This window comes from Alligator mississippiensis, chromosome 3, assembly GCF_030867095.1.
Source record: "Alligator mississippiensis isolate rAllMis1 chromosome 3, rAllMis1, whole genome shotgun sequence".
Classification (NCBI taxonomy): domain Eukaryota; kingdom Metazoa; phylum Chordata; order Crocodylia; family Alligatoridae; genus Alligator; species Alligator mississippiensis.
Window position 1 is genome coordinate 58,529,673 of NC_081826.1, and position 288,358 is coordinate 58,818,030.

A 288,358-nucleotide genomic window follows, 5' to 3' on the forward strand; every position below is an offset into this window, starting at 1 on the left:
TGGAGACTAACAGAAATAAAAGAATACCGAGTTAGAAACAGAATTCATATTTACAGGCTCCCTACTGGAACCTTTAGGTGAGATTAAGTTTCAAGTAAAACTAGGATAACACATCAAAACTAGGTAAATCTTATCAGTTTGCTATGTGCTTCCTGCCTGATCTGCTGCTCTGTTTCTACTTCCTGCCCTATCTGCCACTGTTCCCTCCCTGATCTGCTCCATGCCACACACAGAGGCTGCCTGTGCCTCTAGTGGCACTCATACCACAGCTTGGCCACTCTTGAGCTACAGAGTCCATCAGATTGATTATCGTCACACTATACACACTCTGCTGTCAAATATGATCATCACCTGCTGTTATGGCAACTGTTTTATGAACTGCATGTGCTACACTGATCTGCTTATAAGCCCACCTCACAAAAGTTACTTAGACATGACCCAAGTTATGCATTAATATACAATCATTTAGTGTGAACTGGATTTTCAGAGGTGTTGAGTCTCCCATGCATGTCAAAATCAATGGGAACCACAAGTATTCAGCAGCTCTGAAAATCAGTGTATTCAAGTATATTCTTTTAAGTGTTAAATTGAATGACAGACTGAAAAAATACTTTTTTTAAGGGTTAAACTATCAGGTTGCTAAATGGAGCTTGTTCAGTTAAAGTACTGTGAACTGGCATTCTCATTTGCAGATTATTACAAAAGACTCTTGTTGAGTTATATTTATAAGGGATGAAATTTGAGCTCAGAGTGGTGGAGAAGGGTAAAATGACAAATATGCATATATTTTCCTCATGGAAAAAAAGCAAGGAAATACCAAAAACATCTGTCATATCAATTAAAGCTAATGCCAGGCAGCTATTATTACCAAATGCCTCAATTTAAAGCATATAAGGCATGATAAATTCCTCACTTTGTTATGCACAGCAGGCAATACTTTTAAATTAAACCATACTTGCACTGTCATATACAGTATATGCAATCCCAGGCACCCTAACATAAAGCAAATGCAAATTGTGACAATAAATATACAAACAGTATTTAAAATTGCAATTTGGGATTGAAATAGAAAAAGGAAAGAAAATAAAATCTCTCTCAGGTTTCTTACTCTTTTAGAAACTGCAAGCTTCTAGGAAATCCCTGACCCCACAGCCAAGTTACAGGACCTGGTAAGTCCTTACAATCCTGAATCATTTTGTCTCAGTTTTTTCTAGTGGTGTTAATAATACTTCCGAGGATTATTGTAGTGTTTAGAGAATATAACTGTTAAGATACAAGATAAGACAGGTGAGTATCGCAAAACTGTTAAGTTTTGTGTTACTCAGCTATATGGTGCTATAGAAGCACAAGATTTTGGTGTCTGTTAACATTTGAAAATATCAGGCCTAACAAGCAGTCATAGGTTTGAAAGTACGCAGATCACAACAGAGACTGTCAACCCAACTAAGAGCAGAATCATATAGCATAGTAAAAATACAGCATTTGTTAATAGTCAATACCTGACCAATAATTATTTTTGAAGGTCATAATTCATTAATGGAGAAGCATTAACGAGAAAATTATTACTAGGATTATTTAAAATATCGCCTGGAGTAGTCTACTAAGAGTGCATTATTAAATGGAGCATAACAGAAACATCATTAAATGAGTTTACAACATGACTGGCCTAATAAAACTGCTATTATTGTGGCACTACTTCTACTGCTCATAATAACAGTAAATGGATGCTTTCCCCATGCTTAAGGAACTACACCTATCTTGACTTATGCTCATTATCCCAACAATTACTAACAGAGAAGATGGGTGAGTCCACAGAAAATCTTTCCGATCCCTCCCACCGGAGCATGCTTTACTTTAGCTTCCCCTATGCAAATTCCATCTTCTCGGGGGGTAGAGACAGAAGATTCAACCTGCTGGTTTCCCTGGGCAAGCTGTGAGATCCCTTGAAGCCTAGAAAGGCAGTAAAGTCCTTCCAGTTTCTCTTCAAAACAATTCATCTGGTACTGAAAATCAGCCCAAGTGTCCTTTTACAAAAAAAAGGAGTCACTGGGTGCAAATGAGTGTGGCACTTTCCCTGGACACAGTCAAATTGAATGGGCTCTCATATCTGTAGTACCTCTGCTCTGATTAAGCTGCCCTATGTAGTAATGGCATTCAAAGAATTAAAAAATCATGAAACTGACTTAAAAATAGTGATATTTTAACACAGTACTAAGTTCTTTGGGTGGGGGGTGGGGACCGGAAGGGATGGGGAGATCACATTACCTGGTTTTCTCTGCACAATGATAAGGGCTAATATGTATGTAGTAAAAAAATAGATGAGATTATGCCCTAATCCAGTGCCTCTACAGCTGGTGATTTAAGGAAAACACCAACTTTTACCAGACACATGGCAAAATCCTACATCACTTAAATCCTGCACTAAATTCACTTTGTACCTACATAGTACACTCCCTGGGCATCCTCAGTCCAGAAATATCAGCCAAGCTAATATTTCCACCATACTCACAGACCATAAAGTGGCAATATGTCTTCACAGTCCCCAATTTCACAGGAAAAAACATACAATTAGACTTCTGTGACTCTCCTCACAGGGATGAGTACCTTTTCTGGGTCCTTTGCACTGACTGTCCCTCACATTCAGGATGCTTCTGAATCCATGGGTCTCTCTTCAAGAGCTCAGCCTCCAGATAGTCCATGCCCAAAGTACAGCCTCAGCCAGTGGGTGCTACCACACCCAAACAAGCATACTTGCCATATACTTTACTAGTAATCTTACACCCTTTTGTTCAGCCAGCTAGATGCCGAGCCATTGACTGCCAGGTAATGGGTCTATTCCTGGAGAAAAGGCATCTCTATCAAAGCTGCTCAGGGCTCACCCATCCTATCCTGTAAAACCTGCAGCCACAGGAGTTCCCACAACCAAGGGACCCCTGCGTCTGGCTGCTTGCCACCTGCACCCCCCACTGCCAACACTGCCAGCTTCATGTTTGGCCACTTGCCACCCCCCACTCACCCCCTACCAACCCCCCTGCCACTGATGCCACTAATGCCACTTACACTGGCTTCACACCTGGTAGCTTGCCACTCCTCCCACCGCCACTGCCACCGGCTTCTTCAGCAGCTGAACACACCCTTCCCCCCCCCCCCACTACCACCACCAGCTTCTTTGCATCAGGGGGCCCCAGAACTATTTCTTGCAGGGGGCCCCAAAACATTGTGGGCTGGCCCTGAAGCTGCTGGTAGCAGGTTTCCTTTAAAATGCCAACCAATTACTACTGGGATCTATAGCAGGATCTAGGACTTGCTTTCTAATTTGTAACTCTTCCAATCAGAACAGAACCAGGAAGTCCCAGAATTCCTGCTGCTGAGCTGTTGGAACAGCTACTTTTTTTCAAATTTGACCAGGAGATCCACTGGGACAACTTCTGATTCCAAACCTGGATAGAGAAAAGCTGGGACTACTTGGCCTTTATAACTAATTTATGGATCTTCTCAAACCATTGCTGCTAGAACTACAGCTGTGAGGCTTGCTGGTCTTTAAATTGGGATGGGAGGTGGGTTTGCTATTTCTCCTGTTTCAGCAAAGCCTGATGTGTTGCAGTGTGTTTTTTTGCTGTGGCTCTTTATTGATGGAGATCAGTGATTATCAACCACAGGACCCTGGGTTGTCTTGAGAGCCACACAACATTGGCACTGTTAGGTGTTCAAACATGATTCACAAGATAAATCCAGAGATTTCAAATAGGAAACCATAGTGTTAAAAATTTTCTGACCTGTTGTAGTCTTTCCGAGGCCTTTGCAGCAAAAGAATTGCTCTATTTTTTTCTGTAGTCAAAAAATGAGTGAAAACTAGGAGCTGACATTTTCCAGCAGGGTGCCTTATGTCTATCAAGGGGTGCCTCAAATCTAAAAAAGCTTGAGAAAGGATTGCAGTCAGAACTGCTTATTGCTGCAGCTGTTGTTCTAGTAGATATTTTGAGAATGTTTCCATTTTCCCTACTTTTAAGAGGGTTCTGGGAATTTGGGGCCTGAAATGCAAATGAGAAGAATCCTTTATGTAGTGTATGGTGCTATTATTCCTACAAACATCACTGCGAAAATAATTAAAGAAACATAGTTGTCAGATTAAACGCTTATGCGGTATCTAGTATGTTTTCTTATTGGGAAAGCTTCTCTATATTACAATAATAGATGGGAAGAAAAAACTAAAATAAACTGTATTCTTTCAGTACTGTCTTAAATACACAGAATATAAAATGTATGATGTTGTTCTGGAAACAATCCTAAATATACACTCTCAGACTTTTTTAAAAGAATTCCTCATTCCAAAAATAACTCCATAGTCAAAAAATTGAGTTCAGTACACAGTGCCCATATTAAAAGCTTGAACAAATTAAATGCATTTCTATGCTATGCTCTACACACATTCTCTGTTTAAAAAGTGCATTATGTGGCTTTTGTTGTCTTTAAAACAAATAGGATGGTTAAAGGGAAACTTTTTAATGTAAAGTCCTGAAATATGATTCACGGTATAATGATTTCCAAATCCAATTCAGGCCTGGTGTAAGTAAATGCAACTATCTACTGAAACTGTTGTAGCAATGGCTGATTGTGGACCTAAACCTTGTCCACTACAGTAAACTGAAATGTTGATACCTCCAGTATTACAGCGTGCACCAATTTTCTTGTCTCTGTTATTTTATCTGCTTTTGTCTCCATATTCTGGAGTTGTCTTTAAAGAAAGGAAGGATGCCTGGTAAGGAAGGATGGTTTCTGGTTAAGATACTAACTCGGGGGATCTAGGTTTTTTGTTGTTGTTGTTGTTACAAGCTCTCCCACAGACACAGTGTGAGATCCTCCTAGCAAAGTCTCTTAGGACTAGAGTAAATAAAAGACTTGTGCCTCCAAGTTGGGCAGTAACACCTAATTCTTAGGTATTTGGTCTTTGGGGTAGAATGCAGAACCATATAATTTTAGGTACTTCCTGCATTAGGCAGCAGCTGGCTAGGGGCTTTTTATAGCAAATTAGATTTAGGCACCTAAATTCCACTGACATTTTGCTTTAGGTGCCTAAATGGTTTACCAAATCTAGCTGTTGAACAATTTGTGCCTTAATTTTCAATCTGTAAAATAGTGCTGACAAACATTTCTCCCATTCTATGTCAACTATATGGACCCTGCTTCAACAAAGTATTTAAGCACACGTTCAACTTTAAGCACCTGAGAGTTGGCTACGCTTAAAATTAGGCATGTACTTAAGGAATCAGTTCAGGAAGGTACTTAATTCAGAAAGTTTCAAAAGAAGGACCTTCTTTTACTATTTTGTATAAATTTTAATGTAATGATGCTCCAGTTTCAAATGGAGCATCTTGGCAGTTTGAGAAGACAAATAAATAATAATAGTGAAGCACCAAATATACTAATATATTTTTTCCAAATCCTCCTCTTTCAGAAATTTGTCCTATCTTATGCTTGGTATATATACAGCTAGCAAAGATAGCCAACGGGTAATGTTCCTTATAAAGAAATATGATGGAGTATATAGACACCCTGTGACAGCTATAGTGGGCAAACTGAGTTACGTTAAGGCTCTTAGTCATGGTTTAGGCCTTCCTGGAACTAAGCAATACAATTATACAGAGTGCCTTATAAGGCAGTGGGAAAAATCGAGTGTTTTGACTGGTACAGTGGGTGAACCAGGTACACCAGTTTCCCTAAAAGGAAACAAAACCAAAACCTGAATAGGATTGGAGTACCTTACCTAAAAAGATGAGGTAAGGAACTTGACAATTGGATAATTTGGGATGAGGAAGTTACAAAAGTAATGGACAAACAAAGGAACAGTGTGTGTTTGTGCCTTTACTCTGGGGAGTCGGAGGGCAGCCATAGAATTTCTGCTTGAACTGCAGGAAAACCAGAAACTTCAACCAGCAGAGGACATGAGTCTGGTACCACCAAAGGTCGCTGCCGTAACATCTAAAGGAGCCACTTGCCAGGTTGTATTACAGAGAGAAAACTTGTAATAGTGATTAGGGATTACTATTAAAGTTCACTTGATACCAAATCAGACAAGGGACCATGTCAATCCTTGGTGGTCTCTGGCAAAAAGAATCCTAGGGGCAACAACAGCAATACAGAAAGTATTAATGAAGAAAATACTTACCCCCTGCTCCATTTAGACTAGGCTGTGAGTTTTTCATGGCAGCTGTTTCTAACTGGCTGCTTGGTCACAGCTGGAAGATAATTAGTTCTTCATTAATAATGATGTTCTGCGGGGGTCTATAGACCCTATCACAGAGGGATTTGCACAGTGTGGACATTGCTGCAGAGAAGCTTAAGCATGATGAAACACTGAACCATATATCAGGAAGATCATTTCTCATTTGGCTGACTCTAATAAACTAGAGCTGCATAACTACTGTTTTAAAAGTATGTCATAAATACTGAATTGTGTTATTATCTATGTAACTGTGAATTATTCATAAATGTACAAAATAAACATAGAAATGTGGACATTGAGCTTAAAGCAAATTAATATCCTGGTCCTGTAATACAGTGTGCATATATGTGTGTGTGTATTAGATACACATTGAATTATTCAGTAATTGACTAAACGAACATAGAATTTTGGATGTTCAGCTTAATTGCAGAGTAGGAGTTTTGAAGGAATGGGAGCCCAAGAAGGGTGGCTGTGCCTTAAGGAAGCGATCCTTCGGGCACAAAGCAAGACGATCCCCAAGCGAGGCAAAAGAGGGAAAGGGGCCAGGAGGCTTCCCTGGCTGACCACAGAAATCCAGGGCAGCCTAAGGGCCAAAAGGGGAGTGCATAAAAAGTGGAAACAGGGAGAGATCACCAAAGATGAATATACCTCCTCTGCTCGTGCTTGTAGGGAGGCAGTTAGACGGGCCAAAGCTACCATGGAGCTGAGGATGGCAACCCAAGTAAAAGACAACAAGAAATTGTTTTTTAGATATATAGGGAGTAAAAGGAAGGCCCAGGGAGGAATAGGACACCTGCTAAATGGGCAGAAACAATTGGTGACAGACAGGGGGGACAAGGCTGAACTCCTCAACGAGTTCTTTGCCTCAGTGTTCCTAAGTGAGGGGCAGGACAAGTCTGTCACTGGGGTTGTAGCAAGGCACCAGACTTCCATGTGTAGGCCCTGAGATGGTGCAGAGTCACTTGGAAGAACTGGATGCCTTTAAGTCGGCAGATCCGGATGAGCTCCATCCGAGGGTGCTGAAGGCACTGGCCGACATCATTGCAGAGCCACTGGCGGGAATATTCTAACGCTCATGGCGCACGGGCCAAGTCCCAGAGGACTGGAAAAGGGCCAACGTGGTCCCCATTTTCAAAAAAGGGAGGAAGGAGGACCCGGGCAACTATAGGCCAGTCAGTCTCACCTCCATCCTTGGCAAAGTCTTTGAAAAAATTATCAAGGCTTACATTTGTGAGAGCCCAGAAGGACAAATTATGCTGAGGGGAAACCAGCACGGGTTCGTGGCAGGCAGATCGTGCCTGACCAATCTAGTCTCTTTTTATGACCAGGTTATGAAACGCCTGGACACAGGAGGAGGGGTGGATGTCGTATACTTAGACTTCAGGAAGGCCTTCGATACGGTATCCCACCCCATACTGGTGAACAAGTTAAGAGGCTGTGACTTGGATGACTACACAGTCCGGTGGGTGGTGAATTGGCTGGAGGGTCGCACCCAGAAAGTCGTGGTAGATGGGTCGGTTTCGACCTGGAAGGGTGTGGGCAGTGGGGTCCCGCAGGGCTCGGTCCTTGGACCGATACTCTTTAATGTCTTCATCAGTGACTTGGACGAGGGAGTGAAGTGTACTCTGTCCAAGTTTGCAGATGACACAAAGCTATGGGGAGATGTGGACACGCCAGAGGGCAGGGAACAGCTGCAGGCAGACCTGGACAAGTTGGACAAGTGGGCAGAAACCAACAGAATGCAGTTCAACAAGGAGAAATGCAAAGTGCTGCACCTAGGGAGGAAAAATGTCCATCACACCTACAGCCTAGGAAATGACCTGCTGGGTGGCAGAGGTGGAAAGGGATCTTGGAGTCCTAGTGGATTCCAAGATGAACATGAGTCGGCAGTGTGACGAAGCCATCAAAAAAGCCAATGGCACTTTATCATGCATCAGCAGATACATGACAAATAGGTCCAAGGAGGTGATACTTCCCCTCTATCGGGCGCTGGTCAGACCGCAGTTGGAGTACTGCGTGCAATTCTGGGCACCGCACTTCAAGGGGGATGCGGATAACCTGGAGAGAGTCCAGAGAAGGGCCACTCGTATGGTTAAGGGCCTGCAGACCAAGACCTACGAGGAGAGACTAGAGAAACTGGACCTTTTCAGCCTCCACAAGAGAAGGTTGAGAGGCGACCTTGTGGCTGCCTATAAGTTCATCATGGGGGCACAGAAGGGAATTGGTGAGTATTTATTCACCAAGGCGCCCCCGGGGGTTACGAGAAACAATGGCCACAAGCTAGCAGAGAGCAGATTTAGACTGGACATTAGGAAGAACTTCTTCACAGTTCGAGTGGCCAAGGTCTGGAACGGGCTCCCAAGGGAGGTGGTGCTCTCCCCTACCCTGGGGGTCTTCAAGAGGAGGTTAGATGAGTATCTAGCTGGGGTCATCTAGACCCAGCACTCTTTCCTGCTTATGCAGGGGGTCGGACTCGATGATCTATTGAGGTCCCTTCCGACCCTAACATCTATGAATCTATGAATCTATAATACAAATCCATGCCCTGTAATAGAGTGTGTATATAGTATATATGTGTATACACATACAAACACTGTGTAGAGTTATATTAAAGTATGGTATTATCTATGCAAGTAGAAATTATTTACAAAATACATGTAGATTGGAACTTACAGGTGTATTTGAAACATTAGCAGAATTATTGTCTAGATATAAAAAACAACACTATAGCAGAAGCAGGAGAACTTCAGCCCTCATTGATTAAGGCCTATTTAACAGAGGCAGTTCTTAATAGAGGTCTCCTTAATACAACTAATTGAGCTTTCTCAGCCTTTCTTGAAGAGTATAGCCTGTACCAGCTAGCTGGAAGAGTCCCCTGTGATTCAGTGGTAGAATCCTTATCTACCACAAAGGAGACCAAGGTTCAATTCCCAGATGCTTATACAAATATAGCCATGGAGGCACCAAATGTCTGGACCTAGTAGAAAGATTTTTTACCTCCCTGCCTGCCATCTGATGCCTCCAGGGAAGGAATTCTACCTGATCTACACATCAAAGAGCTGCTCATCACAGCTCACAAAGTCACTCTCAGGGGCCCAGAGGGACAGCTTTCCATCTTCAGCTCCCTCTGTGCAAAAATGAACTTTATTTCCTACCTATGAGGACTTTTTACCATCTTGTACCATCTATACTTTTCCCAGAGCTTGACGAAGGGATTTGATCCCAAAAGCTTGCAGAAAAGGACAGTTTTCTTGCAATTTCCCAGTTGGTCAAATAAACAGTATCATTTTGAAACCAAGAATTCTAGTTTTTTGTATTTCTTCTTGTCTCAGACCAACACGGTTACCAAGTACACCCCTAGATCTAGTCTGGCCTTTGGACTCTGTCTCAGTGGCCTAAAAGGGGGATGGAAGGTCTGAGCAACCTCCACGCCTCCAAAAACTCCTGCCTAGGCCTATGCATCAAAGGTCTGGATGACTTCTCATGCATACACCATGATCCAGAAGGATCAATGGTTGCTAAAAAAACCCAAGCTGGACAAGCTGAGTAGCTAGCTCACTGTCAAACTGGGAGGATATCCTCACACAGAGTTCTTCAGGATTCTGTTCTCATTTGAGTACCTTTTAATATCTTCTTTAGTGACTGGAATGATGGAATAGACAGCACACTTGTAAAATGTACAGAAAACACCAAGCAGGGAGAGGTTCCTAGCACTTTGAAAGATAGGACTAGAATTCAACATGAACTTAACCAGTTGGAACAATCAATAATGGTGTGACATCAATAAGCTGAAATTCAATAAAGAAAAGTGCAAAATACTATATCTAGGAAGGAAAAATCAAATGTACAATTATAAAAATTATGGGTGAAAGTGGGTAGGCAGCCAAAGAAAAGAATATAAGGATTATATCAGACCACAAATGAATGTGGATCAATAATGTAATGTTGTTGAAAAAGGGGTGTGTCATTCTGGAATGTATTGACCAAACAGTTGCGGTGTAAGACAAGAGAGGTAATTATTTCGCTTCACTCAATACTCATGAGGCCCTAGGGGAATACTGTGTTTAGTTTTGGGTTTTATACTTCAGAAAGATGTAGACATTTTGGAGAGTACTGAGAAAAGTGAAAAGAATAATAAGTGATTTAGAAACCCTGAACTGTGAGGAATGGTTGAGAGAACTAGGTTTAAGCAATCTAGACAAGAGGAAGACTGAAGTGGGATATGATTATAATCTTCAAATCTGTAAAAAGTTGTTATAAAGAGTAGAAAAAGAAGAAGTTGGCTTAATTTGTAGCAAGGGAGCTAGAGGTTAGATATTAGGAAAAATTATATAACTATATAGGACTGAGCAGGATACTAACAGAGGCTGTGAAATCCTCACTGTGGGAGTTTAAAAATATGTTGAATACAAATTTATTGGGTGATCTAAGTCTACTCAGTCAAAGCAGGACCCCTGGAGATCCCTTCTAGCCCTATTTCTGTATGATTCTATAACATATTAGAAAGATGGAGCTTGCAAACTGAATCTACTCCAGAAGTAGAGTCGATTCACTTGTGCAGTATTTTTATCTGTTAGATTTGTATGCTTCCCTCCTCAGAAAGGGCTGAAAGCAGCTGACAATAAAAAGCAAAATCAATGATAAAAACAGATAAAATACTAAAATAGAGTATGTGTTAAAACAACACATTCCCCAAACACTGCTTCAAAACTTAACTCTTCCTGCAAAAAGTTTACCGAAATAAAAAAGTCTCAGAATGTTTCCTGAAGATGCCCAGGCTTAGGTTCAGGGTCATGATAGGGAAGGAGTTCCAGTTCTGAAGTGTAACTACCAAAAACAATGTCACATGCATTTTCACTAAACCAGCTTGGCGCACAGCTGGTACTTGCAGGACATTGATCTTGGCCTTGATCTAGGGATCATGGTGAAACATAACTCTAGCTGCTTTGCCACTCCATCCAGGAAGAGCAGAGACAATCTGCAGATGCTTCCTTAGCCTGATGAAGGGCATTTGTACCTGAAAGCTTGCTAAAAAGAATTTTTCCAACTATTTTAGTTGGTCTAATAAAAGATATCAGATTTACCCAAAGAACTTTGTCTCTCTCTATCTCTCTCTCTCTCTCTCTATATATATGTATGTATATACATATATATATGTGTGTATATACATATATATGTGTGTGTGTGTATATTGTGTGTGTATTATTGTGTGTACACACACACACGCACACACGCACACACACACACACACACACACACCTTCCCAACACTGGGAACAAAAAGCCAAAACAATACTAAACCCGAGTGTTTTTGTGCATTCAGAACGCCTGCCCCCCGAGCCCCGCCATCACTGCCCCCCCCTAGCCCCAGCCTGCCCCAGTCCCCCGAGCTCCCCACTATGGCTGCCCCACCCCCACCCCCACATCACCACAAATTTTTAAAAAAGCAAAAAAGCCCAAGCCTGGCACTCACTGCCACTATCAGCTCCCCTTCGGGGTCCTGGGGCTCTCCCCGCCACACAGTGCGGGGCCAGGTGACAACCGCAGTGGCCCCAGTCTGGGCCCTGCTGCCCCCCACTGCCCCATGCTGTGTGGAGGGGCTCTGCCAGGAGGCCCCAGAGCCCCCACAGCCCCTTCTACTTCTGGTGAGTAGAGGTTTGTTTGGGTTTTTTTAAGTGCCAGAGGCTGGGGGCGGCAGCCATCAGGGGGCTCAGGGTGCAAGCGGGGGGTGGGGCTGGGCAGTGCAGCCATTGAGAGGTCTAGGGGAGCGGGGGGGGGGGGACTGGGTGGGGCAGCCATGGGGGTGCTGCAGGAGCCAGCAGGGGATGGGACCAGGTGGGCTAGCAATCCGGGGTCTGGGGAAACAAGCAGAGGTGGGGCATGTGGGCCCTGTGGGAGGGGGTGATAGCCCCTGCAGGGGCCATTTGGGCCCTGTTGGGGGGGCTGTAACCCCTATGGGGAGAGGCTGTGGCCCCTGTGGGGGGGGGGGCTGTAGCCCCTGTGGGGGGCAACAAAACATATAGGTGTTTAGAATTCACTTTATGATGATGATAGAAATACTGGTAGGCTTCCAAATTGCTTTAACACTGTAGATATATCAATAAAACATTGCCCAACTGATCAATGCATCTCTGTCTCCCACTCTCTCTCTCTCTCTCTCTCTCTCTCTCTCTCTCTCTCTCTATATATATAGTGGTCTTTTGTTTTAATTGTGGAGGAACATAGATTTCAGGGTTTTTTACAGAGTGGCTTTGGGATTTTTTTATCAGGGATTTTTCATTTTTCAAGTAGGGAACACCAGAATTCCTGCTAGGGAGGCCAGTGGCAGGACCCTGCTTGCTCAGAGCTGGCACTTTGGACCCAACTGGAGGTGACTGACCTCCTAGCCAATTGCAGCCAGGAGGACACTTTGATAGTTCAAAGCAGGCCACCACACTGGGAACATCTTCCAGGCAATAGCTGCCCAGATGCCCAGGCACGGGGCATACATGGCAGTAGTGCCACACAAAGGCCAACTTTACAGCCACAGCCCACTGGCAGCTGGCCCAGAGGAGCAGAAGCATCATCCAGGTCTGGCAGATGCGCATCCGGTCACAGCCAGGCAGCAGCCCCTACTGCCAGACTACTGCAGTGGGTAGAGGGTGCAGGGAACTCTCAGGGCTGCTTCAGCAATCCAGCTGGCACAAGGGGTAGTGTCCCCAGGTACCAATTGGCTGGGCCCCAGAAGCTCCTGAGAGCAAGTAGCCCTGAGCTACTTGACAGGGCAGCTTTTTGTACTGATGGGGCCAGGACAGGGCAGCTTTTTCTACTGCTGGGGACAGCACAGTTGCTGACCCCAGTCTCTAGCTCCCAGGGGCTGCAGATCCAGGAGGAGCCAGGCAGGGTTATTTTGCCCCAAGTGGCACAATTTGCCCTATACCAAAGTGCATGTCCGGGTACATGAGCAGAGGCAAAAAGCCCTGGCTCAAATTTGCACTGCTTCTATTTGACCTGCTGCAAGGGCACATGCCTGAATGTGTGGACATGCCCATTGTCTTCAAATTACACATTCAGTGACATCTCGAGATGAAATGCTAACTTCTCTCTTATTGCACAGGTGTAAATGACTGGAATTTAGCAAACAGTTATGATGTGCCGAGAATGACAATAATTCACCTTAATCTATTTTTTTTATAATCCAACAGTTTTTTTTGCACTTCCACTTTTCAGCAAAAAGTGGGGTGATATATCTGCCACCTAGCATATGAACAACTCCTAGCATCTGATTTAAATTACATGTAAATGGCAAAACTTGCAGTGACTCAAACAGCATCAGCCTACTTAATTCCTCCTCTTAGCCAAATCTTGTGCTTGTCAAATGTACCACATTTTGTTAAAGGAAAAGAGATGCATTAGTCTAGAGAACTGTGTCAGGATCCATATTTATTTTGCTGATCCCACATACAAACATAAGATACAAAAATAAAATATTAGCATACCACTGTGCACCAGCTGCATGACATAAAGAAATGATAAAGAGGACAGCATCCAGCTGGCAAGATGTTCACAGGTGTGCAGACTAAGCAATGCCAGCAGGAAACTGTTAAAAGGCAAACAGCTTTAAAAATGAGAAACAAAATTCACCCAGTGCAAAGGGCCGATACATAGCCTATGCACCACCAACTAATTCTGTCCCATTTTGGTACTTTAAGTGAAGTATAGGCTTTCCTGGTCCTCTACACAAGGACAAATTTAACCACAAAGGGCACTTTAAAGCAATTAAAATAAGGTTCCTATCAAATACTCAATTGCTGTGCTAACAAAAGCTAATTAGTTTACAGTTTAGGTAATAGATGTGTGCTCTGAGTAAAATTAACAAGCTGAGCTTTTCTGAAAGTAGTGCTGCCCAAAAAGTTAATTCAGATCAGTGTGCCATTTCATTGGTATTCAGTGGGACTCATGTTATTGTGAAATATTACTTTGCCCTCAGCTAGACAGTCACAACTTATATACTCTCCTAATTGTTTACTGTTAAAATTATGCAATATTCCAGTTTTGTGAAATGCCACAACAAAGTTGCAGGTTGTTGGTTGTAGCCGTGTTGGTCTAAGGACATAGGCAGGCAAGGTTCTTTGGGTAGATGTGGTATCTTTTTTTAGACCAGCTCAAATAGTTGGGGAAAAGTTCTTTGCAAGCTTTGGGGCACAAACAACCCTACATCAGGCATAGGGAGACTGTAGCTATTATGAGTTCCCCAAGGCAGAAAATAAGCTAAAGGGTAACAAAAAGTCTGTGAAAATGTAAATGAGTTGAAGTATGGAAGACAATGGGTAGAGATGTGGGAGAGGGGGAGGGAGATGTGTAAAGGAATGTGGAGTTCAAACTTCACTTCATAAATCTACTGATACATGGACTTAATAAATCATGGACATTGGATTTATGACACATGATAACCTGCCTTACATCTAATTCACCAGGTAACCTGCCTGAAGCTGACCCCTTACATTTCTTCACACATCTCCCTCCCTTCTCCCATTTCTACGCATTGTCTTCCAAACTTCCACTCATTTACATTTTCACAGACTTCTTGGTAACCTTAGCTTCTTTTCTACCTTGGAGCATCTCCCTGTGCCTGACATAGGGTATTTGTGCCCCAAAGCTTACAAATAACTTTTTTTCAAGTATTTTAGTTGGTCTAATAAAAGATACCACATCTACCCAGACAACAAAGTTGTTGTTTTGATGCAGCTTATCAACATTCTCAACAGCCAGCTAGTTTGATTAGAACCCTTCCTTTTGTCCCACACTCCAATCTTCGAGTTTTCATTTGTGAAAACTGTCAAAAGTTTTCCAACACAACTCAGATGATTTGCGGAAAGAGCAGCCCTGGAAGAGCACTGACATCTGGTGGTCATTTTAGTTTTTCTCAGTCTCAACACCACATATTGATTTGGTCAGCTAATGACGATAGTTGGAGTGCACAAAAGATTAAGGCTCATAAGGACTGAAACCATGCAGCCTGATCAATAATTAGTGCTCACGCAAGCCCACTTACAAATTGGTAGGGTGGGCTGCTGTGGACACTTCCACACTAACAGAAAATATTTCTATAGGAAGAGAACATTCCAAATTTAAAAAGAAGGGGGAGAAGATTAAATGCATCCTACATGGTCCATATTTATAAATAGCATATTTTTAATTTTACAATAATATGAACAGATGATACTTTAGTGTATTCCAAACCCCCCAGAAATATGAAATGTCATCAAAGCATCAAGTTACTGGGTTTATACAATCTTTATAAGTTATGTGGAATATGTCAGTTACAAATAAATGCAGATGCTATGCAATACACAAACAACAAACCAAAAGTCACTTCAAGGTGCCAGCACATTAATAGTATTGTTGGATTAAAATTACTCTAGAGATGTTAGGTTTTTGTAAATACAGCACATTCAATTTATCAAGTTCTCCAAAACAAATGGATCATGAAATGGAAATATATAAAACTGTCTTCTTCCCATCAAGAAAAAAGGACTGTTTCCTACATAAGAATGTTTCTTACTAATGGAAAAGGACTGTGACATTTAGGCCTTGTATAGTTTAAAAAAAACTTAATATTCCATTAAATTAAACCAGCAATATTTAACAAACAAATTATCCACTTTACCATCTGCTAGACTGCCAGATTAAAATACATATTTGTTCCATTCACTGGCCATAAGAGAGTATTTACATGATATATATTGAATTCAACCAGATTTTAATAGAACTGAGCTACAGACACAAAGATTAGATTTAAAATGTACTAAGTTGGTGGGCCCTAGTAAGTGATGGACAACCTTCAAAAAGTTCACTTGTGCTTTGGTGCAGTGACCTAATCTAAAACTTGTGACATTTGACCAAAAATGTGTAGCATGCTTCCTGGTCTTCACAAATGAACTGTAAGTGTTGCTAGAACAGCCTTTGATGAGAATTTTGACAGGTCCTGATTCCATTCAGGCTGCAGAAATCCAGGACAGGTGCAAATCACAGTTAGGTGCACAAGTTTCACCGAAATGAAAAGGAGATAAACTCAACAATACATTTGACAGCAGCCATTGACTAGTGATTAGTATCAAAGGACCTTTTCCTTTTTTACAGTATTTTTACAAATCCAAATTTTCATTGTCCAGTACTGTTACTCATTTTCACCAATTTGTAACCTTGTCATAAAGAAGCAGATCCTGCTGAAGGGGAGTAGAGACCTTTGAAAGGTCTCCTTCTGTACACAAATAGCTGACTTTCATACACACTTTGGGTTAAATCCATTTTACTTTATTCAGCTAAATAGCACATACACAACTGCATAAATGCAGTTTTAAATACTTACATACAGTTTGCAACTCAGCACTGGGCAGGCAAGTGAGGATGCTCAGTAAGGGTGCACTCTGTGCAGACAGGTATCTGGTGATCTACATGTAAAAGGCTGGGTAAGGTCTGAAATTGTAGCCAGGCAAAATCCCACAACTAGCAGGTGCTAAATGCTGGAGAAGTGTGTCCTTCCACCCCTCTCCCATGTTTTAACTCTTGCAATTGGGGCACATGCCTGTGGTGTAAAAGCTCTCCTTTTTCCCAGAGGAGATTTGAGTCTGCATTTTCTGCTTCCCAGCACAGTGCTCTAAACAGGAGGCAGCAGATTATATATTATCCAGTGACTTTTCCAGCCATCCGCTTGAAACCAATTGCATGGACAGGCAAGAGAATAAGATATGTGGGGCCAGGAAGAACAAACTTGAATGTGTGAGCTCAGTAGGATGAATGCTACTTTGTCTTGGAGGGGGGCCTGGATTTTAGGCTGAAGCCCTGTTCCCAGAAGGGCAGAAACTTCCCCACTGATCTTTATCCAGAGAATATTAAATGAACAAGTGCAATGGCTCAGCTTGAAGGGGATGACTGGAAAGAGGTCTGGCTACTGCCTAACCTGTGGCCTGCTGGTTAGAGCACTTTGCTAGGAAACAGAAGATGCAGGTTTAAACCTTCTATGAGAGAAGGGAGCCTACAATCTGGATCCTACCCCCTAGGCAATGCCCTAACCTCTAGGCTACTGTCTAACCCATGGGAAGGTCCTCCTCTTCTCTGCTTCCAGCAGGTACATCTATTTTGCAACAGGGTGAAACAGAATTCAAAACTGTATGTTAAGTGCCAAAAGAGTAAAAATACATGAAGTGAAATAGGATTTAGCCCCTTAAATCCTTCCCAAATAAATTAAGCTGTACCACAGTGTGAACCTACAGTGAAGTGGGCGGACGAGAATGGTGTTCAACACCGATAAATGCAAGGTTCTCCACCTTGGGAAGAAAAACCCACAGCATCCTTATAGGCTCGGCAGTGCTATGTTGGCTAGCACTATGCAAGAAAGAGATTTGGGGGTCATCATTGACCACAAGATGAACATGAGCCTGCAGTGCGATGCTGCGGCTAGTAAAACGACCAAAACACTGGCTTGCATCCATAGATGCTTCTCAAGCAAATCCTGGGACGTCATTCTCCCCTTGTACTCGGCCTTAGTGAGGCTGCAGCTGGAGTACTGCGTCCAGTTTTGGCCTCCACAATTCAAAAAGGATGTGGAGAAGCTTGAGAGAGTCCAGAGAAGAGCCACGCGCATGATCAGAGGTCAGGGAAGCAGACCCTACGATGACAGGCTGAGAGCCCTGGGGCTCTTTAGCCTGGAAAAGCGCAGGCTCAGGGGTGATCTGATGGCCACCTATAAGTTTATGAGGGATGACCACCAGTATCTGGGGGAATGTTTGTTCACCAGAGCGCCCCAAGGGATGACGACTAGGTCAAATGGTCATAAACTACTACAAGACCGTTTCAGGCTGGACATAAGGAAGAATTTCTTTACTGTCCGAGCCCCCAAGGTCTGGAACAGCCTGCCGCCGGAGGTGGTTCAAGCGCCTACATTGAACACCTTCAAGAGCAAACTGGATGCTTATCTTGCTGGGATCCTATGACCCCAGCTGACTTCCTGCCCTTTGGGCAGGGGGCTGGACTCGATGATCTTCCGAGGTCCCTTCCAGCCCTAATGTCTATGAAATCTATGAAATCTATGAAAAACTGATGCTATTTTATCTAAACTAGTCATAGTGGTCCCACAGAAATTCAATGGTCCTTGATCAGTATGCCACACAGTGGGAGTGTAAGAGTGATGTTTTAACCATGATCATCCAGAAATTATGTGATACGGAAGGATTTCTTAGGGAGGGTCCTGAAGAAGAATTTCTTACATTTGAAAGCTTGTCTAAGACTACCCCAGTTGGGCCAATAAAAGACATCACCCTAAAAAATCCTTGTCTATACAGTAGGCAGTGAAATTCACTGCTTTGCAGAAGCAAGCATAAGGTACAGGTGCAATTTAGATCCCATTTGAGCCCTGGTCCTGTGCACACTAATGAATTTCCCCACTCTGTGAAAACCTACCATGTTGCTGCATGAATATCTGTTAAATTAAAAGTACTAAAATTATATCAGTCATTTGGTAAGAGTAAGAAACAACAGTCATTCTAACAAAGCATTGGCACAGGATCTTCAGCTCCTCCTTTGAAAAGAAAGTATTGCTTTTTCTCTCTTATCCCCTCAAAATTTATTTTCCACAAACAGCTCAGCATTGCCAATACATTTCTTCAACAGCAGGAGACTATTATTCTGTGACAATGTTCTGGTCCATGGACATAATCTTTCTTATATGTTTGTTTTAGATATTTCCCTGGGGACAAAAGATATCCCAAGACTCTCACAAGTCTAAAAATAATTTTGTCGTGTTCTAATTGATAACATCATATTGGCAAATCTCTTCCGAAGACACATGAAAGCCAAATAACCCATCCCTGCTAGGAAGCCAACCAACAAGGTAGAGCCAAGAACTTTTGGTGCCCTTTTCTTGGCCACCCGGAATGCAGTTGGCAGAACTGCTGAGATTAATATGTTGTTGACATGTCCTAAAACCTTATTAAATGTTTTTCTCTTCAAGACACGCTCATAATAGGCTTCCAAGTTGGGACGTTTTCCATTTCCCCAGTTTCGTCTTGCTAATCCCAGGAACTTCAGACGATGTAATGTAACAGCAAGCGACACATCTGCCAAACTGAAAAATTCACCACAGAGCCAAGGTTGGTGTCCCTCTTCTAATCAAAAAGAAAGACATGAAGAATTAGGAGTTAATGAATAATAAAAGCATGTGGAAGTCTGTATGATCTAACATGACTGTTTCTATGGCAAGTATATAACAGGTATACATAAACTATAGCAACATTTTAGATAAAAACTTTAATAACTAACATTTTTCCAACCTTATCCATACAAGGTTTCAAAGCCCTTCTTCCAAGAAATCAGGTTTTCTTTATTACACACTTCAGTTTTGTCTTTAATACTCATTGGGAACTCTTATTTGGAAGTAATAGGGTTGGAATGCATGTAAATGCAACTCCCTGCCTCTTCTTGATAACTTTCAATGTGGGGGAGGTTCTACAGCATGTCAGCTGCTAGTGATCACCCTTCCTTCTACAGGTATTTAAAAAATGACTGTTTTATAATTAGTTCTAATAACTTCCCAGGTATTGAAGTTGGGTTGACTGGCCTATAATTCCATGGGTTCTCCTTTTTTCCCTGTGTAAAGATGGGTACTATGTTAGCCCTATCCTCATCTTCTGGAACCTTATGACATCTTATGTGTGTTGCTCTATTGAGAGAAATTCAAGCAAGAACTGCTAATAGGGTGAATATTTTCTAAACAAAAGGGACTTAACCTGACAACTGAGCCAACAGAACAGCACTGAATCAACCCATAGCCCAACCAAAACTTTTAAGGTGGCATGTTAATTCTTCACTGAATGGCAGGCTGGCTTCATATCTTCTCATTGTGTCTCCTAAACAGCAGAATTACTTATATTGTGCTTAGATCTTAAGCAGAATGTGGGAGGATTCAGCTTTCTAGTATTTTTAAAAGCAAAATAGGTTTGTAGTAGGAGCCTGGGACAAGATGGGAAACTCCCTTCTTGAGAGCATGGAGGCAGAAAGGGATTTTGGAGTCATCGACTTGAAGATGAACGTGGGCCGACAATGCGAGGTCACGGTCGGCAGGGCTACCCCGGACCCTATCATGCATCCACAGGTGCATCTCAAGTAGGTCCAAAGAGATGATCCACCCCCTCTATGCGACACTGGTCAGGCCACAGCTGGAGTACTGTGTCCAGTTCTGGGCACCCCACTTTCAAGAGGGATGTGGACAACATAGAGAGGGTCCAGAGGAGGGCCACCCACATGATCCGGGAACAGCAGGGCAGACCCTACAATGAGAGGTTACGGGACCTGAACCTGTTCAGCCTTCACAAGAGAAGGCTGAGGGGGGACCTGGTGACTGTCTATAAACTCACTAGGGGGGACCAGAAGGGTTTGGGGGAGACCTTGTTTCCCCTAGCGCCCCCCGGGATAACAAGGAATAACGGCCACAAGTTGTTGGAGAGTAGGTTTAGATTAGACAGCCGTAGGAACTACTTCACAGTCAGGGCAGCTAGGATCTTCCAAGGGAAGTGGTGCTGGCTCCTACCCTGAGGGTCTTTAAGAAGCGGCTTGATGCCTACCTGGCTGGGGTCATTTGAGCCCAGTTTTCCTCCTGCCCAGGCAGGGGGTCGGGCTTGAAGATCTACAAGGTCCCTTCCGACCTTACTTCTATGATTCTATGATAAGAGACTTGTAAATGGATTCAGTCCTTTACAGCTGAAGAGAAATACAAGTTAATACATGGTAATTCTGTACATGAGAAGGTCATAAAAATAACACCCTACATGTGTGAAAGGAAGACCATTGTGAGGAAGGAGGCTAGTGAGTGGGAGGTGAACAGTAAAAATGAAGAGAGAGAAGCTCAGAGAGAGATTGGGAGGTGGTTGCAAACTCAGGAACTTTAGAAGCCTCCCTTCCACAGGCAGACACTTGACCTAGAGCCAAATTTCATCTGCCTGCGATCTTGGCAGATATCATAAGCTAATCAGTGTCATGTCACATCACTGCTTGGAAAGGAGATCTGCAGGAGAAAACCAAATACTGCAAGAAATAGAACTGGTACTCCTCATTTGTTCACTGATATTCTGTTGTCTGATGTGGAGTGAATTGATGGGGTAATGCCACTGGAGTTATGCCAGTAGAGGTTTTGGACCAAAAAATATTTCCTACTGTTTACTTCACTGGTTTGAACCAACTTACATTGATAGTGACTGGCAGTTGGTACCATCTACAGCTATCTAGTAATCCAGGTGAACAGAATCAGTTGTCCAAATTTCATCTCAGTGAGCAAGGCTTCTCTTACAAAACACAGTTGGACACTAACAGGCATCTGTACTGATAGTGTCAATAGAAAACTGAAGGACAGAGGGTCCAATCCAGCTCCCAGTGAAGTTAGAGAAAAGGCTCCCAATAACTTCAAAGGGAACTGGATCAAACTCTAATGGCATAATCGTATTTCACTGTATGCATCCAAATGGCAGGTACCCAGTCATGTAATTGCCATTTTTGGCACTTAGGCACAGTTTGCAAACTTACTCCATATGCTGGCACATGCACAGTAGGGTGTGCTCTGGCCAGGCAGGTATACTGCTCTATACACATGTACTTCAGTGTAAATCCCAAAAATTCTGGCCCAACACAAAAAAATAGCTGAGTAGCTATAGCGCTTACCCAGAAAACTGGTAACCCAGGTGCTGGAACCCCTTCACTCACATGGGGTTTAAACCTGCATCTCCCTAATTTCCCACAACAGTGATCAAACCCCTACACCCCTAGCTTTAGTTTCCTTCTGAAGGTGAGTCACTGGACCTTGCACTTCATATTTATTGGTTAAACTGAATGGAGAGTACAGGGGAAGCTTCTGTCCCACAGGAAACGAGGATCTAGTCTAGAATCCATAGCTTGTTTCCTTCCTGCACACAATCCATACTATAGAGACTTCTACCCTATAGCTTGTTCTCTTCTTCCTGAGCCCCTAAAACTCCCTTCTTGACAGGCCAGAGGACCAGCTTCAAAAGGAAGGCTAGAGAAGGGACTACCTAATTACAAACCTGTATCCTGATAGTTAAGAGCCTAGCCCTGCAAAATAAAAGAAAGAAAGGTCCAAACCTCCTTCCAGGGGAGCAGGGAGAAGCCTACAACACGGATCTTCTGCTGCCTGGGTGACTACCCTAACCATTCATCTATTGTGCCCTCTCCTCTTCAGCATCTAACACTTGCTAGTCATGGGTTTTTATCAGGTAGAATTTCATGATTTATGCTCACACAGCATGCACACATATGCACACAGCATACATCCACCGCACATAACCATCATAAGCTACTGAGCATGTGTCTATACTTTACATGAGGTAGGATCACAAACTCTGTGCAAGTGCCAAAAATGCACTTCCTCGGCTGGGAAAGTGCCATTTCAGTAAAGTAAAATGTAACAGGACTCTTCCTTCAGTGAGCATGGAGAGCTAATGAGAGATGATCCCGATGTGAGAAAAAAGAGGGAAAGGGGCCAGGAGGCTTCCTTGGCTGACCAGAGAAATCCAGGGCAGCCTACAGGCCAAAAGGGGGGCACATAAAAAATGGAAACAGGGAAAGATCACCAAAGAGGAGTATACCTCCTCTGCTCGTGCTTGTAGGGAGGCAGTTAGATGGGCCAAAGCTACCATGGAGCTGAGGATGGCATCCCAAGTAAAGGATAACAAGAAATTGTTTTTTAGATATATAGGGAGTAAAAGGAAGGCCCAGGGAGGAATAGGACCCCTGCTAAATGGGCAGAAGCAATTGGTGACAGACAGGGGGGACAAGGCTGAACTCCTCAACGAGTTCTTTGCCTCAGTGTTCCTAAGCGAGGGGCAAGACAAGTCTCTCACTGGGGTTGTAGAGAGGCAGCAGCAAGGCACCACACTACCATGTGTAGACCCTGAGATGGTGCAGAGTCACTTGGAAGAACTGGATGCCTTTAAGTTGGCAGGCCCGGATGAGCTCCATCCGAGGGTGCTGAAGGCGCTGGCCGATGTCATTGCACAGCCACTGGCGGGAATATTTGAACGCTCGTGGCGCACGGGCCAAGTCCCGGAGGACTGGAAAAGGGCCAATGTGGTCCCCATTTTCAAGCAGGAGAGGAAGGAGGACCCGGGCAACTATAGGCCAGTCAGTCTCACCTCCATCCTGGGCAAAGTCTTTGAAAAAATTATCAAGGCTCACATTTGCGAGAGCCCGGCAAGACAAATTATGCTGAGGGGAAACCAGCACGGGTTCATAGCAGGCAGATCATGCCTGACTAATCTAGTCTTTTTTTATGACCAGGTTACGAAACATCTGGACACAGGAGTAGGAGTGGATGTCGTATACTTAGACTTCAGGAAGGCCTTCGATACGGTATCCCACCCCATACTAGTGAACAAGTTAAGAGGCTGTGACTTGGATGACTACGCAGTCCGGTGGGTGGCGAATTGGCTAGAGGGTCGCACCCAGAGAGTCATGGTGGATGGGTCAGTATCAACCTGGAAGGATGTCGGCAGTGGGGTCCCGCAGGGCTCGGTCCTAGGACTGATACTCTTCAATGTCTTCATCAGCGACTTGGACGAGGGAGTGAAGTGTACTCTGTCCAAGTTTGCGGATGACACAAAGCTGTGGGGAGAAGTGGACACGCCGGAGGGCAGGGAACAGCTGCAAGCAGACCTAGATAGGTTGGGCATATGGGCAGAAAACAACAGAATGCAATTCAACAAGGAGAAATGCAAAGTGCTGCACCTAGGGAGGAAAGATGTCCAGCATACCTACTGCCTAGGAAATGACCTGCTGGGTGGCACGGAAGTGGAAAGGGATCTTGGAGTCCTAGTGGACTCCAAGATGAACGTGAGTCGGCAGTGTGACGAAGCCATCAGAAAAGCTAATGGCACTTTATCATGCATGCATGACGAATAGATCCAAAGAGGTGATACTTCCCCTGTATCGGGCGCTGGTCAGACCACAGTTGGAGTACTGTGTGCAATTCTGGGCACCGCACTTCAAGGGGGATGCGGATAACCTGGAGAGGGTCCAGAGAAGGGCCACTCGTATGGTTAAGGGCTTGCAGACCAAGCCCTACGAGGAGAGACTAGAGAACCTGGACCTTTTCAGCCTCTGCAAGAGAAGGTTGAGAGGTGACCTTGTGGCTGCCTATAAGTTCATCACGGGGGCACAGAAGGGAATTGGTGAGGTTTTATTCACCAAGGCGCCCCCGGGGGTTACAAGAAATAATGGCCACAAGTTAGCAGAGAGCAGATTTAGATTGGACATTAGGAAGAACTTCTTCACAGTTCAAGTGGCCAAGGTCTGGAACGGGCTCCCAAGGGAGGTGGTGCTCTCCCCTACCCTGGGGGTCTTCAAGCTATGCATCTAGCTGGGGGTCATCTAGACCCAGCACTCTTTCCTGCCTATGCAGGGGGTTGGACTCGATGATCTATTGAGGTCCCTTCCGACCCTAACATCTATGATTCTATGAATCTAACTTTAAAGACAACTAGCGAAGATTAGGACACTGACAAGACAGCAAAAGGAAACGTGCAGTACCACTGCCTGCAGTCTTTCTTTGGTTAATAAAATACCTCAGCCTCCAAGACTGTCAATCCAGCACTGGAATCCAAATTTAGCATGTTATTTACCCATGTGTGTAAGGACATGATGACCAGCAATGTGTTTAAAATTAGGTTCATACCTGCTATGCTGAACTGAAGCCTAAAAAAAAAAATACTGTGGAATTGTGCAGTTAATTCTGTCGACATGCTGAAAATATCTGTCAGGCTCCATGAAACATTCAACAGATTGCATTCGACTAAATTAGACTGAGTTATGCTGTTATAAAATACCAAATCAAACAATAAAAAGTCTGCATAGAACAAGTGATGATATCTGGCTAAATCAACTCTGCTGCACATCTGTCACAAGATTTAAACAGGAATAGTCCTTTTTACCTGGTGTTTCTTCATTTCTCCGTTGTAACTCAGTCTCAACCTGATCCAAAACTTTCTCCAATTCATCAAGTATTTTTTTTAGGTATTTTATATTATCATGGTCCAGCAGTTTAGACTAAAAATATAAATAGGTTGCAATTTAAACCATTATACATGTAGTCTATAGTTACAGCATTTTCAGAAGATTTACTTAGGATTACAGTCCATATTTAATAAAATGTTATTATCAGGTTTAAAAGCCAGGGGGATGTCTATGGTGATATGAATTTTAGTGACAACTCGCATAAGAGAAAAAATATCTAAAGAATCACATATTTTGTAAATTCTCAATAATGAATATTCCTGGGCACACCGACCCTAATCAAACACAGCAATTAAATTTATGCTCAGCTTTGAGGTAATCACAAGTGTTTAAAGATAAGTAGTGGAAGAGTGATGTTGGTCATCATGACAGTCCAGAAATTATGTGAAAGGCAAGGATTTCTTAAGGTGGTATCTTTTATTGGACCAACTATGTAGTTGGGATAGAGTTTGACAAGCTTTTGAATGCAAGACATTCTTTGGCAGGTCACTGATGATAATAGGGCTGTGCAAAACACCATCGTTTCATTTCAACATCCGTTTTGCTGTTTTGAAGGGACAGCATTTCGTTTCATCGTTTCATTTCATTTTGAAGCAGTCCCATTTCGTTTCGTCAAAACTGTTTCACTGTTTCAATGCATTTTGATGTTTTGCCCATAGGCTATAATGGGGAATCATGAAAATGCCTAAAACTTTGTCATTTCTTGCCTGATTTGGATGAAAATTGCAGGGATGGTAGCCCCTTCTGAGGGCATAAAGCCTGCCATGTTTCAAGGAGATAGGTACAGAGGTTTCTCAGAAACTGCACTTCAAACTGTTCAAAACACAACTCCTGACACTTGCCAGCTGCTGCAGTCTCCTCTCATCCAGCACACAGATCTGGGGGCCTGCACCCCCAAGAGAGCTGCAGGGCAGTGCTGGACTCCTCCTGGGGGTGCAGGCCCCCAGATCTACATGCCAGATGAGAGGAGGCTGCCGCTGCCGCCCAGATGACACAGGCAGCGCTCCCAAGGTGTGCCCCCCCAGATCTGCGCCCCGGATGAGAGGAAGCTGCCTCTGCCACCTGGGACCAGTGCTGGGAGTGGGCTGTGCCCAGATGGCAGCGGCAGCCTCCTCTTATCCAGCACGCACATCCGGGGGCTCACACCCCCGGGAGGAGTCTGGCACAGCCCCGCAGCCCTCCTGGGGTGCAGGCCCCCAGATCTGCACGTCGTATGAAAGGAGGCTGCCACTGCCACCTGGGACCAGCGCTGAAGCCAAGTAAGCCCGGCTTCAAAGCTCAAAACATTTCGAAACTTTCTAAACATTTTGAGTGCCTTGTTTTGTTTCAAAGCTGTTTTGAAGCCTTTTGTTTAGTTTAGATTTTGCTGTTTTGAGCTCAAAATATGTCAAAACAGCTTCAAAATGAAACACCCTGCAATGTTTTGCACAGCCCTAATAGATATATACATAAGAGCTTTGTTATACTTTGGCAGAGTTCTCAACATCTTGTAAAAGTAAGCCCCTGATGAAGTATACAACTGGTAAAAAACAATTACCAACATTTCAGGAAAATTCCAGTATAACCAACAGTGTGACATGAGTTTTCTTACTTTAAGGCGTTTCTGCTTTGCTATATAAGCATCTTGGAGGTCTGGATTTTCTTCTGCAAGCTTCTTCAGTTCAGATTCTGTGTTACTTATTTGGCCTGATAAACAGAAAATGAAATTACATAAAATCACCAAATATATTCATGTTTTAATCCATAAAAATTTGCAAATAAATTGTGTTAAAATAGTTAAAGTATTGTAAGTGGTCTGAAGAAATGGAAAATGGTTCCTGCGTGAAACATCCATATCAGTCAGTGAAATGTTGCATAAGCCAGGGATCCCAAAACATTTTCTATTTGCCATGAATCAAACGCTGAAGGGAGGAAGAATATAGGATAGGGAATTCATACATTTGATCTTAAGCTCAAACAAAATGTTTTGTTATCTATAATAAAAGAAGGAAGGACAATTAAAGTAACAGAACATATTAAGCAGCTCTACTTCTATCACAAACATTCATACTTCACTCCTGAAAACATTTTCAACCAAGTTGTGAAAAGTGTACTGTAATTTTGTGTGCTTCATTTTTGGATCCTCAATTTTGGATGCTTTGGCCATGATCTCCAGAGAAGCTGTGGATACAGAGCTCCCACTGAGTTTGAGCAACTCTGAAAATCAGTGTACAAAAGGCAAGATTTTTAGAGGTGGTCTTTGTCAGGTCTCCAATACAACTTTGCTACATGGTCTGTTCCCAATATTCTGCACAGGCCACTGTATCTGTTGGTGTTGCCAGATCTTATGGGGTGCATTGTGGTGCTATAGGACATCTCAGGAGATGATCCATCGTTTGCTGCTCATGACAAATGCATCGGTCAGTTGCATAGAGACCCCACAATTTCATGAGAAAGTTGCATCTTCCAAGACCCACTCTCAATCTGTTCAGGCTCCGCCATGTATGCCATTTGTAGTTGGAGCTGGATGCTAAATCCTTACTAGGGGTAATTCCTCACCAGCTCCATTCAACATGTTTGTTGCCTAGTTTCTCCCATTCTTTTTGCCAAAGGGTAGTTCTGAATGATTCTGGGGATGTGGTCAATGGTGTGATAGAAGACAAAAAGCTGTTTCTCAATGAGAGATAACAGTGCACTGGTTGATGTCCATATAGTGGGTGGTGGTCATCTGACTCTTGTACCACTGGTCAATGTCACCTGCTACTTTTCTCCTGCTGTAAGGAGACGCTATGCTGCATAGTGCATATATGCAGTGAACAGGGATGGGATTTAGGCAGCCTGTTATAGTTCTGCATGTATCATTTAGGGCGGTGCCAATATGTTTACATATTTTTAGAGGTATTTACATGCCTAAAAATGCAGCAAGGGGTCCAGTTGTTGGGTTTTTTTAAATCTAACCAGGTTAGGCACCTAACTCCATGGCAGACATCTTTTGGGTTGAAACACCTTTTAAAACCTGAACCAAGATGCCCCAAGATACAAAGTTTGGAAGAAGAGGTGGAGTGAAAAACTTGGAAAGAGATTACTATTTATTTTTTGTTATACAGGAAATAACATCTTCACTCTTTAAGATTGTAGTTCATATGAAACTGGCCAGAGACTTCCCAATTTACAAATCCAGAATGTCAAACATTAGGTCATGACTAAGAAAGTCTTGAATAAAAACTAATATCTTCAATAATTAACTGAACACAGGGCCTGAGTCCTCTTTCCCTTGAACTGGGGAAATTGGGACTAACTTAAATGAAGTCTGCAGAGTTAACCTGAAGTAATAGTGTTATTAAACAATGCTAACTAGTTATTTTATATGCTTTTTGTTTCAATGTCACATGGCCATGAATATGGAACGTGACAATATTCCGCATGAATATTTTGAAGGAATTGAATATAGAGCAGAAAGATAATAGGCATAAAGGATCCTGACTTTATTACATTTGCTGTGTAACCAGATAAAATGCTAATCAGTAGGCACATCTACGTGTGCCCCTGACTGCGCATTTGGTACTGCACAGTCATTTAGAACTTGGTTTAGCAAGTACTAAATGACTACACAGTACCCAGCGGTACTGATCAGTCCCAGCAGCGCACAATTATTTTTAAACACTATGTCGTCACTGGTTACCATGGTGATGTAGCATTGACATCACAGTTTGTGCCCGCTGATGCTATGTCACTGTACCAATGAGCTACATCACCATAGCTTACTACAAGGTAGTGTCTCATGTAGACATGCCCAGTAATACATAAGTGTGATACTTTAAAAGAGACAATATAAAATTACTCAAAACAATTATGAGCCAAATTATCTGGAAGAAAAAACTGAAACAAAATATGTGATGATAATTAGGAGTTTCTTAGGAACTTTTTATTAGATTCCCAATCACACAATTGAGAAAGAAGTTTATACTGATTAAAAATTCGGCCTGGCAGGAAATGAAGACAACAACTCCCTAATGTTATGTAATATTATTCAAATATATATACATGCATACATAAATACACACACATGTGGGTGGGGGTGGGGAGGTGTACATATTTTACAGGTGCAAGGATTTTCTGTGATATCTGTGACAAAGGCACCTTCCAGGCCCACTACTAGTATGTCTCTGGGCAAACCACTCAACTTGCTCTCCTGCCACGTCTTGTTGATAAATGACTGTCATGTTAAATAGGCAGAAGGCTGCCCTTCGTGCACCCAAATGACTGTGGGCTATCAGTACACGCTCCTACCATCCCTATTTGTGTCCCATGCCTCACTGATGTCTCACAGTGTGTTCCACCTCTGGTTCAAAGCTGGGTCAAACTGTACACACCCTGTTTTCTATATCCCACCTGCCATGACCTTAATACAAAGGCTATCGGGAGTTGGTACCTGACCGTATGGGGTTTGCCATGATGTCGCAGTGTCTGGGCATTTTCTGTTATGCTCCGCCTCCCTCACACCCTACCCCTGTCCACGCAGGTGTTCTGGTGATTGAGATAGATCCCTGGCCCTTCCAGGTGTCTGTCTGTCTTCAAAAGATCCCATGTAAGAAGAAAAAAACAAAGCAATCTGGGACCAACATGAGCTGGCCAAGCCCTGTGACTCTGGTAAGGCTCTCCCACCAACAACATCCATCCACACATAGAAATTAATAAAGCAATATAACGTAAATAATCATCTCTGCCTACTAGGACTATGTGAAGCTTCGTTTGCTAATTCAGTTTGGTGGAGATTTGGCCCAATTCGGCAGCCAAATCTCTGAATCCAAATCGAATCAGGAGACCCTTTAATCTCTCTGAATCAAATTGGAGCCCTCCAGATTGGTTCGGAGAGATTCAGAGAGATTTGATAATTCAGACATAGACACAGCTTTAAATGTTTTTTTCTACATACCTCAAGGTACCAGGTGGCTCGTGAATGCTGAGATGCTGGGGCACATGGAGCATCCCACAGGAGCACAGTGGGATGGGGAGGGTCCCCAGTGTGCTCAGCAGCAGACCCAGAAGTGGACCTGAAACACTTCCACTTCACTTCTACTTCATGGTCCATCAGGGAGTACATGGCGGACCCCCCCCCACCACCACCACTCAGCTTGGTGACTAGTGCTTCCTGGGCCTAGCGGGGGCACCCAGGGTACCGCCAACAGGCAATTGCCAAGCCAGGGGGACACGGGGGGGCCCCCATGCGCTTGGTGGCAGACCTGGGAGTGCATTGGAAGTACTTCCAGCCCACTTCCAGGTTCACCACCGAGCATGCAGGCCCCACCCCCCCTCCCCACACTCCTGTGGGATGCTCCGTCCACCCCACCATCACAGCATCACAAGCCGTGCCTGGTACCTCGAGGTATGTAGAAAAAACATTTAAAGCCGAATTGCTGATTCTCCAAATCAGCATCGAATCTTCAGATTTGGATTCAGCTGCATCAAATCAGGACAGTGATCCAAATCAACGAATTGAATCACTGTCCCTGATTCGAACCAAATCTGAATCCTAATCAAATACAGCCCGTTTCACACACCCCTACTGCCTACTTACGGGCCTAGCTTTAGCCCTGTAATGTGTGTCTGCCTTCTCCTCAGACAACAGAGATTCTTCAGAGTTCGCCCCCAGTCATGAGCCTAAATCACAGAGTGGGCCTGTAGCAGGCTAACCTCTGTGGGTAATTTGGGGTCACAGGTATTAGGAACTCCTGTGAGGTTCCTGCAGGTACCTGGCCTCCAGTGTCTGCAAGGGTGTTTGGGTTCCTGCCATGGGAGTCAGGGTTGAGCTGGTCTCCAACAAGATGTCCTCGGCTCCATTGGAGGAAAGCAACATGGCCTAGTGCCTACACCAGCGCCTCCCCTTCTCTGGGACTAGGGCTGGCGCTGCCCTGTAAGGGAAGTTCCAGGTTGACCTGAGCTAACCCAGACCCCTTCGTGCCTCCACGTGCCTTGCGGCTGCTGGCAAATTCTGAGAGCCCCTGCAGAGACCAATACCGGCTGCAGCTTCAGCATCCCAGCTCTAAGTGGTGATGGGTACACCAATTGCTTAGTCTCGGTCCCCTCTGGGCTCCAGATCCCAGTGGAGCCCAGCTCCCTGCATTCAGTCCTGCCCAGGGGATGGGCACACAGGAAGTGCACCTCCTGCCACTTCCCTGCCCTATCCTAGGGGCAAGCATACAGGGGGGCATGAAGCCTGTCCATGGGCTCATTACCCACTGCTAGGACAGCCCAGGATCCTGGGAACCATAGAATGCCATGGCAGTCTTTGCCCTGGTGAATGCAGGGGAGGACCAGGTCCCTGCTGCAGGTACTTTGTGTCCAAAAGCCTCTAAAACTTCTCTCTCATCTATATAGTTAACCAACACAAGTTATTGCAAAACAAATCCCTAACTCTCGTACACTCCTGGACCATTATAGCTACAACATGCCAACACTATCTGTCTCTCTCTCCGTGTGTGTGTGTATGTGTATACACACACACACACACACAGATATATAGATATAGCTAAATATAGATATATATAATTATAATAATAGTATATAAATAAATTAAAAATAAGAAAGGTAGAAATTGATAACAATAAATCCTAATATTATAAAAGCCGTAGTCTGTCTGTCTGTCTGTAACGCTTTATTCGCACTCTGATTGACTGTCAGGGCAGTCAATCAGAATGCTCCAACAGCATTCCAGACAGCAGGTGGTAGAGTGCCGCCATGATGGTGTGGACAAAGGGGGTGGGGGGGTGAGGGGAAGGTCCAGGCCAGCACAGCTGGCCTGGTCCCCCCACTGCTCCATGGAGGAAGTGGCAGCAGTGTGAGGGGGTGAGGGAATGGGGTCAGGACCGCCATGGCAGCTGGGGAGTGGCCCTGAACCTGGACCCGGACCCAAACCACCAGGGGGGAAGGGGATCACACCCAAATTGGTCGGAGGTTAGAGCTGGACAATGGGAACAGGGGTACAGGGCCAGATGCTGAGCTCCATCCCTGCCAGCCCCCCAGGGTGGGTAGGCGGAGCAGTCCCGGCATCGGCTGGTTTTTAGTGTGTCTTGGGATACTGGAGAAATTCCAGAGAACTGGAAGAAAGCTAATGTTGTACCAATGTTTTAAGATAAATGGGGTGATCCAAGTTATAGGCATATCAGCCTGGTTTCAGTCCTGGGCCAAATAATGGAAAAGCTCCTAAGTCAATTAATAAAAAAGTCAAATAAGATTAAAAGAGCATTTAAATAATTAAAAGAATTGCTAATCAAGATAAGTTGATGGAAAATAGAAGTGATCAAACTTTCTATTATTTGTTGATAACATTACAAGCTTGGTTTGTCAATGTTATAGTGCAGATAGAATATACTTTGACTTTGCACCATGTGATAGGTTAAGAAATTATAAAAATAAAGAATCAACACAACATTCAGCAAATAAATTAAAAATGGGCTAAGAGACCTCAAAATGTAACTGTAAACAGAGAATCATCACTGAGCAAATGTGTTTCCATTGGAGTCCTTCCAGGAGTGATTCTTGGCCCTATACTATTTTAATATTTTTATGAAGGAACTGGAACAAAACATACAACCATTACTAATAAAGCTTTAATGTGACAGTAAATAAAAGAGTAAAAAATAATGAAAGCGATTAGTCAGTAATATAGAGCAATCTGGATCATTTGATAAATTGGGGTTATGCAAACAATATGAATTCAATAAAGACAAATGTAAAGTCATATATCTAGAAACAAAGAATATAGACCATTCTTCCAAAATCAGAAACTGTACCTGGGAAGCAAGTTAACATTGAGAAAGACTTGGGAATCATCACTGATAAGCATTAACTCTGATACCGTGGCCAAAAGGCCTAATACAGTCTTAGATATATAAGCAGGAGATATATAAACAATTGTCTCTGTATTTGGCACTGTATTATAAACCACTACAGCTGTACTATATTTATTTTTGTGTCCGTGGTTCAAGAAGGAAGCGGAAAAATTATAGAGGGTTCAGAGGTGAGCTATGAGAATGATTACAGGGTTGGAAAACAAACCTTATATGGAGACACTTCTGGAAGTGAGTCTATTTCATTTAAGAAAAAATAATAAGGGTGATTTGTCTACAGGTGGTAAGTATGTAAACAGGGAACAGAAATTTGGTAATAGAAGGCCTCTTTATTCTAGCATGCAAAAGTAGAGCAAGGTCCAATGGAAATCAAAGTCCAATGGAACTTGAAACTCCGAAGGGTTCTCAGTGGCGTAACAAGCATGCGGTTCCAAGAACGAGCGGGCAGGGGGCACAGGGTTCGGAGAGACACAGGGTGCATGGGTTCTGGGGGAGGGGCTGTGGGGCATGTGGGTTCTGAGAGTGGAGCTGGGGAGAGGCAGCAGTGTTACCCATGCCACGAACTCCTAAACCCATACCTGCTCATGGCTGAACTGCTGCTGCTGCCCCCGCGTACTCTGCCCCGTCCCAGCTGTTAATCTCAAAGCAGCAGTAGCTGGGAAATATTGAAGTTCCCAGCATGGGTATGCAGCTGGGGCATGAACTCATTCAAAAGTTTCAGCCATCAAAAGAAACAACGGACATGGCTACATGAGCAAGTCTCTGTGAAGTATGCTACAGTGTTAGTTTACAGCATGTAATCCACTCCATGCTAACTGCCTCTGTGCATGCTCTTACCCTGCAGTAAATGCAAGATCATTTCTTCCACTTTCACTGCTGCAGAGGGAAGGAACAGATGCCCTGCACCTCAGGGGTTGCCCAGCCCAGCGGCAACCCACCCACCGGCTGTGAGGCAGGCAGGGAGGCTCCACTGAAAGCAGAATTGGGCCCCATGCCAATTCTGCCTTTGTGGGGGTAGGCAGGCAGTGGGGGAGCCCTGCATGACACCCCTACCCTCCCCCTCCCTTCAAGCCAGCCCCTTCCCAGGTAGCACCAGGCATCCTGCCAGCTGCAGGTGCCTGCTGAAGACAGAAGCTGCGAGCTGCCCGATCCTGTTTTCAGCAGAGCCTCCCTGCCTGTCCTGCACCCAGGGGGAGAGCTGTCACTGGGCTGGGCAGCCCCTGACCAATGGGAAGTCCCAGTCCTTCCCTCTGCAGAAGGACTGAGACTTCCCAGTCCTTCTGGATGGGCCAGATGGGCTGCTGTGGCAGGGCACTGTTGGTGCTGGCCACTTTAAGAACCGAGCCAAGCAGCTGGCAGATGCTTAATTGCAGCAGCCATTTTAGATCCATGGCTGCCTGTATAAACAGGGCAGTTCGCTACTGGCAGGCCAGGCAGAATACAACATCCTGGGCTTAAGGGCAGGAGATGTAGAGGATGGTTTGGAGGCTCCTGGTCCTGGGCATGACCTAAAACTGCACCCTGCCAGGAGTGAGTGGCCTGGTGGGGCTCTCAGTGGCACGGGAGCCCCCAGGAAATGCCACGCCAGTTACCACCCCAGTGAAAAGCGAGTAGGGGCACCTTAACCCCAGGCCTCACCTTCAGGTGGGCCATATTCCACCAGAGCAGGGTAGGCCAGGTAAGCTTCTGGAGGTGCCTGAGCCTGCTGCGGGAGTGACCCCCTCAGGGCCAGGCATGCTTCCAGGAGCACCAGAGCCAGGAATGGGGAACCCTGATCCCTTGCAAGCAGGAGGTGAAAACCCACCCCGAGGCACTCGACTGGTCAATTGCGAGGAATGCCCATGATGAGTGAAGAAGCTCAGGGTCCTGACTGGCCTGAGATGGGGCCAGGGCTTATAGAAACTTAAGGTCTCATGAGTGAGGCCACAGATAATGGGCGAAGGGGACGGCTGAGCCAACTGCCTGAAATGCCATCTGCAAGGTTTGGGCCACGGTATAGGGATGGAATGGAGCTGCAGATAACCCCCCCACAATATCGGGGTGTACAATCAGCAGCCTCCTGCCTTAATTAACAACTATTAATTAATTAACAGCAAGGCATGGCAGGTGAGACAGGTGGGCGACGTGCCCAGAGGCAGGTGGGAAGCTAGCTCTGTGGCTAGCCAGGGACCCCCCCCCTCTTTGCCACAGCTGCCAGCAGGCCCTGTGCTACCCAAATAGCCAGGTAAGCTCGGGCCCTGGCTACTCCCAGGGGCCCAATCCAACTTCCCAGGAGCCTGCCAGCATGCCACCTCTCCCACAAGCCCACCCAGGCTTCCAGGCACTGAGGTAGGTTTGATTTATACAATGGACATACAAAAATCCTAACTTTTTTTACAGAAATATGGAGTTGGCTTATACTGTTGTTTGGGTTTTTTTACCTATACACCATACAATACAGTAACTAAGTGTTCACATATTCAAAAATCCTGATCACCCAGCTGCTTCTAGCTATACAAATGCACAGCTGTAGACATCCATCTGTTAAAAATCTTTTCCAACAACAACGTATTGTGTATCTGAGTAGGTATGGGATCATTTTTTTTAATATTATATTGTTATTCAGCTATCAAGGACCTTTAAAAGAACAGGATATGCTTAGAATCATGTAAGCAAAATCTGTTAAATGGCAGTAATTTCATATTACATTGAATACATACTACGAATTCTGGTTGTTGCGTAAGCTGGAATCAGGGAATCCACAGTTAATTCTGGGTGCAAAATACAGCCGTGTGTGTAGGCATCCATAGGCAAGGAGTCCAAAAGCTCCCTATAGTGCTGCACTCTTGGATAATACATGCTTCCATCTTCTGGCATTAGTCTTGGTGTTTTCTCTGAAATATATTTAAGAAATTAAAAACAAAATGAAATGCAATATGGTAAAGTAGTATTATGACTATTTCCTCAAAGTAGTATTATGATTATTTCCAACTAGCACAGATGGCATGATCATTGTGAAAAAAGCCTTATTATTGTATGTTGTTAGCTCTAGAGCCCCAGTTCAGTAAAACATTTAAGCATATACTTGATCTCAAGCACTTGAGTGTTCCTATCCCTATCCAACTAAACACACACATGAATTCAAGAGGTCTAAGCATACCAAAGAATCTGGTCTGTCATGTATTATTTTCAAATATTTTCATAGACATCCATTTTTTACATCCATTTTTGACACCCATTTTTGTTACAGTCTGTGAATGTATAATAGACATCCCTATACCCCATTGGAAAGGGACATCTCAATCATTCAGAAAGGTTATTATAAAATGTTAGAGGAGCATGCCTCCTTGCATGCTTCCCTCCCAGGGCCTGGAAGCAGCAGGAGATGCACTTCCCACATGCCCATCCCCCAGGCAGTGCTGAAAGCAGGAAGCTGGGCTCTACTGGGACCTGAAGCCCAAAGGGGACCAAGACTAAGCAACTGGTGTACCCAGCACCACTTACAGCTGGAACACTGAAGGCATTTGATATAAAAATACTTTCATGTTTTAAAATATATTTGAAAAAGTTCGTTTATTTCAGTATGCCACTGCGCACTTTCAGTTTACCAACACCCCTCAGTCCTCTGGGAAGTTGTTTTCTGAACAAAAGGCTAGCAAGGAGATCACCATCAATCTTCTGTGTGTGAGAAACTCTGACAGGGAGTTCAACATGAATTTTCAGTTTGCTTTTGGAACTGTAAACATCCTGTGGATATAAACAGAGCTCTACAAGAGATACATAATTATTGTATATTATTAGCAAGGGAAAAATCTCATAAACTCAAATATTTTAGCATTACCATTCACAAAAGTGCTTTCAAGATAATCAATAATTTGTGTTGCCTCGCAAATAATATTTTCTCCATGGATAAGAACAGGGACTTCACCCGATGAATTAAGACGCATAAACCACGGTTCATTGTGCTCACTCAGGGGTAGATTAACATCATGTTCCTTGCATTTTAGTGCCTTTTCAGCAATTACCAAGCGCACCTGAAAAATATTGCAAGAATTACTTGATGCAGGCATTTACCATGAATAAACTAATAGAGACTATTTAATTACAGAGTCAGTGTGGTTCAGGAGGAATCAAGAGGTCTAACCAATGATTGCTTGTCTCCAGACAAAATCACTTCACCTCTGTCTTTCTTTTCTCCTACTCTTAGATTGCATATGCTCTAGCTGGGGACTGTACTGTTACCTTTCTAGAGCACTTAGCAGAATCTCCACTGGGGCCTTGAGACACTACACTAACACAGTTCCTGACAGTGGTAACCGTGAACAGTTATTGCCTAACACTCTCCTTTCAACACCTTACTCTTCAGCATGAATGCTTAGTGACTGGTCCACGGATCACTGTTGTGGGAAACAGTGCATCTACTTTTAAATGACTGAGTAATGCAAAATGATGTTGCCTTAGAGTCAAGCCTAATATATACATATACACATATATATATGTGTGTGTGTGTGTGTGTGTGTATACACACACACATATATATACATATGCACACATATATATATATACACACATACACATCTATGCACATATATACAGAGACATATACACACACATACACGCACATATATATACATACATGTAGATACACATGTATGTATACACACACATACACACATACATACATAATATATACAGTACACACACACCATTTTTTGAAGAAGAAGAAAGAGCAATCAGCTGGCCCTAAAGGCGGGGTGATTTCTCTCCTCCTTGCCCCCAGTCCATGCGATCACCTGGCTGATCACGGAGCCGCTGCACCCACTGTATTTTAGCAGCCCCCGAGTGTGACATTTCCGATTTTAAACCACCCCGATGTAACCTTGCCCGCCCCCCTGCACCCCGGGGTTGCTCCGCTCAGCGGCCCCGGGGCCGGCGGCAGCACGGCAAGGCGCACGCAGCCAGCCAGCGGCGGCCTGGCCCGCTCCGCTCCGCTCCGCTCCGCTGCTCGGCCCCGGGGGAGCGCACCCGGCCCGGCCCTGCCCCGCCCCGGCGGGCCCCTCCGCGGAGCCTGGCGCCTCTGTCCAGATGCTGAAGCAGCCGCCGGCGCCGCTCACCTTCTGCGAGGAGAAGGACTGGGTCCAGTGGTACAGCACCAGCGTGGGCTCGGGCTCGGGCTGCGGCCCCTCTCCATCCCCGGCCAGCGCCATGTCTCCCGTGCCCGAGCCCCCACCCACCCGGCTCCCAGCGGGCACTGAGCCTGCTCCAGCGCCACGAGCATGCTCCGTAGAGCCGCTGCCCGGGCTCTGCCCAGCGGCCTCGCCCGCCTGCCCCGGGCCCGCGGACCCAGGCGGAGGGAGGGGCCGCGCGGCGCTGCCACCGCCCCCGGGCTGCCCTGCTCCAGCCGGGCTCAAGCCTAAGCCCCCGGATGGGCTCTATCAGGGCAGAACTAGGGAGCTCCTTCAGGCGCTTGCTCCCATCACTTCCACCCATGTGGAGATATATTTTAAATTAGGCTAGCGCTGGCCAGGCACAAAACTGCAGGCTGCCACCCCCTTCCCCCAAGCCACCATCCTCCTTCCACTCCTGTGAGCCAGTGGATGCCCCACCTATGGCTATGATTGTGGTCCTCAGGGCTAGCCAATTTCTCTAAAAAATGTAGAGTGCAAACGTTGAAGAGCGCGAGGCTGACTGCTTGGAAGAATGTGCCCTAAGTGCTTTAACTGGTCATAGGATCACAGAGTCGTAGGGCTGCAATGGACCTCCAGATGTCGTCTAGCCCAGGGGTGGGCAAAATGCAGCCAAGGGGCCGGATGTGGCCTGCCAGGCCATTCTATCTGGCCCACGGGGCTCCTAAAAATTTAGAAAATTAATATTTATCTGCCCCCGGCTGCCTATCATGCAGCCCTCGATGGCTTGCCAAAACTCAGTAAGCGACCCTCCACCCAAAATAATTGCCTGCCCCTGGTCTAGTCCAACCCCCCTTTGCAGCTGGACTTTACCCACTGATGGAGCCTCAGGTGTACAGGATCCATACATTCGTAGTATTTGTATCCTATAAAAGGAACTAAGTCACACACACATACACACACACGGGACCTTGGTGATCTTGAACTTTCCTCACTGAAGCATCAGGACAGATTTACAGAAGGAACAGTTTACATTTTAGGAAGGCTCATTTATTTTACATGAAAAAATGTTCAACAACCGCAGGTCTTTGTGGTGACTTTCAAAGAAATTATGTGTAGCGGATGAAGGGGAAAAAACTTTACAAATTTCCAAAAAGAATAGATCCTGATGGTACATCAGTAATATAAATACACTATCTTTCCCAACTGCCTTTTATTTTTTTACTATAGTTACCAAAAATAGAGAGATGAGATTATCAATCTGGTCCTTCAGATTTGCTCTTCCTCTATAAATGTATCAACCTTGAATTTTTAAAGGTGATTTGTGGAGGAGTTGTGTTGTACTTTTTCTTTATTTATCAGTGAAAAATAAAGGAGGTCTGTAAAGTAGTTGGTTAAAGGATAGTCCTTCATCCATCAGAAATTGCTTCTCCTATATTAGGAGATACATTAAAAAAAATGATGTCTGTCATCATCAGACATCATCAGTATATTTTTATGTAAAAGCAACAAAAAAAAAGTGCACCATAAATACCAGATTTTGCAGGGAACAGGACAAGCTTTTTTGATGTTTTTGGACATTCTCTGGCTTTATACCAAATATTCCTCACAGATAAGGACAAAGCAAGCCACACCTGAAATCTAATATGTTAAGAGTTATAGTACCCGTGGCACCATTTGTATATGGATTTATTTATAACATATACTTGATAAAACCCTACTTCTAGTGAAGTCAAAGGCAGTTTTGTCATTAAATTCACCAGAGCTGAGATTTCATCTACTATTATTAGCCACTAATTTCTTCAATAGTGACCTAAGTATGGCCTCAGTTAAGATAATAAAAACAAAATTTACCATCAAATGTACTATGTTGTCTGGTAATTGAAGAGAGCATCCACAAAATTGCTTGCTGGTGATTCCACCCAAAAATCTTCCCCCACGGATTCTTCAGATGTTCTAGACCAGTAGTTCACAACCTTTTTAGACTAAAGGCACCCACTCCTTGATAGATTAAAGACACCCCTAAGAAAATGTCAGCTCTTAGTTTTCACTTTATTTTCAACTACAGAAAACTAGTAGAGCAATTCTTCCATTGCAAAAAATTCAGAAAGACCACAACAGGACAGATGCTTTCAGCATTATGGATTCCTGTTTCAGACTTTTATCTTGTGAATCATGTTTGCATATCTAACAGTGTTCACAGAGCATAGCACTGTGCAACATCCCTGAAAGAATCCCAGGGCACCCTGGTTAAGAATTGCTGCTGTACACTTTATCTTCTTTATTGAGAAGAGACCACCATACATTTATACTGGGCAGTGGTTTGATGCTAACAAATACTGGGGATTACAATGAAGGCACTACATGAGACTGTATTATTAGACTGCAAAGAGGAATTAAACATAATTCATTAAAAGAGCAAAATTAGTGAATGAATCCATATACCAAGGACAGGGAAATGGAACAAAGAGCTGGCCCTTTCTCCCTCCCTACAACAGGCACACAAGCAGGACACTTTTGCAGAATTTTGCCCTCAACACAAGGACTATGACAAAGTTAGCATCATAACCACTACTAACCTCTTCAAAGAGGTCAGACAGGCTTTTCAGAGGGGTGACTCCATTTATCCATTTTGGTACTGGGCAGTATAGTAGAGAAAGTCTATATCATGTATTCTGTAACCCAGTGTTCCTCTTCATTTGCCAGGAAATTCCTGGCACAGTGCCTCTGAGTGCTCAGAGAGGGTAACTTGGGCATGACAGAGGTATACAAAATGAAGAATCCTATACAGACATTACAATCAGCACTTCTTTACAAACTACAGTAACAGAAGGAGAACAGATGACAACACAAACTGCTAAAAGGAAGTACTTCCTAATACAAGACATAATTAACCTGTGGAACTCGCTGTCACAAGATATAATAGAGACAAAGACTTTATTGGGTATTTAGAAGAGAATTAGACATCTATAACACAAATGGGAAAATCTGGAACTATGTTAGAAAGGATATGAATTAGAAATACCTTTGAGCTTTTCCTCAGAACTAATTGTTGGATTTCTGAAACGTTTCGCAAGAAAATGCCCCACATGGATAGCTTATTTCATAATTGCTCACCAACAGATTGCAAAATTTCTTTCTTGATGGTAGATACTTGGTACACAGCTCTTTTGAAAAACAGGTTGCTTATTTATTTATTTATTTATTTATACCAACAATTCTCACCCTGGGGTTCCTTGGGATTCTTTCAATGTTAGTATTGTTAGGTCTGCAAACATGATTCACAAGATAAACCCAGAGATTTCAAATAGGAATCCATAATGTTAAAACTATTCTGACCTCTGTTGGCCTTTCTAAATTCTTTGCAATAGACTAATAACCCTATTAATTTTCTACAGTAAAAAAAAGAACGGAAACTGGAAGCTGTATTTTTTGAGTACCTCCAGTTCATTGAAGAGGGCCTCAGTCTAAAAAAAATTTAGACGACTGATTCATATGTTTAATTATGGATTCATAAAACTACTTTTGGGGTTGTCTTTAAAAAACTTGGTCCAAATATTTTAGTTGCTTGATACCAGATCACTGTTAGATTTGGTAATGTGATGGGATCACCAAATTCCCTAGTGTGTTTGTGCGTGCATACATGCACAGCACACATGTGTATATATATATATACACACAGATACATCTGCTTGCATACACGTACAAACACATATGTATATATGTGTATATATATTCTCAGCTCCTTCAGACTTCAGAATAAGAACATTAAAAAATTCTCATCAAGAAAACATCTATGCCAATATGCTCTCTTTTTTTTGCATAGCAGAGCTGAGTTCTGAGATGCTGCCCTACAAACAGGATCTATTTATTTTCTGTAGCTGGCTTTCCAATCATGTGTGTGCATGTCTGTGTGTCTTTGCACACACACACACACACACACACACACATACACAGCAATTTGGTGATTGTATCATGTTTGTGTCCCATAATCAATATAAAATTAGAGATATTTGTATCCTATAAGAGGAACTAAGTCTCTCTCTCTCTCTCTCACACACACACACACACACACACCCCGGAGAATTTGATGATCACATCCCATTTCTGTTCCAAAGATATAACAGAGGCTCAATCCAGGTCCCTCTAAAGTCAGGAGATGTTCTTCTGTGGCTTTACTAACAGCTGGATAAGACCCCAGAATAACCACCCAGACAAATCAGAAATATACAATGATGTATTAAAAAGCTGATCATTTCTCATGATTGTATATGTTAAAATGTGTGGAAGCCCAATGTTAAAGTTTCCATTGCACGCTATCTGAGAGAGCTGAAAATAATTATTTGTATATATATTGATAACAAGTCTTTCTATCCAAATGGTGTTTTCATAGTTTCATTGTTTCACAGTTAGTAGGGTCGGAAGGGACCTGAGCAGATCAAGTCCGACCCCCTGCCATGGGCAGGAAAGGATGCTTGGGTCGAACAACCCTGGCTAGGTGATTATCCAGCCTCCTTCTGAAGACCCCCAGGGTAGAAGCGAGCACCACTTCCCTTGGAAGTTGGTTCCAGATCCTAGCCGCCCTGACAGTGAAGTAGCGCCTCCTGATATCTAGCCTGAATCTACTCTCAGTCAACTTATGGCCGTTATTCCTTGTTAGTCCCGGTAGTGCTCAGGGGAACAGGGACTCTCCCATTGCCTGCTGGTCCCCCTTGGCCAGTTTATAGATGGCTACCAGATTCCCTCTCAGCCTTCTCTTGTGGAGGCTGAACAGGTTCAGGTCCCTTAGCCTCCCCTCGTAGGGCCTGCCTTGCTGCCCAGAATCATGCAAGTGGCCCTCCTCTGGACCCTCTCGATGCTGGCCACTTCCCTCCTGAAGTGCAGTGCCCAGAACTGGATGCAGTACTCCAACTGCGGCCTGACCAGTGTCACATAGAGGGGGAGGATCACCTCATTGGACCTGCTCATGATGCATCTGTGGATGCATGACAAGGTGCGCTTAGGTTTCTTGACTGTGTCCTCACATTGGCTGCCCATGTTCATCTTGGAATCAATAATGACTCCAAGATCCTTTTCTGCCTCTGTGCTGACGAGAAGGGAGTTCCCCAGCCTGTAGGTATGCTGCTGGTTCTTCCTCCCTATGTGCAATACCTTGCACTTGTCAGTGTTGAAGCCCATCCTGTTCTCATCTGCCCACCCCTGTAACCTGTCCAGATTTAGTTGCAGCCTGTCCCTCTCCTCTAGCTTGCCCACTTCGCCCCACATCTTAGTGTCATCCACGAATTTGAACAAGGTGCTTTTCACCCCATATCCAAGTCACTGATGAAGATGTTGAATAGTGCAGGCCTGAGGACTGATACCTGGGGAAGCCCACTGCCCACATCCCTCCAGGTCGAAAATGACCCATCCACCACCTGCTTGCACAAAACATCTACGACTTAGTAGGGCTAACGGAAACCTGGTGGGATTCGTCCCACGACTGGGCGGTACATATTGAGGGTTATAGATTGTACAGAAAGGACAGAAAAAATTGTACAGAAAAAAAAAATTGTACAGAAAAAAGGGGGAGGGATTGCACTCTATGTCAATGAGCAATATACGTCAACCCTCATCAAGACAGAATCCAAGGATGAGGAAGTAGAAGGATTGTGGTTTAGGCTACATGGAGGGCAAGGAGAAAGGGATTCGGTGGTAGGGGTCTGCTACAGACCCCCACATCAAGGAGAAGAAATAGATGCGGAGCTCCTGAGGCAACTCTCGGAGACCATAAAAGCTAAAGAGGTGGTAGTCGTGGGGGACCTAAACTACCCAGACATCTGCTGGGATACACAGACGGCAAAGTCCCACTGCTCACGCAGGTTTCTAACCTGTGTACAGGACCTCCACCTGACACAGGAGGTACATGGTCCCACTAGGGGGAATGCCATACTGGATCTGGTATTGGCAACGGGGGATGACATGGTAGGGGACCTACAGATCAGTAGCCATCTGGAGGACAGTGATCACCTAATAATAGAATTCACCATAGGGCATCGAGTGGGTAAGGAAACTAGTAGGGTGAAAGTGCTAGACTTTAGGAAAGCTGATTTAAATGAACTCAGGCGATTAGTCAAGGACGCACTGCAGATTAGGAGTTTTGAAGTGATGGGAGCCCAAGAAGGGTGGCTGTGCCTTAAGGAAACGATCCTTTGGGCACAAAGCGAGACGATCCCCGTGCGGGGTAAAAGAGGGAAAGGGGCCAGGAGGCTTCCTTGGCTGACCAGAGAAATCCAGGGCAGCCTAAGGGCCAAAAGGGGAGCACATAAAAAGTGGAAACAGGGAGAGATCACCAAAAACGAATATACCTCCTCTGCTCGTGCTTGTAGAGAGCCAGTTAGATGGGCCAAAGCTACCATGGAGCTGAGGATGGCATCCCAAGTAAAGGACAACAAGAAATTGTTTTTTAGATATATAGGGAGTAAAAGGAAGGCCCAGGGAGGAATAGGACCCCTACTAAAGGGGCAGAAACAATTGGTGACGGACAGGGGGGACAAGGCTGAACTCCTCAACGAGTTCTTTGTCTCAGTGTTCCTAAACGAGGGGCACGACAAGTCTCTCACTGGGGTTGTAGAGAGGCAGCAGCAAGGCACCAGACTTCCATGCGTAGACCCTGAGATGGTGCAGAGTCACTTGGAAGAACTGGATGCCTTTAAGTCAGCAGGCCCGGATGAGCTCCATCCGAGGGTGCTGAAGGCACTGGCCGACATCATTGCAGAGCCACTGGCGGGAATATTTGAACGCTCGTGGTGCACAGGCCAAGTCCTGGAGGACTGGAAAACGGCCAATGTGGTCCCCATTTTCAAGAAGGGGAGGAAGGAGGACCCGGGCAACTATACGCCAGTCAGTCTCACCTCCATCCTTGGCAAAGTCTTTGAAAAAATTATCAAGGCTCACATATGCAAGAGCCCGGCAGGACAAATTATGCTGAGGGGAAACCAGCACGGGTTCGTGGCAGGCAGATTGTGCCTGACCAATCTAGTCTCTTTTTATGACCAGGTTACGAAACGCCTGGACACAGGAGGAGGGGTGGATGTCGTATACTTAGACTTCAGGAAGGCCTTCGTTACGGTATCCCACCACACACTGATGAACAAGTTAAGAGGCTGTGACTTGGATGACTACACAGTCCGGTGGGTGGCAAATTGGCTGGAGGGTCACACCCAGAGAGTTGTGGTGGATGGGTCGGCTTCGACCTGGAAGGGTGTGGGCAGTGGGGTCCCGCAGGGCTCGGTCCTTGGACCGATACTCTTTAATGTCTTCATCAGCGACTTGGACGAGGGAGTGAAATGTACTCTGTCCGCGTTTGCAGATGACACAAAGCTATGGGGAGAAATGGACATGCCAGAGGGCAGGGAACAGCTGCAAGCAGACCTGGACAGGTTAGATAAGTGGGCAGAAAAAAACAGAATGCAATTCAAGAAGGAGAAATGCAAGGTGCTGCACCTGGGGAGGAAAAATGTCCAGCACACCTACAGCCTGGGGAATGACCTGCTGGGTGGCACGGAAGTTGAAAGGGATCTTGGAGTCCTAGTGGACTCCAGGATGAGCATGAGTCGGCAGTGTGATGAAGCCATCAGAAAAGCCAATGGCACTTTGTCATGCATCACCAGATGCATGACGAATAGGTCCAAGGAGGTGATACTTCCCCTCTATCGGGCACTGGTCAGACCACAGTTGGAGTACTGCGTGCAATTCTGGGCGCCGCAATTCAAGAGGGATGTGGATAACCTGGAGAGGGTCCAGAGAAGGGCCACTCGTATGGTTAAGGGCCTGCAGACCAAGCCCTACAAGGAGAGACTAGGGAAACTGGACCTTTTCAGCCACCGCAAGAGAAGGTTGATAGGCGACCTTGTGGCTGCCTATAAGTTCATCACGGGGGCACAGAAGGGAATTGGTGAGTATTTATTCACCAAGGCGCCCCCGGGGGTTACAAGAAATAATGGCCACAAGCTAGCAGAGAGCAGATTTAGATTGGACATTAGGAAGAACTTCTTCACAGTTCGAGTGGCCAAGGTCTGGAACAGGCTCCCAAGGGAGGTGGTGCTCTCCCCTACCCTGGGGGTCTTCAAGAGGAGGTTAGATAACCATCTAGCTGGAGTCATCTAGACCCAGCACTCTTTCCTGCCTATGCAGGGGGTTGGACTCGATGATCTATTGAGGTCCCTTCCGACCCTAACATCTATGAATCTATGAACCACCACTCTCTGGGTGTGCCTCTCCAGCCAATTTGCGACCCATCTCACTGTTTTGACTTCATATTTACTGTAAAGTGCTTCAGTAGTCTTGAGGGGTTTGGGTTGTAGCCGTGTTGGTCTAAGGACATAGGCAGACAAGGTTCCTTGGGTGAATTTGATATCAGTAGTCTTGATTTCTTCAGATGCCTTGAATGTTATGAGCATTCTTTTTAACCTAAAAAAATAGTAAATTATCAGTTGGCCAGGAAATTCACTATCTGCAATACTAGACTTTTGCCTGTACTCCGGTTCATTTTGTAGAAAAACGAGATACCATTTGATGAAGCAAATACAAACTAGCATAGAGTTTTGATCTATTGACTATAATCCAATACAGAATGTATTATTTGCCCCAAGTTCTTATTAAATTATTTTTAAATAATCATTTAATCATCAGCTTGACCTCAAACCCTGGTAAGATTCTGGAGAAAATTATCAAGGAGACCCTTCTGGATAAGCTGGGCTGAGGACAACATCCTGAGGGATAGCTGGCTCAGTTCGCCGATGACACTAAACTTTGAGGCATAGTGTCATAGATTTGATAGACATTAGGGCTGGAAGGGACCTCGGAAGATCACCGAGTCCAGCCCCCTGCCCAAAGGGCAAGAAGTCAGCTGGGGTCATAGGATCCCAGCAAGATAAGCATCCAGTTTGCTCTTGAAGGTGTTCAATGTAGGCGCTTGAACCACCTGCGGCGGCAGGCTGTTCCAGACCTTGGGGGCTCGGACAGTAAAGAAATTCTTCCTTATGTCCAGCCTGAAACAGTCTTGTCGTAGTTTATGACCATTCGACCTAGTCATCATCCCTTGGGGCGCTCTGGTGAACAAACATTCCCCCAGATACTGGTGGTCACCCCGATAAACTTATAGGTAGCCATCAGATCACCCCTGAGCCTGCGCTTTTCCAGGCTAAAGAGCCCCAGGGCGCTCAACCTGTCATCGTAGGGTCTGCTTCCCTGACCTCTGATCATGCGCGTGGCTCTTCTCTGGACTCTCTCAAGCTTCTCCACATCCTTTTTGAATTGTGGAGGCCAAAACTGGACGCAGTACTCCAGCTGCAGCCTCACTAAGGCCGAGTACAAGGGGAGAATGACGTCCCAGGATTTGCTTGAGAAGCATCTATGGATGTAAGCCAGCATTTTGGTTGCTTTTCTAGCCGCAGCATCTCACTGCAAGCTCATGTTCATCTTGTGGTCAATGATGACCCCCAAGTCTCTTTCTTGCATAGTGCTAGCCAACATAGCACTGCCGAGCCTATAAGGATGCTGTGGGTTTTTCTTCCCAAGGTGGAGAATCTTGCATTTATCAGCGTTGAACACCATCAGATTCTCGTCCGCCCACTTGCTGAGCCTGTCCAGGTCAGCCTGGATCACCCGCCTGTCTTCTAGTGTGGATGCTTTGCCCCAAAGTTTGGTGTCATCAGCGAACTTGGCCAGTCTGCTTCTGACTCCAGTGTCCACATCATTAATGAAGATGTTGAACAGTATGGGTCCAAGGACAGAGCCTTGGGGGACCCCACTGGTCACAGGACACCATGATGAGTGACTTCCATCAATTACTACCCTCTGGGTCCGACCACGGAGCCAATTTTCCAGCCAGTGGATCGTGGAGGACCCAAGGTGACAATTGGCCAGTTTCTCCAAGAGGTGATCATGAGAAACCAGATCGAAGGCTTTTTTGAAGTCAAGATATATGACATCAATCTCTTCTCCCTTGTCCAGGTGATAGGTCACCTGGTTGTAGAAGGAAATGAGATTGGTCAAGCAAGACCTACCCACAACAAACCCGTGCTGGCTATCCCTTAAGATGTTGGCGTCGGCCAGTCCATTAAAGATGGCCTCTTTAATAAACTTTTCTAAGATCTTCCCCGGGATAGAAGTCAGGCTGATGGGCCTATAGTTAGCCGGATCCACTTTCCTCCCTTTCTTGAAGATAGGCACCACATTGGCCTTCTTCCAGTCTTCGGGCTCTTCACCAGAGCACCAAGAGTTTTCAAAGATCCGCGCTAGAGGCTGGGCTATGATGCTCGCCAGCTCCTTGAGTACCCTGGGGTGAAGATTGTCAGGGCCGGATGACTTGAAGGTATCCAGCTTCTCAAGATGTTCCTTCACGAAGTCAGCATTAATGGAGAGCAGGGGATCACCCTCACCCGGACTTCCCTGTCCCGTAGTGGGCATGGGTGTCCCATGGGACTGAAGAAAGACCGACGCAAAGTACCTATTTAAAAGTTTGGCTTTTTCCTGGGCGTCAGTTGTCAGTTGCCCCATCTGGTTCAGCAGGGGTCCAACGTTGCCCCTGCTTTTCCTCCGGCTCCCCACATATCTGAAAAAGGACTTTTTATTGTCCTTGATGCTCAAAGCTAGTTGGAGTTCAGTTGCAGCCTTGGCTTTCCTGGTCTGCTCCCTACAGGACCAGACCAGTGCAGAATAATCCTCCTTGGAGGTGACTCCCATCCTCCATCCTTTGTAGGCCTTTCTTTTTAGCCTCCGGAGGTCTGCTAGGTCCCTGGAGAGCCAGGGGGGCTGCTGTGCCCTCTTGCTGCCTTTCCTCCGAGATGGAATAGACTTAGTTTGTGCATTGAGGATCGCTCCCTTGAGAAGCAACCACTCTTCTTGAACTCCCCTCTCCCCGTGGTCATGGTCCCTTAGGGCCTCACTGACAAGCCTCCTGAGCTTGTCGAAGTCGGCTTTCCTGAAGTCAAGGACTTCCGTGTTGCTGACTGACTTGCCAGCTTTTCGACGGATGTCCACACCTGAGGACAGACTAGTGATCCAGGCTTACTTGGATAAACTTGGTAACTGGGCAAGTACAAACCTGATGGTGTTCAATACCAATAAATGTAAGGTATTCCACCTTGGGGAAAAAAAACCCACAGCATACTTCTAGGCTTGGCAGTGCTATGCTTCCTAGCACCATGGCTGAAAGAGACTTGGGAGATTGACCACAAGATGAAAATGAGCCACCAATGCGATCTCGCAGCTGGTAAAGCAAACAAAACTGGCTTGCATCCACAGATGCTTCTCAAGTAAATCTCAGGATGTCATCCTCCCACTGTACTTAGCCTTGGTGCGGCCGCAGCTGGAGTACTTCATCCAATTCTGGGCTCCACAATTCAAGAAGGATGCAGAGAAGCTTGAGAGAGTCCAGAGGAGAGCCACGCGCATGATCAGGGGGCAAAGGAATAGGCCTTATGAAGAGAGGCTGAGAGCCATGGGACTCTTCAGCCTGGAAAAGCGCAGGCTCAGGGGGAACCTGGTGACTGCTTATTAGTACAGAAGGGGTGTGCATCAGGATCTGAGAGAGTGCCCCATGGAAATACAAGGACCAACTCCTCCAAGACCATTTTAGGCTGGACATAAGAAAAAATTTCTTTACTGTCTGAGCCCCCAAGATCTGGAATAGACTCCCTCCAGAAGTGGTACAGGCACCTACTTTGGACTCAATCAAGAAACTTTTGGATGCTTATCTTGCTGGGATACTTTGACCCTAGCTGACTTCCTGCCCCTGGGGCAGGGGGCTGGACTTGATGATCTTCGAGGTCCCTTCCAGCCCTAATGTCTATGAAATCTATGAAATTTACCCCCATGAAAATGTGGGTACATAAAAAAACTGGATATCAGATCCTGTCTGAACACTGTTGCTTATATCTATAATAAAATATTTGCTACTGTGTTAAGCTGTACAAGTGTCTAAGATTCTTAGGCCTATATTAATTTTAATCAAGGAAGCATGGTATAATTACATATAGATTATTTTTATTTTATTTTACTAAACTAAAATATGAAGGCAAGTTATCATTGTGGGAGGGGAAGTGATGAACAGGAGGAATAATAAAATAATCATAGAATCATAGAAAATTAGGGTTGGAAGGTACTTTAGGACGTCATCTAGACCAACCCCCCACCCAAAACAGGACCATCCCCAACTAGATCATTCCAGCCAAGGCTTTGTCAAGCCAGGTCTTAAAAATCTCCAAGGAAGGAGATTCTATCACCTCTCTAGGTAACCTGTGTGGAAGAGACAGGCTTCACTCTATTGTTTGGTCACGAATTTGCCAGAGACCTTTATTTACAAGTAGCTACTGGGGAGAGCACCAGACAGACAGAACTTCCTCTTATCAGTCCTGCAAGCCCCCCCCCCCACCAAAGACAATTGAAGCAAGCCTTTTATATGTTTCAATTCAGATCATATGACACAAGATATAACAAGTCAAAGAAAAACTGGTTTGAACCAGAAAGTTGCAAGAGGGCATAGACTGTGGTTTGACCTATTGACCTCATAGGTCTACTCAGCTCAACAAGGGAAAAAGGGCAGGAGAAAGAGCAGATTGCAAAATAGGCGGGGAAAAAGCAATCATTAGCAAATAGTGCACTAACTCAAGAAGTCAGTAGAAATTAAGGCCTGGGGTTTTCTTCTTCCACATTCCCCCCTTTTGTACTTATAGTAGAACCGAATAAATTTTTTGTAACCGTGTGTTGGGCAACAGACTGCAAGTGAGCTAGTGGGAGAACAGTCTGACTTATGCATCCTTCGAGGCACAGTGAAACTTGTTCTTAGGTAGAGTATCTCCCAGCGCTCCCTTCGGAACAACTGTGAGACTAATCTCAACTGACCCAGCACCACGTTAGACATATCTGTTGCATCTTTTGCGGGATGCACTAAAGTTACAATTGCGTAGCAACAAAAGCAGTATTTGTAGAAAGAGAATAAACCTGAGGACCATGATCGCAATATAAAATAATTTTGTCCCAGGTCTGCCAAACCAGTCCCCAAGACTCCATTGATCGGTTTGGTATAATTTAGCAGCTTCTTTCTCAATAATTTCGGCCTGGTTCTCAATAGCACTAGAAGCAGCTGGTATATAAATGCAGCATTCTGATTTTATTAAAGCACACACACCTCCTTTGCAACTAATATATAATCTAAGGTGAGTCTGTTTTGAGAGTCATTTGTCTCATTTCTTTAATTTCTTTACTTATTTCATGAAAACCAATGGCAGTAACATTAGCTATTTTCTCTAGGGATGCTGCAACTTTCTTTGTTTCGGACATAGCTAAGCCTGCGCCATAGTTTGGGAACATTATACCCAAAAACCTTTGATTTTCTGTGATTTCACAAACATTGTGAATTCTTCCTTTAGGTAAGTGAGATCTAATAGTAAAGGCAGGATATGCTGCAGAGACATAGCATGTTCCTCCCCAAACGGAAGGAAGATTTTTATAGGTCTTATCTCCACATACAAAATAGTAACCAGCTAGTGCGGTAACCACAAGGTTACAAACTGCTTTTAACATCCATACTGAATAATAACCCAAATATCCAGCTGAAATGCGAGAATAACCGGGTATCCAGGAACCGATAGAGAGCCAAGCACCATCTACCTTAAATTCTACTTCACACTTACTGACTCCTACTGCAACACGTGATCCATTACAGGTCCAACAAAACTTTCCAGGGGTGGTATACGCTAGTCGTACGCAGTCAGCTCAGTTACAATTTATATCTTGCCAAGTTTCATTCCCATGAAAAGGTGAATAATAAGGAGCTGACATTTGGGTCGCATTCAAGGGTACTGGTATCATGGGTATCCCTCCAGTAGAATGGATAGGGACATGACTACATATCCAACAACGAGAGACATTTAAGTCTATCCTAATTTGGTTAATTAAAGACAAAAACACATTCCCATAGGCCAGGTTTAAAAGTCCAATACAAATAGTCAATAGGAGGGACTCCATGTTCAGTTATTAATGGGCTCTTTTCTTGGAGTCTTAATCTTTAATCCTTGGTTTCGTCAGGAGGAACAGCCTTTTTGCAGTGCGATGCGAGGATCCAAGTAGATAGTCCCTGACACTTTACTGCAGTGTTAGTGGTGAGAAGAACTTGGAACAGACCTTTCCAGCGAGGTTCTAAAGCTGATTTTCTTTGGTGGATTTTTACATGAACCCAATTTCCTGGCTGTAAGGAATGGCAGGCTTCTTCAGGCTCTCTGGGTAAAGCTTCTTGAACCTGTAAACGAAAGGCCTTAACACATTTCATTAATGCTTGACAATATTGTAATACAAGATCATCAGCTAAATGGATGTTAATCTGAGAAGGTGGTAAGGGTGGGGAGGATGGAAGTCGCATAGGTCTCCCCATCAGAACTTCATGTGGGCTGAATCCAGTCTTCCGATAAGGGGTGGATCTCATGCTCATTAATGCTAATGGTAGAGCGTCTGGCCATTTTAAACCAGCCTCAGCACAGATTTTTGCTGGTTTATTTTTCAGTATCCCGTTTTGTCTCTCTACAGCACCTGCTGACTGTGGGTGATAAGGGCAGTGAAAGTTCTGTCGAATCTGCAGGGCTTTACATATTTCTTGTATAATTTGCCCAGGAAAGTGAGATCCCCTGTCACTATTGATGGTAAGTGGGATTCCAAATCGCGGGATAAGGTCCTTTAAAAGGATTTTAGTGACAGCTTTAGCATCGGCTCTTGTCACAGGATAGTCTTCAATCCAACTTGAAAACATACAAACTATAACAAGTACATATTGATATTTACAACATTTCAGCATTTGTATAAAGTCAATCTGAATATTTACAAATGGTCCCCAAGGTGTGGGATGTGCGGCTTTCTTAGTTTTAACAGGTTTGCCTACATTATGGGCTTGACACACAGGACAAGCCTGGCAGTAGTGCTGAGCTATGGAAGGAAAATTTGGAGCATACCAATCAGGTTGAATAGCTGCGATCATCCCCGCTTTGCTCACATGGGCCACTCCGTGGTACATGCGAGCAAGGTAGGGAAGTAAGACCTTGGGCACAACCAGGCGGCCGTCCGGGGAGCACCAAAGGTGATCAGGGTGTAATATGCACCCATGCAGTCTCCAGGTGTCTTTTTCAGAATCTGCAGCCTGATCTTGGAGAAGTGCAACATCATGAAGAGTTGCAATAGGAGACTGCTCATAGGTATGGGAAAAGAACAATTGCTCAGCCTGAGGGGGTAAAAGGGCCACAGCTCTGGCTGCAGAGTCAGCCAGAGTATTTCCACGCATAACTTCATCCTGGGAAGATTGATGAGCAACACATTTAATAATAGCAACAGCAACAGGTAATTGAAGGGCATCAAATAAGGTGGCTACATAAGAACCATTATGAATGGGTGTGCCATTTGAGGTAAGAAACCCACATTGTTTCCATAATTGCCCATAATCATGGACAACACCAAAGACATAACGCGAATCTGTATATATATTAACAGTTTTACCTTTAGCAAGGGTACAGGCACAAGTGAGGGCAACAAGTTCAGCAATTTGGGTAGAATAGACAGAAGGTAAAAAATTACTTTCGAGTACCTCGTGCTGGGAACATACAGCATAACCTGCAACAAGAAGAGTCTTTGGAATTTCTTAGGCAGGACCCATCAACATACAAGACTAGGTCAGCATTTGGAATGGGAATGTCCTTAAGACCAACTCAAGGTAAAGTTAAATGAGTGGTAACAGCGAGGCAGTCATGAGGCTCACCATCAGAAGGTGCAGGTAACAAGGAAGCAGGATTAAGTACAGGGCACCAAACTAAAGTAATGTGGGCCTCAGAAAGTAGCAACATTTCATATTTAGTTAAACAGGCATTTGAAAGGTGTTGGGTTTTGGTTTTTAAAAAAAGTGTGGCCACTGAGTGGGGTACAGCAACAGTTTAGGGCGAAGCTAAGACAATATTTGCAGATGATTCTACAAGAATGGCAGCAGCAGCAACTGCCCGAAGGCATGGTGGAAACCCAGTTGCTACAGGATCTAAGACTGTACTATAGTAGGCAATAGGACGATATTTATCTCCATGGGATTGAGCAAATACCCCCAGAGCAAAGCCATCTTTTTCATGACAAAAGAGTGTAAAAGGCTTTGAATAATCAAGAAGTCCCAGTGCAGGAGCCTGTGAAAGGGCAGTTTTAATGACAGAAAAGGCATTCTCAGCTTCTGGAGACCACTGCAAAGGTTCAGGGGTGTCCTTTAAGGTAAAATTTTGTAAGTGTTTTACAATTGAGGCATAGCCCAAAATCCATTGGCAGCAATATCTGGCCATGCCTAAGAAGGTGTGTACTTGAGAGACAGTTGTGGGCCGAGGGATTTTGAGAATTGTTTCAACTCGCGCAGTTGACGTTCTCCAGCGGAAATATCATGGCCTAAATAATGAACCTTTACTAAGCAAAGCTGAAGTTTTTCTTTAGAAGCTGTATGGCCTTTTAGAGCAAGATAGGTCAAAAGGTGCAGAGAATCAATTTTACAGGCTTCAAAGGAAGGTGAGGCAAGCAAAAGATCATCAACATACTGGATAAGAACAGAACAGTTTTTGAACAGAATGTCATCTAAATCTTTCTTCAAAATTTGTGAAAAGATAGAAGGGGACTCTGTATACCCTTGTGGGAGTCTAGTCCAAGTATATTATAAGCCTTTATAAGTAAATGCAAACAAAAACTATCTGGATGAATAGGAATTGAAAAAAAAGCAGAACACAAATCTGCAACAGTAAAGAAACAAGCTTCCGGTGGGATGCAAGAAAGAATGGTAGCTGGGTTAGGTACTACAGGAAAAATAGATAAAACAACAGAATTAACGGCTTGCAGGTCTTGCACAAAGCGATAAGTAGTTTTTCCTGGTTTCTTAACTGGCAGAATTGGAGCATTACAAGGACTAGAAGTGGGGATCAAGATACCTTGTTGAAGGAGGGAAGATATGACTGGCATGATTCCTTGCTCAGCCTCCTTGCTGAGAGGATACTGGGAAATGCGCGGGAGCTGCTTTCGCGGATCCAGATGAATTTTAACAGGTTCAGTGGGGTGTATCTGCCCAACTTCATTAGCATGCTGTGACCATAGGGCACGGGGTACCTGTTTAAGAATTTCTTCTTTGAAATCAGGGTTTGTTGTAGAAATAGGTGGGGTTGCTGGTTCAATCATAGCAGCAAGAACTGCACATTCGTTTTCTGCTGGTATTTCAAGGAAAACTCCATCCGCTGTACAATAAATAGTACAACCAAGTTTACAAAGTAGGTCACGACCTAAAAGATTAACAGAGGTAAAAGGGCTTAAAAGGAAGGCATGGTGGTCAGAGATAGGACCAAGAGTAATGGACAAGGGTTGAGTTACAGGATGAGAAATTACTTGGTTAGAAATGCTGACAGCATTAACTACAGCATTGGAAAGAGGTGGATCGGGAAGATCAAAAAGACGCAAAGCAGAACGGCTTGCCCCTGTGTCAACAAAGCAAGTTACCCTTTTCCCTGCTATGGTACATTCTACAAAGGGTCCGAACTGATCAATGGGTAAGAGTGGTGAAAGGATGAAGTTACTATCCCTCAGGCGGTCCTAATATTGAAATAAAGAATTTTGGGGAAGAGGCAAGGAGAATTGCTGATGTTGTTGATCTGCAGAGTTTCCTGTTGAAGGGGTAGAGGTATGTGGTCTGTTGGGACATTCTCCTTTCCAATGACCAGTTTGACCACAGTAAAAACAGGAAGAACGGTCAATGGAGGAAACATTCGTCTGCCAGCACCGGCGTCCCCTTCCTCGGCCTTGTGAATTCCCTTTTCCCTGTCCTCATCCTCTGGAGTGATAAGTTTGAAGTTGCAAAGCCATTAACTGGGCTTCATTATTTTCTTTCTTTCTTTCCTGACACGCTATGTTGGCTATCATAACTAGTTCGTTTAATGGTTTTGTTTGCCAGCCCACACAGATGTTACGCAACTGGTCTTCTAATTTAGGCTGTAGGCCTTGGACAAATGCAGCTGCAATTGCTTCCTGAGCGTTTTGGGTAGCTTCATTTATTCCTCAGTGTCTTTCAAAAACTTCTTTGAGTCAGTCTAAATAGTCTGCTGGAGACTCTCCTTTATTCTGTTTACAATTATTAATTTTAGCCCAGTCAGTTTTCTTAGGACATACGACAGATATGGCTTCTAGTAAACGGCATCGGGCAGTTGCGAGATCTGTCCCATGACCAGGGTCTCGCTGTGGCCAGTCTGCCTCATCTGTTAGGCATTGTCGGGCTTCAGAATGAAGTACAGCATGCAAAAGTTGGTTCATATCAGACCATGTAGGGCTGTAACAGTTAATAACGGTTTGGAGCTCATCTTTAAACTTCTGGGGCTTTTCTCTGTGGTTAGGAAATTCTTTAACTAGATTTCTTAAATCTCCAAGTGTCCAAGGGGCATGTACCATTACCAAGCCTTGTGCGCCTGGTAACTGGTGCAACAGTACTTGAATAATAGGGCCCTTTTTAGGGTGACTGTTATTTAAACCCACAGGGGAATATGAGCCTGCAGAAGTGCCCTCTGGACTACAAGCTGGAGTTTCCAATTCAGGTGGCAGGTGTTCGGGGTAAGGTGGTGGTTGGGCCAAACAAGAAGTACTTTCTAGAATATCTTCTACAGACTCGTTCTCAGTCTCATGAGTTAGTTGGGAATATAAAGGGGTAGGAAGTGCGGAGGGAAGATTAGCCTGGCCAGAGCTATATCCATTTTTCAATTGCTTAATTTCTGCTTTTAGTTTTTCTTGGGAGTCCTTAAGACTCCTTACCTGGGATTCTTGTTGTCTCTTACTACCTTCTTCATACCAGTCAAAATAGACATCCCATTGAGTTTGAGGGGTCTTGCTACCTCGTGACTCTAGAACTTTTCGGAGGTGGATCAGTTTATCAAGATCAAAAGTTCCTTCTGAAGGAAATTATTTTGGAGGGTTATGCCTGGTATACCAGTTCCATTTATTTAAAAACTTACATGACTTTTGACCATAATGCGCATACCTATAACCTGCTGGGGTTCCTTTTGGCGGGGTTGGGACATCCTTTGACCCAGAGCCCCCCATCCCTCAATTCACACAGGGCATTCACACAGGGAAGAGGGTAGGGGACTTGATGTGCCAATTTTGAACCGAGGGCAGCGCACGAAGCAGTTGACCTAACAGTTATTTGGTCACATCAACTGCTGGTTACCCAGACAGCTTCCGTGGATGGGGAAAGGATAAACCTGTCCACTGGGTCATGAGGTTCCAGTTGGGCCCCCTTGCTTTCAAGTCTGCTTTTCTAGACAGCCTTGGGTCAGCTAGACCCAACCTTAGTCTCGGACCTGGTCAGTGGTTCATATTCTTTCCTTTCACACAAGGGAACATCTGCGCTGAGGCACAGGGTTCAAGAATATTTCTTTAGTTCCAGCCTTGGTCAGCGACACCGTGGAAAGCACTCACACTATTCCCCAGGTTTCTATATTCCTTAGTCTAGACTTTTCCTTTTACCCTTTTAATTGTAAACTGGTTTCATACAAACCCTTTAGAGTGTCTGACAAGTTCGTATTTCAAAAGTTTGGATGGCGTAAGCTCGAACTGGTTTCCCCAACCCGCACGGGCAGTCCTCCACCGATAACCCCCTTAGAGATTTCAAAAGGTCTCTTACCTTGATTTGGCGCCTGGAGTTTCAGAGGGGAACGGTCCGCAAGCCCGTTGGTACTCTCAGCCGAGCGTTGCCATCCGAGTCACGGCACCAAGAATTGTGGAAGAGACAGGCTTCACTCTATTGTTTGGTCATGAAGTTGTCAGAGACCTTTATTTACAAATAGCTACTGGGGAGAGCACCAGACAGACAGAACTTCCTCTTATCAGTCCCGCATGCCGCCCCCCCCCCCCCCCAACAGACAACTGAAGCAAGCCATTTATATGTTTCGATTCAGGTCACATGACACAAGATATAACTAGTCAAAGAAAAACTGGTTTGAACCAGAAAGTTGCAAGAGGGCATAGACTGTGGTTTGACCTATTGACCTCATAGGTCTACTCAGCTCAACAAGGGAAAAAGGGCAGGAGAAAGAGCAGATTGCAAAATAGGCGGGGGAAAAGCAATCATTAGCAAATAGTGCACTGTAGCAGGGCACTAAGGTGCCTGCTACTTGGAGAGTCGGGATAACCCCTCAGGTGCCAGTTGCTGAGGCAACTAGTGGGAAATAATGACCCACACCTGCCTAGCCAGCTGATGAGAAGGGGCAGGGCCTGGCTTCTATATAAGTCACAGGCAGGAGGCCAGAGGCAGTTCCCCACCAGCAGCCAAGGAGGAGGGAGCTCTCAGCCATGTTACAGAGGAGAAGCCTGATGCAGGAACAATGTTTTACTCTGCTGCAAGATGAAGAAACCCCGGTAGGCTTGAGTGTGATTATAGCTGGGCGGCTTCTGTTTGTATTATAGCCCAGGGGCTTATGTTTGTGTTGCTATTTGTTACACCAGTGGTTTGGGTGAGGCTATTAGGGGTTGGAGGAGGCCTCATAGGGGACTCACACTAGTGTGGGGACCCCAGCACCAGTGAGGGTGCAGCATTTGGGGTACATAGACCTCAGCCCCAGAAAGGGGCAGTTGAGAAGCCCCAGAGAAGGGGGCGCTGCTGAGATGCCCCAGTGCAGGCATCGTGAGCCCCGGAGAAGGGGGCAGTATTGTGGTGAGCCCCAGAAAAGGGGGCAACACTTGAGAAGGCCCCAGAGAAGGGCGGCATTACTGAGAAAGCCCTGAGAGAGAGAGGGCGGCATTACTGAGAAGGCCCTGGAGACAGAGCTGTGGAGAGCCCGAGTGCCAGAGAGGGCACGGAGACAGAGAGAGGGACAGAACAATGTCCATTACACCTGCGAGGCTTGGGGCATGGTACAGGGGTGGTACAAGCCACGCATAGCCCATAAGGCTAGAGGGAACTCTCACTCCCGTAGAGGAACTGGAGATAATTGGATAACCATGGAACAGAAGACAGAAGGCAGCCTCCTTATGATAATATCTATATAAGATCAAAGTCATGGCAGGTGAGAATTGGAGGGTGCCAGTCGGCAACGTGACACGGTAAAGGAGGCAGCAGGGAAGAGCATGGCAACCCTGACCGCCCTCCGGTTACATGCACCAACTCAAGAAGTCAGTAAAAATTAAGGCCTGGGGTTTTCTTCTTCCACACCTGTTCCAGTGCTTCACCACCCTCCTAGTGAGAGAGTTTTTCCTAATATCCAACTTAAGCCTCTCTTGCTGCAACTTGAGACCATTGCTCCTTGTTCTGTTATGTCACCACTGAGAACAGTCTAGCTCCATCCTCTTTCAAACCTCCCTTCAGGTAGTTAAAGGCTGCTATCAAATCCCGCCTCAGTCTTCTCTTCTGCAGACTAAATAAACACAATTCTCTCAGCCTCTCCTCATAAGTCATGTCCCAAGCCCCTGAACCATTTTTGTTGCTCTCCACTGCACTCTCTCCAACTTGTCCACATCCTTTCTATAGTGGGAGGCCCAAAACTGGACACAGTACTCCAGATGTGGCCTCACCAGTGAAGACTAGAGTGGAATAATTACTTCCCTTGAATAATTACAGCCTTGATCTGCTGGCAGCACTCCTACAGATGCAGCCCAGTATGCTGTACACCTTCTCAGCAACAAGGGCACACTGCTGACTTATATTCATCTTACTGTCCACTTTAACCCCCAGGTCCTTTTCTGCAGAGCAGCTGCTTAGCCAGTCACTCCCATGGCTGTAAAGATGCATGGGATTGTTCCATGCTAAGTGCAGGACTTTGCACTTGCCCTTGTTGAACCTCATGAGATTTCTTTTGGCCCAAACCTCCAATTTGTCTAGGTCACTCTGAATCCTAGTCTTACCTTAAAGTGTATCTACTGCTCCCCACAGCTTGGTGTTATCCATGAACTTGCTGAGGGTTCAATCCATCCCATCTTCCAGATTTTTAATGAAGATGCTGAACAAAACCATACCCAGGACTGACCCCTGGAGTACTCCACTTGACACCAGCTGCCAACTAGACATCAAGCCTTTGATTAGTACCCGTTGAGCCTGACAATAAAGCCAGCTTTCTATCCACCTTACAGTCCTTTCATCCAACTCATACTTCCTCAACTTGCTTGCTGTGGGAAGTGGTATCAAAAACCTTACTAAAGTCAAGGTATATTACATCTACTGCTTTCCCCACATCCACAGAGCCAGTCCTCTCATCATAGAAGGTAATCAGGTTTGTCAGGCATGACTTGCCCTTGGTGGATCCATGCTGACTGCTCCTAATCACCTTCTCCTCCAAGTGCTTAGAAATGGATTTTTTGAGGACCTGTGCCATGGTTTTTCCAGGGACTGAGGATAGGCTGACTGATCTGTAGTTCCCTGGATCCTCCTTCTCTTTCTTAAATATGGGCATTTAATTTGCCCCTGGGAAGACCAAGGTAAAAAACCATTGAGTACTTCAGCCTTTTCCTCATCATATGTCACTACATTGCCTCCCCCATTCAGTAGGGGACTCACACTCTTTCCCTGACCTTCTTCTTGTTGCTAACATAGTTGTAGAAACATTTCTTGTTGCCCTTCACATCCCTTGCTAGCTGCAACTCCAATTGAGCTTTGGTCTTCCTGACTTCCTCCCTGGATGCCAGAGCATTATTCTATTCAGGAATATCAGTTCTCATCCATGCAACAGGGTTTTCTGCTGTGAATAAATTTAAAATTAGAAATGAAAAAGTAATATTAAAGTTTAATCCCATTAAACTAGAGAAGTTTCAGGAAAGCTGAAAAAATTACCTATGTTTCCCTATAGAGAGCATTTCAAAAAGATAAATGTATATGAAATTATGAGATACACATAGTAAGACAGAAAAGAATGTAGAAAAGCAAAGATCTTTTATTTGCATATTTTAATGTGTCCAACCTTGTAGTAGTAGATATATATCATGTATGATAAGGTTATAGCAAACACATAGGACCGAGTATCTGATAATCTAGTTCTTGTTATAGACATGAGACACTTAGTGCACAGTAGCCTAATAACACTGCACTGTAGTGTGTCACAGCACGGACAGTGCTACTATGCTACTGCACAGTATTATTAGGCTACTGCGCAGTAGTGTCACTAAAAAGATATTTGCCAGTGCTACTGCTCAGAAACTCTAGTTAGAACTTCATTAAGCAAGTACTAAATTAAATGTGCAGTAACTACTGCAAATTAATGAACATGTAGATGTTCCCCAAGTAACAAATTTCATTTGTTCCTCAGTTTCCCTATCTGTATATGGTGATAATGCTTCCCTGATTAAATTATTGTGTGTGAAGTGATCTGACAACTTCTCACCAACAGTGACATACAGATATTGTCTGAAAAAATGAAAATGTAGTCCTTATGCTGTTTTTATACATTTGGCCAGCAAAAGTTCATTCCAAGAAATTCCTCGTTCATCCTGCAGCTGCACACACAGGGTGCATCTACATATGCATTTGATCCAGGATCAGTTTACTTTTGAGTAAACTATTCATGAGTAAACACTTTTGGATAGGAATCTACAAATACAGGGACATGCTGGATCATGGGCACAGATTTGTTCCTAGCAGCAAACTGCTTCCACTTCCTGTGGCCCTGCATGGAGCCGAGGTGAACAGCAGGCTTGTGCCCAGGTGGGGTGGCGGGAGACCCAGCGTAGGGACTGGAGCAGGGACTCCTGGCCCATGGAAGCAGCACTGGACCTCTGTGCAGGCCCATGAGGGCTGCCCAACCCACTATGCCCTGCTGATGTTGATCTCCATGGAGCCCTGGGTGAACCTGTTCACCTGGCATAAGACCCTGAGTTTCAACAATGCAGGAGGCAAGCCTGGGCTGCCCTGCAACCTGTACTACCACCTGGAGGACTTCCTGTGGCTGTGCTGCACATCCCTGCCACCCGCAGCTAAGGAGAACATTGCTGCCAGCATCAACATGTTCCTTGGTGTGTGACGCCTGTGCCCACCTAGCTGCAGGAGCATGGGCTACTCACAGTTTTGCACTGTCTTCCACCTCCCTGCATGCTGGGGGGGTGGAACCTGGGAGCCAGGAGAGCATGGCTGGCCTGGGCAGGGAGGGGGAGACAGGGCCAGGAGCAAGGGCAGGGGTCGGGGCCAGGGTGGGGAAAGCCCTCCTCCCAGGGTGGGGCTTGCCATGTGGGTAGGGCTGGCATGTCCAGTAGCTCCAGTGGGTCCCAGCTGGCAGCAACAACATGTGGGTCCTAGTGGACTCAGGCAGCAAGGTATGGCGCGCAGGCACCCAAGTAAGTGCCCCTCCACCCCCACCCCGAGGAGGACCTGGCACTGCCTGTGGCTGGCAGTGACACGGCTGGCTGCACCTCATGGCTGGGGCTGAGGCTGTGGAGCTGTCAGGGCAGGCGCTGGCCTGGGCTCCATGAGCTGCTGGTGGAGGCTGCGGGTGAGGAGCTTGGTGGGATGGGCTGCTGGCACCCTGAGGGGACCTCCTCCGGTGACACATCACTGCTGGTGCCAGACTGGAGCAGGAGCTTGGGCAGGCCTCCCGTGCTGTAGTATACAGTATGACTGCAGCCTGGGTGCTGGGGCGCAGGGACTTCAGTCAGTTACCACAAAAAGGGCATGGGCTTGCGGACATTCCCCAACTGACAATTGTGATCACTGATGGTGACCCACTGTGCCCACAAGGCCTTGACCTTCATGCAGCACTACCATGCTGACCAGTCATGCCCATGCTCCCACATCTGGCCTGACAGCCCCTCACTGACATGGGTGTTGGAGCACCCACCCTGCACAAACTGCTGCTGTATCTCTGCCTCATCCTACAGTGCCATGAGGTCACCACTCTCCTCCTGTGACCAGTTGGGGCCCCAGGTAGTGGGATGTGGTGTGGGCAATGATGAGGCCATCAGGGCTCCCACACCAGCTCTCCGGGCCACTGCATGGGTGTCCCTGTACTGCCAGGCCTAGGCTGCTGCCTGCAGCAGCCAGCTCAGGGGCACAGCCTGGGACTGGGACTGGGAGCTGCACAGCAAAGCAATGCACCACAGTACCTGCAGGCTCCAGGCAGGCTGTGGGGGTTACCTACAGGCAGCTGGAGCTGGCCCCAGTGGCTAGAAGCTGCCTGCAGCTGAAAGACCCGGCAGGAGCCTGCATCCACCTGTAGGTCTGGACAGCAGGGACCTGGAAGCTGTGTGGCACTGCGGTGCCAGGCAGTGGCACTGGGGTGCAGGCAGGCTGGCACAGGTGGCCTGCAGCCTGTGCAAGGGGACACAGTGGCCTGGTGTGGTCTCTGGGCTGCCTGAATGTGCCCCAGGGCTCACTGTGCCTGCAGGCTTTTAAGGGCCTAGGGCTAGCATACAGCCCTGGGCTCCCAGTCCCAAAGCCCTAGGGCCAACCTGAAGCTGGTCCCCTATTGGTGGGGCTGACCGGAAGCAGATTTGCTCCCTGTTGGCGCGTAAACATGACTTACTGTGCAGTAACTATTCACAAGTAAATTTCCTACTTGCATTTGCAGATAGTGATTTTTACTGGCAGTAAGTGTGTTCACGTGTAGATTTCCTTGCTTACAGAGCAATAAACTATGCTACTGCACAGTAAAGCGTCTTGTGTAGACTCACCCACAGTTCACTAAATGATGAAGAAAAGATGGTAAAGGAAGGAAAGAATTCCTCATCTGGGCTTGCTTAAATATCCCAAGAACATCCATATTATCCAGTTTCTTGTCAGATTCCCTAAACTGGCAATACTGCAAATAGCACCAAAATATGCATATTTGGACACCTGGCTTGGGTAAAAAATGCTCAAGCTATTCATAGTGGATTGCAAGATACAGACATTCTAGGGGTGGCGCTTGATGTACTGCTTGCATATCGATACCCAGAACTTAGAGCTGGAATGCTGGGATCTGAACAATGGGAACACACTCAAAAGGTTTGTGTGCCTTGCATTTTTCCATTAGCCATTTTAAAAAATGACCACAAGAGGTCCCCCTTATGACAACAAAGATTATTTTTCTCCCCAGAAAAAGCTCAGAAAGGATAGCTATTGTCAATATTATTTTTTATCCATACAGTAGCTTCCAATATGTAACTTCTTCCCCTTTCCTTTTCTTCTCTTCAAATACACAAAAGGATTCCACCGAGATTATCAAAAGAACAGAGAGATTCAAAACACCTTGGAAAATCCTTTCATCAACAAGTGGCATCCTGCCATGCCATGGAAATTTATTTGCCAATGGGGTCTCCAGAAAGTCCAGAGCCGAAAATTATTTTCCGTAGTTTAGTGCAGATAATTTTGTATTGTTTAGATTTGTACCAAAGCACATAAAAGACCTGCAGGGCCCATGATAAATGTAACTGATAAATAGAGTTGCCACCCATTAGCTTTTAATTTCAGGTAGGTTGCCAATGTACCATTCAATCTTGCCTCCTGAATAATAATTATTTTTTAAATCACACCAGCATTTTCTTTTCTCTACATAGTCTCATTATATACTTTTCCTAGTTAAAAGATTAACAGAAAACTATGTTGTACAAGAATAGGTGTTTTTCTCATATTGGAGACAAAATATATTGGCTTTACAGCATCAACTCTTATAGCACTAAGGTGCCTGAGTGACTCTACAGTCACATTAGATTATCTACAAATACTATAAAAATTAGCACCTCAAGATACCAGCAACATTACTTTTTCTATAAGTGTGTTAGAGAAAATAATATTTACTGACATATACATAAACAATACAAACAACAGCAAAACCAAGCTCACCAGTTAGACAAAGGCTTGTAAGTAAATATTTCTGGCTTTTTCCTGACTCTGCCAGGCACTTATTTAGTGATTTGTTCTGGCCACATACAGGCCAAAATTGTCAACAACAAAAAATTGTTGCATGTGCAAATGATGTTTATTCCTTAATGGAGGAGTTTGTTTGAAGTATGAAAAGTCAGATCCAATTACTTCACAGACCAAAAAAAAAAAGTTTTTGCTACAGGAAAATTAGCTCTATTCTGTTCTGGCTCATGCATCATTAGCAAAATTGTTGATTCCATTCCAGTTGCAGAATCAGCTTTACGGATGATGATACGGTATCTAATAGAGCTATAGGAAAAGGTTATGATTTTAAGGGTAAGATTTCAGTATTGACAGTTAGAATAAATATGTTTTTACTGTGAACTGAAAGAATTAGTTATAGGAATAATTTAGAGACAATAATGTCACACATTTTTGCACAATTGTGTATCAGAGTAAATCCCAGTATAGCCTGTTCATGCCTTAATTTACCCGGGAGTAATATGGCATAAAACAGATGAACTAAATAATCCTTGGTAACCCTTGTTGTAAGAAGTATGCCATTAAAGTGTCAATTGGTGATCTGTCATTTGCACTAAGGCCAATACACACATGTGTAGGTTGTAAAAGCAATTTCCAAATTACAGAGTTATGTAGTATACCATATTACATTCTCTCTGGAAATTTACTATGCAAAATTATGTCCTATATTTTTCAAGGACATAATCTGTCCTCTCCAGCAAACCTAGGCTAAATTAAAGCTAAGTGGTAGGAACCCAAGCCCCAGTCCAACACAGGGGGTTATATTTATTTTTGCTTGCTTTTTTGTTTTTTTGTTTTTTTTAATTTAGTCAATGCACATATGTTAAAAAAGAAAGAAAGAAAAAAAAAACAACTAGAAGGGTTAATACTACCCACTGTAAAGTTTCTTGAGATTTTCAACCCAGTACAACCCACATTTTTAGTACATGCTGAACTCTGTTCATATTAATTTAAATGGTACAACTCTCAGAAGTAAAAATAAATGTACACCTAAGTGTTTTCAGGCCTGGGACCTGTATATCCAACCATCGTTTATCATTCTATAATCATCACAGTTGTCATATTGCCCCATGCATCTCTGTTGCATCCCCGATTATCCTTTATTTTATTCTTATATTACAAGTTCTGTGGAACAGGGAGTGTCTATTATTTGTGTTATATTTACAATGTCACCTAGCACAATTGGACCCTGGCCTCTGTTTGGAGCCTCTAAGCATTAGCATAATACAAATAATAAATATGTGAATGATCATGTTTCCTTCAAGTTGCAGGCCTACAGCCAGAACAAAAGCTTGACACTCAGTAACTTATTTAAGGTTTGAATCAAAGCCCATTGAAGTCAGTAGAAAGAACTGCATTGACTTTAATAGTTTTTAAAGCAGATCAGTCCTTAAGGCCTATTATAAATCTATTTGAAATCAATAGGAAAAAAAACCTATTGATTTTAGTACAAGGTGAATTGGGCAGTTGGGATATCAGGGTTAAAGGCTCTTGAGGTATATTCCATTGAATAACCCGATGTCTGAATGAATATAACCACAGATCCATTAAACCGCTACATTAATAGAAAATAGTTTTCAAAATGTTGTAGGTCAACATCAAATAAAATTAGCTGTGATGCATGTTTTTTTTAAACAGAAATAAAATCTGTTCTTTCTCCATTGTTCAGCATTTTCTTTTGTTACAACAGGACACATTTACCTTAATTTCTTCTCTACTATAAGTCTCATGTCCTTCCTAGTTATCTTATTTCACCTCTTTATGCTACTTTAATGTAAAAAGTCACAACCAATATTGAGGCCCCACTGTCAGGCATTATATAAACACATAATGATAGCACTTATCCCCAAACCATCGCAATCTAAAAGGAGAAGATAGTCAAAAGACCATAAGCAGTTACTAAATAAGAAACAGAAATAATGCTTGGAGGAGAGGCAGAAATGTAGGACTCACCCCTAGCAGGCTAATGACCACATCATTGACCTACAGCCAACACATATGTATGTATGTATGCATGTATTTATATGTAAGAGATGAGCAATGGATCCTTCTTTTTAGATGAAGAAATCTAAGGCCAGATTCTATTCTACCTATTAGGCCCATAAGTGGACTTAGGTGCCTAAGTGTGGTTGTATTCCAGCCTGCTTGAGTCTCTGAAACACAGTTAATACAAAAGGTAGGTGAGTCCTCTTCCTCCACCTCCGCCTCCACCTCCTCCTCCTCCTCACTGCTTTTTTGGGACTTAATCTTAAGGATGATATGACAGGCATATTACAAAAGAAAGTGCATTAATTGATTTTCAATTACTTGAACAGATTGGAATAGACTCATATTTAGGGGCCTAAACCCACTTAGATGCCTAATAAGTGGAAAAGAATCTAGCCCCCAGTATGCAGTCTGGCATCATAAGCTGTAGAGAAGGGTAGCAGTCAAGCCATACCCCTGCATTTAGAGTTTCCTATTGGCTACCACTACAGATCATGGCGCAGAGGTAGCTTGATATACATCCTCTCCCTCATCACCAGTCCATATTTCGCCAAATTATCCTTTTGATGCACACCTCAGTTATTGCTTTTTTCCATCAATACATACACAAAAATGCCTCCATTTTAGAGTGTTCCAGGCTTCTCTCTCAAGCCAAAGATATGCCATAGTCTACAAACTGTATACTGTTCTAGATGTATTCACTTGAGAAGGAAGCCAGGCAGGTCTTTGCGGCAGCTCAGTGATAAACTCCAGTAACACTTCTTCTGGGTCCATTTTTATTCACATTGGGCACAGACAGAGGCTAAGGCCCTGTTCTAACTCACTTTACGTAAACCTGTAGGGTCACAGCACCGGGGTTGGGAGGCTAGAAAAAGCCTGAACTGGCCCAAGCCAGCAGGTGGGGGCACTTCTGCTGTTCCCAGCTGCTAAATGGCCAGAGTTGATGGGGGTGGGAATGGAGCCTGTTCACCTAATGGGCCTGATCCAATACCTTAGCCAGGGAATCTCAGGGTAAGGCACAAGTCAGGGGGGCCTTTTCCCCCCGTCTTCCACCACAGCTCTGGCCATTCAGCAGCTGGCACCTCTGTGCTGGTTGCTTCCAGCTGCTGAATAGCCAGAGCTGGGGGTGGGAGGTAATGGAACACCCTCACCTCGGGGGCCCGATCCAGCTCCCAATACCCCAGCTGCAGTAGCTAGGAGGGGCCACAAGGCAAGAGGGATCCATTCCCCCCTCCCCTCCAGCTCTGGCCATTCAGCAGCCAGCAGCTCCCTCTCCTTCCCTCTGACAGCCCAGGGCCCCTGCATGAAAAATTAACCCTGGAGGAAACATAAGTTTCCCAAGGCACTCTGCCACTGAGCACCTTAATGAAATACCTGATCTAACCAGGGTTAATTTTTCCACAATCAGCCATTTTTAAAGTGCTCTGCAGCCATGCACATACGTTGTCGCAGTTGTAGAGCACTACAGGGGCCAGATCACTCAAAATCTGTCACTTCTGTCTGTACCTGCTGTATTATATGCCTGTCAAAGATGGCAAGGGTCGAACATGTCACTGAGTGGAAAGGTCAGAGAGGAACTTGATGGAGAGGAACAGCTTCTAATGGAGTCTATTTTCTAACTGGAAGAAACATCAAAAAGCGAAGTGGAGATGATGAATAATTAAGTTGTTCCTATTGTAAGTTGAATACAAATCTGTTTCTTGTGTTTTCAGTTAAATCTTTGATAGCATTTTCAATAATGCATTTAATAAAGCTATTAGAATCAATTCTCATTTATGAAAAAATGTATAAATTAAACATTCCATGACCACTTTTGCAATTAAATGTCAATATAATACAATACAATATAATATAATATTTAAGTTTTCATTCAGAATTCTACTTGATAAAAGGCAATTTTTTTAATCAAAAATACTTCCAGAAAAGTCTCTCCTAGGGACTGCTTCATTGTCCATTACTCAGGAGAACAGTAATTGGAAAGTCATATAAAATCTGGATCTCCAATCTATATAGGAAATACCTAATCCTCTCATTTTACCTCTGACTATTCAACTAGATGCTTATAAGTAGAACTGACCAAAAAGCAAGTTTTCTGGTTCCTGGAAATATTCAGTTTTTTAATGTATTTTTAATCCAAAACAAAGCAAGTCTGCCCTAATATCAGAGAATCTACAGCTCTCAGCATCATACCTTCCCCTTACCACCTTCCGGAGGACCCTCCATGGAAGTCCTCCAGAAATCCAGGCATGTTTCCCTCTGAACTCTGCCTCAGATTAGGCAAAACTTTGCTGAACTCATCATGCTTCTAAAAGAGCAGACATTTTTTGACAAACTTTCTTTGTCGGAACATTTCTGAGCAGCTCTACATCCATACTCTTCACCACAGACACAGTGGTCTCCAGTGTCCAGTCCTGCTGTTCAAATTGTTAAAAGAATATTAAAAAATGGAGAGGGTATAGAGGAGAATCAAATACATGATTCAAAAGCCAGAAAAGTACCTCAAGTGTTTAGCATATCAAATAGAGATTGAGAGGTAATAATTGCAGGATAAAACTAGAATATCCTTGTAGGGAGAACTGAGTGCTCTTTTATCTAGAGTAGGAACATAACAAGAACCAGTGGCTAGAAATTAAATCCAGAGAAATTAGAGTTAGTGGTAAAACAGTTATTTTTAACAGTAAATGGGATTAAATTGTAGGAACAATTTTTTTTGGTAGTGATTTTGTAAATAGATAAAACATACAGGATCAACTTATTGGTGTACATTAGTAAGACTCTATTAAAATCATCCCTTAGCATAGTCTCTAATGGAATTAAATTTCATTTTATAGTAAATCTTTTTTAGCCTAAAGATTGAGCATAGATTGTTCTCTGAAAGAGTTTTGGCCTTCAGCATTTGAGCTAGAGCTGCATGGTTTAATCCTTAATAGTCAGGTGTTTTTGAGGCCTCCCTTCACTGAGGGCACAACCACTTTCAGTCAGTTGACATATGAATAAAAAAAATGGTTTCTGTGAATACTAGCATACACAGTGCTGACATTTGCTTTTAACAAAGTATTGGTACTACTAAAACTTAATTTTAAAAATTTAATTGAAAGAGAGCAGAACCTATGAACCTAACTGTACGAAATATGAACCTAACTATGGTTGGAATAAATTCATTAAAAATAGTGAGCAAGTACAATATTCACCTAGCTCCTCTTCTAAACAAGACCTCCATTTGTGAAAATATAAATAGGACAAGATAAGGTTTTGGGCAGCAGTAGATACTGGGCACTGAATAGCTGTCTATGTTCTTTTGGCACTGACTGCAACATGCTGGCATGATTTTTTCTTAACTACATAACATCACTGGGGACTTGGGAACAAACACCAGAGATTCTGCACTAAAAACACACTTCCTTTATCATTTGTTGCAATAAGATTTTCAGAAAAAGAAAAATACTTTCATTTCACTACAACAAATTAATGGAATTTATACTCAAAAAGCAACTAGATAAAGTATTTATTGACTTATCATCTGACAGAAAAATTTTAGGCTATATAGAGAAAGGGATGAATTTAAATCCTGTGCGTGTAACTGATACAAATGAAAGTATGAAGTTGACTCTGTGCCCTGTGCTAGAGTGTAGGGGAGAAATGAGTTCAGCAGGCGATGGTATGTGTCTGAAATAACAAACCCTTCCCAGTGACACTTTCCTGTGAGACCCGAAGTAATGTAGAGTGTAGTGAGGAGAAACCACTGAAAGACGGAAACTAGCTATTCAGGCTGGACAGATAGAGCTACAGAGACAAATAATCCCCAGATTTACCCCCTATATAATCTCATATAATTCAGTGGAGTTTAATAGCATGTAAAAGAGGGCAAATTTTGACTTGCATTTTATATTATCAATAGTAACATATAGAAATCAAAATATATAGAAATTAAGCTGTAAATTAACAAAAGAGTCAATCTGATTATCACAGTAAGGGGCTGAGAGAAATTTGGGGTAGAGAAGTAAATCTCCTATGTTTCTAAATCTGAAAACTGAGTTTTCCTACCAAAGACCTCCATCTAATTAACTGGATATGCCATTTCATTCTGCAAGATTAGATTATTTTTCCTAACTTGGGATATTTTTCAATAAACAAGGGAAATGACTGGGAGAGAGAGTGATCCTCCCAGTCACTCCACTCCTCCATTTTGTGATGTGCTTTGATACTTCTGTGATAGTCACAGAGAAATGATTTTTAAAATTGATTTGCAGCCCACCTTTCCCATTACGCAAACGTTACATTCGTCAGCAATCATAAGAAAGGTGCAAGTTCCCATGCAGATGAAAGTGCAACAAGAACACCACTCATATCTTGAGTTTTGAGCCAGATGTTGATTTGTGTTCCCTATAATCTGTAGGATGCCTGCATCATGCAATCACGTTTTCTCCCTTTTGCTTGATGTCAGCTTGTTTGGCGCTGGAACAAGGTCTCTCTCCACTGAAGCTACATTTGTAAATGTTTCATCAAGGGTCCTGAATGTCTGGTAGCCAATGGACCTGCGGGTGCTATGAATGTGATCTGGGTCTATCTTACTAGAGAAGAAGCATGACCATATTTATTGCTGTTGCTATTCTGAGGGCTGGATGACGTTCTTCTCCCTTCTGGCTGAGCAATGCCAGCCTGTTCATCTTTCAACACTCACTCCAAGTATGATAGGATGAAATGAAACAAAATTTACTAGTAGCAAAGTTACTTACATGCCTAAGACTTATTTTTTTAAATATGTTTTCTATAAATAATGTATTTTCTCTCCATACCAGACGTTGAAATAATCTGTTGGGGCAATATTTTAAATATTCTTTTGACACATATAGGTTACATTTATAAACCTATCAGCCTGGATTTGGCAAGGACAACTAAACTAAATGGTTCAGAGGATTGGTAACAAGCTGCCTTGCAAGTATGACAAACTCAAATTTAACTTATGCTGATAGCAACTACAAGTTATCATCATCTGACTGCTGGAGTGAGCACCTGTCCAGCTGCAATGCAGGAGTTGTAATGCAAGAATCACCTTTGCTGCATTTTCCTTTTACATGTTTTAAAATAAGAGAAGGTGGTCACATTCTTCTGTTCATTCTCATTGTTAAAGCACTCATAAATGATTAATGGATGTTATAAGTATGTAAGAGACAAGCGTAGCATGTATTAAACACCGTGACAGGTACATCAGCACAGAATGTTACAGGTGGTTAAAGCTGTCTAGTGACCTGCTGTAATTTATAACAATTGATCAATTGTTTACTAAAATATCTATCAATCTTTAATTAATCCAGTATATGTTAACTGCTATACAGAGTGGCATTAAGAGAAAGAAGCATTCCAGGACTTGATCCAAATTGACAGGGTTAGGGGCCTACCATCCTTATAAAGACCTAAGTAAACTTTAAACTTGCACTTTTTAGTTTCTCAGTGGACCAGCTCCAGTAGGGATGGAGCTAGATTCCATCTAGCCTAACCTATTGCCTAGTGGTTAGGGCACTCTCTTGAGCAGAAGTTGGAGGTATGCATTTGGACTACTCATAGTAAGCACAGTCTAGAACCTATTTCATCTACTTCCTAACCACTTGCTCTTAAGCAAAAACCACTGCCTCTTTTGTTTTGTAATAAACTGCCTTCATGCTGTCAGCATCAGATAGGCACTCTAGACAGCATAAGGCTTGGGCTTGCCTGAAGGCACCTCCTATCACTGATTTATATCACAACAGAACTTGAGAGAAATAGAAGCACCTAGGTGACCAATATGGATCACTTCTGAACACGCACAGTCATGTAAGACAAGACACTTACGTACCTTTTCTGGACAAAATCAATCCAGGAGCCAAAGCAATTTTGTAGATCTGAATATGGTTCTAGGTCTAGTTATAAAATGATTGATTAGATTAGTACACATTTCTAGTGAACTCAAATACAATGGCAGTATATACAGGATAAGCAACAGAAAAACATTAAAAGTCCACAACCACAATCAGTTATCTTATAAAAAAAACAGATTCCCTAAGAGAAGGATATATAAATAGAATCCTCAAGTATAATTTGGTAGGGAGCAAAAGCTAAATAGTCAAAAGAGAAATTGCAACTTCATACTCCCCAAAGGGTTTAGATAAAATGACACAAGCTTACTTTTCATACATTAATGTTACCCCTTTGCTAATTTTAAGATATTTTAGCAAAATGTCTAAACATACCTCTGTAGCCATGTGGCACATGAGGCACAGGAATATTTTTTTCTCTTTTAGACCTATCAAAATATCTTCAGCAATAATTTAAAAAATCATTCTACTGTTATGCTGCAGGTTCTGAAACTCTGGAATAGGTCATTTTATAAGCAGTGAGAGTATCTGAAAGTTTTCAAAAGTATCTAGTATTTCACGGCAGACAAGGTTCCTTGGGTGAATTTGATATCTTTTATTAGACCAACCCAAATGGTTGGAGAATAGTTATTAAGCAAGCTTTTGGGTTCAAAAACCCTTCGTCAGGCTAAGGAAGCTTCAGCAGTTGGTGTATGCTCTTCCTGGATGGAATGAAAAGTAAACAAGCCAGGGGCTGGGCTGGGCTGGACTGGGGTAGTATTTCACAGACATTTTATCAAGGACTAGTTGTCAAAGTGTGCAAAACAAAAAAAATTTTGAAAACCAAAAAAATCATCAACGTTTTTTAAAACCTCCAACAACTGCTGCCTCCAAACTCATTAAACTCTTAAAAATCTTGCCCTTCATATTTAACTGTTGCTACCTTTCTAAATCTCTTCATAGAACACCAATCCCAAAGTTTTTTTGTCTTTGAAGAAGGAAGGTTGCCAAAACAAAAATATTTCTTGGTCAGATGTGGGCAGACTTAACAAAATATTTTTTAAGGCTGTTATATGAAAGAAATGAATCTGGAACTGAATTACTAAGTAGGTGTTATTGCTGACTTAAACTGAAATAACTGACAGTCAAGCCTCTTCATCTGAAGCTTCATGTATCTTTCATCCAAATAAGTGATCCAAACCTCAAATCTAATATAGAGTTATATCATAAGGCTTAATGACACCGGAGAAATTGAAATTCATAAGCCAAAAAATGAATTATACTTATCTTTCTGTATGTGTAACAGATTCCTGTTGTTCAATGGAACACCTAAGGAGATTTAAATCAGACATGTATTCATTATTAATACAAGCTACTCATAGGAAGTAAATACATATTATTCATATTGTTAGACTTTCAGAATAAAACAGAATGGGCCTCTATGCATAACATGGAGGATAGTACATAAATGTCTTTGCTTGTAAAGCACACAGACATTTACTGACATTTTGCTGCAGTGGCTACTTTTTCAAAAGGACAGAACAGCATGTCAAAGAGCAAGCACAAAATTAGTTGGGAGTCCTAGTTTGTGTTTGCAAAATGGGCTGGTGGCTTCATTCCAGTTTCACATGAGAAATTGTCCTTGTCATGTAGACTATCGCCACCACAGGTACTAATTGCCAACATCAACAGAAAGGTCAAGGACTAAGGATATAATGCATAAAACTACCCACTTAACTGTAATGAGTTTTTAGGAAAAAAATAGAACAATGTGGCTGAGGCAGTTCAAGAGGTCATTTGCCCTTCATTTGCCCGCTCCCTATGTAACAGGGCCCCTACCTTGTTACTAGAGAGGTAAAGGGTCTAGGGGTGACAGCTCCTCTTTTTCCCTATCAGTTCCTCCCTTGTCTTTGTTGCTTTGCTTTTTTTGTTTGTGTGTGTGTTTGTTTGTTTTTGTCTCTTTCCCCCCACTTCTTTTTTTCTTCCTTTTTATTCACACTTCATTTGTTGCCAGAGCCTAAGTAACAGACTTCAGAGAAGCCTGAGACAAGACAGATACCAAGCCCAGGTGCAGACAGTGCCTGATGGCCCAAGGGCAGAAATGCAAGGGTCAGGTGACCTGGAAGAGACTTTATAAACCCAAGCTTCAGCCTAGAGAAGCAATCTGGCTGCAGAAGTTACAAGGAGTAGAGTTCTGGATGGGAGAGCCCAGGGCTGAAATGGGTCTATAATGGACGGTCTCAGAAGGACAGCCTGGGTGAAAGGAACCTAAAAACATTTATTGGAAGTGAACTAGGTACTCTGAGTCTCCTTCTGTTTTGCTTTACAAGCACTGCTGCAGGGTGAAGCTAATCCAGGTGGGGTGGTTGTTTGAGCCAGGGCAGATGCCTGTGTTTTGTGGTTTTCATTTCTTTTGATGGACTGGGTTGTGCCTGTAAGAAAGGCAGAGGCCATGGAAAGGGGTTCCTGGGATTGCCCTGAATCTCAGACTCTGTGTTAAGAGGACAGAAGATGGAGAGTAGGGGACTGAGGCACTGGGATACTGAGATGAGGCACTTGCCACACTGCTAATTTGCAATGTGGGGTAGGAGTTTGACACCAGGAGATCCCAGTGTCAAAAAATCACCACTGAAAAAAAGCAGTGTGACACCAGCAGCAGCAGTTTGTACCACAGCAAACCAGACCCTGGCTGGCCAAAGCCATGCTCTGCCTGCCAGCCAGGCTCCCAGCGGCTGGCTCAGTGCTGCTGCCACCCCAGGAGGCCCTCAGGACCCCAGGTAAGGCTGCTTGGGCCAGCACAGGTGCTGGCCCCTATCTCCCCTACCCCACCTGGGTCTATTTGCCACGTACTGGAGTGCATGTTCAGGGGTATGCCCAGGGACAAATGGCAGTGGCACATATGTGCCACTGCTATTTCTTCTGTGGGAAATGCACATGTGCATTTGTTGGGATGTGCCTATGAGGGGCAAAGTCTGCCAGAGTGAGAGGCAGGATTGGAACATATGAAAGCTGTATCCAGGGCCTGTGTAAGGCACTCACTGGGTCTAGATCTTGAAGTCATGACTCAAGCTGAGCTGGAATCTTGTTGGCCCTGGGCAGTGGGCTCCAAGTTAAAGGCCACAGCCAGTGCAGAAGTGAGATGAGGCTGAGGGAGCCACAATCCAGACAAGGGCCCCCTACCCAAAGTTCTCTTTGCCCTTAGGGCAGCCTCCCCATTAATCTGTCACATTCAGGTGTGTCTGGTGAGAATACCAAGTGGAGGAAAGACCCTGGGGAGATGAGGGGTGCTAATTGGTAAAGGCCCCTAAAAGCAGTTGCACCATGCTGACACCAGTAGCTATGCTTCAGCCACTACCCAGTTCAAAGGAAAAAGCCTTATCTAAACCATCTCAGTCAAATGTTTGTCTAACTTGCACTAAGAAGATAACTTAAGCACTGAAATAGGTTAAAGTTCTTCATACCCAACTTCCTCATACATTGTTGTAATTTAACACCAATCCTTTATGTATTTGAGGATCCTTATCAAATGCACCTGTGGTCTTTTCTTCTCCAGGCTAAATATTCCCAGTCTTTCCAAACTTTCCTTGAAAACTGTGCTCTGGACCTCTATTCATTTTTGTTGTGCTCTTCTGGACTCTACAATTTGTTCATGTTTTTCTTGAAGTACAGTGCCCAACATGGGACACATACTCCACGTGAGGTCTCAACAGTGCTGACTAGAGTTGAAGAAGCAGTCCTTTGACTTGCATGTGAGACTCTTGTTAACATATCCCAGTACACCATTAGTTTGTTTTGCAACAAAACTACATTATAGACCCAGATTGCAGTCCACTAATTACTAGATCCTTTTCTGTATTACTGATCCCCGATTTATATTTGCACATCTGATTGTTCTGCCCCAAGTGAAGTACTCGACTCTTGCCCTTGCTGAATTTCATCTGACTTGCATCTTGAGATTGTTGCATCTTGTTGCCTTGCATCTTGAGATTCTTAATTAGTTTTCCCCTGTAAGTAAGCAGCAAATCAATGTGCTTCCCCCCCTACATGGGTTTTCTACAATCAGTACCATGAAGTTATCCCCAGCATTATCCAAAAGCACGTCCTAGTCTCTTTTAGGGTGTTACCTTCCTAGCAGATTATTAAAAAGAATTAATAATCCTCATACAGTGATATGGCTTATTGTTGAGGCAATATGGGGAAGCATGTAATACAGCTGTTTGTTTAATTTTACAAAGAGAAGTTATAACCGTTTCAGTATCTAGAACTATTGATCTAGGACAGTGGTCAGCAAACATTTTAGGCTGTGAGAGCCCGACTGGCCCAGTTTAGGTTAGAGGTGGCAGATTGGTGGATACTAGGACCTACAGAAGCATGCCACTGCCATGGAACAGCAAAAGTAACCACTGTCAAAGTCCTCTGTTACTGAATGCCACCAAAGCCCCATGTCCACAGGCCAGGTCAAGTGGCTCCATGGACCAGAACTGGCCTGGGGGCTGTAGGTTATTGACCCCTCATCTAGTACAGTTTGCACACAATTAATTTAAAAATAAAAAAAAGAAGGTAACTGTTTGTGGAAGATCATAGAGAGTAAGCAAATGACCAGTCTTGTTTATGTTTGCATGTGTAAATACAAACAATTGTTGGACTTGCGACACAATTGGTTCCTGAAAACCATGTTTTAAGTCAAAATGTTATAACTTGGAACCAATTACTCATAAGAAACAATGTTATAAACAGGGGATTGGTTCCTGAACCAAGGCCCAATACCCTATTTTCACTAAAAATACCCCAGAATTTTGTACTCACTCAATTATAAATGAGTAATATAGCAACATTAATGTATTTATAGTGTAAATAGCAATCATATTGATTTGGAAGGACTTCTTTGAAGTGACTTTGCTGGACTTTTTGAAAGGCTCTTAGTTGGACTTTTTGAATGGTTCTTGGCTGAAGTTTTCTCAGGAGTCTTGGCTGCTTTCTTAAAGAAAGTGTCTAAGGAAGTTTGGACAGATGTTCTCCAGGGAGATGGGTGATACAGCGAACTTGTTCACTGGCGTGGCATCGCATCAGATCAAGCGTTGTAAAGTCGAAACTGACTTCATAAAGTTGAAACGGGGTGTCAATTTATAAATGCTGTAAGTGCGAAACGTTGTAACTTGAAGTGTTGTAAGTCAAGGACTTCCTGTATACCAAAGTGGAACAACAAAATTCAGCTAGAGATCCATAATAGAACTTCCTCAATCTATTTCTTTGTAAAGCTGCTAATGAGAGATGAGACTTCTAATAAGAACACTTTTAATATGGTTTGAAATCCAAGATAAGAAAGAGTGAAGTGAAGATGTTTGTTTGTTTGTTTGTTTGTTTGTTTATCTACTGATAATTTCTTTGCTAATAGGACCAAACTCCAGGAGATGCATGATACAGAATGTCAAAACGTTTTGCACGTGCAAGTTCCTGTTAATGCCCACAATGAAAGGTCAGTCTATCACAGTTATTTTTTAATGATATGTGGGATAACTGTCATTCTTCTATCCTTCACACACTCATTCACTCTCTCATGAATAATTGTGTTCTTTTTTCCTATGATTTGTTCCAAAAGTTATGCCTGAATAAATGGGTCCCACTTATACACATTTTCCACAAATAGATAATCTGCAAGGAAAGGACCTATGTTCTGTATGTAGGTGAATATATAAAAACTGCAAGTCGAGTTTAAGCTAATGGTTGCTTTGATTTGTCACCTGGGAGTAGAACAACCAAAACATGCTAAGTAGAACAATATCAATTAAAATTTTTTAAATGATTTAAAGATTGACACTTAAGTTTTTCTAAACCATAACAAATAACATAATATCTACCTATGCTTCTTCTTTATTGTTTATATATGAAAATTGTAATGGGGAGGTGGGGGGAAGGGAATTCTCAAGACAAAATTTTCTCAAAATAGAGTTATGGTTGAATTAACATATTAGTAATTTAGTTTAGTAATACGTTCCAGAAACTACCCCCATCACCATGAGCCAAAATAATTCAAATTGAACCTAAACTCACAAGAAATACAAATATGTTATAATGAATGGCAATGCACTGTTAGTGCATCTGAACAACCTTAATTCTGTCCTGCATAAAGAAGGAGAAAAACTATATTGAATGTGTCTGTTAAAATCATCTTAATCTAGTCTAGGACCACAAACAGTTGCATGTTTTAGCATGCAATAATGTTTCGATTATGACTATCACTGCAGAGTAACCAGATGTCTTTAAATACAGCAATGGCACAAGTTTTCAATATTTTTTTTAATCAATATGGAATATTAAAAGGGTCTATGCAATTCCATTATTTGGATCACTTGGGACAAAGAAAAGATAGACAAAGATGCTACCTGCCTTAAAATAGCCATTTCTAATTTGATTTCCTTTCAGAAGCTACTGAACAATTTTACTTGCAAATACTAAACACTTGAAAAATTAATTTTGTACTCGCAGGTTTAGGAAGGACACACTAGATTTTGTACACAGAACAAAGAGACTAGGTCCCTACTTTAAGTGTAAAGAGAAACAAACTAATTACAGAGCCATGAACCACAATTCCATATATTTTGAAGGGGATTAGAAGCTTTGCCTCTTTTCTCCCTCTCTTTTTTTTTTTTTTTCTTTTTTAATTTAAGAAACTTCTTTGATACTGACATTCCAGCATAATTTTTGTGACTAATCCATGTTATATTCAGTTTGCACAAAATAATATGTTCCTGTCTACAGTAAGATGACATCATTTAATTGTGTTAATTATAGTCGGCACTAAATTTATAAATTGGTTAACTTTGACTCCTAGCATAACAATTTATGACTGCTGCCATGGAGTCAGGATTTTTCCATTTGCTTTTGGATTTTGCATATCCCACCTTCATTTTGTTCTGTTTCACCCTTGCCTCTATTGCCTGTGCTCCTCAGCTGTAGCCAAGGATTTGGCTCCCTGTGAGGATATAGTTTTAAGAATCGCAAAAGACTTTATATTACAGCTCACATAGATCTCAATTCAGCATTCCATCCTTATTCTGCAGAACACTTAAGAACAGATTTAAACTTTTTGAGGTGCTTGATCCATCATGTCAGACCCACTGAGTTCAGCTGATTCCTTCCTAAATCTATCTGTAAGTGCTCTATTTTCACTCATACAAAAATTCCTTGTAAAAACAGTCCTCCTGAATTGATTCAGGCTACTGACATAAATAAGGGTTTGCAAGATGGATCAGATTCCCAGGTTGTTCAGCCCTCTTGTTGCCATCACTTTGTTTTTATTCATTGCATTATCCCCAGTATAGTATTACTTCTCAAAGCTGGGACCTTTCATGTAACTCTATAGGAGTATATATGCATGTGGAACTATAGTCTTTTTTTATCAGGATTAGGTCCTTTAATTATTGCTATTTATCTATTAACATCATGTCAAAGCAGGTGTGTAAGGGTATAGACAGATGAACAAATGATACTGGGGTAAAGGCAGGGGTTAACATCCCCATATCTGCTCTTCTATGCCAACTGTTTAGCATGCCCCTTTCTATCTGGTGATATGCAAAAAGTAAACTGGCACAGCTTTATCCCAAATTAAATGGGGATATACAGCCATTTAAGTATATATTTATTAATATATCCATACCATCAGTCTTTGCAGGATCAGAGCCAAAAGTCTTATACTACAGCTTCCATTATGAACTTCAGTTTTACTTCTCTAAAGCTTTTTCACTTGGACTGAAACTTTCTATACTGTATTAGAAGATGAATAAGAAATGCATGTGTGTATAAAAGCCACAAACGAACTTCATGTCTTCATGTCTCACATAGTTAATTTTCAATAATGAATAGACCACTTTAAATCATGAGTATTTAATAAATTAAAAGCAATTGTATCCCTTCATGAGACATTTATCTTAAAGTAAATATTTTCATACGTTCATAATTGTTCACGATTCTTACTATGGAGCTGCAGAAGTACCATGTACTTCAGTTAATAATACAGTTGAAATCATGAAAACTGGTCAAGGAAATGAAAGCAGATATCTGGAATCTGATTTCTTATGTCTAGCATACGGCATACTACACAGCCTGGTCTGGCCACAGGCCAGAACAAAACAGCATAGATGGTGTAGAGAGAGAGAAGCTAAAACTGATGTTTAACATAAAATCTGCACCAGTAACTCATAATGCAAGAAAGACCGCAACAGGTCAGAGCGTTTTTGATGCTATGGATTCCTGTTTGAAATCTTTGGGTTTATCTTGTGAACCAGGTATGGGGGTCTGTAAAACTTGTCAGTGGTGGAGGCAGACTTTCTCGAGTTCTGATCCAAAGCTGAACAAATTCAGAAAAAAGGACCATCACAAACTGAAAAAAAGGACCATCACAACATCTTTTCTTTGAAAAAAAAATAACACCCATAGCAAAACAAAATGCTTCACTAGGCATGCTTATACCCTCTGAGGAAGAGATGAGAGAATAACATGACACGGATGCTAGTTAGGTTGCTTAACATAGTGCTAGAAGGCAATCAAATACTAATAAGTGTGGTATGAGAATCTGTGCAGAACAAAATGAGTGTCAAGGGCAAATCTAGGAATGTGAAAAGCAGGAAATAGATGGTGCAGTGCATCACTGCATATAATGCAACTCACCTCTTCTCCAGGCAAAAAAAAAAAAGCTACAAGCTTTACTAATATGCTAAGGTTACTAATAAGTCTATATTATTCAGTTTAAGAGGGAAGCAAAAATAAATGCATCTTTATTGGAATGTGCATTAATTTGCTATATCACGTATTATGTATTAAAAACAATAAACTAGGCAAAAATAATAAACATTGGTTGTTTCTTTAGTCCTGTGGTCATTAGAATTAAATGTACATCTCTCTCAGATTCATAAAACAAACTCAAGCTTTCTTGAGCATCTTGATAGTACATCCAGTGCTTCACTGAAAGTGATTTCCACACCTCAGCTAATGTCGTTAGTGAGAGTTAAAAGCAGTCAGTAGGGCTGTAAAATAGGAGCTACGTTAGCAAAACCAGTGAACTGACAGCAGAATTGCAGAAGAAAAGAATAGCTTGATTAGTGGAACATTTAAGACCTTAAAATGTTTTAAAAATATATTAAGATCTTAAATGTTTCTTAAATATTTAGAAGAGTTGAGAGAGAACTGGGTAGATTTATAATGAATGATGAAGTTATTTTCACTGCTGTCTGAATAGATATACTTCTGCAACTGCTAGGCAGTTTATTTTACCAGGAATCAAAGGAGTGCAACTCCATCCCCACTGGATCCTCTCCAGATTACTGTATTAGTGAATTTATATCTGATATTTTAAAATGCCTACGTTACACAGCTGCATTATTTTCTATTAGTTTTGTTTTAAGGCATTAGCACTAGACTCGGTTCTTCCTGGGTAGAATTTGTTTTAATATATACTTTGTCTTGTGTGTTCAATTGTTTGTGTTAGCAGTTAAGTTTTGCTGGTAATAATTTGCAGTTTCTATCAATAATATTTTCTTTAGAAATTGTATAACCAATTTACTATCTGTCATAACCCAGTGGTTTTGGTGCCTCGGCATGGTGGAATTTTCCCGCCACATGAGAGCCTCTTGCAAAAGTAAAGGCTTTCTGTTGTTGCAGAAAACCCCCGGTGCAAGAGAGTTCCCGCCATTCGGATGTAAATTTGTGTCCCGCTATTGGCCAGTTCTAAATTATGCACACGTGGAGGCTAGTAATTGGCTTGCTGGCCGTTTAAAAATTAGCGCGACTTCCGCCCAAGTCGGAGAACTTGGAGCACGCTGCAGAGTGCTTCTGAAGAGATCTGACTTGTGGCTGAGCTAATCGATAGCCTGATCACCTATCGATTCGTCTCCCCGTCGCCGAGCGCAATCCCAGATGTATCCCTTTCCCTGCCGGCCCAATTTGTAGACGGACGTGCTGGCCTGAGTCCTGCCAGCTGGAACAACTAACGTAGTTGTTCAGACGACCGGACTGTTTTCCGTCGCCACAGCAAGCGACGTAAGTAAAATTTTACAACCATAAAGCTTTCTCGGCCTCTCTATTCACCAGCCCGCCCCGACGAACAAGTAATTATTGAATCGCCTCGAGTCGGCTTTGGCCGTCCGAGACACTATCCTCTTTTGATTCTTCTCTATCATTGCAGGAGTGGCAGTAGGTATTTCTGTCCCCCAAACATACATTTCATGCATTCCTCAGAACCTGCTGTAAAGTAAAAATTGCTTTCAGCTTTTCCTTTTAGTCCTGGTCTATAACTTTTAAAAAAAGACTATGAAAATATGGCTTCTGAAAATAGCCATCCCTGATCCTCTGATATACAATCAACACTTTCCAGTTTCTTCTCCACTAAATCTTGTTCATCACTTCCGTGCCTCCTTCTCTCTCACTTGCATTTTATATTTTTATCCCATCATCAAATGACTGGTGAAGGAAGAGTACATGGCAGTACTTGAAGCTGTCCAGTCATCCAAAGGCTATGGGGTGGAAGGCATAATGTGAGATTCCTTACCGTGTTCCCAGAAGCACTGTCCTTGAAAGGCCACTGATATAACTATATACCTTTCCATGTCTCTTATTCCTAGACCACAATTCCTGCACCTATTGCCAGTTTGTCAGTGTCCCTTAGTATTGCACTGAAGATGAGACCTCCGCTACTAAAAACTAAGCTAACAGTACACAGCTCAGCTTTGCTGTGACAACATTAGCTGCTGGAAATGGCATTACATTTCTGAGAAGCACAAAAGGAGATTTGGAAACTATTCCACTTTGAAAATGTCTCCATAGCTATTTTTATAGGCATTATTTTAGTTAATTTTTTAAAAGACTAACAATCAATTTACAGAGTTGGGATACAAACTTAAAGAAAAAGAAAAACCCTCTAGCAGCAGAATGATGAAGTTAGATCATCCAGTAAGCTAAGCACTACCACCAGTTCCAAGACACAGTCCCTATCCCACTACTCCCAGCCTTCCTGGTATTATAGTTATAATTGGCGCATTTCATAGAATCATAGCAGCTAGGGTTGGAAGGGACCTAAACAGATCATCAAGTCTGACCCCCTGCCTTGGGCAGGAATGGATGCTGGGGTCATATGACCCCAGTCAGGTGTCTATCCTGCCTCCTCTTAAAGACCCCCAAGGTAGGAGCGAGCACCACTTCCCTTGGAAGTTGGTTCCAGGTCCTAGCCGCCTTAACCATAAAGTAATGCCTCCTGATGTCTAGCCTGAACCTGCTGTCTATCAACTTGTGGCCATTATTCCTAGTTACCTGGGTGGTGCCCAGGGGAGCAGGGCATCTCCTACTCCCTACTGATCCCCTCTAGTGAATTTGTAGATGGCCACCAGATCCCCACCTCAGCCTTCACTTGTGGGGGCTGAACAGGTTCAGGCCCTCTACTCTCTCCTTGTTTGGCCTGCTCTGCTGCTCCATGACCCTGCCAGTGGCCCTCCTCTGGTCCCTCAATGCTAGTCGCATCTCTCTTGAAGTGTGGTGCCCAGAACTGGACGCAGCACTCCAACTGTGGCCTGACCAATGCTGCATAGAGGAGGAGGATCACCTCCCTGGACCTGCTTGTGATGCATCTGTGCATGCATGACAAGGTGTGGTTAGCCTTATTGACAGCTTCCTCACATTGGCGGCTCACGTTCGACCTGGAGTCAATAATGACTCCAAGATCCATTTCCGCCTCTGTGCTCATGAGAAGAGTGTTCCCCAGCCTATAGGTATGCTTCTGGTTCCTTCTCCCTAGATGCAGCACCCTGCACTTGTCCACGTTGAATTCCATCCTATTCTCATCCGCCCACCCCTGTAACCTGTCTAGATCTAGCTGGATTCTGTCCCACCCTTCTAGCATGCCCACCTCGCCCCACATCTTGGTGTCATCAGCGAACTTGGACAACATGCTTTCCACCCCTTGTCCAAGTCATTGCTAAAGATGTTGAACAGTACGGGCCCGAGGACCCAGCCCTGGGGAACCCCACTGCCCACATCCCTCCAGGTCAAAAACAACCCACTCACCACTACTCTCTGTGTGCGACCGTCCAGCCAACATTTAAACGTTAAGTCACATGTGCATATCCTATGGACCTTTAGTATTCTCTCTCAGGCAGCTACAGACAGAACAACAATGTATGGAAACGCAAGCTCTTAGGACACAAGAGCATATACACTGTTGTGAACATGTATTTTCACATCCTGTGTATTCAAATCTGTTCACATCTCTAGGCAGAATTTTACTGGACAGTGTCTACTGGCTCCTTGGACTCATTTGATGGTCAGTGGACACTGTCTAGTGTTCTCTGCTCAGTGTCCCCTCTCATTGTGTACTCACTATGAACCCATGACCCTCACTCCTATCCCCATTTGGTTTTTCTGTTGTCACAAGTAATTGGTGATAGATATGCCCTTAGTGGGGGGGCCCCATCACCAAGCGGGACTTATAGCTCTACTTTGTGGGGTTTGGCCTACCATCCCGAATGGCATATTAAAAAGCCTGTGTTGGTGCTTACCTAAAAACAGATGATCAATTTAATCCAGAGTTAACTTATCCCAGATTTGACTCTATCAAAACAGGTGGGAGACAGTCATTTACACACCAGGCTTAAAATGGCAATTGACTTGAATTAGTTGAGATTGATCCCTGGCAAAGTGTTAATTCAGAAATCAAACTGGCTGGCTGTTTAGTCATCGGTACTTAATGGGGGACAAGGAGCCAGTCCACTTGTATGGGCTGCGGTTTGCTACTGGAATCCCAGTCAAACCCGAGGTCCATATTTCATTATATAAAAGTGCTCGTGGTCATGTAGATTCAAAGCACGTGCCTGGGGAAGCTACAGACTGAAATATGGTTGAAGGGGAGGAGGTGTTTGCTGTGCCTAGCCAACACAGACGCGTGTGAGCCAACATGCGTCTCTGTAGATGCATGATGCTCTCAGATGCGCGCGTGTGTGCACACAGACACACACACGTAAACTGACACACCTAGGCATGCCTGGGTCTCTTTGGACATGCATTGCTCTTAAACACACTTACACTTGTGAGCCCATACACATGGACCATGCTTATGTGTGAGCCAATGTGTATCTCTCTTTGGACACGTTGCTTTAAAGCATACACATGCGAGCTGGCATACCTGTGCACAAGCATCTTTGGACACATATCTCTCTCACTTGTGCATGCACACATATGTGCATACTCCCATGTGTGAGCTGATGCATCTCTTTGAACACATGATGATCTCAGACACACAGGCTCATGTGTGAGATGACACACCTGAGCACGTCTCTTTGGACACAATAGTCTCTGTCACTCACATGCACACACACATAAGCACATGCTCCCACGTATGAGCTGACATGTCTCTTTGGACACACATTACTCTCAGGTGCACACATGCTTGCATGTGTGCATTGGCAACCAGAGCTCACACATCTTTCTGGACACAAGCCTCTCTCCCTCTCTCCTTCCCACCCCATGCACACACATGTGCACTCCCGTGTGTAAGCTGACACATCTTTTTGGGCACACACTGCTCTCAGATACACTCATACTCACATGTGTGAGCTGACAACCTGAATACACGTCTTTTTGGACACAAGTCTCTCTCTCTCTCTCTCTCTCTAACGCAGTCACACTCGCACATGTGCACACATGCACACGCACACACACACATGTGCTCCTACATATGAGCTGACATGTCTCTTTGGACACAGTGCTCTCAGGCACACACATGCTCACACGTGTGAGTTGACAACCAGAGCACACATCTTTTTGGACACAGTAGTCTCTCTTTTACACACTCGCACGTGCACACACACATGCACTCCCATGTGTGAGTTGACACATCTCTTTGGACACTCGTTGCTCTCAGGTGCACACATGCTTGCATGTGTGTGTTGGCAACCAGAGCGCACATGTCTTTTTGGACACAAAGTCTCTCTCTCCCCCTCTCCCTTCCGCACCATTCACACACACGTGCACTCCCATGTGTAAGCTGACATGTCTCTTTGGACACACAGCGCTCTCAGACATACACATACTCATGTGTGAGCTGACAACCTGAACACGTCTTTTTTGGACACAAAAGTCTCTCCCTCTCTGTCTCTCTCTCTCTTACGTAGTCACACACACACATGCATGCATACACACACACGTGCTCCTACGTATTAGCTGACATGTCTCTTTGGACATACATTGCTCTCAGGAGCACACATGCTCACACATGTGAGTTGACAACCAGAGCACGTCTTTTTGGACACAGTCTCTCTCTTGCACACTCACGCATGTGCAGACACACACACCCATGCGCTCCTACATGTGAGCTGACCCATCTCTTTGGACATGCATTGCTCATAGGCGCACACATGCTCACACGTGTGAACTGACAACCAGAGCACATGATGATCACATCAAGTCTCTCTCTTACACACTCACACGTGCGCGCACGTGAGTTGGCACATCTCTTTGGACAGGTATTGCTCTCAGATGCACACATTCTCACGTGTGAGTTGATAACCCGAGCGCACGCTCTTTTTGGACACAATAGTCTCTCTAACACACACACACGTGCGCTCCCACGTGTGAGCTAGCTGACACGTCTGTTTGGACACGCACTGCTCCCAGGCGTGCACATGCTCACAGAAACACACGTCTTTTTGGACGCGCGCGCCCGCCTGCGCAACCCCGCCGAGAGCCGGGCGGTGCGGGGCCCCCACCTGCAGGGTGCGCGGGACGGGCGCGGCGCCGCCGCCGGCGCGGGGCGGGGCGGGCCGGGGCGGAGCAGGGGGCGGGCCGGGCAGAGCTGCTGGGCTGGGCTGGGCTGGGCTGGGCTGGGCTCGGCGCGGCGGGAGCCTGAGCCGGAGCGGGCTCGGGAGCAGGCGCGGGCGGCGGGAGCGCGGAGCCGGGCTGGCGGCGCTGCCCTGGATGACGGGCGGCAGGTTCGACTTCGACGATGGCGGCACGTACTGCGGCGGCTGGGAGGACGGCAAAGCCCACGGCCACGGCATCTGCACGGGGCCCAAGGGGCAGGGCGAGTACGCGGGCGCCTGGGCGCACGGCTTCGAGGCGGTGGGCGGCTACACCTGGCCCAGCGGCAACACCTACCTGGGCCACTGGGCGCAGGGCAAGCGGCACGGGCTGGGCGTGGAGACCAAGGGCAGGTGGACGTACCGCGGCGAGTGGGCGCACGGCTTCAAGGGGCGCTACGGCGTGCGGCAGAGCCTCAGCACGCCCGCCCGCTACGAGGGCACCTGGAGCAACGGGCTGCAGGACGGCTACGGCGTGGAGACCTACGGCGACGGAGGTGAGCGCGGGCCGGGCCGGGCCCCATCGCCGCCTGCCCTGCTTGCACGCCCGCCCCCGCCGCCCGGCCGGCCGGCCGGCCGCGGAGTGAGCCGTGCTTGCTTGGAAGCAGCCTGCCGGTCGCGTCCGTCCTCCCCTCCCTGAGAGCACCGGGCCGTGCCGAGGCGCCCCTGTGTTTGCAGCTCCTAAGGCACGCGCACAGAGCCGCGGGGTCTAGGGAGCCTCGGCACTACCTAGAATAGCCCCCACCTGGATTTGGGGCAGACCCCATGAGCTGGCAGGCAGAAAAGGCCCCAGTTGCTGACTCCATCCAGACACAGGATAAGATTTGGCCCCACCTAAAACATATGACCTGGTTTAAGAGAGTAGAGCGGCCAGGAGCCCCCCGACATACATCCCACTTCCAGAATGAGCAGGCCGGACCCAGTGCTTCTTCCCTCCTGTTAGTCACAAATCAACCTCCCTGAAGCCTGGAAATAGTTGGGGATAATTATATCCTAGTGACTTACACTTAATAGACAGACAGCGAGGAAGGCAGGGTGACAACTTGTAGTCTGACTTGTTCAGAGAGGCATGAGGTTTCGTAGGCTACAAGCGGCTTCATCGGAAGCTATGCAATGATTTTCATAGCATCCTGTTTCCATGTAGTTCATCTGTAAGGTGCTGCCCTGCCTCCTGCCTAACTTCAGGCCAACACAGATAACCACCCCATTTCATTAATCCAGGAGTCTGAAGGGGTAGCCAAGCCCCCGTACTTAAGTGGATGGTTTCTTCTCATCATGCCATATGTATCTTTTTTAATCATCACAGACAAATGGACGTGTTTCAGTTCTAGTGTCGCTGTAATTCTACTGCCTCCAGTGTGAGATTGTTCAAAGTGAAAGCAGTGACTTTTACTTTTGATATACCCCTGGGTAGAGGGATTTTAAGTTTTGGGGTTTTCTTATACAGACATATTGCTTAGTTTAATATTTACTATACCTACTGTGCAGGCTGAGATTTGGTGAAAATATGTGAATGCTGTGCAAGAAGTGTAATTTAGAAAAGTGTAGCTGAAGGAGAGAGCCTTAATTCTGGCCTTGTAATAGATGCAGTAGTCAGTTCCCACATAGATATTGAGGAAAGAGTATGTCACCCCCAAAAGAGACAGAAGAGGAGAAATGCCCTCAAGCTAATGTGGTGTAGCACCATTTTCAGCTGAGGCTTTTTATGTTTTCATCGCAACATTTAGCAAGATGTATTTCATAATAAAACTAAAATACCATTGTTTTATCTTCCTTGTGTTTATAATTATTTTCTGTTGGACTCTTTGAAAACCCCATGTTACCTATGTGTAAATTTTCTTCTCAACCTGTAAAGGTTGCTAGACTTAGTCTCAGCCAGAGTCATATTTTGAGAGTTTTAAATTTTATTTCATTCTAAAACGTGATCACAATTTTAGTTTCACTTTCACTGCATTATAGGATTTTTTTAATGTTAGATTAGAGGTTGAGTAGAGCTCACTAGCCACATTGTTTTTAAAGTAAATGTGACTATGCTAGTGGTTATTAGAAATACGTTTTTAAGTAACTAATACACATTGTCCAGAGCCAGCTTCTCTCAGAAACAGCAATAATACGTGTAATCGAGAGAGAAATTGTTTTTCTGTGTATGACACAATTGGAAATGAGAGAGCTCATCAAAGCAGCTCTATTGAAAATCTACATTTTACTATTTTAAGATTTTCACTTTTATTAGTGTTAATCTGTTTATTGATTTTGACACAGGTTCATGTGTGGTAAAGCTGAGCCTGTGAAGTCTCAGCGGTTTTAATTGGGTGACTTGTGAATTAGATGCCTGTAACAGGTATCTGCAAAATAAGGGCCTTAGTTTTGATACTTAGGCAACAACAAAACCAATTTTGAGCCTAGTGACTTTTAAACAGAATCAAAATTGAAATTGTTTCCAAAATACTTTTGCTCTAAACATGTTCGTGCATGTGGCTATGGAGAAGGGATTAGAAATAGAAAGCACTAGTAATAGCCTGCTCTCAATTTCTGTACAAACTTTCATTGCCTTTTCTGGATAAAGTAAGGGGAATATGTGTCCTGTTGTTCATAAGGGCTTTTTAAGCTAACAGTTCACTAAGTGTCTGTGGAAAAGGTTATAATTTTAAGTCCTGATCAGTCAGTCAGTCAGTCATTTTATGAATTCATTCATTTCATTTTGGGCCACATGTGTCCCAGTCCTTTAAGGACAGCTAACTACAGCTGGAGATCACACCCACATGCAGTCCTACTTACTTAATGGATCACATTAATACCAAGGCTTTAATTTGGAATTTTCACTGTGCATAAATTAGTCAGTGAGCTATGACTGTGGAAAAATAATCAGAAATAAGAACTTACTACGAGTAAGTACAAAGAGGAAAAGAATTGGGGGCATAGTTATCCTGCAAAAGTCAATAGGGAATGATTAGACCCTACAGTCCTTCAGAGTGTGAATACTCCACAATTTCCAAATAGCCTCATTTCTAAGCATCTGCTTATGTAACCACTAGTCTGATTCTAGGAGCATGCAACAATCTGTTGAGCTCTCAGAAAATAGGAAAGGTTTGTCTTTTCTAGCCTGAATGACACTTTTTTTCTGAATTATAGCTACAGATTCACAAATATCAGAGATATTTTAGAATTATAAAAAATAGAAAAGCCAATAGACCATAATCCAAAAGAAAATAATCAATATGCATGCTTCAGAGTAATATATTTAACTAAAAAAAAATCAGCAAAAGGTAAGTTACACCGAAGAACTTCCAGTTTTAAAATAAGGACACCTATGCAAGAGAGCCAAACATATGCCAAAAGATTGATCTGGAAATATTTTAGCCATATATTTTATCCATTACTTATGTCTCCCATTTTTTATGTTAATTATATTGCCCAATCTTAGCTGCTTTTATTGACCAGATGCAGTTTTCAAATAGTGTGGTAATTATAGCAGTACTGTTAGTGCCACTATCAATTGAATTAATTAAAATTATCAACTGTAATTCAAATGAATGGGGGAAAGATGTGTTTATGGTGCTGTGAGCATATGTAGCCCAGGAAACCAAAACCTTTATGTAAGACTTTTTTTTTTTTTTTGGTAGACAATACTTAATAGAAAACATTATAGTCTCTCATTATATTCTAATATTATGGATAATTGTGTTCCTTTAAAATTATATTACATTTTCACTATTGGAGAAATAGATTAAACTGTGGAATATTAGTTACTAAGGCCTCAATTCTATAAGACTATATTTTCTGTACAAAAAACTGTTTTCAACATATAATTTAAAAGGAAATACTTAAAATACGAGTGGGAAACAATGCAAAAATGGGTATTTTTGTACATGACAGCAGCAGTAACAATAAATAGATATGTACCCTTTATAAATTCATAATTGAAAGCAAGGTACCTGAGGTCTTGAGAATTATTTCATTGCAAAACTACATACAAATCCAGCTAACATATCCATGGATATCAGTTCAACTTAACCACTCTTTTTCAACATAATAGGTTAGCCTTGCTTTCATTATCCCAGTAGGAAAAAATGATACATACGCAAGAATACATTAATTATTCTGATTTTAAAGGAAATAGTTACAGCCTGAGAACATTTTCTCCTGCACATCATACTTTTTGATCTTCTGCTTTCACTTTTAAAGCAAAAATAATTCACGGGCAAAAAATTGCAGTCCATGCTGGTGTTTGATAATCGTATTATAAAACTTTTTATTGGAAACACTTGGGCCTGATGCTGATTTACAGTGCCTTAGTGTAAAGGGGCTATAAGTGTGAGTTGCCAAAACAATGTAATAGTGTTTTAGTCTAAATGAGAATCAGATCTATTCTTCTGAAACAAATACAACAGTTATTGTTGGCATAACAAACCAGTCAGTTAATACACAGAGCAGCCAGATCTTCATTTCAGGCATATTCCTATAATATGAGTGTGATGGCAGAGATGAAACCGGGGACAGAACTTAACTTTTTGCACTGTTATAGATCTGAATGTATTTGTTCCAGGAAAAATATTTTTAATAAAGGAAAATATTGACAAGATGTCTGTACTTTTAAAACTATATAAAGGGTTCTGCATGTCAGTGTAGTGTGCTCATGTTTCTATTTGCTCTACTCCATATGTTGAGTATATTTAAATAACCACGTTTCTAGATTCAGCAGCCTTAAAAACTAGTGCATCAGCAGGTATCTAGGATACTGAGTGAGACTAGAGAGAGAGAACCTAAGTAAGTTGCTTATTGTTGATGTCAGCAGCCATCTGGAAAGGAAAACCATCCACTTGGTGAAATATTTTAACACTGAATAGAATTACATGGGTTAAGTCTATTTAACTTTATATGAAATGCATTATATAGTCTTATCTTAAATCTTACATAAGATTTAACTGTATACAGTTTAATTCCAAAGCATGTAGCAAATTAAGTTTCAAGTGATGTCGAATTTCTCAAGTTTTAACAAACATTTACAGAAAACCACTGGGTTTCCAAATATAACTTTCTGAAGAACATATGCCATGCAGCTAAAACTGAGTTAAACCAAAGATATTTTAAAAGTTGCTTATTTAGTCCTTTTTAGGACTATTCAGAGTTATCATGGTTAATGCTTAAAAAAACAGTATTGGAAGGGAGATAAACCTCATGTTTTGGGGTTTAAGGCAATCTTAATAAGGAGTTAGGATAATAACTTCTTAGAGTGCAGATTATTTTACATCTGCCTACTGTAGGGTTTCATCCAGCTTCCTGTAAAGCATCTGGCACTGGTTGCTCAGACAGGACAATGAACTAGATGGACCATTGGTCTGACCCAATATGGAAGTTCTTTTTTTCTTAAAGATAAAATCATGTGTACTTCGTAATATCCTAGTTATTCTTTCTGTTAACCTCAAACAATAAGCCCTACTGTAGCGATATGTGACCTATTTATGTCAAATATTTTGCAGTGATCTCTTATGTTACCTTTAAAAATCACAGAGAATATTAAGACTGTGACATAGGCAAGGACACTCCATTACAACTAAAATGGCATCCCTTAATTCCACTAATTTGTCATTGTCAATCTCCTACCTACATACTATATAGCTGAGAAGTAACTTCAGGTTCTTTTCATGTGAGTCAAAAGAGTGAGAGGAGCATGAAGGTTCAGCTTTAATTTTGATCTTTCTGCCACAAAATTAGTAATGCAGTATTTGTATGTGTGTACACACGCGCACGCACACACACACACACACACACACACACACACACACAGATATTCTCCTTGTATCACCATTGCTCCAAATTACATATACTGAAAACATTCTGTATTGGACCTGAGCTCAGCTTTTTCACAAGTAGATTTATTAATTTCATGGAGAGCTTTACATCTAGTCAGTCCAGAGTATAAGATGATTGTTTAGTGTAGTGAGAGTCTTCCATGTCTCATACTCCCTTTAGGCCTTTAGAATTCTTTACTTTCTTTTTGGATCCATTTAGAATTTTTTGTGAAAAAAATTAATTGTGCACTAAGCCTTTGAAAGCAACTTCTTTGGGCAGACTTATTTAAAATGTAACTTAAAGACAGATTTAAACTGGCTAAGATTTAGTCCAGTTTGAAATGCCAAGGGCTTTTTAAGAGAAGAAATAACTTTAAAAACTGCAATAGTAAAATACTTAGTGTACTAGAAAGTGTATATTTATCAGTGTGACACACTGGTGTATATTTACTATGTAATACATACTGGCTTTACTACTGAAGTTTTGCCCCAAGTGTGGTAATACAATACTTAACACACAATGTTCTCTTAATGATATGATAAGGTTCTCTGAATCAAATTGCTTCTTAAACTTTGTTTCCTTTGGTTATTCTTTTAAAAGGTACTTATCAGGGGCAATGGACAGGAGGGATGCGGCATGGATATGGTGTACGGCAAAGTGTACCCTATGGCATGGCAACTGTGATCCGTTCACCCCTCCGAACATCTCTAGCCTCACTTCGCAGTGAGCAGAGCAATGGCACTGTTCTACATGATATTGCTTCAGACAGTCCAGCTGGAACAAGAGGCGGGTTTGTTTTGAATTTTCACAGTGATCCAGAAGCCATGGGTATTAAGAAAAAAGGAGGCTTGTTCAGAAGAGGATCTCTCCTTGGTAGTATAAAACTTAGAAAATCTGAATCTAAATCATCAATATCTAGCAAACGGAGCTCAGTCAGGAGTGATGCTGCTATGAGCAGAATTAGTTCTAGTGATGCCAATTCTACAATTAGTTTTGGAGATGGTGACTGTGATTATTGTCCAATGGAAGACCATGTTGATGCTACTACAACTGAAACGTACATGGGAGAGTGGAAGAATGACAAGCGCTGTGGCTTTGGTATTAGTGAGCGCTCAAATGGCATGAAATACGAAGGTGAATGGCTAAATAATAGGAGGCATGGATATGGATGTACCATTTTTCCAGATGGCACAAAAGAAGAGGGAAAATATAAAAACAATGTTTTGGTCCGTGGAATAAGGAAGCAGCTTATACCAATAAGAAACACAAAAACTAAAGAAAAGGTGGATAGAGCAATAGAGGGAGCGCAGCGAGCAGCTGGTATGGCAAGAACCAAAGTGGAAATTGCAACCTCCAGGTATGTAATTGCACAAGGTAGACATTTTGCACTTTCATTTATAGAAATCAAAAAGGACTTGTGTGAAGTAAATTGTATTGAGTTACTACCCTTAGCAAGTAATATTCAGGTCTCTGTTTATGTACATTGCTACAGACTTTTATGGAGTTGCATTTGTTAACTTGAGAACTGAATTTGCTTGTATAATGTAAAAGTAGCACGTGCATACTTTGGAAGTTAGTGTTAGGCTTACTCATTTATTCTTTATTTAAAGAACTTTTAATGTGTGTAATACATGTGGCTGCATCTTTAAGCCTATCTGGAAATTTACACTGGTTAAGAATGCAATGGCCTGCTTGTTATGGGAAATATTTTCCCATAAAACTTTACACTTGTGCTTGGTGTATGCACTTGTTCACTGTCAGTTTCCAGGTAGAATTTAAGGTATGCAGAACTGCAGAGCTCAAGCCCTTCAGCTCATATAAAGGGTTGGGGAGAGAGCAACATCTGTTGGCAAGGTGTTCTTTGTAATGTCTCATTAGTTTTGGAATATGCTTTTCCAACTTAGTCTGAACTAAATAAAATTTGATGACTCATGAAGCATATCACAATATTCATGTTTTTTTGTTTGAAAGTTGAGAAGAATGAGGACAGTGGTTAATGGTGGAGAGAAGGCAGATGTTTCAAGTTTTAATTTGCCTGATGGTTGGTTGGGGTTTATCTGAAATGGAATGTTTGCATATTAAATCATAACATAGGCAGCTGTCGATGGCTTGTATCTTAAGTTTTCAACAATGATGGTTCTTCTTGCCTGTAAATAAATTAAATGAAGCTTCCTAGTAATTTTCCCTGTTAGGGTAGTGTCAGAATGGTGTTGTCGTGGTCCAGGAACTATACAAGAGGCAAGGATTTTTTGATGGTATCTTTTATTGGAACAACTATATAATTAGGACGTTAGACGGACTTTTGAATGCAAAGCTTTTATGATGCTGCTATGTGCAGAATGAATTCTAGTGATGGAAATTCACACTTTGGAGATGGTGACTGTGATTGGTGCCCTATGGAAGATCACTCTGATGCCACCACAACAGAAACATACATGGGAGAGTGAAAGAATGATCAGCACAGTGGTGGCATCCTTTGCATTTGAAAACTTGTCTACCTTTATCCCAACTATACAGTTGGTCCAGTGAAAGCTATCACCCCCCAAAATCCTTGCCATTAATAATTTTCTTGCATTTCAGATTGCTTCTCTCATTCCGACTGTACTACTTTTCTCATTCAGACTGTACTTGGAATTTACAAATGTGGCCAGGAAAAAAACACATACTGTAGAACAGGGGTGCTCAACTCCCAACCTATGGGCCAGATCCAGCCGACGTCAGATTTTCCCACAGGTCTGGCATTTGGCGGCAGCGGAAAAGTGGAATTTAACATGGGCACCATTCCCCTGCACCAAATTTCCAGGCCCTGTGCAGAGGTATTGTGCCCACAGAGAGACCAGACCACCCATCTGGTCAACAGGGCCAAAAGATTGGGCACTACTGATATAGAAAGGAAATTATCTTTCCAATTTTTAGCTTGAATTATATAGTCACTAACTGAAAGGCCACTATATGTTCATTTAATATATGTTTAAAAGTTGCTGAGCAACATTTTAAAAGAATAAAAACGAAATACATAGTTGTTGAATAAATGGATGATTTATGTTGAAAAGCAGCTGAGCAGCAAACAAAGAAGGTGACATTACTGAGCTATAAAAAACAATCTTGAGGGGTACTATCTATCCTCTTAACCAAAGGGGAAATATGCAAGTTGTTCAATTTTGTGGTTACTCCCCCCCCCCCCCTCCCCCCCCCCCCCCAACCTCTGTCAAGAGGTCAGGAACCTATTGATCATAGCCATTTAACACAGTAAGAACTCAGTTTTAAAAGTTAAATATTTTAAGCATTTTGTTAAACACGAAATAACAATTCTGGAATAAGAATTGTTAATATATTCAAAAGAATTAAGTTAATTTGATGGTAGTGTGAACCTTAGTACATTATGAATTTTAAAAAACCCACTGAACTAAATAAAAATTCATAATTGAATATTATGAATATGTATTTAGTTCATTTAGTATTCCTTCCTAATCAGAGAGAAAAACTATGTAATAATTTACAGAATCATCAAAAATGTGTAGAAGATATCTATGAGGTCTTCAAAAGATGTAAATCAGAAGAAAAAGAATATTCAGAAACCCCATTCCAAGTAGTTGCAAGGTAATGGTTGCTCATGATACAGTTTTGCTGATACTTTGTTAGAATAGGATATTCATTTTTGAACAAGATGATGCAAGTAAAATGAGTAGAATCCAGTAAAGAGGTGGAAGAACTAACTTGTAATATAACATTTAAGAACTAAATATATATATTGCCTGTTTCAGCAATAACTAAAGGTGCATTATACATCATAGTCTATAAATATCTGAAAGATGGAAAGCCCAAGTATTGAGGTGCCAAGTGCAACTAAAGTGGTAGGATGAAATTTTATAAGGCGGTAATTGGGGCAGATTTTTATACCTGGAGAGGTTTGTATATACTTGATAGCTCTTAATCCCCTGCTTCTTGTGATCACCTTCTTTAATCTGGCATTAACTTTCTAGGATTCATGTATTATAAAGTGAACAGGGGCAGCAAACAGGGCATGCAGTTTGCAAGCAGCTTGCTGGGCGAAAGGGGGAAGGGGGAGAGAAACCAGGCATGAGATCCTGCCCTGAGAAGATAAGTGATCCAGAGCTGCCTGTGCCTCTGACTTAGTGGGTATTTGTTTGGTGGGCTGTGTGTGTTTGGGGTGTATGCTCTGAGAAGCTGAGAGGGTTGCTAGCTGAGTGATTGCTAATTGCTGAGTGATTGCTGCCTATGCAGGACAGAAGCCCTGACAAGGGGCAGAGCTAGTCCAGGCCCAGCAAGGTATGAAAAGAGACTCCCCAAGTGACCAGGGAGCCAGCAAATAGGGGAGCAAACCAGGCAAGCAGTTTACTGGTCAGTCCCCTGTCCCCGCTCTTGCCCCCAGTCCCCTTGAGGGGAGAGCCTTTCACCTTGATGTGAGGAAGCAGGGAAGAGGGACCCTTTGGGGCCTAGGAAGAGTAAACAGGCCAGCTTTCAGGCAAGTTTGCTAGGGACAGTGTGCTAGGAAGAAGGGCAGTAAGAGAGAAGAGGCAGACTGAGAGCTGGGAAAATGGCTGAAGAACATTGCAATGCCAGAGCCATTGCCACTCTGTCTGCATCTGTGAGGTTTCTGTCCAGACAGGACTGCTCACCATTGAGACTTCCACCCAGGTCCAGTTTGGTGCTGTGGGAACTGGGGCTTGCAGGTTCCTTCTGGTGACAGCCAGGTGCCTGCAGTGTGAGCAGTACCTTCTGGTGGTACCTTATGGTGGTGTCAGGAAACAGGCAAGAGGTACAGGTGGAGGTGATGAGGCTCCAAAGCATCATCCACCATGAGGACTTCATCAATTTGATGCTGGAGGAGACCTCCAGGACTGTGGAGGAAGAACTGCCAGAGGCAGTGCTAGAGAAGGGAAAGGATGTGAGCTAACAGGAAGGTGGAAGTTGGAAGCTTGTGACCTCTGACAAGAAGCAAAAATCTTCATTTCCACCTGTAGCAGTTCATCTGGAGAACAGATATGGAGCCCTAGTAACAGAGGGCTAGGGAGTATGTTCCATTGGTGGTGGACAGGCCAGACCTCCCCAAGGTGGGAAAGATTGAGATGACCACCATCAAGAAGAAGTGAGGAATGGTGGTGGTTGGAGACTCCCTTCTGCTGGGGACAGAGGGAACCATCTGCCAACCTGACCTGTTGTTTCGGGAAGTCTGCTGCTTGCCCAAAGCCTGCATTCAAGATGTCACAGAGGGATTACTGAGACTCATCTGGCCCTCTAACTACTACCCCATGCTGCTCATCCATGTGGGTACCGATGATATTGCCAGGGGAGGCCCTAAACGGATCAAAATTGATTACAATTTTGTGTACATCTAAGTGCAAGGGTGAGGGGGACGGGGATTCAAATGGTGGTCTCTTCGACCCTTCTGGTCAAGGGAAACAGCCCAGGCAGGAGCAGATGTATCTTGCAAGTCAATTCCTGACTGCGTAGGTGGTGTCTCCAGCCAGGCTTTGGCTTCTTTGACTGTGGGGTGATGTTGTAAGAAGGGCTGCTAGGAAGAGATGGGATCCACCAGACTAAGAGAGCATCTTTGCAGACAGGATCTCTAACCTAGTGAGGAGGGCTTTAAACTAGGTTTGCTGGGGGATGGAGACCAAAGCCCTGAGGTAAGTGGGGAAGTGAGTGACCTGGAGGAATAGCAAGCGGGGCGGGGCAAGAGGGGAGGTATTCTCATTCTTCCTGAGAAAGGGCAATCTGCTGGTTACCTTGGGTGTCTGTACATGAATGCGTGGAGCCCGGGAAACAAGCAGGAAGAATTGCAAGTCCTTGCACAATCACAGAACTATGACATGATTGGAATAACAGAGACTTGGTGGGATAACTTGCATGACTGGAGCACAGTCATGGATGGGTACAAACTGTTCAGCAAGGACAGCCAGGGGAGAAGAGGAGGAGGAGTTGCACTTTTATGTAAAAGAGCTGTCTGATTGCTCAGAGCTCCAGAATGAAACTGGAGATAGGCATGTTGAAAGTTTCTGGTTAAGGGTGATATCGTGGTGGGGGTCTGCTATAGACTATGAGACCAGAAGGAAGTGGTGGATGGGGCTTTCTTCAAGCAGCTAGTGAAAGTTTCCTGATCACAGGCCCTGTTTCTCATGGGGGACTTGAATCAACCTGATGTCTGTTGGGAGGGTAATACAGCGGTGTGCAGGCAATCCAGGAAATATTTGGAGAGTGTTGGGGACAACTTTCCAGTGCAAGTGCTGGAGTGGCCAAACTAGGAGCAATGCTCTTCTTGACCTGCTGCTCACAGACAGGGAGGAATTGGTGGGGAATGTAGTAATGAATGGCAACTTGGGCAGCAGTGACCACAGGTTGATAGAGTTGAGGAACCTGAGGAAACGAAGGATGGAAAGCAGTCGAGTAAGAAACCTGGACTTCAGAAAAGCAGGCTTCGACTCACTCGGGGAACTCATGAGTAGGATCTCCTGGGAAGCCAGTCTGAGGGGGAGAGGAGTTTAGGAGAGCTGGCTGTACTTTAAAGAAGCCTTACTGAGAATGGATGAACAAACCATCCCAATGTGCAGGAAAACTAGCAAGTATGGCAGAAGACCAGCTTGGCTTAGCAGGGAACTCTTCAGTAAACTAAATCACAAAAAGGAAGCTTATAAGAAGTGAAAACTTGGACAAACAGCTAGGGAAGAGTATAAGAATATTGCTCGGGCATACAGGGATGTAGTCAGGAAGGCCAAAGTGCAATTGGAGTTACAGCTAGCAAGGGATGTGAAGGGTAACAAGAAGAGTTTCTACAAATATGTAACAAGAGGAAGATCAGGGAGAGTGTAGGTCCCTTACTGAGGGGAAGGCAGCCTAGTGACAGAGGATGCAGAAAAGGCTGAAGTACTCGATGCCTTTTTCACCTCAGTCTTCACAGGCAAGGTCAGCTCCCAGAGCACTGCCCCTGACAGTACACTTTAGGGAGGACATGAGCAGCCAACAGAACTGCCATCTGAACTAGAAAAAAACCAAATCATATATTAAAACTCAAATGTCTACTATAACTTATTTTAATTTTATCTCAAAAATATTTTTGTCATGATTTTTGTTTGTGTAGTGTATATATAGGGGTGACTGCATAATAGGTAAAAAATAAAGTCTTACTCTGGTATTTTGTGTGTGGTGGAGTGTGTGGTTGTGGGTACATGTGTGTTGGGGGAGTTGTGAGGGGGTCATCCATGTGCGGGAGGGTATAGGTTATGTTGCGGGGGGTGTATATGTAGGGGTGTTGTGTGAGATTTTGGGGCTGAGTGAGGGTGTGGTGCTGTGAGGGGCCCCCCCTGCCCCCCCATGGCACACAGCCCCTGCCACTGGCGGCGGCAGCAGCAGCAGCAGGTGGGGCCCTTGGAGCGCTTATGGTATGTGCAGGTGCTGCCAACCGGAGGTGTGAGGCTCTGGCCAGAGCTGTGCATAGAAGGAAGGAACGCAGCAAAGCGGGCCCACCTCTATCATGCAGAGCTCCCCATGGCACATGTGCAGCTCCCAGCACTTGTGTGCCACCAGGGGAACCCCCATGTGATGCAGGAGGCAGGGCTCCCCACCACTTCCAGCAGAGTCCCAGCAGCTGCACAGGGTGGGGAAGACAGCTGGCTCCATTATTTGGAGCTTCCCCCGGTGGCGCATAAGTGCTGGGAGCTGCACTAGTGCTGCGGGGAGCCCCACGTAATAGAAGCAGGCCAACCTGGCTGTGCTCCTTGCTGCCACGTGCAGTTCTGGCCAGAGTTGTATGCCACCAAGCAGCAGCACCACAAGCACTCCAAGGGCCTCTGCTTGCTGCTGCTGCCGCCAGCAGCAGGGGCTGTGCACCATGGGAGGGAGTATATGGGGTGGTCCCCACAGCCCCCCACCCAACCTCCACACTCCTGCCATCCCTAGCCCAGCTGCATGCTTTCCCCTCTGCCCCCCGGGCCTCTGCCGCTTCCCTATCTGCTGCCCAGAGTGAGCGTTGCAGCAGGGAGACAAGGAAGAGCTGCTAGATGCTGGGAAAGCCAAGCAGGTCCCTGGCGGCTGCAGCAGTGGCAGCAGCAGCCCTGCCTGGAAGCTGCATGCTGGCTGGGCCCCACTGTGCAGCAGGGTGGGAGTGAGGTATGTGGATTGGGTGGGGTACAGTTAGTTGGCGTGTGCCCACGGGCTGGATGGAATTGCCTGGCAGGCTGTAATCTGGCTCATAGGCCATATTTTGCCCACCCCTCAGCTACACTGTTCTCGGTGATGGCAGATGACAGAACAAGGAGCAATGGTCTCAAGTTGCAGCAAGGGAGGTTTAGGTAATATAGTAGGAAGAATTTTCTCACTACGAGGGTAGTAAAACACTGGAATGGGTTACCCAGAATGGTTGTGGACTTTCCATCCTTGGAGGCTTTTAAGACCTGGCTAGCCAAAGCCTTGTCTTGGATAATCTAGTTGCGGATGGTCCTGCTTTGAGCAATGGGTTGGACTAGATGTCCTCCTGAGATCCCTTCTAACTCTAATTTTCTATGATACTATGAGATGAAAGAGGAGTGACATGTTGTCTATAAGGTGCAAATCTACCCAGGTTTCAACCTAACTTCAGACTAACATGGCTAATTATCTCTCTCTGTCCTACAAGTTATTCATGAATTCATACAGGGCGAACACAGAAAATTGACCCTTTTCGGTCCTAATTGTTTAGAGCAGGGATGGGATAGATAGTAGGTTATAATGGACTCATGACCACTGTACTGCAGTGGTGGCATGTCCCAGCAGTTATCTCCAAACATGCCTTGCCTATCCATACTTGTGTGCATATTCGAAGCTCTGAATTGCACCAGAAGTCCTACATTGGAGTTGTACCCAGCAGCTTTGCTAGTGACCTCAGTTTCTGGTGTGCATGAGAGTATCCATAAAAACATCCTGGAGGACCTGATTGGGATGTGTTCAGGAACAACCTGGCCAGAATGCACTGCTGCCACAGTATAGGCAAGTCTTATTTAGATGGAGATGTACAATAAATTTGAGAAGTAGGGTATTGACGCAGGTGCGCCTTTTGTGTGCAGCTCAGAACATTTTTAATACAGGCTCTGTGTTGCCTCATGCTTCTGGGTGAAAGCCTATAAAGAGCAGAACAGCCACAACCCTGTTTTTGTTCTCTTTCTGTAGCCAGTGGGAGCAGGATGAAACCTGGACAATGTCTAGCAAGTAGGTGTCTTGAACTCTGACTTCTGACTGTTCTTTATCCCTTTATCCCTTTTGGAGAAGCAATTCTTGCGTGTTCTTATCACTACAAAAAAAATTAAGGCTGACAACAGCAGGAGGATGGGAGTGCTCCTGTGTAAACCTTCTTAAGTGAAATACTTTCTACAAACCACTGACATGGTAGACTCAGCTCATAGGATTTAGCCCTTGCCTGGCTCACAGTACAATATTAACAAACACACAGCTGTCACTTCTGCATTTGGGGAAGACCGATCCCTGACAAGTTCTCTATCTGATATTTTTGCAAGGTTTTTGGTTGTAGTTGTGGGGGCCGAGGGGGATCCGGGAAAGGGTCGGCTGGGTTGTGGCCACAAACCCGGCACGTACAGATGGGTACTTTTGACCGCTGGAGTAGAATTAGGCACAAACGCGTACTGGTTCAAACAAAGATGCCTTTACTTACAATGTTTAGATGTACAGCGTAGGAAGAAAGTTAACTTCAAACTTCAGTTACAGTTTAACTGAGGAGCTCTAATTCGACAAGATATCTTTGATACGAGCATGCAGGACACGGGGGTACGTCGGGGTCGGTCGGCGACAGGGAGTCGTCAGTGTTTGATCAGTCCACCACGTTCACTCTGAGATGGGCGCGGAGTTCTCCGACTTGGGCGGAAACTGCTCTAACCTTTTATACGGCTAGCAAGCCAATTGCTAGTCGCCACGTAGGAATAATTTAGAAGCGGCCAATAGTGTTCTCCACCGTGCCGAGAGATTCCCTCGTACAAAATCTCACTGTGCCTTGTGCTAGAAAGTTCCACTGTGCCGAGGCACTCAACCACTAAGCTCTGCTCTGACATGCCCCCTTGCCAATGGCACAGCTGGAAATTTAAGCACATGCACGTCGTGTAAATCATCGTTCCTCTCGGGGGGTTTCATGAGGTAGCTGGCTATATACAAAAACATACAACGAAAAAAGTTCGTCCTCAATGTATCGAATCAAATAATAACAAATACAAAAACAAACACACATGAATGCATTGGTTACAAAAAGTTCAATCACGAGGAGTTCGATAGGTGTCATGGCAAAGTCAAGCTTCTGTGTCTTCTCCACCTCTCTCTCTTGGTCTGCCTCTGACACGTATCTCGAGCCTCGGACAAAACACTGCAAAGAAAGAATTCTTTGAACAGTTAATTAACTTATACTACAATATCTATATGAAGCCGTGCGCGCAACGGAACAGCCAATCAGATTTTTTCTCGCGGCTTCCCACTTTCTCCAAAGCACACGATGCAGGTGCTCGGGCATGACTCGGCTCTGGATGACTCTCACTCACTCGCAGATGCACCAATACGGATGACGATCCATGCACAGACGCTGCGTGGTCTTGTCCGTGCTCAGCGAGATGAGGACTAGATTCATAGATGTTAGGGTCGGAAGGGACCTCAATATATCATTGAGTCCGACCCCCTGCATAAGCAGGAAAGAGTGCTGGGTCTAGATGACCCCAGCTAGATACTCATCTAACCTCCTCTTCAAGACCCCCAGGGTAGGGGAGAGCACCACCTCCCTTGGGAGCCCATTCCAGACCTTGGCCACTCGAACTGTGAAGAAGTTCTTCCTAATGTCCAATCTAAATCTGCTCTCTGCTAGCTTGTGGCCATTGTTTCTTGTAACCCCCGGGGGCGCCTTGGTGAATAAATACTCACCAATTCCCTTCTGTGCCCCCGTGATGAACTTATAGGCAGCCACGAGGTCGCCTCTCAACCTTCTCTTGCGGAGGCTGAAAAGGTCCAGGTTCTCTAGTCTCTCCTCGTAGGGCTTGGTCTGCAGGCCCTTGACCATACGAGTGGCCCTTCTCTGGACCCTCTCCAGGTTATCCGCATCATTCTTGAAGTGTGGCGCCCAGAATTGCACGCAGTACTCCAACTGCGGTCTGACCAGAGCCCAATAGAGGGGAAGTATCACCTCCTTGGACCTATTCGTCATGCATCTGCTGATGCACGATAAAGTGCCATTGGCTTTTTTGATGGCTTCGTCACACTGCCGGCTCATGTTCATCTTGAAGTCCACTAGGACTCCAAGATCCCTTTCCACCTCTGTGCCACCCAGCAGGTCATTCCCTAGGCTGTAGGTGTGCCGGACATTTTTCCTCCCTAGGTGCAGCACTTTGCATTTCTCCTTGTTGAACTGCATTCTGTTGTTTTCTGCCCACTTGTCCAACCTATCCAGGTCTGCCTGCAGCTGTTCCCTGCCCTCCGGCGTGTCCACATCTCCCCATAGCTTTGTGTCATCTGCAAAGTTGGACAGAGTACATTTCACTCCCTCGTCCAAGTCACTGATGAAGACATTAAAGAGTATCGGTCCAAGGACCGAGGGACCCCACTGCCCACACCCTTCCAGGTCGAGACCGACCCATCCACCACGACTCTCTGGGTGCGGCCCTCTAGCCAATTCGCCACCCACCAGAGTGTGTAGTCATCCACGTCACAGCCTCTTAACTTGTTCACCAGTATGGGGTGGGATACCGTATTGAAGGCCTTCCTGAAGTCTAAGTATACGACATCCACCCCTCCTCCTGTGTCCAGGCGTTTCATAACCTGGTCATAGAAAGAGACTAGATTGGTCAGGCACGATCTGCCTGCTACGAACCCATGCTGGTTTCCCCTCAGCATAATTTGTCCTGCTGGGCTCTCACAAATGTGAGCCTTGATAATTTTTTCAAAGACTTTGCCAAGGATGGAGGTGAGACTGACTGGCCTATAGTTGCCCGGGTCCTCCTTCCTCCCCTTCTTGAAAATGGGGACCACGTTAGCCCTTTTCCAGTCCTCCGGGACTTGGCCCGTGCGCCACGAGCGTTCGAATATTCCTGCCAGTGGCTCTGCAATGATGTCGGCCAGTGCCTTCAGCACCCTCGGATGGAGCTCATCCGGGCCTGCTGACTTAAAGGCATCCAGTTCTTCCAAGTGACTCTGCACCATCTCAGGATCTACGCATGGAAGTCTGGCGCCTTGCTGCTGCCTCTCTACAACCCCAGTGAGAGACTTGTCGTGCCCCTCGCTTAGGAACACTGAGGCAAAGAACTCGTTGAGGAGTTCAGCCTTGTCCCCCCTGTCTGTCACCAGACAGGACGTCCCGGAGTCGTCATCTGACTCCCTTGGGTACTGGAAACCTAGTTCATAGGCCAGTTGCCATTGGCCCGCGTCTCCCAGGATTCGCAGCTGCCGCTTTGTGAGCCTAGAATGATGCAGGAGAAATCCAAACATGATCCTCTCCTCTGGCGTTCTTTGCGGCGGTTGCCATGTTCGCTCCAAGTTGATAGAGGTTCCCGTGTCCGACTTCATGAGGGCCTGTAACCTCGGGAGCTGTCGCAAAAGATTACTCGCAGGTTGGCCAGCTAGTGGGTTGAGGAGGATTCGAAGGATGGTGGCATTTCTTCCTGCATAAACTTCAACACAGGCTTCTACGTTATTGAAAGTCACCGGAACAGTTCCCGGGTTTCGCAGGTGGCGGTGAGGCCATGGTCCTCGCTGTTGGGGCGGTGTCAGTCCCAATGCGTGCGCTTGGGAGTTCCAGAAACAATATGAACTTCCTATTATCGCCAGTAGAATCTGTTCTGCACTGACCCTCGATGGACGGCCGTCGTGCCACACGTGGGATTTATGATTGACCTGGCCCGCGACAAGTGCTGGAAGTGGAATGGGCCAATGAACATTGCACATCACTAGGTCTATATCGGTGGCGTGCCCTCCACTCCACGAGGCTTTTCAGGTTAGGAAACTAGCCTCTTCTAAGTCTAACAAGTCGGACCCGAATCCCATGACCAGACGTCCTAACCACACGGCTAGAGTCTCTTCAGGCTTTATCCTTGGCTCTTTACACAGCTCCTGCAACTCGGTCCAAGTGCGGGTGCGATAGGTGGTGCGGACTGTACCCTGCACATTAGTTACTCGGCTGACTGTCGCTACAGAACAAGCTGCTGTCAGAGCTGTTGCTGCATCTGGTAGGAGGGGCGGATGTAACCCTCCACTCGATGCCCCCTCCCCGTGGTAAGGAGGCAGGGCTGCCGGGAGCGACGTCACTTCGGTGGGCGGGGTTGCTGGGTGGATTCCCGTCGATTCTCCCGAAGCTCCACCCTTCTCTTCCAGGTTCTCCGGGCAGCTCGCTCCTTCCTCGGCGCCATCTTGGAGTGGCGTCGACTCGGGGCTTCTCTCTACTGCTGCTTCTTCAGCCGCCTGACCGGCTGAAGAAGCAGCTGGGCTTCCAAATCTGCATTCTTCCGCAGCAAGGTTGTTACGGCACGGAACAGCATGCTCAACATTCTCCCCTTGTCCGTGGCGCGTTCCTCCGCCTCTAGACCTTTGCGAAGCTCGGAAAGAACCTCGCGGCCCTTCAACCCAAACGCTAGGGTTGGGGGACTGAACCAGTCGGTCGGCGTCGGTTCTCCACCCTCCCGCACAAGTTGCGTACAGCGGGCAAACTCCTGGCTGACGGTCAGGCTCACTTCGCTCGGTTCGAATCTGGCGAAGGATGCGGTGCCCCCTTCCTCCCGGGGCTTAAACAAGACCCGCTCACTGCTCATCACACACCCATTCTTCTGAATCTTCTTCTTCCCCCTTCAGCGAAAGGTAGCCGCTGACGCATCTTTCACTTATTCCTCCCGCCTGATGATAGGCGATGTGGGCGCCTAGTTCTGCGGCGTTCGACACGTGGCGTCTCCCACTACGCCAGGGGCAGCCTTTAACTAATTCTGACTCCATCGGGTCTTCCCCAAATCCCAATCCTGATCCTGTTCGTGACGCCATGTGGGGGCCGAGGGGGATCCGGGAAAGGGTCGGCTGGGTTGTGGCCACAAACCCGGCACGTACAGATGGGTACTTTTGACCGCTGGAGTAGAATTAGGCACAAACGTGTACTGGTTCAAACAAAGATGCCTTTACTTACACTGTCGAGATGTACAGCATAGGAAGAAAGTTAACTTCAAACTTCAGTTACAGTTTAACCGAGGAGCTCTAATTTGACAAGATATCTTTGATACAAGCATGCAGGACACGGGGGTACGTCGGGGTCGGTTGGCGACAGGGAGTCGTCAGCGGTTGATCAGTCCGCCACGTTCACTCCGAGATGGGCACGGAGTTCTCCAACTTGGGCGGAAACTGCTCCAACATTTTATACGGCTAGCGAGCCAATTGCTAGTCGCCATGTAGGAATAATTTAGAACCGGCCAATAGTGTTCTCCACCATGCCGAGAGATTCCCTCGTACAAAATCTCACCGTGCCTTGTGCTAGAAAGTTCCACTGTGCCAAGGCACTCAACCACTAAGCTCTGCTCTGACAGTAGCCATGTTGGTCTAAGGACAAGGTTCTTTGGGTAGATGTGATATCTTTTATTAGACCAACTGAGTAGTTGGAACAAAGTTCTTTGCAAACTTTTGGGCACAAGTACTCTTCTTCAGGCATAGGGAGACTGCTGTTGTTCTGAGATCTCTGAGGAATGAAAGAAGCTAAAAGTGACAGGAGGTCAGTGAGAGATTCTCACGACAGCAGAGTCTCCCTATGCCTGAAGAAGGGTACTTGCAAGCTTTCGGGCACAAAGAACTTTGTTCCAACTGCTCAGTTGGTCTAATAAAAGATATTGCATCTACCCAAAGAACCTTGCCTGGCTATCTGCTATTTGTTATGCAACTTCCCGGAGTGATAGATATAAGTCTCAGATTAGCTCTTTTGGAGAAATCTATGAAATTCTTGTCTGCTCCTGGAGTATAGGCATTCCCAAGCCACAGCTGAAGTGGCTATATATGGTTAGTTCCCCTTTAACCAGGTACTGTACGTCTTGATTCCTAAGGGGAGACATAAGAGAGTACCATGACTTTTTAATATACGTGCCAACATAGCCACCAAAGACTAGCAGTCTTGGTCTTTCTGTTGAGTGTGTTGGTACTTACATCAGTACAAAAATATCAGGCACTGAAGCAGTCCTCAGCTGCATACCTGAGTGGTTCAGGGATGTCCTCAAGGTCAACTTAAAAAAAATGCCACATTAATATCAACTCGTGGGAGACTCACCCAGGACTGCCCCAAATGGAGGAAGAGTCTGCTGCAAGGATCTCAGCCTCATCATCCATCTTCAAACACACAGATGAGACAGTCATGGAAGACGATCATTCTCAACTGTGAGGGATTGCCAAAGAAGCAGTATACCTGTACTCAGTACAGGCACAGATTGCATTGTGTAATGTAGTGATTGGCAATATTTTCTGACAGTGGGCCAGAATGACCCAGCTAAGGTCTGAGGTAGGATGGTGCTAGGACCTGGCTGCTGCCACTGCTTCTTGCTATCACCCAGCCTCAGTATGGGCAAAGCTCTCCTGCTGAAGTCCCACAGCCCTGCAGGCTGGATCCAGCCCACATGCCTTAGGTTGCTGACCCTTGATGTAATGGTGTCATATGAGAAGGACTTGAATTCCCCCTTCAACTCTTTCAAACTTTCCCTAACACCAAAGGATGAGAATGAGACATCATCCATAGAAAAATGGCTCATAAGACTAGTGCCAAACCTGCCTGGTACATACACATACCAGTGTTAATTAGCAAGTCTTTCCCAGGACCAACATTTGCCTTTCAAGGATTTTTTTTCACTTTTAGCCTCTGTAGCGGAACAGTCTCCAGCACTAATGGCACCCACAACAGATCCATAACCTACAGCACAGTCATTCCAAGGAATGTAATTCTCTTCATAGTTTCTGCTTTACTCCTTCTCCCCTCTTGGGGTACCCTACCCTGTTAAGCTGGATGTGTACCCTAAAGTGTGCTCCAGTGCACAAACGGCAATGGACAAGCCAGCTAGAGGTTAGCCAAGACCTTAATCATTTCCCAGCCAGCCTTACTTATCATAGTGAGGCCCAGCTTTCTAGGGATCCAGAAGTGGAACATCACTGAATATGTCAAAAAGATGACAGGGAATGGCATAAAAATGTGTTAGAGTTCAGGTGACTGGAGTTATCAGACTGGTGTATATGGCATTCTTTTTGTAGTAGTGCAGAGAATGAAAGACAGAATGACTATCAGCAGTATACTACGTGAAAACGGGGACAATCAAACTAGAAATTTTGCTGCCTACATGGCATAAACTGTGTAGTTCTGCACCTATGATGACTTGGTAGTTTACCAAAATTATGAATAGTCCCTTCAGGCACCCATCACTGAATTGATATTCCATCAGTAGGGTCTATTGATGAAATACATTGCCTGGGACCTTCTTTTTCCAGTAGTTTAGGGCTTCAGTTTGACTTTTCCTGATTTGAAATTAGTGTTTCAAAGTGTTTTAGTGTTCTAAAGAGTGTTTCCTAAAGCCAGATGAGTGTAGGTCACCCTCATCTGTATAGCTTGATACTAGACAAAGCATTTCTGTGACAAATATCCATACAACTACCTAGATTTGTTGCTGCAGGACCAGGTACTCCATTCAGACTTGAAGTTGCTGCATCTCATAGCTTGAACATTGACTGGCTGAGGACCAACCAATTGGCCCTCACAAGTTCAAGATATGCTGGCACACAGCAGAAAATTATCTACGGTAGACCTTATTTTTTCAACTGCAAAAGGTCTGGGTGACTCAGCACAGCCATGTCCAGATCCTTGATCCTGAAGAATTTTTACTGCTTGCAAGTTAAAATATTCTGAACTTTTGTTTAGCTCAATCAGAGTCCTCTTAGATCCACCAGTACAATTGAACTTGATGTTGTCTTATTCAATGACATCCATGTTTTGTGGTCAAAGAACCTCATCCAGCTTGGAAACAATGTCATCCTCCAAAGCCTGAGAGAGTTCTTCTTTGAGGGTTCCATCAATTACATTCCTCTCAAAACAGTCTTAATGAGCCTTGGTACCAAAATCTGCAAGGCTGCTCCTTTGAGCTACTCGCTCAAGTTTGTGAAGCCTTGTACTTTGGCTGCTAGGTGCTACACTTGGAAAACAGCTCCCCATTCTCTGTTCAGCCAGTAAAGATGATACTCCTCATTCCCACCATTCTGAGAAAGTAGTTCTTGCCAGTGACAAACACTATTTCCACATTGACTCATACTTGAAAAAGTAGTCCCATAGTACCTGTTACCATCTGAGATGTTGGAGTTGATGTGGATCCTGTGACCTTTCTTTCACCCCTGTTTTTGGAGACCTTAGCCAGCTATGGGCTTTGAATTGTAAGGAAAGTGCAGGAGGGTTGCAGATGCAATCTTTTGTGACCTCGGAAAGAAGTGTGAGGAGGCACAGATCAGATGCATGGTCCTAAAAGGTGCCTCCTGCACGACAACTTGGAATATGTGTAGCAGTAGTGGGGTCTCTGCTGACTACAATATCTGGACAAACCAGTTAAGATGGTAAGCAACCATACTTCTAAGGACACACATCATATGCCAGAAAAATGCGGTGCTTTAAGAAAAAGGAAAGTCTTAGTTGGCTTGACACATCTACCCATTCTGAGTTGATGCCAATTCACATTATTTTTGTTGTTAATAATAATCATAATATTCAGCATTATCCTGCCTCAGTTTTGTTCTTCAGAAGAAGAATTAAGTATTCCAAACTCTTCATTACAACTTTGCTTTAAATTACTTTTATTCATTCCAGTAACTGATTCCACGAGTCAATACCCTTTTGCATTAAATGCTAGTAACACATCAGTAACTACCTTTTTTTTCCAAGCTCTTCAACTTCCAGTATATTGTTGTGTTTTGATCCCATTTAATGTTTTGAATCATTCTCTTGTTTTTTCAAATGAGTTATCATGAGTTACTGAACCTTTCATCACCACTTTTTTTTGATGATTGATATCAGCTTTGATTTAAAAAAATAACTCAGCATCCAGTTGTAGGCTTAGTGAAGGATATACTGAGTGAAATTTTACAGTCTGTGTTATGCAAAAGGATTATCATAAAGGTCCCTTCTGGCATTCAATTCTGTGCAGTAGACTTTCCAAAGCATTAGTACTCTTTGTATGGGACAACAGACATGCTACTCTATTTGGAGAAGGGGGAGGGGTGCAGTCTAATGTGTGTTTATCCAGTAAAATGGAGATTCTACCTGTTGCTGTAGGTTGCTCTTGTATTAATACTAGTGTTATTATCTTATTTAACAGTAGCTATATTCTGGCTTAAGAGTTTTTCAAGGAGTTTTCTATAGCAACCCTAAAATTAATATCTTGATTGGTGGGTGGAATGGCCATTCTACTTCGTATAGACTGCCCCAGTTCATTCTTCTCTTCACCAATTTCATTCTCAGCATTTTCAATGTAACGTGTTCAATTAGTCATATTTATGGCATTCCCCTTTTTATTTTGGTTGTATTGCAGTTTGTTTTTCAGATTCTAATTACAGTAATATCTACAGCCTTAGAAATCTTATTATTTTCAACCCTTTGTCAAATTAATTACACTTTTACCAAAATTGTAAAACCGATACTAGCATATCATATTCATAATCCCTTTTAACCTTATGAAAGCTATATTTGTAGCTTTCCTGCTTCCTCTTACACTGTTTATCTTGTGCTGTCTATTCTCAGACCCTTTATAGGCATTAATTTCTAATATGTGCTCTTTTTCTTTTATTGTGGCAGGAGGACCTGGCAATGAAATCTTAAGTTTAGTTGAGCATGACCTCTTTCCTGGATTCATGCTGGCCTTCCTGACCCAAGCTGTGCTTTTCCAATTTATTTGTTTTAGAGTCTATTAAAATAATTATAAGCATAGCAATTAAAAGATAAACAGGCAGAGTTACAAAATCATCTCCATATTTGGAAAGCTACTCATCAATTAAATATTGTAGACCAATCCTTGCTATAATGATTTTCAGAGAAAGAAACCATAGATGTACTATAGAGCCAAAGAGAAAATATGCTTTAGTGATGAGCAATAATTTAATATTAATCTCTTTTAACAACTTATAGTATAATTTGGGAATCTTGCCATTTAAAAAAACTAAAAATATCATAGAATATATTAGAAAACAACAGAGCATGTATTTAAGTCCTAAAAGTAGAGAAATCGCAGCACCTTAAAACTTAAAAATAGAAGTAGATTTTTCTTGGTAGGGAATATTAAAGGTACATGGAAAATTGATCATTTACCCATAGGCCTTCAGAAAGTTAAACATGGAATGAATCTAGCCTATACTCTATATTTCCCTGGAATTGTTGGTCTCTGGAAGGAAAAACTGCCACCTACCAGTCTTTAAGACTCTTGACTGCAGGAATTTCTTCTGCCCATCTGTTCGATGTTCACACAAGCTATAAATCCAATCCTATAAGATGCTGATTGTCTCCTGTGAGATGCTGAGGACTCTCAGCATTCATTGAAGTAGGAATAGTCAGTAGATATCAGAGTCTTTTAATTGTAGGCATTTAAAAATTTTATTGTTATTTTGATATTTTTACAAAGGGTTTATACAACTCTCATCTAACACCAGTAGAATATTTCTAAATGTAAGGGCTTCAATTTAGTTAACAAACTCTGTCTTGCTGGATTTAGGGGGAAAAAATGATGGAGGAGATGGGCAAGATTTATTGGGGCTTTTTATTTTGTTCATTGTGGAGATGCATATTAAATCTATTTTTAAGTAGTAACTCTTAGTTTACTATGGTTTATGAAACAAATTTATAAAAAGCTACCATTTAGTTTTAAGCATAATAAAAAGTATTTATTAATACTTAAAATTGACTTTTTGAAAGTTTCTTAGTAAGAAACTACTCTAGCTAGTTATAGGAAGAACTAGTAACCATAGACTGTTAGAAACAAAAGTAAAAATATTTATCCCATACAGAGCAGCTTTCATGTTCAGAAATCTTTACAATCCTTCCTACTCGCACCTGTGATACTGACTCTGTAGCTCAGTGAGGAGGGCTCTTCCATGGGAAGGGATACATTGATTTCTGGTCCCTGCTTTCAGAACTGTTTATTAGGGCTGTGCGCAGCTTCGGTCGCTGATTCGATTCGGAGGAGATTCAGCGCAATTCAGTGGCCAAATTGCCAAATCTGAATCAAATCATGGGACCCATTAATCTCTCCGAGTCAAATTGGAAGCCCCCGAATCGATTTGGAGAGATTCGATGATTCGGCCATAGACACAGCTTTATGTGTTTTTTCTAAATACCTCAAGGTACCAGGCAGAGCTCGTGAATGCTGAGATGGTGGGGCAAATGGAACATCCCACAGGAATGCAGGGGGTCCCTTGCATGCTTGGCAATGGACCCAGAAATGGACCAGAAGTACTTCCGGTCCACTTCTGGGTCACCACTGAGTGTGCAGGGGACCCCCTGGCTCGGCGACTGGTGCCTCCTGGGTCTGGGGGGGCACCCAGCGTCTTCCCGTGGCCAGTCATTGAGCTGGGTTTATGGGGGGTCCCCTGCGCACTCGGTGGCAGACCTGGAAGCGGACCGAATCGAATCAGGATTTGGCTGAATCGAATCGGGACAGTGATCTGAATTAGCACATCGAACCACTGTCCCCCAATTGGGCCAAATCTGAGTCTCAAATACTGCCCGCTTCGTGTTCACCTTCTGTTTATGCATTTTACATACATTAAGAAACAGCAGCAGGGTCCAGACATCTTGCCACCCCAAAAGAGTCACATAACCTGGACAGGTTAGACAAGCGGGCAGAAAACAACAGAATGCAGTTCAACAAGGAGAAATGCAAAGTGCTGCACCTAGGGATGAAAAATGTCCAGCACACCTACAGCCTAGGGAATGACCTGCTGGGTGGCATGGAAGTGGAAAGGGATCTTGGAGTCCTAGTGGACTCCAAGATGAACATGAGTCGGCAGTGTGACGAACCCATCAGAAAAGCCAATGGCACTTTATCTTGCATCAGCAGATGCATGACGAATAGGTCCAAGGAGGTGATACTTCCCCTCTATCGGGCGCTGGTCAGACCGCAGTTGGAGTACTGCGTGCAATTCTGGGCGCCACACTTCAAGAAGGATGCGGATAACCTGGAGAGGGTCCAGAGAAGGGCCACTCATATGGTTAAGGGCCTGCAGACCAAGCCCTATGAGGAGAGACTAGAGAAACTGGATCTTTTCAGCCTCCGCAAGAGAAGGTTGAGAGGCGACCTTGTGGCTGCCTATAAGTTCATCACGGGGGCACAGAAGGGAATTGGTGAGTATTTATTCACCAAGGCACCCCCGGAGGTTACAAGAAATAATGGCCACAAGCTAGCAGAGAGCAGATTTAGATTGGACATTAGGAGGAACTTCTTCACAGTTCGAGAGGCCAAGGTCTGGAACAGGCTCCCAAGGGAGGTGGTGCTCTCCCCTACCCTGGAGGGAGTCTTCAAGAGGATGTTAGATAACCATCTAGCTGGGGTCATCTAGACCCAGCACTCTTTCCTGCCTATGCAGGGGGTTGGACCCGATAATCTATTGAGGTCCCTTCCCACCCTAACATCTATGAATCTATGAAAACATTGGCTATAGTCATACCTCCTCTTCCTTGCTGTCCTTCTGCCCACTAGTCCAGTTTTAACAGGAGGAGGGGGGAAACACTGTCCTCCCTAGACTAGTCAGCCCATATCCTGGCTGTTTGTACAGTCTCCTGGGAAGTGAGAGTTAGGGAAAACCCCCTCAGAGCGTGAAAGGCCTAAAACCAGGTCTCCCACTTTGTAGGTAAGTACATTTGGGGCAAAAAGTTGAACACCACTAACCACCTCACTTGTGTTTTTTCCTGAACTGCATGTGTGCTTACAGCATCAAACAGTCCCTAGGTCTGCTTTTTGGCTGCTTAAGAAATTGGGGACTTGGGTGAAATTTAGGTACCTTCCAGAATTAATTTGGATCACAACAGAATTTGGGCAGTAGTTAAATTAATGGATGCTTGGTCTGGGTTGCTTCTGAGATGTACATAGGAGCCCAAGTCTAGGTGTCCCAGGATCTTTCTCAAAAGAAAATGGAAGTGCCTAAGGAATCTAAGGTTATGCAGCTGCTCTAAGTTACCTGAGCTTGATTTTAATCACCTTGGGTGCCTGTACATGTGCAGGTAAGATGCTCCGACATGCTGTAATTACTCTGATGCACGACTGAGTGTGCTAATTAGCACGCTCCTGCCAGCCTTCGTGTCTCAGTTTTCATGTTCAAGCATTAGTTACAGCGCCCCAGCTGCCATTTTGAAGTGTGGGGACACTGGTACACGAGACATTCCAGGCACTTTAATTGAAGCGGTTTGCACAGCTGCTCTGATTAAAGTACCCCCACCCCAGAGCATGTGTAAAAATGCCCCTTTGTGACTTGGGTGTCTAAATTTAGGTTGCAGTTGGATCTAGTTCTAAGTGATATTCTGAGACCACAAAGAAACAGTATCATAAAGTTGGATGTGGCCTCTTAGAGCTGAGCCTTTTTTTTTTTTCAACCCAAAATGATGATTCTCTTTCCACCATTGCTGATTAATCACAAGAAATGCTACTCTCAGACTGCGCTGATCCTGCAGGGGAAAAGTAATCTGTGCAAGAGCATGGGGGGAATGCAGTGTGTGTAGGAAAAAGGAGTAGTAGAGAGTGGCATCAGTGAGGAGGAAAAGGGTGCCAGGTGGGTGGGGAGTAGGAAAGGAGAAGGAAAGTCTAAGAAAATCGAAGGCTTCCATGCTGACCTTTTCAGCCTTCATATCCAGCTTGCCATTGAGGTAAATAAAGTGGAATATTAAAAATGAAAATGTACAGTATCTTTTTTTTTTCTGAAAGTGCTAAAATCCCTAGGATTTCCCTTTAACCATTAACTATTGTATAAGGTGTACTAGGTGTCAGATCAGCCATGTACACTGCTGACCAGCTGATAAGGTGCACTGAAATAATGAACAAAATGTATAATACTTGTGTCTGGAAGCACCCCCCACCCCCATGGATAAAGCCTCCCAATTATGCTGCACACTTTACATAGAAGCATGTAAGTGAGAGGGCAGTCCCAGAGAGCTTACAGTCTATGATAATGACAAGATTCAACAGGTGGAAGACAAAGAAAAAGGCAATGAACTGGATGTGAGGACATAGTAATAATAAAATTAACCAGCTGCATCTAATAATAAAGAGCAGTCCCAACACTCTACCTAACTCCTCTTTCGTAGATGGCATTGTTTTACAGGTATTTGGGGAAAAATTAATTTTAAGATGAGTTTTAAAGGAAGACAGACACATCAGTCAATTTCCAGTAATGTGTGTGTGGGGGGAGGGGGGGGTTGCTTTTAATTTGAGCAACATATAACCTATTTTGGTTGCATATAAGTTTGCAGATACTCTGATGTTTTAACTTAAATCTAAATGTTTGCATTGTTGTGCATTAAGTTATGCATTTCTCAAGCTCATGGTGCCAGTGCTTGGCTCTGTTCATATGACTGTTCATTGCTGGTTGGCATAGACTGCCCTAAAGCTGGTATAAATGGGATCAGGAGAACCATGCTAGAGCAGGTAATTTAAAGCTATTGTAATTTAAAGCAACCCTTAAGTGTTTTGACTTGCTCTTACATTGGCTGGTTCTATGCCAGGCCAATTTTATGGGAGGGCTAAGTGGTGGCTAAAACCGCTCTGCTCTTTTGGAGTTGTTTTGTGTAATCTTTTTATCGGAGGATCTACGTATTTTCACCAAACACTTGAATAATAAACTGAAACTTTTTAAAGAAGTCCAGAGCATTTTTTGCCTCAGTGCAATTTTGGGTTAATTCTTGTGAGTTAATATTTAAGTGTATTGAATTAAGAGGAATTAATACCAAAGCCCCCCATAGCTAGTTAGGGCAATTAACACTATATTCTGACTAACTCCTACCCCTCAACTTTGACTTGGACAAACTGATTTAATTATAAAAATGGAATTAAGTGTACATAGTAACATAGTTTGTGTTCATGCTGAACAGCTGCCAATCATGCCAAGAATTATGAGCAATGGACACTACTTTTTTCTGCGCATTAAACTGACCCTACCAATCTCACTTTACTCAAGAAACTAAACTAGATACTTTTCTTATCATATTTGAAATATGAACATTGTATTTAGGAATAGGATCCAATTAATACCAAATGTACCTGTATGAGTCTGCTTTGCTTTAGCAGAAAGCTGCCTTGGGTTCAGAACTTAATGAGTTTTAATCATTGTAGTGTTTGTTCTGATTGGTAATCTCAATTGAACTTTAGCCATAATAAAACATAAAATAAATATAAGCTAAAGCCAAGATGCTGTAGGATATATTGTATGGGTAGTGGTTTACATTTTAAGACTAAGCCAGCATTTCATAAGTGAAGTCCTGGCTTCATTAAAGTCAAAGGGAGTTTTACCATTCACTTCAGCAGTCAGGCTTTCACCCTTGTGTACTCAAAATTGGATATTTATTCACTGAAGAAAGAATGCAGGTTAAGTGCGGGTTAAGTCCTCATAGTGCTTGCTGACATTTGAAGAATATCGGTGTTTGAGTAATGGAACTATTTGAAATGTATAAACTATAAAATTGTGGCTCGCTACTTCCCAGATTTGACTTGATTTAATATGTAGTTCAAGGGGATTCCTAGATGAAAAAGAGCAAAAGTATTATTATATTTCATTTTCTGTTTATATATAAATCTAAGAAAGCCCCAAATTTTAATTTTATTGTTCAATCAAATCAGATATAGATTTATTGGGCCTTGATTAAAGGGATCTGAAAATGACAAACCAATATCAATATGATCTAACTATCAACTGGAAGTATTTATTTCTGGTAGTATTTACAAAAGCTTGCTCACTTTCACAAGTAAGTAAATACTGTACTATCACAGCAAAATGTAAATGCAGCTGAGCCTTTGAGTATACCCTGTAACCTCCACTGTGCATGGTTTAGAATGGGGATGCTCAACACCTGACCTGTGGGCCAGATCTGGTCCCAGGTATTGTGTTATCTGGCTTGCAGGGCTCCCCCTGAGTCCAGAAATGTGGTGTCAGGGGAATAGTAGCATCAATCCCCTGCTACCAGATTTCTGATCCAGGGGCCAGATAGGGTGGCATGGGACCCATCTCCAGCATGTGGGTCTGGGCAGGGGTGGCATGGGCCCTGTCCAGTCTGTGGACTGGCCCCACACTGCTCATCTAGCCCACAGAGCCAAAAGATTGAGCACTGCTTGTCCAGTTGTTGGTACAAAAATGTTGTTCTATTGTTGGGGGAAATTTCAGAACATGGGCATCTAAAATACTTCTGGCTTTAAATAAAAGGCAAATTCTTTGATTGTATATAAATATATTACTTTTAACAAAAACTCTGCACACCATCCATTTAGAAAGACCCATATAAGGAAAATCTTTTGAATAACCAGGCTTTTGGAATGTTTCTCTGTACAGGGTAGAATATTGTATATGTTATTGCTTGATTTGCAGAGCTCTTAAATTGTCCTCAAGCTCTTTAATTTAGGCAACCTCATAGCCAATATAAGAGGCTGTGTGTAATATATAACACACACATAATATTTTAAACAACGTTTTTGTGAGTATTAAACAATACAAGCAAAAAACCAACTTTTTTCTTTTTAAAATCAGACTGAGAAGGCATTATGCAGTCTTCCTTTTAACTATTCCAGAATATCTCGGTCCATATCCACAATGGACCTTTGGGCAGAGTGTGTTATTGGCATGCCTGCACCATGGTAGGAACGTGCCTTAGTTAAACATTTCCAGCACCTCACCTTGCATTCATGTGATTCAAAAGCAGTAATGCACTAGTGAAGATACTTCTGGGCATCTCTCTGCGGCTGCTCTTGAAACCTTGGTATCTGGTGTGCTTGAGGAGGCTGTGCTCAAATCCATTTCAGCTGAGCCTTTCTGCTGCCACAGTGTAGACATGCCCTAATTCCACTGACTTCAATCTGATTTTTATTTTTTTTTTTTGTGATGGAAATCTTTTTTGGCTGGTTGGCTGCCACTGTGACCCAGTCATTGCTGTAAGCTGCTGGTTCCTTCTGCAGTGTCCTAGCCCTCCCTGCTCCCTGCCCCATGCTTTCTTGCTGCAGCCTCTGCTTCCCCTTACTACAAAGTGCTGCCAATTCCCATGGCCAACAGTCATGGAAATGGCAAATTTAGCAGCAAGGGTGAGTATAGCTCAGGAGTAGGAAAAATGCGGCCCACCAGGCCATTCTATCCAGCCCACAGGGCCTGTAAAAAATTTAGAAAATTAATATTTATCTGTCCCTGGCTGCCTGTCACATGGCCCTTGATGGCTTGCCAAAACTCGGTAAACAGCCCTCCACCCAAAATAATTGCCCGCCCCTAGTATAGCCTGCGCTAGTGGAGCATAAATTCCTATTAAGAATCTGGTGCTCTGATGTACTTTTGGTATTAAAAAGTTTACAGTACAATGGAAGTTTGCTCATTTTTGCTACTTCTAACTTGGTTGAGTTTATTCTGGATGAAATCAAAGTTTGAGAAAATAGTTTCTATACAGGTGCTGCTATGCATACTTGCATTTGAATAACAAATGTAACAAACTTTGGATCAAAGTTTTTATTTTAATGAAGACCACCATATTGCAGGTTTTACATTCATCCATATGACCTTCAATAAGAATGATTTAGGGTAGGGATTTTCACATCTCTGGAACTGAATTATATCAGGGGGGTAAAAAGTTAGCATCAGCTTTTGGCAGAAGCCACTGTCAAGCAACTCATTCTTCTTGTACACTTGAATTCATCCCTAAATATTGTCGATAAAGTATGTAGCTTAGCAAGTGAGCTGGAGTCCCACAGTTGTTAAATCTAACTCGATTAGCTTTGCATGTGATTTCCAATCTTTACATATGACAAGGAGCCACTTATGTTGGAATTGCAATTGTAGTGTGCTTGCTGTGGTGTCAGTCAAGAGCAACTCTTACTAGTTTTAGTTAGTAGGGCTGTATGAAATGGCACCGTTCCATTTTGCCTTGAGTTTCGATGGTTCGATGGAACAGCATCCCATTTCGAATCAAAATGAAATTCGGAACAGCTGTTCTGTTCTGTCAAAACAGAAAGGCTGTTTTGATGCTGTTTCAACGTTTCGCTGGGGTGCCTCCCCACCTGGGCTGCCTCCCCATCCCCCGCGCTAGATCACACCTGGGGCAGGGAGGCAGCGTGCGTGCGATCTAGCGCAGGGATGGGGAGGCAACCCAGCAGGGCTGCCTTTCCGCCCTGTGCCGGATCTTGTACTGGGGATGGGAAGTCAGTCCAGCTGGACTGACTTCCCATCCCCAGTGCTATGGTTGAAACATTTCGACTAGCCTCATCTTTGTTTTCAGGCTATTTCAACAGTCTTTGTTTCATTCGATTTTGCTGTTTTGACCTCAAAATTAGTCAAAACAGTGTTGAAACGAAATGGCCATCGAAATTTCACGCGGCCCTGTTAGTTTGACAGCTACTTTGTCTCTGTACAGCTGTACGTTGTTGTTTGTTTTGACTGTGCTCTAGATGAACAAGACTGACACTCAGGAAAACTCTCTGTTTTTCAGAAAAAGTTTCAAGAAATGCCATTTGGCCACCTTGTTTCTCCCAATAGTTGGGGCATAATAAATCCCTCAGCTGTTAAGGTGTCTTTTTGCAGTATGGTGGTCTTTTTCTGAACTTCTGTCACTTGGCTATAAAGTAGCTTCACAGAAAAGCCAAAAGGCTGAATAGGCTCTCAAAAAGTTCATGAAATGAGGTACAATCATAACTTGTAAAGTCATGGTTTTCTACGGCTTCTTGTTTCTTACAGAGTTCTAAATGGATATTTTTTTCATTTGGTTTAATTCTTCCAGGCAACTTGTCACATTACTACAATTTTGCTGTGTTTGTGGCTTCTATAGCAAGTTAGACAGTAGTCCAATGTCTTATGATTACTGTTCTGGAAGTTTCTGAAATATTTTAGAATCATTTACATGATGAAAGCTAGTTTCAGCCAGTTTAAACCAGCTTTGACCATCATCCTTGTCAAAACTTTAAAAAAATGTTGTATAGTCAACCTTGCTTATTTTCTTCCCCTTTTCCCCCATGATATTCTACCTCCTCCTACACATTTTTGGTTTCTCCTTCTCAAACTTTGCCTATCCCACTGTTAGAGTACTGCTCGTACTGTGTTTCTTATTATTTTTAGCTAATAATTTCTCTCTTTTCCATTGACCATATACTGAGTGGTAGGTAATAATAATGAGGCACTGTGTTTCTAATACCATATAATTCCCATTTTAAGTTAACCCTAAGTTTTTAGGTACACTTAGACATTTTTTTTCTTTTTTTTTTTCATCCCCCCCCCCCCTTGAATATAAGGCAGGAACCATAGATAAAGACCTTGAACTGCTATTTTCCCTATAAAATCCTGAAGCCAAGTGCATTTGTAGCCAAGAGAAGAATGAATTTTTAGTGCGTTTCTCTTGGCTATTAATTTACAAAAATTTATAGCCAAGAGAAGAATGAAAAGGGTTAAATGCACTAAAAAAGAAAGTTAAAAATAGCATTTAAAAAATCTGACTCTTTTTTTCTTGCATGTATAAATGCACTACAGGTACAAAAATCAGAATTGTAGGGAGTCTAAGTGGAGAATATTTTTTATGGTTCTTCTGGAGGAAAAATAGTAGACTTAAAATCAGAATGGTACTGTAATTAGAGAGATTCTACAAATACAGCTAGCATTTCAGTACAGAAGCTTGTGGCTCATCCAGGACCTTCCTTCCTGCAGCAAGTATTCCTACCTCCTGGTTCCATGTAGGTTGCCACAAGCCTGCCCGCATCCATACCCCACACAGGCCTTGAAATTTTTGGACCTTCAGTAGCCAAAGACAGATTGGAGGCAGGAGTGTCCAATGCTCAGGAGAAGTAACCCAGTCAAAGCTACCACTTGCTCTAGTTCCTGAAAAGTGAGGATTGCTGAGTTTTCCCCATCAGAGTCCCTAGACCATATTAATGAACATTAAAAAAAAAATCTATTTATTTAGCATCTAGCTAACATGCATCTGAATTTGAAAGGAGGGGTGGGTATTGTGTTTTTCTCTTCTCACGTCTCTTCCCAGATCTTTCAGTCTGCTACTTTAACCTTCCTCACTTCCCTTGCTGCTGTACTGTCTGCTCCACTCTACCTCAATTTACAGCTGTTACAAGAAGAGACAGGTAGTTAACCCTGTTAGTTTGATGATCGCATCTGATGAAGTAGGCTTTCACCTATCAAAGCTCATGCTTTTCTGAACTGGTTATCCTGCCTTGTCTGTTGCAAGAAGATGAGGAAAGGGGTAGTTCTCCCTCTCCTAATCCAGCCTTCATTTTTGGATTCCATCTTCCACATGAATAGCTTCAAGACCTACCCCTATAAATGACCTGTAAATCCTTCATTGGTACTTGTAATGATGTTAAAAATTAATGGTGTAAAGAACAACAAAAATTAGTTTTCACTCTTGAAACAGTTTATTGGAGAGCTTGGGTAGATATATCACCTCACTAATTCATGGCTAATCACATTTGAAAAGCTATGTTCACAATTCTGATGGCAAGAAACTTAAAGATTGTTTTGTGCCAGTTTAATTTCTACAGATTTGTAGGTATTTACTCAGGAAATATTCTTACTTTATCCAGCACAAACTTTTTTTCAAGCCCATTTAATAATGGAGGTCCATTGTGTCAGCTGTTTTTGGAAGAGATCAAAAACTTTAACTATATTATTGAATATTCTTTAATGGTAAGCTGTAAAAAATATCTAGGAATAATAAGGGGAATAAAATATAAGACAATGGGTGAAGAGTCCAGGTTAATTTATGCCAGTCATGTTAGTCATTTAAACTTTTCTTGAACATAATGCTGGAGCTTTGCTCTTAGCATTTTGACCCATTTTTTTTAAGATCTCTTATCTGGAATAATAACCTTAGCTTTACATGACAACTTCACTTGAGGGGTTAATTCCAAATACACTATCTAAACTACAGTGGTTTGTTTGTTTTTTACCTACATATCTAATGCTTTTCAAATGATTATTTTTGTGAATCAAGAAAATGGTTTATTTCTGGAAGTATTATGTTAGAATATAATGCAACTGTGACATTCATCAAATCTAGAACTATAGATTACAGAATAACAAAAATGGAAGACATGGAGGCTTTTTTGTACTCCTGCTATATTCAGTAATTTTCAACTTGTACAAATCTATTAAAATAGTAGGAGGCAGTTGTTATTGGGATAAAGAAGCCATTTTCCATTTTTCTCTTTATTTGTGGCAGGGTGAGAGAGAGCTAGATTCCTGTTGTGATAAAATATTCGAATCAACTTTGGGGAAGAACTAAGAGTAAACTAATATTATTTTAATACACTTGCATTCTGTGGTTAGGTGGATTTAAAAAGCTCTAAAAGCATTCTTCAACGTGTTATCTATATATTATCACTCTGTCACAGCTATGACAATACAGCCCTCTGGCCTAATTATGGGATGCTTTTAAAAAAAAATATTTGCCATGGGCCCTTGCTGTGAGCAAACAGTATCTTGGTCCTGTATAATAGGAGATGATTCTTGCATCAGGCAGTTCAAAATGCAATATAAATAGGATTTTCTAAAGTTTCATCATTAATCTGACTTGGCTAATGTAACATTTCCAATGATTTGTACAGAGAAGAGTAATTCTTTACAGTTTGGGACAGTGATTCTTGACCAGGGTACTGCAAGATCCTTTGAGGGGTGCAGCAGCCCCTAGCCTCTGTGAGAAGAGGCAAGCTTTGGCTTCTCCAGACAGTGAATACCCCGTGTTTGCCTCAGCATCCTGGCAGCTCTCCGTGCAGCCCCTCCCGCCAGCTTTGCAAGCATGGGAGGAGCAGGGGAACAAGCTGTGCTGAAAAGTGCAGCCCCTGCACTGACCACCCCTGTGTTCCAAGCAGATGCAGGGATGCGCTTTTTAAGTCCTGCTCCTTCCCTCACTCCTCCTTCCATGCTCCTGGTGCTGGAGACATGGGGAAAATGGTCTGGCATTTGAGTCCCCGGAGGAGCAGCTGCAGCAACAGGGGCCATGTTCACCCACTTAGGGCAGACTTGGGGCAGGAGTGGGGAAGCTATGGAAAGAATGAGGCATGGAAGGGTCCTGCCCCTGCCACCTTCATCTGGCACCAACCTCTGCACCAGTGACTGTTTGCCCCCTTCTGCAGAGACAGCTGCCTCTTTCAGGGTTCTAATGGCCCACTTCCAAATGCCCCAGTCTGCCCTGCCTAGCTGCCACTGCCACTTCAAGCATTGTGTGCCACTTGCTGCCATGCTCTCACAGGTACCCTACCTGCTGCTGCCTGCCCTGCCACCTGTGAGATCCTTTTAAGGGTACCATGGGGTAGAAAAAGCTAAGCACTATAAGAAATAAATTAGTCTTTACATGGGCTGCTGCTAAATTCCAAGAATTTTATCAAGGGATCTTTAAAGGTTGAGAACCACTCCTTTAGAAAAATCCCACCTTGCAGTTTGGAGGCACACAGCACATGATATGGGTGTGTGTAGGATTGTAATCTGGATATATCTGAAATATAATTGCTGTATTAGAGGCAATTCTTTTCATTACTGCAGTCTCTGGAAACACTAGAGATTCTGTGATGCTCTCTTGTACTTGCATGTTTTCCCTGTCTCCAACAAAGGAAAAGGGCCAGGTTAGGATCATTTGGCTACAAAACACAGTAGTCAATACTGCGACTGTCAAAAGCCCACAGAAATGTTCAACTGTGTACCAGTGTTTAAGTTGGAATTGGCTGAATGCCTGCTTGACCATAAACGCACACAAAATGCCTCACAGAAGAAATCTCTTTGTTGATTTAGTACTCCACAAAATATTTCAGTCTCAGTTTTTGCCAGTGCAAACAATTCTGGTCAGCATTTCCAATAGCATACTAGCTCAATCTTCGTAAGCTAGTTTAAGAAACATTAAATTATTGCGAGATGATTGAGATCTTTCTCATTTGGCTAATGGCATAGCATATTTGAAGAATGGTACTACCATACAGAATCATGGTTTACATTCGTTGCACTGCCATACTCTGGCCTTGTAAAATATCCTTCCCGACAGTAACGATCTACACAAAATGCCTATTTGGTGTGGGTACACAGCCTGGCTTTCAAATGTAACTATGTTACATAGAGATTGACAGTAATTCTGTCAAGGTCAGTTTCCTCTTTAATTATCTTTTATTTGTCAGTAGAATTTTAAAACTGTATCGTATCATATCAATCACGTATCTGGCTCCAAAATTTTTTACTTGTTGTTCCTCAGTCACAATTGCATGTTCAGGATGTTTTCTATTATCTTTTGAACTTCCTCTTCTCTCTCCTTCATATCTAGCCAATGTGGGGTATCCAGTTGTAGAACCAGATTCTGTTCCACCTATTAGGCATCTAAGAGTATTAACAAACTTTAGTTGCTTAAAAAGGGGATGAGGAGTTGCTACCCAGGAGTGTGCAGCAGCTGTCAGCCTGTTATATGTGCATGATCCTATAGCAACATAAATGAGCTAAATTGCCCCCAGTCTGGAACAGTTTTGATACATTGTTATTGCTGCCAGATCAGGCAGATATAACCATTGAATTGCAACTTATGGTATTGGTATCCTTTGATAGCAACTGCAGTTATTGCATCTGTCTATACCCTGAACAGACTTAGGGGACCTACATATGATTCTCTTTCACCCTTTGGAAATCCCTGAAAATCTGTATTGTATCTGTTTTGAACACCCCCATCATCTGACCTTTTAAGATTGGGTCTCAAAAATGGAGAGAGGAGGGGGAAGACCCACACACCTTTTTGTATGGCTAATTATTCAGGGATTTGAGCAGGATGGAACAGAAATGCAGTTAGGTAATTATGTCCATTTTTGTACTTACAGCTCAGGCTATACCTGCTTCTCTTCCAGATCAGGTTTCCTTTCCAGACCATGTCTGTAGAGAAATAAAAGTTTTATTAGTTTCTGAGATTTTTGTTCAGGATATAATGACAGGGTCCACAGAGGCCACAAGTCTTCTATCAAACACAGTATAAATGTTGTTTATGGTCATAAAAGCTTTCCTAAGAGAGGACTGTTATAGGCAAATATGATGAGACAAATAAAGTCTCGTACTAAGGTCATCAAAGTGACACTTCAGACTACAATCACTTCTTTTCCTGTTCTTCATTTTTTTTCTGTTGTGCAGCTGAAATAAAAAATGGAACAAAGGAAATAGTGTCATCAGAACAGTCTCTCTATAGGAAGGAAGAGAATCTTTGCATACAGGATGCTAATGAAGGGCACTCTAAAGTCTTGCAAGTTAACCAGGCAGCTATGGTTGCAATTCAGTGGAACAGTCAATCAAAAATAACAGTAATAGTCCAAGACAAGGATATTAGTCCTTTTTCCTATTTATACTTCCTACCAAAAAGAAAAAAAAACTTGCACTGAGTTAAGCAGAGGTGCCAAATGTACAGCTTTGCCATCTGACCTGTGGGGCTAAGAATTCAGGGAGGAGCCTACAACCAAAACCCAGGACAGAGAGTCTGTTGGTGACATGTGAGAGCAGCGGTGAGTAAACAATGGCTGCATTAACACCTGCTGCCATTTTTCTTGCCAACCCAGTGTGTCCCACTGCTGTGTCCACATCCATTTCATAAAGAGCCCCACAGTCCTGATCTAGAAGGCTGGATGAGTTTGACATCCCTGAATTAAAGTACAGGCAGCCCTTGCTTAATGCTATTTCACTTAGCGCTCTTTCGCTATAATGCTCAATTGAAATTGATATCTGATTTCACTTAGTGCTCAGAGAGTTTCGTTATAACGCTCATGGTCGCCGTCTTAGGTCATTAAAAACAATTGCAGTCACCATGTTGGGTTGTCAAATACTTCTGGTTTTGCTTAATGCTTATTTCACTTAATACTCAGTTTTTCAGGAACCAATTAAGAGCCCTAAGCAGAGGTTGCCTGTATCATTTTCTTATCATCACTGTTTATATAGTGCTTTGGGACCACTGCGAGACAGTCTAGGGGCTCAGATTTTCCTTAACAAGCTCTGGGCTTTCTCTCATGCCACCCTTTACAGGTGAGAAAGGGTTCTATGTCCTCATTCAAGGTATTCCTCCCAACTCTTCTCTAGTAATGCTCAAAGTATAGTACAGCTTGACAGTAGGCAAACAGATGTAGAACTGTGATTGCTGTTATCATCCAGCTAAAAAATTTACACTTCCTATTACCCAACTACTTTCACCCTGCTTATCTGTCTTCTCCACCCTTGTCTTTTAAAGATTGTAAGTTTTTTGGGACCAGAAGAGTCTCTCTCTTTCTCTCTCTCTCTCTCTCTCTCTTTTCTATTTGTGGAGTACCTAGTGTAAAGGGGGTGGGGATGTGCAGTCAAGTTGTGGCCTTGCAGATGCTGCAACAATATAAATATTTGTTATGCTAGTAATAAAGTAATGAAGACAGACCCCTTCTGTCCTCTCAGACTGCTGGGAACTTTGTGTGTTTTAAGACAAAAAAAGACTAGATAAAAGGTGCTCTTAACAGCACCAGACCTGAACATAATATTTTCCCTGTATATCTGCGTTATTCTTCATAATTTATCAGAGAAAAAATAACATGCTGTCATTAATGGTCTCTAGCCTTTTCTCATAAAAAATGTTGCCCCCGTCTTGTGAAGAATGGATATCACACCTATCAATGGTATTGAGACCAATTCCTGTGCAGTTAAGAAAACATAAGGTTAATAAGTAATTGTACAATATCTCTATTACCTCCTACAAGGATATAAATGTAGCCAAACTGTTGCATCTTACAAGCCTTTCATTCCAGCAATTGAGCTCAACTCTGCACGCCTCTGCAGTAATACAGATAGTAGTTCAGCCTAGCAGCTGATATGAACTGCAACAGCTCCCTCCCATTTTTAAGCTTTGAAAAGTTACCTGTCTATACTCGGAGATTGTATTTGAAAAAATATGTTTGCAGATTCCCTTGTCAATTAATAAGATCTCACAAATAGCAAGAGATTTCATGATCAAAAAGGCACAAGAAGTATTTATAGAACATTGAGAAGGAAAGAATCCTAACTGCAGAAACAATGTGAAGTTGATTGGTTGAGTGAGATTATTCATCTTTCTGCTGTATTTTAGAAGTAATTTTGTCCATACTACTTATGCAACTCCTGATAACCACAGAAGAAAACGTGATTGCAGCTAGGCATGGTGGCCAGCCACTGTATTTCTGCATTGTAATGTAGTGACATCTTTATACATCATCGGGTTTTTTTGTTTAATTCAATAAAAATATTGGGTGCAAGGGATTTATTGGACCAAGCACCTATAACGAGTTGAAGATTAGCCTTTAAAATGGGAATGATATGCTTCTCTTCTCAGGAGACCAGGAAGATTATAGTACCTATTAGGAATGGCTATAGCTGAAAATAAAACACGGATCAAGGTGATTCAGTTGACATAGTATATATGGACTTCCAAAAAGCCTTTGATCAGAGGCTTTTAAGGAAGTTAGGTAGTCATGGTCCTACCACAGGGAAGGTCCACTTATGGATTGCAAATTGGCTTAAAGATAAAAAAGAGCAAATATAAGTGGTCATTTTTGGGGGATGAACAGAGGGAAATAGTGGGGCCTCCCAGGGATCTTCTTGGGACCAGTGCTGTTCAAAATATTTATCAATATTTATTTCTTGTCAGTGAGGCCCTAAGGGACTGTGACCGCAGGGAGAGGGGAGTTCAAGAAGAGTGGTTGCTCCTCAAGGGAGCGATCCTCAATGCACAAACTAAGTCTATTCCATCTCGGAGGAAAGGCAGCAAGAGGGCACAGCAGCCCCCCTGGCTCTCCAGGGACCTAGCAGACCTCCTGAGGCTAAAAAGAAAGGCCTACAAAGGATGGAGGATGGGAGTCACCTCCAAGGAGGATTATTCTGCACTGGCCCGGTCCTGTAGGGAGCAGACCAGGAAAGCCAAGGCTGCAACTGAACTCCAGCTAGCTTTGAGCATCAAGGACAATAAAAAGTCCTTTTTCAGATATGTGGGGAGCCGGAGGAAAAGCAGGGGCAACGTTGGACCCCTGCTGAACCAGATGGGGCAACTGACAACTGACGCCCAGGAAAAAGCCAATCTATTAAATAAGTACTTTGTGTCGGTCTTTCATCAGCCCCATGGGACGCCTGTGCCTGCTACAGGGCCGGGAAGTTCGGGTGAGGGTGATCCCCTGCCCTCCATTAATGCTGACTTTGTGAAGGAACATCTTGAGAAGCTGGATACCTTCAAGTCAGCCGGCCCTGACAATCTTCACCCCAGGGTACTCAAGGAGCTGGTGAGCATCATAGCCCAGCCTCTAGCGCGGATCTTTGAAAACTCTTGGCTCTCTGGTGTAGTGCCCGAAGACTGGAAGAAGGCCAACGTGGTGCCTATCTTCAAGAAAGGGAGGAAAGTGGATCCGGCTAACTATAGGCCCATCAGCCTGACTTCTATCCCGGGGAAGATCTTAGAAAAGTTTATTAAGGAGGCCGTCCTTAATGGACTGGCTGATGCCAACATCTTAAGGGATAGCCAGCACGGGTTTGTTGCGGGTAGGTCTTGCTTGACCAATCTCATTTCCTTCTACGACCAGGTGACCTATCACCTGGACAAGGGAGATGAGATTGATGTCATATATCTTGACTTCAAAAAAGCCTTCGATCTGGTGTCCCATGATCGTCTCTTGGAGAAACTGGCCAATTGTCGCCTTGGGTCCTCCACGATCCACTGGCTGGAAAATTGGCTCCGGGGTCGGACCCAGAGGGTAGTAATTGATGGAAGTCACTCATCGTGGTGTCCTGTGACCAGTGGGGTCCCCCAGGGCTCTGTCCTTGGACCCATACTGTTCAACATCTTCATTAACGATGTGGACACTGGAGTCAGAAGCGGACTGGCCAAGTTCGCCGATGACACCAAACTTTGGGGCAAAGCATCCACGCCAGAAGACAGGCGGGTGATCCAGGCTGACCTGGACAGGCTCAGCAAGTGGGCGGATGAGAATCTGATGGTGTTCAACGCCGATAAATGCAAGGTTCTCCACCTTGGGAAGAAAAACCCGCAGCATCCTTATAGGCTCGGCAGTGCTATGTTGGTTAGCACTATGGAAGAAAGAGACTTGGGGGTCATCATTGACCACAAGATGAACATGAGCCTGCAATGCGATGCTGCGGCTAGTAAAGCGACCAAAACGCTGGCTTGCATCCATAGATGCTTCTCAAGCAAATCCCGGGACGTCATTCTCCCCCTGTACTCGGCCTTAGTGAGGCCGCAGCTGGAGTACTGCGTCCAGTTTTGGGCTCCACAATTCAAAAAGGATGTGGAGAAGCTTGAGAGAGTCCAGAGAAGAGCCACGCGCATGATCAGGGGTCAGGGAAGCAGACCCTACGATGACAGGCTGAGAGCCCTGGGGCTCTTTAGCCTGGAAAAGCGCAGGCTCAGGGGTGATCTGATGGCCACCTACAAGTTTATCAGGGGTGATCACCAGTATCTAGGGGAATGTTTGTTCACCAGAGCGCCCCAAGGGATGACGAGGACGAATGGTCACAAACTACTACAAGATCGTTTCAGGCTGGACATAAGGAAGAATTTCTTTACTGTCCGAGCCCCCAAGGTCTGGAACAGCCTGCCGCCGGAGGTTGTTCAAGCGCCTTCATTGAACACCTTCAAGATGAAACTGGATGCTTATCTTGCTGGGATCCTATGACCCCAGCTGACGTCCTGCCCTTTGGGCGGGGGGCTGGACTTGATGATCTTCCGAGGTCCCTTCCAGCCCTAATGTCTATGAAGTCTATGAAATCTATGAAATCAATGATCTGGCAAATGGGGTGAATAGCAAGGTGGCCTAGTTATTCAAAGTGGTAGGCTGCTTGTACACACGACAGAGGTTTAGTTCTCTCTAAATTGAAATGGTCGTTTTTTAAAAACCCACTGTTTCCACCATTTCAATTAGGGAGAACTAAACTGAACTAAACCCCCGTTGTGTGTACAGAAGGGTTAGGGGGCCCAGTCCTTAGTGCTTACCAGCCTACCTGGTTGGGGGGGGGGGTGGATGGAGGGAAGATGATCTGCCAGCAGGCCAACCAGTCCCTGAGCACAGAGGGAAGTACTGGGGTCCCCCGCAGCTCAGGGACCGCTCAGTCTGCTGGCAGCTTGGAGAGGCAGGTAAGCTCCAGTACCTTCGCACTGTCCCCACTGCCTTCCCGCTGCCTGGAACTGCCTGGGAACAGCTGGCTTGCCCCTGGGGCAGAGCAGCAAGGTGATAGGAGGGCAGCTGGCTGTGTTGTGGTGGGGACAGTGCAATGGGTACTGGAAGCCCACCAAGCCTGAGCTTCCCCTAGCACGTCGGCTTACAGCACCCCATGCACCATTGCACTTTGTTAGGTAGCAAACTAAAACACGTTGAAGGGGTTTTATCTTGCTACGTTACAAAGTCATTTAAAGTGAAATACGCTGCCAAGCATGCAAACAACGGTGCCATTAAAGCAGAATACACCGCCAAGTGTTCAAATGGCAACACCATTAAAGCAGTGCAAAAAGGCATTTAAGCTGCTTTAAAGGCCAATTTTGTTACATGTGCAAAGGCCCGTAAAGACCAAGGTGAACTATGAGGAACTCACTAGTTTAAGCCCCATAGGATGAAATCCTGGCCTCACTGAAGTTGGGAGCAAAATTGCTGTTTACTTCAATCTTGCTAAGATTTTACCAATGGAAAAGCATTCATATGAGTTGCATATTTTGTGACACATGCATGGTGTTAAAAAGGACTAAGACAAAACATTAGTAGGGCTGACCTAAACTGTAACAATTAATCAAAGTACAGTCCATCTGTCCTTCGGAAGAAGCTACCTTTAGAGCTACATTCCATTGTCATAAGTATCAACTTTCGGGGCCTGGCTTGCAAATGAGACTAGGCAATAAAGACAACTAGGAAAACAAAATATACTTATTCATTTTAACTAAAATCCAGAAAATTATTTTAGTCTATATTTATCTCAAAGTCTTGGGCCACATTTTGTTTGTCATTTAGAAGGAAGGATTTCCCACTTCAAACTTCTCTCCCTGTTCTAAGAGTCTGAAGTAGTTTTAGAAAAGTCTTGTTCCAAAAGTGTAGTGTCAAAGGCTTTGTCTATTTGATGTTCTCGAATGTAAGATTTAGGATAGTTCATGTTACTATACCTTAATTGAACTCAATTATCTTTTTTTCCTTAGTTTTTAGTTCTGTAGTTTCTGATACTTTTATCTCTGAAAATGACTTTTCTTATGGCCTTTATTTACCACTGTCAGAGGGGAATGGGAGGTAATTGCATTGTTTTATTTTTCAGAAGGCTACAGTAGCTTTTAAGAGAGTCTTCCACACAAAGAAACTTTTGTTATGAACCAATATGTTTCACTTTTATTCTGCTGCCCATACTTTAAAGCAAGTGTTACATTTGTAAGTATTCCAGTGGAATTATAACAGTGAGATTAGTGCTCAGTGTAAATGAGAAAGACAGAATGTATCCTAAAAAGAGAATTCAATATAGTTGCCAAGAAAGTAATATTTCTGGAAATCTGCTTCTCTTTACTTTAACAAATCCAATTAAAAACACTGTTTTTCTAAATTTATTGCCAAGCAGATGAGTCCAGATTCCAGTGTGTGATTTAAAATTAGGTATAAACAAAACTGAACAAGTAATAGGTAATATATCTGTCATCAGAAATAGCTGATTAGATGGACTACCACAACTTGCTTATTTTTAACACTAACAAACTGAATCTCAAAGATCTGGAAGGTTTAAAAAAAATAAATAAACCTGAAGAAAATATTCCTAAAGCGGATGAAGTTAATTTTGCAAGTTAACTTCAAAATAAAAATTTGGCAAAGTCTAGGTTTATGGTTATGAAGGATTACCTAATGGATGGGCATTTAGTAAGATTCAAAACCTGTGTTCAATTGTTATTGTCATTGTTATCATTATGCTGCTACAGACATCCAGCCTGATTTGGGGCAAATGCCTTAATCTATCCTGTGCTCTCAATCTCTAAAATAGGGATAGGACTTCCTGTCCTGGCCTTCTGGTCAGACTCTGTTTAACCTTTGTGGGATACTTGGATACTAGGGCTGCACGTAATTTTGCCAGCTGTTTCGATTCATTTCGAGCTTGAAACAGCAAAATCAAAATGAAACGGGGCTTTGAAAAAAGCCTCAAAACGAAACGAGGCCAGTCAAAACATTTTGAAACTTTCAAAACGCTTTGAGTTTCAAAGCAGCAGCTCAGCCAGGTGGTGGGAGGCAGGGGAGAGCCAGGGCTACACTCCCAGCAGCTCCCCGCATCCCCATGTGGCTCAGCCTGGCAGGGAACACAGCCCTGACTCGCCCCATCTCCCGCTGTCGGGCTGCACTCCCTGGGGCTGATGGAGCTGATCAGAGTGCAGCACCGGCTCTGCCTGCCTCCTGACTCCGGGCTGAGTTCCATGGGGCTTCAAGCAGTGGGAACCCAACCCACTGCAGACAGGCATGGCACAGCCCCCGAGCTGTGCCCCACTCACCTGCATGTGCCCCGCCTGCCTGCACCAGGCTGGGTTCCCAGCTGCTTGAAGCCCAGTGCAGCTGCTTGAAGCCTGACCACTTCAAGTTCCCAGCTGCTTGAAGCCCGATCACAGCGCTGATCCCCAGCCCTATCAAAATGTCAGAACAGCATTGAAACCACAAAACCGTTTCAATGAAATGGAATGGAACAGTGTTTTCAAAACTAAACAAAACTCGAAATGAAACCCTGTTCCATCTAAATGGATGTCAAAGCAGAACGCTGCTGTTTTGCACAGCTCTATTGGATACTATAGGATGGTCATATAGTCCCTTGATAGATCAGTTATGAACCAAATGTTCCCTGTAACCTGATTAATTTAATGCATAATGAGTTTTAACAGAACTTAATATTATCCAAAATTACGTATGTACTTTTCAGTGGAAGTCTTTTACTCGGTAATTTAACTTTTGGCAGTAGTTGTGAAATAATGTATAGCAGAATTTTGCTAATGTATACAAATTACTTGGAGGCGCATTGCAGAATACTTGATTAAACTGATTAGCAAACAAGTGAAACACGATAATAAAAATTTAAGAATATGATAGTCATAGATTCATAGATGCTAGGGTCGGAAAGGACCTCAATAGATCATCGAGTCTGACCCCCTGCATAGGCAGGAAAGAGTGCTAGGTTCAGATGACCCCAGCTAGATGCTTATCTAACCTCCTCTTGAAGACCCACAGGGTAGGGGAGAGCACCACCTCCCTTGGGAGCCCATTCCAGACCTTGACCACGCTAACTGTGAAGAAGTTCTTCCTAATGTCTAGTCTAAATTATGATACGTACTTTTAAAACTTGTCTTGCTAATGCTATCGTGGAGTTTCAGACAAAGGTGCCCTACTATAAATTGCTGTTAATTTAGTTAAGTGTGTCAGGTGAATGAGGTTAGTGATGGAGAACAAGCAAAGGGGATCCTTTAGATAAGACGTTTTAAAAAGAAATCTATTTCATTTCTCTTCCTTTATCATAATCTCAGATATTGCAATGGAAAGTGCTGATGTTCCTTGAAGAAAGTTGCTATTCTAACTGGTTTAGAAATAGTCAAAAGATATGGAAATTGTTGAAAACAGGTTAAACGTTCTTTAGAGAATTAACTAACTTGAATCCATTGTTTAAAAAAAGGAATACAGAAGAGTAATTGACAGGCCATGGGCTTGTTTGAATGTTTTCTCACTTATTCGTACAAGGTCTTTAATCAGCAAGAGTAAAAATGCCCTAGGTCTAACTTTTTATGATGAGTTCTGCTTCAACATGAGGGCACAACATTTAACTAACTTTTTATTTGTCGGGAAGTTACATGACTAGTAGTATATTTTAAACCATAAGCCAGTATGTCGTTCAGTAAACCTAAAATACTTTTTTGAGAAACTTAATATTTGTTACAGTATTACTGAAAAGAAGAGCAGGAACCTCTCTAGACTGGAAACATCATACACACTCATTACTGTGCTTTGGCGTGTCAGCAGAGAAGTCTGACTAAATAAGGCAATGCACAAGTTGAGCTTATCAGCATTTGACAAGAACATAGTCCTCTAACAGCTGATACTGTAGCCCATCTTTTCTGTGCTATCATCAGCTTTCTCTGTTGCATACAGATGTATGTTTATCATCTGCTATGTGGCTGACTCCACTAAAAATTTACTCATTTGCAATTTTTTGTTTTACTTAGTCCTGGAAGTTGTAAGAGTGAGCTGTTACCCCTAGAAAGCCACAGGATTTGAATGACCAATGCAAAGCAGATTGAAAAATACGTCTACTATTCCAAACACTAATCTAATTTTGAAGTATTTTTTACCAGTAAATGTCTAAGAATTGTATAAATGATAGATGTATATTTCAGAGTTCACTAAAGAAAGGTCTTTTTATTTTTTTTACAGAGGATCTAGAATGGGTGACTATTAAGCATAATTTAACATAGATAAACACTGCAGGGGGAATCTCAATGCAGATGGACATCATACTGCACAATTATTTTTCATACACATCCATGAAACAACAAAAGCAACTCCTGACTAGTTAGTTATTTTTATCTCACCCTCAGGGTCAGGTCCAGTACCCATTAAAATAAGGGCCAAAGTACCTGTTTACTTTCTTATAGGAAGAATGTCATGCTCCTAAGGTTTTGTCCCTTTTTCTTCAATTGTATATACGTTTCACTAGCTGGTTTCTTATTTACTATCACATTTTGGAGCCCAGTCCTGCTCTCTGGTAAACGCACGGCTGCTAGATTGTGGACAATTCTTTCGCAGCCTGAAATATCTGGAATAGTAAATCTGATCATCCTGCACTATGTTGCAAGACCTTTTAGGTTGTCCCTAGGTCTTTAACCCCATACTGGGATGCTAGAACTCATATTAGTGTGTTGAATCATTAGTAAAATGCTCCCTTAGACTTATTAATTAAGTCACTTTTTAGGAAGAAATCAGAGTTTAAAACAATGACTAAAAATTGTATTCTCCTCTCAGGCTAAGTACAGATGTTGGGGGACCTTAGTGGGAGGTTAGACCACATTAAAAATGACTACCCAATCTAACTTAGTTTGCACAGGGGTAGACCTTACCCTTAGATTGACCTAACTAGGGATCTAAATGTGAACTGTACCAAAGTTTAGGAAGGTTAGATCAGTTTAAAAATGGCCAACCATGTAAGTTAACTGTACCTCAGAAGTAGTCTAACTTAGATCAGGTCCAGTAAGACCAATCTAACTGAACTTCTGTACAGTTCCTAGCGGCTGGCCCCCCCACAATGCTGTGCTTTCCCTACCCACCCTTCTGGCACCTGGCTGTTTTTAGCCCCCTGAACCTTCCCCCCCTCCCCCCACCCAATGGACACCTTTTCCCCCACCCCCCAGGCCCACCAAACTCATTCCATAAGCCACGTTCGGTGCCAGTTTTACTGGCATTCACTGGTGCCAGTAAGTTTGGATGGGTGGAAGGGCAAGAAGGGATCAAGGGGATAGGTTCGTTGGGGTGATGAGGGAAATTTTCCTGGGAGTGGGGGGGTCTAAAATTCCTGGTTGCCAGGGGAGAGCCATCACAAGCCTCCCCTCAGGCCCCACTAGCCCCCCGGTCTCACCAAACCCTTCTGGACCCTAGCAACACCCTGTGGACCCCATTTGCAACCCTGATCCCTCCATGACCCCTGCAGACCTCACTTGCCCTCCCTAATTCTGCCAATGCACCCCCTTACAGGTCCCAGACATCCCCTGATTTATCTGACGCCTCCTGCAGCCCCTGCCTGCCCCTTCGAGCCCTTCTGCCCCCACCTACCCCTTGATCCTCCCCACACACCCTGCTAGTCCCCCTGATTTCCTGATAGCTAGTCTAAGCCTACTTTGCTGCCATTTCAAGCTACTGCTGTGCATCCTACTCTCTGCAGCAAGGAAGAAAAATTGCTCTCCTTCTCTGTGGCAGTCCTTTAGATATTTGAAGGCTGTTCTCATGTCCCCTGCTCATTACCTTTTCTTCATGTTTATGATGTGTATATCTCTAAACCTCTCCTCATACGGCTTGCCTTCCATACGCTTTATCATTTTTCTCTCTTGCCTTTGGACCATCTCTAACTTCTCTATGTGCGTTCTAAAATGTGGAGCCCAGAACTGCACACACTGCTCTAGATGAGACCTAAACCAGTCAAGAAGCACTATCACTTCCTGTGCATTATACCTCATACTCCTGTGGATGCAGCCTCCAACCACATTCACCTTTTTGCAGCTGCATCACATTGCAGACTCATTATGAGTCTATGATCCACCAAAACCTCAAGATCTTTCTCTCCAGTGCTGCCATCCGGGTAGTTTTCACCCATCTTGTATTTGTGTTTTTGTTTATTCTTCTTGAGGTGCAACACCCTGCATTTGTCAACATTGGATTTAATGTTGGCTCTAGCCCACCTTTCCAATTTTTCAAGATCCTAGGATGGCCCTGTTACTTTCCCCATTTCATCTAAGTGTAAAGGTGACTGTCCTGGGAATTTAGGAATCCAATAAAAATTATACATGCAGAATATACATTATATATTAAAGGGATACATATCTAACCTTTGATCTGTCTGTAATCATGGTTCCAAGAACATATATTGGGCTTATAATAAGGTTGCATAAAGTATTACAAATACTTAGTAACTCATGCCTATCGAAAAGAATTCAAAGTTTTTGTTCAGTTTTATATCTAGTTCTTTCCATGATCAAGAGCTATAGTAAAAGTCACTTGGTAGTGATGTAACTGACTGACTGGACAAATGTTGCAGAATCATTACCTGTTCTGCAAAAATTCAAACAGCCTTGATTATTAGCAGTATTGGGCAGGATACCAGGTTTACTACTTCCTTGATATGTCATGTAATTTTTCACTTACACATGCCAAGTAAAAGCTGCCTTGATTTTTATAGTCTAATAGATTTTAAAGGCAAAAGGAATCATCTAGTCCAGAGATTCACAACCATGGTGCTGCAGCACCCTGGGGTGCTGTGAGCTGCTTTTAAGGAATCCATAGTGTCAAAAACATTTGGACCTGTTGTGATCTTTGATCTCTTTGCAACTTTGATCTCTTTGAACTCTTTGCAACTGAAGAATATGTTTCCATAGTCAAAAATGAATGAAAGCTGTCATTTCTGAATGTTGCCTTGAGTTTAACGAGGAATCCTTTGAGTCTAAAAAGGTTGGTAATCTCTGATCTAGTCTGATTTTAGGCATGACTACAGCCATAGAACTTGCAGTTTTTCCTGCACAAAGTCCATAATTCCAGGTTGAGGAACATTTCCTTTGGACAGGTATCCCATCCTGTTTTAGACTTCCCTGATGGAGATTCTACCACATACCAGAGAGAGAGAGGAGCAGATAAAAATAAAAAGGTAAAACTAATAGAAAGAATTATAATGGAGAAGAAGCACAAAATTGTGATGATAAAATGGTATGGCCTTGAAATTTAGGGGGAGGGGGAAATGAAGGGAAGAATAGAAAGAATCTTGTTTCATTTTGGGTCCTACAATTATAGAATCATAGGGCTGGAAGGGACCCTGAAAGATCATCAGGTCCAACCCCCTGCATGAGCAGGAAAGACATCTGTGGTCAGATGATCCCAGCCAGGTGACCGTCCAGTCTTCTCTTGAAGACCTCTAGGGTAGATGATTGCACCATCTCTTGGGGGAGCTTGTTCCATAGTCTGGGCACCCTAGTTATAAATAAGTTTTTCCTAATGTTCAGTCTGAAACTATCTTCCAGGAGTTTGTGGCCACTGTTTCTAGTTTTCCCCCCAAGGCGCTCTGGTGAAAAGTTGTTCACCAAGCCCCTGATGTATGTCTGTGATATAGTGGTAAGCCGCAATCAGGTCCCCTCTCAGCCTTCTTTTCTTTAGGCTGAAGAGTCCGAGATCCCTCAGCCTCTCCCCTTATGGCTTGCCATACAAGTCCCTGATCATACAGGTGGCCCTTCTCTGGACCCTCTTGAGCAGGTCCTTGTTGAAATGCAGTGCCCAGAACTGGATGCAATACTCCAGCTGCAGCCACACCGATGTTGAGTAAAGCAGGAAGTGACCCTTTTACAAGTGAACCTTTGTTCCTGCAGAACCAAATGAGCTGTATATGAAAACAGGGCTCTGCCCTTAGTTGCAAGATCTGGGCCTTAGTGCATAGACTTGATTTTAGAGGTCTTCCAGCTACAGTTTGAGTAATACCTTGTAAAACCCACATAGAAACCCACGCATAGGATCTGAGAGAGATTCTATAGAAGATAGACTGAGCCCTTCTAAAACCAAGTTTTAAAATGTGAAGTAAAGATGTGATGAAATTTGTTTTGTATAGTAATTTTAAATCATTATTTCCTTTTATGCAAGAATATTTCTGCCAAAAATAAACCTCAAATACAATAGTATAACTAGGGCTGTGTAAAGGGGCAGCGACCCCAGGCACAGATTTAGAGGTGGGGGGTGCCAGACTGGTGGCACCCAGTGAGCCAGCATTACTGCGGTCCTGCAGCTGCTGCATGGAGAGCCTGTGATGCAGGTGCAGCAACCCAAGCCCACCACGGCAGCAGCCACCCTGAGCCCTGCTGGGTCCATTGCTACGGCCAGCATGCAGTGATTCTGCACCTAGTGGCTAGCAGTAGCCAGGGTTTCCAAATGAGGAGGCTTATTTAGACCCCCTCTCCCCCACAACATTCACTCAAGCTACTGAAACAGTTATGTGCACCTGTGCTCAAATGCCAGTGTTTTGTTAAAAGAATGTAGTCTACATTCAGTGTTATGAAGTTGTGTCAAACTAAACTAACTTTTGCTTTTTACAGTTAAGTGGCAAAATCCCAAATGTTAAAATATATGGAATTTTGCATATTTCAGGATATTTTAACCTGGTTTTTTAAATGCAAAAAGAAATGTAAACGTACAGTTTGTTTTTAATTACTTGTGTTGTATATAGAGCTTAACAGCACAAGAAATGAATCATCTTGGAGTTTGCTCTGGTCTTATACAGGTCTATCTCTTCGTAATGTACAATCCATTACCTTTTATCCATAAATCTGGCTACAGGTTAATAGATAGATTTATATTTTCCTTGTCATTTTTAAAAGATATTTTTTCTGTAATTGTTCAATTTTATTAACTAGCACCTTATTAACTGTTCTAACTTTGCCCTTTACAATTATATATATACAAAGTACTATTATAGAAATCAATAAGTTAACAGCATAGTACTTGAACTTCAGAAGTAATTGTGTTCATCAGATTTTACTATGGATAAATAGTGCATAAAATAATAATTATTTAATTCAGTTTGACAACAAATAACTTTTAAGAAAGTGCAATGTATTGTGACTACAGTGAAGTTTATGTTGCATTAGGGTATTGGAGTTTTCTGCATCTGCACTCTTAGTGAATTAATCCTGCATAATACTACTTTTCATCCACACATTGAACTAATTACTTGGTTATCGTTTCCCAACTTTCTCAAATCTTGTGTTTCCCTAAATTGCTTAAATAGCAAAATGTTCATTATGTGTGTCAATTATTTGCTTGAAATCTTTTTTTAGTTGGTGTCCTAAGTCTAAAATGGATCCCATCTGTATATGCAAAATAGTTAAAGATGAAATCTCTGCGATTTTACATTGAAATGTAATTAAAGAAAAAATACTTGGGAGCAACAGATTGTTTCATGACCTGAAGTGTCTGACCTGATATTTGGGGCGGGGTTTGTTTGTTTGTTTTTTGATGGGTTTTTTTGCTATTGCAATTCCTTTTTAATAATCACTTCAGAATAATCAAACAGAGGATTTGGAGGTAAAGATTTTCTTGGAGTATTAAAAGTACATTTTTACTCCCTACTTGTAAATGTTTAAAAATGTTTATTTTCTCATGCTAGGGAGAGGATTAGAGTATAGCAATTACAAGCAGAATTGTGATCCTAGGGAGAGAAAAAAGGGCATCTGTTAATCTCAGCAAGACATTTTTTTCTGCCAAGTCTGAAGCACCTTATGTTGCTACAGTTGAGGCTGTATTTTCACTGTCTCATTAGCAATCTATACTATATGTAGTTTAATGTTCCTTGCCGTTTCTAACTTCCAGTCCCACTTGATGAATGAATGGTAACTTCAAAATCATCAATAATTTATTGTTTGTATTATATGCTGGGTTAAACTACGCCAGGCATATTGCAGTTTATCTATCCAATTCATGGCATATTTTAAAGGCATTTTGTTTTGAAATTATTCATACTTCATGTTAAGCATTAGTGTGGTGAAGATCTGTAGATGACGTACTTGTATACTTTCATATTGTTAAAGTAATCTGATTTGCAATCTTTTTTTCTGTAATCTATTAAAATAGATTCAGATTATGTTAGGTTTTTCTGCTTTCAGTTTTCCAAAACTGCAGTATTCTGTTATCTCTTTCCACAGTACTTGGATGTGACTGAATGGAGTCTTACAGAGAAACATCACTTTGTGTAATTTTTGTTTATCCAACTCATCAGGTATAGTAGTGCCTCTGTGCAAGACTGTTGTACAAGGTGTACATGCAATTTTGAACTTTTCTTGCACTTTTCATGGGCATAGTTTTCAAACTTTAATGTCTAATATCTAGTGCACAAACCCTGTATATGGGCACCAAAACATCTGTTTTAAGCACCCAAGCGTCAATTTGTGCATTGTAGTATGGGAGATCAGGCATGAAACCTGAATTCTGTTAAACTGAAATGTCCCCTAGTTTTCAGATTCTCTCTCAAAATAAATTAGGACATCATCTGAGAATTTAGGATCAGCTTTAAAATTATTTTATAGGCCAAATTCTGTTCTCTTTTCACAGGTAAAAATCTGTAACCTGCTAAAGAGAATAGAATTATTCCATATTTATACAAGGCAAGTGAAAGCAGAATGTAGTCCATTAGGCTGGCTGGCTTGCTTGCTTGCCTTTCTTTCTTTCTTTGGCACACACCGCCAAGAAGACCGGCGACCTGCAATGGCGACTAGTGCACGGCATCCTGGCCACTGGCACCTTTGTGCACCACCTGGACCCAGTGGCCTCAGCAGCCTGCCCCTTCTGCCTGGGGGTGCTGGACGAGAACATTTTCCACGCTTTCCTCGACTGCCCCCGGCTGCAGCCACTCTTTGTCACCCTGGGAACGCTGCTTCGGGCACTGGGCCGGGACTTCTTGGAGGACGTCTACATCCACTCCTTCCCATACCGGGCGGCCGAGCGGGCCACAGTCAGCCTGGCCAACTTCCTGCTGAGCCAGGCCAAGATGGCCACCCTGAAGAGCCGGCGAAACCGGCTCACCGGGACCGGGATGGTCGACGCCCTGCAGCTCTTCTGCCTGCTGGTGCGGGCCCGCCTCTCGCTTGAGTTCGAGCACGCGGTCCTCTGGTAGACAGTGCCCACATTTGAGGAACGCTGGACCCACGATGGGGCACTGTGCCAAGTTGAGGCGGGATGCCTGCTCCTTGCCCTGTGACACCACCAGCTGCTCAAGGTGCAGAGACGCGTCCAGTGGGCTGAGACCTCGGACTTTGTTCATGCGGGCCGACCCCTGCTGCCCTGAGGCCCTCATGGGTGTCCATGTTGGCAGAGCTGTATATATGTAAATACTCCTTTTGTTCATTGTGGTTTTTTGTGTTTTTTAGTCTAGAGTGTATGGGCAGGCCTTGCAGGCCATGTGGCCAGGCCTTGTCCGTGAGGCCCAGATCTTCAGGCCAACCTGTACATACTCTCTACTGGCCCCGATTTGTCACCCTCCCTGGAATAAATGCCTCTTAAAAGTCAAAAGTCTGTCTTTCTTTCTATCTTTCTTTCATGTACAACCACAAGTTAATGGGCTTACTTCAATGTGTCATACAAACTTTAAACTTATTCACCCTCATCTGGTATTATGTATTCAACTTCCTTGGCTTAAATGTAAATAAGGAACTTGTTTAGAAATATCTCCTTTCTGTGAACTTTTCCCCTCTTTTCTGGTGTTTAGAGTGGGGTGGCAGAAAAAAAATACTGTTGCAGTTTTTGTTAATGAACACTATCCTGTTTGTGTGAATAACTGGCCAGTGTTTCCTTAAAGTAGGTTATGCCCAGAGGCCAACCTACATGTTTTCCAGTAAGGTAATGTAGTTGGAAAATGTGGCCAGCACCTGAAATGCTTGTGGAGAGAACTGCTCTTTATGAAGGATTCAGTGCAAAAAAAGGGCAGCTCTCCCTCATGGGAAAACTAGCAATGTCCTCCTTTCTTTAGCATGAAGTGTACGTATTCTTGGCTTACACTGCTTACAGTCTGCTTACTTGGCTTCTTCCAAGTAAAATAGTTTAATCGACCCTGAACACAAGGTAAGATAAACTGAACAGGCATTTATTCAGGCTCTTGAAACACACTGCTCAGCTCAGAGCATAAGTGAGCAAGAACTAGCGTTAGCTACTTCTTCTACCTCTCTTAAAGGGACAGTACATGAACAATACAAACTCCTTCAAACAAACTTTGTTTGAAGACGCCATTATCAATGTTCTGCTTAATAAAGCATTAGAACACCTTACATCCTTCCAATTCTTGGCTTTGAATCTCCTCCAGTGACCAGAGCATTGCTGATTTGTACTTTTAGGAACAGCTGTAGTGTCCAGTAGTGGCAATTGTTGTCAACAGTTGTCAGACTCTGTGAGGTGTATCAGAGATTCAATGTGGCTCTGGTCTCTGGTACCATACCAACATGTAAGAGTTAATGTCCGACTCTTTTAACTGTGCATTCATATTGGGTCAATAAAGTCTCTCTCTTGCCTGTGTTAGATTGTACCATACTGAGGTGATCCTCACGAATCTTTCATAATTCCCAAACATATATTATTTGGATTCACCATACCAGTCAATTCTCTACTGTTAACTCTGTGTTTTAATTCAAAAGAGTAATTGCCTCATTACAGTCTTTCAATATTTCCACTAGCTTGTTTATAAACATTGATAAAGTGTTAAAGTATAACATGTGCCTGTTCTTTCAAATCTTATTTCTCTTTTCCATCTTGATGTCCTACAGAAAATACAGGCTTGTATTTCATTTTCAAGTCATATTGTTGTAGCATTAAGATTACGTACTTAAGTCTTGGCAGTACATAAACTATGGGCTCATCAAGAAAATCATCTAGGGGCGTGTGTAGACAAAACAGGGGCCCTAGATTATGAAGCGGTGGGTTTTAAAAAGCACCTCTTCAATTTAGGGCTGATTAAACCCCTGTGTTGTGCACACATCCCACTGACTTACTTGCCTCTCCAGTGGGGAGGAGAGGGCAAGCTGCCGGTGAACGGGGGGAGGGCTGGTGCTTCCCTTTGCGGCAGCGGCAGCCCCCCCAGGCAGCACCCACTCACAGGTACCCAGCTCAGGCAGTCCCGGGGGCACTGCAGTCGTGGAGGGAAGCACCGGGCCCCCACACAGGTTAGGCAGGCAGGCTGGCTGGCTCCAGGGAGGGGAAAAAAAAAAGATCAGGCTCGCTGCTTTTCTTGGGCAGAGCTGCTTTCCCAGGCTGCTGCCAAGCTGCCTGCAAGGCTTCCTGCAGAGCCCCTAAGTTTCACGAAGCCCAGAGCTTCACTCCACAACTGTAGGGGCAGCAAACTAAAACTCCTCAAAGGAGTTCTAGTGTGCTGTGCCTCAAGTCGTTTAAGGCAAATTACACCACCAAATTTCCTACAGTGGCTGGAATTAATGCGCAATATGCTGCCGAGGCGTGCAAGCACCGACACCATTAAAGCGGTGCAAAAGTATTAGGCCGCTTTAAAGTGTCATGCACAAATGCCTCTCTTTTCGTCTACACACAGCCTAGGATGTTGACATCCTTTTCCACTGTTCCTCCTTAGCAAACACATACTTGCGAAGTTTCTGGAATCCAGTAAACACTCCTAATAATTCTATTTCTATTTCATAATCTGCCTGCATTGGCATTAGTACTTCTGATCCTCATGCCAGTGGAACGCCTTCCTTTAATGCCTCCTTTTCCAATGCGCACTTCTGTATGTGAAGTGTGTAACAGTCATGGTGTTTCCTAGTACAGTGACTGAGTTTTCTATAGAGATCTCTAAAAGATATTATGTAGGGTTGATTGTGTTACTGCCTCTTCTCTTACTGCTTTACTTGGTTTATACATATCTGCTCTCACCAAGGTTTTGGCTTTTGGACTACCATCATTAAGGGAACCCATTCCAATAATGGTTCTGCTTTTCAGTTGTACTCAATTCTGCCATGAGCTGGGATTTTTTTCCCCCCATTTGGGGTCTTATTTTTTGTGGTACTTGGTGCAATGAAAATAATATACACATTTATTTTACAACTTCTCAATAGATGCACTCTATTTTTAAAAACATCTGAAAAGATTTTCTTCATTTCCTTCTTCCTTGGCCTTTCATTAAATGTAATTTCCCCACTATGTAAAGAGGATGCCTTGTTGACTAAAGCAATATTAATGTTGTGCTATGAATTAAAGTTTTCCTATCTTCCATGGCAGGATTGCTGTTTACGTTCCCATCTATCAATTTTGATTTTTATTGGAATTTCTTCAGGACCCATCAGGATAGTTGCATATATTTCATGACTATCCTTTCTCCTTATTCTGTATCATAACCAAAAAAGAACGCAGCATCACTGCTGCTGAAATTCTGTCCTTGGAAGCATTTACTCAACTCTGTGCCCTTGTATGCTTTGTTCTTTGTTGTGTGCCTGTCAAGCATGCTTGTACAAAATGGTTTTGTGGCATTTTATGTATAACTTCCTGCTAGGCTTTCCTTTTGCTTTGGTTGACACAGTACACACCTCGTACAGAACTGTTATGCCTTGCCTTGCCTAACATGTTTCTCTTTTAATGCTGTATGTGGGTGGTGCCCTTTTGTTGAATCCTTCTTGCTCTTATGTGTAGGGAATATTTCAGCTATTTTTTTAGTATGCCTCGTTTGCTCATCCTATTCTAATGGCATTTTCTAATCTTAAATTGGCCTCCAATAGCATTTTATTATATTTCTTTTGAGTCTGATCTTTTGAAAATCCTGTCATATAGCATGTTGTTCCTTTCTTTGAAAGCATAATCTTTTATTATTAACAGTAGTTGGGTTACACATTTATCAGTTGTCTCAGTAGGTTCATTGTCTCTCTTTCTCTCAGAGAAAATGTCTTTTCTTTCAGAGAAAATTTTTCATTCTGTGGGTGTCCTTTCTTTGGTAGACAATAGGTCAATTAGTTAGTCTGTGTGGATTTTTCTCCTGCTTGCTTCAATGAGCCTGCCATTAGAAACCCATGCCCTGCAGATATCCCTACTTTTTTATCCAATATATATATTTATTTTTAAAAAGCAGCTTCCTATGCTAAAAAATATTTATCTGCCTTAAGTCCTGCAAAAATTAGTTTTACTAAGTTCTTTTACTCAGTCCAATTCTCTGCAGTGGTTCTGGTTTCTGATTCCATTGTTAGTACTTTTCTTGTTTTATTCTGCTTAAAAACCATAGTTTTTTGGGGGGTAGTTCCTTCCCTTCAAACACTGTCCTGCTTTAGACTGCTCATAGCAATGGAAATCCACATACTCTAGGGAAACCCAAATGGGCTTTTTTTATGTCAATTTTATTTGGCTTAAATAACAGTGTCAAACACAAAATTCATGGTGCAGCACAGAGGCCCCAATTCTATCCATTTATCTTGGGTAGTACGTACATGGCCCCTACTTCTGTAATATCTGAATGTTTCACAGTCTTTAATAAATTTAGAGTAATTTCCTGTGTCTCTTTAAAAGGGACAGTGCATCAATTACCTAACAGTTTATGACCGCAATACAAAGGGTGGAAAGGGAAGAACAGGATTATCTGTCTCTTGCTGTTAGTAATAAGAAAATAAATAGAGGTCAGGGATGGGGATCATTCTGTTGTGAAGTTTGCCTCATGGTTTCTGGAGTTTGATTCTAGGTGTTTGTTGCTTGTAAAAGGAATGTGTGATGGGGACAGCAAAGAGAAGTTCCTGCCTTTTGGATGGATTTTGTTGCAAAGAAGAGTCTGCAACAATTCTATTGGTAATGACACCAGTCCGTGGAGCGGTCGGGAGGAAAAAGTTAAGGGACCAGAAAGAGAGCAAGCAAGAGGGAGCAGGCACTCTCCTGGCAGGAGGGCTTCTTAACTTCTGACTCCTGCTCCTAAGGCTATTTATGTATTTTACCTAAATACTGACCCTGACGTAAATCTGGAGTGATGGCACAGCAATTAGTGGCATTATTATGTATTATACTTTAGTACCAGTGAGTTGGATCTGACCTACTAGAGTTGCATCAATACAAGTGGCAGTGGACTCTGGCCTACAGTGCACACAGTATTCTGAATACCAATTTAACACCAACAGTTAATATGCTCACTCAACCCTTGTGCGTGAAGTGTCATGAGAAAAGGATGATTTCAGGAAAGAAAAACAATATATTGAACGCATCATCATTTTGATACATCTGAACTGTATGTTGATGTCCAACTGATTTAAATGTGAGGTTTCCAAGATGTTACTTGGGACAGGGGAGCTGCAGTGGGGGAAAAAAAGTAACAAATTATACTTAAAGTTTTATAAAAACAATAAAGTGATTTTTTTAATCAGATGAGATCACTATGCAGGATAATTATAAGAAATTAGACAGTCATTTCCCTAGTCAGGGTAGTGTCAGACAATATTATTATGAGGCTGGTCACTAGAAAACTAAGGAATCTTTATTACCATATGTATTGAATTAAAGATGGGGATTTTTCTCAATTAACTGGTTGGGGGAGAGCTTCATCTTAGATTCAAGTACTGGCCCAGGGCAGGTGGCAGGTCAGCTCTGATTTCAGCTCTGCACTTGGGGCTGAACCCAGAACTGAGAACACAGAACTTTCCATTGGGCTGGGATGGCTTCTTTGGTGGAGGAGGGGTCGCGCAGCTGGGGGAGCTCAGGGGAGATGGTGTCAAGGAAAAAACAGGGGATAACCATGTTGCAGTTTTGGTATACCACACAACCGCCCTCTTCCCCCTCTTACCTTCTGCTGCAGCTCCAGTCCCTCCAGCCCTAACCTGGCCTGGCCTGAAGCTGCTGCCTCTTCTCCCTGGCTGGGTACTGTTTCTGTTTGCCCTGGAGCTGGAGCAGAAAGTAAGAGGCAGAGGTGGGGGAGAAGACACAGGCAAGGGGCATGGAAGGGGTGGGTAGCCAGGGGGTGGAGGGACGGACAGAGGCAGGGGGCAGACACGGGTACAGAGAGAAAGGGGCAGGCTGGGAGAGCAAGGGCTGGTGATCCAGCACTTTGCCTCCTGGCAGAACAGTTGTGGGGAGGGGGAATTTAAGATGACCTTCCATTAGTTAGATACTTTACATGGAAAATTACAGCACATTTATAATTTTCCATGTATAGAATCTAATTATTGGGGGTTGTCTTATATTTGAAGTCATCATGGATTTGGGTAAATACGATATCAATCACCTGAAATATCTTTTAAAACGTACTGATTTTAATAGCTATAAACATATTAGATTCTTTATAAAAGATATGAAAACAAATACATTGGTGTTTGATAATTAAATGAACAGATTTTTACCATCTAGCTGGGACATTTTTTTTATCCCTCAGTAAAATGCACTTTCCTGTGATAGCTTTAGCTGTTCAAAAATACAAGTGATTGTGTGTTGTGTGCTTTGCTTAATCAAAAAAAATCATTATTTTTTCCTAAGCACTGGATTTGTTGCCATTATGAGTTAAAATCAACATATGATGACATGAGTTCTGTTAGTATTAGAACTGCCATGTGTGTTTTTTATATTTCTAGGTGACAGAGGAATAAATATAAGGTGAAAGAGGAATAAATATATATAGTTAAACTTGAGGTTTCTGAACTGAATTGTTTACTTGTACAAATGGCAAAGGATGATCTGCCCTTCCCCCTTCATTGTTGAGTGGTAAATTGTTGCTATGGTGATCGCTCTTTCCATCTCATCAGCTATAACCTGGTTTTCCACATCAATTGAATAGCTGCTAGCAAAGCATGATCTTTATTAATTTTTTTTTAATGGATTATTATTGTTTTACTACATAGTTAGTGTCTTGGGACTAAACATCAAAATGAGATGAATAGTATATACAAGATGTTTCTGTAGAATCAAAATTTGCATTTTGTACTATTCAAATACATTTTCATATTAAATCCTTTAAAATGTAAGAATTTAAAGAGGAATTTTAAAGAGTTTATTCTTTTATGGATTAAGGAGGTTGTCTTTTTTTCAAAGATAAAATGTGGTAATATAATCTGTAGTAATAAGTACATAAACATTTTAGCAGTCCCTTGATCATTATCTCAATTCAGTGATTTTTTGCTTGTTGGTTCATGTAGTGAATACAGGATTGTTAAAAATTCCAACCTAAACAGCTTTGTTACCCCTATATGAAACTAGTTTTTTAGGAAAGCACAAAAAGATAAGGTAACGCTATTACCAGTATTTAAAAAAAAAAATCCTAAATCTTAATAATACTTCTTTGGGGAGAAGGTTTGTAAGGAACTGAATTTCCTAACTTGAAGGCACCCAGTCTCCCTGCTATTTTGGGACACGCCAATTTAAAATGTTACAGAAATACTGCCAATAAATGGAATTTATTGCGGAGCTTCTGTCCTTACTCGGGCATTCTGCATGGGATGCATTTCAAATATGTTATTTCCACATAAGATAACTATCAGCTGCATGAGAACTTGCATGTTTTTTAAAATGTGTGTGTGTAGTTTTGGATATATTAAAACACACTTGTGCATGCCTTAATTTGCATGCAATCTGACATGATACTGTGCAACCACAAATGTTACCGTAGTTTTTAGACTGTGGTGTATAGGGTCCAGAATGAGAGGTACCTAATGTTACAGTGCTTTCTGTCTGATGCAGGTTCCTTTGCATGAAAAGTCTGTCTAAATATATCAAAACTGTATGCTTTAAAGGAGCATATCTCAAGTACTGTACACTTGATTTACCTTTATTGAGAAAGAATTAATGATACTTTTGAATGTTTAAGTATATTTTAACGTTCAGAGTAATAGTATCAAAGAACCAGTTAAACATTCCTCCCTAAAATATAATGTGTTTAACTACTGTACTATGTAGTCTATTGCTGGTTGCATTACATTAAGTTAGTAAGAAAAAAATGCAACAGAGGTTATCAGTATTTAACTGTTCAAAAATTGTGATTTTTTTTTTTGTAGGATTTTTCAAGTGTCAAATCCTAGCCCTGTCAAAAGATTACATTCTGAATAGTATTGCTTTTTTTTTTTTTTTTTTTCCCTTTGATGCAAAATATGGGTGGTAATGTGTTCTGTATGTTTCATTGCATCTAAATCTGTGTAAAACTTTTTTTCCCTGGGAAGATTTTTTCCCTCCATTTTGCCTGAAGGAAATTAGTAATATTTTTATTTACACAGCATGAACAACATAGGAGCTAGATGAAATTTGCCACACATTAATTCTTGTCTGTGTTCCCTTATTTCCTTTATGGATGAAAAGTCCAGTGTAGAGTGTACCAAACTGGTAGTGCTTCTGAGTATCCTAATTATATTGTACGAAAACACTAATGGGGATCTTGATGGTTTTTACTAACCTATGAGATCTTTGCAGCCCAATACCTTTGTGATGTCTCTAACGTTACACTGCCACAGGCAGTCTTCCCATTTCATGCTCCTGACCCATATTTGTGGTGAGAGATTTTTGCTCAATGCTGTTCAAGATAATCTCTCAATGGAACATCAGTTCAAATAACTTGTTGAGATTCAGACACAAGCCTGTTTCAGACAAAGAAACTAGAAATATTATTGGTGTGTTCCTTTTTCCCCAAGAAAGACAGGAACCTTTTTCTAGTGTAAAAGTCCAGTAAGATGCTCTGAATTGCCAACCCCCCTAAGTATTTAAGTGTTAGCTATTAGCTGAATACAAAGGGTTTATCCTCTTGTTCTATATAATACTAAGTAAATGGGCATTACAGAGAGGAGCTCCATGAAAGCTGAGGAGGGATGGACTAATTTTTTTTTGGCTCCTGAGACTGAGAAGGAAATTCTTGACTAAACATGCTGTATAGTTCTAAAGCCACAACAGCAGCCATTGTCCATAATGTCCATAAACTCTGCTAGATTTTACCAAGTGCTGAACTATAGCTTAGCTGGCAAATCTTCTTAGTCTTCTTATAGGGCATCTGTACATGTGCCCTGGAGTGGATGGGGATGTTTTAATTAGGGCGGTTCTCTCTAATTAATGTGCCCAAAGCATCACTTGTGTTCAGCATTCTGCACTTCAAAAGATGGGGGTGCTTTAACTAAATCTCGTTTGACAAGCTTTAGTTAAAGCGCCCCCACTGCCATTTTGAAATGTGGGGACCCTGAATACACATGTTGCAGAAGCTGCTGGAGAGCGCTAATTAGCAAGCTCCAGCAGACTCGCAACAGACTCTATTAATAGAGTCTGTGCTGATGCATGCTAATTTACATGTGTTGGAGCAGAGCTCCATCATGTGTATAGACACCCATATTCACTGGCACCATCTTTGGTCAGTTGGACCCATCAACAAACCTCCATGTTGGTACAGAGGAGTACAAAGAATATAAGGTTGTACGGCCTTACATGTAATCTTTCTGTGACTTATTCAGTGGTTCAGCAGATACCTTTTGTGCCTTATCTCTGTAACAGGCAGAGTAGAATCTGACCTTCATGCATTTCTAAAGTATGGAACTTGCAGATCCAAGTTTTGCTGCCCAATAGCATTGCAAAATTGATGGCTATGGTCATCTGGACAACAGCAGAAGGCTTGTTCCATTTTCTCTTGTTTTCTTGCTCACAACGAGTTCCAGCATCTGTTCTACCTCCTTTGAAGGCAGATGGGTTCAGCAAGGAAATATATGTCAAAGATATGCAGTTTTTTAATGCCAATAATGCCAAAAAATAGTGCAGTAGTTAGTCCTTCTACAGAGCCTACACTGAGTCTCTGCCTTGTTATTATCTCTCTTCTGAAAAAAGAAAGTTAACCCCTGGGGTTTTTTTCCATGAACAGAAAGAAGTGGCAAAATGATTCAGTAACAAGATGAAATAGTAAAAGAGGGCATGCTGCAAGCACTTAGTGTCCTTGAGGAGACAGCATATTAAAGTTACTGCTACTGTATTGCAGAAATACCCAGTTTTAGTAATGCACATATTTATATTCTTTCTCCGGGCCTTGTGAACTTGCCTTCCATTCAAGTCTGAGATTTTCCTCCTCCTTGGTCTTCTGGAAATGGCCTAATGGACACTTTTGGAGTATGAATATAGATAGACTTTGATGACCTAGAAAAAAAATCACACAGGCAAAATGCCAGTTAGAGAAGAAAATCTGCAGGGCTGCGCACACAGCGGTCTAACATTTCTACCTGTGGACGTCTTACAACTTTGTAATTGCTTTCTGTATTTTTTAGACATGCCTAGTGCACTTGTCATGTACAAATTTGTACAAAATAAAATTATTTTAACAAATCATAACAGTAAAAACACATTCATATAAAATAAACAGTATAGCTAGACCTCTTGACCTTGGAAAATTCTACTCACTCACTGACTGTAGGCAAGTACTTTTCTGCATCCAATAAAATATTAAATTTTGTAATTATTATAAATATTTTAAATAGATTTTGGAGTTGGACTGATAAATATTTTTGATGGTTTTTAAAGCCGGCTCTATTCCTCAGAAGACAAAAATGCAGTCAAAGCAATTTAATAACTTTCAAATATGGGTTGATAATTTGTCGTTTACAGAAAAATAAATATTTTTAAAATGCACTTGTGATACAACATGATAGTATGCTTATGGGAAGCTCTACTATTAGATTGTTTGACAGTTTTATACAGAAAAATGAATGTAGATACTTGGGCTAGGGATAGACATTACGCATAAACCAGTTTAAGTGATCAGAACTGATTTAAACCAGTAACACAACAGAGATGTTCAGTGCACATAAACCAGTTTGAAAAAAACCTTTTTGAATGTAGTATCAGACTTAATTGATTTGGCTCAAAACGGTTTATGCAATGTCTGTCCCAGCTCCATTGTTGGTTTAAGATAAACCAGACACCCCCAGCATCCCGGCATGCTCTTGGGCTGGGCGGGGCTTTCTGCTCTACAGCAGGGCTGGCCCCTCCCCTCTGCTACCTAGCCAGAGCTCCAGCACAGACTGAAGGCATCTGTCTGCTCTCCCCTCACCCCCCCGCCTTCCGTTTCTTCTGCCTTACAGACACCTCTCAGCATTAGCTAGCAGAACACATGCTGGCTATGGTCTATGCTGTGGCAGGACAAAGGGAGAATCAACAGGTAGCTGCTAATGTCCCTTTGTTTTCTTAAGGGGGTGATAAACACTCTTATCAATTCCCTGCTGGGGGGAGGGGAGAAGGTGGGACTACACCTCTCTAATCAAAGCGTCCTGCCAGGGCCTGGCCATGCCCCCCTGAGCTCAGCGCTGGAAGGGAAAGGAGGGCTGCTCTAGCTCCCCCTGGCTTCTAGCCTGAGCCACAGCAGGCATGTGCCTGGATTTCCTCAGTCCAGAGAGAATGTCTGTACCATTGGAAACCGGTTCAACCTAGACAGGTTAGACTAGCCTGCAAAGATTGAATCAATTCAGGCTTAGGCTTTTTGAATGTCTGTCCCTTGGTGGCTGCCAATAGTATGGCTGCTGCCTCAGATGAAAATGGGCAGTTTCAATACAATTTTAATCTAGTAATGGTAATTTTTGCCATGTACCTATTGTTTAACAAGAGGAAGCAAGTTCCTTTAATCTTCTGGTTTTCACCTGGAACAGTGTGAAGTTAAAATATCGCCTGCTTTATTAATTTCCCAGGACCAGACTCTGTACAAGGCCTTCTCTTTCCAGTGCACCATTATACCCCTCCATAAGAACAGATAATCATAGACCACGCACTTACAAAGAATGCAAATGGCACTACACTGCCAGAACCATCCACCTTGAATGGAGGGAGGCCAGCAGCTTCAGGCAAGGTTAACTTCTACTTATGCTTCAGTATTGGGGCCTTCGTTGTCAATACAGAATCCCCTCATTCTGCACTGCCATTGTCTCAAAGGCTGTTGTCAATGTTTTGACAGGGTATCTGTGTCAGGAGCGAGTCTAAATAGTTTTACACCTAGACAGCTTTCATAGAAGCATAGAAAATGAGGGTTGGAAGGGACCTTAAAAGATCATCTACTCCCAACCCTCTGTTCAAAGAAGGACCATCCCCAACTATGTCAACCCACCCAAGGCTTTGTCTACTCGGGTCTTAAAAATCTCTATGGATGGAGATTCCATAACCTGTTTAGCTAGCCTGTTCCAGTGCTTTACTACCCAGTGCCAGTTCCAGTGCTTTACTAGTGTGAACTTTTCCTAATATCTAACCTAAACTTTCCTTTCTGAAATGTGAGAACATTGCTCCTTGTTCTGTTATCTGCCACCACTGAGAACAGTCTAGTTCCATTGTCTGTGTAACCACCCTTCAGGTAGTTGAAAGCTGTTATTAAATCCCCCCTCAGATTTCTCTTGTGCAGACAAAATAAGCCCAGTTTCTTCAGTCTCTTCTCAGAAGTCACCATTCCCAGTCCTCTAACCATTTTCATTACCCTCTGCTAGACTCTCTAATTTGTCCACATCCTTTCTGTAGAGAGGACCCAAAATTGGACACAGTACTCCAGACATGGCCTCATTGGTGTCAAATAGAAGGGAAGAATCACTTCCCTCAGTTTGCTGGCAACATTCCTACTGATGCAGCCCACTGTGCTGTTAATCTTCTTCACAGCAAGGGCACACTGTTGGTTCATATTCAACTTGTCCACTGTAACCCCCAGGTCCTTTTCTGCAAATCTGGTGTTTATCTAGTCAGTCTCCAGTCTGTACCAGTGCATGGGATTGTCCCATCCTAAGTGCAGCTAGGCTGACTCTCTGCCCTGCACCCGATCACAGCACGGGGGTTGGGGGAAGTGAGCCCAGCTGGGCTGACTCTCCACCCCTGCATCCGATCGCAGCACGGGGAGGGGAAGTGAGCCCAGCTGGGCTGACTCTCTATGCCCCCCCCCCTTCCACTGGATTGCAGTGCCTCCTGCCGGATCACAGCGCTGAGGTAGGGAACTGAACCCAGGCTCAGTTCCCTTCCCCTGCGCTGTTATCAGCTTCCAGCAGCCAGAGACAGGGAGAACCAGGGCTGTGCCCCCAGCTGGTGCAGCCTTGGTTCTCCCCTGACTCTCGCTGCTGGCTTCGAAACATGAAACATTTTGAAACTTTTGAAACGTTTCAACTAGCTTCATTTTGTTTCAAGGCTGTTTCGAAGCCTTTCATTATGATTGCGAAATTTTGCACAGCCCTAATGAGCAACCCTGCAGAGTCCTGCTTATGTGAGTCTGGGCTTGAAATCCCAGCAATCTTGGGAGCAGCAGGAAAAGAAAGTGAACACACAGTGCATACTGGCTGTGCCAGAGAGCCATGCTGTAGCGCCTGCCAGCTTCTGACTTGAGCCACTGCAGGCATGTGCCTGCATTTCCTGAATCAAGTGAATGTCTGTCTTTTGCTTATTGATTCTATATTTGCAGCTTAAACTAACCTGCAAAGACTGAATCAATTCAGCCTTGGGATTTTCGACTGTCTGTATTTAGCCTTGGGGAAAATGCTAAAATAATGCTATTTTCTATCTGGTAAAGGAAGAACCTTCTGGACAGTACATTTGGCCTGAATTGAGGATGTCTTTTTACATGTTGGCCTTCCAAAAAAGCACAACAACTTGGACAAAGTCCCTATGGCTGTAAAAGTAGTCAAAGTTCAACTGTATACTTACATGTTTTCTATGATTTTTCATCTTGTACATTAGCTGCATTTACAGCTTAATTGAAACCTTTTTTGGCTCCTGGCCTCTTGATTTCTGTTCCCTAACATAAGCCTGCCACTGTTAAGAGATAATACCATTGTTCTGCAAACTTGCTTAAAACAATACGTCTTTTGTTCCTCTCACATGCATACTATAACATGTCATCTGAAAAATAAGAGAACAAGTGGCAGACTTTTCACAGATGTTTTTAACTGTGATAACAATGGTTCTTGTTTGTCCTGTAACCTTTCCTCCTGAAATGGACAGAAATGATGGTTACAAGTAGGAAACATAATTCCTATTTTCCAAGAGGTATTAAAATAACAGAGAAAGAGAAGAGGAGGATTGACTGAAATCACATCTTTTGGTATGTTGTAAATCAGTACTGTCCAACTGGCAGCCTATGGGCTGCATACAACCCTCACAAGGGGTTCAGCTCTGTGCCCTGGGTTCCTGGTCCAGGTAATGTCACACCACCCTCCCCCCTCCTGCACTGCTCCACCTACTTTTTGCTCCTGGAGTCCCCAGTTTTCCCCCTCCTTCCTCCAACTTTCACTGCCTACCACCACCCCTGGGGCCAGGGACTACATGGCATGGCTCACAGGACTGAGGGAGCCTACAGCCAGGGGAAGTTTCACTTTGGGAGCACTGGCATGATGTAGCAGGGGGACTGTAAGAATTGTGGATGTTCAGCACATCTGAAAAAAGTAAGGCTGCTACTTTAAGTACCTGAATGTGGAGAGGCACAGATTCAATTCATGCATGCAGAAGTTGTATTTGCTTGCAAGAGATCATCTTTATAGAATGTTACATTACAGTAAAATATGCTTATTTTGCACCTCCTCTGAATAGTAAACAGGTGCCAATTCTTCCTCAAGTGTGTATCAGTCTGCATCCTATTATAGGTTCATGCATGACTTGTGCATGCTAGTTTGGACATTTTTTCAATAGCAGTGTCTGTTAGTTTTGCACATGCTCCCTGAGCCTCCTTGCACTTGTAAACCAGGACATACACTGTAGGACACAGGTTCCCAATGTTTATGTGCCCAAGGGTACATTTGAATTTAAAAGAAAAAGCAGTGGGCGTCAATATGAATATTAAAGTTTAGAATTTAGAATCTTGGATATGTGCAGGCATATAGTTTCATTTGGGGAGGGAGTATGTAAGTGCCACTCTGTCGCTGCGTCAGTCAGACTGACTCTCTCTCATTTTGGCGGTCGTTGCATACAGCCTTTGAAACAAATTTTGAAGTGTTGCTGTTCTGACTTCAGTTGGCAGTGACAGCATTTTTTGTTGGAATAATGATTTTTACTGATCATGAAAATGTGCACAGGCACCTGGATAAACCTCAGGGGGCACCATGTTGGGAACTGCTCCTATAGGGCAACTGTGACCCTCCCTCTTAGCAGCTCTGGCAGTGAAATATAGCTTCTCAAGTGTTGGACTTGCTAGTTCTTAGCTCTGACTAAACTCTTTCAAAACCTTCTGGAGTCCTTAAAATTATTTCTGGTCTCTTATGTTTGACTGTCATAAATCAACCTATCCAATCTGGGCCAAAATCTACTGACCCTATATGTTTCCCTCTACAGGGATTCTTAATATGGAGGACTCAAAACCTTCAGGCTTCAAGCCTAGTCTATCCTCCAAAGGACTGACTGTCCTGAAAGATGATCAGGGTAGATGACTGTTCTGCCTGCGGAAATTATATACTCTAAGCAGATTCTTGGTGTGCTTCTTTACTAGATTGTATGAGTCACGAGATTTGAAATTCCTTCTTCTGGAGCAGCCCGACCTTGAGGAACCAAACTGAGGAGTGTAACTAATGGGTGAATGACAACTATTAAGAGCCTCACTGAGCAAAAAGCTAATGCCTGTGCCTAGAACAGAGAAAATGGCAATAAGAAAGGATTTAGCACCAACATCAGACATCTAAATCAACTACAATACCTCCAGTTTCAAAAACAAGCGTGGGAGGACCTACTCAAGGCACCTTGGCAGAAGCACAAAACAATTAGTATATATGAAGACAGACAGCACAAGACCTGAAGTTCTAAAAGCCTCAGAATGCCAGGGCCTGGAGAAAAGGAGCAGCTTTCAATGTAGCCAGATACTGACACTAGTACCAACTCAAAAATACATCCCTAGCACCATACGGAAGGAATGACTGCTCTGCAGATTCAGATACACCTTTGGTGCTGAGGCAGCTATTGACACTGGATGAATCCAGGATATCAGTATTGCCCCTCACTATCACTGAGGCATTTTTCATGTTGTCAAAAGAAAATCTTCTCTCCTGAGATTTTGATCTATGCTGTGAAAAGACTTATGGGCTTCAATTACAAGCCTCAGCCACTTATTGCCCAATGAAACTGTCAATGGAATGTCGAGCATCAAGTGAGTCAACTGTATTCCTTTGGTATACATAGGGACCCCCAACATGGGCATCAAAAGGGAGATCTCTGTTGAAAATAAAGACATCTGTTTCATCGGTGACACTCAAGTCTGGCCCACTGATGCTTAAGAAACAGAAAAGCCAGGTCCAGATAGATGGCTTTAAGTCAGCAGGAATGAATAAAAATTTATCCTAGCATACTCAGGGAATTCTGCTAGGTAAATAGCAGGACCATTGATAATTATTTTTAAGAATTCACAGAAGTCAGATGAAGTCCTAGACAGCTGGAAGAGGGTGAACATAGTGCCCATCTTTTGAACAAGGAGGATCCAGGGATTTACAGGCCAGTCATCTTAGCTCTTATCCCTGGAGCATATGATGAAGTTATTTCTAAGATTCTGGAGGAAAACAAAGTGATCAGGAGCAGCCAAAATGGATTTTCAGGAGAGCCACTTTTAACCAATCTGATTTCCTTCTATGACAAGACGATGAATTTTTTCAATGATGGGAAAAGATTGGGTGTGATACACTTCAACTTGATCAAGGGTTTTAACGTAGTCACCTATGACATTCTCATTAGGGATGTAAGAAAATACAGTCTAGATCAGGGATGCTCAACACCCAGCCCAGGAGCTGTGTAATGCTATCTGTGCATCTCCCCACAGTCCCAGAAATTTGGCAGTGGGAGAGCAGTGGCAATTAATGCTGCTGCTGCTCCCACTGCCAAATTTCCAAGGCCCACACAGATTGCTTGGCCCCAGCCACGCCAGCTCCACACAGAGGGATCGGGACTTGGCTGGGCCAGCATCATGTTCTGGATCCAGCTCAGTGACTGGAGTCAGCCCAGCAAAGCAGCAAAAATGATGTGAGGTCTAGAAAACTTGACATGCAAGGAAAGAAAAAGTGAGATAATTTAGCCTGAAGAAGAGAAGATTAAAGAGTGATTTGATAAATGTCTTCAAATACCTAAAGGATTATTTATATAGAGCAGGGGTGGGCAAAATGCGGCCCGCAGGCCGGATGCAGCCCACCAGGCCATTCTATCTGACCCATGGGGCCCCCCAAAAATTTAGAAAATTAATATATATCTGCCCTGGCTGCCTGTCTTGCGGCTCTTGATGGCTTGCCAAAACTCAGTAAGTGGCCCTCCGCCCGAAATAATTGCCCACCCGTGATATAGAGGATGATGATGATAGACAATTCTATGTCTGAAGGGGACAAGACAAGAAGCAAATTTCAACAAAGAAAGTGTAGATTGAAGTTTAGATTAGGCGGGTGTTCCAGGCTGACCTGGACAGGCTCAGCAAGTGGGTGGACGAGAATCTGATGGTGTTCAACGCCGATAAATGCAAGGTTCTCCACCTTGGAAAGAAAAACCGGCAGCATCCTTGTAGGCTCGGCAGTGCTATGTTGGCTAGCACTATGCAAGAAAGAGACTTGGGGGTCATCATTGACCACAAGATGAACATGAGCCTGCAGTGCGATGCTGCGGCTAGTAAAACGACCAAAACGCTGGCTTGCATCCATAGATGCTTCTCAAGCAAATCCCGGGACGTCGTTCTCCCCTTGTACTCGGCCTTAGTGAGGCCGCAGATGGAGTACTGCGTCCAGTTTTGGGCTCCACAATTCAAAAAGGATGTGGAGAAGCTTGAGAGAGTCCAGAGAAGAGCCACGCGCATGATCAGAGGTCAGGGAAGCAGACCCTACGATGACCGGCTGAGAGCCCTGGGGCTCTTGCCCTGGAAAAGCGCAGGCTCAGGGGTGATCTGATGGCCACCTATAAGTTTATCAGGGGTGACCACCAGTATCTGGGGGAACGTTTGTTCACCAGAGCGCCCCAAAGGATGACAACTAGGTCGAATGGTCATAAACTACTACAAGACTGTTTCAGGCTGGACATAAGGAAGAATTTCTTTACTGTCCAAGCCCCCAAGGTCTGGAACAGCCTGCCGCCGGAGGTGGTTCAAGCGCCTACATTGAACACCTTCAAGAGCAAACTGGATGTTTATTTTGCTGGGATCCTATGACCCCAGCTGACTTCCTGCCCTTTGGGCAAGGGGCTGGACTCGATGATCTTCCGAGGTCCCCTTCCAGCCCTAATGTCTATGAAATCTATGTCTATGGATATGAAGAATAACTTTCTAACCTAAGCACGGGAACAGGCTATCTAGAAAGTTTGTGGAATCTCCATCACTTGACGTTTTTAAGAGGTTATACATACATTTGACTTGGATGGTTTGGATGTAGATATTTCTGCTTAGAGCTGAGCTCCTTTTTAGCCCTATGATTCAATGATCTGGGGGTAGAAAAATACCAATGCTCCATCTTGACAAAGGATTTTTCCTCTTCATTAGTTGACAAAACCATGTCCTTATAACTGATACCAGCATTGGATTTTTTCAAAGATCTCAAAAACCTCCTTCTGAGGATTGATGAGACTGTAGACTGATATGTAGGACATATCAGTGAAATCCTGCAAACTATTAGAGATCCTGCCAGTGTAATGCTGCCACCCTCCACATTAATGAGGGTGATCTCCCACAGTTTGGCTAAAGTCTTGTAGCAGACGCAAACCCTACTAACAGCTATGACCAAATGAGTCAAGAAGTTGTGCCAGGGAGGTATGAGAATTTCTACATTTCTACGTTCACCCCAACCTGGGTATTAGCTGTACAAGCAAAATTAACATCAGTTGATTCAATGACTTGATTCAAACCTCAAGTGACTGGATTGTTTTGAGAGGAAATTGGGTGCCTCTGCTTCCATTGAAATTATGTATGGCTAACTGCCAGGCCTTGCTGGCTACTTATGACTTTTCACAGACAGGCTGATGTTAGCCATGTTATTGCAAAGTCAAGCAGAACGCAAGGTAGAAATGCACCTTATAGACTAACTGAGGTAGATGTTATTTATAATATATAATTTTAGATATCTATCCCACAAGCTTTTGTGAGCTGTAACTCATTTCATCAGATGCTGTGAAAGGACATGCAGAAAGCAAAGTATGAAGGAGAGAGAAATTAGAATACAAAAGACAAGTGTAGGGTGGGGGGAAAGAGATGAGGGAGCGGGGCAGTGCTAGGAGAGAAGCAAGCAAACATTAAACCCACAGGAACAAAGGGGTCACCAAAGCTAGCCCCTGTAATGGGATAAGAATCCATAGTCTTACTTTAAACCATGCTTAACACCATCCAATCTGTGGATGATTTTTTTCCCCCGCAATTGCCATTCAGATCTGTTTTTAAAAGTTTATTGTCTGAGAACAGTCACCCTAAAGTGTTTTGCCACAGGCTTATGTCTTTCTATAGCTGAAGTCAGAGCACTGTTCAGTCCTTTCGTAATGTAGGAATTGCCTAGTCTGCTCAGTGCAGACAACAGAGGGGCAGAGTAAACAGGTGATGGTGTATATGGAGTTGCAAGCGAATGAACCTCAAGTGTTATAATCCATGTTATTCGGTCCAGTGATTATGTGGTCTGTATTGATGTTGGGGCATAGAAGGTTTTTTTGTCCATTGCAGTGCCTTCTGCCTTGGTGAGATTGGGAATTAGGTAGCTTGTTGCTGTTTGAGGCTGCTGCTTGAGGTTGGGAATCTGTCTGTAAGCCAGGAGTGGTGTGTCCCCTATGACTAGTTCGAGACGGTTGTTATTTTGCATGAGGGGCTGGAGAGCATTGATACGTCTAAGGTGTTCAGGCTGGGAGTTGTAAGTGACAACCCAAAGGACTCGGGTGTCCTTGTAGCAGATCAGACTGAAGTCTGAGTCTGGGTTTTTTATTTCAGTGGCCATAGTTTTGGGATTTTTTTGTAACTGTAGGAATTCCTGCTCCAGATGCTTAAGATGTTCATCCTGATCTGTGAGATCAGAATGGATATGGTTGTAACATACAGCTTGGCTGCAGACAGTGGATTTAGTGGTGTGCTTAGGATGAAAGCTGCTGGCATGAAGGTAGTTTAGATAGTTGGTTTTAGAAGCAATGTGGTGGAAATGGGGCCATTGCAAACCTTCACCATAGTGTCTAAGAAATGAATTTTTGGGGTTGAGTATTCAGAGTTAGTTTGATGGAGGCATGGAAATGGTTAAAGACCTGGTGAAATTTCTCTAGAGCTTCCTTTCCATGTATCCATACAGTGAAGATGTCATCAAAGTACCTTAAGTGATGAGAGGGCAGCTGCAGAGGAAACAGACTTCAGGCTGTGTCATAAATTTGCTGGCATACTGGAGGGCCATACATGTGCCTGTGGCAGTGTCATTCGTTTGTAGGTATAGGGAGTCCCCAAACCTTAAACAGTTGTTTGACAGGACACAGCAGAATGTAAAGGAAACTGAAGCAATTTTGTTATTGGGGATCGTGTTCTAAGATTGCAAAGAAACAACAATATTTATGTTACAGTCTCAGTCCTGCAGAGCAGAAAGCTATGCTTATCCTTAAAAAAACCAACCCTGATATTGTTATACAACAGGCTGATAAGGAGTGGTGCTGCTGTTGTCTTGGACAAAACAGCATACATATAGGAAGATGAAAGACAACTTTCCAGCACAGCGTTTTACAAACTCCTGATAGAGGATCCCACAGCACAATGCTAGAAGGATCTGGATAGACTCTTACAGGATCTACCTCAGGAAAAATGGGAGAGGATCACTGCTTCTACCTCTCAGGAGCCCAGGCCAGGCACTATTTACTTATAGGCTCATCAGAAACCCTGGTCTAAGGTGTGCAGCAGAGATTTTTTTTCTCTACCTTATCCCTCTTTTGCATTACTTGCTAAGCAGAATTGGGTAGAACTCATAAAATGAGTTGCATGTGCTTTGTATAGGTCATGTAATTTCAAATGGTCACTGTTTCAAATAGAACAGTGAAAGTTGGTGGTGTGTGTGCTCTTCATAGCTTCAAAACTAAGAAAATTCTTACCATGACAGAGAAGCAGCTAACTGAATTCGTCACAGTTCCAGCTTTTCTATTTGTTTTGTGTTAGTAATGTTGAAATTTGTTGTAGGCCACTTCACTTAATCTGTTTGAAATATTCTGACATTATATCTATAAATACCAATTTGCTGTGTTCTTCAATTAGACTAAATTAGACGTTTGAAAATCAACGGACTATCAAAGCCTCTTTCTTTTGCCTCTTTCACATATTCATTCTTTTGATTTTTAGCATATCCTAATATGAGCAGTTTGATTTATCTATGCTACCCTGGAGGTATAAGCAATTTGCATACCAGCACTCCTGTACCTGAGCTCTTACTCCAAGGGGAGAGCTTTGGCCTTTTTGCTATCTTATTGAATCAAACTCTAGCTATTCAAATATTTCTTTCATTTTATCTAACATATCAAAGAGCTTGTATGTTTTGAGTATTCTTCACATTCTAAAGCAGTTGCCATTACATGTTTCTGTAAGAGATGTTGGCACAAAGAAAAACCTATATGAGGAATGACAAGAAAGGAGAAAACTAATTATGGAAGACTTTTATTAACCATTTTTCTTAAGCAGTTCCTTTGTGATTGGGATGTGAATAAGCCTTAAAAGGGAAATGTTAAATTTAGAAATTTCATAATTAATTCATTCAGTGGGCTATCAGACAAATACATCATGGCCATTAACTGAAAAACATCCCTTATAAAATATTTTATAGAAAATCTATTGCAATCACATTTCAACATAAGATTTTTAACCCGGTGGTACTGAAGAACTATTGAAAAGACATCAACAGTAATAAAATTTCCATAGGCTTTAGAGTTGTCTTTGTATTACCTGAAATCAAAATATCAGTGTTTGTCCATAATTTAAATAATTCACATCTGCTGTTCCCTTTCCAGAATTTTAATTAGCAGTATCAACCTCATACATTATACTATCATGTCTTTCCATGGATTATTTTGTCTACTCCATCATATTCTGTAAACTTTGACATCTACCCCAAAATCTAACTCAGCCTAAAATTGTTTTGGACACCTGTGTGTCTTATGTGTTCTCATTGGTCTTGGAATTTAATTCCATTCTCTTTCTATTCTGACCAAATAATGCAGCTACATTACATTCAAGTTCTGTAACTGTGTGAAGAGAGAGTTAACAAATGAGTATGAAGACTCTGGTAGGGCACCTTTGGTGCCTGCCACTTTAAGGGCAGAAAACAGGCAGCAGCCCAGGTGCCTTATGAGGGAAGCCAGTTTGGGCCCAGGGATATAAACTGGGCTGCAGTTTGCTGCAGGAAGAAGGAGGTAACATCAGGCTGAGAGGTTGCTCCACCTACAGTCAGGAGGGTAAGAGCAGGGGCTATGGGGTGGAGGTGACCCTTTGTCCTGGGTAAGACATAAAACTGCACCTTGGTGGGACTCCTAGTGGTGTGGGAGCCCCCAGAAAATGCCAGGCCAGTTACCTCCCCAGTGAAAGGCAAGTTGTGGCGCCTTATAGCCTCAGCCCCACATCCCTGGTGGTGCTCTAATGAGCAGGGGGAGCCCACAGCTCGTTAAGGAGCCCTGAGGCAGAGTTTAGGCTAGAGGAGGGACCTGGGGCCATGCCCAGGCAGAGTTAAGCCTGGGGGCACGAGTGAGAGGGGCAATGATTAGAGTGGCCCTGTGAGTGTGGGTGAGTGAGAAGGCCCAGTGGGGACATAGTGGCCTGGCAAGGGGCTAGGAGTGAAATAGGCCTACAGTTGTACAATCACTCAGTCAATGCTCAGGTGAGAGTAGTGGGAGATAGCCCTGGTGCAGTCTGTTGGGTGACTGAGGAGAGGAGAGCTAAGCCTAAAGCCGGGTGAGGCCAGGCGGGATGAGTGTGGCCCCTGAGAGAGGGCAATATAAAAGAAGCTCCGTGAGAGCCAGCGGAGTGAGTGGGACCCCAGTGACAGAGGGGTAGCATATGCGTGGCCCTCCAGGGCTGTAGATAAGAGCTACAACTGTGCCCGGTTGGCTCCAGCCATAGGCAGGAGAAGTAACACCAGAGTAACTGTCACGGCGGGGCCCTCCAGGAGGGCCGTGAACTCCTTGAGGCCCCTTCCTCCGTGCCAAGTCGGCCCAAGGGCACCCTCTATTCTTGCCCGCCACATCTTTGATGTTAGGTTAAGTTGGGAGGCTGCCTCACGTCTCCTTGGGCACGGTTAGCTGGGACCTCTGTCCCCGTGTTTTCCCGGACCCACCGGGGGTATCCCTTTATGATGGGTGCTTTCCAGGCACCCTAGCCCTATGGGCTACGCGTGGCTCCAACCACCCCTGATACCACGCCCCAAGCCTCGCAGATGTACTGGACGTTGGTTTGTCAAAATACACGCCCGCTCCCCCAGGCCTCCTCTGTAGTCTAGCCCACTCCCAGGCCTTCTCTGTGATGTCACCCACTTTCCTGGGGACTTCTGCGCCCCCTCTGGGACTTCTCGTCAAGCCACCTGTCTCTCAGGCCCAACCGCACTGCTACCCCCGCTCTCCAGGGCTCACCGCACCACTACCCCCTCTCTCTCAGGGTTCACCACAGTACACCGCCCTTCTTCGGGGTTTACTGCAGCACTAGGCCTTCCTCAGGGCTCGCTGTGCCCGCCCTGGGGCTTCCTAATAATACTGCCCCCTCCCTGGGGCTTGCTGTGCCCACGCTGGGCTTCCTAATAATACTGCCCCTCCCTGGGGCTGTTGTGCCCACACTGGGCTTCCTAATAATACTGCCCCTCCCTGGGGCTGTTGTGCCCACGCTGGGCTTCCTAATAATACTCTTCCTCTCTGGGGCTGTTGTGCCCACGCTGGGCTTCCTAATAATACTGCCCCCTCTCTGGGGCTCGCTATGCCCACGCTGGGCGCCAGGGTCCTCACACTCCATTGTGAGGCCCCTTTAAGGATACTGCGCCCTTACTGGCGCTGAGGTCCCCATACCACTGGGGGTTCCCCCTGAGTATGCTGCGCCTGCTCTGGCGCTGGGGTCTTCACCCTTCATTGTGAGTCCCCAATGAGTACGCTGCACCCTCCTCAGGCACTGGGGCCCCCACCCCTCTGGGGGTCCCTATGAGGCCTCCTCCAACCCCTTATAGCCTCACCCTAGCCACCGGTATAATACAAACACTAACCAAACAAAACACAAGCTTCCTGGCTGTAACTTAACTTAAGGCCGTCTGGCTGCAACAACATGGCTTCCGCGTTCCAGAGCCACCACCCTTCAGTCTGCTTGAGCGGTACTCGCATCCTAGCTTCATGAGCTCCTGCCCCTCTGACTGCTGGCAGGGAACTGCCAGCCTGGCTTCAGCCCTGGGCTTTATAAGGGCCAGGCCCTGCCCTACATTACCAGCTGACTGCCGTCAGGTGTAAGTTAATCTAGCTGGGGTTGCCCTGGCAACCCACAGCTGCACTCAGTATCTTTGCTAGGGCTTTTCCCCCAGCAGTTTTCCCCTCTCTAGGAGCGGGGCAGCGAGGTGCCCCGCGACAGTAACATCTGTGAGGCACAGGACCCATGGAGGAGAGGTCAGAGTGGGTATTAGGCCCTTGTCAGCAGGGCAAGTAATGGGTAGCCTCCCACCTTAGTAACAACTCTCACATTTTTCCATCAAGGCATGGCAGGTAAGCAAAGTGGGTGGTTACCCCAGGAGCAAGGCGGCCAGCAAAGACCTGATGAGGAGACCACCCTGTTACAAAGACTGAAATTTCGACTTTCTCTTCAAAGTGAACACTAAATAGTTATTTTTCAGTGCTTCACATATCTTGGCACTCTTTTCAGTTGTTATATCAGAAATGCAATCAGATGAGTAATACTGGGAAGCAGAGTACCCAGGTCTTCTATGAAAAATATAACACATTTTTTACAAAAAAAACCCTCAACAACCTGTATACTACATGTACATACATATTAGTAACAAGTACAATAAAGTAGTTTTATTATCTATTTGTACTTTACACAAAATAATGCAGAAATAATGTTCCTGCAATTAGCCTACGTCCATGGAATCCACAAATGTGTTTTAACTGGTCATGCTGTTTAACATTAAATTTTATTTGTCATAATAATTGGCCTAAGTTATTTCGGGCAGCTCTGAAACATAACATATTAAACTTTGTATTTTACTGTGAGAATGAATGGTGTAGCTGCTCACTTCTTAGGCATCTGTAATTCTGCAGACTTTTCTATCCAACTTCTAAGTGGCCAAGGGCACACCAGTGAGTGCTGAACAAACAACGCATCTCCCTCCCCTTCTCTCGCACGGCATACCTGTGACGCTCCTCCCCTCTATCCCATGACTCCACTGCTAAACCACATGCCTGCTACACTGAGAACCCATGCAGGCTTTCCACTGCTGTACTGTATGCGTGCAACCTCCCTACCCCGCTGCTGCACCAAACACCCCAGGCTGCCCTTGCTACCCTCTGGGACAGGAAGCAGCAACCAGAGGATGGAATGTGGAGCCCAGGAACTCCTGCTGCTATTGGAACCAAAGTGATGTGGAGAGCAGTGGCCAGGCAGGAGCCTAGGACCACAATTTAACCCTTTGGCCAGTGGGCAGCCAGTTGGAAAGTCCACTATGAAAGTTAAAACCTAGTGGATTAGGCCCTAGCAGGAGGGTAAGATAACAGTGAACCATTCTGAAATGTTTTTTGTGTGTTGAAGATTTAGAATTTGAGTTCATAGATTCATAGATGTTAGGGTCGGAAGGGACCTCAATAGATCATCGAGTCCGACCCCCTGCATAGGCAGGAAAGAGTGCTGGGTCTAGATGACCCCAGCTAGATGCCTATCTAACCTCCTCTTGAAGACCCCCAAGGTAGGGGAGAGTACCACCTCCCTTGGGAGCCCATTCCAGACTTTGGCCACTCTAACTGTGAAGAAGTTCTTCCTAATGTCCAGTCTAAATCTGCTCTCTGCTAGCTTATGGCCATTATTTCTTGTAACCCCCAGGGGCGCCTTGGTGAGTAAAGCCTCACCAATTCCCTTCTTTGCCCCCATGATGAACTTATAGGCTTCAACCTTCTCTTGTGGAGGCTGAAGAGGTCCAGGTGCCCTAGTCTCTCCTCATAGGACTTGGCCTGCAAGCCCTTAACCATATGAGTGGCCCTTCTCTGGACCCCCTCCAGGTTATCCACATCCCTTCTTGAAGTGCGGTGCCCAAAATTGCACGCAGTATTCCAACTGCGGTCTGACCAGCGCCCGATAGAGGGGAAATATCACCTCCTTGGATCTGTTCATCATGCATCTGTTGATGCACGATAAAGTGCCATTAGCTTTTCTGATGACTTTGTCACACTGACGACTCATGTTCATCTTGGAGTCCAATAGGAGTTGTTTTCTTAGAAATCTTAAACATTTTATAGTGGCTTTTGAAACAGAAATAATTGATGATAAAATCATTTTGATAACATTTTCAAACTATGTTCATGAAAAGTTCCATAAAACTTTACAAAACATTGAGATGCCATTTTGAAATGGAAAATGCTTCCTATTCTCTCTCGCACATACACAAACCTATTTACATATTTCGATCAATTGGGTCTATCCACAGAATTGTTAACAAACTCTTCCTGGCAACATCCAGAGGAGCAATTAAACATTCATATGCACAATAGATTTGTTTGAAAGTGCATGCCAACACCTGGTCACTTCACCCAGTAGTTTGACCACGTTGGATTCCTCACTGACATGAAGCTCTCACTTAGCCGCATCTGAGAGTAATGCGTTCTTCCACCTCTGAGACACCATCTCATTCTTGTGGAAAGTGACATGGCTCCAGTTATATATAATTTTTATAGGGTGGATTTGATTTAACTTCTTGAAACTTTGCACCTTTAGAGAAAGGTAAAAGCTTGACTGTGTACACACAAACTTGCACAGAGACAACAGGGCTGATAGATGGGTAATCAGATCTGTTATCTGTCATCTCTGTATACTGCTGTTAACAAGGATGTTATCTGTGGAGACAACAAGCTCTCCCTATATCTGAAGAAGGGCGTTTGTGTCCGAAAGCTTGCAAAACATTTTTTTCCAACTACTTAGTTGATCTAATAAAAGATATCACATCTACCCAAAGAATCTTGTCCACCTATGATCTCTGGAGAGACAAATCCACAGTTTGAGAACTAAAACTAATCATCACAGAGATGCTTAATGGAATCTTCTAGGCTGAGCACTGAGTCCCATTGGATAGAGTGGTTTTCTTTAATCTGTACCAAACTATAGAGGATCCTCGGGGAACCCTAGAAGATTGGGCCCTAATATAGTACATGGCCTGTTGTAACCTATTTATAAAACTTCATAAAAGGTTACATAAATATATTGTCTCGAATAGTATGTAATTAGGAGTTATAATCCCTATTTCATAATATCTTTGATATATATATTTAAACATCCTAACTCTGCTCTGCACACTGGAGAGTTTTACTTTAGGGGAGAGTATGAGAGGGAGGTCCAGCCACTTCTGTCGAAGACTAGTCATGTCACTTTATGCACTACTGGATTATGCTAATATACAATAATGATGAGGTGGTATAACAGCCTATCTAGAATCCAGTAAATGTGATGCCATATCTGAAATCTGTATAAAAATAAAATGTGTGCCATGAAAATCTTGAGAAATAGCTCCCCAAACAACCTTCTGCTTCTTCCCCATACCAGTTCTATTGATTTCTGTAAGACTTCAATATAAAACTTCAAAACATTCTCATAGGCAAGCCAAGGAAGTATGAGCTAAATGAATGGACTGTAAACTGGATAGAAAATTGGCTCAAGCATCTGGCTTAGAAAGTAGTAATCAATGGTTTGATGTATAGTTGGCAGGTGGTATCAAGTGGAGTGCCCTAGGGGTCAGTCCTGGGGCCAGTTTTGTTCAACGTCTTCATCAACGACCTGAAAGATGGCATAGAGTGCACTCTTAGCAAGTTTGCAGATGACACCAAGCTGTGGGGGGCGTAATAGATATGCTGGAGGGTAGAGCTAAAATTCAGGGTGACCTAGACAAATTGGAGGATTGGGCCAAAAGGAATTTCATGAGGTTCAGCAAGGGTGAGTGTAAAGTCCTGCACTGAGGATGGAACAATCCCATGTACCAGTACAGCCTAGGGGCTGACTGGCTGGGCAGCAGCTCTGCAGAAATGGACCTGGCAGTTATTGTGGACAATAAGCTGAATATGAGCCAGCAGTGTGTCCTTGTTGCCAAGATGGCTAACAGTATCTGGGCTGCATTGGTAGAAGTGTTGCCAGTAAGTCAAGGGAAGTGATTATGCCCCTCTATTCGGCACTGGTGAGGCCACATCTGGAGACTGTTCAGTTCTGGGCCCCCCACTACAGAAAGAATGTGGACAAATTGGAGAGAATCTAGCAGAGAGCAACAAAAATGGTGAGGGAGCTGAAGCATATGACTTATGAGGAAGGACTGAGGGAACTGGACTTGTTTAGTCTAGAGAAGAGAAAATTGCAGGGGGGAGGTGGTATTTAATAGCAGCCTTCAACTATGTGAAGAGGGGTTCAAAAGGGGATGGAGCAGATGACTCAGTGATGATGTTCTCAGTGGTGGCAGATGACAGAACAAGGAGCAAGGGTCTCAAGTTGCAGCAAGGGAAGTTTAGGTTAGATATTAGGAAGAATTTTCTCACTAGGAGGGTAGTAAAACACTGGAACAGGTTACCCAGAGAGGTTGTAGAATCTCCATCCTTGGAGGTTTTCAAGACCCGGCTAGTCATAGCCTTGGCTGGGATGATCTAGTTGGGGATAGTCCTGCTTTGAGCAAGGGATTGAACTAGATGACCTTCTGAGGTCCCTTCCAACCCTAATTTCTATGATTCTGTTACCTTTTTGGCACTGGGCTTTAAACATTTGGCCCGAAATGGATGAGAAAAAAAAAAGTATATGTTAAAAAAAATCATCCATGAAAAGAAATATTTGGTTATTGGCTGGACTTTGGGAGTCTAAAAAGAATCTGGTCTTTAGTTTTCCATGTGGTTTTAGTTTGAAAGCAGAAAATAAAGCTACTAAGTGTACTGTTCCTCATGATTTAGATGAATTTCATGATTTAGATAAGATCCAGATTAATCCAAAATGCATTGCAAATATGTAGGAGAATATTGTTGAGGTACAAAATGATATAGAGAGTATAGAACAATGTACAACTTTCATTACAATCAATATTTAGTTGACTCGAACAGTGCAACTTTCAGGGCATTCACAACTGATGCATAGAAGACATATGGCAGTACATATAAAGCATTTTTGGTGTAGAATGCCAAATAATATAGCTGAATGTCTTCAGCCCTCAAAAAAACTACCTTTAGTTCCCTTCTCACAGAAAAGCAGATGGAAATCTGATTGTATGACTATACCACTAGGACTTCTTTTGAGATATCTTTCATTTTGTGCCCACGATTTTGTAGGTGTAGTTCAGATACCAAGATGTTTAACTACCAGTGAAACCCAAACAGCAAGACAACATTTAAATGCCATCAACTGTATCTCCAGTTTAGAAATTTGAAAGTTAAAAACAGACCCTTTTATTTGAATCCAGATATCACTTACAATAAGAGCGACTACATTAAAACTACCAGCATTTTGTCCTTCATTACCATCATGCAACCTGTAGATTTAAGATGCATCAGTCCAAGTATAGGTACAGTTACACAGCATACAATATGTGTCCATAATCATAGGTCTGTGCTTATTTCACAGGAGGACTGCAGTTCATTTCCAGCCACTGAGTAACTTAATTTTACCTTTCCTTATGATGAATCATTATATGAAGCTCATACAACATGTCAGCTTGGGCAGATTAACTGATAGCTCATTCTGTATCCAACCAGCCATGTTTAATCTCTGTTCTGAAGCCTTACTTTTGCTGTACCTATGAAAAAAATTAAAGGGTTTTAAGACACCATTTTCTAATAGCATTTAAATGAAATTAAAAAAATACTTTTATAAAAAGATATGTTCAGTTCAGCTGTGAGAAAGCTGTAAAGAAGCAGTAAACAGCTGACATTTCTGAAACAACCTTTAAGGAGGAGTGGGTGCTGATTTTTAAAAAAAAGACTGTAAAACATTACAATAGTTTGTCTGCTGTTGTTTAGAAAGGTATTTTGGGGAGGCCTGAATAAAGCAATGAGAAATATGCAGAAGCCTTTCTTTTTTGGTCTCTTGCCTTTTGCTTGTTGCATAGTCCTGCCCCCCCTCTTCAAGTTCAGTTTTGCTGCTGCAATTAATCTTGAAGCTTTGTGTAGAAGAACATGCAACAGAAACACAAAGTTGAAACCATTTCAAATGTACATATTAAACAAACTGGGGGAAGAGGAAAGAGAAAAAAAATTTTATTCTCTTATAATTGTAATAAACTTATGAGTTAGTTTTAAGAAGAATAACTGAAAAATTTTCTGCGGGAAAGTGATTGTTAAGATGATGGTGGCCCTTTCAGTATGTGAGATACTTTATTCAGTATATGATAGGCTTCAATGCATGATTAACAGAATTATTCATATTAGACAAGAGACTAAGATGACATAATGACAAAATAACTCCAGAACAAAAAGCAGGAAATATTTAGTAACCTTAGCCAAGATAATCAATGAAGAGAAATGGATTATATTTGAGTGAGGTTATGCTGCTTGAGTGTAGTTAAAATTCTAACAATCTTTCCATTATAGAAAATTCTTTAAGAGTGGTAACTCAGATCTAAAGTTTTCCTCCAGGTTGGTAACACTAGCCATGAACAGACATTTACTTCTAATAGTAAGAATTTCAGAAAAAAATAGGCTAGAAAATAGCCAAGGAGCTGGAATGTACATGTTTCAGCCCCCTAGTTAGACAGCAGTACAACTTTTCAGGGAGCCCATCAATTGACAGACTGTCCTTTCCCCTGCCTGGGAAAGGCCTGTGAGTAGGCAGCCCCCTGGTTTTAGACTGAAGCATGTATAGTCCATCTGAGCTGTACAGGGGGCAATTTAAATCCAAAGGTGCAAGAGAGAAGGGTCAGAAAGATCCTCCCCAACCCTGGTTCCCTGCTCCCCAGCTTTTAAGTCACATATTTGCTTCCCATTCTGTTTAGTTATCTTTGCTATAGCTCTCCTGTCAGGTAGTACTATTATATCATTTCTCATTTATAGCAGTGCTCAAATCCCGTATTAATATGAGTCTGCATTTTTAGGAAAGATGCATCAAATATTGGCATGAAATATAGTATCTTAGTACACCAAAATATTAAGAAAATATCTGCACAATCTTGTCTGGCTGCATGACACCTAGTCCTTCTTCTTTCACTGACACTGCCCAGTCGGCACTGTGATTCATCCATCACAAAATGAAGATCAGCCCATAGTTTATCTGTGTACAAATGATCATATTTACCTAAATCTAAGCCAACTTCATATTTAAGACAACCTATCCAATAATAAAATTATAAATGTGTTGCTATTTTCCATGTAAAGAATCTAAGTATTGTTAATATGCATTAAAATAGGCTAATGCATATTAAACGTCACTTTAAAACTGTGCTCTTTAATTAATGTGCATTAGGACAGGCTAATGTGAATTTTCCTAGTACCTCACAATGGATTTAATGCACATTAACTAAAGTGAATTAATGCATGTGTAGACATATTCCCAAAATCTCTGCTCCACTACAGCCAAATCCTGAGGATACCTAAAGTCCATGGGGGTATTTTCTGCTATTAAAGTTCTTTAGACATTTAGAAGTCTGCTTTGTAGGCATATTCACAAATGTGTTTTAGTCTTGACTATGCTCAACAACTCAACAAATATCTTGCTCCTAGGATTAGTGAAGTGTCTAGTCCTGCAGATGTGCTTGTGGAATTTAACTCATGTCTATTTCCTTGCTGTTTCCTAGTGACTACATTAGCAGCCACCCCTTCAGCCTGCTGGGTTTTGTTGATCCTGTTCTTTGGGCTCTCTAAGTCTTTCCATACACTATGTAAGGAGCACTTTGGGGCTGTGGATTCCACTAAGTTCCCTTTTTCAATTTAGTCCTAAGAGTCTTCTTCACTCCTTTTTTGTAGCCCATATAAAAGGCAATACAGCCCTGGGCTGCAAAGAACTTTAAGGGCTGCAGGAGACATCAAAGCTTGTAACACCACCTGCCACCCCATGCCTAGCAAAGGAGGAGCCTTGCTGCCCTAATATACAGTTATGTCTTTAAATGCACGAAGTACTATCCAAATAGAAGCCCACATTCTAACTAGAGTTCAAAATGTCTCCTTTCTGTGCCCACATGCTGACAGTACTAGCTAAACGCAGTTCATCGTTTTGTAAAACACTTTGAGGCAACATTAAACTGAAATCAGATTCCATTCTGTATCAGTGTGACCTGAATGACTATGGAGGGAAAGGTGGAGTCTTTTCTAGTTTTAATACTTTTGGCTTACAGTTTTGGCTTTTGTGGTTTCTGAGATTTTGGGGGCAGCTTTAACCAGTTCCTCTGACTAAACTACAATGATTTTTCTCAAAATCTCTTTTTAGGACTGTACTTTTATATCTGTATCACAGACCATATTGTCATTGTCAAAACCAACTGCACTTTTTAAAAACATGTCATATGAAAAATATGTCAGCCATCCCTGAACTTTGCAACACCTATCCAGACTTAAGAGCAGGTATTTTATTTTTAAAAAGTGTACAACCATTCTATTATATTTGCTTGTATTTCTGTATTCCTTGATAAAGTGCTTCTTTGAGTTTACTAACAAGAAAACCAGCAGTTCATCAAATTGTCTTCATATGATGTTGCGACCGGGGTACATTTGACTACCCCTTACATAAATTTTAGTTGCAACCCCACCACATTCATTTCCAAACTACACTGTTTGCAGTTAAGTTATTATTCCAATATTATTTTGCATAAATATCAGGAGTCACAATAACTTTGATTAAGGTTTGATACATCCATGGTTACATATGATTAAAGTTTAAGGTTTCATATAGATAAATATCTTCTTCCTTTATAGACTTTGTACTCGCCTAGGTTGCCAATTGTATAACTTTAAAGGAAAAGTGACAGGAAGGCAGGATTAGAATAATAATGCCTTGATTGCAAAACACTTACTTGTTTTGCAGTTACTCATAGTCAGTACAGTTATTGCAGTACCTTGCTCTCACACCTATTATTACAAATAATGAAAAGACCCCTGTCCATATAAACTCCTTTCTGCTTTGTACAGAACTGCACATGCAAGAGCTAAAGCAGACGCTGCAGATCAGGCTGCTCAGGCTGCTCGCCAGGAATGTGATATTGCAAGAGCAGTGGCCAGAGAACTCTCACCAAATTTCTACCAACCAGGTAAAGTTTGGCTTTTTTGTTGTTGTTCCATTGTGAAAAGGTTTTCCTTTTTCCTTGCAAAAAATAAGGTTCTTGCAGATACTTGTCATTCCCAGTAAGGATGACCACATTCCAGAAGCCAATGTCACACAGAAGCTCATAAACAAATGGCAAAAACAAAAGAACATTAGAGATGAGCTGTGAATGCACTTTAAGGCTAGGGATAGAAATTACACACAAACTAGTATAAGTGATCAGAAACTGGTCCAAATCTGTAACACGACAGAAGTTCAATGCACATAAACTGCTTTCACTGGTTTAAGATAAACCTGGATAAATGTAATATCAGACTTAACTGATTTAGGTTAAATCGGTTTATTGAACTTCTGTCCCACATCCCCTCCAGATTCAAGCTAACACATAGTCCCCCCAGCATTGAAGGATGCTTTGCATCTCTCTTGCAACACCCCCCTCCCCCTTTGCAGGGTGGTCAGGCTGGCTTTGGCCCAAGCTGTCTGCTCCAGCCAAGCAGGAAGTTGTGCTCTAGCACTCCCCAGTTTCCCCTTCCTCAGCCCCAGAACTCCTGGGCTTCTGCTCCGAGCCACTGCAGGCATGTGGCTTCATTTCCAGAATCAAAAGTGAATGTGTGTTTACTTTCTTATTAGTTTAATTCAATCTTTGTAGCTTAGACTCACCTGTGAAGATTGAATCAATTCAGCCTCGGGCTTTTTGACTGTCTGTACTTAGCCTAAAGGATCGTGACCTGACTATTCTTCATTGTAACATTCTAACCCAAATCAGACATACAGCATCTCAACACTTACTGCTCATGGAAACACCATTTAAATGTACAGGGAAGCTTGTGTCCTCTTGTGTTTATATTGCTACTTTAGTATGTTTTTTTCTCAAACTTTGTTTTTCCCCTTCAGCCACATCCTGCTGATAAAAATGCTTGCTGCATTGGTCCTTTATTTTTAAAGCTTGAGCAGCCTTTAGATTTGCTGGGGTTTTTTAAGTAGTTTGATTTCTATTCTCATTTTTAATTGTTAGATTAAAAAGTTCATGCCATTTTGAATGTCAACATTTATCCAGAAACAATAGCTGTGTGTAGGCAACGAAGAGTATCTGTTGTTCAAGGAGGTTTTGTTGCCTGTGTATAATCATTTGGTAACAAATAACAGTGCTTTCTGGAAAACATGTCACTATTGCAGCATTAGTGTCAAGCCTTCACATGGCTACATCCATGTATGAACACTTCCCTGAATGTAGAAGTCAGAGCAAGACATTTAATATTCAGAGTTATTTCTGTGCCATATTCATTATGGTTCAAAACCTGAAAATTTTATTCGCATCTTGAGAAGCCAACACCAGTTTTGCCTGAAGCACTTCTTAAGGTCTGGATCACATTTGCCCTCACTCAAATATGCAGCGTCTCAAAGGGGCCTTCCCCTACAGTGGTTTGGGTTACACAAAATATCAACTCCTGTTCTTTTTGGTAGCACAGAAATTGCCCCACCCCAATTACCTCATGAGGCAGGATGGAGTGTGTTATCCAGTTGTGGCCTATAAACATCAAGCCATGTGTTTGGGTGGGGAGTTAAAAAGCAACCCTGCAATTTTTACATTATTTTAAGGTGTCTTGCAAAGGGTTTCTTCTAAGTAATCTTGAGGGGCCAAGAACTCAGAGCATTGGGCCCTGTTTTGGTGACAGCAAGCAAGCAACAAGTGTGTTAAACCTCATGGATCCCTGATATCACTTGTCCCACTGCTGCTTGCCCCATCCCTAGACGTGAGTTCATATCCAGCCTACAAGAAGCCCTGCAATCCAAATCTGGCCCTGGTTGGGCAAACTAATTTGACACCCCAGGTCTTAAACATGCTGATCTTCCAGTATCTTTCCAGAGTCTTCAGCACCCTCACCCTCTTCCCCTTTCTGGGCACAGCCTGTTTACTTATCAGAAGCCACCCAGCACTTCATAAGCAGATGTTCAACATCCTGTCCCCAGATGTGTTTGGCTTTCTAGTACCACCACTGTGCCAGTTTCTGATGTGGCTTGGTGATGATGGAGCCACGATAAACCCAAAATGTTTCCTGGTATATATGTGCAGAGAGGACAGCTGGGATGCCTTAACTGTGAATAATTTATGAATTTTAATTTAAAAATAAGGCTGGGGTGAGTGAGGTAATCCTAACAATACCTTGTAATAGAACTTGGAACGTTAAAAAAAATGTATTTATTTTTTTACCAATGTTAACTAGTGCAAAGAAAACTTATAATTATGTTACATTACAGCAACACCACAACGATAATGGGCAGTTTCTTTGTTTGATAATACCTTTCCAGTTAATTAACATAACTTAAATATAGCCAATTAAATATAAATGCAGGATATGGCACAGCTATTTTGACCCTGTTTGTTTGCATATTTTCCTAAGCTTGTAGTGCAGTCACATCCAGCTCATTTCAGTCTTACAAGTGTTTCTATAGATTTCAAATGTTAAAATAAAACAGTATATGAAGATGTTTTGCTGACAAGCACACTACACACTCCTACATGAACAATTTAATGGGGGGCGGGATTTTTCTTCTTATAGAGTAAAACATTATTTAAGCTGTTTTATCATTTTTATTAATTTACAGACTTCAACCTTACTGAAAGATAAATTCAATATTGCTTTAAGGATTTGTTCCTTTTATAATTGTTCCATTTGGACTACAGTTATACATAGCAAGACAATGTAAAGTGACCAAATGTGAGTACGAGTATGGAGAATAGAAAATACTGAACTAAATTTTGAACCCACTCATATTTTGATTTTATTCTAAAGTCATGGAACTGTATTTCTTGAAAGAACTGGATTTCTGTTAACATAAATGCTTGCTTCCCATTTCTGATTGATTTTAATACAATCAAATTGCTTACCTTGTTGCATACAGCTTTCGATTACATCTCATAAATGAACGGGAAAAATATCAGACTTAAGGCTGAACAGACCTCATAGGTCATTATATCTGGTCCCTTACTAGCACAAGTAACCACATCATTAATACACTTCATAAACTAATTAAACAATGTTAAAATCAGTAAGGTTTTTTGTCCCCACTTCCCTTGTTGGAAGGTTGTTCCAGAACTTTCAGCCTCTCATGGTGAAAAACTTTCTTCCAATTTCTGAACTGATTAATTTCTTGGCCAGTTTGTTCTCATGACAGTACTATTCTGCAGCTTAAATAGGTCTTTTTCCACCCCCATGTTTAACAATTCCATGTATCTATAGAGAGCAGACAAGGTTCCTTGGGTAAATCTGATATCTTGTATTAGACCAACTCAAATAGTTGGAAAAAAATCTTAGCAAGCTTTCAGGTTTAAATACCCTTCATCAGGCTGAGGAAGCATCTGCAGTTGATGTGTGCTCTTCCTGGATGGAATGAATAGTAAAGAAGCCAGAGGCTGGTATGCAGTGCAGGCAAGACAGGCAGTCAGTGAAAAAATAAATTGAGGATTCAGTGGGTGAGAGAGAGGCTGGGGAAGAGGTGGGGAGGGAAATGAATGTAGCTGGTAAATAGTGGAGAGGTACCTGGGGAGTCAGATGTCAGGCAGGTTATAATGTGTCATAAATCTAATATCTATATTTAGTCCATGATTTTTTGTATCTAGGAAGTTGGTGAAGTAAAGTTCATAGGCTTGTCTGTGAAACATGTTTTGTAAATTCCCTTTGAGGATTAACTCTGAAAGATTGGAGAGAGAGTGCTTTTCTTGTGAGAAATGTGCCCCCACAGGTAATTGGGGATTCTTGTCTTTAATAGATTTCCGGTGTGCGTTCATTCTGGTATGCAGTTGTTGTTTGGTCTATGTATTTTCTGTCAGGGCATTTGGTGCATTGGATGAGATAGATATATAACATTTCTGGAGGTGCAGCTGTATAATCCAGGAATGCTGATGGTTCTGTTGTGGGGTGTTATAATTGTGGGAGATATATTGGCAGGTTTTGTATTTCTTGTCATGGCATGGTCTGGAACCATTCGTTGTGTTTGGGCCATAGGAAGTTTGCTTCTGGTGATGAGGTTAGCAAGGTTCAGTGCTTCTTCGAAGTCTAGGATGGGTGGTTCTGGGAAGACTTAAGCAATCATTTATCCTTTCAGCCTTAGTTTTGCTAGTCTAAATAAGCCACGCTCTTTGAATCTCCATTCCCTCAATCAACCTAACAACCCTCCTCTGTACCTGTTCCAGTTTGAATACATCGTAATATGAGTGACTAGAACTGTGCGCAGTATTGCAGATGATGTTTTACTAGTGCTGTATACAAATGCATTAATACTTCCCTACGAATGCTGGAAGTGCTGATATATCCTAGGATCGCATTTGTTTTTTTTCATGGCCACATTATATTGATGGTCAACTAATACCCCACCCCATCCTCATTAAAAAACTAGGTGACTGTGGCATCAATGCCTACACAGTCAGATGGATTGCGAATTGGCTGAAGGGTCGTACTCAGAGGGTGGTGGTTCATAGATTCATAGATGTTAGGGTCAGAAGGGACCTCAATAGATCATCGAGTCCGACCCCCTGCATAGGCAGGAAAGAGTGCTGGGTTCAGATGACCCCAGCTAGATGCCTGTCTAACCTCCTCTTGAAGACCTGCAGGGTAGGGGAGAGCACCACCTCCCTTGGGAGCCCATTCCAGACTTTGGCCACTCTAACTGTGAAGAAGTTCTTCCTAATGTCTAGTCTAAATCTGCTCTCTGCTAGCTTATGGCCATTATTTCTTGTAACCCCCAGGGGCGCCTTGGTGAGTAAAGCCTCACCAATTCCCTTCTGTGCCCCCATGATGAACTTATAGGCAGCCACAAGGTTGCCTCTCAACCTTCTCTTGCAGAGGCTGAAGAGGTCCAGATGCCCCAGTCTCTCCTCATAGGGCTTGGCCTGCAAGCCCTTAACCATACAAGTGGCCCTTCTCTGGACCCTCTCCAGGTTATCCACATCCCTCTTGAAGTGCGGCGCCCAAAATTGCACGCAGTATTCCAACTGTGATCTGACCAGCGCCCGATAAAGAGGAATTATCACCTCCTTGGTTCTATTCGTCATGTATCTGCTGATGCACGATAAAGTGCCATTAGCTTTTCTGATGGCTTCGTCACACTGACGACTCATGTTCATCTTCGAGTCCACTAGGACTCCAAAATCCCTTTCCACTTCTGTACCACCAAGCAGGTCATTTCCTAGGCAGTAGATATGCTGGACATTTTTCCTCCCTAGGTGCAGCACTTTGCATTTTTCCTTGTTGAATTGCATTCTGTTGTTTTCTGCCCATATGTTCAACCTGTCCAGGTCTGATTGTAGTTGTTCCCTGCCCTCCGGTGTGTCCACTTCTCCCCACAGTTTTGTGTCATCCGCACACTTGGACAGAGTACACTTCACTCCCTCGTCCAAGTCGCTGATGAAGACATTGAAGAGTATCGGTCCAAGGACCGAGCCCTGCGGGACCCCGCTGCCCACACCCTTCCAGGATCAATACCGACCCATCCACTACGACTCTCTGGGTACGACCCTCTAATCAATTCGCCACCCACCGGACTGTGTAGTCATCCAAGTCACAGCCTCCTAACTTGTTCACCAGTATGGTATGGGATACCATATCGAAGGCCTTCCTGAAGTCTAAGTAAACGACGTCAACCCCTCCTCCTGCATCCAGGTGTTTTGTAACCTGGTCATAAAAAGAGACTAGAGTAGTCAGGCATGATCTACCTGCTACGAACCCATGCTGGTTTCCCCTCAGCATAATTTTTCCTGCCAGGCTCTCGCAAATGTGAGCCTTCATAATTTTTTCAAAGACTTTGCCCAGGATGGAGGTGAGACTGACTGGCCTGTAGTTGCCTGGGTCCTCCTTCCTCCCCTTCTTGAAAATGGGGACCACATTGGCCCTTTTCCAGTCCTCCGGGACCTGGCCCGTGCACCATGAGTGTTCAAATATTCCCGCCAGTGGCTGTGCAATGACGTCAGCCAGTGCCTTCAGTACCCGTGGTAGACAGGTCATATTCAACCTGGGGGGAAGTGGGCAGCAGAGTTGCCCAGGGCTCGGTCCTTGGGCCCACACTGTTCAATTTTTTTATCAGCGATTTGGACGATGGGGTGAAAAGCAACCTGTTCAAATTTGCTGATGATACCAAAATATGGGGTGAGGTGGGCACACTAGTAGGGAGGGAAAGGCTGCAGCAAGACCTGGATAGGTTGCAGGGGTGGGCTAACAAAAACAGGATGCATTTCAATACGGACAAGTGCAGGGTGCTGCACTTCGGCAGTAGTAACCAGCAGCACACTTATAAGATGGGAAACTCCCTTCTTGAGAACACGGAGGCAGAAAGGGATCTTGGAATCATCATTGACTCCAAGATGAACATGGGCCGACAGTGCGAGGTCCCGGTCGGCAGGGCTAACCAGACCTTATCGTGCATCCACAGGTGCATCTCAAGTAGGGCCAAGGAGGTGATCCTCCACTACGCGACACTGGTCAGGCCACAGCTGGAGTACTGTGTCCAGTTCTGGGTACCCCACTTCAAGAGGGATATGGATAACATTGAGAGGGTCCAGAGGAGGACCACCCGCATGATCCGAGGACAGCAGGGCAGACCCTACAATGAGAGACTACAGGACCTGAGCCTGTTCAGCTTTCACAAAAGAAGGCTGAGGGCGGGGACCTGGTGACTGTCTATAAACTCACTAGGAGAGACCAGAAAGGTTTGGGGGTAACCTTGTTTCCCCTAGCGCCCCCTGGGATAACAAGGAATAATGGCCACAAGTTGTTGGAGAGTAGGTTTAGATTAGACATCCATAGGAACTACTTCACAGTTAGGGCAGCTAGGATCTGGAACTAACTTCCAAGGCAAGTGGTGCTGGCTCCTACCCTGGGGGTCTTTAAGAAGCGGCTTGATGCCTACCTGACTGGGGTCATTTGAGCGCAGTTTTCTTCCTGCCCAGGCAGGGGGTCGGACTTGAAGATCTACAAGGTCCCTTCCGACCCTACTTCTATGATTCTATGAATACAACCAGACCATAAATACAGTTGGTAGTTAACTAATAAAATCAGGATTTTTTCTTTCTCTGCCATATCCAGCCTGTAAGGACAGAATTCTGTTACCCTGTGTACCCTAAATGTCAGTTTTCTAGCCAAACTAGTGCTGTTTTCAGCACTTATACACAAGTTGTTATTCTTTTACAGTGAAGAGCTATACCGGGGCTGGGCAGCTTTTAGCTGTGCCCATGCCACTGCTACCTCTCCCTTCCCTCCCAGCTCCAGTATGACATGGTGGTTTTGGCAATGCATTGGGGTGAATAGGAGAAGGTAGGGGCCAAGGGCAGGCAGCTCAGAGCTGTGCCCACACCACCACTGCTTCCTCCAGCTGTCTGTTGTCCAGCTCGGGTGCAAGCAGAGCTTCCACTGGGTGCAGAGCTGCAGTGAGACCAGACATCTGCAAACTGAGAATGCACTGTTGCACTTCTGCCCACTCCCCTTCTCCCCACCGTCTACCCGCCTGGTTGCAGTGTGGGTGCAGCTTCCAGCTATGTCTGTGCTACAGCTAGAGTTGGGGGTGGGGAGGAACAGGGAGAAGCAGTGGCTGCACAGATGCACTTTGCAAATACCTGGCCCCATTGCAGCTCCCCAGTGACTAGAATCTGTGCCTGCACTGCAGCTAGGTAATGGGGAACTGAGGAAAGCAACAGTGGCACTAGAGTAACTCCCAGTTGCTTGGCCCCAATGTGGGCACAGGGGAAGCCCCCAGCAGTGACACTTCACTAAAGCCACCCAGCCCATAGCCCAGGGATGGGCAAAATGGGGCCCGGGGGGCAGATATGGCCCACCAGGCCATTCTATCCGGCTCACGGGGCCCCTAAAAAATTTAGAGAATTAATGTGTCTCTGCCCCTGGTTGCCTGTCATGTGGCCCTCGATGGCTTGCCAAAACTCAGTAAGCAGCCCTCACCCAAAATAATTTCTCGCCCCTGCCATAGCCAGAAAAGGTTGCTGGGCACTGCTCTACTTTGTTCTCTTTTTCCTCGCTCCACATAGCTCTCTCTCTCTCTTAGCTACCCAAGGGCCCGCTTCAAAAGGAGCACTGGAAAATAGCCCACCTGCTGTATGCTGATTAGGGCACAGGGCTGAGAAATCAGAAGCCATTACCCCCTCTAAGTGAAAGTAAACCTAGAACTCTGGCTCTGTTTCTTCCTAACCACTCTACTACTGGGACTAATACAGGGGTGGGCAATTATTTTGGGCAGAGGGCCACTTACTAAGATTTGGTAAGCTATCAAGGGCTCCATGACAGGCAACCCAGGGCAGATTAATATTCATTTTCTAAATCTTTTAGGGGCCCCGTGGGCCAGCTAGAATGTCCTGGTGGGCCGCATCCACTCCCTGGGCCACATTTTGCCCACCCCCAGACTAATACATTAGAGTACACCCTTTCTCTGGCATCTAACACCCCTTAATCATGGATTTGTTGCTGCTCTATTTGTGACTTACATGCACTTACACATCCAGAATGGGTGTCTGTACATAGCCATGCACCAGCCCAGGCACTGCATGTTCTATTGCAGGGGTGGGCAACATTTTTGGGCAGTGCCAAAAACACCCATAACCTCAACTTGTAAGATGTTGGTGTGCTGGGGCAGATGGTAGGGGAGCCACAAGAGGCCCACTCCTTGTCGTGGCAGCGCAGCCCCAGCCCCTTCCCCATCATCCACCTCACGGTATGCATACCAAGCAAAATACCAAGCAAAAAGTGTGCCAGGCTCTGGCACCTGTGCTTGGGGTTGTTTACTCCTGTCCTATTGTGTATGCTTGTTTTATGTGTACACACTCATATGTGTCCACACTAAAGGAGTAATAGAATCACAAACTGTGCGTAAGTGCCAAAAATGCCAATAACATGGCTAGAAAACTACCATTTAGGTGTATAAAGCATAATAAAATTATACTGTAAGTGGGTAAGAATCCATATAATGAACAGCAAGGCAAAAAATAAGAAGCAGGGAGCATGTCAAGGATAAACTGGCTAAACTGGAGTTAGCTGGAAACATCCAGAGGGAGAGGGATCAGAAACTGCCCAGGTTGGGAGACAGCAAAGGTGTGGACTGTAGAAGCCAAGAATAAATACTGAAGTGTATTAATATGAAATCTGACCCTGGGAGTCCTTCAGAGCAAGGTGTCTCAGAGTCTTGGATCTGCCTTTTCATTTTACACCTAAAGATATAAAGTAATGTAATTAAATATAGTTTAATACTTGGGTGGATGAGGTTTGAAGTACATAGACCTCATTAAAAAAAAATCCAATTTAGAACTTTTTTGTTCCTGTTGCAGGGAACAAATACTGACCCCTCTTCTCGAAAGATGCAGAGAAACTCCTTGCAGAAAACACTATGGTTCCATCTTATATAAAGAGAGAGATCACAGTGTTTGAATCTGCAGGGAGGGCAGCTTAGCACTCAGGTCTGTCTGCATCAGAGATATGGGACAGGCCAGGTGAGGCAGAAGTAGGAGATATGCAGCTACACATAGCCTTTTTTCCAAGTTTCCACAAAGGTTTTTGACAGTATGGGAGCTACTTCAGCCATTAGGACTCGGTAGTCTCAGTGGATGAACTGCCACCTCTTATCTACATATCATAACACAAAGCTGAGTTATTCAAGCTCAGTACTGCATGCAAGGTGTTTACCTGCAAGAACAAACAACATGAATCTTAAGTTTCCTAAGCTTAAAGGTGTCCAAATATAGAAGATGCATATATTTTAATTGCTGATCCCTGTATTAAAATCCTTTGTTTTATAGCACCAAACAAATAATTTGGCCAAATGTCAAGCATTTCACTTCCTAACCTGCAGCAAAGTACCCAATTTGCAAATTATTTTGAAGTATTGTGCATCTACGAAGCCTTACCAACACGTGTGATTTCTGCTATGTCAAATGCCTTTCATACTGAAACCTCTGAATGTCTTGTTTAGGTATACAAGGTTCCTTGGGTGAATTTGATATCTTTTATTAGACCAACCCAAATAGTTGGAGAATAGTTATTAAGCAAGCTTTCGGGTTCAAAAACCCTTCGTCAGGCTAAGGAAGTTTCAGCAGTTGGTGTGTGCTCTTCCTGGATGGAATGAAAAGTAAACAAGCCAGGGGCTGGGCTGGGGAGTCAGTTGCCAGGCAGATTATAATGTATCAAAAATCCAATGTCTATGTTTAGTCCATGATCTCTAGTATCCAGGAGGTTGACGAAATGGAGCTCATAGGCTTGTCTCTGGGAAGTGTTGTGTAAATTTCCCTTGAGGATCAGGACTGAGAGATTGGAGAGAGAGTGGCCCTCCTGTGAGAAATGTGCCCCCCCCAGTAATTGGGTATTTCTGTCTTTGATGGATTTCTGGTGTGCGTTCATTCTGGTGCGCAGTTGTTGTTTGGTCTCTCCTACATATTTTCCATCAGGGCATTTGGTGCATTGGATGAGGTATATTACATTTCTGGATGTGCAGCTGTAAGATCCTGGGATGCTGATGGCTCTGTTGTGGGGTGTAGTAATAGTGGGGGTGGTGGAGATGTGTTGGCAGGTTTTGCATTTCTTGTCATGGCACGGTCTGGTTCCTTTTGGTGTGTTCCGGGCTTGAGGAAGTTTGCTTCTGGTGATGAGGTTGGCGAGGTTCGGTGCTTGTTTGAAGGCTAGGATGGGTGGCTCTGGGAAGATCTTTTTAAGAATAGGGTCCCTGTCTAGTATGGGTTGCAAGTTTTTGAGGATTTTCCATACAGGTTCAAAGGAGGGGTGATACGTCATAAACAGCGGTGTGCAATTTGTACGGGTTTTTCTTCTGTACTGCAGCAGTTCTTCACGTGGTATCCAGGTGGCTCTTTCAAACGTGCAATCTACCTCTCTGGACAAGTGTCCTTGCTGGGTGAAAGCCTTTTTAAGATTGGTGAGGTGGCAATCCCGGGTGTTCTCTTCAGTGCAAATGCGGTAGTATCTGAGGGCTTGGCTGTATATCACAGCTTTTTTGGTGTGTTTAGGGTGATTGCTGGTTCTGTGCAGATATGTATGTTGGTCTGTGGGTTTCTTGTATACTGTGGTCTGTATTTTACCCTTCTGGATACTGATCATTGTGTCTAAAAAGGAGATGTTGGTGCTGGAGTATTCTAAAGACAGTCGGATGGAGGGATGGTGACTGTTGAATTTCTGATGGAACTCAATCAGAGATTGCAGGTTTTCAGTCCAAATGATGAAGATGTCATCGATGTATCTTAAGTATAGCACAGGTTTGATGGTGCAGTTCTTGAGGAAGTCTTCTTCCAGGTGGCTCATAAAAATGTTGGCCATTTTAGTGCCCATAGCTGTTCCCATCATCTGGAGGGAAGTGTTGATTATTAAAAGTGAAATTGTTGTGTGTGAGGATGAAGTGTATAAGGTCAATAATACCTTTGGGTCTGTATTCTGAGTTGTAATCTTGTTCCTGTAGATATGTAAGGCAGGCTTGGATGCCATCCTGGTGTGGGATGTTGGTATATAGGCTGGTAACATCCATGGTGGCTAGGAGTGTGTTGCTGGGAAGGTGGTCTATGTTTTTAAGTTTCCGTAGAAAGTCTGTAGTGTTCAGGTATCTCACTCCTATCTGGAATTAGTCATAAAGTTCACAAGTATTGTGCTCTGTATATGTCATAAATATTTCCAGTAGATAACCACTATTTCTGATAGAGCACTATCTCACGTTATCTTTTTGTCACGTTCACTAACAAAAAATAACCCTCTTTTTAAAGTCTATACTTCAAAAAACAACTGTCATTCAAAATACTGGGTTGATAACTTTCTGAAAGAGAATAGGCTCAGCATTGTTACCTTCTGGTAGCAAATTCTCAGTGCTCTTCTGTTGCCTGGGACTATTACATTGTACAACATTTCTATAGATTGCCATTAGGTGTTACCAAAAGTTAATGATGCATGAGATAACTACAGTCAGGAAGACTGAGATTAAGAAACAGGCCTTTCATTTTGTCAAATTGCCTTGAAAAAAGATATTGTGGGAAAATGTAATTTCACCCTCTTGGCTAGAAATGCGTAGTACGATAAGCATGCAATCTGTCAGCAAGAAATAAATGGCTGCACATGGGGATAGCAACAAGCTTCCTTAGGAAAGAGAAACAGAGTGTGGAGGTTGCAGTCCTCCATCTGAAATGCAAGTGCCAGCAACTGATAAGCAGATTTTTTCTCTCTTAATCAGGTAAATTCCACCTCACTGAAGATCTAAGTAACTTGCAAAGTATTTTGGATCAGACTTTTAAATTTCAGGTCCTCAGACTCTTTACATCATATTCCATGTATGATGAGTAATATGCAATTTATAATTAAATGAGGTCATTTTAATTTCTCCCTCCATTACCTCTTACCTTCCAAATTAGATGCATGTATTTCCACATTAAAATACCACACATTTTACACATGAATCAGGAGTTGCCCAAAGCTGTTGTATTGTAGTTGAGAAGAAAAGCCAAAAGGGAAACAAAACTGTAAGATGTGAATGTGCATGTAGTAAGTGAGAGATAATGGCCTTCTGAATTATTCAGGCATTGTTCGAGTGTTGATATTTACCTTTTCCAAAAATTAGCTACCTTAATATTTGGCCATAAGGAATACAGTACCATAAGCACAATTGTTAAATGATGAGATGTGGTAAATGAGAAGCTTATAAGGAATCCCTTCCTATCTTAGGGCAGGGGTCCTCAACCTTTTTAGCCTCAAGATACCCCTTGAAAAATGCCAGCTCTTAGCTTTCACTCATTTGTTGATTATGGAAACATAATAGAGCAATTCGTCTGTTCTAAAGAAGTCAGAAAGACCAAAACAGGTCAGGATGTGCTTCACACTTTGGATTCCTATTTGAAATCTCTAGGTTTATCTTAGGCAGGCAAGGTTCTTTGGGTAGGTGTGATATCTTTTATTAGACCAACTGAGTAGTTGGAACAAAATTCTTTGCAAGCTTTTGGGCACAAATACCCTTCTTCAGGCATAGGGAGACACTGCTGTTCTGAGATCTCTAAAGAATTCAAAAAGCTAAAAGTGTAACAGGAGGTCAGTGAGAATGTAAATAGGTGGAAATTAGGAAAACAATGGGTAGGGGAGGGGGGGAATGAGGGGGAAAAATGGGTGAAGGAATATCAAGGATAAGCAAGGGAGACACTGCTATAGTAATGAGTTATCCAAAGTAGAAGAGAGTCAGCCTGTGAAAAAGTAAATAGCAGGAAATTAGACCAACAAAGGGTAGAGAAGAAGGGGAGGGGAAGAAGGAGAGGAAAAAAAATGTAAATAGTAAGTTCAGGCAGGTACCTGGTAAATCAGATGTCAGGGAGGTTGTAATATGTCATAAATCCAATGTCTATATTGAGTCCATGATTTTTAGTATCCACTAGTGAAATTCATAGGCTCATCTATGAAAGGTGTTTTGTAAATTCCCTTTGAGGATTAGAACTGAGAGGTCAGAGAAGAAGTGATTGTCTTGAGAGAAGTGTGCACCCACAGGTAATTGGATATTTTTGTCTTTGGATTTTCAGCGCGAGTTCATTCTTTTGTGCAGTTGTCATTTGGTTTCTTCTACATTTTTTCCATCAGGGCATTTGTTGCACTAGATGAGATATACATTTCTGGAAGTGCAGGTGTCAGATCCAGGAATGGTGATAGTTCTGTTGTGGGGTGTGGTTATTGTGGAAGTGGCACAGATGTGTTGGCCAGTTTTGCATTTCTTGTCCTGACATGGTCTGGATTCATTTGGTGTGGCTGGTGATGAGATTAGCAAGGTTCGGTGCTTGCTTAGAGGCTAGGTTGGGTGGTTCTGGAAAGCTCTCTTTAAGAATTGGGTCTTCTTCTAGTATGGGTTGCAATGGTTTGAAGATTTTCCATGTAGGTTCCAGGGAAGGGTGGTATGTCATAACTAATGTTGGGCAATTTGTGCAGATCTTCTTTTTGTACTGCAACAAATATTTATGTGGTATCCGTGTAGCTCTTTCAAAAGTGCAGTCTCTCTCTCGAGAAGTGTCCTTGTTGGGTGATCCACAAGTTAGGTTTATCTTGTGGATCATGAATGTATCACTCTTAAAAGGATCTTTGGAACACCCTCGTTTAGAATCGCTGGCTTAAAGAAAGGGAAACAAACAGTGCAAATCATTAAGTCTTTCCAGGCAAAGGCCTGTGGAGAGAAAAAAAGTTGCTTGGTAACAAAGGGGTGTAACCTAGGGGAAGGACTTTTAAGGGAAAAGATTTTTCCAAAGAAGAGCAGTGGAGTCCTAATAGGAGATGGCCTATAGTATATGAAATAAACAGATTGATCGAGTCCAAGGAAGTCATGGATCTGAGGAGACTGCCAATACAAATACTGCAATATATTTATTAAGTAGATTGCAGGAGGGGAGACTATTTTAAGAACGAGTTATTGTATGTGTTATTACACCTGATTTGGGAGAGTAACTGAGGCAGCAGCTATACCTGAGTGCTGGTGAGGGATAGCACCCCCTCACTGTCATAATTCCTTTGCAGGCTTCTAGAGGAGTTAAGTCTTTAGACATTATTCCTCCAAGTGCTGTCGTTTTCATGGCATTCCTCTTTTCCATTCCTTCCCTGTATGATTTGGTGTTAGAAAGACTGTAATTCAATGCCAAGACTTTATTTAGCTCTAAGTGACTACTATTAAATAAAAAATGGATAGTGAACAATCATGCACATATTGTATTACAGTCTTCTATATAAAAAAAAAAGCTAATGTGATTTCATTTTAAAATTCTAAAAATATTTTCCTTTTACCAATACCAATGATTATTAAAATTGAAAAATACAAAAACAACTTATAGGGTTGTTGGTTGTAGCTGTGTTGGTCTAAGGACATAGGCAGACAAGTTCTTTGGGTAGATGTGATAGCTTTTATTAGACCAATTAAATAGTTGTAAAAAATGTTCTTTGCAAGTTTTCAGGCACAAACACCCTTCTCTTCAGGTATAAGGATAGTCATCAACAGACTCTCTTTATGCCTGAAGAAAGATAACATTAACACTTGTGCTATTGAACATTTGCATTTTGTTGAATTTAACTCCTTTTTTAAATAGTGTTTTTTCCTTCCATGTATTTGCATAATGTCTAGAACTGGAAACTGAAGGAAAACATTTAAATCAACAAAAATGTTTCACTGTTTTGTTTTCTGGGAAGAAATGTAAACGATATTGAGTGAAAACCTACCGCTGTTGAAGTCTACAAAAATATTGCTGCTGACCTCACTAGAGGCAAGAATTCAACCATTAAGGTTCTGTGAAATCTTTAAAGGAGCTTAACGTTTTATACAGAAAACAGGTTGTCAACAGTTTCTGCTTTTACTAACACAATTATATATTACACTGGAAAAATGTGGCTAAATCATATCCATAGCCTGTCTCATATAAAACTATCAGTTTGTCTAGCTGGTGCTGATTAGGTGATTGCTATCCTTTCCCCTTCTTCAGAATTGTTTGATCTTTTTTGATGGCTTGATCTAATTTTCCCTTCATATTGATTTTGAATTGCCCTAAGATGTTTTGAACGACGGGCATCCAGGAAAAGTTAAAATTGTATCCTACTGGAATGGCTAGAGCAAGGGTGTCAAACATATGGCCTGCAGCCTTCATGTGGGAGACCTTCCAAAAGTGTAGCCAGGCACGCAGGCGAGAGCTGGAGTGCTGGAGCCCCAGCAGCACTGAATGGAAAAGTCTGATGCTAGAGCTTGTTCCTTCAGTGGCAGCCAAACACCTGGGGTGTCAGGCCTCTTCCTGTAGTGTCCTGATCTGGATGATGGGGCTCATGGACCTGATCCAGGTTGTGAGGCTGGCCCCACGCTATTCATCCAGTCCATGGGCCAATCCTGCATCACTCATCTGGCCTGAGGGGCTAGACATGTTTAGTGCCCCAGGTTAAAGTAGAAGGCACAGTGAATTTAGTTAATCTAACTGCAAACCTACCTTGCCAGCTGCATAACTTCATACTAACATGGCTAACTGCAATTCTTGTACTTCCTGTTGGCTAATTTTCTTCTGTTGATCAGTGCTGTCTCTGTAGAGATGAGCAAAAGAGTTTGTTTTGATGAAAACTGTAATAATTTGTAAAGTGGTTGTGAGTAGTGCAAACTTCTTCATGCTTCAGTAATGCTGTTTCTAGATATCAGTTATTTAAAAAAATAAGGAGCTTTTACTTATTGGAATTATACATGGGCTTACTTACCACTGTTAATGTGCAGTTACACACTACATTCTCTCTTGATTAATACAGTAGATGACATTTGTGACTTCAAAGGAAAGCACATCTTTTCCCATCCATAAAGTGTCTAACATGAGAGTTTCCATATGGACAGGAAAGAAGGATTTCTGTCCAACCCTAACTAGCTGAAATGTACTGGATAATTACATGGGCCTAGTCCAGACATTTTAATTCAATAAAGCCAATTAAAATTAACATTTTGCCAGATCAAAGCTACAAGTTTGTGCCTGTGCCATCAGTTTATGCCTTAAAACGTGTGCAGCCATATTAGCTGTTCTTAGTCAAATAAGTGATCAGGGTCTTTTGCTGAAATAATCCACCATAAGGCTTCATCAGCCTCACACAACTGCTGTCTGATTTCCTTCTTTATCATTTCCATACCTTTCCAAAGCAGTCCAGAGAAGCCAGAGCGTATAACAGTATCTCTTTTCTATACTAAATTAACTACCTTGCATGCCGATAGCAGTGTAGCCTTTATGGTACAGAGCTCAGAATGGGCTGCTAAAATCTGTCCGAGACGCAGTGTAAATACTAAGGTTGTTAGCCTACACTGAGCTCAAGCTGCCCAAGTTACACTGTTATCAGTACAGCTAACTTGGGTATACTTACACAAATCTTCATTACACGGCTTGTATTCCCCTCCTCCTCCACACCAAATATAGTTCTTTTTCCCCATAAAGGGTCAACTTTGTTTTGTTTTGTTTTCCAACTTGTGTTTGCTGATGTAGTTAATGAACCGGGCAGTGTTCTTTTAAATACAGGCAGTCCTCGACTTACATTTCAAGTTACAACATTTCACATTTACAACGTTTATAAATTGACACCCTGCTTCAACTTTATGACATCAGTTTCAACTTTACAGTGCTTGCTCCAATGCGACACCATGCTAGTGAACAAGTTCGCTGCGTCGCGCATCTCCCTGGAGAGCATCTGTCCAAACTTCCTTGGACACTTTCTAAAGAAAAGCAGACAAGACTCCAGAAAATCCTGCAGTCAAGACTCCTGAGAAGCCTCCAGCCAAGAACCCTTCAAAAAGTCCAACCAAGTCACCTCAAAGAAGTCCTCCCAAATCAATATGATTGCTATTTACAATATAAATATATTAATGTATCTATATTACTCATCTATAATTGATCAAGTACAAAATTCTGGGGTATTTTTGGTGAAAATAGGGTATCGGGCCTTGGTTCAGGAACCAATCCCCCATTTATAACATTGTTTCTTATGAGAAAATTGGTTCCGAGTTGCAACGTTTCGACTTAAGACACAGTTTTCAGGAACCGATTGCGTCGTAAGTCTGAGGACTGCCTGTACATCATTCCATGATGTATGTCAACAATCACTGGCAGAAGATGATGTAGAAATAAAATCCTTAAGCACAGTTCTTCTCCTCAGTATTCCTTCTTGTCGCACTCTAGGAAAAGAGTTATCAAATTTGGGGACTATGGCTTCAATATAGGCCAGTAGTATGTGCAGTCAAAGAAAGCATACTCACCTGACAGTGCTTGAGAAGAAAAATCTGCAAAACCTTAAACAACATTTAGGGATCCTGAAAAATGGCATGAACTTGGAACTCAAATCCAGGTTACTTAGGGGAAGGTATAACAAGCATGCAGATGAGAGAACTGCCTAAGTATCAAATCGCAGCTAAAAACTATTCAATGGAAAGGGTTTTGTTCTGTAGTTCATATGTAACCAAAGAAACAGTCAGTGATTTCAGGAAAAAACACATCAAAAGAGACTGGACCCTCAGCTAAAATTATTTTTTGTATTACCATAGTAACCAGGAGCACTAGTCCATGAACCAGAACCTCATTATGTAAGGCTCAGTACAAATATAGAACAAAAAGGTGGTCTTTCTCCTATAAGTCAAAAAAGAACTGATAGACTTACAAAGTGGAATACAAAGAAAGAAGGCGGCAGTAGTTGTAGCAAATCAACAACCTATCCTGTCATGTTCTCTTTAACATCATGGTGAAGGAGACTTTTAAGAAAGGATTTGACAGGGACAGTAAGGCAGCTGTATGCATGTTTACTGGGTGCTCCTCCTAAGCTCAGGGACAGCATGACACACGTCATGAAGATGCTTGTTAGAAAATCTAATAGACGGACTACGGAGACTGGTATTGTGGGCCAATCAGATGCAACAGTCAGTTTCCCAATACTGAATGAGAAATGAAAGACAGGGCAGGGATAGACTGTGAAGGACACTGAAAGCCTTTTATGTTTTCTGTGACAGAGAAGGAGCCACTAAAGCAGTGGTTCATGATTTTTCTGAATTTAGAGCAATTTTTCTATTGCAAAGAACTCAGGAAGATCACAACAGGTTCCAGAATGTTTTTGCCACTATGAATTTCTATTTAAAATCTCTGTGTTCATCTTGTGAATTGTGTATAGGTTTTTGCACATCAAACAGTGTTACTATTGCATTGCGCCCTTAAAAGGATCTTGTGGCATCCCAGGGTGCTGTCAATTCCATCTGAGAATAATTACACTAAAGGAACACTGAGAAAAGAATGACATGGTCAAAGTGATAGGCTAGGATTATAATCATTGCAGTAGCATTCTGGATGGTTATCAGTGGGGCAAGGTTGCATCTCAAAACCAGAGAAATGGAGGCTTCAGTAAATGTGAGGTGAAAAGAACTGAAACAAGAGTTGTAGCATGGATGAGGCCATGTTTTAGACACATTATGCAGGAAGAGTTTTAAAGACAAATGTAAGCTGCACTTGAAGAACTAGAGAGATACTTGTATTGGTGCTTAGTTTATAGAGCAGAGACAGCAGGATACAGCATTATCTGTAGTGATCAAGAAAAGAGATAGTAGGGAGATTAAGAGCTCAATTTTAACCCTTCTGGGCTTGAGGTGATGAGGAGGAGAGGAACTCCAGGCAGTAATCGCAGCCAGTGTGTTTAGTGTGCCTTAAAGATGAAATAAAGGATGGAAATTGGTCAGTAGTTGCAGAGGAAAGTGGGGTCTAGGGTAGGATGTTATTAATATGAAAAAGACTAAAGCATGTTTTTATTATGAGGGGAGAGAGCCAGACCAGGATAATGGTTAAGGAGAATGTAATAGGATAAGATTTGTTCCTAGTGCTTAATTCCACTGCACCACATGAGGTAGTCCTACTGGTCTTCCCACCATCATATTGATTTATATAGTATTTGTATCGTTGTGATATTTTCCATGCAGCTATTAGAACTGTTGGACTTTTTCAAACTCTTACATGATTTTTAACCATTCCCATGGTTGGCTCCAACAAACCAAGTTTCCTACATATATGTTGCAGTTTAATGCATGTTGTCACATTCTCATGCACTGTTGCCAACCACAGGTGTTTAAAAATCATTAGTCAAGTTTACTGTAATATGACCAACTTAAAACCATGAGATTTTAAGAAGAAAGTTTTGGGCATTTGACTTTAGAATTTTGAGCCTTTAGGTCTAGATCTTATTCCACCTCTTAAGTCCCCAGGTGCAATCCTATTCCACTGTGTTCAAGTTCCTGAAAACTCTTAGTGCAAAAAGTGACTGTGTCATTGTCCTCTTCATTACTGCTGTGTGTGACTTACAGCTAAGACAATGGTGCATTACAGAAATAGTTGAATTAACAGTTTTTCTGAGACTATAACATGGTGGAATAGGATTCTCATGTAAGCAAATGATTCAGGAGTAAATTGTGCCATATCACATGCAAAAAAAGAAGCATACATTTTTTGGCACTATATTAGAGGAGGACCTTATGATTGTTAGCTGGTTTTGTTCTCATACTAGTATAAGTTGGAAGTACTGCTGAAGGAAATGTGTTACTTGTATGAAACTGATGCAACTGAAATCAGTTGAGCACAATGAAGTCAAAATAATGAGCAATTTCCACATTACTTTGCAGATAAAAATCACTCAAAACTTAACTCAGCTGTCTGCCTCTATGGTGACACATCAGGTGCTTAAGGTGCTTCTCTGCTCTACTTTTTAGCTGGCATTGTTCACTAAAGACGTTCTAGAGAGACAGAAAGTGCTTTGAGGTACAACCTATGAATTAGATCCATCTCCTTGGTCTCTTGTTGATAGATGTGATTGCTGGCTACAAAGCACCAACACACAGGATCATCATACAATTCTAGTTTATTGGACGGATACAAAAGTTAGACCATAAACCTTGGTGCTGATCCCCTCAAACACACACACATTCATGCACACACACACACACACACACACACACACTTACAGTAGCTAGCTATGAACACTAAGCACCAGTGTCAAGATATACCTATCCCCAAGCACTAGAGTCTGCCCTCGATGGCCAGTCAAGGCTTCTTTCAGTGCAGTGTTGCTTCAGAAGGGGCTCACCAGCTGGTCCTTCTGGCTGGACGGGCAGGGTGCTGGTCAGGTCAAAGAGGGTGCCATTGGGGGTCAGTCTTCGCTGCCTTTTATCCCTCTCTGGCAGACTTTGGTGACTCCCCAATTCTCGGGCTTACCCAATCCAGGGGTCATTGACCTTGAGGGATGTCCCTCTTGGTAGCTGCTGGATGGCAGCTGTCAGCCCAGGGGTCACGTCCACAGATACGTGCAATCTCAGGAGTCCCTTGATGAATTTTGATTGATTCACTGCCATGATGAATAGAGCTCTGAAAGTGGTTGATCGGGGGGGGGGGGGGGATTTCATCCCCAAGGGTCTGTTTCCAGCATTGATTAATTCAAACCAGGGCTTCCGCACCTTTAACAGTGAAGTTTCAGGGAGTTCCTGGCTCTGTATTGATTCTTTCCTCTTCTGGGTAAGTAGTTTTGTAGGTGTTAATTGCTGCTCATTAACTTGTTTATCCAGACAAGCTACTGTGTTACACAATCAACCATGATTCATGCAGGGACCAGCTCCATACAGAATTTCCTGCCTTTGCTAACATTGTTACATGGTACAACTTACTTTTAAACTTAAAGTACATTTGTAAAAATATCTACAAGCTCTATTTTCACCAGAAGTGCACATTATATAAAATAATAATAATATAATAAAAGAAAAAGAGGAAGGAAGAAAAGGTAGAAAAGAGAGTGTGTCCCCCAAAGGGGGCAAATACTGCAAAAGGGGCTTTTGCCATATGAAGGAGCTTCATATTTGGGGGAGGGAGGGGCAGGCAAAAAGGTTTCTTGCTACATGATCAGTATATTTTCCCTAAGAAAACTGTTGGGATTCCTGGTTAAAAAAAGTTTGAAAAATCTCTTATTATTAAAGTCTAACTAGCTGTCACTATTCTTGTGCAAAAAAAGGAAGTGCCACCTTAGTTTCTGAATACCCATTGATCTTTACCAGGGGACCATTTGTGATGCTACGCAGTTTGGCTTTTCTTATTCATCCCCCTGCATTGCAGTTCAAGGATGTTTCTTTTTCAAACTAGAATTTTTTTAACACAGAAAAAAATAATTTGGCTTACCTCTGGAAAAATCCCAGCTAACAGCTATCAATTTTTTAAAAAAATCCAAAAGAAGATTGAGTTCCTCCATTTAAAATATTTAGGTTTCATGATTCCCCCACATCAATGTGCTTGCATTTGACACAGATATTGTTTTATTTAGGGCCAAGTTGTGACCCTGTTATTTCTACCCGTATCGAATTGTGGGGGCTAAGCTCAGAGACAAAAGTCCCCACAGCTTGGAAAGCTGTTTCTCTCCCTCTCCCAAGATCTGCAGATTGTGTATTTAGTTTTGTTGTCTTTCTGGCTTGAAGCTGACCAGTCTATGTACCTGCAGTACTGTTTAAATTTGCACTTATTTCTACTGGCTGTTCAGCACTACATATGAAAGTACCTAAGCGGCTCAAGGGTTGGTTTGTATATTTAAAAGCTCTTTTTGCTGTATGCAGCTCCAACACTCATCCTTGTAGAGATTTTTATTTTCAACTTACGCTTACATTTCCTGTAAAATGGTCAGACTCCATGAAGCCAAAATGGCCCTATCGATATCATGAGGGCTGTGATGCCCACTCCTTAATGTTATTCTAGTAGGAAAATGTTTAACTTAAGCAATAGTCTGTCCTTTGGAATAGTACAAACACGTCTCCAGTAATGATATATGAAATAGTCCAAAAAAATCCTAACATAGAAGTGTAGTCAGGAAGGAAAGTATACTTCTTGATTTATAATGTCAAATTTTGTAAAAGCAGTTAGAGTCTTTCCTCCTGTCCGACACCTGCAAGGCAGTAGGGTCTACCACTAGTATTCAAATCGGTTACCTCAGCCTCATCAGAGAACAGGATCCCATAAATAAAACTCTGCAGTAGAGTTATGCAACAAGTATTAAGAGGAAAAATAAACTTCTTTATGTTAGAGGAATCATGAGCAAAGAACAGCTTGTTTTTTTAAGAGTACAACAAAATCAATTGGAATCCTTCAGTATGGACTGCATGAAATGCATTGCATTGTTGTGCTTTGCTTAAAAAGCACTCTAGTTACTGCTTTCCTTGTCTACTAATTGCATAATTCTCTTTTTAAAACATTCAGGTGGGTTCAGCAGCAGGTATGGGCACAAGAATAGAAAACTGCCTGAAGATGTGAAAAGGTAAAGGTATCTGATAAAAAGTAGAGAGGGAGATGACATAGGACTGAATAGTGGGTCCCTATTAATGACTTTCAGGAGAGGTGCACTGTCTACTATTTTATTTGGTAGGTGATATTAAAATAAGGTAGTGCAAGTACAAGTAAGAACAGAGGAAAAGAAAGAAACTACTGAACTTACATTCTCAGACTGAAAAATCAGAGCTGCTGCTTATATAAGCATCTGTTCACCAATGCAAGAAAGGGGTCCACAACCTGACTCTAACTGAATTATGTACAAGACAAATGCAAACACCTTGGAGAGGAGGGGGGAGGAGGGGAAAAAAATCAAAAATATCTAAATGGAAGAAGCAATGCAATAACCAGTAATGCTGTAAAAGAACCTTTGGGGTGACAGAACTCAGCAAATTATATATGAAACATGATCTTAATTTTTATTCAAGTCAATTGCCAAACTCCTATGGGAGCAGGTTTGTACCCTTGTGCTTGAAATGTGATATGGCAGCAGAAGAACTAAGGCTATTTTAGGCTGAATACGCAAAGGCAGCACGTCATGGAGAAGGGAGGTAATAATCACTTCCCTGCAAGGTCCTAGTGACACTGAACTTGGAATGCTAAGTTCAGTAGTAGACACCTGAATACAAAAACCAGGGGCACACGCTAGAAAGAATTCAAAGAAATTGTGCAAATATTGAAGTATGATTCTTCTGAGAAAAATAGCTATCAACATGGCTATTTACGCTACTTGGCTTGCTCTTTGCATCTGTTTAGTCATACCTGATGGACACATACATGTTCACTGGTTTTCTCCATTGTTAATCCTTTCAAGTAGGCACATCATTGAGAGTGTGGGCTACATTTTTTACAAGCAATAAAAAAGATGGAACATTGGTATAGTACTGCAGTTAACACTTGCTTAACTTTACAGTTGATCTATTCAGATTCTTACAGAATATTTCAAAGATTACTCCCCAGGACGCTAGTAAAACTTATAACTTCCCAGAGGCCCGATAACTGCCTCACTGAAATGAAATATGTTAATTCAATGTGAAGGTTGTCATCATGTTTGTAAAATTAATGTTTTACTTGTCAGTTGTCCTGTATGCAAAAGGCCGCACAGCCAAAACAGCCTGCAGTCTCTGGGGCACTTCCACAGATTACAATATATGCATATTATTTATACGCTTATTTAGCCAAGGGCATTCTTGTAGATTATAATACGTGTGTTATATAGTCAGGGAAAATTTAGCATGGTCTAACCCAGCAGCCATTAGAGCGAACATGTGAAATACTGTATAAACTAAACATAGTTAGACTGGGTTAGCAAAGGATGTCGAGTTACATACATAAAGGGCCTGCAAGAAACAATGTTAATGAATCATTAAGTTCCCCACTGGTTCCTCTGAGTCAGAGTTAATGTCCCAGCATGGCATTATGGAGAACTAGGCTATTCACAGTGCCATCTGTCATGTGAGATGCAAATCTACGTACTGCATTTCCAACAGGACTTTATAGAGGTACCAGAATGTACTTTTTAAACTGCCATGCAGATACTCACATTTATGAGTTCAAAATGTGCTGTTTACACAAACATTCCTGCTACTTTAATCATTTACTGACAAGTGTCAGAAAGGGAGCACAGTATGGACAACAGTCAGAATAAATACACTGCTGTTACTTAAGTGTTTATTGTTGGCTGTTTTAAGTAGATTAATTATGTTACATTTATCTTATCAACTCAGATCACTTAATACTTATGTCTGCTTCCCAAATATGCATTAAAATGTTTTTAAAGTATTTTAAGGGTTATTATGAGTAAGTAAGCAAGCATTTTTATTACTAATTTCAAAATAGTTACAGATATAAAATACTGAAGTGGTGTAAAAATACTATATTGAACTAAATTAATGACATGAAGACTTAAATAAAGCAGCTTTTTGAGAACTGTAAGAAGAGAGAAATGAGTCTGATATTGCTTTGAGAAGACAAGAAATGCTACTTTTTAAAGTTTTTCTTGTTAGATAACTTTTCCATCCTGCTGTTTGAGTTGCAAGTTCATGAAATTTCAGAACCCTTAAACTATTTTAGGCAATTTCAACTACAGTTTTGACAACCTTGCTATCACTTGAAAGCAAATCAGGTCCATATTTGGATGAAGTTTGAATTGCAGTAAGTTCTTGTGAGTTTCATAAGCTAATGTAACATAAGGTAATTTTAACAGAGTTTTTTCATTTCAGAATTTGCTTCTCTTAGAGGAAAACAGGAAGGCTGAAAATGCAGCACCCATTTCTAGGCCATGGCAAAACTCACTGCTATCATGGCCATGGCAAAACTCACTGCTATCATGTCAATAGTAAAGCAGAATAAATGACAAAAACTTAGGGATTGACCTTGCCTAAGTCTGAATATGACCTGTAAATAAGAACCTGGGCTGTTATATTTTGCTGTTCTGCTAGAAGCACTGTTTGAGGTGGGATTTGAGAAGATCCCATCTTGTTTACAGGCATCATAAATAAGAGGGTTAGACACCATAATAGATCTTAAAGGAATTAGACACCACAGCGAAATTACTTGGAAGTTGTTTGTAACATGATACCAATATTGATCTCTGAAAATAAATAAAATGGGGATTTTACACCCAGGGTATCCAGTAACTAAAAGAGTAGCAATGATTAGCAAGTACAGTAGTCTGTCTTCATGCAGGGATTTGGGCAGGGGAGGGAGAAGAAAGAGGGTGTATGTGACACAGTGTGGCATCCCAGGAGGGGTCATACAGGCCTGTTCTAGAAGATGATTCTGGTAAGCAGCCATTGACAAGCACTAGCCTCGCCTCCTTAGGCAAGGAGGAGGAGGAAGGTGAAAACAAATGATACTAAAGAAAGCAGCATAGTTAGCTAGCAACTTGGAGTCCCAAGTCTAGACTGAAGGAACTTTCAGACGAAGGAGAATTTAGGTGGAAGATGAAGTGTTGAGGATGCCTGAGATTGTTTCCAAGCACATGGTTTGGAGCATATGTGTCTATTATTATTATTACTGTTTTATTAGGACTAGGAGGTGACCCAATGGACATCAAGTCCAGTCCCAGATGTTCACAGGCAACTATTTTACCCAGTATTGCACAGTATACACTGTAAGTCAAAAGCAGGAGAGACAAGAACAATGCCAGTACCCTGCTGCTGCAATGGCAGAGATGTTGTTGGTTACTGTGCTTATAGGAGGAGGACTTCACCCCATGCTGCAGAGGAAGGCAAAATCTCCCACAATCCTAGCCAGTCTGAGCTGAGGAACAAATTCTTTCAGATGCCAGATTTGGTAATTTGTTTAACCTTGTGTGGAAGAGTAAGACCCTCTAAGCTGGAGACTTAAAAAGTTTGTAAATGCCAGCAGGACCAGCACTAGTACCCAACCAAAATATCCAGCTTTGCTCATGTCCAATTGTCAGATGCTTCAGAGGAAGACAAGCTCTTCTCCCCCCAGTACCAGTATACAGCATCCTTGAGGGTAGGAAAAAATCTTTTCAGTCCCTTGCATGTCATCAGCAGAAGTGCTGAAGCACGGGCTTGCCAGGAACCTACCACTCTGCAAAAAGGTTACATCAACACTGCAACATGGTGACTGCAAATACCTGAGACATCATGCCCCTCTTTCCTTTGTCTTGTAGTTAAACCCAGTCCAGATAAGTGAAGTTTAAGGGCTTGTTCCTTGCTGGGCACATTGCTGACTAGCACTTTAAAATCATGAGTGTAGTGACCAATCAGCAGGTGCTCTCAGAAGCTGAAAGGGAAAACTGGGTGCTGTTTTTAAGGAACCCATGGTCAGAAGCGAGTGGTATCTTTCCACCTTTTCCTTTTGATTACTGACTGATATGATGATCTTCCTTGCCTGCACTGTGCAGTTCTCACTCCTTTTGCTATTATTTATTTTTAAACTCTGCAACTGTATGATTAAATCTGCAAACAGTGTTCTTAAGTACAGTTAGTATGAAAGAAAGGAGCCAGCCAATGACTGCAGCTGGTAGGAGCAATTAAAGATGCAGCCAAAATCAGGGACAGCTACACTAAGTGTAGGAGTAGATGAAATAGTGTCCAGTTGGGTTAGTTTTCTCCCTCCAGCTTCCTTCCCTGTACCCCAATTTGTACAGAAGAGACAACCCCACAAACTGGGAGTACTAGGACCTGGGTATTATCTACCCTCTCCCCACCCCATGTACACATTCATATGGACTTGAAGGAAAAATGTAGCTAAAAGCCAGCCAAAGACCTCAGCTGCTTAGAAGCAGGAATATATATCCTAAAGGAGGGGCCTGAATCCAGCATTTCTCAGCTGAGTGCCATAAGTATCAGACTATGGAGCCATTCTCTCTCTCTCTCTCTCTCTCTCACCCCCCCCCCACCCAACCCAAAAAATATTTAAGTGTTTATATACATTGAAACAACTTCCACAAGAGAGATTTTGAGAAGTCCATCTTATAAGGCCTCATGACCAAGAACTAAATATGTGGGCTAAAGATTTGAACCTAGATCTCCCACATCCTAGATAATTCCTGAAACCACTGGGCTATAAGCTAAGCAGAAGACACAGATGTGGGTACAGACACCACTTCCACCTCTTCCTCTTCTTGGTGTATTTTATGAAAGAAAGCACTGATCTGCCTAGGTGCACAACCTCAGAATATAGTTAATAGCTGTGAATTTTAAGTGGAGGGAAGTGTTTCTCCTCCAGCCCAGTCAGGCTCCCATCTAACTTGCACACAACTGTGCAACTTGTTCCCTTCTGTGAGTCCCATTCTTAGACACCTAGTTTTGCACCTGTGTTTTATTGGGACTTAGCCTACCTAACTCAGAACTACGGATTCCACCGGGGGCCAGGGCAATTAAAGTGATAGGTGTTGATATTTTGAGCCTAATTCCCCCCTAACTCAAGGTATTTTGTAGACGTAACCCCAAGTCTTAAGCCTATTTCCATTACTCCTATTTGGTCCTAGGCTGGTCTGTTGGGAATGCCTGGAAGGTTTCCAAACATTGCCAGTCCCAATGCAATTGTAGTAAGGGGTACTGTAGTCCAGCTGAGCCCAGCAACTCGTTTCACACATGTAAATAGTCCCATCTACGTGATGTAAATGGCTGCCCACCTTTTCAGTGAGCATCTCAATGGCTCATGCAATACTAGGCCATAGTCCCCTGTTTTATAAGTTACCATATTTACTTGAAACTAAGATGATCCTGAACTTAAGACACTACCCAATAATTAGATTCTACATGGAAAATTTATAAATTTCTTATCATTTTCCATGTATAGAATCTAATTTTTGGGATCTTGTCTTTAATTCATTACCTCACTATCATACCACCACTACAGGAGAAAAGGCAGTGGAGGGGCTGGTGGTATGGGGAGATCAAACAGTTTACCTCCTGCTTGTACCTGCTCCCCTACCACCTCTACCCTCTAATCCCCCCAGCAGCCTCTGCTCCCCCCTCCCTTCCAGCCTCTGCTCCCCCTCCTCCCTCTTACCCTTGCACTGCATCAGCTCTGTCCCTATTCTAGCCTAGGACACTGAACACAGATCCAGCCCAGCCCCTGTAGCAGCTATGCAGGTTCTGCGCCACTACTATGGGGTTGGGCTGGGCTGGATCTGAAGGCATGCTTAGGGCATGAAGCAAGTGTAAGGCTGCGGGGGGATGGGGAGCAGAGGCTGGAAAGGGCAGGGGGGAAATGACGGAGTGCAGAGGTAGCAGGGGGTGGGGGTGGAAGGGCAGACAGCATCTGTGGCTGCAGCCCCAACCCTGGATAGGGGCTGGAGGCAGAGCCACAGGAGCTACTTGTTCCCTCCCCCCTGCCCTTGTATTTGATTCTAAGATGAGGGGCTTTTTCCCCACCATGTTGAGTGGGGGGAAGCTTGTCTTAGCATTGAGTAAATGCGATAGTCTCTTCTCTTATTATAAGACACCCTGAGCCTTTGCTGGGGAGGGCAGCATATAAATTGAATAAATAAATAAATTCATGAATGCATAAAATAATTATTTGGGTCCTTATGCAGCTCATTTACAATTGCCAGTGAAAAGCTATCCATTGACATGTGCTGAAGGCAAACTGGTAGCCTAGCAGTTAAAAGTTCTTTTTTCCTGTTCCCACTGTAATCTTTAGAAAAATTAGAATAAAACAAAACAAAAGCAATAATGACTTTAATTATAGCTTTTCCTCCTTCTACACATTCGCATCCACAGTGAAGTTATAATAAAAAAATCCTGTCTCTAAAGTTTACTGAATATAGTTATTTACATTCAGAATGACTCACTGGAATACTTAATTTAACAACTGATGAAAGATTATTTTTATTTCCTTCACCCACAGTTGTTATCCTGACCACTGAGGACTGATGGTTACATATTAAAAGTTCTATTCTGCAAGCCCTGATATGAGAGCACCTTGCTGAAGTCAGTGAGAATTCTTCATTCTGGGGACTCAGAGGAAAGAGACCCTCTGCATCTTTGATGAGTTCAGTCTGTAGTCAGACATGTCTTATGAATAGTCAATAGACTATCAGATAATTCTCACTGACAGAGCAAGGTATTGTTGGCAGCTGTGGCTTTACAGAAAAACATTGATCATTTCACAGAATAATAAATCAAATTTTTCACTAGCTTATTCCTCAAACAGCACATAACAAACAGTGGTAGCAACACTGATTGAACAAAAAGATCTTCAGTTGTTAAAATGACAGGATTTCAGCTTCTGCTGCAACCAGCTTGTGTTCTTGCTTGGTTCCAGGGCACAATATATGGCAAAGACCTGCGTATATACCTAATCGTTATTTACTGTTTCTTTCTTCCAGACCAGAATGAAAGTAATAATTAACTTTTTAATTTGGTAAACATAATTCTTAACTGAACCAGAGACATGACACATTGATGTAGCTATGTGTTTTTCTGAGACTCAAGCAAAGCTTTAAGTATGTGAGATTCCCAGTGATAACTTACTATTGAATTCAGTAGAACTGTTCACATAGCTAAATGGGAGCTCATGATCTCCCTGGGCTCCTATACATGTGCAGGGAGGCTGCTTTGACTCACTGTAATTACAGCATGTCAGAGCAGACTCAATTAATCAAGTCTGCAGGATCATGATAATTACCACACTCCAGCAGACACCAGGGTCATGTGTATCAGTGTCCCTGCACTGAAAAATGGTGTTGGGACACTTTAAACTAAAGCTTGTTTAATAAGCTTTGGTTCAAAGTGCACCGACACCATTTTTCAGCGCTGCGACACTGATACACATAACACTCTGGGCTCTTTTGATTAAAGTGCACGGATTATAGCACCCTTCCACCCCCGACTCCCAGAGCATTTCTCTAAATGCCTTCTGTGCTTCAGTTCCCCATCTGTAGGAAACAGGAATCAATGCTTCCTTTTTCTGCCTGGTGTCTTGTGTCTTCAGATTATAAAGCTACATAGAGCATCAGTATTGTCCCCCTCTTACAAAGGAAACACCCAAAGCTCAGTACTACGGGGGCCCGATCTTGGCTATGTTCTCTAGGCTGTAATGTTATACAAATAATAGTAATAAATTGCAGATATAGCATTGTACCAACTTCAGTAAGTGCAGGGTTTGATGCTGTCGTTATACCTGGGACCCTGTGTCAGCTCACTGTCAGCTAAGCCCTAAGTAAGCTATCATGAAATTAAAGTTATACTATTCATTAGCTAAGAGTTAAATTTACTGGGTCCAAAAGCAATTAATATTACATTATTTATACAGCACTAAGGTTATGTAGGTGATGTCATACAATGTGTACTCTGGTTAAGACAGGAATTGGTGTATGCTTACCTAGTAATTATAAGTGAAATAGTGTGAAATTGAGTCGCATATTGTCAGCCTGTGCTGTAGTTTAAATATGATATTCTGTGTCCTGTAAAGTAGCATTGCCACCTTTTCTTTGTCTGCAATCACCTGCTAATATTTAACCATTTCATTCCTTTATCCTAAATTTCTCCAGATTTCAGAAGCAAGAGTTTTTTTATTCTAGGAAATTTTCAAAATATTCACAAAGGGCATTTTGTCTAAACAGGATCTCCTTTTTCAATCTAGCATCCCTCTATTGCAGAGGGAAGGACTGGATAATGGCAGGGATAGGCAACCCCCAGCACAGGTGTCAGAGGAGGAAATACAAAGGCATTCTGCTTGGCACACACCTCAGGGCAGACAGTGGGGAAGGGGCCAGGGCTGTTCTACCATGACAAGAATCAGGCCTCTTGTGTCTCCCTTATCATCCACCCCTAGCACGCCAATATCTTACAAGTCAAGGTTTGAGGGTGTTTTCGGCATTCTGTCCCCAAATGTTCCTGACCCCTGGTTTATGGTAAACTAAGGTGTGTTGTTTGCCATGCTATGGATTCCATTTGCTACAAACAACAAGCAGTTCAAAGCAGGTCTTGAGGATACACAGCATGTTGATCTTTATGTTTTAGTTACCATTATTCCAATTATAACCCAGTTACATTGTTTTTTCATAGGTAGTGCCAGGTGACCCTCAAGCTAGCATTTTTGCATGGTACCTTTTAAAGATATTTAAGATTGTGGCTAGGACTTGATCAGGAAAAGAGATGGCAAAAGGACTGACAGCATATATTCTGTTGCGGAAGGAGCAACCACGTGAGGGGTGAGATTTCAGTAATACTGCTTGTGTTGCTGACCTTTTCAAAGTTTGTTAAAAGGGCAGGGTGAGAGCAGAACCTCAGGCTAACCCTCCCTCCACCCTGCACCAGCAAATGGGATGGAATTAATATAGAAGAATGCATGTTTTACCGTTGAAAAGGTTGATAAAGCTCCTTGTCTAGAGGCCCCTGAAGAACCTGGCCCAGTTAGCTAGTCTCCAAATGCTGCATGAGTCAGCCTCTTTGTCACAGAACAACCAGTGGCTAACCACCTTTTGCATACCTCCATTGTTAACATATTAAAACCTGTGCTCCTCAAACCTGTTCACAGGTCCCAGATTAAAAATCTATGATTGAAGCCTAAGTAACCCTTCTAAGAGGGAATTCATCAAAACAATCTCTACCTGGTGGAAAGATTCTGCTGTGCTAAAATTGATTCCACGTTTTAAACGACAGGAAATATTTTTGGAGCAGGGACAAACAAGTAAATTTATTGCATCTGCTAGACTGTCTTTTTACAGTTAGTCAAACTGAAATAGAGAGAAATTGTGACTTATCCAAGGTCACCCAGAAATAGCAATGGAGAGACTAGAATGTAAAAGCTTATTCAGCCCTTAAGAGCAACTGAAAATATGCTGCTACTACTAATGAACTTTATACATAGCATAAAAATATGTTGTCATGCCATCTGAATTACACCATCAGACTCTTACCTTGGTAATATATTAATATAATGACCTGGTCCAGTGGATGTACTTGTTGACAGTAAGATACATATCCTATTTTTGTGGAGTATTCTATTACAGACCAAGCTTCTGGAAACAAGCAATTACATGCTTGATTTCTTGTTTTAAAGAACATTTATAGCCTTCATGAATGTGGAGAAAAGCATGGAAACCACTCTTCACTTGGGTTTTAGTGTAGTGCTGCAGAGGGGCCATCTGACTAATGCTAGTTGAAAGCACTAGCATCACATTCAAGAGTTTGTGGGTATGGCTGAATGAGGGGGCTAGAGCCAATGCCTATACAAGAATGTGTCTTAACTATACAGAAAAAAACACCCATAGACAGAGGCAATGCAAACACATACACGTAACCAAGCCAAAAGTTGTATCCTCCTATAGACTGTGAAGGGTAAGGGAAAGACTCTTATTTCAGTTTTAGGAAACAAGCAGAGATGATCTTGATAAGGGTAACAAGTTGGTATACAAGATAGAGATCTCAGAAAAATAGCAGGTGTGTATATGAAACAAATTAAACTTCAGTCGTTCAGTAACTTGGAAACAGATTTAGTGCATTTTATATGACCTTTTCCAAGGCTGATACAATAGTGATCAACCCAATAGTGAAAAAGCCCAGTCACCAAGTAGAAAGCAAACATAAAGAATTTCTGTTGGCAACTGCCTTATAATAAAATAGCCCCTAACTAAGCAAGTTGTTACTTTATCTCTGTATTTCAGCATGGTGTTCCAGATCCACAACCACCATGTGACAGCTTTGCTGTCAGGTCCTTCTCTTGCTTTGATCTTAACATCTTGTTATACTGTTTTGCAGGTCCTGATTATATCAAACAAAAATTTCAAGAAGGGATGGAGGTTAAAGAGAAACCAGAAGAAAAGGTTCAGGAAAAGCCACCTTCCCCCAAAGAGTCTCCTCATTTTTATCGAAAAGGCACTACACCACCTGGGACTCCCGAAACAAGCCCAAGGCACAGCCCTCCTCTTCCTGTTAAGCCTTCTCCTGCAAAACAGCTGAAAAGGCAAAACTCCAGCTCAGGGGCAAGACTCAGTCAAGAAAAAAAGATTTTAGCTAGTGAGAATATAACACCCACAATCAACAAGCCTCTGTATTCAAAGGCACCTGTGAAGGAGGAGGTAGCTGTGAAATATCAGCCAAAGCTTTCAGCCTACCACAATCCCAGCAGTACAGGGAATGGGGAGCTGCATGATCATTACCATGGCTACTATGTAAAATCAAATCCAACACTGCATCCACATGAGCATAGGGGAGAAGATGAAGATGCCAATCCATCATCTTCAGCACTTGCACGGATACCACCACCACAGAAGTCAAGTCCTGCCAGATCTGTGACTAAGCCAGAAGCCAAAGAAAACAAACCTGATACAAAAGTAAAGAAACCTGAGTTTGCCGCACCAAAGAATCCAGCTAATAATGAGTCCCATTCATCAGTGGAAAAAGAAGTGGATATGTGTTCGGTAAGTGCTATAGGTCACCCCTTGGTCTCACTGCATCTCTTGTACAAAACTCATTGTAGGAGTTTCATCTGTATAAGAAAGGCTGGATTATGCCCAAATAGGAGTTCCAGCTCTCACTGGTGTCTCTCTTGAAAATACACTAGTCAAGATGTTAATAGTGGCAGATTTTTAAAATAAATCTCTGTGCATTGCTATAACAGTAAGAACATTGCACACAGAAGCATATTGATTTTTTTTGCATAAACTGCCCTCAACATATATTTATTGCACTTTCTTACCTGCATATTTTGACTATGGTGTTTATACAGCTAGATTGCTGTCAGAACATAGTAGTTACTGAACAGATATCTAAAAAAGGTGCAAAAATCCATTTTTTTTAAATTTAACAAACAATTTTCCATTAATGTTTAAAGTACCAGTGGGATTCACTGATAACTATCATCAAACTGTTTATAACTTCAATGCAACTTTGCAGTCAGTTCACATGTAAACATTATCCACACAGGGACCATTATGTACAGGCCTTGTAAAAAGCAATTTCCAAAGTCATGAGGGCTTTTGCTGACCAGGTAATGATAGATTATTGGACAATTGGTTATAAAACTACTACAATGTATCACTCAGAAGGCCTGTGTGCATTTTTACACTTTGGCAGAACAGGAATAACAGGCCAAAATTGTTCTCATTGTAAATTCTTAAATACCTAAAGGGGGTTATGCCACAGAAGAATTTAGTCCCCAACATCCGTATAAAAAACAGTCTTTCTATCAGCCTATATGTACTATATGGTAGATGCTATTAAAGTCCCCGTTAAAAAGTCTCATTAAACAGCTACAAAGATGATATTTTGACCTGGTACTTACATAATAATCTACCATTTAAAAATTAGAAAGTGTACTATTTAACAGGCTTTTTAAAAATATACTCATTAGATGTCATTACAGACCTAATGCAAGGTAATTTAAGGAGTAAGGCACTGACTTTAAGGTACATTATAATGGCAACTCACCCTTACAGTGTGCCACTTAGAGTTAAGTCATGCACATTCCATAAGTGGAATTCCAAAAACAAGTTATGCATCTTGGGTCTCCATAACTTGAATGGAGATCCACAAGTGCCTTTTAACTGGAATGTACAGCATTCATCATGCTACACAGGGTGATGCATAGGACAGCCAACAGGCAGTTTGAAAGAGCAGCATGTGTCTAGAATTCTGCTTCTCATCTGAAGTTAGTAAATTCCCTGAAGCTGAGTTAGGTGTTTGTGCTAGCGGGAGAATTACAACCCAAAGCCACTGGCTAGGCTTTAATGATCTAAGGAAGAGGTAAACAACATTCAACCTTTAGCCCAGAGCCAGCCTGCAGAGCCTTTGGATCCAGCCCACAGAGCCATGGCTTTGGCAGTGAGAGGCCCTCCCTATTCCATACTAGTCAACTACCTGGGGCTCCAGGGAAGGAGAGCTCTGCTTGTGCTGCACCGCAGTTGGGAGGTATGAGCTCCAGTAGAGGAAGACTTTCACTGTGCTATAGCTCAGGAAAGTGATGGGGAGAAGTAACAGTTGCAGCTGGGCCCTGATACCTGCCAGCTTCCAACCCAAACTGAGTCATTCTGACATCCTTGCCAAAAAACTTAGCCAAATATTGCCAATAACATCATGGTCTTATTGAATCAAAAGAGGTGGAGGGTCTATCCATTTTTTTCCCAGTAGCCCTCTGGTTAATACACTTGCTCAGAAAATGGGAGGCCTGGATTCTAGGCCTTCTTCAGCTTGCGGGGTTTAAACCCACATCTCACTTCCAAGAAATGTGTGCTAGCCATTAGGCTATAGGCTAACCTAGGTGTCAACAAGGTTATGCATCAATGCAACAAATCTACCTGGCTTGGGTCTACCAAGGTGGGCCAGTACTCCCAACGCAGCCACTTCTGCCACCACTTCTCCTGGTTGCATGGTGCCAGTAGGTAACCCTCCACCCAGCTGCATGGAGCCCTGATCAGACACAGAGCATGGGCCACCAGGGTGGCCTTTGCTACATTGCTTGGCAACAGGGAGAAGTCTCAGTTGTATCCCAGGCAGGAAGTTCCACAGGCCATATATGACCAAGCCTTGGGCTAGGTGGTAAGCTAACAAATCAGGCCTTCCAAGAGAAGTAGATATGCACAGTTTGTGAATCCCAAACAACCTGGGACAAGATTCAGCCAGCAGCATGCATGCTCTTCTCATTCAAAATAGTGTACATTGAGCATGCACAATAGCTGTGTTTTCAGATGCCTGAATTCATTCTCATCTGAGAACTAGAATACATAGATCTCCATTGAAGTACCTAGGATTTCACACGTGTATTAATATTTCAGGTGGGATGTTACTGAACTGCACCTCAAAAATGGCACAAATTTAGACAAAAAGTGAAGAGTATTCTTTTAATCTAGGCAATAAATCGTTTTTTCCTGGAAAATGAAAAATTTGGTTTTCCTTTTTTATTTTTAATAGAAATATTAAATGGACATATGTCTGGAAATTAAAAGTTTAAAAATATATCTTTAGACCACTATGCCGTGACATTCAGTTCTGATATAGAAATGATAAAATTGTCAATAAGAATGCAAACAAGTTTTTTCTTTGTTGTGAGAGAAAGGCAGATGATGTACTTATGACTGTGATGACATACTTTCCATTCCAGCAGTAATTTCAGCAAATATTAAATGTGAACTCTTAAAGTTAGGCATTTGTAAATGATCCAGTCCGGATAACTTTCATCCAAGTGTTTTGAAAGAGTTGGCCAAGAGGCTTACTTCACCATTAATGCTGATCTTTCAACAAGCTTTGGAACACCAGGGCAATGTTTCTCAACCTGTGGGTCGCGACCTAAAAGTGGGTCACAAGAATATATGAAAGGGTTGCAAACAAACTTTAAAAATGGATGATCAACAAATTTTTTAAATGGGTTATCCTTTAAAGGAGAAAAACGTGGGAAACCATGGCTTTTCCCTTGCAGGCTGGCAGAGTTCCAGCCTGCAAGGGGCTGCTTGCCAGCCCCCCCTCCCCCCGCCCTACATGCCATCCCCCAACCCCCACCCCCACCCACGCATACATAGTGAGGGGCTGGGGCAGCAGGTCAGGAGTGAGGGGCAGTGGGTCGGGACTGGCCTTTGATGTTTACAAATGGGTCCTGGTACAAAAAGGTTGAGAACCACTGCACTAGGGTAATTCCACAGGATTAGAAAAAAAGCTAACCTGTGCCAATATTTTAAAAAGGCTAAAGATGCTAATTATTGCCGATCAGGGGAATTTTAAGAAAACAGATGTTGTTGAATTGACTGCATTTTTATACAAAGTTACAAATTTGATTGACTTCTGTAGGACACTTTACTTATCGTCACAACTTTGGCTAAAGAAACTGTGTATTGAAATGTAGCTAACTGATGTCTTAAAATGTAAATGGAGAATCATCATTAAGCAGATTTGTTTCTAGTGGGGTCTGGCTAGGATAAGCGCTTGGCCCAGAATCTACTACCCAAAAGAAGACAAAATAATTTCCTATATCATTTGCAGAGATTAGGGAAGTGGCCAATAATAAGACAGATCACTGATATAGAGCATCTTGGATCAACTGGTAGGATAGAGGCAAGCAAACAATGTGTGTTTTAACACAGCTACATGTCAAGACATGCTCCTAGGAACAAAGAATGCAGGCCATGCTTACAGGACAAGGACTCTACCCTGGGAGGCATAGGCCCTGAAAGAGACCAAGGGTTAAAAGGAGAGGATGATAGATAATCAGCTGAACTTGAACTTTCAAGTGTGATGCTGTGGCCATAAAGTCCCTTTACATATGTGGATGAATCATACATTACCATGAAGGAGCCAAATTTCAAGTGATCAATGGACAGAATTTCAGTCTAACATTTAAATTTTTGGCTTAGCCCAGTTACAAGCATTTCAAGCCAAATCTTATCTTTTCTACCACTCCTCCCAAACCAAACCAAGACTAGGAACAGACCCAACCACTGACTTTATTACTTGATAGAGCCCCTCTGCATGCCAAATTCTACCTTCTCTAATAACCAGGGCAGGGCCTACTAGAAGTAGGGAGGATATATAAATACATTATATTCTTTTAATATCTTTACATGTTTATTTATTCCACTGATGCAGAATTTGTCCCTCTGCCTCTCTCAAAATGCATTAAACACATCAGTCTTGATAACATAAGTGGCATGTGTGAAAGGAAGGCATTTATGGCTTAAGGGCTTATTCTCATGATGAAGGCATCTTCTATAGATGTAAAAATATATATGTTCTATAAGAATGTGTGTGTATCCTGATTTCTCCAGCATATGTACTATGTTACTAGACACTGCAAATTCTCTTGCTTATTTGCATTTTTTAAATTGTAAAAGAAGTAAATCAACAAGAGATAAGCCCGCAAGCCTACCAGAGTGAGGAAGAGGGTCAGTATATAATTGCTATTAATGCTGTTTGAAGATTTTTCTCATTAATTTTCATGACCAGTGTTTTAACCTCAAAGAAACCTTTGTCCTAATTCTAGTTCTACTCTGAGCCTTTGGCAAACAGAGATCATCAGTAAATTACTGTTACCCATCCATTGAGCTAGGAATTGAAAAATCATTGGAGCTAAATCAGATTAGGCTAAAATCATTGTCAAAGGGATGAAGAGATAATGCTTTATGCCTTGCCTGCAAGCACTGAATGATTCTTTTGCTTATTTGTTTCCATATTAGCTTAATTAGAGGACTGATGGAAAAAACGGCATAGCTGTCTTATACAGAAAAGAGTATCCTTAGAGCAGTGATTCTTAATCAGGGTGCCACAGGATCCTTTCAAGGGTGCCACAGGGTGCCATGTAACATTAGCACTGTTATGTGTGCAAGCATGATTCACAAAGATAAACCAGGAGATTTTAAATAGAAATCCATAATGTTGAAAACATTCTGACCTATTCTTTGAGTTCTTTGCAACAGAAGAAATGCTCTTATTTTTCTAGAGTCAAAAAACAAGTGAAAATTAAGAGATGGCATTTTCCAAGGGTCTATCAAGGTTGAGAACCACTGCCATAGAATAAGTGGGGTTTAAACCACACTGAGCACTTAGCTACATTTATCCCATAGACCTAAGACTATTACAGTACTATATACAGAATATCAAGTGATATGGGGTTTATTGGTCTTTCACTGTAAACTTCTAATAATTATACAATGTAATACCCTAAGGGCATGTCTACATGGTTATTTAAGTGAGACTAAATTTAATGTGCATTAAGCTAATGCACACTAAACGATTTTTGGCAGGTGTCTACACATGCAGGGACTTGGCACTGAAGTCAGTATACTTGGCACTAAAGTTAGCAACAAGTCCCTGCAGCCCTGCCATGTGCCCCTAGTGTCTGGGCAGACCCAGCACTAAAGTTAGTGCCAGACAGGTGTCTACACATGCGCTAATGTACTTTAACTACTCGCGACTAAATGTGATACCTGCATTTGCAAGTATCAAATTTAGGCACGATTAGCCTAATTTCGCCATTTTTCGCCATTAAGAGTACACGCATGTAGATGCACACCTGTAATGCACATTAAATTAGGCTAAGCTCATTAATATGTCTTGTGTAGACATGCTGTAATTGTAGGAAGATACAGCAGTATGAATTGTAGGAAGATACAGCAGAAGATACAGCACTCTTGAAAGCCCTGTAAGTGGGCACAGAAATTGTAACTGAAATTCCATTTCCTGATTGTGTTTAACTACCGAAGAGTTTATTATTGCCTAAAAAATAAAAGGAGAGTTTTATGTAGAATAAAATCTTTTCTGCTGTGGCACCTTTATTGTACCTGTTTTGGTCAATCCTGGACAGCACAGACTAATTTTGCCTTTTGCTATTTTGAGCTCCTGCAGGGCATTAAGGTTCTTATTAATGATGTTTCACCTTAATGTATTTAATGCTCAGAGCATAGGCGTGTAAAGAGTGAAGACTGGGTTTGTTGTAGCATATCCACGTATAAAATAGAACTATCTAGAATTACTGTCTGATCATTTTGAGATGCCTCAGGAAGTTCCATGTTGGGTTCAGAGTATTAATTATCAAAAGAGGAAGTGAAATATATACACCAGGATGAATAGGACAAGCCCTCATTTGTCTCAACACAGTATAAACTCACTAGTTCAGCATTACGTACTCACCATGGCTCCCTTTTTCCTCATGTTTTACTTAAGATGTGCAACAATAATTTTTACTGCCACTTTTTCCTGAGATTACTTCCTCTAGGTAAGACCTCTTCTTGTACATCCTAGACCCTTTCTTGCTATAGATTCTGCCTTTAATCTTCATTAGTTTGAACTTATGAAAGAGATCATCAAACAGACAGATGCTTCCGCAAAATAGTGATCTGTTGCTAGGCTGAGCCCTAGCCCCCATTATCTTTCTTTTGCTAGTTCAGCTTCAGCCCCAAGTTATTATTCAACCAAATGCTGCCTGACGTACATGTCATACCATTCAGACTACAGTTCAGGGTGTTTTATAGATAATGAAAAAACCCTGGCTTCAATGCTGAACTCAAAAGGAAAAACTCCCATTGACTGTAGTGTCAGAGTTCCACCCAGTATTGGTTATTGTTTGTGGCTGTGATTTTCAAAAGACACTTTCAAGGTATCCATCCACCTCCTATGGATTGTCAATAGAATTAAGGGACCTAACTCTTTTTGCTCCCTTTGCAAATCTTGGCCCAGTATTACTGTAGTATGTAGAGGCCCCAAACTGATTCAGGACTCTGGTGTACTTTGGTGTGCAGTATGGACATACCACATCAGTGAGATAAGTCTATTCTGAAACCAGCAGGAGCAATTTTCTGAGAGCAGTTTTCCCTGGGGAGCATCCTGAACCCTTACTCATTATTAGTTTATAATCTGATCAGATAAGAGTAGGATTAATGTGAATGATGGGACCTGGTTTCAGCAAGGCCTGGATATGAAAAGAGAGGGGTAGTTAGCCATGTTAGTCTCAAGTCAGGCAGAAATCAGGGTGGATTTGCACCTTATAAACTACATAAATTAGAGATCTATAGCATAAGCTTTCATAAGCAGTGGACTTACTTCATCAGATGATGTGAAGCAACAGCTTCACTTGAGTTACTAGTTCCTCAGTGTCACCATACTCTCCTCAGTGTGGTACTTTCGCTTCTCGGGGGAATGCTTCCCTGTGCAGCTATGAATTGAACAACTCTGTGATTCTTTCCCAGTGAACTGAAAGAGAAGGCAAATGACACTTTGGGCACATGGGAAAAATTGTGTGAAGATCCTGGAGGATTGATAGACAAGAGGGGACAGAGGCAACACCCAACCATGAAAAATCTTGAGTTAACTGCAGCGAAGACACTGGTATAAACTCAGCAGCAGATGGTACCAGTGAATGGGATTGGGATGGAGAAGGAATTATGCTTAAGTAGGAAAACTGCAGATAATTTAGTGACATGGGAAGATTTTTAGAAATTGCTTGCAATTTTGGTGCCACAATTGGGCTTCCAGAAACTGGTACCAAAAATCATTAGTCACTTCTGAAATCTTACCTCTAGACTTTTTGTTACTGATTTAGTTTCAGCCTAACACAGGTTGTGTTTACCCTTATTTTCACTTGCCTTTTAGCAGCAATTTGTGCAGAAAGCAAAATGCTTCTTTACAGTCTATTGTTAGCTGTGATCTCATTTCTTAAGCACTAACAGCAAAAATCTGTGCCCTTTGTGCCCTAAAAGGCACTTACCTAGCTGCATAGAACAGTGATTCTATTATCCCTGCAGTAAGCATATACACATATACTGCACACACTCAGGTGGCTATGTACTAGCCAGGCAGCTACATAGCTACACACAGGCATATGCTGGCTAAATTCCCAGAAGGATGGAGGAGGAGGAAGGCCCTCCTGTATGTTAGCTCCAGTTAGGTGAGTGGGTAGGCCATGCATCCAGGAAACAGGTGACTTGAGTTTTTCATGAAGCGTGGAACCCCTGTCCAGCCAGTGCACAGTCTACTCTGTATGCTAAGTATATGCATGTATGCTTACACATTCATGCAATAAGGGTAACAAAGAGCAATGGAATGGTAAACTGCATATAAGTGCCAAAAAGGACATTTATGCAGGTGAAAAATGGCCATTTAGACCATTTAGTACCAAGGGTAAGAGACTGCCATGCTAACTATATGATATGGGCCTTCACACTCAGTATTTCACACTTGCCAAGTTACTAGGTGGGCAGAGAGGCAGCTAAATCCTTATTCAAGTCCAAATAGCATGCCTCTTTCCATCTCTATGGTCCTTTCTATTTATTTGACAGCCTCTCTGCCTGCTTGAACTCAGCAGCACCACTAAAACAGGGTCCTCTGTTAATTGTTACTTCATGTCTCCAAGAATAAAGGCCTCTCTGCAGCTCTCTTAATAAGTGGATTGTACTGTGCTGCATACTCTGCATCAAGTCCTTGAAAACACTTATTACCAGGTCTAGTGCATATTATTCGAAGTACTGTTCCCATTGTCTTGAAGGAACTACTAACAATAGTAAGCACTAGTCTGGGTAAAAAGTGTTAGGAGGATTAGACTTTATATCATTAAGGTTATTTTAATACCATCTGATATAGTATTGGCTCAAATGCCATTTATTTAATATAGGCCTTCCAATTACCCTACTCCAACAAATGGAAATCTACAGTGGCAGTTTTTTAAACTATCAAGTAGTTGTTAATAATATTTATTATCGTCCTTGAATACAGTGAAAATTTTACAATAGGTACCTTTTGCAGTAAGTGCAAAAACTTCTGTTTAAACTCCAAATGAATCTGCTACTCCCTCATTAAATCCAGTGATCTTGCCGTAACCCAAAGTTTGTATGGATCATTTGCATTTTCCTTTTGCACTTTAGGAATAAACAGTATAGGTAAGATGGTTGGTAGGCTTTTTGTTTCCTTGTTTCTCTAACAATGAACGTTCGCTTTTTGGCTAGGGACAGACATTCAAAAAGCCTGAGTCTGAATTAATTCAGTCTTTGCAGGTTAGTCTAACATGGCTAGGCTAAATCACTTTGTAACTGTACAGACATCCCAGACTGAAGGCACATGCCTACAGTGGCTCAGGCTAAAAGTCAGGGGACACTAGAGCAGCCCTCCCTTCCTTCCACAGTACTGAGCACTGAGCTGAGTGAGGGCATGGCCAGGCCCCGGCAGGATGCTCTGATTAGCCTAGCAGGGAATTGATAACAGTGTTCATCGATCAAAAAGCCTGAGTCTGAATTAATTTAATCTTTGCAGGTTAGTCTAACCTGGCTAGGCTAAATCACTTTGTAACTGCACAGACATCCCAGACTGAAGGCACATGCCTACAGTGGCTCAGGCTAAAAGTCAGGGGACACTAGAGCAGCCCTCCCTTCCTTCTACAGCACTGAGCTGAGAAAGGGCATGGCCAGGCACCAGCAGGATGCTCTGATTAGCCTAGCAGGGAATTGATAACAGTGTTTATCACTCCTAACTCGGTGTTTATGGCCCCATTAAGAAAACAACACCTCTCCGCAAGGCAGAGAGGAGGGGGTAATTCCTGCTTAGGAGCACCACTGCCCTTGCCCCGCCCCGCCCCGCCCCCGGGAGCAGGTACAGAGATGTACTCCTCCCCCTATTCTTGATCTTCCCCCACAACCCCTTCCTTTCCCCCCCACACGCACCTACCTGCTGGGGTGGGGGGTGTAGGTCTGTCTGTGTCTGTGTGCGCCTGTGCCTGTGTGTGTAGGGCTGGGGGGCTGTTGTGGGCAACACACGTGGTGTCACACTGGTTCGTGTAAGCTCGTCTGTGTAAGTGGCACGAGCGGGACTGCAGAGGCTATGGGGGGGGAGTGAGGGGCACTAGCAGGGCTGAGGGGAACCGTGGGGGGCCTTTAATTTTTATCACGGATTTTGGGTTTTTTATCAGAGAATTTGGCCGGGGGGGGGATTATCAGGGAAAACCAGGATCCCTGCTCATAAGTAACCAAATGTTTTAGAAGGAGAAACCAGAAATAAAGGATCACCTTCTGCTAAGTATAAATTCCAAATTATTCATAAATGAACATTAAGCAGTGTCCTAATGGTCTCTTTTATAGTAGAAGAAGTTGTACATAGCTGGACTGGAACTTTTGTTATCCATTTCATATAAAGGTCAGGACTCTAGAGAACAATTAAGAACCAGCTTTCTAATACTTTTGAAATTTAGCTAGTGCTTTCTGTTTCGACTTCCATCTTTCTCCACAAAAGTAACTGCTTCCATTTATAAAAATAAGAGAATTGTACCATTAACTTCAGTAAGAGCAAAGGCAGGTTTGTAATTCTGCAGATGTTTAAATTACAATTTAAGGCTTTACTGAAAGATTTCTGGGGGATATTATTTTACTAACAGCTATTTGATATCTTTTTGTTGGTCATATTTCTTGTGGAAGAAAAGGAAAAAAGAGGAATTCCAAGAAAAACACCATTCCAGTATCTGGTTTTACATTATTCACAATTATATTTCCCACATTAGAGAGAGACTGGACTCTGAAAAAACATAAACAAGGGAAGAAATCCTATGTTCTAATTCTTTCCCTTAAGATTGTTGGGTTTGAGTTTTGTTATAAAAACCTGGCATAGTTTTTATCTGCAATATTTTGCTTTCATTTGTACAATCACGTTTCCCAGAAAAACAACTTAATCCTGATTTGATTAAACCAGTGTGACACCACATTTAATCTCACCTGCTTTTACTGCATCCCTTGCATTTTGCACACAGATGGTATTTAGCACAACTGAATGCCAGAAATAATGAGTTTAAGTGTTTTGTTTATCAGGAGCAGAATTTGTACCTTTAAATGTAATTAATCTTCCAAAGGAAGGTCATATGGTCAAGACAGGATCAATACATGTTTGCTATTGTCAGTTCTTGTACAGTCTGCACTTTGTTCAGGGCTACATTAGGTTCGTTTGACATCTTTATTAAAAAAATGTAATCAGAATCCATTTTATTTTATTTTCAGGGTCCTAACTCAGTCATGATTGCCCTGGTAATGCTGTTGAATATTGGTTTAGCCATTCTTTTTGTCCATTTTCTAACTTGATTGGAATTAGGAAAGGTAAGAAAAGTTTTGTTTTCATTTAAGATTACTGTAATCCACCTCAATTTAAAACAGCCCGTTCAAATTGTAAAGATGAATTTGCAAACTTTTAATATTCCCCACTTTAATTTTAGCTATGCCTGAATGTGATTCAACATAGTTATTTAACGATGTAACTGTTTTGACCCTTCAGTGAAGTCATGACAACTAGTGGTGTTAGCCCACAATTCTCTGCAGTTGTGTCATCAGCCTTTTAAATGGCACCAGTCATACTCAGACACAGGGAAGGAGGCTTGCAATTAGGATGAGACGCAAGAGAGATGAAACTTGGAAAATTCAGCCAGGGGCCCGATCAGTCTCGCTGCTGATGATCTGTGGCTCTGGGGTCCTCTGAAAGTTGAAGCAAGCAGCCGTGTTGGAAAACAAACACAAAAAATCCGCTGAAGCAGCCCAGCCGGTGAAGCACGTTGGCTACTCCATCTGTTCCAGCAGTGTGACTAAACTGGAAATGTACGGAGCTGCACTTTTTGTTGATGGAAGCTAACAGCTGCTTTACTATTTTACCGTCTGATGTTTTTAGTGGGGAGATGGGAAAACGACTGCCAGAGGAATGTGGTCAGAGGATTCTGTTGCTGTGGAAGTGATTCCAGCGTTCACTCCTATCTCATTAGAAGAAATAGTTAGCAGCATCACTCACCAGTCTTATTCCATTACCTGCTGCTTTTAACATCTCCTGCAATGTTCTGGGAGATTGAATTTCATTTGCTTGTGCATGATTCTGTTCATTTGTTGTTTATTAAACCTGATGTATAGCCATGACATAGTACATAGTCCAGCCTGGAAACATTTACTAGTTGCACCTAGCAGCAGAAGCAGAAGATAGAGTTATAGTAAACATATATTTTTTTATTTGAAGGTATAATTCTTGAAACTCATTTTCCTAAGCCTATAAAGTCTTTTTACTTTAAGTTTTCGTAGGTAATATATGGTAATGATAAAATTTTAAGATGCTGTTTATATCTTCCTAAACATGCTCAAATGCTTGTGTCAATAGCAAGCAAAATTATTTAAGAGACAAGGGGAGAATCTTCAGGCAGTTATCAGTACATTAAAAAAGGAAGGTAGAATATCAAAGATACAAGTTTTGCATGGTGTTTTTTCTGACTCCGGTGTTGTGGTAATTGGTGATTTGAATGATTATGTTTCAACACTGAGATACTTTGCCAGCAGTTAGTCTCATCTGAGTGCACATTAATGCCAATGAAAGTTAAGCTAGTTAATATGCGTAAAGTATCAGAATTTTAAACTACTAGCTGTGTGTTGAATACATTCAGGTAGAGCATTTAGATCTGTTAAAATGATTGTTATCAATCTGATGCCTTCAGTGTCTTTAAAGTCCATCCATAATTTTACCTCAGAAAAAAAGAAATTAAAGCCTCAGTAATTCATTTGGAACGTTTGTCTTAAGTAGTTTTACAGTCCTTTGTTACAATATGATCATGTTTCTTTTATGTGCCATTACACTGTAATTATTGTACCCTATATGACTCAAAAAGCATGCTTATTTACTTAAAGAAATTGTATGTGGTGTGGTCGTTTGAAAGTAAATATTTTAATTTAAAACATAAAAAGCAAAGGGCTTGGATGGAATATGGTTTATTTTCTCTCTGTTAGAAAAGATTTCATATTTTATAGTTTTTAAATCTGTTTGTAAACTTTATAATTGTTTGCATGGTTTAATTGAGAAGTTACTTAATGACTACATTAGCTATCTTTTGATGCAGCACAAAGTAACGTAGGTGTGGACTGAATATTGTGTAGCCTTGAAACAGCTTAAAGCAGGGCAGTAACACAGTGGTGTTTTTTGCAGAAGTATGTTGAGAATCCTGTGTTTTGACCAGTGTGGAATAAAGAAGAAAGCAGAAAGAGAGCAAATGAAAATAATTTGTATATTTATTTTTTAAAGGGTAAAAGAAAATTATGCTTTACTTTAAATTTAGGAAAGTGATTTTTAAAATTAGAACAAATTTTTAAAAGTAACTGCATAAGCTTTGATTCATGGATAAGTGTTCCTTCCACCCCAGCCCACCCCACATCTCCTCCCAAAGGAGCTAATTTTCTAACTGACATATTTAATTCTTATTAAATATTTATTTAAAATACTTTATGCCCTGGAGAGAATGGGTAACACAACTCATGAAAATGTTTATAAATTTAAGTAAGCACGTAGTACCATTTATAAATATGTACAATTTATAAGCTTTTTTAAAAAACAAAGCTCAAAACAAATTGTTGGTATTTTTCTAAAATGCGCACAGCTGTATTTTACATGAAAGGCTATTTATAATTGATTGTTATACTGTACTCTACATTTTGGACAACACATGAAGCCTGCCAATGTACTTAATTATGTCACTGTCTCTTTAAAGTTTCTTGCTGTGAAAGAATTAACTCTTTATCTACGAGTTTCTCTATTTATAATTCTTAAACCCAAAATGTATAATGTACAGTTTTCACAACTGTATTTGCTCTAATAAAAACATGGTTATTAACAGAGTTGCAGATATGTTTTTTGTTATGTTTATGCAAACAGTGTAATACAGTGTTTTTCCTGAAAAATACCTCTTTCAAACTTAATCCTGGCTCCTTTGAAGTTGATGCAAGCTGAAGTCAATGGCATTGTCTGCAAGTGAGTCAGGATTTACCAAGCAATATATAATTTATAAGCAGAAGTTCAAAATACGTTGAAAGCTGTATTATGCAACCGTTCTCCTCTTTTGCCTACCTTCCTGGATAGGATTTTTATGTAATTTCAGATACATGAATAATGCTCATTGAGTGAATTGTTAATAAACCTTAAAAATCAGAGAGTGAATAGTCTCCCCATAGCTCTTGCTAGAAAGAAATCTGCAAAGATTTTTAAATTTCCCTCATTCTCAGGATCTGCACGGGTCCAAAACTAACAGGTAGATGCCATGTCCTTTAAACCAAAGTTCTATGCCAAGAACACGTGTGGATCCAGAACTCTAGCAAAGCTGGCTGGGATACATAGCAAGTACATCTGTACAGAGTTTTATTTTCTTTCCCTCTTCCATTCCAGCTACTTGCTAACCAGTACTGAAGCATTCCCGTGTAAGCAGCCAGGAACCGCATGCCCCGCAGACCACACCAGCAAGTACCACACACCACAGGGGCTATACCAGGGCAAGCCACAGACCTACAGGCTGCAGGCCACAGACACACTTTTCCCCTCCACTATGCATCCCCACTGCACTATGCATCCATGTGGGCACTGTCCCCACTGCTGTACAGGGTGCCCCCCCTCACTGCACGTCACCCCCCCACCACCTCTGCAGTAGTGATCCCCCCATGCTGCACAACACAGCCACATGGCTCCAGAGTCCTCCTCCTCCATCCCTAGGACAGAGACAAGGGCTGGAAGTAGCAGTTGGAGGAAGGAGGGGAGACTTGGAGACTCCTGCTGCTGTTGCAGCCAGAGCAATTGTGGGAGGAGGGGAGGGCACATCAGCTGCAATTCAACACTTTGTAGGCCACATGTGGCCCATGGACCACCAGTTATTTAGCCCTGAACTAGAAAAAAAAAGATACAGCAGTTTTCAGGAGCTTCCCTTTAATGGCAATACATTTTAGGAGCTTTTTAAGAAGGTAGCTGTGCATTTACTCTTAATTTGTCCTCATAAAGTTAGCTGCAAGCATGCTGTTTCTACATAAAGAAACCATCTCTAAAGGCTATTTTGACTCTACCTTGCACAAATGAGTTCTTGAGAACAAGGAAGGGAGAAAGTTTCTATAGTACTTTGATGATCTGATTAAGATGTTATCAAACCACCTCTTCCTGATCATACCATATTCTTCATATCTTCAAAAGTGGGATTTGTGGGACATGAAATATTTCTGCAGTATTATGAATGTGACAGTGAACCAATTCATGTGAAAATCTTCCCAGTAACAAGCAAAGGATTTCCATAGAAATAAAGAAGACCATGTTTTCATAATCAGATTTAAAATATAGTATCATTCCTCATTCTCACAATTTCAGGCATAATGAGACTGGAGATGAATGGGAACTTTACCTGTGGCTTGTGGAAACAGAATGCTGTTGTTCCAGAGGCACATCTTTTCCAGCAATGTAAATTTTCTTACTTATTTTATTATGCTGTATTGATTTGTCTAATTAGACAAGATATTCTCTCTTCTGTTGGAAGATTCCAAATGAACAACTGTGAGGCACCAAAAGCTGAGAAAATCTATACAATGTCTTCCTAGCACATACAACAATCCTTTATTTAACCTCGGTTCCTCTTTTGTATTTGATGGGAAGCTAGGGTGGGAAGTGTTTTAGTTTGTGTATTGATATGACACTGAGGGGAAGAAAGGATTCAGTGTTAAAAAATTCTGGTCCTGTGATATATTCAACCAAAACCTCCCTCTTACATTTACAGTATAAACCACTATCAGTCATACTGAATGCAGACTTCATGAAAAGAAAAAAGTGACCCTTCTGTGAAGCTTTCCTAACAAGTCCAGAAAATAATCATTTGCACAAACATTTTTTATACAGAGGGTGTGTCTACATGCGATGCTTTACTGCCCAGTAGACTAATCTACAGGGCAGTAAAGCATCATCATGTAACTGTGCTCATAAATGCTACTACTCAGTATATTAATCTACTGCACAGTTAACTAGCATCTGTACATACTAGCTAGCTACCTGTAAATGCTAGCTGCCTCATTGGTGGGACAGCTCCCAGCCACCACTGGCTGGGCAAGGATTCCCCACCCAGCCAGGGGCTCTGGGGCTCGCTGCTAGCTGCCCCACCAGCTAACCAGGGCAGGAGGCTGGGAAAGATTCCCCTCCCCTGCAGCTCTTTCCCAGCCCCCTGCCCCAGTTGGCCAATCAGGGCAAGGGGGGTGGGAAAGATCTGTGGGGAGGAGACTCTTTCCCAGTCCCCTGCCCCGATCCACAGACCAGGCACAGGGCTGGGAGGCAGGTGCCCTGGAGGTGGGACAGCTTCCCCCAACTCCCTAGAAGACGAGAGCCTGACTCTGATGCCCCCTGCCAGCCCAAGGCTGGCACCGAAGAGAGCCTAGAGCTCCTTCTGGCTGCTGTAGGGGGGCACAGTGGGGTGATGTAGCCCTGCCCTGAACTGATCCCTGAGGGAGTACATGTAGATGCCCAGCTGGAGAAAGCTTACTGTGCAGTATTTTACTTCACAGTAAGCTTTCTGGGCATTAATTGCATGTGTAATGTCCAGATAGAGAAGCTAAGAACCCTATTAAGATATAGCTAAGCTATATAATGAAGAATTCTGACAAAGCTGGGATGCTATGTAACAAACCTACTGCCACGTAAAGACATTCATATTTTTAATTCCTGTATGTTCATAAGTTATGGCTGCTAAGTATATAAAAGTGGTTCTGGAAATAGTTTATTAAATGCTCATCTAGTCAGAGGAGATGGCCCATTCTACTCTCCTCTTCCTGCATGGTTACCTGAAAACTGGAGAGTTAAAAGTGAGATGAAGAAGATAACTAAGCCTTCAAAATTTACTATTTCCAAATTCCCTGGTTTAATATTCGCAGAAATAGTGAAGAACACAATTAATATTAAGCAGAATAAAGAACTGTATGGGGTAACATGCTCCAGTAGAGCCATCTGCAGCATCTGTCTCAAATATTGAAATCCCTGCAACTATCGCAATTCCTTCCTTCCCCTCTCTTCCTCAGGAAAATAACTAACAAAAGCAGCATCTGCCAAAAAAGAGGTATGCTACTAATTTACAGGCTACTGTATTAAAAATGAACTGAAACAGGTATCATCTGCTCCATAACAGAAGGCTTTCAGAAAGAAACAGATTGTAGCACTATTGGCATTTAGTCTGGGATGGAGATAGAAGTTTTACATCTGTTTGTCTCAAGGTTTTGTACTGCTAACTGATCACTTTCTGGATAAGAACTGATAGGAACAATGAAGTCCCTAATGGAGGTCATGGCATCTTTGACCTTTTCCTTTTTTTGGAATACATCATCTGATAGGAGTTGGGCTTGTGTATCAGTGGTTTTGTTTTGGGTGCTTTTGTTTTTATTTATCTATTTGCATTTTTAAGTAAATTTGTCTAGTATAATTTGAGGGCAAGTCATTTGAAGCTTTTTGGGGTACAACTGGGGTGCCATTGAGAGTATCATTCTGAAAAAGGAAAGGCTTTTCCAGAGAGGAAAGTTATTTAGTATTTCTTTAAAAAGAAAGACTTTAGATTTGCCTGATCTCCTATGGAAGTCTCTTTGATACATAATCATTTTTAATCCCTCTAATGTCTCTAACTGATCTGGGAGCCCAATAGTCCTGTAAATACATATGATCTCGCTCTAATGAATCAATTTTTTTCCTATTAGACACACTGCTCAGTCATATTGGTCAAAGGTGCTGCCGATACGAGCAACTTCAGTTGCAAAAACTCTTGGAGTAATTGTACTTGCTTCATTTGAAATGCATGCGTTAGGCCACCGTTTCCCATTTGACCCATTTTCTTCATTCCTAAGGTTGTTACCATGTGACTGAAACCCCTATGTCCAGAGCTTTCAGATTGGAGCTGATTTTATTACCAGTCAATCCTGGCACCTTTGATGAAAAATCTGATATCATCTGGGTAGTGACTCACTATAAATGTCTTTCATAAGATCATGAAAAAAAATGAATAGATTGCCACAGCTGACTCCAGCTAAGGAACTGGAGTTTGGAGTCCTCTGGGGGTTCTTGATTTACTGTGTGGACTGTGTGGTATGATTATTTTAGGACTTGATATATGAACGCAGGAGCTCTTGGGGAAAAAATACCCTGTGTTGCAAATTCATTCTAGCTCACTCAACTGGGCTTCCATGTGCCTCCTCCATCCCTTACATCTTAATGTCTTAAGTTGGACTGATTTACCAGACTGTGCCAGGAAAATCAGAGCTCCCCAAAATGTCCAGGCTGTATACACTTAGAGCTTGTGACTTTACTGTTTTCATTCTGCTTCTCAAAGACTGGCCTCAGGTTTTGTTGTAATTTAATCAAAAGCTGAAGGACATGACCTGTTTATGCAGAGGATAATTGAAAAGTAAGACTCCAGATTGTTTTACAAAATCAATTCCCTAGTACTTCCAATATCCTAATTACTCCAACAGTCCTCTGACAGGGGAAATTCAGGAGAAAAGATGTCACACCTCAAATGAGCATATGGCATCAGTTCACTAAAAGACAACATAGACCCCAGGGCAGGGAGTTAGACTTGATCTGCTCAGGTCCCTTCCGACCCTACCAACTATGAAACTCTGAAGAACAGGTATTTGGAACTGCCGAAATATACCAGATTTACTCAAATACAAGATGAGGTTCCCCCACCTTCAAAATAGCATGGGGAAAAAGCTCCTTGTTTTATATTTTGCTTATATCTGCATATGAAGTGGAGGGAGGGAGAGGCAACTGCTGTGGCTCTGACTTGGGCCCTGAGCCCAGGTTGGGGATAGTCATACACACAGCAGTCTCTTGCCCCCTGCCCTTTGCCTTCCCTCTGCAGCTTCTGTCCCTACCATCATGCTCCGTGGAGACCCCACCCACTCACCCACTCCATCCAGCACCCCTGGTAGTGGATGTGGGGCGGACAAGCCAGAGTACCTGGGCAGCAGGGGGCTGGGTCCAGCAGCAGTGACAACACTGGAAGCAGCGGTTGGAAAGAGCTGCCACTGCAGGGGCTCCCAGGAAGCAGAGTCTAGTTGCCGTGTTGCCCCCGCCCTACCACGTGCCCTGAGGCCAGCGGAGGTGACCACTTGCACCATGGCCCAGGCTTGTGCCAATGCCTAGGCCGGGCAAGGCTGAGTGATCCACCACAGGCCAAAACACCTTGGTCGGACAGATCTGGCCCACAGGCTGTAGTTTCCCCATGCCTGACCTAATTATTGGGGGTTCATCTTATATTCAAGGTCATCTTATATTTGAGTAAATCCAGTAAGTCACTTCCACTCCTACTTCCATCATCAGCTGCTTCATGCCACCCCTTACAAACTAGCAAGTTAGAGAGACACCTATAAAACAAGATGCACCTGCCTGAAATATGGAATATCTTCCAAATTTTGGAAGATTTTATTCTGAGGTTTTGATTCAACTTTTAGAACAATGGCATCAAAACTGGAAGTATTGATCCGGGCCTAAATAAGCCCCCTAACCTGTCTGGCTTGCTTTCAGGAGAAAAAACAAGTCAATTTTTATTGAATGTAGTTCAGTAATCCATCAGGTTGCAACAACTCTGGGTTAGTTAAAGCACTATATGTTCTTGAAGAATGGGTTTTCTGAACTTCATTTAACCTTGCTGTTGTGGTGATGCAGTCTACCAGATTAGAATGGTATCTGATATTTTAAGACAAGGGTGCTTATTTTTACTTTATTTACATTTTTAGTTGAGAAAAATACCACAGATACAGCACAGGGCTGTCTGGAGCAGGCACAGGCAGCCCCAGGCCAGCTGGGGTGGGGAGGGGCTGCTTTCTGCCCCCCCCCCCCAAGCTCAGCACCACATTGTAACCCGGCCCCACTGCCAGGCTGGCAGTGGGGTGGGTTACAAGCTGGTGCTGAGCGCAGGGAAAAGCAGCCCCTCACCTGCCCCATGCCCAGCACCCCACACTGCAGCCACCTGCAGCCTGCCTGGGGCTGCCTGCACCTGCTCCAGACAGCCCCGCATGGGTTGCGAGCACCTGCAGCACGGGACACCAGCCATGGGGCAGGCAAGGTGCCACTTTTTCCCACACTCAGCACCATCTTCTTCCCTGCTGGCAGGCAAGGGGTCAGGGCTGTGCACTGCCCCCCGCCTGTACCACGGGGCTGGGGGGCCAGTGGGAACACGGGGCCTGCACCAGTGTCCCGGGGCCAGTGCCAACAGGGCCCAGAGCAGGGTGGCAGGAGTGTGGGGTCCCAGCCAACAGGGGCTCTATGGAGCCGGATCCCCCCTCCCTGCTAATGCAGCCCAGCCCAATTCCACAGACCCCTGCCAGTCTGTGCCTCACTCTGGGCCCCACCAGTGCTGGCCCTGGGACATTGGTCCCAAGACATTGGTCCCAAGATGGTGACCAGGGGGCGGGCCACCTGTTAAGGGGCAAGGCTACCCAAGCAGCCCTCGACAGCCTGCCAAAACTGGGTAAGCAGCCCTCCACCCAAAATAATTGCCCGCCCCTGCTCTAGAGTCTATGGTTTAGGAAGCCGTAAAAAGGCAGGGTCTGCTACTATAGAAGCAGCAGCGTGAGTAGCAGCACCATTTCATAGAGTCTAGAGTCCAATTCTACACACAGCTTAAATCCTGTGAAAAGCAAGGTAATCAATTAGATTACCATGTACAGTAGATGGTTTCATTACATTCCTACCATACCGAAGAGACATATTCCTGGCATCAGTTTCAACGGGCCTCCACAAACAAATAAGAAATTACACCACCAAAGGCCATTGTCATCAGGGTAGGAAGAAAGTATTTAGGAACAAGCAAGTGACAGTCTTTAGGAGCAAGGGAAATTTGAAGGTAAGAAAAATGAATGGAGGAGAAAAGGAGATTTAAGAGGAAGAGGGAAAGAGTAAGATGTGAGAGGAGGAGGAGAGGATGTTCAAAGGAGTGAGATGAATCATTTGAGGAGAGGAAAAAATGGAGGAAGGAAAATCAGGAGCACTGGAGATTATTAGAAGAAACTAAGGAAATCTGAGAGGGGGAAATAATAAAAGATGAAATAGGTGATTAGGGGGGAAAAGAGATGGAATTTGGGGAGAGGAGGCAGGTTTGCCAAAGAGGCAGATGAAGTATCTCACAGTGCTGCATAAGAATACAAGTGTAGATTACACACACTGATGAGCTGGAAGAGAAAAAAGAAGTAGCAGAAGAAGTAAGCATTTAAGGATCTGGGAAAGAAATTACGAATGTTGGAGGATTTAAGGGCAAAGCACAAGGTGAGGAGAATAAAGTCTGTGCAACAGGAATGAGAGCCTAAGAATCTGAGAGAAACAAATGGAGAGCGGAGGGCCTGACAGAGAAGACTGAACCAGGAAAATGAAACTATGTGGACATACAATGAATAGAAGAATGACTGAGTGGGGACTACAAGAGGAAAACGGAAGTGGGTCTAGGAAGGCCAGCTAGACACTGCTTCAGAGATCTTGCAAAAACACAGCAATGAAGCTCAAAGATGGTCCAAAAACCTGGAGGAGACCAGAACAGAAACAGCAGCACCAGAGTGAGAGGGCCTCAAGGGAAGGGCATAAGTGAATAGATCTCCTCCAGTTTTGGGGGGCCAAAGCTCTGATTCTGACACACCTGATTGCTAAGCAGCAGAACCAATGCAGCAGGTTACATGGCTGAATAGTTTAATATTTTTTAAAAAACAGGGAAAAGTCTAGCTCCACAGCCTCATGGAGAAAAACTGCTGGCAAGCAGCTCAGCTCCTTTAAGAGCTAGAAGGAACCACTGGGTTTTCATGTCCAGACCCTGTGATCATGTAATATACATTTTTCCAAGTGTCCATTTCCTCATGCATGCCACAGCCACAAATTACCTCACAGCAGCCTATGACAAACTTAGTCTGCTTAGTATGAAAAAAACTATGCAGTGCTACAGGAAGGAAGCAAGAGAGAAAGTGTCACCAGTGCATTAAGGCCCCTGTAATGGCACAGAATTAGGTGAAATATGCAGAGATGATTTTAAGTTGTGCAGCCCTGTTGCAGGTTATGAGGGAAGGCAAAAAAAATCTCAATGCTCCAGGATAGTCTAATGTGAAGGGACCCAAAGTCTGACAGTCACTTTAACCCCATGCATTAGGACTGTACGAAATTTCAATAGGTGTTTTGTTTCAAAGCTGTTTCAACACGTTTCAAGCTTAAAACAGCAAAATCAAAATGAAATTAAATGAAAGGAAAGGCTTTGAAACGAAACGAGGGCACTCAAAAATGTTTCAAAAGTTTCAAAACATTTCAAGTTTTAGAGGCGGACTTGCTTGCAGCTAAACAGAAACGGGGGGGGGGAGGGGAGAAGGACTGCTCTGATATTGACATCTAGCTCCTGGTTCGATTCCCCAGCTCTCTGATAATTTTTGCAGCTCCTCCCAGGGGGTGCAGGCCGCAATCTGCATGCGGGGTTTCAGCAGGCTGCTGCTGCAGGCTGGGGCCAGCACCAGCTGCTTCACACAGCCTGCGCCAAGCGCCAGGAATACTGTGGTGCTGCCGCTGGCCCCAGCCTGCAGCAGCATCCTGCTGAAACCCTGCACACAGATCTGGGGGCCTGTGCCCCCCAGGAAGAGCTACGGGAATGATCAGAGAGCTGGGCAAGCAAACTGGGGGCTGGGGAATATTCAGGTCCCTGAACATTCCTTCAGTTCCCGGTTCAATTCTGCAGCTCCCTGCTCTTTCCCCCAGCTCTCTGATCACTTCCCCGCTGCAGGGCTCCGGATGATGCAGGATGACAGCAGGCTGCTGCTGCTAGCTGGGGATGGCGGTGGGTGTGGGCTATTTCCCCAGCCAGCAGCAGCAGCCTGCTGAAACCCCGCGCACAGATCCGTGGGCTGCAGCCCCCAAGAAGAGCTGAGGGAATGATCAGAGTGCTGGGGAATTGAACTGGGAGCTCTGGCAGCTAGATGGATCTGCCCCAGCTCTGGGACAGCAAGCAGGGCCCTGCCAAGCCACGCTACACCTGTGGGATGGGGCAGCTGCCGTGTGGGTGCCAGGCAGGGGGGCAGTCCATACTGCACAGCGGGGCTCTGCCATGAGCACCCAGAGACCCCAATCACCGTCGCCAGAGCCAGTGAGTGCAGGACTTTTTTTTTTCTTTCTTTTTTTAAAGCTCTGCACTCACCAGCTGCAGAGCATGTGGATGACAGCATGCTGCCACTGCCAGCTGGGGCCAGCGCCAGCACCCGAGTCTGTCCGGCACAGCCCGCACCGAGCTCTGGGAAGAACCCAGTGCTGGCCCCAGCTGGCAGCGGCAGCATGCCATCATCCCACGCGCAGATCCAGGAGCCTGCACCCTGCCCAGGAGGGCTGCAGGGCTGTGCCAGACTGCTCTCAGGGGATGTGGGTCCCCGGATCTGCGTGCAGAGTGACAGCATGCTGCTGCTGCCAGCAAGTAATATTAGTTTTGCTTTGAACAGTTTGAGGTGCCATTTCACAAAAACCCCTGAACCTATCTCCTTGAAACTTGGCAGACTTCCTTCCCTCAGAAGGGGCTACCATCTCTGCAATCTGCATCCAAATCAGGCAAGAAGTGACAATGTTACAGGCATTTTTGTGATTCTCCATAATAGCCTATGGGTGAAACGTCTAAACAACAGCAAAACAGCAAAACAGTTTCGATGAAACAAAACAGAACAGTGCTTTGAAACAGCAAAATGAAACACTGTCCCTTGGAAATGGAAGTTGAAACAAAACGGTGCTGTTTCATACAGCCCTAAACATTACTATAAAACAAGTTGAACTTCTGAGGATCTGGACTGTTTGGGGCTTATTATACATTGTAACTACAGTAAGCGTTATGACTTGTGCACATATATATTGATTTAGGATGCTCTAAAGCAGGGTTTTCAACCTTTCTTAATAGGTGTACCCCTGGTGGCTGGATGCAAAGCTGGAGGTGGGGGGTATGGTGTGCAGCCAGACATGGAGCAGGGTGAGGGTGGCATGCAGCCAGACATGGAGCAGTGGCAGTGCGTGGTGCTGGGTGGTGGCAGCAGCCACTATGTACAAGCTTCCCCCACAACACTCGGCTGGCCAGGCAGCGCCTGTGCAGCCCACAAAGGGGCTCTGCTGCCCTCACCACCATCCCTACCCCCCACCCCCACCTGGCCCTGCTCCTGGAAGGTGGCAGCACGGGGTGGTGGGTGGCGGCACTCCATCCCCTGCCACCTGCACGTACCCCCTAGGGCATTCCCAAGTATCCCCCGGAGTACATGTACCCCTGGTTGACAACCTCTGCGCTAGAGTGAAATCCAGTCCCCTTGAAGCTGGTGGCAAATCTTTTTGGAATCATGGCACTAGAAAAGCTTTTAAAAAATCCACTTGGCTGTACCTGAAGTTCCAGTAATAGACTCACCCCCAGGGCTTTCTAGGATCTCTGACTATCACACACTACATCTGCTATTTTAGACTAAAACATTTCTAAACCTCATTCCACCTGTGAAGGATCTGCATATTTGAGCTTCACAATGTTAAAACTGAGAACAACCAAACTGTCTAATTGCAACAGGTTGATTCTAGAGCGGTCTCAGAACTTAGGTTCCTCTCAAAAGAGTAATAATGCAGACACATTATGATAGCAGATTATATTGACTGACTGCATAAAACTGCTGTGAAATAGAGTTTGCATAATGGGATTTCCCTGCTAATAATACATTTTGATAAACCTAAACCAATAAAACCCACCAGATAAGTGAGAGAACTATCATACAGCTATCAATGCCCTCTTTGTGTACAAGTCCCTAGAACACAAAAAATGTTCTTGGTATTTATGGCTATTCCTTTTTGTATCAAACATTGCATACTGCTCTGTGCAAGGCCTTGTTAGTCACACAAGAGATTATGTAACAATTGGAAACATATTCTATCATCTGCTTGCTACAAAAATATTACCAACAGATTCTCTCTCTTTTTATCCATTTCTCCTGTTTCTAACATCCTAGTTAGGAGTTATTTCCATGCAACTTCCTCTGGGTGAAGATGATTCATCCCCATAGACTCTAATACATGGATAACATCTAATGACCATATGACATCCATGTATTAGAGTCAGGATCAGACACTGTCCTCACCCAGAATCCTGGCCTAGCAATGACAGAGCAAAATTGGTAAGTCATCTTTTCCATATCATTTTAAAAGAAATATAAAAAGGTGCAAATTTCTAAAAAATAAAAATCTGACACAGAAGAGAGGAGTCTTGCAATGCAACCTGTACATGAACAAACTGAGTTCCAGGCTCAAACACTCCTCCTAGAGAGTGGCCTTCTCTACGAGTCCCTTTCTATAGGCTCAATGTTATAACTTATCTAAATGGGGACAAAGAAAATTGATCTGAATTAACTTTAAAGTGGATTAAACTTTACTAAAACCTATATATAGGTTTCAATATATCTAGAATTAAAGCAGCCTTAATTTGATTAATCTAATTTCCCTTCCAAAGTGAATTAAGCTATATCAAATTAAGGCCTTTTCAATTTTAATTAAGTGACTACACCGGCATTTTATTACTCTGCTTTAAATTTGTACCATTAATTTTCCTGAGTGTCCATGTGCAAACAACCTCTTGATCAGTTGGACCCAGAAACTCAACTCATTTAGGCATCCAACTCCCACTAAAATGAATGCTTAAATATTTTAGAGGAAGACTGAAGCATAAATTCCCAAAGTCTCAGTCTCAGACAGTAAGACATTCTCCCGCACTGACTGCATCATGCGACCAAAGATATTGAACATGAAGTGTCACAGCATTTGCCAGACACCATATTCCAGACTTCCTCACACACTGTTTGAACATGCACAAGATGCAAGATTAGTTTTATCAGTAACTCAGCAAGACAGCCTCCGAGCAGATAAACAATTTCACAGAACTACAGAAAGAAGCAGAGCTATTTAAAAGCAGCCCAGTTTACCCTGGGAAAAGATTAAGATAGTCTCATGGGCAGCATTATTGAAAAGCAAATCGGGGGAATCTTAGAGAACTAGAATAGATACTTGATCTGAGAAGCTCAGGCATTCTGATAACTGTTACTGATGGATAAGTAAGGTATATAAACATGTATGGTATATTATACACAAGCTCACATACTATAAATGTGTCAACTACCACTGGTTAATTATTGGTAATTTACTTTGTCTTAATGACATACATTTTTTTCTACTCAGTCTTGAAGAGACTTTAATAATTACACAAACTGAACATCTGGAGTGGCTCATGTGAACAAAAAAGGACCAATTCTCAGCTTCTCCAGCTATGGAGTGTTTTCATATATACAAAGATGCGACAGGCTGTTATGCATTCATGAGGAAAAATAGCCTTCAATGATCCCTGTAGCCATTGCTTAACTGGCTGTCCTTCCTATACAACAGACACAGTTACTGAAAGTAAGAAATTGAGAAAGGGCATTTCAGTTATAGAAACTAGCGTTATTTTAATTTATTTTTAATAATAATATAAAAAGATTTTAGGTTTCATTTGAGAAGCCAGAGAACTTCCCATCGGTGGTGCCCTTGTCTCTCCTGTACTCCCTCTGTGGCACACTATAGGTTTCCTTTTTTTTGGTGCTTTGTGGCTGTGAGTTATCGAAGGGGCTTCAGTAGATGTTTCTATGGACCCTTCTGGACCAACAGATGTCTGCATACACAAGTGGCTGGATTTGAGGGCCCAAAGTTGTCCTTTCCAGTCTTGTGTTCCTGTTACGTGAAGGAATCTTCTGCATATTTAAGTCAAGCTTGCAGCTCAAAAAACAACTCAACAAGTGATCTGGGAGAAACCTAATGGAAAACATCCAAAGTTCTACATCAAGTATACATGTACTCTCCCTGTGTGACATGGTAGAAAACACTTGATTGGGAAACTGAAATTGTCATCTTTGAAAGAAAATCACAGCTGCCAGTCAATTAAATACTGTGGTATCAAGAGGCCTCTACCCCCATTCAGTGGGCTAGAGAACCAAACCCTTCTAGCTTGGCCAGTAATGAATACCAAGGTCAGATACTTTCCAGACTTTCTTCTCCAATGCACACAGATTCATAGATTGTACGGGGCTGGAAGGGACCTCGCAGATCATCGGGTCCAGCCCCCCCGCTCTAGGCAGGAAGACAACTGAGGTCAAGTGACCCCAGCGAGGTGACTGTCTAGTCTCATCTTGAAAGCCACCAGAGTAGGTGACTGCACCACCTCTAGAAAGAGTTTATTCCAATCTGGACACCCTGACTGTGAAGGAGTTTTTTCTGGTATCAAGCCTGAAGCAGCCTTCCAGGAGTTTGTATCCATTGGTCCTGGTCTTCCCATGGGGTGCCCTGGTGAACAGTTGTTCACCGAGCTCCTGTTGCAGTCCTCTGATATAGCAGTAAATCGCTATCAAGTCCCTTCTCCACCTACTCTTCTTTAGGCTAAAGAGGCCCAGGTCCCTCAGCCGTCCCTCGTATGGCTTGCCTTGCAAGTCCCTGATCATATTGGTGGCTCTTTTCTGGACCCTCTCAAGTTTTTGAGAGCTTGAGGCAGGAAACTTCAAACATGAAGTTTGAAACATTTTCTCCTGCAGACGGCAGTACTGAACATCAGCATTCACACCGCACATACATCCAATTCATTGCAGCTGTGTGGATGATCGTGTTCTCTCTCTCTTCCCTCCCCCCCCCCCCTTTTGAAAGCTAGGTGATTACAGCATACCACTGATAGTTTGCATACTATACCAAGAGCCAGTTGTGTCTAGGCACCTAAAAATACTTTCAGTATTCCAAATATGTTTCTATCAAAGTTCTGTTGACACATTGTGCTACATTAATGGGAAAGAAAAATAAACGTAAAGGAAATCATCAAGAAGTTACCCCCTGGAAGACAAAAACAGAAGCGAGATATACTTCCGTCCTTACAGTTTGCACACGTGACAACAGAACAAGGCTGGAGGCCAAATTCTGGCTGATTGTGCCTATCAAGTATCTGTGAGTTAGAAGGGAATGTCCTGAGGAACTGACTGGCCAATGACATATGGAAAATGAATTAATTGTGCTTGCCAGGTGCTTGAAAACTGTGCTGGCCATAAAATATTTGGCACAGTCTACACTTTACACTTTCAAGCTGTATTGTTGTTTGTTTTTATTTTAGACCTTCTTACTGAGTAAAGGAACTAACTCAGGTCTGGAATGAAGTAGCCAGTCCATGTTGTTTATTCATACATACATAGAGGCCACTTCTTTCTTTTGCTGTTTTTTGGAATGAAGAGATGCTTTTTACAGCATATGGTATGATCCAGAAAATCATAGCAAACTGGGAAGTGCAACTTTTGTTTGAAAAAGCAGATGCCTATATAATTAAGAATCAATTCCACCCAATAGATGAAACAACATTTTAGGATGAAGACATTTGGAAATTGTGTTTCACTATCATTGAGAGTACCATCACCCATCCCACATCACCCAATTCTAGGAAATTGCCCAAGAATCCCTCATTTTCTAGCACTGGAACATTTAGTGAAGAATGCTGTTTCTATGTAGCAAGTCAAACAAGATTTTTTTTCATTGTATAAATTAATTCTTTGATACTGAGCTGCTTATTTTATCCAAATCCTTAGCATTTAGCATCTTTAAATGCTAAATCCTGGAGCATTTAACTTCAGGAAAATGCTCCTGAAGTTCCTGTATTCCCACCTCTAGTGGCTGAAGTTATTCAGAATCCAACCCAGAATTCATAGCTCACTAAGTTTAATATAAAGCCAGTCAAAAATTCCAGATCTTAACATCCCCAGGCTATAGAGATACTTGACATTCAGAACAAGGTTCTATCTAATGTTACAGTTTGGGACAGATATTACTCTGAAGTGGTCAAAGCCCATAAAACAAAACCAAATAACCCTGCCACAAAGTACCACAGACATCTACAGCACACTTATCAGGATGTTCACATAACAGACTCGTATTTGTATACTTCTGTTGGTCAAATCATATTTGTCAGAGTAACAAAATTAATCAATATCACATTAATCACAGGAAATAGAGTTATGGTCAAGAACACCTTTTGGATACCAGACAGTATGGGGAAAGAGCTCTAAGTCTGGCAGAATTCTGTTGAGTGATGGGCAGTGCCGTAGCAAGTAGGGGGAAGGGGAGCGACCATCCCAGGTGCCAAAGCAAAGGGGTGCCAACAGGCACTGCCCAGCTGAGGCAGGACAAGGGACAGAGCAGCAAGTGGCTAATTTGGGGGGAAACAGGAACAGGGAAGGGCGGTTCCCACCACTGCATGCAGTCCCGGGCAAGCATGGGGTGGCATGTGCCCCACCGGATCTGTACGCAGGGCAAAGGCAGGCTGCTGCTGTGGGCTTTGCCCCAGGTGTCAAATTTCATAGCTATGGCACTGGTGAGAGGACAAGTGAAAAATATGAGATAAAAAAAACAGAGGCTGCCCATACAGGTGCTCAGATGGGGGGGGGGAGAAGGTTAATTAGAGCAGCTTCCAGGCAGCCACTCATTAAAATGCTATACCACCAAATGTGTTAAGCCCCCCATGCATTTAAAAATGGCCATGGGACACTATTATCCTAACCTAATTTGATGAGGTTTAGTTAAAAGCATCCTGCAGGCATTTTTAAAATACATGGAGGCTTAATACACATGACTCTGCAGCAACTCTGCAGCATTCTAATTGGAATGTGGAGCAGACTCAATTAAGCAAGTCTGGTCCAACACGTTCTAATTAAAATGTGTCAGAGCACATATATAGGCAGCCAGAGTCACCAATTCACTTCACTTACTCTGAAGACATAAAAGCCAAAATATGATTAAAAGTGATACAGAATATTATATTATTTTACATTTTCAAGCAGTTCAATGTGTCTTCCCTTCATCAGCTGAAAGATACAAATTTATTTAGTGCTTAAGTGCAGCATTTTTGATTTAAGATGTAAATCACAGCTCAAAAGAAAAGCCGCAAAAGGAATAGCTAGGAAAAATTCACACCACTCAGTCTGAGAGACTTCAAAGGGCTTCCTTTCCATCAGGCTCATCAGTGATTTAAAAGTTACAAATGATAGTCTTATCCTTAGCCTTTCCTTCATCTCCCTCTCCCTCACCAATAAATCTCGCTGATATTTTCTGAGATGTACAGCTTGTTTAAGGACACTGAGATGCTAGGGATTATTTCTTCTCAACTTCATAGGGACTATTCTCGTCAGGATCGTATGACTCCCAATTGAATACCAGTCCATTTGAAAAGTTCATGCAGCTCCAACTTTGAACGTGTAGGTTTCAAAAGAAAAAGCAGGAAAAGTAAGCATCTAATAAAAATAAATAATGAAGTGTGACACAATGCTACTGTGCAATCATAAAGAGATACTGCACAGTCAGCATCACCAAAAAGCTGTGCAGTGATGGTACTGCAGTAATTCTGGTTACTGTGCAGTCATTTAGTATTCTGTATGCAAGTACTAAATGGCTGTGCAGTAACAACATTGTGCAGCCAGCATCTTGTGTAGACGTGGCCAGTGTGAATGATAAGATGATTGAGTAAATGAAAATAATAGCCTATCATGTTAAGTATATAAATAATGCCCCACATGTAGTAATGATGTAGTGATAAATTAATATGCATGCATTGAAATACAACCTCTGTGTGCATGCGTGTGCGTGAGTACATGCTCACAAGAGATAAACTGATTTAGGCTTCTTTGCTGGTATATTGTCTAAAGATAACTTGATACTCAACTAAGAGTACAGATAAGAACTAGAGGAAATTTCAGAAATTAAGGTTCCTGTATCCTTGGATCTGCTAATAAAGAGTCGCAGGAACTGTGGAAGCCACTGTGATTATAGAGTTGCTATAATGCTGGAATTGTCATCTTTGAAGAAACCAAAATTAATTCCAAGACAATCTGAGAATGGACGAGCTAGCAAAAAATGTTCAAAAGTGCCTACATGACTTAGGAGCCTACGTTTCATCAAAACTTTTGTGGTTTTTAAGCGCTCATGTCACTTTTGAAAATTGGACTTAGTTCCCAAGTTATGTAAGCACACTGGAAAATGTTACCCCTATTCACAGGAATAGCACTGTCTACCCAGAGTGTGCGCCAGTCATACAGCACTTTGAACAACATCTTTCACAAACCTTACAGCACTATATTGAATTACTATCACTGTGTCAGATTCTGCAACCCTTGTTCCCATGGCTGGTGCCTTATGACATTATTAATAGGACTACTTGTGAACAAAGGTCCTGTCCATGAGTAAGGGGAGGCAGAACTAACTCCATTATGTACACATAATTAACCATAAAAAGTGCAGTCCTAGTAAGTCCAAAATGAACAAGGTGTACTTACTGTTTATTAAAGTAACAGTCAAGTTCAAGCAGGCATGCAAGAAAATCAGAAATGTAATGGCACTGGCCCATCTAGTTCAGAATCATGTCTCTGATGTGCCAGCACTAAAGGCTACAGCATGAGATAAAGGAAACCCTTCAGGGACTGATGTGGAAGTTTCTTCTTAATTCCTGTCAACTGGAAATCCCTATGGCAGGAGGGTTTATCCTCCTTCTAACCTCTATTACCACTTCAGTGCAACTGGGATAGTCGCATGATCCATCAGCATACCTATTCCATTTTTTACATCTCACCAAACTATTGGTCTCATTATGTGGCAGCAGTAAATTCTGTCAGTTAACAGTGGAAAGTAAAAAAAATAAATAAATAAATAAAATAAAATCCTTTAATCACTTTTAAGGAAGCACTAATTAGAATGTGTAAAAGCCTGTCTGCCATTTGTACATCAAAGTGGAGTCAGTCTCTGTATCTATCAATGAACCAAGATTTTCATCACAGAAAATAGCTTCTAACCCCAACCGATGACAAATATTATATACAATGAACATATCAGTCAAGAGACATCCCTATCAACTGATACACACAGCAAAAAATAGTCAAACTGACGCTCCTGCAATACAACTGACTTTTCACAGAGAACATGAAAAAAATGCAAATTTTTTCTTTAATTGCATTGCTTCTTGTAAAGTACATTCAAAAGACCATATACCAATGACACTATGTTTGATATTTGCCATATTTCCAGGCTTAAAGTACCATAGTTTTTTTTTCCTTTGAACTAGACTATGTTTCAGAATTTCATATGTGGGTCCTCAGTTGTCTTTGGTTAACATTTACTGCTTCTGAGTCATTAACAACTGAATGACCCTGGTGCTTCTTCTCCCATCAGAAACTGAAAGAGGATTCTATAGAATCTGGCAGAATTTCACTAGCTGGAGGTTATGATAATTGGCTTCATTATATAAGAGAAGACAGCTAGTGGGTTTGTTCGGAAAAGGAGGAAATAGTACTTATTATTAAAGAACTAGTCAAGTTTGCACCACCGAATTTACCATATTTCATAGTGTACAGGTCAAAGCAGTGTATAAGTTGACCCCATTTTTCTGATCCAAAAAGGTAGGAGTTTCATAGATCTGGTGTATATGCCAACCTAACTTTTTGGATCAGAAATATGGGATTGACTTATACCAGCCCCTGCATGACCTCATTGCAGGGTGGGCATCTGAGGGGTGCACATGTGCCGCAGCACCAATCACAGGGGATGGGGCCGGGTTTGGCGCTCAGCTGGCGTGGCCCAGGCAGCATGGCTTGCAGGAGATGGGGCCCAGCTCAGTGCTCAGCTGACATGGCCCTATCCCCTGTGAGTGGTGCTACCTGGGCTGTGCCAGTTGAGCGCCAAGCCCAGCACCACTCACAGGGGACAGGGCTGGACTCAGCTGGCACAGACCAGGCAGCATCGCTTGCAGGAGATGTGGCCAGGCTCAGCACCTGGCTGAGCAGCGTCTCCATGCTGACAGCAGGGCCCTTGGGCTACTCTTTGGCTGAGCATGGGCCCCATGGCCTCCAGCAACACGGACACTGTCAGTAGGTGAAAAAGGTTGTGTCAGATCAAAGCCAGGCCGGGTTTTGGCCAGGGCCATGGCAGTACTGGGGTGGGGGTCAAAAGTATTGATATGGTGTAGCTAAGGAAGTTTCAGCAGTTGGTGTGTGCTCTTCCTGGATGGAATGAAAAGCAAAGAAGCCAGCGGCTGGGCTGGTATGCATACAAGACAGGTAGTCAGTGAAAATGTAGATTGAGGAGTCAATGGGTGAGAGAGAGGCACGGGGGGGGGGGGGAATGAAAGTGAAGAGATACCTGGAGAGAAGGGGGATTCAAGTGGAGAGATACCTGGGGAGTCAGAAGTCAGGCAGGTTATAATGTGTCATAAATCCAACGTCTATATTTAGTCCATGATTTTTAGTATCCAGGAGGTTGATGAAGTGGAGTTCATAGGCTCATCTCTGGGAAGTGTTTTGTAGGTTTCCTTTGAGGATCAGGACTGAGAGATTGGAGAGAGAGTGGTTTTCTTATGAGAAATGTGCCCCCACAGGTAATTGGGTATTTCTGGCTTTGATAGATTTCCGGTGTGCGTTCATTCTGGTGCGCAGTTGTTGTTTGGTCTCTCCTACGTATTTTCCATCAGGGCATTTGGTACATTGGATGAGGTATATTACATTGCACCAAACCTCGCCAACCTCATCACCAGAAGCAAACTTCCTCAAGCCCAGAACACACCAAAAGGATCCAGACCGTGCCAGGACAAGAAATGCAAAACCTGCCAACACATCTCCACCACCCCCACTATTACTACACCCCACAACAGAGCCATCAGCATTCCTGGATCTTACAGCTGCACCTCCAGAAATGTAATATACCTCATCCAATGCACCAAATGCCCTGATGGAAAATATGTAGGAGAGACCAAACAACAACTGCGCACCAGAATGAACGCACACCGAAAATCTATCAAAGACAGGAATACCCAATTACCTGTGGGGGCACATTTCTCATAAGAAAACCACTCTCTCTCCAATCTCTCAGTCCTGATCCTCAAAGGAAACCTACAAAACACTTCCCAGAGACGAGCCTATGAACTCCACTTCATCAACCTCCTGGATACTAAAAATCATGGACTAAATATAGACATTGGATTTATGACACATTATAACCTGCCTGACATCTGACTCCCCAGGTATCTCTCCACTTTCATCCCCCTTCTCTCTCCCCCCACCCCCCTCGCCTGTCTCCCACCCATTGACTCCTCAATCTACATTTTCACTGACTACCTGTCTTGTATGCATACCAACCCAGCCCCTGGCTTCTTTACTTTTCATTCCATCCAGGAAGAGCACACACCAACTGCTGAAACTTCCTTAGCCTGACGAAGGGTTTTTGAACCCGAAAGCTTGCTTAATAATTATTTTCCAACTATTTGGGTTGGTCTAATAAAAGATATCAGATTCACCCAAGGAACCTTGTCTGCCTATGTCCTTAGACCAACACGGCTACAACCTACACTCCTTGATATGGTGTATAAGTCAAGGTAGACACTTAAAAGGTAAATATTTTGACTCCAAACCTCAACTTATACTCCATAAAATATGGTAGTTGGCAGGGGCCTGCTAATAAGAGGTACTGACAGAGTAGGACCCTGAGTGATGTGCAGCCCTCTACAACTAGACCCCTAGACTTCTATATTTTTCAAAGTATCCCCCCTTGATTAGTATAGTCCTCAGATAGCAGTTTTGATCATTATAAGATGATATTTGTCACTTCTCTGGCACATTTCTTCTTCACAGATTTTAGTTTTACAAGTTTTACAGCAAGCCTGCATAACAAGGATAATATTATTCTCATTCCTAAGTTGGGTCTCCGTTTTGCTATGGGTCATGTGACTCTCATAAGTTCTTGTATCAATTAATTGGCAAAGCAAGGAATAGAATACTGCCAATCCTATGTTTTAAAACACTGTGCTTCCTCCCACTGGGGCTATTTCTTGTTTCAAGATCATAGAATCATAGAATCAAAGGACTGGAAAGGACCTGTAAGATCGCCGAGTCCAGTCCCCTTCCATGGGCAGGAGGTAACTGGGCTCAAACGAGCTCAACAAGATGCTTGTCCAGCCTCCTCTTGAACACCTCCAAGGATAGCAACTGCACCACCTCTGCTGGGATACTATTTAGAATTAAACATTTCACTTCTGCATGGACAGATGCACCACCTAATGTGAATAATGAAAATACACTAGTGAATTTTGACAGCTGACCCTTTAGTCGATGGGAAACTTGAGCATTTGAACAGTATACCAAGACATGCAAACTCACTTCACACAGCCCCTGCTCATTTATTTTCCACAGTATTTTAAAACTGTGCCTGGCATCAAAATTCTTACTATTTATAACTTTACATGCAACTTAATATTTACTTCAACCTGCAGTGGGGATACTTATTGTAAATGTCAGTGGATTATTTACTATGATAAACTAATTGGTTATGCAAATGCTTCTGTTTGCGGGGCAGAGGCTGTTAAGACTTAATGGAATACTTGAACATTATGATGCTTTGAAGTTCTTAATTTTTTCAGTATTTACTTCAGGCAGGTGCAACTTTGAAGTCAGTGTTGCATCTAGTATCCCAGAGCTAAGGCATAATGAAAGTCAGTTTGTTTAACCTGGATGTTAACTGTGTTTTGCCTCAAATAAGTGTGTCAAATGTGCTGAATTACAATGAAATTCCAGTTGAAGTATTTAAGATGGGAGTACTTGATTTTGACTGGTGTTATTACAGTGACTTTCTAATCCATTAATAATGATGAAAAACTTAAAATAAAAGTGTGGCGAGCTGTAAGTGACCAGCTTTAACACTACTGCCAGTTTTTGTACAGGAATTTCTTCAAAGAAAGTTTTAAAACAAGGTAAGGTAAACATTTATGTGTATAGCTCCCCCTTATTTATTAAGGGGCCAGGTTTTGAAATATAGTTACCTAAAATCAACTTACAAAATACATATATACATATATATACACACATAGGCAAATAATTGTATGGTAAATTCCTGGTATGAAAGTGTACTTTTGCTTGTGTAATGAGTCAGTGGTGACATGCATATAGGTATCAGTCAGCAGAGAAAAAAAAAAGCACAGGATCTTTTCCTTCCAAGTTAAAGACAGTCCCTTAAAGTACAGCAAAATTTAGGTTTATATTATCTGTGAATCACCCATCAATCAGATATAGAGAGGTCACATGCATTTGAACTTTCCACCCAGGCAGCAGACTGCATGGGCAACAGGTATATCCAAGAGCACGTGCTTTATGTCATAATGGGTCCGTCCACACACTGCCCTACGGCAACGTAGCAACACACTATGGTGACGTAGCAATCATGCGGGTCTACACGTAATCACCAGCTACATCACCATAGCAATGTGCTCCCAGGTTATAGCACACTGCTACGGCAACGTGGGAGCAAAATCTAACCGTGCACTGCACACCCAGCACAGTAACCACCTGTACTGTACATGGGCTGACAAAGTGGGGACGCGGTCAGGAAGGCCAATTATACCTTGTCGAGCATCGACAGATGCATCTCAAGCAGGTCCAAGGAGGTGATCCTCCCCCTCTATGCAGCACTGGTCAGGCCACAACTGGAGTACTGCATCCAGTTCTGGGCGCCGCACTTCAGGAGGGATGTGGCCAATATGGAGAGGGTCCAAAGGAGGGCCACCCACATGATCAGGGGTCAGCAGGGCAGGCCCTATGAGGAGAGGCTACAGGACCTGAACCTGTTCAACCTCCAAAAGAGAAGGTTGAGAGGGGATCTAGTGGCAGTCTACAAACTAGTCAAGGGGGACCAGCAGGCATTGGGAGAGTCCCTGTTCCCCTGAGCACTCCCAGGAGTTACAAGAAACAATGGACACAAGCTAGTGGAGGGTAGTTTCAGGCTAGACATTAGGAGGCGCTATTTCACTGTCAGGGCGGCTAGGACCTGGAACTAACTTCCAAAAGAAGTGGTGCTGGCTCCTACCCTGGGGGTCTTTAAAAAAAGGCTGGACAAACATCTGGCCAGGGTCGTTTGACCCCAGTACTCTTTCCTGCCATGGCAGGGAGTCGAACTAGATGATCTCCTCAGGTCCCTTCTGACCCTATGAAACTGTGCTATGCTTTAGTACTTAAGCACGGCACCATAGTAATGTTGTTGTATGGTGACGTGTAGACACACCCAATGATGTTTGAATCTGCCATATTTATTCACACTGACACCACCACATAGAAGTCAGATATACAATGCAGCCTCAGATTCTAAAGTCTCTAAGGTAAGACTATCTTGATCCTTATATTTTAGACAGTATAAATCTCTGTAATAAAAACTTAGGAAATAAATTATACTGCATTACTTGCATATTAGTTACCAGTTCTCTGTTTGAAAACACTATGTTTTCTTGCATATTCATTTTTTCTCATTAGCACCCCATTCTAGTACTTCCTTCTGCTTTCAGGGGAGACTGGAATTCAAACAAAGACATCCCGTGCTAAAATTCTAAATACAAATTCTCAGGGATATAAACAAAATCCTTTATCAAATTGTAAAAAAATAATATAAAATGAGAAATTTAAAAAAGCAAGTTCCAGTCAGGTGGTAGGCCAAAACCCGTGCTAACTGTAATAAATCTGGACCAGAATAAATGAGAACAAAAGCAGGCTTTGTAATCAGGCCTTTAATCTGGGTGTTTTTAAAATTTGAGATTCAGGATAGTTCACTGCAGAAGACACCAGACTTGGCTTCTGCCCCACCTAGGCTACTGGCAGAGGCATACCAACCAGGTCACAGGGCAGTGGAAGCAGAGACCAGGCCAGCAGTGACAGCTGGACAGCAGTGGCAGCAGCTGCCATTCGTGTACCCCCTGTCAATGGGTGCCTGAGGTAGGTGGCCCAGTTGCCCACCACTCATTAGGTTACGCTGAGTGACCTCAAGCAAGTCATCTCATCCCTCTGTTCTCCTCATTCTCCATCTCATCCATTCATACTGGGCACATCTACATGAGACACTTACTGCGCATTAGCCTAACAGCATTGCACAGTAGCATGGTGGTTAAAAACTGTGCTAATAGCCTACTGCGCAGTGTCATTAGGCTAACGTACAGTAAGTGTCATGAAAAAAACATACACTGGCACTACTGCACAGAAACTATGGTTACTGCACATTTAGTTAGCATATTATTAAGCAAATACTAAACTAAATGCACCCAAGGTGCATTAATGAACCTGTAGACACGCCTACTGCAAACTTTTCTTGGCGTAGAATCTGATTTACCATGTGTTTGAACTACACCTAGCCCAACGATCTTACCTGATGCTTTTAGTTGCTATCACAGTAGAAATAAGAAGATAATGATAAAAATCAACAAGCCTCAACATTTTGGCATAGCTGATGATTTCAGTCAGGAAACTATAAGTCCTCTACCTGTTAACACAGGATATATTCTGTCCATAGTGGAGAAGTATAGGGAAGTAAAACTCTGTTCCACTGTGGCACAGCAAATGGGAAGTTTTTCTCCTCCTGTATTAAGAAAAAGGAACTAAATTTAAATTAAGGGCTAACATATCTGTTATGTTAACTAAATACAGCCAATCTACCTTAGCTTAAGAAAATGATATAGTGGCAAAAAAAAAAGGAGAGCAGGATGTCAGAGATCTCTTCTGAAAAATGTAATGCTATAGAGCCTAGCCAGGGAAAGGAGGCAAGCCAAAACTAGAGAACACACATTTCAGGAAACTGTCCCCAATTATGATTTTAGGATCAAGTCTAGAGGTCCATAAAGAAAAGCAGTGAAACAGGAAATTAGGGAAACAAATGGAATCCTAAAAATTACGACAGAGGGACCATAAAGCATTTGTAAGCTCAACAGCAGGCCTGCAGTTTCCAGACCTACTATTGAAATATATCTTTTACGAAGAATCCTATAGTAAATAGTTGATTTTTTTAGTATCATTAAAGAATTCTCACCTTTGCTTACATTTGGGGTTTCACTGCATGGCTGTGGTAGCACAACCATTGCTTATGTCTCCCTAAAGGGTATGCTAAATAGACTTGGTAAAACATTTTCTAATAGAGTATTTTTCTGGGAGAAAATACTAATTTATCCAGACCAAAACATTCTCAGAGAACTTTCAGCTGAAATCAGAGGGGTATCTATTAGAAACCTGCCTGGTTCCCTGCTAGTTTACCCATCCGCCCACCACCAGAGTGATGGTGAGGCTTATTTAGTGCATTTAGAAATACTGCAGGTTAGTAGAAATATGAAGAGAGAGAACAGAGAACTGTAAGGCCTAGCAAAAGGTCTTGCAGAGATTTAGTTGGGATTCAGCCCCAAACATTGATGTTTCTTCAAACCCATGAACAGAGAGAGGTAAGTGTTAGTCTGAAATCAGGCAGAAGACAGGGTAGATTTGCACCTTGTAGACTAAATTAGGGATGTATAGCCTAGCTTTTATGAGCCCAAGTTCACTTCATCAGCATAGCATTTGATTAAATGAGCTCGGGCTCATGAAAGCTTATGCTGTCTCTCTCTAATTTAGTTTATAAGGGGCAAATCTACCCTTATACTTCTTCAAACCAGAACATTTTAGACCCAGAACTAAGGTAACTATATATTAAAATGCATGAAAATGCTGCCACTATTCTTTGACATCTCACAGTTAGATGGGAAGTGGCATAAAAATGTCGGCAGATATACTGTAACATGGACCAAATCTTCATCACACTATTACTAAAGTTGCACTAATGTCACTAAGATGACAAATTGATCATCTGCTACTATTATGGTCTATCCTTATTAGAATCCTGGCATGAAGGAACCAAGAATCTAACAAGTCCCCAAATAGCTCTGAAAGAGAGTCCAAAAATAAGTAAATATAAAATAGACCATAAGAACTCTAGAAACTCACATGCCCCTAAAGAGAGACTGTAGTAGCTGTTAAGTGCTAGGTGTATCACTTAGACAAAGGTGAAATTAAATATTCTATATTATAGTCAATGGTTTAAGTATTTCCATGATATAGAACACAGTTTTAAAAGGCCCAATAGTGACTTCAGTAGGCTGCACAGTAAGTGACATTGTTTGCTGTCCATTGCATTATATATATACAATTATGCTTTTAATTCAGATAAGAAATGAGTATGTGAACCTCATATTTAGTGTAAACTGAGCCAATTTCCCTTCTAAAATGGAGTTGTCAGCAAGGAAAACGAGGGAAAGCTAACTAGTAAAACAAAATAATATTTAGCAAGATAACACTAAAAAACAAGGACTGTAATGATTCTCTCTGTGGCAGTTCTCAGGAAAAAATATCTTAATCTTTTTCAAGATTACAGTTTTTTCTTACATCCTGGGATCAAATAACGGTCATTCACATGGAAGGAAAGTAGATCTTAAAGTTTTATCATTAATGATGACCATCTCATCTAATAGATATAGATATATAAAATCTGGTGTAATGGTCTGCTGCAGTCTCTTCCTGACCTTAATGTAACTTGAGTAAAATTCTCTCAGCTGAAGGCACCTTAAATTCAGCGTTTCAGTTATTCAGTAAGAAAGGATTTTAAATTCCCTGTAGGGACCATCCATGGTACATAGATCAAAGCAGGAAAGTGCAGGTACACGAATATCCAGCACTTGGGGAACACCTGCTGACTTACCTGTGTTTCAACATATTCATTCGACTGTTCCCCCAGATGACCTTAACTTAAAGGACTGTGGGTTTTGTGACTTGCTCTAATCATTGTAGAATCATACAAAATAAAATATTCCAATTCTTTTTCCACCCAGAGCCGTTTGACTCAAAATGAAGGTTATTTATAGGATATCATATGGTCTAAGTGTCCATAATTTCACAACCAGAGGCCTTCTGTAGTGACTTTTGATGCAGCTAAAATCATGCTGTCTTTAGTGCCAGCATTCAATGAATTAAAATATTTGTAAGGGTCTAGATGTATTCATCAATATCATAAGATCAGTTGGACACATCCTTAACTAAGGGAGCCATCAGGTTGACTGAACATTTTTTAGGATTTTTATTTTATTTATTTATTTATTTATTTACTTTTACAGTTTTCCCTGTACTGTAACCACTTCTACAAAAGCATATATGTATGATTTGTTCTATATGTTGTGATGCAATGCTGATGAGACACAAGCTTTTAAAGAACTAACATTAAGCGCCTGCAAAGCTCCTGCTGGCTAGATAGTTGAGAATTTTATTTTCTCTAGCATGAGTTAAAAAACTGCATTGTTTAAAATATTGTGTTTCATTGTTCCTTAACTTTCACACAAAATACAATAGTCCAAATGCTTAATAAGACATGTAAAATGTGCGTGGTTTGGATTGAGATTCAAGACACAGGAGGAAGTCGGGACAGAAAACAAAGTCCATAAGTCTGGATCTCTTGTGACCAACTGTTGTGCACAAGAGGAGACATGTTAATCCCTACACCCTTGACGAAGTCTTCTGTAGGAATTGGTAACAATATTTGCAATGCAGTTTTAACTCAATATGATATTTTTTATTTCCTGGCATATGTTGTTCTGTAGGCTGCTGTGAGCTTTCAAGCTGTTGCAGCATTTCATTCAAGAAGTGGGCAAGTTTAAGAGGTAGCCAAAAGGGAGAGAGAGGCACAAAGACAGACATCTCATAAATCAATATCATAACTGTTTTAACAGTGGCTTGCCTGAGATGAATAGTCTGTCATGCAGTTAGATGACTGACATACTCTTCACACAAAGTACATTACCCAGGTTCTTTCTTTATAATTGACCCGCCATAAAATATGGATGAGCTACAGGCCCAGGTGTGTGAGCAGTTAATCAAATAAAATGAGTGGAATCAAAACCTCAGTATGAAAATCTCATACTTTGGTGCTCAAAATAGCACCAGAGAAACTAATTTAGCATCATCACTGTTAGCTGGCATTCAGCACTGCTAGCAGACTTGTATTGCATATTTATATGTAGCTTTTCCTAGACCTGTCTTTGATACTAGTATTTGTTTTAGTAATATAGCAGTATTATAACCTCTTCCTGGTGCTCCCACTCAGAGTCCTTGCAGGCCATTCAGTTTATATTTCTTTATGAGCTGCGTAATTTAACTAGAAATTTACCATGAAATCTGTACAAAGACTACTCTTACTAGCCTGTCTGTATCCCAGGAGTATACTTCTTCACAATTTGCATTAGGGCTAGGTAAAGATATTCAAAAAGCCTGAGGCAGAATCGATCTAAGTTACAGTTTTCTGTAAGCGGTGTAGTTTAGACAGGTAGCGAACAAAACACACATCCGCCCTTTGTTGTGGGGGGCAGGGGGAAAACCTTAGACCAGGTGTCACCATTTTTAAACCAGTCTATGTAAGCCAAACTGCTGTTCTGTTCTTCTTAAGTGGTTTCTGATCACTTATACCAGTAAAATTATGATGTCTGTAGCTGGCCAGAAGACCAAATTTGTTAAGTAATCCATTCTTTCAGAACCTTATTGTTGGTTACTTTGACAGAAGTTGTATTATATCATGAATCAGGGAACTAGCATATATTGCCTTATAAACTGCTCTTGCATTACAGCACTGATCAGATGCATTTCTTATTCTAATGCTATAGGGCCAGATCCTTGGTTGGTTTAAATCAGTTTAGCTTCACCAACTCCAACGGAGCTAAGTTTTAGGCCCAGTACCTGAGTGGTTAGAGCATTTGCTCAGGAAGCCAGGAACACTGGGTGCCTGTACACAAGCATGGAGCCTGCTCTGACATGCTCTAATTACATGGTAATTAACACACTCCAGCAGCCTCCCGCATCTCATATATCAGCATCCCCATGCCTCAAAATGGCAGTGAGGGAACTTGAACTAAAGCTTATTGAATGAGCTTTAATTCAAGCACCCCATCACTGTTTTGAAGCATGGGGATGCTGACACACAAGACACTGCTCCAAGAGCTGCTTTAATTAAAGCACTGTCCCCCATCCCTGGAGCACATGTAAAAGTGTCCATAGGTTCTAAGCCCCTCCCTTTACCCAGAGAGGATTTAAACCCACACACACGTACACATCCATGCTACAGGAGTAACAGAATCTCAACATGTGTGTAAGTGGCAAAAATGCCTCTTGCATTGCCAGAATACTGCCATTTAGATGCACAAAGGAAAGTAGAAATCTTTCCCAAATAATCAGCTAAGGTAAATGCTTTACTATCCAACATTATCACAATTGGATTAATATTCATTTAGTTACAGTTCTAAGGATATTTTGATAACTCAGGATTAATAAATCCTGATCTACTAAAAAGGCAATTGACCTAGAGCTTACCTGCATCCCAAGAGACAACAACGGGACTTACACTGCCTAACAATAGTAATACTTAAATGGTGAAATGAGAATGAGCCTGCCAGCCTGCTGCAAAGGGTTTCAGTCTTTTAAACCAGTTTCTGATCACTTAAACCAGTTTATGCGTAATGTCCGTCCCTAGCCGCTAAGATCCCATAGTTTATCTGTTGTGATGTAACCTACCCCTACTGGGAGCAAACACTAGGTGGTTTAAATTACTTTATTTGTTACTGAGAGTTTGCTGAGAGTCCCTTGGGGAGAAAAAGCCTGGTTTTGGGGCCCTGAGGTGGAAGCCTGCTACAGGCCCGCAGCCACGTAAAAGTTGGAGAGCTCTGAGCTATAGCAGGCTTCCATCTCAGGGCCCCTACAACCAGGATTTTGCTCCCTAAGTGACTCTCAGCAAACTCCCAGTAATCAACAGAGTATTTTAAACCACCTGGCTTTTGCTCCCAGTAATATACAAAATCTTTTAACAAATAAAGAAAGTCCATTTAAAAAAAACAACACTTTTTTGTCCTGGATACTGGGAAGGATCCTTTGTAGCTCTAGCCCTCCCACAACAGTCTCCCACTCTGGTACTTCTCCTCCATATCGCCCTCTGAGTCTGCTTGGTTCCCAGGGGCTACTCCCTCATTAGCCTTTACACAGCTGCAGCCCTTCAGCCAGGCAGGCTGCCTCTTCTTAACAGGACAGGGCACTCTGTTACAGTGCTGCACCAACTGGGGCTGCACACCCCCTAGGCTGTATGTCATGCATATACATGGAGTGGTGCCCCTTCCCATCCTTCTACACTGCAGGTGAGCACTCCCAAACCCCTACCCACCACCCCATGCAGCAGAGTAGCCTGGGTCACCTGCAACTCCCTGCAGGCTCCTTCACTGCACTGCATTGCCTAGACACTCTGGGCTGCCACCTCACCCAGCATCACGGGCTGCACTGTACCATGCCACACTGCCCTGCCCTCTGGGACTGGGTCAGGCAGCAAAAGCAATGGGGGGCAAGCCTCTGGTTCTTGCTGGAGCTGGAGCCGGGGACAGCAGAGACCAGTGGGAGCCTGGGGCGGGGAGCTGACCAAGTCTTACTGAAGTCAATGTGAATCCTTTAATTATTTATAACAGGAGTTGCTTAAAGCACATAAAATACTTCCCTTAAAAAAATCAGTCCAAAGCACACACTTTCTGCATGTTACCTTAGTCAAGGATTTTCACAAAACTTCTATGGTCCAAAAGACAACACTGGAGCAAATAACCACCATAAGAGTGGTTACCCCCACCTCTTGACTGAATTAGTTTGAACTGTACTTGGTTTATCTAAACTGGAATACATTCCTTGTACCCATAATATGCTACAGTCCCAGAAAACAGTCTTGGCTAGTTATAAAAGTGACACTGTGGAAAAGACATCTGGAAAAGAGAAAATGCAAAGATAGTTTCTAGCAAAAGTTATCCGCTCTGCTGATAGCTCCCAAGTATTATTTACTAGGTGTATTATAGCAGCAAGCAGACATACCAGAGACAAAAAAAGAGAAAGAGTATGAGGACAGGCAGAGAAGTGAAATGACTTGCCTGAACTCACACAGCAGGCCAGTGGAAGAGTTAGGAACAGATATCGCATCCCCCAAATCCAAGTTCAGTGCCTGTCTACAATCATTCCTTCTACTGTAGAAAAAGTCTTAAATTCATATGTTTCATATCTCAACCCCCCTGAGACTCCTAAAGGTATCACTTCTGCAACAAGTCCTGATGTTTGTTTCCCACTGCTGCATATTACCTGATGTCCTGATCCATTTATTAGCAACCTATGTACAGGCCACAACAAAGTCCAACAAAATCAAATGGGTGAAAAGAGTAATAGGGGAAAAAAGAAGCAAAACTAAGAATCTTCTTTACCTGATTTGAGATGGAGCAATTTAGAGAATTGGCTTATTCTGACACATGGAAAGTAGTAAGGAGCGATGTAAGATGCAAAGAGTTTCTAAAGCTACATTATGAGACAGGACAATTAATTTATGCTGTGTCAGTTGGAAATAGAGTCTAGTCCTCTCCCTGAGCTGTGAAAGCAACAAAATCCAACTTCTAATTACTACATGCTGTTGCTGTTGCTGTTGCAAGAAATACCATGTGGATTTTTAATCTAATGATAGTTTTGTCATTCATGTAGTTTAAAAGTTCATCCAGTCGATAAAAAATGTGTTCAGTTAAGCTGTCTCTCGACTTCCCCAGACTGTCAGTGACATGCTTGGCTTTCTCCCCTTTCACAATGGGGCTTACCCTTATTTGTGTTTCACTATCAGCTACTTCAGCATGTTCCTGTTGCCTAAAGGTACAATGTTAGAGGAGGAAGGGTATGTTTTCTAGTTTGATTATTCCAGGGGCATTTGATTCTGTCATATGAATCATGGGACTAGTGATTTTTGATAAACTGAATATAACTCGGAATTCTAACAAAGACGTTTTTGCATGAAACAGCAGGCCCCTGTCCTCCCTTTATCCTTAAGATTGAGAAGGAAATAGCTTCCTGAAAGTGTAGTTCTGAAAATTCAAGAACTCTCATCACTATATCCATGTATCAGTGCTTCTGAATGTGAAAACTACTCTCTGTTATAAACTCACTGGCTTAGCATTTATTGCCATTTTCCCAGATGATGTGGTTTGCACATGTGTAATTGCAGTAGGATTGCTAACCTGCCCTACACAGCAGGCATGACAAGCAGTATCAGCAAGCAGCTTGACAAGCAACTCTGCCCTGGTAGAGAGCCCTGGTAGATGAGTGAGTCTGTCATAGCCCACCCACTTCTACAACTATATGTATGTCAATCAGAGCTAATTCTGAGTTCAGAAACAAGCAATTGTTCTGGCTTTCAGACAGGCAAGCCTCTGTAACCAATAAGAGTTCAGATCAAGTCAGCCACCCATACTTGACAATACTTAATCTACACAAATATGGCACCATGATCATTAGTCTCACTGCATGAATAGTGCAGAGAGAGCACCCATCTGAGTCATGCAACTTTATTTCAAAAAGCAGTCAAGAACACTGATTTATCTAATCCTACCCATAATTCCTGTACCTTTCCACAGCAAAGATGATAATAAATGTTATGATCATGTCATAAACAGATTTTATTTATAATAGTATGTAAAAACTGCTGTGAGAAGGATTAAGCATCAAGGACTAACGGTAAGATCCTTGGCTGAGGCAGATTGAAAAGTTAACGATGCTAGAGTGACAGACATCAGCTTAGAATCTGGTTCAAGATGTTCAAATGATATAAATCAAAGTAGCTCTACAGTAGTGAAATCTGCCTGCTCGGGCTGTGGCCAGGAGAGCTTTTTCCAATGTGTTACCACTCATCAAGGTTAAAGGTATCCGGTACCTTTACAGCCTTGGGCTGCCAGTACAGAGTAGTGTTACTAGTGGTTGTGCACTGGAATGTGAAGCCAATCATACAAGCAGTGTCAGACAAAAAAAAACTCACAGCAAATAACAGTAGTTGTAACATTTTCAACTCAAGAGTTCTCAGTTGTGGCTTTGCTATAAACTCAGAGTAAGAGGGAGTAGCTTGTTCTACTACTGCAGTGACAGCCCAGAAAGGAGACAGAATCTGGGAGTCACAAGCTCCCAATGAACTTTCCTGATGTTCCAGGAACGGAGCAAATTGTGCTGGGTCCATTTCCAGTGCTGCATGTATCATAGATTGCACCAACACAGTTTTTGCTGTCTGATGTTGAAAAGGGAAGGGAAGCCAAGAAAAGCCAAGGCTCAGCCCATTTCCTGCCACTTTCCACTCACTCACCTTGTAGTGAGAAATTTGGTAGTCTGTGAACTTCACTAACCTTCACAGGCATAGACAGGAGTAGGCATCATCAGCATAGAGGATGGGCCTAATATATCACCATAAGCTTAGGAGGTGGTAGACATTAAAATCTCCATTTCACAAAGAAAGAAAGTGAGAGTGAAGGATTAACTAACTTCCACAGGGTGGTAATCAATTAATTGAAGCTTATCAATTTTATCAATGAACTGAAGTGTTCCTGGTCTCTAGTCCTATGTACAGATCATGCTTAAGACTACTTAATAATAGGCAATATATCTAGGAATATGTTCAGGTGCAGATTTTGCCCTTCAAAATTCAGCTGTATCCAAACTTCTCTACACACTCCCCAAAAACCAGTATGGCACAAAAACACTAAGAATAGTATAGAAACATGAGAATTATAATCACTGCAGTAAAATGATGGTAACAGATGTCTGTAGCTCATTAAGTTAAAATTTTAGTCATTCTGTCATGATGACATTTATATTATGTGAACATGGAAAATCATACTGAATTATGTATTTTTTCTTAGTGATTGTATGATTAATGCGGTTTTACCATAATACTTATCATTCAAAATGACTTATTATGGAAAAACTTCATATATCAGAATTATACAAAATGAGCTTTAGATTTAGGTTTGATGGTAGTATATGCTAACTAAATGCCAACCATTTAAAAAAATAAATTGTAGAAAATAAGTGAAAACATAGGACCCTAATATGCTTTCCTAAGTAGCCACCACAGCCAAAATGGTAACATCCCATTGAATTAGTAAGAGAAAATTCTTGCATAATTAGTGATGAGTTAATTCATTTTGCCTCACTTCAGAGCCATTTGGGCATTGCTGGTTCTGAAGACTTTAGGCAACAGATCAGAAATTTTTGGCTTGAAGTCCATGACTGTTTTATCTACAGGTGTTTATATACTTGAACAAAAACAGCAGTAGCAAAAGCAGTGCTACACACAAATAATTTCCCTTCCTGACTTCCAGCAATACACAACCCAGAGTACAAGTTGCAGATCCTAATTTATTCTTCTCTGGTGCTGCTATTCATACCATGGCTCCCAACTGTTGCTCAGACCAATTGGTTCAATGTCTCACCTCTTCTGTCATGCAACATATTTCTGCTCCTGGTGCTGGCTCTGGTTTGACCAAATGATGACTGCCTTCCTTTCTTTTGTCCAGTTACTATGCAATACAAAAAGAAATCATTTGAATCTCCTTACTTACACAAGAACTTAAGATCAGAGCTTTTACAATTTGGGGAAGTTTTTCTTGTTATGGTCTTATATAACCTCTCTCAATTTTTTTTTTTCTTTTGTATTTATTGCCACCTCCTATACCAATGTAGCTTTAATACATGTAAACCCTAAGCAGTTAAGATTTCTCTACAACTTCCTCTTTCACTAAAAGTCTGCATAAAAGGGTTTTTTTTCTTGACTACTCCAATTCACAGATAATGTATTTGTTCTGATACCACATGCACCTTTCCCCACCTAAATCAGCCCTTCAAAATTGGGATGCGTTAAGTAAGGAATGTGATTTTCTTCACTAGAACAGAAACATGGAGATACTGTACTCCAATGGCTGCCAAAATAGTTCCCACTCTTCTCTGGCCCAGCAAGCAGAAGGGGGAAGAATCCAGTGTTAACCTTCTCACAGCTACTAACTAAGGAATTTGTAATAGCTATTGGCTGAGCACTGTAATTTGTTCCTGAAACAGCAGTTGAGCTGGCTTGGGCAAATGAACTGTTGTATGCAGTCTGTAGTATCCTGTTGAGGCTTCTGGTATGGAAACAACAGTTTATTATTTACAGTAAGGCTGTCCAGCTGGTTAATCCTTTCCAGGCCACATGTGGCCCATGGACCTCCCACTTAACTCCTCCCATTCCTGCTGTAGCTAGGGCAGCTGGGGGCTCTGGCCTCCCCTTTTTTCTTCCAGCATCTGCCTTCAGTCCTGCTCCTGGAACCAGAGCAGTACAGCGGAAGGGAGGTCAGGGAGGGGTTTGTGCTGCCCATGCTCTGCATGCAGCCAGGGACAGTAGAGTTGGGCTGCCTGGGCTGCACATGGTGAAGTGGGGTGTGGGGAACATGTACACAATGGTAGGGGGGGTTCCCAGGATGTTGGACAGTCCTGATTTACAGTAAAAAAAATAAGTCTTGTCCCTGCCCTTGCAAGGGGCTGGAGCCTCACCTTCTTGCTTTCCTGCCACACCAGGAAGTTCCTGCTGCCTCAACCAGATGGCCTCCTGGGATGCCACCCTTTCTGGATGCTCTGTGTCACACAGTAAGCCATGATTAGAAAAATATTTTTTTCTGCATACCGCCTTCCAAAACAAAGTGAATTTCTTATCTGGGGGCCTGGGGTACATAAGAAAATACAGTATTTTTCCACAGGCCTATTAGGATGAGCTAAATTTTTCTTTTAGCCTTTACACCCCCTGCCCATGCACATCCATGGTTTGTATATGTTCTATTTTCTAGTGAATAGGCACCAAATCTCACATTGCTGTTGTAATAGTTTTACTGTAGGAGCATGTCTGAGCTATGCCAACCCTCTAAAGATTTCTGTGGGCTGCCTCATTATTTTGCAATAGTAACTACATCGCACACAGAAAAGGCTTGTCATTATCCTCAGGTGCAGTTTATCTAGCAAATTTGATCAGTTCTACAGGCTTATAAGACTAGGGTTGTTTATTCGGAAATATAACTGATATAACTTCCCTCCACTCTCACCCCAATGCCAATTATATGTTCTTAGTGGTAACAGCAAGAGGAGATTTTCCTTAGGACAGTGTAATCCAAGCTGACATTTCAGAACTGTAGAACAAGAAACAATGAGACAGATAAACTATTCTTCTATTCTTTGTCATAGATATCAGGGCAAAACTCAAAATAAATCAAGACAAAACCCATGGAAACTGAGAGGAGCATCTAATGAAAATAAATTGTAAGGGGACAAAACATGTAGTAACAATTTCTTTGTCATATTATTTATTTTTCAAGAGGAACACCAGACAAAATATGCCATAATGAATATCATTATCCTCTACATGTGGTATCCACCCTTACCTTTAAATTCTTCTGATATTCATTATGACATACTTTCATTTCCATTTGCTTGATACATGCTACAGTTAAAAGCTATGGTAGAAGCCACAAAAAATATTAATCTCGTTTATAGGTGTTAGTATCACTGAATGCAGCTCATGTGTTCTAGCACAGTAACTGATTCAAATCTCTAGCTTTATTGAGGATTTGGTTATTTAACTGCTTTAAACAAGTTCAACAAAGTAAAAAAGCAATTATTAGTTTCAGTCATGAACTACATGTTTTAAAATACACATAGGCACTCTCACAGTGTTTCTACACTCATTAATGCCAGCATACATATACCCTTCATGCAACAAAATATTAACAGACCTTCATGACCCATGTTGCTTTGCACACACTCCCTTGAAACAACAGGACTCTAACTGCCTCCAGGCTTTTGACATGACATTGCAAGGACTATCAGTTTGTATTAGTCACAATGAACCTCATAAGAATATGGAGCTTGCAGGGTCTTTTGCTTGGAAACAGCCGATGGGATAAGAGATAACTGTTTTTCTCTCTCTCTCTCTCTCTCTAACATTGCCAACTAATGAAATTACAAGTGAATGACAACCAGACCCTCATTCAAGAAACATGTAGTAAACTTTGTGCATCTTTTGGAGCCTTCACAATGTAGCTTTAAGCCTCAAATCCTACACACTTAGAGCACATCTACATATGCATGAATGTGTTTTAGTTAATGCACGTTAAATCTAGTACCTACATTGTGAAGTACTAGGAAAATGCACATTAGTCTATCTTAATGCACATTAACTAAAGAACATGATGATTTTTGCCATTTAAAGCAAACTAAAGTCATCAATTAATACACGACTGACTTTAATGCACTTTTAAAGTGGCAAAAATTGCCTTAATTAAAACTTAAATGTAAGGCAAACTAGGGTAGTGCGTGTCAAAGATTCATACATTGTAAAGCTGAAAGGGACCTCGGATGATCATCGGGTCCAGCCCCCTGCACCAGGCAGAAAAGACAGGTGGGGTCAGGTGACCCCAGCAAGATAATTATCCAGTCTCCTCTTGAAGATTTCCACGGTAGGTGATTGCACCACCTCTGAAGGGAGCTTATTCCACAGTCTGGACACCCTAACTGTGAAGAAGTTTTTCTTAATGATGAGCCTAAAAAAGTCTTCCAGCAGCTTGTGGCCGTTACTCCTGGTTTTCCCCAAGGGTGCCCTGGTGAACAGTTGTTCACTGAGCCCCTGATGTACTCCCCTGATGTAGCAGTAAACCAAGTCCCCTCTGAGCCTTCTCTTTTTCAGTCTGAGGAGTCCCAGGTTGCTCAACCTTTCCTCGTATGGGTTGCCGTGCAAGCCTCTAATCATACAGATGCCCTTCTCTGGACTCTCTCAAGCTTTACCACGTCCTTGTTAAAGTGCAGCACCCAAAACTGGATGCAGTACTCCAGTTGGGCTCTCACCTGTGCCAAGTAGAGTGGAAGAATCACCTCCTTGGTCTTGCTGGAGATGCACTGATTGATGTATGCCAGAGTATTATTTGCCTTGCTGGCAACAGCATCACATTGCCAGCTTATATTCATGCTGTGGTCTATTATTACCCCCAGGTCTCCATAGTGCTGGTCAGGCTGGCGTTGCCAACCCTGTAGGTGTGCAGGGGCTTGCTCATCCCCAGGTGGAGCACTTTACACTTCTTGACATTGAACTTCATCTGGTTCTGACTCACCCAACTTGCTAGCCTGTCTAGATCCACCTGTATCTGTAGCCTATCTTCAAGCGTACCACACTGCCCCATAACTTGGTGTCATCTGTGACCTTGGCCAGTGAGCTCTTCATCCCCTCATCCAAATCACTGATGAAGATGTTGAAAAATACAGGACCAAGCACCAACCCCTGTGGGACACCGCTGCCCACTTCTTGCCACAGATGAAAATGAATGAAGATGACAGAGACCCATTCATTAGGACTCTCTGGGTCCTACCTCGCAGCCAGCTTCATACCCAACTAACTGTCTCGCAGTTAAGCCCACTATCTTTCAATTTTCTCACAAGAACATCATGGGATACCAGATCAAAGGCTTTTTGGAAGCCAAGGTATACAATATCCACCACTTTTCCCTTATGCAGGTGATGAGTCACCTGATCGTAAAAGGAGATGAGGTTAGTTAGACAAGACCTGCTCGTGATGAAGCCATGTTGGCTGTCATTCAGAATCCTACCTTCTGCAAGCCTATTGCACATAGGCTCCTTAATGAATTTTTCCAGGATTTTCCCTGGGATAGAAGTTAAGTTAATTGGCCTATAGTTACCCAGGTCCTCCCTCCTGCCCTTCTTGAAAATGGGCACAACATTTGTCCTCATCCAGTCTTCAGGGACCTCTCCAGAGCACCACGTTTTGGAACAGTTTCACCAGAGGCTCTGAGATGACATCAGCCAGCTCCATCAGCACCCTTGGATGGAGTTCATCCAGTCCTGCTGACTTATATGTGTCTAGTTTCTTTAACTGATCCCACACCAGTTCTATGGCAACAGTAGGGAGGCAGTCATTTCTACCCTACTCATTCTGTACCCTATCCGGCAAGATTTTTCCTATGGCCTGGTGAAACACAAAGGCAAAGTAGTCATTCAGGAGTTCAGTTTTCTCCTGGTAACCAGCTGTCCCGGGTTGTTGAGCAGTGGCCTCACACACCCGTTTGCTTTCCTCTTGTTCCCCACGTATCTAAAGAAAAACTTTTTTTGTCCTTGATTCCCATTGCTAATCTAAGTTTAGTCTCTGCCTGAGCGGACCCTACAAGTGTGGGTCATTGTTGTATAGTCCTCCTTGAAGCCTGTCCCCAGCTTCCATTGTTTGTATGCCTCTTTCTTCTTTCTAAGGAGGACCGTGATTTGCCCGTTTAGCCAGGAGGGCTTCTCAGCCCTTCTGCTGCCCTTTCTCCATGTGGGAATGGACTTCCTTTGTGCTTCTAGTATCATGTCTTTAAGGAGCAACCTCTTTTCATGCACATCTTTTGCCTTCAGTCCCTGGCCACACAGCACTTGACCTACTAGTGACCTAAGCTTGTTGAAATTTGCATTTTTGAAGTCCAAGACTTCAACCCTGCTATCAGATTTGTCTGCCGTGTGACTTACAGTGAACATGATGGTTTCATGGTCACTGTCACCCAGGCTACCCTCTATTTTTAAGTCAGTCACCAGGTTGTCTCCTTTGGCCAGGACCAAGTCTAGGAGAGCATTACCTCTGGTTGGTGAATGAGGTGTCAACATACCTAATTCACCTTAATTGCATGTGTATTTAACCAGGACTTTCTAAGGGGAAATTAGTAATTGTTACCACCAGGTGCAGCTAGCTGGCTCTACAGCCATGCTCTATCACGCTACAGCTCTGGTAGGGGGAGACTGAACCATTAATGTAAGCTTAACAAGGCGCTAATGAGCAGTAGCTGGCCAATCTACCAGGATTGCCTCATTCAATCAACCCCATAAGCTAACAGTTCTGACTCCAAAGAGCCATCTCTGGAGGATGCTGGGGGTCTCAGGGTTACTGCTACACTTGCAGTTGTATAAATGGCAAAACACACATCAGCACACAAAAAATGGCAGTGGTGTGCTTTTGAACTAAAATACCTCTGAGCGTAAAGCTACATTGTGAAGGTTGCAAAAAGATGCATAAAGTTTACTACCTGTTTCTTGAATGAAAATGGTGACGGTGCACTCTTGAACTAAAACACGTTGGAGGTGTTTTAGTTCAAAATCGCACTACTGCCATTTTCTGCGTGCTGACATGTATTTCGCCACTAATACAACTGTACATGGCTCAGTCTGCACCAACTCAGTGGATATCTGGCACATCACGGGACAGAAGATATGTGTATCAATGCCCTTATGGTTTTTAGTGATGCTTTAATGCATGTTAGACTGTTTTAATGCACATTAACTAAAGAGCACTTTTTTGGTGACACTTTAATGTGCATTAAAGTAGGTTAATGTGCATTACAGTGCATGTGAAGACGTGCCCTAAAGACTATATTTCCTAATTCCAGAATACAGGAATAAAGTACTGTTATAAAAAGATTGATTTAAAAAAGGATCCAAACTCTTGAATTAATTGTTTAAATATCAGTAAAAAAGAATGGAGATAAAATTTTAATTACAATTATAGCACAGGAATAGTCTGTATATAAATAGTGACATGAAATGTATAACTACATCTTGATTCACCATTATTTACCTTACATTTCTAATAAAAGAATATTAGGAAATAAATTTATAAATATGCCCCTTTTCTTTCAGCATTATTTCAAAAACAAAAATAAAAGATAAAAAAAATATTGAATCAGAACTAGCCATTTTGAGTGTTTCCACACCTATGGAAAAGTTCTTAAAACTAGTTCCATATATTCTATTTCATATCCCAGGCATGAGTTCTTTTCCATGGTTGTGCTCGAATTTTAACCTTGTACTATTTTGGTAAGCTCAAATCTTCAAAGTTCACAAAAGGTATGATAACAATTTAGCAGTCATTCATTAACACATTAATATACACAGTTATAAATGCTAGTCTGGATTGGATACAAATGTTTGTTTATAATCATGTTCAAATGCAAGTAGGGTTAATTAACTGGGAACAAATGTTCATGCTGTAATTACAATAGGGTTCTTTGTTGCATTAGTAAAAAGTGCCAAAATGTCAACTATAAGTGCAGACATAATTAAATTGTGTGACACTCATGAAAGACAGCAACAATAAGAATGGAGAAGGAAACATGAAATGAGGAATTCATGTCCTTACCATGCACTGGGACAAATTCCATAGAAAAAACAAAGTAATATAACCTCTTCCAAATTGTGACAGTTATACCTGCTGTCATTATCCTGCTATGAAACCAAACACCAAGTATATATTTCAAATGAAATGTTTTAAAATCAATGTGTGAAATATTGTCAAAAGAATTCAAAAGGCTCTAAAATTCAACAAGTTTACATTTTTCATAATTTAGAAGCCAATAAATTTATGACAGCAGGCTAAATGCATAGGCTGAGGGAAAGAGCAAAAGCACTTGACAAGATACAGCAATTATATTTACATAGATAGTCAAATCAATCATGTGTAGATGTCTTACTTATTAAGCAGCTGAGTGAAAGAAACTATGAAAGACCATGAGAGAACCAAATAGCCTTTGTAAATGGCTGTAGCCTGCAAGTATGTTGCCTACTTCTTCTAACTGGCCACAGGTGCAAAAGTGAGGAATCACAGGGGCCCTGCTTGTAGTTATTTGCAGTATATCTGATCACTCTACGTCTAAAAGGATTGGGCTTTACCCACAGCTAATGTAGAAAGTCAAAATCAGAAAGTGGGGTACTCGATTAGTCATGATGGCCTCTATTTCTGTCTGAGGCTTGTTTTTGCCACCTGATACACTACTGGGAGAAGCCACCAAGGCTAGACTGGAGAGCTGAAGTACCTGCTTCAGCAGGCATTATTAGGCCCCTTTTTACTGCCTTAGCTCCAATCAATGTGATTAAAAGGCTACATCACCACAGAAATATCTCAAAGTACCAGAACAACTCCACATATCTAGCTCCAAGCCCCATTGTGACACCAGTTCTATGTGATGATGTTCAGAGTCATCATTACCACATAGGTAGCAATGTCTGTTTTTTTTATCTGATAGGTGCACCGACTGTTAAGGACTTTGCCAGGAAGCAAACTAGCATCTGTATTCAGTTGTGACTCCATCTCATAACTCTATATATTTCAAATATGCATTACTCAAGTAAAGGGGATGCAGTGGCAAGAGCACGCCTGTTAGCCATAACTGTCCAGAGTGCTCGCTCTCCCATGACTAATTCATTTTCCCCCACTTCCACACCAGACACTGAAGGAAAGCACTAAATTAAACGGATCCATGTTGTCCTCTTTGCTATTTCTATCATATTACATTACCTTTTTGTACTCCCTTTGTTAAGTAAATTATATGAACAAAAGCACAGTCAACACCTCTACTGAAATAACATCCCCTTTTTAATCAAGCATGTGTGTAACTATGTAAGATTTAGTTGGTTCCCCAGAGAAGAGCCAATCAAATCCTCTATTCCTCAATAATAGCTACAGAGAAGAAAAGGAGAAGGTTTTTACAAAAAAATTAAAATGGAAGATGGTGCAGAACAAATGTAAAATACACAGATAATGTGCTCAACCCACTACCAGTCACTTTGACTGATACTGTTTTCTTATACAGGCAGTCCTCAGACTTAGGACATAATTGGTTCCTGAAACGCACATCTTAAGTCAAAATGTTGTAACTCAGAACCGAGTTTCCCATAGGAAACAATGTTATAAATGGGGGATTGGTTCCTGAACCAAGGCCCGATACCCTATTTTCAGCAAAAATAACCCTGAATTTTGTACTCAATCAATTATAGATGAGTAATATAGCTACATTAATGTATTTATATTGTAAATAGCAATCATATTGATTTGGAAGGACTTCTTTGAGGTGACTTTGCTGGACTTTTTGAAAGGCTCTTGGTTGGACTTTTTGAAGGGTTCTTGGCTGGAGTCTTCTCAGGAGTCTTGGCTGCAGGTTTTTCTGGAGTCTTGTCTGCTTTCTTAAAGAAAGTGTCCAAGGAAGTTTGGACAGATGCTCTCCAGGGAGATGGGTAATGCAGTGAACTTGTTCATTGGTGTGGCTTGGTGTCAGATCAAGTGTTGTAAAGTCGATACTGACATCAGAAAGTTGAAACAGGGTGTCAATTTTCAACGTTTCTCACTTAAAACATAAGTCGAGGACTGCCTGTATTGCCTTATTTGCCTGCATGCCCTTGTCTCCTTTGTATGCTCTTTGGAGCTGGGACAGTCTTCATCCTATTCATGAACAGTGCCAAGCACAAGAGAGTTTTGGTCCATGATTAGGACTCCTAGTCACTACAGGAATACAAACTATAATAGAAATTCCTACTTTACGTACAAAAAGCTTCTGTTACCTATCTGTACTCCACACAATGAAATGGAGAATGAGCTGAAGGAGACCAGTAACAAGGGCATTCTCCTGAAAGTGTTAGGTATCTCCTAACACAGATGCACCCAATATGCCATCCTGAGTCACACACCTGAGCTCTAAGAAGGAGCAGACATTCAAAGTCACCACCACACCTGGCATTTCCTATCTGCTACTTTTAGGAACATCCATTTCAGTGTTCAGGTGCTCTGGATCACCTTTTAGAGACAACAAACTCTCTCCATTAACTCTTAAGGTATCCTAGGGCAGGGGTTACCAACTCAGCACACACGTCACAATTGGCACAGACACCTCTGCGTGGTACATGGCAGATTGCAGGAAGTGCAGAAAACACAGGGAGCGGAAAGCAGCGCAACAGATCAGGCAGGTAAAAGGGATTGGAGTGACACTTGGGGAGGGTGCAAGTCTGAGCATACTTGGCAAAAAAGTTGGCCCCCACTGTCACAGGGTACAGACAAACATAACAATTATGTTGATATCAAAGGATCCAAGCTGTCACATATAACAGCTACATTTGAATGATTCTGTAACAATGCAAGTACTGCAAGGGGGCTCCAGCTTTAACCATGCTTCCTTCAGGAAAAAAGGAAGGATAACTTGTATCACTACAATAGTATGTTATTACATAGCAAATGTAAATGTTACATTGTCAGTGTAATACAACCCAAACCCCTGCAACATTGTCACTGTAATACTGTAACAGCTGATGTGCACTCCAGACATGCAGTTCACTCCTCTCTCCTTTTAAAGTAGATAAAAGGATGGTATGTTTTGTCCATAGCCCTGGGGCACCTCACCCCATCAGACTGGATCACCTCTTGGGACAAAGTGTCCTAGTCACTGAATTACTCTTTTTCTTTGATGTGCTTCAAGAATGTAACTAATGTAACTTTAGAGATGGGCCGAAGTTGTGGATAGATTCAACAAGCCTCCAGCTGAGATTTGCTACACTAGTACAATGTGTTTACTCCGATGTGCCTTTTCTGCTTTGAAAGATCACATACATTACTAATTTAGTAACTGGATTCTTTAACAAACATGCAAATAGAATGAAGAAATTAAAACTACAAGGTAATCTGTGCCTCAGTGATGCAACCACAAGTACTAAGCTCTGAGTATTCCAGATCCCTCCTACATTTTGGCAACTTTTATGCCATTTTTCATGCAAATAGTTGACAGATTTAAAATAAACAAAACCAGATGTGTGTACCAGTGTCTCTTGGAGAGAGTGTTTCAATGTGGAGAAATAGGAGTGTTTGGCCAAATTGGTGAAAATTAAAAAGGAATGGGTAGGACTGCCAAGGGCATCCATATAAGGACTATAGCTGATTTAGGGACTACAGGGAATAAAACAGTAGTCAGTAGTAGTATCTAGTAGCAAGAAACTAAGCATACTCTACAATGGGATCCATTTGTTGGGGGGGGGGGGGGAAAGGTGTATTGTTACTCCACTGAGGCTGTCATAAGGTAACCCTTGTCCTTGAGATACCCTATTCCTTGAATCAATAATCACTGGCACCAGCTCCCCCAGTCTTCTCCCTAAACTGCTTTGTAGTGATACACTCTTAGTGTCTTAAGATAGTGTCTTAGATACATTTCACTGTCTTAATATGTTTCCCTCTCTACGTAAAATCTGTATTAATTTTAATCTCATTGGGTGCCTGTACACACTACAGGTTTAAATCCTCATTAAATTAAATAGGTTTATAAATGTGCTTATTTTGGAGTATCGCATCTGTGTTTACACACACTAGGTTTTCAGACAAATTGAGTCCATAGCCAGCATCGCAGGAGAGTGGGATGGTCCAGTGCTGTCCCCCACCCCAACCTGAGCCCCCCCCAACCCCATGCCCATGTCCTGCCATGCAGCTGTGGAAGCAGGGAGCCAGCAAACCACACAAGAAAAAAATAAGCAGAAACAATTTGAAAGCAAAAGCAATTTGAAGGAGTGAACTACAAAAAAGTCACAGCACCATCTGGTGGACAAAGAGGTTCATTACATGTCTTTGAGTGCCTTTGTGTTTGCACACAACAAAACATGGACATGACGCTTTAATTCCCAGTGAGCTGTACTAAATTACGCCCAAGGAGTTTTAGTTTAATGCACAAGAAAGACTTTTAAAGCATTGGGAAATCCTGCTTGTGCAAACAGACACACAGCTGCAGTGCATGAAAGGGCAAAAATTGTGGTGTGTACATAGAATCATAGAAGTAGGGTCGGAAGGGACCTTGTAGATCTTCAAGTCCGACCCCCTGCCTGGGCAGGAGGGAAACTGAGCTTAAGTGACCACAGCCAGGTAGGCATCGAACCGCTTCTTAAAGACCCCCAGGGTAGAAGCCAGCACCTCTTCCCTTAGAAGCTGGTTCCAGATCCTAGCTGCCCTAACTGTGAAGTAGTTCCTACGGATGTCTAATCTAAACCTACTCTCCAACAACTTGTGGCTGCTATTCCTTGTTATCCCGGGGGGCGCTAGGGGAAACAAGGTCTCCCCCAAACCCTTCTGGTCCCCCCTAGTGAGTTTATAGACAGTCACCAGGTCCCCCCTCAGCCTTCTCTTGTGAAGGCTGAACAGGTTCAGGTCCCATAGCCTCTCCTTGTAGGGTCTGCCCTGCTGTCCCTGGATCATGCAGGTGGCCCTCCTCTGGACCCTCTCAATGTTTTCCACATCCCTCTTGAAGTGGGGTGCCCAGAACTGGATACAGTACTCCAGCTATGGCCTGACCAGTGTTGCGTAGAGGGGGAGGATCACCTCCTTGGCCCTACTTGAGATGCACCTGTGGATGCACGATAAGGTCTGGTTAGCCCTGCCGACTGTGACCTCGCATTGTCAGCCCATGTTCATCTTGGAGTCAGTGATGACTCCAAGATCCCTTTCTGCCTTCGTGCTCTCAAGAAAGGAGTTTCCCATCTTATAAGTGTGTTGCCGGTTACTACTGCCCAAGTGCAGCACCCTGCACTTGTCCGTATTGAAATGCATCCTGGTTTTGAGCCCACCCTTGCAACCTATCTAGGTCTTTCTGCAGTCTTTCGCTCCCTACTAGCGTGCCCACCTCACCCCAAATTTTGGTATCATCAGCAAATTTGAACAGGTTACTTTTCACCCCATCGTCCAAATCGCTGATAAAGAAATTGAACAGTGCGGGCCCAAGGATCGAGCCCTGGGGGACTCCACTGCCCACTTCCCCCCAGGTAGAATATGACCCATCCACCACCACCCTCTGAGTACGACCCTTCAGCCAATTAGCAATCCATCTGACTCTGTAGGCATCGATGCCACAGTCGCCTAGTTTTTTAACGAGGATGGGGTGGGAGACAGTGTCAAAGGCCTTGCTGAAGTCCAGAAAGACTACATCCACAGCGACACCTTCATCCAATGCTTTTGTGACCTGATCGTAAAAGGCAATCAGGTTGGTCTGACATGACCTGCCCCTATGAACCCACTCACAAAACAGCTGATACAGTAAGGTGCTGAGAACTCAAGAAACTCATCAACTTCACTGACTTCAAAGATGGTTATTAAGTACTCCACTGCATCAGGTTTCTACTCTAACAAGTCTGACAGACTTAAAGAAACAGAAAAATTAGTTTGCTTACAAGGCAATTCTGGTGTTCTCCTTCCTTTACCTTACATCAATATTAGTCTCCTCAGCAAGGGTCTCAGCCTTCTCTGAGTCACTGCTCGTTATGGCCTACGTGTGGCACATTTGGTTTGTACTATTAATATTCCCTAACTGTATGTTCTGTATTCCATTTCATCAGTGAGATCCAGGTTTTTGATGGGCTGTGTAGGTGTATGCAAAATAAAGAATAAGGTCTAGCATGTTTTTATATTAAATGACCAGCTAACTATGTAAAATCCTTAATGAACTTCACACAAAATGAGTTAACCAAATTTGTTGAGTACAGCATAAACTGTGATATCCAAGACTTACCTAATCCACTGATCTTTAGATTACAGTTCATCTTTTCTTTTAAATTAATCCTTGAAAAATGTTGCTTATGAATCTGTTCTAGATTCCAGTACTTTGAGACTATGCTGATGAGCACAAGATGTAAAAGCCATGACAAATATCATTTTAAGCATGTTTTGATTCAGTTCCACCAAGGGTCAAAATAATTTAAATAATATCAATACTCCTTCAAATTTGATACCCTGAAAAAAGTCTAGTTAATGACACAGAATTAATGAGCGTAGTCATTAACATAATCCCCACAAAAGAGCCTTTTTTCCTCAGCAGCTAATGTTCATCTACAAAAGTACATATGAGATTGATATCAAAGTTATTGTCCTTGTTATGTCATGTATATTCACTTCATTTCATCCACTGCAGGATGAGCTTAATCTTCTAGGATACATATTTAAGTTATCGGCAAGCCAGACAGCACACACACATTCTCATAGTCCTAAATTAAATTCTGTGTTGCATCTGCATTTATTTCTCCTAATCAAAATAAGAAAACCTACGAGAAGTTCATTACCAATTTTTGTGTTCTATTCAGGCCTATAACATTTAATAACAAAAATAAATTAAAAACCCCAAGTGGAAGCTGTAGAAAAATGAACTGCTGCAAGAGACTTAATTTTACTTCTCTATGCAATCTTGCTTTATTCTATATTTTATTCTACATCCCATCAGAAGATCAGAGGCTTATCTCACTAATGATTAAAGGTGCAGTTAACAAGACTCATTTTATGTGGTACTGATCTCCATTAAAATCAGTGCTAGGTTTTCACAATACCACCACACAGGTTCTCTTGTAGGGTCTGTGCAAGATTGGACTTTTAGCCTTGGAGCTTCCTCCAATCACAACTCCAGTGGATAGAATTTGTCCCATGAAACTGGAAACGGATTCAGTTCAATCCCGCTATACTGCAAATTCACATGAGATCAATGTGAATCTCAAGGCAGCTACTAGGAGAAGTCTCTTCATGGAGGCCCATGGGCTACACATTATTTACTGCTTTTGGATGGCAGTTCTGACCCCTGCTACCCTGGGGTTTCTACACAAAAAACACATGGGAATGCAAACGTTGCTGTTACTGCCAGTCTCACTAGCAGCAACTGCTTGGATGGACTTCCAATTGGAAATCTGCCTGTCCCCTGGAAAGTATGCTGCATCCTCCTCTCCCCAATCCTACATTTTAGGACTGATGGAGTCTGCCATTGAAGGGATTTTTACAGCGTGTATGAGCACAGGACAATCATAGCAAAACCACTGCTCTCCTCTGCAGTTTTGGCCTTGTTTCCACTACAGTTTCATAGCCTTTACCCCACACAGCCTTGTGCTTCTGCAGCTCTAAGCTCTAAGCATTTTCACTCTGTAAAGTTTTATTAGGCTGGAGGACCAGATCAGTTTGATGACTTTGCCCTCTTCTTGCTGTGTATCCTCAATTGCTGATACATTTGTGAGATTATTAAGAGGCTGTAGAAACCACAAAGATCTCAGAAGTGTAGAGCAAGGGAAACAGTATAGTGGCACCTGTTCAGCAAAACATTACACTAGCTACAAAAATATCTAGATGGAAGGAGAAAGGTTCTGCCCTCTAAGCTTTTTTAACCTGAAGGGTCAGGTGTCAAAAGAGCTCACCTCCCATGTAAGCACCTAAGTGAATGGCAAGATACCATGCCAAACACAGGTTGGGAGCTGAGCCCTTTTGAAACTCTAGCCATGATGACCAGACTGATTATCTGACCTCCTCCCACTGACTTAATTAGGCTTTGAAACAGACACCTCAAATATTTTTGAACCAGAAAAGCTGCCACTGCCCAAAATGTCCCCAAAACAAGGATTTCTGCAGCGAAAAAAAGAAAAGAAAAAAGAAAAAAAAGAAAGAAAAAAGGAAAGAAAGACAGACTTGTCACAAGCCAAGTGAAAGCAGGACTGGGTCGCTATTGCTGCATGCGGACGAGCGTGGCTGTGCAGTATGTAGCGCCTCAGATGCCATATACCACACATTCAGTTGTTCTCTGTACTGCATGGGGGGATTTTTTGACTGCTGGATATCCACAGGTCAAAAAAACAAACAAACAAACCACGGGGAAAAAAAGCAGAGCAATGCATGTGGTGGCAGTGTGCACCATCCAAAGCTGGAGCCTGACCAGCCGAAGTGACACTCTCCTGCTAGCCAGGCTCCACACGGCAAGATAGCCACAGCTGCAGCCCCACAAGGCCCCCAGGACCCCAGATAAGGCTGCTGGGGCCAGCCCAGTTCTGGCCCTGGCCTCCCCTACCCCAGCTGGGGTAATTTGCCACATGCCACAGCGCATGTGGCACAGGCATTCCCCAGGAACAACTAGTGGCAGTACATGGTGCACCACCACTAGTTGTCCCTGGGGAACCAAATGTCCATGCACGTCTGGACACAGCCTATGATGTTGTATACAGCGTGTGAACCTTTAGTGCTGGCTACCTATCTGTTCTTTTGCAATAAGTCAAAGCTGTCCAACTTCTAAGCAACCAGGGTCCACATGCCATGTGTTAGCCACACCGAGGTGAGTGACAGTTTCCTGGGCTGCACACTCTGGGGACATCCCCCCAACGCAATATTATACCATGCATCTGTGGCATCACTGCACACAGACCCACAACCTCCCCCACCCCCTACAACCCTTGCCCCCAATACTGCATAATGCACCTGTGTAAATGCTGTACTGCTACACTGTGCAGATGTGGGGAGAGCAGTGGATGTGATATACCTTGACTTTAGCAAGGCTTTTGATTTAGTCTCCCACAACATTCTCACAAGCAAGCTAAGGAAATAGGAGTTGGATGAATGGATCATAAAGTGGATAGAAAACTGGCTGAATTGTTGGGCTCAAAATGTAGTAATGAATGGCTCAAAGTCTAACTGGTAGCTGGTCTCAAGTGGAGTGCCCAAGTGGTCGGTCCTGGGACTGGTTTTGTTCAATACTGTATCTTCATCAACAATTGGAAGGATGGGATGGAGTGCACCCTCAGTAAGTCTGCGGATGACACAAATTTGGGTGGATTAATAGATACATTGGAGAGTAGGGCTAGGATTCAGAGTGACCTAGAGGAGGATTAGAGGAGGATTGGAGGATTAGATCAAAAGAAATCTTATGAAGTTCAATAAGGACAAGTGCAAAATCCTGCAAGTAGGATGGACTAATCCCATGCACTGGTACAGGCTGGGGCCTGACTGGCTAAGCAGCAGCTCTGAAGAAAAAGCCCTGGATGTTACAGTGGACAAGAACCTCAATATGAGCCAACAGTATGCCCTTATTGCAAAAAAGGCTTATTGAGTGCTGAGCTGCATTAGTAGGAGTGTTTCCAGCAGAATGAGGAAAGTGATTCTTTCCCTCTATTTTGCACTGGTGAAGCCACATCTAGAGTCCTGTGTCCAATTTTGGGTTCCCACTACAGAAAGGATGTGGACAAATTGGATAGAGTACAGCAGAAGGCAACAAAAATGGTTAGAGGACTGGGGAACATGACTTATGAGGAGAGGATGAGGGAACTGAGCTTAGTCTGGAGAAGAAAAGGCTGAGAGGGGATTTAAAGCCTTCAGCTTTAAGGATACAGAGGGGATGGAGCTAGACTTTTCTCAGTGCTGGCAGATGACAGAAAAAGAAGCAATGGTCTCACGTTGCAGATGTGCAGGCCAGGACCGGTCCAAGGCTTTTGGGGGTGCGCGGCGGGCTGTGGCCAGCAGCCCTGGCACGTGGGTCGGGGAATTCGGCACGGCGGACTAGAATTAGGCACGGACACGTAGAGGTTGATTAAAGATTATTTTACTTACACCGTAGATGGTCGCGGTGCAGGCAGGAAAACTTGCTTGAGTTGCAGTTACAGATAGAAAAGAAGAAGAGCGGACAAGAGTTCTAACCGCGAACTCTGGTCCAAGGCCGGCTGAGAGCTCTAGAACCGCAAGCCCATCAAATCAACCAGACGAAATAACCCGAGAAGAGCTCTGGATACCACGATGAGAATCCGAAAGGTGACTCTCCATGAAAGCGCGCAGGGAAGGGTACGTCGAGGGATCAGGCGGCGACGGGGAGAGGCTAGAGGTTGATCAGGCCCCTATATCCTTCTTAAGGCACACGCTGGGTTCGTTAAGCTCCACAGCGCACTTAGAGTTCTTCACGAGATGTGAAGTCCTCCTTCTCCTCCTCCAACTTGGGCGGAAACCGCTCAAGTCTCTTATACGGCTAGCAAGCCAATCGCTAGCCGCCACGTGGGAATAATTTAGAAACAGCCAATAGTGGGACACAAATTTACATACGGGTGGCGGGAACTCCTTTGCACCGGGGTTGTCTCTATGCAACTGAGAATTGCACCGTGCAAAGAAAGCTCCTCGTGGCGGGAAATAATTCTGCAGTGCCGAAGCACACACAAAATCATACCCTTTGGGTCATGACAGCAGAAAGGCAAGTTTAGATTAGATATTAGGAAAAACTCTCTCATAGGTGGGTAGTCAAGCACTGGAACAGGCTACCCAGACAGGTTATGGAATCTCTATATTTAGTAGTTTTTAAGACCCAGGTAGACAAAACCTTGGCTAGGATGGTATCGTTGGGGGATGGTCCTAAGCATGGGGTTGGACTAGAGGTCCTGAGGTCCCTTCCAACCCTCATTTTCTATGATTCCATGATTCTAATGTTACTTGTTCTTCATGTTGAACAGCTTATAAGCAACCTGAAAGTATAACAGGACTTGGGGGAGCAACTATTCACCAAGGCCCCCCAGAGGAGGACTAGAAATTATGGGCACAAGCAGTTGTGGGTGGAGGGACATGCTTAACAACATCCCAGCTAGGAGGCATCACCACCTGTACAGACCTCCCATCATGACCTGATCCATCCAAATGTGGAGCATTTTATTGAAGATCATCATCAATAAAATGCTAAAATGGGAATGGAGCTCTGCACCATGCTTGATGTAGCCTGGTTTAAAATTGTATGCCTGTAACTCCTTCCTCGAGGGCTACCAATGTGGAGATGAGTGCCAGTGAGAGGAAAGGATTCATTATTCTTTTCCAGGCAAAAAAGTTCCATTATTTGATTGTTCCATTCGATGGTAAAGTGGGCCAGAGCAAGGACATTGTCACAGATGAGCAATGATATAGAGAGAACCAATAAAAAATTAAAGCAATACAGGAGAGGGAACTGAATGTTTCAAATCCTGCAATTAGAATGTCCTTCAAGTTTCTGGGACAACCTCACTTCAAAGCTCTCCAAACCTTGAACTATGACTTCCTGACATTCTCCAAGCCCTGCATGGAGCAAGATACAAACTCACAGCATGCTGTAGTAAACTAGTAGACCAGTCATTCACTGGATAATTTATTAGAGTTGCAAAGAAATATAAATCTCAAGTTACCACAGAGCAATGGAGCACACTTTACAGTATGCCACTTGAGGGTCTTAGAAAAAAAAACAACCAGCTGTCCTGTTTCTGGGTCAGCACATTTTTCCCTCCACCTTTCACCTGAACAACCTGTGTCCCTGCTAGAAGTTCCTTAATTAACCCTTACTTTATCTCGCAACCATCAGATGTAAATTAATAGTCATTTGGGGTCATCTTTCCAAGGTTAAGCTATATAGTATCCACCTGTTCTTGCCTGTCGGAAATAAACCTAGAGAGTGCTGAGTTGCTTGGTAATGTACGTCATTTGAAGATACAGCTATTTACCTATACAGCAAAGTGTGGTCTTAATTTGGGGGTTATGGTTTGAGCTCTTAAATCCCATGAGGAAAAAATCTATTTATAAAATGTTTTCTCGTGAGAAAAAGATGAATCCCAGTTTGAGATTCTAAATCCTTGCTTAACTCATTTATTTATGCATTGTGGACTTATTTTAAGACAATGTTCATTACTTCAGAGCAGAGTTCCCCAGAATGACCTTAGACATATACAGCCTCCCAGATGGTAAGGAGCTCTAGGCTGAGGAAATGAGTGATGTATACAGTATAAAACTAGCAAAAATCTTTTTTCCCCTCCTCAATAACCACAGCTCTGTGACATGAGATTAACCAGCCCAGAAAATGTCAGCTGTATAAAATAAAGATGCTTTCAGCAAGCAAAGAAATCCATTTAGATCGGGGGTGGGCAACCTGAGGTACATGCCACAAGTGACATGGGTAGACTATGTGTGGCATGTAGTTAGGGCTACCATACATCTGGGTTTTCCCGGACATGTCCTCTTTCTTGGACCCTTCTCCATCTGGGCAGGGTTTTTTTAAATGCAAGCAAATGTCCAGGTTTTCACTTTGCCTCTGCTTTTGCTCGGGGCTGGGGGCAGTGGGCGAGCAGATTGATTGTCAGGAGATCACGTGCTTTCTGTGCGGGCCCCAGCAGCTGGTGGAAGGTTGTGTGTGTGCGTGAGCAAGCTGCTTGGGCAGGCAGGCAGGCTGCAGATCAGAAATGCAGGGCACCGGCAGCATTGGGAGGCAGGGGGCTGTGGGTCAGGAGTGAGGGCCTGCGGGTCAGAAGTGAGGGGTACTGTCGGAGATCAGAGCAGCGCCAGCAGCTGCTTTCTGACCCCCCCCACCAGAGCAGTAAAACTTTCACCTTGACAGGCGGGTAATTAATGGATGGAGTGGAATTAACACACTGACGCGTGTTCATTACAGGAGATTGTTTACTTACGTCGCCCAGATAGTGACATGCGACGCAGGCTGAGCCTTTGTTCCTGTTACAGTTGTGTCGCAGGGCACCCCGGTGCCTGCTCCTAGAGAGGAGAAACTGCCAGGGAGAGAACCCTGGCAGAGCCAATTGAGCACAGCTGCGGGTTGCCGGAGCAACTAAGGGGAGCCAGCTGCCTGTAGGGGGCAGGGCCTGGCCCTTATAAAGCCCAGGGCTGAGGCCAGGCTGGCAGTTCTCTGCCAGCAGCCAGAGAGGCAGGAGCTCCCGAGGCTAACAGCAAGTACTGCTCGAGAGAAGGTTAAGCCATGATGTTAAGTTATAGCCAGGCGGCTTTGGGTTGTGTTTGGAGTTATAGCCGGGAGGCTTGAAGTTGTGTTTGTGTTATTACACCCGGAGGCTTGGGTGAGGCTGTAGGGGTTGGAGGAGGCCTCAATCATAGGTACCTCATAGGTGCCTCATATAGGGACCCCAGAGAGAGTGTGGGGAGCCCTAGCGCCAGTGAGGGCGCAGGCTAGCGCCAAGAGGGCGCATTATTTTCACAACGCCAGTGAAGGCGCAGCTTGCACGTCAGTGCGGGAGCAACTGGCGGCGAGGAGCGCGGCCAGTGGGTCGTGGGAGCAACCAGTAGGTTGCAGACAGGGGACATAGACCCCGGATCGCATGCGGGGTACACAGACCCCAGCCCCAGAGCGAGGGGCGATTTCATTAAGAAGCCCAGGGTGGGCACGGCGAGCCCCAAAGAGGGGGAGCGCCACTTTGTATTATTGAGAAGCCCCGTGGGGGCATGGTGAGCCCCAAAGAAGGGGAGCGCCATAGTGAGCAGCCCTAGAGCGGGGCGATAGTGAGGAGCCCGAGAGGGGCCATATTGAGGAGCCCGAGAGGGGCATAGCGAGCCCGGTCGCAGGCTAGTGCGGCAACACTCCTCAGACGGAGGCAGGGCACTGCGGTTGCCCCCGAGAAGACTGGGAGTAGCAGCGCAGTGAGCCGGGGTCAAAGCGGGTATCCGTGCGGTTGGCCAGGGAAGGGCCGAGGCCCGCTAGAGAGTCCCTGAGCAGGACCACACCATCAGGGAAGGCCCAGAGTGGGCTGGACAAGAGTCCCAGCGAGAGGCTGGGTGCGAGAGAGAGCCCAGAGTGGGCTACACTATAGAGGAGGCCCGGGAAGCGGGCGTGCAGACCTAACAACGTCCATTACATCTGCGAGGCTTGGGGCGTGGTATTAGCGGCTGGTAAGAGCCACGCATAGCCCATAAGGCTAGGGTGTCCGAGGAACACCCACCATATCGGGAGACCCCCAGGGGTCCCGGAACACACGGGGACAGAGGTCCCGAGTAGCCGTGCCCAGGGAGTCATAGGCAGCCTCCCTATTACATTTTCCAACAAGACGTGGCAGGCGAGAACTAGAGGGTGCCTTGGGCCAGCCTGACACGGAGTGAGGGACCTTAAGGAGATCACGGCCCTCCAAGAGGACCCCGCCTTGACAAGTTGCTTTGGTTACAGTTGAGCGAACGAGGTCGGGTTATAATATCAAGCGATGACGAACGAAGCGCGCCGAGAACAGACTATCAAGCCTGCAGGGCTTTATTACATCAAAATTAACGATGACGGGGAGTGATTGACGGATGATCAGACCATCAAGCTACTCTGGTGATGGACTTAGGTTTCTCCTCAGAGATTTTTTCCAGGCTTCTCCAGCTTGAGCGGAAGTTGCTAAACTATTTATAAACCGAGGTGTCTGACGGAGATACCCAATGATGAACCGTTATGTGGAATCTTTAATTTTCTGGCAAGCAGCAGTTCTTTGTGCTCTCAGGTTGCTATCAGGTTACAAGGTAGTGGGTTAGGTTTCTAGTACGTTACGTGAGAGAGGCTTACGCTTATTTCTTGACCAATTATATACAGTTTCCCCTCGCTTTTTATTTCAGCTGACCAATTACCTACAGTTCTCCCTCCGGGTTTTATTGCAGGGATTTATGGCAGGGCTATCCCCTTTCACCCTGACCAGTCTTAAGTTTCGTTTCTTGTTTGTGACATGGGCATTAATTATATACAGCTCTCTGCCAGGATTTTGTTTCAGGAGTTTCTGGCAAGGATTTCTTTTAACCCTTAGTTGACTATTGTGTGCAAAATGAGGATGGTCTGAATGGTGTCTCTTGCTAGTGGCATGGGCACTGATTAACTGGGTTGTGACAGGTACCAGCAAGGCTAGGGAGGCAGGGGCTGTGGGTCGGGAGTGAGGGGCACCAGCAGGGCTGGGGGAGCAGGGGACATATCACTGGCCCCTCCCCATGATCATATACCCCTTCCCCACCCCCAGGTGTCCTCTTTCTTCAAACTGGAAATATGGTAACCCTAAGAGGGAGCAGGGAACACAGTAGCAAAGAAGGCAGGGAGTAGAAAGTTGGACAACAAATTGAGCAGGGAGCAAAAGAGAACAGAAGATCAGGCAGGGGAAAGGAATCAGAATGGACTTGGAAGGGTGTGTTCTAATTCCTGGCACACCTGCCAAGAAGCTTGGCCTCCGCTGGTTTAGATGCTATGTCTTTCTATGGATGTTACTATTAGACTATTGTATAAATATATGTCTTCAGCTTGCCTTGAAAGAAAGTCTGGGATTTCTGAAGTCTATGTTTACTATATAACAAAGTCAAATTCTCTGGAGGTACAAGGTTATATAAATTTCTTCTTACTTGGGAGCAGTGAAACAAATTAAAAGTTTCTACAGGGTAGCATCTAAAACCAACTATAATTAAACAGTCTCCTTTCCAACAGGGATAAATTAATCAAATAAGCATTTTCATGAAAACTGGAGCCTATATTTTGGAATTTTTGCAACATTTCCTAATGCAGGCTTGTATTCTATGGCCCTGAAAATGTACAAGAAATTCAGTAAAATCTGATAAGCAAGGATTCCTCAGGGTGATAGCTTTTATTGAATCAACTGTGTAGTTAGATGGAGTAGAGTCTAAGAAATCCTTGCATCCTGCATAACTTCTGGATCCTTATGGCCACACCACTCTTACACTACTGTGAAATATGATATAACTTGTTTTTTACTCTCCACTTTTTACTATTTATTTTATCTTCCACCAGAAAAAGAGTCAAAGGAAAAAGAAGAGACTTCCATGAGTTAGTTTTAAAGGAGATCCTGATAATTTGAAAGAAGCTGTCACTTATGTCATGCTGTTATGATGCTTCTATTTCCAGAGCAGCTTTCTTCTGAAAATCAAATCGTCTATAATATTGTACAAGACGACTCACCTTTATTAAGACTCTTTTTAAGGCTGATAAAACTGAAACAAATCTGAAATGATTGTCAAAGATCATACACTAAATCCATGGCAAAACTAACTACAAACCTGAATTCTGATGTCAAGTTCTTTGACAACACTCTTTCTGTTGTGTGACTTAATTCCTATAGTTTTAATTACTTTTTAATAATAAAAGTTTTATTACATTTCACTGTCAGGAAGCAGTGCTGTGTTGTAATGTCTGAGTGGTAAAGATTTCAAGGGAAAGTTTTGAGATAAGCTTAGCACCGTTTCATCAGAATTTAAAAGAAATTCTTGGACATGTTGTTGTTATCTTGGATTCTATAAAATCTGATTGTGTAATGTCTAAACCTTGACCCTAAATTGAACCAACACAGTGCCCAACATATATTTGGTAAGGCTTACAATATTTTTGTACGTACAAAGTACAATGAACAGCTGAATGAACTGGCCTTTTTTTATTTTTATTCTTTTCTAAACGCCACCCTCAACCCACTGAAGACTGTAAAAGTAAAATCAGTAAGGTAATTTCCTTGGAGGTAAGCCAGGGTTTATTGGCTTCTTAAGCCTATGCTTCATTTCCTGAAAGATTTAAGTTACTGACAGTGTGTAGATTTTTGCTCCAAAAGTTTCCATTGAGCTGCTGCTTCCTGCAGCAAATGACAGCCAGAAAATAAGTATTATTATTTCCCAGAATTCAAATCAGTCACAGGTCACTGGCTTCAAGGCCAAATTTAATTTTTTGGACACAGACAGAAGTGATCATTTTTGCCCATTCTGGCCTCTGAGAGCCATGACCAAAAAGAAGTGCATAGCTGCAAAGCACTTTAAAAGGGCCTGATCCCGCAAAATCCTGCAAAATTCAAATGAAGTTATTTCAAAACAGAGGGTCTTCTGTAACTTATGTCTCCCTGCCTGCCAGCCTCTGAGCTGTTTTCAGAATGGAAGGGGGAGAAGGAGCAGAGGGAGTTCAATTTGGGGATTTCAAATGGTGCTGGAGGGTGGGGAGCCATGCTCCAGAGCCAGCTGGGGAACCCCTAGAATGAGCTCCCTCTGCTCCTTTTCCCCATCCCATTCTGAAAACAGCATCTAGCCTGGGAAGGAGAAGGGGCCATTGCTTGGGGAAAATGGCTGCAGGCTTGCAGCTAGATTCCCCTCCCCACCGGAACTAACAGTGAACTTCTGTTTGGTCCAGGAGATTGTTGTAACTCTGAACGCTTCCTGCAAAACGTTCCCAGTTATAGTGGGGAGCTGCTTTTCTGTCTCTGCTCTTTGTTGCCTCACACTCAGGCATGCTAAAAACCATCCTGGAACTGTAGGCTTTCTTGTTAAATTATCCATTCTCTGCCCTCATTCTTCACCCTCCTTTTCCCATAAATAATGACTTAAACACCTGTCACTGTAAAACTTCTTCCTCATTTTCTGGCCTATAATACACAGGGCTCATCTTGCAAATCTCCTTACAACAGTTTCTTCTAATGTATAGATAATGAATAATTTCTTGTTAACCACTGTTAAATGGGAAATTAAAATTTATCTCCAAGGACAGATCTAAGATACTAAGCTGTGTACTGCTCATCTTCTACTACATACCAATGAGACACAAGCCCATAACATAACCCCCAATATAACACCCATCTTCAAAAAGGGCTCCAGGGGTGATCGTGGAAACTACAGACTAGTGAGTCTCACTTCTATCTCTGGCAAATTGGTAGAATTTGTAATAAAGAATAAAATAATGTTTAATAAAGAATAAAACAAGCAGTGACATGGACAACCAAGGAGTCACTTAGACCAATCCCTCACTAATAAACATCACATTCAGAAGATCAGCAGTAAAGTCTCTGCACGGGTAGATGCTTTAAGACATCTAGCCTTATGGCATGGGGTGCCAACTTCAAAGTGCTCAGAACCACCTCACTTGCAGTGGTATACGCCTCAGCAGTTTACTGTGCTCCTGTATGGTCCAGAACCTGTCACACTAAAAAGCTCAATGCTGTACTTAACAGCATGCAGAGACTCATAACAGGCTGCACAACTTATACGGACACAGATGTATTCCCTGCACCCTACTGGCATTTTTGCACATGCAAGTGCCACAGTGCCAGGCACTTTGAGAAGCACCTGGTGCTGTGACATTTATAGTTGTATAAGTGGTGAAATGGGCATCAGCACTGAGAAAGTGGTAGTGGTGCACTTTTGAACTAAAGCTCAAAGAAGGTGCTTTAGTTCAAAAGCACATCGCCACCATTTTCTGTGTGCTGATGCACATTCCGCTGCTTATACAACTGCACGCGACGCAATGCAGTGAACATCAGCTTGCGTGCAGAGCAGACTCTATTAACTGAGTCTGCTCTGAAGCAGCAGGTCTTCGGTGCAGTGCAGGACCAAAAGTATGTGTATAAATGCCCTAGGGCATTAGACCAAGACCAAGTGACATAAGAAGACAGACCCAAACGGCTTTCCTGCTGCCAGGTTTCTGGGCTCACGGAGAGTCCAGCAGGCCAGATACTGTGGCCTTGTATGTTTCACTAAATTTAGTTAAAGGGTGGGGTGAATGGGAATGAAATGATCATTCAGAGTAATCCAATCTGAAATCTATTCCTACAGCATTTTATACCAGCACCAAACAAGTCCCCCACTGGGCACAATCTTGACAGAGAAGCATGGGTCAAGTTGAACAGACCAAGATCTGGATACAAACACTTTAAAATAACGCTGTACAAGATGAACATCTTGGACAGCCTCTTGTGTGAATGTAGTGTCCAGTGAACAGCACAGCACTTAATCAAAAGCTGCAATCCTTACAAATGCCCAGATTGGGTATCAGATTCACCCAAAGAACCTTGTCTGCCAGATTGGGTAAAGAAATTTACACACTGAGCAATACTACCAGACAGTGGCTCGTAGCTGGCTGGAAGAAACAGGGTGAGGGGTGGGGATGGTTTGGAAACAGGGGCTTCACAATCTCAGGTCACTGAAGGCCCAGGAGCAGAGCCGACCCAGCACTTGGGCAGACCACTTGAACTCTGGCCAAGGGTAGACGACCACCCTGAGGGGTTGGGTGAGCAGGGTGCCGCAACATGAATGAGACCTTACATGAGTCACAATGGGATCTGGTGCAGATGTTTGTTAGTGCTCTAACCTACAGTGCTAAAATCTGGCGCATCCATCCAGGGTTCTTAGAGTGGGATCTGCCTTTTTTACAGAGTTCTGTGTGCCCTGATCGTCAGTTCAGTTTTGGCTGTAGAGCACTTTGTGGACTTACCGCACAGAAGTGTGACTTCTGTTCCATGACCTATATGTCTGGGTTTTCAAAAAGCTTTAGACAAAGTCACTCACCAAAGGCTTTAAAAAATGAGATGGCTAGGGATCAAGAGCTGATTAAAAGATAGCAAGCAAAGGATAGGGGTAAATGGTCACATTTCAGGATGGTGGGAGGTCAAAAATAGGGTCTCTCAGGAATCTATGGGAAGTGAAGGCTACAGAAAGAGCAGCATAGATGGCAGCTACATGCTCTCTGCGGATGTTCATTGAACTTATTTCTGTTGGGTACAAACCACAACATTCAAATTCAAATTCTGAACTTCTCATAGTTTGATAAGTTTCAGATTCATGGTTTACAAGCACACCAGTGCTCATAGAAAATATATAATTGAACTGGTTTCTAAAACTTTTTCAATCATATAATTAAGCCAAGGATTATTTTAAAAAATAGCACCACTCTCTGGTCAAAAATATACATAGCATAACTAATATAAAGCTGTTCATCATGCTTTATAACAAGTAACACTGTGCATGCAGTCTCTATTGCAACATTTTTTTAAGTGAACCTGCCCCAAGTGTCAGTCATTCTAATAGAAAATGTTCATTGATAGGTTTCAGAGGAATTTTTGCTGAAATTGGGTCAAAGTTTAACAGTAAATCAGTTAAATCAAATTCAGGTTTCAAGTGCAGAAAGTAATTTTGTAGTTTGAATAAAAACTTCTAAAATCATGAGACTTTTTGTGGTCTGAGAATCAAGTTTCTGGTGTAACTACTTGCAATTATCAAGTTGAAATTTCTTTCCTGCATGTCTCTTTCAAGATTCAAGTTAACCCTTCACCTTGTGCCCTCGTGCATGATCATTTCTAGTAACAAGCTAATTACTCAGACTGTCTGACAAGTGAGCACAAAAGGGATGCAAGCACATTCAAAGTAAACTCACTTAAATTCCAACAAATATTGGTGGAGATTATTTTTAATATTTCCTCAGGTGCAGAATAAGTTTCCTCCCATCTCATAAATCCAAATATAAACCTTTTAAAGAACTATTCCAAAATTAAGTGATTGTGCAATATTTGTACCTGCTTCTGCTTACTAAGAGGTTACTGAAATGAGGTTAAGAGGTACTGAAATGTCACTGCCTGTCACTATTAGAAAAGGATCAACACCAAATCCAACAGACAGTAGTCAAAGTGATCATGATCTCTGTGACCTAACCAGGAAGTTATTTCCCAAGCTGCTTTATGACCTAGGCTACACTCCAGAATAGACATTTGATTTCTGTGAAAAACCTAGGAGACATAAGCAGACTAGCCTCACTAAACAGAGGTTCAAGGGGCCATACATGAGATGCTTATGTAGTTAATCCCCAAGGGGGGAGGAGAGGAAACATGGAAGGGTATTGGCAGCTTTGTGTTCTGGAATTCATTCTTGGTAGTTCTTTAGAGCCTTAGGGCTTGCAGAGGTTACAGAAGTTTAGTTAAAATTGTTTAAGTTAAGCCAATGTACCCTGTGTGTCTGGACTCATATCAGATTAAGATTGGTTACAGCACTGTAGAATGCAATTGTACATTTTTCAGCACAACCTAAATATAAATGGATATAATGGTATGAGTGTACACACAAGTTTTTTTCCAGACTAATTCTGAACCAAATAAATTATTTAGTTGTACCAATACAACATTATGACTTCCCCAGCTTCCAACTTGCTATTTTTGAGGCAAAGGCTGAGAAGCATCTCTTTGGTAACAGTGCTTCATTGGCTGTGCAGAGGGACAACTTAAATGTAACTTTGACAGCAGAAAGTCCACTTGCAACATAATAGTTGTGCATGTCCAAACCATACAAGTCAAAGTCCACTGAAGAAGGCAAACCCAGTCTGTATGGAAGAGAGCAGGGCTGACTGAGAGGAAGCAAGGGCAGGCAATACAGCTATGGCTGGAGTTTAACTACTGTCATCTTTGTAGGTCACCTTTCCTAGCAAAATTGACCCTGCTGTAAATTTGCATCCATCTTACCCTAATGAGCACAAACCAAGGCCAGAGTGACATTCACCCACTGGATGGGACTGAAGAGCAGGTTGAAACAAGAAATGCACCCCAAAATATTCATAAGCAAGTAGGCCCTGGGGAAAAAGGGACCTGTTCTACTTTATCCTGTTCTGTTACAACCCCAACATTCTGCTCCTGTAGCATATAAAAAATGACCTCTCATTCCTTTAGAGTATGGCCACAACTTATATCAGCAAGTACTTATTTCAAATTTGACCCCAATTAATCACATTCTGTGGCTCTTAGTTTCTTTTCATTAGTAGTTATTCTCCTGGTTTAGGTTCTGTGGTGGGAGGAAGACCCACAGTTTTCTGATGGGTAGCACAAATACAGACACAAATTATATTTATCTCTTCCCTCATTGGCCAGGGAGGTTATCATACTGTTTTAAGTGGCATTTATCTACTATACTAGAGGCTACCTTACAATTTTTAAGCAAAAGTTGCTGTGTACAACTGCAGGCAGTGTTTAGTTCATGTGGTAAGATTCCCCAAGACAAATTGACAAGCTTTTTGTTGTTTATCTTCTTCAGCAGTCCTATTGTCAACACACTCTGATAGTTATATGCATAATGGCACCTCCTGTGAAAGTGATCAGATTGTGTGAAATGGTGTGAATGCCTTGGGAAACCATGGGCATACATCCAGGTAGAAGACAGCACACTTGTCAATGTCTCTACCAATTCAAAACAGCCAACTACACCCCCCCAGCTGCTGATCCCACAGAAAAGATCTGTGTCCTGGTTTGCCACCTGCCTTTTGTCCTTCAGTTGAACTGCTTAAAGCACTCATGGCTAGATACAGCAACACTTCCCCCACTCTCCTTACCATTCACCCCCCCAACTGATGTGCACTGTTCAGCAACAAAGCTTTCAGTAAGGCATGTTCATGCCAATAAACCTGCAAGCATAGAACAGTATAGGTCAACATTTGAGATTTATACAGATCAGTGGGTGCCTAAAGAAAGTACAGTGTTGGCTAAAATCAATCATGATGAGGGTGGCATGTATTTCCCTGCCACTGGTTTCTGCCAATCACAGCTCACCAAGTGACACGTAACTGATCTAAAAACTGGACAAGGCAAACAGCATATTCTCTTTCCCTTTAGGAAGCACTAAGCAATCTCTTGGGAAACAATCTAGCTATTTTGCCAGTTAATTCCAGACACAAGCACCCTTTAGCTATAAAAGGGATGTAAAAAAGATCAATCATGAACGATCGAACTGTTCAAAGCTCTTTAGAGCTAATTAAGGCACACCATGCTGAAATGAACTGCCTATCAGCTGCTTACCCTACATACATTAAAGTCACTAAGCTGTTAAAAAAAACATAGTCTTTCAGTATCTCATCTCTCTCTTTTTTCTTTTTACAGCATGCTGATTACATTCACAGGTTTCAAGGTTGGGATTTGGGGGGGGGGGGGGGTTAAATATAAATTCAGTTGTCACTGTCCTCTAACTTTGATTGTATTTCTAACAATAAGAAGTGGTATCAATATTCGTATGTACCTCCAGCTGAAGGACAGCACAAGAGCACCTCCAGTAGTATACATCTGATGCAGTTTTAGAAGGAAAAGCCTTGAAATTTTCAGAATTGGTCCTGTCCTTTCCTCTCCCACACCTCTTTCCATTTCAGTCACAAAGGGTTTCAGGAGAATGACTCAGCTACCTAAGTATGTCATCATGACAGGACCAAGTTGTGCAATCTATTTCAGCTACTATACAATCCACTTGGACCTCAGTTTTATTGGAGAGGTGGATTTGTTCACATAACTAAAATTCTACCATTCACCTCTCTTGATTAATATAAAGGTAAGTGCTTTAAGTGTGTCAAATGGGGTCCATATGTTCCCAGAACTGAGGTAAGTGGCTTTCTGAAATGTCAAAATATGTAACATTCTTCACAGGGGCAGATCCAGGAATTCTCAAAGGGAAGTGCAGGAGTAGCAACCCACACCCAGGGCCAGATTAATACATAGGCAAACTAGGCATATGCTGACAGCCCTGAGCTGTGGTGGGGCCAGGTTCTGCCCTCTGCAGCAGCAGCACAAATGGCCCTGTCCACCTCCCTTGCCCTCTGCTAGCTAGCAGTGGCTCTGACTCCCCGCAAGTGGCAGCGCCAGGGTGGGGAGGGGAGAGGGTCTAGACTGGCCCAGGGTCCACACGTTTGTTTCCAAGGTCCCACTAAAAAGGTTAATCCAGCCCTGCCTGCACCCCCTGCTCTCAGCCTCCTCTGCCCCCACCAGAAAACAAAGACTCAAAATCTCTGGTCTAAAATCAGGTAGGCCAGGGGTTTATA

At 42.8% G+C, this 288,358-nt stretch overlaps 2 protein-coding genes across 2 annotated transcripts; one reads left to right on the forward strand and one right to left on the reverse strand.

The window, feature by feature from the left end:
* Nucleotides 1-13,624: 13,624 nt before the first annotated feature.
* On the reverse strand, nucleotides 13,625-38,340 carry GDAP1 (ganglioside induced differentiation associated protein 1). Its single transcript, XM_006261553.4, has 6 exons — nucleotides 38,198-38,340; nucleotides 36,925-37,117; nucleotides 35,804-35,977; nucleotides 26,867-26,961; nucleotides 25,194-25,308; nucleotides 13,625-19,367 (listed from the first exon to the last, which is right to left on the reverse strand). The coding sequence occupies exons 1-6, from the start codon at nucleotides 38,288-38,290 to the stop codon at nucleotides 18,985-18,987; spliced, it is 1,053 nt and encodes a 350-aa protein (XP_006261615.2). The 5' UTR covers nucleotides 38,291-38,340; the 3' UTR covers nucleotides 13,625-18,984.
* A 49,433-nt stretch (nucleotides 38,341-87,773) lies between these two features.
* Nucleotides 87,774-223,546, forward strand: JPH1 (junctophilin 1). Its single transcript, XM_019498707.2, has 6 exons — nucleotides 87,774-88,235; nucleotides 94,132-94,888; nucleotides 176,076-176,194; nucleotides 209,224-209,885; nucleotides 220,917-221,012; nucleotides 221,188-223,546. The coding sequence occupies exons 1-5, from the start codon at nucleotides 87,857-87,859 to the stop codon at nucleotides 220,995-220,997; spliced, it is 1,998 nt and encodes a 665-aa protein (XP_019354252.1). The 5' UTR covers nucleotides 87,774-87,856; the 3' UTR covers nucleotides 220,998-221,012; nucleotides 221,188-223,546.
* Nucleotides 223,547-288,358: the final 64,812 nt, after the last annotated feature.

Excerpts from the sequence above, each read along its gene's own strand:
- GDAP1 (XM_006261553.4), bottom strand. The coding sequence starts at position 38,290 with ATGGCGCTGGCCGGGGATGGAGAGGGGCCGCAGCCCGAGCCCGAGCCC. Across the intron at positions 35,978-36,924 it reads TGAAAGCACTTTTGTGAATG|AGAAAACACCAAGACTAATG; the intron begins GTAATGCTAAAA and ends AATATATTTCAG. Across the intron at positions 19,368-25,193 it reads GAGAAATGAAGAAACACCAG|AAGAGGGACACCAACCTTGG; the intron begins GTAAAAAGGACT and ends CTTTTTGATTAG.
- JPH1 (XM_019498707.2), top strand. The coding sequence starts at position 87,857 with ATGACGGGCGGCAGGTTCGACTTCGACGATGGCGGCACGTACTGCGGC. Across the intron at positions 88,236-94,131 it reads GGAGACCTACGGCGACGGAG|GTACTTATCAGGGGCAATGG; the intron begins GTGAGCGCGGGC and ends TTCTTTTAAAAG. Across the intron at positions 176,195-209,223 it reads ACCAAATTTCTACCAACCAG|GTCCTGATTATATCAAACAA; the intron begins GTAAAGTTTGGC and ends ACTGTTTTGCAG.